Consider the following 288,358-nt stretch of genomic DNA (forward strand, 5'->3'; position numbering starts at 1 on the left):
ACGGCCGGTTCGCACCATTAAGAGGATTTTCCAGGAACGTCCTGCATTAGTTGAAGATTGTAGGATTGTTCAGTTTGGAGTGTCTATAGGCCTCAGATTAGTGAGATGGATCAGAAGAGGGGTGCTCTACTCTTCTCTCGCCCCCCAAGCAAACTCTCAGCCTCATTCTGAATAGACTGAATAGTGTTCCCTAAAGCTGGTGATCCTCTTAGAATACAGATTGTGTGGTTTCAACACAAACTTGATCATCGAACCATAGGTCAGTGGTTGAAATCGGTGTGTCTGGCAGTGTCAGGGGTTTTCGACTTAGATGAAGTTTAGCTTAAGTGAGCACCAGTGGTCATCATGGATCACTATTGCTGAGATTGAGCCAGTGGTTGTTGTGACCCCCCTCCAGGACAGTAGAGTGGGAGTTTATCCAACAGGAAGACATTTGCTGTGAGCACTGGGGAGGTAAATGCAGCTCAAAAAGGACGTTTTGTTTTCCTCCCCTCATGGTAGCAGCACCCTACTGGGAAATTCATTAGTGGCTGACATCATCTCACTCTGTCGAGAGTGAAAGAAAGAATATCATTCTAGTCTCAGTCCCTCCCACTTCCCCTCCCTCTCTCTGCCTCTTGCTCTCCCGACTCGTTCTGGAGACACACTGCCAACAGTTTTCTCTATGCTCCATTCACGCAAATACACTCACACACGCCTGTCCCGAGAAGCGCGCGGTCTTTGGAACCGTACTCGGACCCTCGGAAGCCAAAACACACGTGTATTTGTGTTCAGGAGAAGTAGGGTTGGGGTTGACCCAAGTCAGTTTAGAATCAGGAAGTGGGAGGATCCGACCGTCAAGGGAGGACCGCTGAGGCAGCCGTTGGATGAATGGGAGTTTGTCTGATGCGTGGAGCGGATGAGGAGAGGCTCTGTCGGCGACGGAACCGTGAGCAACCCCAGGACACAAGCTTACCAGCTGAAAGCATAACAAAAGCGGAGTCCCTTTTCGTCGCATGGTGATTCTATGTGATTTTGTCTCCCTCTCTTGCTACTGGTTTGGGCTTTGTTGGATTTTTTTGCTCTGTAGGAGCGAGCTGGCGACTCTCTTGAGTGTCCGTGAAGGCAGCCCCATTGCGCGCCCTGACACGCAATCTCTCCAGGATCCTGTCTATTCGGACCTCGGATATCTTCAATTAGAGAATATAGATATAAGCTATCCCTCTATGAACGGGAACCGCGTTTAAAGGTATTTGGTGACACATTGCTGTTGCTGATGCTTTTGCTGGCGAGACACATGGCTCCCTTTGTCCGTGAGGCACGGTAGCTTTGTAAACGCTTCTCGTTGGAATTTTCTTGGAAAGGCTTCTCTCTTCGCATGGCTGTCATCAATTTGAACGGAGTTGAATTCGCCGCCTTTTTGTGGATTACATTATTTGACAAGCAGAATGTGAAACGGGGCCATATTTACTAGACCGCGAAAGTGATATCTTGACTATTTTTCTGCTTGCCAGCTTCGACACATCAAAGGTATGCGCCTCGCTTTTCTTTAACCATGTAGACTACCAATAAACTATTTGGTTATTCTGGATATATTTATCATCATTTGTCATTTGTATTTTTGCTGACCATATCGAATAAAAATTCATTGTTGGCAGGTATGGCATAGGCAGTATTATCTGTGATTGGTCAAGCACTGTTTTGATTAGCCTTTTCCTGTGTATATTGTATACATTGATATTTGATTGTAAATTGCAAATGCGTAATGTCTGATGCGCAGTGCACTAAAATGCCGTTTTCCCTATCATTATGTGTATGTGTATGCCTGGGTTTTTGCCGTGTGCAGGGAAAATATGCTTCAAGTAGGGCTGTGTATATCAATCTGCCATCATACTTTTTTAGTCTCTTTTAGAAATTTGCTTTATGAATTACGAGATTAATACAGAGCCTGTTTTCTGGAATTGCAAACAGAATTCTTTGTTTGTCTATTCCGTCTCTTACCTTGACATACTCTTAACCTAAGACAATGACTAATTATGTTTTCTGGCACACAACATTGTTCTGACAAGAGAACACCTTTGTAATTGTTATGATGCCTTTGTCCAAGACGGTCCGTGTGAGGTTTGCGCAAATTCTCATACCATTATTATTGTAGCCCCATGTCACTGTCCATTTGCTGAAGAGATGTGAAGAGTCGTTTTCATTGTCTGTTGTATTTCAATAATACTGATTGTCATTCACTTAATTACAAACAGATAACATTTGAAACCGTTGTTGCCGTAATTTTCTTTAGGAAGATTTACTTATTTGTGGGTTAGATGCGGTGAAAGTGCTATTTAAAACCGCAGGTTCATTTGTTGTTATCCATTAGTATTGGCTAAGCGTTGCCACGCACACAGTTACATTTGTAACAGCGCGGTATGCAACCTTGTAACTGAGGTTGAATTAGCCAATGTCTCTTTGACACCACATTGTCACCTTAATAGGCTTTCATTATCTAATGCTGTGTGAATGCTAGCACTGAATGTTTGCACAATAACACAGCAATGTTAATGTGTGTCAGGTTCGAGGTGGAGTGTAATATTGTGGCATGGTTCAACAGTGCCATCAAGTGGCCGCCATATAAAATGAGAACTGTTTTGTACCCGTCAGCTTTTAAATGCCCTGTTGAGTCTTTTGGACCACCAAGCCCACCTGTTTAAGCAGATTGACATAATGAAATCATCTTTCTTCTTCACAGGGCTCAGATGCCAGCTCAGAGAAATTCTTCAGCACCGCTGCAGTTAAAGGTATGGGCTTTACAAAATGTCTTATGCGCAATGAAGATGCACATATTATTTCTGGTCCATTTGATCTTGTATGGATGATTTTCAGTTTTGTAATAGGGTTTATAATTGATAATTCTCCAATGAAATATCAATCTGTGTTCGCTCACATCTGGATTTGACTGAAAATCCATTCCCGGTGGTCTATTAAATAGAATCGAATTGGATACAGTGTGATGAATGGAAAAATCCATATGTACCACCCTCTCAAATAAACTGCACGCAGGGCTTGATATGCCAAGACATTTTACTAATTTTAGTGGAAACACATTCAATATCAAACAAAAAATAACCAAATCTCTTTGAAAGGTAAATATATATGTAGAGAAAACACAGAGTGAACATTGTTTCAGTGTCCCAGTATTGAGAGGCTGTGTTAATGTGCCTGGGTTTTTATTGAAGCCAGAGGAGGATGTGCTAATGCAGTGGGAAATGAAGTCAGAGGAGGATAGGCATCTGTTTATGACCTTAGTGTGCCAACACCACATGTGACCTCATTATCACATCACTAATTTGCTGTTAAAAGCAGTCCCATTTTCTCCGTCCTCGGGGGAGTTCAGATAATGGAAGTGTTCTATATGAATGGGCATTCCTCTGTAATGGGCGGTTACCAGGCTTGGGGAGGAGGGGGGTTGAAGATAGGGGTTATGGCCCCTTCAGGAGGGCTGATTGGTGCAGATAGGTCCTTGTTCCCCCCCCTGCCTCCTCCACTTTACCCTGCACGGACCCCAAACACATTTCCAACATTCTGGCCTTTGATTCTCTCCAGGGCTTGATTTGTGGCGTCCATCGGGGGCTCAATGGCCATGCTTGACAGGGAGGCTTCCTTTTGAAGGCACCTCTCTGTGGGGAGATTTGGTTCCCTTGAAAGGATTAAGGCGCCCTTTGTGCAGCCTAAATCAACACTGGTCTGCCCTCTCTCCCTCTGTGAAAAGGGCCTTAGTGAGGAAACAGTACACAAATACGCTTTCTCCCTGGTGGATGGCAGTCCACTCTCTTGGCCTCCATTTCCATTTAAATATCCCCTCTTTTCTTTCTTTTGGACATTCAAGTCCCCTCCTCCTCTCCTGCCATATGCTAATTCCTATTGCTATCGCAAAAGGCGAGTTAAAGCATCCAGGTGCAGAAGAAGCGGGGCCATTGGTATTTTTATTGAGGGGAGTGTAGAGATAAAAGGAGCAGGGTGGGTTTTTGTTCCAGGGGATTACCACCACTACGATGCACCAAGCCCCAGGACAAGAAACGGCTCCAGAAAAAAGAAGAGGGCTAGATTGTGTGGAGATGAATGTCAATATTTGCCCGAGGGCAGGTGCAAAGGGTCTCCGTTTGTTTTGTGGTCTGTGCTTTCTTGTTGGTACACATGAAATGCTTATTGAGCTTAACTTTCAACACAGGCTAGGAGGGCCCAGTCACCGCAGTAAAGAAAACCAAAGGTCAACATAGGGTAGTGAAAACAACAAGTATATAGACAGGCAGTCAACTTCACTGCACTTCTCTGTGCTGAAGGAGATAGTAGTAAACATCAATGAGAAGACATGTAGAATTTAATTTAATTTAAACATAAATTGCAAGTTTTCTGCAGAGGTTAGGACCATTCTTTCTTTTCATACAAAGAAAAGAGGAACAGTGAATTACTTTACAATTATTAACATAATTAAATGTTAACTAAATAATAATAAAACAATTAACATAATTAAATGTTAACTAAATAATAATAAAACAAAGGAATATCTATATTTAAGATACTGCTTTTTATTATTATTTAGTAGTTTCTTAATTTATATTCCTTAGAAATGGTCCATAAGTCTTAAAGGAACAGCGTAAGTTTGTTGGAAATCTGCCACTGTGGCGAAATTCAGTTTGAAGTACCAAACAACAACATCCTCCCTAATAATAATATAAACCCCCAAAATGGACTTGCAGTATCGGACATTAGCTGTTGTGTTCACTCTCCTATGTTTGTATACCAACCGAATATTGGGTAGGACACTCCATTGGGTAGGATATTCCAAAACAGTTTGTAAATGAAATATTTCTTTCAAGGGATCTGATCTGATTGGTACCGATTAAACATACTTTACAACCATTAGGAAGCTTTTAGAAGCATGAATGTTACATACTGGGACCTTTTAAGAAATAGGTTGGAGAATCCTGTCAGTATTTTAGTAATTCACCTGTTGATCACATCCCTGGCTGACTCTGGTGTTGTAGCTTGTCAGATCCTGGAGAAATCAGCACAGGGCAGCTTGCTTCTGGTCCCTAATCAGAGAAATAGATCTCAGTGGTGGCCCTCATTCAGTCTCCCAGCAGCCTCACCTACTCACAATTTCTGCCCTGCCAGGAGCACTCATTCTACACTCTCAACAGCCCACCTTACTGATTGCTTATTGCCTGGCTTGTATTTGCGAAGGAAATCCAACTTCCAGATTTCCATGTCTTTGTTTTTTGGATGTTGATTTGTTTCTGCCCCTTGTGGGGCTGTAACCTCTGTGGTATGGATATCCACTGTGTATAATTGTCGGTTGTGTTAGTTTCACACGGTCTCTCCCCTCTGCCGTACTTTATATCCCCCTCTCCAATCTGTCTGGGCTCAATTTGCTCAGGCGCAGCCTTCATTAACTAAGAATCATTAAACGTTAGCTCTAATTACCGGTCCTGTCAAGGCGCCTGCAGGTGTCAGCCTGATTCATTTACTTTCCTGGAGAAATTGGAAAGAGAGACCAGGCGTATGCACCTGTCTAAAGAGCTTGTTGCAGTCTATAGTGGCTGGTGAAAGAGTGTGGTTTTCAACTATAAACATCTGGTAAGCTGTAGGGTGCAGACAGTGGTGTCTAGGCCTAGTTTAGCTGTGTGTGGGCTGCCCAGGGAAAGATTCAAGTGGTAGAGATGTGGGATGCATTGGCCCTGACAACAGAAAAAAGCACCATGTCACCAGAAAAGCCTCTGCAGATAGATCTATCAAATGATTAAAGTCCAGTCCCACACAGGTAATCTCCGCTTGCCACTGTAATGCTCCCATCCTTCATGATATTGTCAGTCCCAGAGCCAGGCCCTAAACGCCACTATGTCACTGGAGATGACAGCCTAAACGTATTACAGATGATTTGTTTGAGCATAGCCTCAATAATGATGTTTAGGTAAAGCTAAATGACATTTCAAAAGCAGTACCGAACCATTTATGATGAGTGGTCTTGTAATCTCTCTCATCTGTAAATAAGGAGGTGAGTCATGTATGCCTGACTTGCCTGTAGCTCTGTTCCAGACTGACTCAATACTTGGATTAGAGAATTATAATTGAGAGCCAATGGAAAGCAAAGAGTATGTAATGACATTTCTGATGCAATCCTATCATCATGCATGGCATGCAATGCTGTTATCTGCCGATATGTATTCCTAGTTTACGCTAGTGGCACGTTTTTTAAAGTGCTTTGATACAAGGTTATGTAAGGATAACTGAATATATCTATTTATTCATACTGAAAAAAGCTAAGGATTGACTCATGGTTACAATCAAATAACTTGATTACATAGTGATTTCTTAGTGTTAGACTATAGTGAAGGAAACTATAATCATATCGAACATTTGAGACAAACAACTCCCCGGTCTACATAATGGAGAAACTTCCCTCAAGACATTACTTCCCTCAAGACATTCCCTCAAGACATTACTTGCAGATCAATGGATATGACATGAGGCGAGTTCAATTTGGAGGGGATTGAAGTACAAGAAGTAGTGGTGCTATGATTCCTCTCAGACGAACGCTGATTTCACCGCACTTTACTGGAGATAATGTGAAAATGAAGCGGTGCTACAGCGAGACCCGGAGCTGATGCCAGCAAGAAGAGCACTGCCAGCAAAGTGCGTCGGGCTGGAGTGTGTCTGCCGCCCAGGGAGAGAGTAATGTGCGATGTGGAAGGTGTAATTTGCGGTGCTGATGACATTGTTTAGAAAAAAAGAGCAAATGAGAAAGCAGAGGTGAACTTTGTCGCAGATGAAGAGCTCCCAGGATTGTTGTGAAGAGCTCTTCAGGCAGCAGAATGGCCTATAAGTGTATTACTTCTGTGTGGGAGGGAGCTGAGATGCTGTTTTTCTCTTTTCTCTCTCTCTCTCTCTGAGTGAGGCTGACACAGTATACTGCTTTTCTCCTGAGCTGTGGACTGCCACCTGCTATTACCTCAGGTGATGTAGAGATGTTTACTGGAGCAGTCAGCTTATGAGCCATACAGTGGATGGAGAAGGGGGGTTAGCCTTTCACAGCACTAGTGTTGTTTTACAGCCACAGGCATTACTGTCCCCCCAGTTCGACCTCTACCGTCTGTGTGGGTTTGTATGTCAAGAGATCAGGAGCGTCCATGGAACTTGACCTGATACACAGTGGGAAGATGACCTGGCTCTGGTCGGGCTTCTGTGTATTCACACAAGGACATTGGCAAGGACAGGCTTCTCCCCATAGGGATGAGAGGTCAAAGAAAGGGCACTTTCCCTTCTAGACACAATGTATGCAAACATTATCAATCAATATCATACAAACATGCACTTACACAGTCACTACAGTGTAGTGAACATTTCTGATAGAAATGCATCATTTGGTGAAACTTAAACCTGTTACTCCTCCCAGCTGGTATTCGCTGTCTGTGAGTATTTGTTTCCAACCAAGTTTAATGTGTCCAAGTTTAGGTGAGGAAGCTCAATGTCCTGTACTCAGTAGAGGGAAGCCCCCCCTCTCCCTGTTTGTGACTGCAGAGAGAAAGGCTGTATTTTACAGCCATGAAAGCAACCATCCCAGCAATGGCTCATCTGCTGACACGGCCACACAAAGGTTAACAAATCAAGGGCAGCACTGACTGATTTACTGCCACACTGCCGCAAACAATGGCAACTCCCCTCTCTCACAGAGCCCACAGAGTGATGCATGGACACGCATGAGCCGCCTTGTGTGTGTGTGTGTGTGTGAGAAAGGGAGACAGCGATTAAGAGAAAGAGGGATAACTCTGGCAGTATCAGAATGTCTTTCAGTTGCACTTTCAAATTGATGTGAAAACACATTGTGTTAATAACATCCTTGAGCTCATAAACCTTGGTATAGGCAGAAAAGACATGCAGTATTCATTTTTACAACGCTTTATCTCTATTTGCACGTAAATCAAGCTATAAAAGGAATGTCAGTGTGTTATTTCACTCCTATAAGGCAGGCTTTGTGCTGTGTGTATTTGAGGGAAACCTGCTGTAATGAATGTGGTCTATTGAGAGCCATGTTATCTATCACTGCAGAGGTCCAGGCCCCAGTGGTGGGAGAAGTGATTGGATCTAGTGGTGTAGCAGAAACACACAGTGGTCTGGCCCGTCTCCTTCCCTCTCCCCCTGACACAAAGAGGTCATTGAGAGTTTGTTCCCAAAGTCCCGAGGTTAGAGACTAAGTAAATCCATCCATCTTAATGCACTTATTTCAGCACCAGGAGAGCTGGAGGGAGACTGTGTAAACACTCCAATATCCGACATGCCACGCTAAACCAGAGAGCCTGGAACCCATCGGCTGAAATTAAAGCCTACCTCTCAAACACAAACATTTGAATGGGCTGCACTCCAAAGATCAAAGTTAAAGCCCTTCATTTTCCCCTACCCCCTGTGTCTGCTGCAGTGAGATGTGTGGTGGATTACTATGGTGGGTTTAAGCGTCTCTCCATGTCCATTTCTCCCTGTTCCTCAGGAATCTTAGCTCTCATCTATTCGGTCGGGGTAGTTCATATTGTATTATTGACAGAAGTGCACCATTTTCAGTTTACTGTACTGTCCATGTTTGGTTACAAAGAGCTGATGACAAATTAGCTTGGGTTATTTTGCTTGGTAAATTAGAGTGTTTTTTTCATACAATTATCTTGTAGCGGCCTTAATAAGCTTACATGATACACTTATGCTGGCAAAGGGAATGTTTCTCTCTGCTATAAACAAGCCATTTTGCAATGTATTTCACAGTATATGCTTGCAATTGTAAAGTATATTACTTGTAGAGAACTTGGATAAGCCTGAAGCTTAGAAACAATGTATGTTTAAGGAAAAAGTACTTATAATGGGCTTTTTAAATGTGTTATGCTTGCCTTTTTAGACCCTTCTCCCGTGGTAGTATGTCATTGACGTGTGATTGATGGGGGGGGGGGGTGTTGATAGGTGAAGGTGTTGATAGGTGAAGGTGATGAAAGACCCACTCTGCCAGTCTCAGGGGGGTCTCAGTCACATCACTACTCCCAAACCCTCCGCATCCACTGATGTGATGTGACATCAGCCACTCTTCTCCCAACGGTGCTGTATTAACAGGGTCAGAGCAGCTACTCCCCCAACCACACACACTCTTCCACCTATCAGGCCCTTAGCTTCCCAGCTCTCCCCTGGTTTGTTTGGCCCAATTATGCCTATGTCAGTAGTGGTCCCTGTGGTGTGGTGGTGTGTGTGTGTGTGTGTGTGCGTGCGTGAGTGTCCTAAAGCCTAATGCAAAGCTGGTTCCTCTAATGAGGCCTCATGGCGGCTATGGTGTGTGTGTGTCAGGAGACCCTGTGTCTGGCAAGGTCCACCCTCGTTACCATGTCTACTCTGGATAGGTTGTTTACCGGCCAAGACCATAAGCAGACTCCACCCTTCCTCAGAGCCTCCCTCCTCAAGAGTCATACCATCTGTCTGTTTTTGAGTCTCCACTTGAAGTAACCTAACCACTGATATCTGATATGAGGTTTAGGCAGATGTGGATTTGGATACATGTGAATGACCGGAGGGTGTCTGAGCTCTTGAGCATTGCAGCCTCGCAGACAGAAATACGAAGACATGATGGGATTAACACGCTGGATTAGATTCCCTGGTTCTGATTACTGTTTGCTGTGAAGCAGTTCACCCTGAGGGCAGCGGTGTTCAGAGTGTGTGTGAAGAAGGATTTGGGTTTTACTACTGATGAGTGTGAGGAGGGTAACTCAGTTACCAAATGTATCAGTGCTGTGCTGAACACCCCATAGGGAGGCTGTGAGAAGTTTACAGAAACACCATTTGGGTTATTTTGGGTCTCAGCAACCAAGATTTCCTTCATACGTATGGAAACAGTTTCCTGTGTGAAGTACATCAAACCTGATGGCGATTCCCATAGTCCCCATATAACCCTTTGTTGTGACACGGGATCTCCCCTTCTTTGGATCTAGAGGAACTGAAATTCAGGGTATGTGGTGGGTTACACACAGTCTTCTCAGCTCTGAGATGGTGGGGTGTTTTTTCTTTGGGGGACACATGAAGGGACGGGGGGAGGGAGAAGCACATGGGTGGGATAGCCCATCTCTTTCCCTTTCCACTCCTGTGGTCCCAGAGGGGGGGCAGGGTTACGGGTTGAAAGCATAAACACTGCAACTCGGATATGGAGGATAAAGTTGGAGACACACACACACAGCTGGTGCCCAGGCTGGTGTTGAGGTGGAGGAATCTGGCCCGAGTTGATGAAAACAGCGCTTTAATTGCTCCCCCAAGAGAAGAGGTTATCTTTTTTTTCTTCTCTGTTTCTCCTCACAAATATGCAGTGTTAAAATAAACCTCTCCAGGGCCTGAGGGGGGATTAGACCTGACTACAGAGCAAGGCCCTGGTGTTGGCAGCCAAGACCCAGAGAAATCCTACATGTGTTTCTAGTACACTTCCTATGAGCACCACTCTCACCAGTTACCACAGTCTGGCTTCCATTTACCCTTGCCTTCATTCATTTGGACGTGCAATTGATTAAAGTGACGGAGGAGTTGGGAGTGTTTGCTAGTATAATGGGGAGTAATGTGGCTGTCATGACCCAGTCTCAGCCACCAGTGCAACATCGCCCCCTGCTGTTGCTGTTCCTTTACACAGAACTATCTGAGGAGAGAGGGTAGAGAGGACATGCTTAATTTGCTGTGTGTGAAGTTATATATGTATATTGGAAAGAAAGGTTTAGCATTTGATATAAACGAGGCCTAATGAACTGTGAAATGTTTAATTTTATCACCATCCAGCCCCGTTGGTTTGACATCTCCGACTTTGGCCAGGGTTTTATAAGCCTGCCGAAGCACATCAACATCCCCCGGATTGTCGCCATCTGTTAAAGATTACGCCGCTCCTAGCGGGAGCTATTTGATTTCGGGTTTTAGAGACCCGCTTTATTCCATGTGTCAAGTTTTTGTGTAAACACTGCCATACAAAACACTGCCCGACATCTTAGAAGGGCCTCTTTTTCAGGCATTTCAAGGGAGAGAAAACGGGCCGTGGCACTGGTGTCGGGTGCTGGTCTGTTTTAGCTCTTAACAGGCTGAGTGGGGCTGTGCTGGGCTGTGCTGGGCTGTGCTGGGCTGCTATGGGCTTGTTGGAGGTGAAGTGGAGGAGAGCGGTCAGAGCAGCGTGTCATGCGGTGTTGTGATGTATGATTCCCCTGGCCAGGCTTGACACCAGCGGGGCTGTCTGGCCCCACGCCTCCTCAGAGGAGGAAGCCCTGCACAGAGTCTGCATTGTTCCCGCTGTAACCCAACCCCGTGGCCCGTCGCTGTCCGAGGGGGGATATCGGGTTGCCCCCTGAAGCGCAGGGGCTTGTTGAGAGAGGAGCGAGGCAGCTGACTGTTTGGACGGCTCAGCACTGTTTAAATAAACAGCTCAGGTCCAACCCCCCTCCAGCCCCCTCCCCTAACTTCTACATTCCCGCCTCAAAAGGCAGCAATCACACAGCCAAACCCCATCACCATCAAACCCCACCACCACCCCCCGGCTAATTTGCGGTGTTATTTTTTAAAAGGGGAAGCGGTGGTAGAGCTACAGGGGGGTTGGGGATAGGGGTGGCCCAGTCCCATGCCTCTCCCCTCCCAACCTCGGTGCTGGGGATAGATAGGTTTATAGCCACATCAACGGGCCACACGGGACGGCAAGTTTCCTAGGAAGCAGAAGGGGGAGGAGGGACAGCCATTAACAACCCAGCGTCTATGTGCTCGCCCTTTCCACCCTGGGTTTGCTGCTAATCCGCTCGCACTGAAACCTGAGCATGGGGTAATGAGAGAGCTTTTTACACACATGCACACACACACACACACACACACACACTCGCACTCGAAGACTGGCTGTTGCAATAATGCTGGTGTATTTTTAAGAGTAAAGGCTACACCGAATTAGCTAGTTTGGCAGATTTTATCTCAATCGATTCCCCCACAATGTCATCATTACATGCAAATTCGGTTTTCTAATATCGTTCACATCAGTTTTCCAGTATCATACTGTACTGTCCATCTTGGTAACTGTGAACAACTACACCATTTTACTGGATTTGTAGAACCAGTGTTGTAGTCTCTCTCTCTCTCTTTCTCTCTCTCAGGTGGTGTCAGTGTGTCAACTCAACCTGTCACTCCTCTGATTGCAGCCAGTCAATTACTCTCACACTCCCCTCTGACTAAAGACAGGGAGAGAGAGAGAGACTAGAGGGATTGTTACTCAACACCACAGGCTTGCAGAGCTTAAACGCCCCTCTGTACTGCCCTAGCGGAGCTAGAGAGAGAGTGGGAGCCCTCTTCTGCTCTAATGCCACCTGTGTCCCACGTTGACCAGTGTGGTACAACCGGGGACAAAGGTCAAAGCTGGACAAAGCTTACAGTTGAACCTGTAGACGGGGAGGGAGAGAGAGAGAGAGAGAGGGAGAGAGAGAGAGAGAGAGAGCTTACTGTGTATTGAAGCTACAGGATGGTCTATTGTCTGTTATAGATGCTAAGCACGTTGTAAGTTTCTTTATTGCATTGACCATATTTTGTATACTAGTATGTCATGGACATGTTGATTGTAATTGGGGGTTAGTTTTGTCTAAGTCTGCGTGCCTCTCTGGGGCCGCTGAGCTGTGAATGGGGTGAGGAGTGACAGAAGCCTTATGGGTGGGTAGAGAGGGAAGACGCTGACTGACAAGACTAGCCTGTGGGCCTCTCAGCAGCTCAGCTCTCCCAGGGGAGAATCCGGGGTTTACACAGAGAGAGACAAAGGGCCACCTACCATCTCTCACTCCTCACTAGCAAAGATATCAGTCGTATCTGTCTTACTTAAACTTGACACATTTCAGGTCAAACACTCTCACTGTAGCTCCCAGCTGCCCTGTGTTTCGGTGTAGTGACAGTGACTAGTTCTGTTTTCACCCTCATTTTCTGCCGTGGTGTTGTCATATCAGTTGTGTGACAGCCAAGGCTGCAGTAGATCTGTCAGCCAGGATCTCTGACTGAGAACACCCCCTATCCTAAGGGATGCCCCCCAGTGCCCCCTAGTGGGAGCTGTCTCAGCCTCAGACCCCGAGGCACCTGTGCCAGTGTGCCCATCATCACGGCCCTGTCACAGCCTCTCCAGTTACAGCCCCAAAGGCTGACCTCACCCCCTCTGGGATATATAAAGATTTGTTCTCTAAAGGGGTGAACACTGTCCTTACCATGGCCAGAAATGATACTCCCGCTGCCACTGATGGCTCCTAACACACACACACACACACACACACACACACACACACACACACACACACACAACCCCCCAGACAGAAAGTGTGGGGAAGGGGCCCTCAAGCCTGCAGTGTTAAGGTGAGCCAGCGCATGTTCCACATGCTGGTGGAGTGAGAACTGGGGAGCCATGAGAGAGGCAGTTGAGAGCCATTATGACTACACGAGTAATCAGAGCCGCGCTGCTCCTGTGGGTAGATGAGTGCTGTTGATAATGGCTTCATTAACAACACAGATGATTGTTTGTGTGAATGGAAGAAGAATGGATAATCGGCAAGGTAGGTAAGGAAGCAGGTTTGGTAAGCTTCATCAAGTCTACTCTGTTTTTCTCTTTGTCTTCTCTCTCTCTCTCTCGCTCTGTCTTCGCTCTCTCTCTCTCTGTCTCTCGGTGTGTGTGTGTGTGTGTGTGTGTGTGTGTGTGTGTGTGTGTGTTTGTGTGTGAGTGTCCTCTGAGCCCCTCAGACCCTGGGGCCTCTCACATGGCCATGCATCTGTCAGAAGAGCTTAGAACAACAGTCACTGGGTTAATAGGCACAATTACACTAGATTGCTGGCTTTTCACTGATGGCTGTGTCTGTGATTCCCTGTGAAAATGCAGGCATTTAACTCTCTCTGCCTCTCTCTCTCTCTCTCACTCACACACACACACACACACACACACACACACGCATACACACAGTTTAATAAATGTCTTCTCCACTTTCCCTGCTTTGCCCTTTGCTTTATCCCTGCTTGTTAATGCTGTGGTGTACATTACGGGGGGTGAATTCAGTGTGGTATTCTCACTGTAACACAACACGTGTCATGCTCTCCTCGAGACATATCCAGAATAGCTCTGCTGGCTCTCCCACCCCGGTTTTATTTCTGTTTAGCTTCCATTCCCTCCAGAGGTTAATGCAAATAAATTTGCTCGAATCTCAGGTCTCCCAGCATGGCGGGTGTCCTGAGGTGTAACCCACACCCCTCCTATCCCTGGTTTTAGAGCCCTGCTGACATGATGGAGCACAGCAGGGCTAGCCAGGGGAACGTCCATCACTGTCAGTCCTAGCCACGGGCCCCGGCACTGGGCATGTAGAACACGCATGCCTGGGTGGTGTGAGCACATAGCTGAGGGGGTGATCCGACACTCTGGAGACACAGACGGGATCAGAGGGCATGGTGTTACTGGCTGCTCTTACCTCCAGCTAATGCATTTACGGTCTTATAACCGTCAGGGAGCCAAGGGGGTGATACTGTGGGATTCTCTGGCTGTTTTGGCACTGAGATGAGGTGAGTAAGCTGCCTTTGATAAGGTTACAGAAATGGAGCCCTAGGTCTCCAGTGAGTTGAGATTACAGCTCAAACTACATGTTGTGGTAGTTTGGCTTATTGCTGTTGTAAACATTTGATTATCCTCTGACTTTCGAGTAGTAGTTGGGGTTATGTAGGGTAAACCGCATTCTCTACTTAGCTTAAAACAGGAATTCTTTCAATTCCTCTGGAGAGGTGCATTGGGGGCTGTAGAGGCTCCCTCATCACACAGACTGTAGGGGCACAGGGCTTGTCTCCCCAATACCCTCCCATGGTAGAGAACCGGAGGACTCCGCACATACAGCCCCACAGATCGCATTCTGGAGACACACAAAGCCACAGAGACTCATACACACAGACAACCTCTCAGTTTTGAGTCCAGAGACACTACTGAGACTGAGGAGAGCAATGGGGAGTTGAGCTCAGCAGCTGTCTGCTAATACAAACTCAAGAGCTTTTCCCTCTCCTGAATAATGATGGTTATCCTCAGAGATGTACAGACATAGGAGGAGAGGGTACCCTGAGAGAGGGAAAGAAAGGAATAGAGAGGAGAGACTCACTGGTGTGTTGGCTCAGGGGGACTCTTAGCTGGGACTTCGGGCCGTGTGTGTGTGTGTGTGTTGTTCCTCCTCCATGTGGGAGAGATGTGTTAAAGATGTCTCTTCATTAAGAACAAATAAACAAATCCACTCACTAACAGTGGATGTCTATAGGGAACCCATGTCTACAATGCTGGTGAGGTCACTGAATTGTGAGCACTTAGTGCTAAATTATACCACTATGTTCATTGTCTAACTAAAATTGAATCTAGAAGAGTGGCTAGTTTCTTCCTTCTTGTAAGGTAAATGGTTTCCAGAGTGAGGTTGCTGTAGGCCTGACCTGCCATTAAATTGGGTTTCTTCAGTGAATAAGGGACCTTGGGTGAATTAATCATGGTCTATTTTCTCTCTGTTTTATTCAAAGCGCATCTGAAAACACAGGAGCACTCCCCAGACCCCTCGCCAAGGGAGATTCTGATTATAATTAGTGTTTGCACAGAGTCACAGACAGACTAATGCAAAATGGAATTTTTTGCGAAGGAGGGCCGGAGTCCATATTCGCCTCCATGTATACTTTAATTGATTTGACTTGAGCAAACATCCAGACTTCCTGGATTTATTTGTCCATTTTCTGGAGGGTGTCTAATAAAACAACACCGCCATTGTTTAAGTGCTTTTTATGGGGGTAAAAATGCCTCTGATCTTGTCTAGACCATATTCATCTGTTTCTTGTGATTCTGAGCCCTGCAGTGCGGCCCTTGGTTTGGAAGCATTGCGTTGGCTGCAGAATGTTAAAGCGGTTGCCACTCTTTGCATGGCGCAGAGTGATTGAGTGTTCTCCCTGAGGCGGAGTGACGGGGACATATTTTGCCAACGACGGCAAAAGAGCGAGACAGAGAAACAGACTGACGAGAGCTAGAAACAGAGTGAGTGAGTCCAGGGCTTTGAAGGCCTCTGTCAGCTGTGACAGCTGGGATTATGGCTGTCAGCGCTTCTCCTAGGGTGGGCTGTTTTTTTGAAACTCTTAAACCGCAGAGTCATGGACACGGCCTCCCACCTGACAGGACACAGGACACAGCAGGTGTGTTGCAACATGGCACAGCACGCGCCACAGGTTACCTGCTATTGCATCACCTGGCTGTAACCCTCTCTCTCTATGGGGCACAGCAGACAGGGTTAAATCAGGTTGGCTTTGGTTTCTCTGGCATGTTTCCCCTCTGGCAGCACCTGTTTCCTAGAAGCTCTCTCAACAGGTGCACAGCTGTCAGCCTGTCCAGTGTTTCCAGTAACACTAACCCACACATCTGTTGTCTTTTTGGGTGTCACCTCTCTTTTATAGGAAAATACACTCAGTAAAAAGAAAATTAGCACCCTCTCTCTTTCTCTGTCCCTGAGACTTGAATAGCTATGAAAAATCATGAAAAGCCAATTATGGTTCAGATAGTAGGTTTGACTCTGAGGTGTTTTGTGGCTGTACTCAGCAGGCCTCAGCATCGGTGTGGCACAGAAAGCAAGCTGCTACCACCATCATTTGTCACCCTCAGATGAGCACTGCATGCTGGGAGTTTGACATTGAACAGCCCAGACAGCTCTATCTCCTCTGAGGCTCTTGCATCACCACGCCCGGGTAACTGCCTTCACTTCAGCTCACATCCCCTCAGCTCCCTGCACCACTCAGACCAACACCATCCCTAGGCTAGGTCAGTAGAGAGGCGCAGAGAAGCAGTCATGCAGACATTTTGGCCTGGTAATGTACGTGTTTGCTTGTTGGTTTTGTGTAATGGCAGACGTGACCATTTGATCCTGTAGGTGACGTACATTTACATTACATTTACATTACGTTACATACACTTCCGCTTTAAATTGAAGACCCATTTCTTCAGGCTACATCTCAACTGTCCCTCCTAAAGACCTCTTCATCCCCACTACTCCACTGTACAAGTTTCTCTACTGTAAATAAATTATTAATAATAATATATTTTTTTTAAAAGGTAATTATTCCTTCTTCTAACATTGTGACTGCCAATAGAACTGGTCCTAGCATAGATTACTTTTTCTTATGATGACTGATGGATACATGATTCACTTACTTAGACAAATATATTTGTTGGAAGTCGTTTTGGATAAAGGCGTCTACTAAATGCCATAAATGTAATGTAATGTAGGTGACGTGGGTTAAGAATGTGTGATGTGGCTATTTGGAGGGAGGAATGGGGAGAAGGGGGACAGGAGAGTGTTGGGATGTCCCAGAGGTCTCTACCCCAATAAATCTGTCAGGATGTTTCCAGGCGCTGGGAGAAGCATTCTGTTGTGGCCAGGGAGAGGGAGTGAGAGGGGGGACATTTATGTGGATATATGAGGACAGGTGCAGGCTACATTGAATAAAATGTTGATATGTATTGTGTAATCATGATATATCCAATTGTGCTTGAAATCTATGCTGAAATGTGAAATTGCACAGTTGGTTTAACCCCCCCCCCCCCCCACCCACTGTGTCCTGTTGTGGCGTGGGTGTTGTTAATGCTGTGTGAGTGATAAGAGGGGGCTCACCCCTGGATAATGAGTTGTGCTCCTAAGCCCCTCGCTCTGTCCCCAGACACCCAGTCTTAATGAAGGGCTTTCCTGTACACACAGATCCGGCTGACCTACTCTAAGCCTTCCTGTCCCCCCTTAACCTCTTAAATCCAGCCCCTGGCTCCACCATAACCAGGCCTCATTCACCATTCTTATGTACACTATATCCATAGAATCCAACCCACTACATAAAAACACAAAAATAATGATATGTTGAGAACAGCCAGGCTAACTCAAGAAACAGGGGAGTTGCATGTATTTGTTTCCAGGGATCAAGGAAACTGACAAATTAACCCCCCTGGGAGGAGGAGCACACATCTCCTCAGCTTGGCCTGGCCCAGGAGTCTTCATTATGGGGAGAATAGACACCACCTTTTCAACATGTTAGCACATTCTGAAAACAAGTCCAGGGACCTCTGGGGGAATGGGGGGATGGAGAACCGTGGAGTCCTCCCTCCTTTTATTAAGGCAGGGATGTTTTCCAGAAGAAGTCTCTGTAGAACCGAATGGCGTCTCTAAGTGGAGGAGATGTTGTGCAGATGGAGATATGGATTTGTTGTTTGTCTAGACTGAGTGGTCTCTGATTTGGTGTTAGTCTAAGATGGGGGCGAAGGGAGATTGTTAGTGAGTCAGTATATAAAGGACAGTAGAGAACCATGTGTAGATTTGATGAGAGAAGCTATAGTAGCCTTCCATGAGAGTTGATACTTGGCATTTTATGATATGTGGCTGAGAATCGTGCTTGCTGAACATTGCTGAACATGATTTAAAAGGCTTTCTCCTGACATTTAGCACAGTGCATATACATGTTTTAAATTCTGTAGTGGTCCAAGTATGGTGTACATTTTATGTAGCAACTGTGTGTGTTGTATCTTATGTTTCTCTCCACCTGGCAGATGTCTTGCACAGTGACATTCCTCCTGGGAGCTGAAGTTAATAGGTGAATTGCAGTTATTGATCCTGATCTGGACACCAGGCATTAGCTCCTGTGACCCCTAATGATGGTGTCACATGTGCCGTAGTGGCTAATACCCTGTTTAACAATCTAATGCTAATGGACAGGGTTTGTATAGAGCCTGTGTGCTGAGGCAGGGGTTCAGGCGTGGTTCTCTCACTCTGTCTCTCTCTTTCAGTGATATTAGGGCTAGGCTGGTCCCGTGGGGCTCAATGCAGGTAGAGCCTGGCCCCCCTCAGAGAGGCCTTAGCCTGCTATAATGGAGCTCCGGAGGGCTGGCTGCCTCAGCCCAAGGGAATCAGCCCAATCAACAGCTCTGTGCTGGGGAGAGATTTAGCCCAGTGAGCCAGGGTGTGCGGGAGCCCCCAGAGGGCCTGGGATTGGAGTTAATTACAGGTTATGTATGCACTGTCATCCCCCATGAGCCTCTGCTTCAGCACAGTGGACCAGAGCTGATGACTGCTGCTGTTAAAGTGTGGTGTACTTGTGTGGTGTACTATGTTAGTAGGCCCCTATTAGCCAACCAGAGAGAAATTGCCAATGCATTGTGGTGAAATGGACTTTAAGTACAGATCAATTGTGCTAGCTATTTAAACAGTTATTTAACCACAACCACAGCAGTGGCAGTGTAGTTGGGCTCTAGGGACTAGTGGAGGGAGGGTCCCTAGTGGAGGGTGAGTGGGTGTATGAAAGGGCCCAGATGCTGTCCCAGCAGGGTGGGGGTGGGTGGGGGGGGGGGGGGGTAGCGAGTCACAGTCTGTGGGGCTGTCTCTCAGCTAGGAGCACCGCTGTGCCACACACAACACCAGAACGGAGGCAATTACACAGACATGCCTCTACCAAAGGCCCATCACTCAAACACCCCATCAATGCCCTCATAGGGACTGGAGCAGTCTTCATCTGTAATCTCAATTTACAGACAGACAGAATGCTCGTTATACAAACACAATAACTACTACAATGGAGCATCTGCACAGTGAATTCTGTCCCATTTGTGTAAACACAGGCGCTCTGAAAGCCTCAATGTTGTTCAATGATTCTTTGCTGAATCTGTTCAGGGATGGTTATTATTTTCACGGAGAGTTAAATTAAAACCATTGGAGTTTACCGATGCTGTGCCTCACTGTCGTTTTTTTGTTGATGTGAGCTGCCAGTGTAAGCTGTCTAAGTGAGGACTGTGACTGTGACAGAAGTGCTGACTGATTTCTTTATTTGTTTTTCTCTTTTTCTCTCTCTCGTCAGTTCCAGATTTCAGCGTTGATGCGCTCGCTACCAATGCCAGCCAGGAGCCTCGTGGCCTGGGCCTCCCCAAGGTGTCAGGCCTAGAGCGCAGCCAGGAGAAGAGCCTGGAGAGCTGCAGGACAGACGTTCAGCCACCTGCAGCCAGCGCCCCCAAACAGCCCTTGCCCCCCCAGGCCCACGCAGCTGCCTGCTCCTTACCCCTGCCACTACCCCCCGGCCCCCGGGCCCAGCCCTCTCCCCCCCGTCTGGCCCAGGCCCCAGTCCACCAGTCTCCACGCTCAGAGGCTCCCCACAGGCCTCAGAACCCTGCAGCCCTGCCTCTCGCCCAAGGCCAAGAGCCCTCGCAGGCACCCCCGCCCCGACCCCAGCACCAGCCTGAGCCCCTGTCCCACCCTCGGCCTCCGCCCACCCCCAACATACACCCTCATCCCCCGTCCCCAGCCCTACCTGCGCACCACTCCAGCCAGACCGGGCCTCACAGGCCTCCCTCTCGCTGCCACCCTCGGCCCCTGTCTGCCTACAGCAGCAGCCTTAACCTCAACGGCCACAGGTGAGTACCACGTTAGTCTGTTTGAATCTAGCAGTATGTAGACCCGTGTGATGTTTTTGTGGTATTTTGGAATTGAGTACAGTATAATGAATAGAGAACTTCTACAAACACACACACTTCAAAATCTCAGACCCCCTCTTTAATGTAAGTAGCCAAACTCTGATACCAGCATATCAGCATATCATGTCTTGAAAAGCAGAAATTCCCCAGCCAAACAATACCATTGATTCTCAACAGGGTGGAAAATGCAGCACTCAAGCTGAGAGATAAAGTGCCTTCGATTTATTAACCACCCACATTGTCATCTGTGCTGTGTAGCCTCCAGCTCTACTAGTCACAGAGGCTTCCTTCTCTAAGGATCAGTCTGCTGTTCTATCCCTCACAGAGTGGAGCACTGTGCTATGTGCAGTCTCTTAGAGCTCCCTACATTAATTCAGTGCTCCAGGATAGCTCTCTCTGGAGCCTCCGTCCCAGTGTAAGCTCTACCTCTTTGGCTCACAGGGGCTGGTGCTGGCTCAGTCTCCCCCTGCTAGCCTGCCAGCATGCCAGCGTGCCAGCGGGCCTGGCATCCGCTGTGAATAATCATGGGACCGCTACAGAGACGGGCGCTGCAAATGAGCTTTTGGGCTTAGCGTGTAAGATACTGAAACATGGCTGTGAGTCTCAAAGGGAAAACCCACACACAGAACAAAAGGCTCTTTGTCTGCTCTCTCTCCCTTTCTTATGCACATGTACCTGGCTCCTGAGGAACTGCTCAACTAGAGCAACGTTCAAAGACAGGCACTGTTTCTGTAATGTTTGCTAGTGGTGGGTATTTGCATCTGAGGATGTTTTGAAGGTAGGGTTTTCATACATCCTGCGACTCAGAGAGAAGCCTCTTGAGAGCGAGTTGTTTTTTTAATGTGGATTGCAGGACAGATGAGGTGTAAAACCTGTGTTGTAGGTTGGAGCTTGGAAGAGACCAAGGGGGAATGTGAGGGAAGAGGTGCTTTAGTGTTGTCTCAGATGGAAGAGTAAATGGCTAACTTCTCTCTCTCTCTCTCTCTCTCTCTCTCTCTCTCTCTCTCTCTCTCTCTCTCTCTCTCTCTCTCTCTCTCTCTCTCTCTCTCTCTCTCTCTCTCTCTCTCTCTCTCTCTCTCTCTCTCTCTCTCTCTCTCTCTCTCTCTCTCTCTCTCTCTCTCCAGCAGCAGTCGGAGCAGTACCCCGTGCAAGCCCCACGGCCCCCCTGGACCAACCACACATTTACCCAACCACCCGCCCTCCACTGCTGCAGCTTCTGCTTTCCCTCTGGCCCTCCCCCCCAACCAGAGCGCTCCCCACGGCTTCCCCCCGGCCCTGCAGTCTTCGCCACACCCACATCACCCCAATATGTTTGCGCCTCCAGCGGCCTTGCCACCACCGCCGCCACTAACGTCTAGCACCCTGCCGGTCCCTGGACATCCCGCCGCTGGGACTGCCTACTCAGGTAGGCCGCCATACAACACTGCCCCTCACTGGAGAGGCAGGGAACTGCACAGCAGCTGCCAGAACAGCAAAGAGCAAAACTGTAAATTATTAGAGTTGTTGTGGCAGATGCTTGTCCATTCATGGCATGTGTGAGTTGCATGTGGAGCTCTATGGGTAGGAGAACATGTGAGAGTGAGACAGACAGATGGACAGAATTTTGGTGCTAATTTATGGGGTACAGCAACTGACGGTTCAACGTTCCACAGGTGCCATGCAGAAAGGAGTCCTCTTTCTTGTCCGTTGTATTTGATTGATGGACACCAATCGTGTCCTGTGATGAAATGGATTACGCACTCTTATGTTTTGACACGATGTTATCAAGTCAAATGTCAGGGTCAGAGTGAAGGGAGCATTGTGAGCAAACCCATTTTCACAGAGAAATTGGTTAATCTAGCAGAAATCAATTTGGTCAATACGGAATGAACTCGGCTGGATATTGTTTAAAGATTCTAATGACATTTTTGTGAAGAAAAAGTTCAATTTCCCCCCCAACTCAATAAAAGCTGGAAATAAATGTAAGAAATGGTGCATTAAATTACTGTGGAATACAAATCATATGGTTACTCTGGAGAAAATAACATTTCTTGAGGCAATTTGCTCAATTTGGATGAAGAGCAAAATATAAATTGCATTTCTCCTTTTCCTGGAGACGTTCTGCCAGTTGATCTACAGCTCCGGTCCAGGCAGGGGTTGGAGGGTTTATTTTAATTACAAAGAGGTGTTGCTTGTTTCAGCCAGGGATTTAGCAATTCAGGGATCCGCATAACAGTTTCTCAGTCCTCTGAATATGCACAGTATCTAAGATGATGAAGACACAAAGTTGCCATTTTGATCCCCTTTTCTCAATCTTGTTTTTAATAGTGTGTATATGATTAGTCTGTACCAGTCTCTCTATGATTATGACCTCCATGTATTTTCTGATTGTTCTTTTCTCATACAGACAAGCAGACAGTGCCAGTTCTGATCAACTCCAGTGCTAACTATGAGTCTCCTCTCCCTCTCCTCTCCTCTCCCTCTCCTCTCCCCCAGAACAAGAGCTGCTGCGCCAGGAGCTCAACACTCGTTTCCTCGCTTCCCAAAGTGCTGACCGCGGCGCCTCCCTGGGCCCACCACCCTACCTGCGCACAGAGTTCCACCAGCATCAGCACCAGCACCAGCACCAGCACCAACACACCCACCAGCACACCCACCAGCACACCTTCACCCCCTTCCCCCACGCCATCATGCCCACCCCAGCACCGCCCATGGTGCGTACCCCAGCCAGAAATGTGAGGATAAGTAGAAGACAACTTCAACCAGGGAGGGGTGGGTGGTGGCTGTGTCAATGGCAAAAAGGGGAGAGGGGTGGATGAGAATGATAGTAGGCATTTTAATTTTTGGGTGTATGTTGTGTTTATTTACAGCAGTATTTAGAAGTGCTTTACATGTATAATAAGGTGTGGGATGGGGCGGGAACTGATTTTTGTGTTTATGAATGTCAGCCTAGTCTTCCTGGAGGTACAGGGGTTTCTGTGGCATACTCTCAATGATGGCCATGTGTTTCTCGTGCACCACAATGATTCCTTTCTTCTACAAAAAAACCTTTCTAGTGTTTTCTCTGGTACTATTTTGGCCCCCACACTCGAATGCAGTTATTTCTAAATTGGCAATAACTGCCTTCAGCAAGTTGTTTAATTCTGAGCCAGCTTTCAGAACATAATACTAGTTTATTCATTCTAGCTATAATGACATCATTTAGTTCTGTGGAGGTTTCATTATTGGAGAATGCTTTGGGTTAGAGCCCCATTGTTTGTCTGGGTTTACAGGCATTGGTGTGGCTGTCCCTCAGAAACTGGCCTGTGTGCCAGCTTTCTGACACACACACACACACACACACACACACATATAACCATGGCTCTACTGTAACCGCTTAGGCCTCAGAGCTTTAATGCTGCTCTGAAGATTCCTCAAAGGCAGAGACGCTAGCTCTCTGACAGCTAATGAGGACATAAAACGTGCTTTTATGACCGCAGTGTTTATACTTGACTTGGGAAATGTTCTCCATGGGTCCACATTAAACTGCTAAAACCACCCCAAATGAGACCCAGAGCTGCATATTTTATGATGTCTTCAGTCGCTCACGAAATGGGAGGGCAAACACGGAACGAATCTAAGGCTGTGGATAGGGAAGTGGTCAAATGGCTGGTCTGTATAGATTTACAAAACAGACTAGTCTAAAATGGATGGATGTGTGGAAATGAGTACGTTGATCTATGACCATGTTCTACTGCTGCTATATGTTGCATTGTATTTTGTGTCACTGGATATTATGTAGCCTCAATGCTGTGATACTGTACTGTGTGTTCTTGGTCAGCATATGTCCTTCTGTATCTTCCTTGTTCTTAGTTCTGTTTAATTTATTCCTTCGACAGTTTGAAAAATTCCCAACAAAAGTTGACCCCTTCTACAGGCACAGCGTGAGTTTCCCTACACTATATGTGTTTGTAGGAGCAGTGTTGTGCATACCCGCCATGCTTTACTGTGTGTGTGTGTGTGTGTGTGTGTGTGTGTGTGTGTACGCACAGTAGCTTCCATGCCATCCCCACCTGCTTCTGACTACAGCATCCTATCCACAGCATTGTGTTGATATCTCCCCTCCACAGCCCCACCCAGTCCTCAGGGAGTAGACTAGTATGTCCCTGGCTTATAGAGAACCAGAGAGAACATAACAGATTAAGACTGGAGGGTTGCTGTATCTTTGTCTCACTCATTACAAGTGTATGTCTGCTAACATGAATTGCTTGCTCATTCATTATCATTCACAAAATAAGCCCTGCCTGACTCATTGCAACCCTCTTCCTTTCTTGAGTGAGGTGAACAAGCTCTCGCTATAGCTAAACAGCTGCTGTGTGTGTGTGGCTGTGTGGCTTTGTCTTTACCACACTTGACCTCAGCCTTCAATTACTGTGCTGCTCTTAAGAGGGATTCAGCTGTTGTACACGTTGTGAATGAGTGAAGCAATTACACGTTAGTCAGTGTTTGGTCCTAATACCACTCATTGCTATCACGACTGTTAGGGAGGCCAATCCCGATTTTAAAACAACTTTTATATTAAAGCATATGATTTAAGCCTCTATTTAGAAAAGGGGGCTTCTCGTGATTACATTAGACTTCTGTAGCCACACAGGTCTTTTAAATGTTTACACTCAATAGGAAATTACCATATTTCAGGGGGTTTTGTTTGTAGGTGCTATACCTGACTGATGGATGGTTGGATTGTTCTGCCAGTCATGTCATGGCCCTCCCATCATCTCTGTGTCCACACAGCTGTTGTCCTGTCTCATACTGTTCTGACTGAACTACCACACCCATGCTCACTCTATTGTTCCTCTCCTCTTTTCTCAGCTGTTCCACTCCTACCCCCCAGCGGTGTCTGGAATTCCTCCAGTCATCCCCCCGAACGGGCCCTTCGGCTCGCTGCAGGGAGCCTTTCAGCCCAAGGTAAGGGGCCGCAGACACACACACACACACTTACACACATTCTCAGAATAGGAGAGGTCCTCAAAAACACCTCCACTTCACCCCACACAAACCAAACACATTTCTCAGAATAGGAGTGGCCCTCTAAAACACATTGTGCACAGTAGTATAGGCACAAAAGGAAAGGCAGATAATGCAAAAATGATGTTGTTGTATTTACGGCCTATCCTCTTAACACTGACCTGTGTGTGTTCACCAGACTTCTAATCCACTGGATGTGGCCTCAAGACCTGGAGCAGTCCCACACACGCTCTTACAGAAGGACCCTAGGGTAAGTCTGCTGCTACTGCCAGCCACACACACACACACACACACGCACACACACTGCTACAACCAGCTATGAACATGAAGGAAGGTCTCATTAAAATCCATGTCCATGTCTACTAGATGGATGTGAGGTGTACAATATAGCCTCCTCTGTTTACTGGTGATGAACTTCTCAGTTGGTAGTGTGCCCACAGCGCTGATATCTTTTCTGCATTGGTATGCAGGAGGCTGTGGAGAGCAGGCACATTTATAAAACCCAGCCCTAATTACTCCAGCAATGCTTCATTTGAAAGGGAAATTTTAACATTTCAATTTTGTCAATAATGAAGCGATGCATAGTTGCTAATTAGAAACGCTTGAGTGACATCGAAGTAACTGAGCCATCTCTCTCCATCCCTCTCTCTCTCTCCTCTAGCTAACGGATCCGTTTCGGCCCATTCTCAGGGTAAGTGTGCTTTATTAGCGATAGTCATGTCTCCCCCAGGCACCCTCTCTCCTCCCTCCCCCACAGGAGATGTAAAGAAAAACTCATTACAGCACAAGCTCGCCTTACAGGTGTCATCTGATTTTAGTCGATACTGTATTTAATTAACTGAGCTGCACTCTGAGGTAGAGCGTTCTAGCTCAAACCACAACAACAAAGCCGGTTTGTAACATAATGCTGCTTCTATTTATGGAAATGGTGTTGTTAGTTTTAAATTCATTTTAGCTACTGCCTGCTATGTAGAGGCATTCCGGGATAAAGAAGTAGAAGTACGAGACCTGGGAAGTGGCTTACACGACCAAAGCTTTAGAGAGAGCTTCTCCAATCAAGTTGATAGCCTACTACTTATTCTGAATTGTGCAAGAGTAGATCATTTATTTTGACACGGTAGTCAGTGAACATAAACCCAATCTGCATGATCATTCATAAATTATCCTTGATCCATAAACCTTCTTTTTGATGTTAACTATGTCCTCTTGTATTTCTCCAGAAACCAGGGAAGTGGTGTGCCATGCATGTCCATATCGCCTGGCAGATCTATCATCACCAACAGAAAGTGAAGGTGAGACCTCCCACTTGCCTCACAACCCCATTACAGAAACACACAGACTTACTGTCTGCTTCTCTAAAAAAAAAAAAACTAATCCAGTGTTGAGGTGGTAGTGTAATCCTTCTCTCTTAGAAAGATGAGTAGCTTTCTTTGAGTAATCATAATAGTATTCAGAGATCTGAGTGCGCCATAGAGAGAGAGGACTGCCATCTTGTGGTACAAGAGAAACAGTTAATTACACTAACAAACCATAAGGCAAAACACTAACATAAAACTGTAACTCTAAACCGGAATCTTTAGGAGGATGGATGCAGTCTAGGACAAAATAAATAAGATGTTATAAATAATAAGTCAGTCTTACATAAATACTGTTTGATTCATCAAGAGATATGAATGTAATAAAGTATAAGCTGTGGGTTTTTCATGTGCTGTTTCTCTTGCCCGGCATCTTCCAGCAGCAGATGCAGGTCGACCCTCACAAGCTGGACTTCGGCCTCAAGCCAGAGTTCATGAGTCGACCCCCCGGCCCCAGCCTGTTTGGCGCCATCCACCACCCACATGACTTGGCACGTCCTGCCACACTCTTCTCAGCAGCAGGTGAGTGTGTGTTGGAGCCCTGGGTGGGGAATGATGGACACTAACAACAGGATCCTCTCCCTTCCCTGTTGGATCAATCCCAAGGATCTATAGATTGGTCTATTATTAACATGGAGTGCTCTAGTCCACACAGTTTAGATTAATGCTAAAATCAATGCTCTTGGCTCTAAAAATGGATATGCTCTGCTGTTGCCTTCATCTAAGTACACCATCATTATGGAAGCAATGATCACCAAGCCAACACAGCCCCATGTTCCAATGTTACACATTAGGAAAAAGTCCTCAGATTATTTGTATTTCTTTATTGATCATACTTCAGAAAGGTTGGGATTTTACAAAGGGAAATATATCAGAGTTACCGCTGGAACAACATTTTCTCATATCAGCCTTCTCTTGCTTGTCAGGTCCTACGCATCCGTCAATCGGACCATTTGGCCACCCAGCACACCACTCTGGCAACTTCCTCACCCCTGGACCTCACTTAGGTAAGAGCCAGGACCTTCAGTGGACATTTCAATTCTTCCTTATATCTCACTGACAGGAGCACTAATAACTAGGCTGTAGACAATGTACAGAGATCCTATGTACTAACAGTGTATTGGTGGGTTTTTCCCCCTTCCAGAGCCATTCAGTAGGCCTCCCTCATTTGGAGGACTGGCCGCCCTCAGCACAGCAGCCTTCGGTGGGCTGGGAAACCCAGCACTAAGTGAGTTTCAGCTCCCTGACAACACCTGGATGTGTTTGATAACCAATGCGTGGATTATTGCATGATGATTTTTACGTTTTTTTACATGAAGTACTGACCTCCACAGAGTTTAAGAGTTAACCGTCGCAGTGAGATATGCCTTTTAACTTGTGTTGTGCTTTTTTTCCGTGTGTTGAATCCCTAACAGCGCCCAACTCTATGTTCGGCCATAAAGACAACCCCAACGCACAGCAGCACTTCAACAACAACCACGAGCCCTGGAACCGGCTGCATCGCACACCGCCCTCGTTCCCCACGCCCCCACCGTGGCTCAAACCTGGGGACTCAGAGAGGAGCACGTCTGTCAGTTCTCATGAAAGAGACAGAGACACGGACAAACGAGACTCCGTCAACAAAGACGACAAGGAGAGGTGGGTGATTTGAAATGCTTTTACCTATTGTAGTCACAGTAGCAGAACACCTGTTCACCTAAGACCTGTTCTCTACAGTAATTGAACCATTTAGGTGATGTTTACAGTCGGGACATTGGACTATTGTGGTATGGTGAATGCTGAATTGGTCGATTTACACACCACCATAGTAAAAGCCTATGTTTGTATTTCCAGGGAAGCCATGGAGAAGCGTCACCAGAGCCACCCGTCCCCTGTGCCCATCAACCCAATCAACTTGCTGGGTCACAGCCGGCCCCCAGAGCCCCCCAGGAACCAGCTGCCCCCCAACGAGCCCCACAGAGACAAGGACAAGCCCAAAGAGAGGGATAGGGAACACCCTGACTCCTGGAAGGACCCCAGCATCGACGAGCACAAGCTCAAAGAGAATCACCATGGTGACAAGGACACCCCCGTCATTCACGATGGGCGAGTGTCTGAGGACAAGGCCAACAACAGAGGGACAACGTCGCCCTACATCCGCCAGACCAGTCTGGACCGACCCAACGGGGGGCTGAGCCGGGAAGCCCTGGAGAAGAAAGGAGAGCTGCCCTACGAGCACCAGAAGAAGAACAGCGAGGTGAAGGTGAAGGAGGAGAGGAAAGAGGAGCAAGACGGCTCTACCGGCAGACCTACTCCGCCTCAAATGCCTCCCACGGCCAGCCTCCACCCCCACCCCCACTCCCACCCCCACCCCCCCTCCTCCATGGCTATGCCCATGGGCATGGCTGGCGTCCACCCCATGAACAGCATCAGTGGCCTAGAGAGGACTCGAGTAGTGGCCCCCTTCATGGGCATCAGTCCCATCCCAGGGGCCGAGAGGTTTTCTTACCCCTTCCACTGGGACCCCATGAGGGACCCCTACAGGAGCCTGGACATCCGTCGGGACCCTCTGGGCAGGGACCTGCTGCTGAGGAATGACTCCCTGCACCGGCTGGCTGGGCCTCGGCTCTACGAGGCTGAGCGCTCCTACAGGGACCGTGAGCCCCATGACTTTAATCGTGAGCACCACCACCCTCTGGTCCTGGAGCAGCGGCGCGAGCAGGAGAGGGCTCACCTGGAGGAACGCGAGCGCCTGCACATGCTCAGAGAGGACTATGAACACGGTCGCCTGCACGCCATGCACCACCACCCGGCCCTGGACGGCCACATGCCCCACCCCCACCCCGGCCTTATGGCCCCTGGCCTACCCAGCATGCACTACCCTAGGGTCAGCCCTGCTGCTGCAGCTGCAGCTGCTGCCGCTGCGGCAGCAGCAGCCGCCCACCAGAACGGCATCCTCAACAAAACCCCGCCCACTGCCTCCCTCAGTGCCCCGCCCCCTCTGATCCCCACGTTGGGCACCAGACCGGGCTCCCCCAGACGGACTACGCCCCTCACCACAGACATCAGAGACAGACCGGCGTCACACGCCCATAAAGACATCGAGGCACGGTGAGGTGGGCTCTCATCCTGGACTAGAGGCACACTGTGCCTGAGCCCTGTGCCTCACTAACACTGAACTCACACCAAGCACTTAGCCTTGGGCAAAACAAGACTGTAACATAGCTGTGAATAAAATAAGTGGGCAGAAAAGTGCCCACAAATTTTCTTTTTTGTAAAAAAAGGGACAAAATTATGGAACAAAAAATGAGATTTTACAAAGCTCTTTTTCCAGTTTGCTCCTGCTTTTGTGTGTATTCTTTCTCTTGTACAGAAAAGTGGTGTGGAGTAAGCAGAAGGTCTGTAGATCAATAGACACCCTCATAAAGACAATTTTGGAATGTACAGGTACTTCAATGCATTGACAGATGACAAAGTGTGTAAATGTGTACAGTAAACGTGCTCACTCCTTTATGAAAAAAATCATGGTACAAATATGCAAAAGGGTGTTTTTGAAAGCTTTACTTTGAACACATGTAAATAGAGGATAATTAATGAGGAAGTGTAGAATGTGCTTTTTGCAAATTGGTTTTAGCTTGACACAGCTGAGCAAGGTTAACATAGTACCAGAAACTAATCCCCCCCATTCAACTATGCAACAAATATCTGGGCTCATTCCCTGCAAGCCAGCCTTCTCACCATCCCAACTGACTCTGACAATGCTGTATTCTCTCTACAACCTAGAACTCAGCAACCCATCATATAGATTACATTTACACAGTGCCCTTAAAAAACTACACCCTAGTGCAGGGGTGCCCAATACGTCGATTACGATCGACCGGTCGATCGCGAGAGTAGTGCCGGTCGATCGCGTGACATTAAAAAAATCACGTCGTATTACGACGTGATTTTTTTTTACGACGGACATTTGTGCTTCAGCACGGTACGAGGCAATTGAGCCAGTGTGAGTGGGCCACTTGATTGACGTACAATGCGGCCAGTCTGAGATGGCTTCTCTTCTACGGGTCACGTGTCACCATGCATTCGCATGTATATATTTCACAATATATATTGAGCATTTTTTAATGTAGGTAGATCATTTTGACCTGGTCATTTTGAAAGTAGCTCGCAAGCCGAAAAGTGTGGGCACCCCTGCCCTAGTGCATGCAAATGTAAAAGTAATAGACAAGATTTTCCCAAATATTATTTGTGGTGACAATCCTTGAAGTTCTTATTATAGAGGCATATTATTTTAGGTATTCTATCGCAGGAAGCCACCTAATAAATTTAAAAGAAAACACCTGCCCATCAATTTTTCCAACAATTAAATTCATGCCAATTCTACCTGTCTTGTTTTGGAGAGAATACAGCATATTTACAAAAAAGACACCACGTTTCCCCTTCTGAAGGAGTGTAAAGTACGTGTTTGGAAATCCGTTCTGTTGGTCTAACAGTGTATTAAAGTGCTATCCTAAGTTGTTGTATCTACAAAAATAAAAAGACAAAAAAGCAAGTCTAAACTATGGACAGTTTGTTTCTAATGAGCAGAGATCTATTTTAGTAGTCCACTGAAGGTTTAGTTGTGCGCTTCAAACTCTGTGAGATCCAGATGTTGTGCAGTGTTTTTTAATCCAACATAAAAATGTCCACTGGAGCCGTAGTGGTTAGTCAATGCGTATTGCAAAGAGATTGTTAACAATAACTTTTTTGCTGTTTATCATGTACGTTAAAAATGAAGTCTTTCTAGATCATGTACAAAAATGAGAAAAAAATGAACTAAGCGACTGAATCTTCAGCATGCTCCTCATTTAAACTTGTGTTATGTAAATTGTGCCATGTTATTAAAAAATGTGAACTAACACTGTCTAAGGGCTTTTTATCGCTGTTAATTAATCACTCATTTGAGGTTTCAGCCAACAGTATGCACTCCCAAGACTTAACTGAACATACTGACGACAAAGAAAGTATGAACATCACTGATTCTCATACAAATCAATGTCAATTAACATAGACCTTTTCTCCCCAAGGCTTGATGGCAGGCCAGGTGAGGTGATCAAGGCAGTAGACTACTGATAAATGCAAGTCAGTTATCCATAGCAATTGAGAATGAAATCAGGACTGGAAAACTGAATTACACTTAAACAAGGAGTCACACACTTTTCAGGAGTGGACTACCTATTGTACGCATCATGAGAAAGCGAACTCTTGTCTTACGATCAGTACATTGCAAACCTTGCAAGACGCCCACAGATGCAGGTGTGCGACCACTTCAAAACCAAATATCTGTTAATTCGCATGATCTCTGACTGTCAACAACCAGATGCATTGAACGTCACAACATGATCAAGACATCTCTCATTATAAGACACCACGATTGATTTATGTGGTAAATCCCTAAAAACATTTCTGCAAGAATAAAATCAGTCAGACCTGAGGACTTTTCTAACAGCCTATCAATAAAGTATGCATCAATCTCATAACTGCACTTAAAAACAAGGGAATATTCTTACGCTTAATAACCTTTCCCAAATCTTGATCTTGCTGAATAACTCCTAAATATTTGTAGAAGTATACCTCGTACATACCATGGTGCTTAATTCTACATACTGGCAGGATTGCACTGCAATAAAAACCCATCAACATTTCCATTACACTAAATCACAGGCACAGTAGACGTTGGCATGACAATTCCTAGAGAGAGTAATGATATACACCCAAGCTCAGGTAATTCATCAAAATTGAGAATCCAGTGATGGCTCAGTCCTCTTAATGAAACCAGATGTATGCATCACCCTAAAGTGTGAATTTTCCCACAGTGACAGTAAATTCAAAGATATTCTACCATCAATGAAACGTGCCTATGAATTACAATTACGAATCAACTAAAATAATGCCCATTTTTATTGCACACCAAATTTTCCCACATGTACTGCATGCACGTAAATGCTAGTATGAGGTGCTGTAAGTTGCTAAATAAACTAAAATATGACTTCTGAACTGTCTGGTTGTGTCTACAAGAGCCTAGGTAAATGGAGATTATATTTCTGTCAAATGTAAGTATATATAGGCACCAGCAGAGAGCGCAATAATGGGGGTCTGGCAACATAGAGGATGTCTTCCTTAACAAGGTGTACATACCTGTACTTCATTGTGTTTTCTATGGACCAGTATTTAAAAAAAAAAAATAATAATCTAGAACTGCCCTATGTAAATATAATGTTGGCATATGATCACCATTGTTTGTTACAGAAAATCCAGGTGAATAAATCAATACTTTGAAAAACAACTTGGCCAGCAAAATGCATACTGTAGGTCCATCCAGATTCACAAGTGACCAGGTATTTACTGGGTAACACTGGGTGGATAACCACCTTATTCATGGTAGCTACATAGATATGGACCAGCTTTTCAATAGAAATCCTCCTATGATTCATGTGATTAAACCAGCCAATATGTGGCTCTGTATGTCATTAAAGCTGAGCCTGTGGGATATGGCCTACGATTGGGAACACAGAGGGTTATAACCCATCCTCACATAGGGTTATAACCCATCCTCACAGAGGGTTATAACCCATCCTCACAGAGGGTTATAACCCATCCTCACAGAGGGTTATAACCCATCCTCACAGAGGGTTATAACCCATCCTCACAGAGGCATGAGTGTCACCAGAGTCACTCATATTAACCATGCTATGCAAGAAGGACTAATAAAAGCTGTAGGACACTGCTGACTTTTTATGATGTGCAGAAGTTATATTGCAGAAGATGTATTCTCTCCCTCTAACGCTAGATGGAGACAAAGTATTATACAATCTCACACAATGTCAGGAGTGTGGAAGGAGTTGCTCCCAAAGACAAATCAGAATCCTGTTGCATTGTGCTCATACCCTCTCTCTTCCCCTCCGTGGCATGCACATTTAATTGTAGTAATTTAGCAACTCACGATCAGTACATTTGTCCAAAGCAAGTAAATCAACAATATATAACAGTCATCGCAAGTAAGACTTTCTATAAGAATAAGTGCCACAAGCAGTCACAGTGCTAGAGGAAGAGAAGAAAACAATTGGTAGAACCAGTCTGGCAGGTTGACCTCCTTTGTTTGAGTTCATGTGTGGTATTGGTTTAGATGGAATTGCACTGTCATCAGCATTGTATGCTGTCAAACTGGAAGAGCAGCATGACAAACAGAGAATGGTTGAGGACAAGAGGTTCTCTAAACAGCTGACTCCTCTGAGAAGTAAACACAGACCAAATGAAAACAGAAGACCTCATTTCACTTAAAGTGACTTAATGCTTTGTGCAGAGTCTTTTCTCTTTAAGTAAAGCAATATTTTACCCATGGATTGCACACCTTTGTCAATATACTGACTTGACAATTCAAGGTAACCCAATTGATGAAGAGCTTCTCCATTTCTTCTCGTAGGCCATATCCCTAATTATAATAGAATTAAAGCACTGGAGTGGTCTATTATGCTGGGGATGGGAAGGGCCAAAGAAACCTCAGAAAAGCCCAAAAGCAGATCAGAAATATTACAGTCCATGCTACCTCTCAGAGATGATGATACCATATTAACAATGACCGTTTCCTAGCCTCATGTTACTGTACCTCCTCCACCATAATCCTATAGGCTACAATGCACTGCCTGTAACCCTATAGAAACGGATATTAGGTGGGTATGCTGCTCAGAATCTTTTCCCTGACAACAATACTCCAAACAAATATGCTCCAGCTCTCCTAAAAATACATCCCTTTGTATAAATGGGAAAATATCCCAGTCGTAATGTTTTCCAGGTGTTTGTTCTCTCAGGTTAGAAATAGGCTGTAAACACAAATCCCATGTTTTCATGGGATGATGTCATATCCCAGAGTCTACCTTTAAATTGCACTCTAAATTGCTTGAAACACCGAACAAATAGCCAGTTGATGGTCAAATGTATAAGTGTCCTTCCAGTGCTTCAAGCATGCAGCCTCACTTCTGGCGTTCCTCTGTAGGCTAAGGTCTACAATAGACAGGTTCATTTCTATTGTACATCAGATCATTTTAGGCTTAAACACAGGAGAGAAATGGCTGAACATAAATCTTTCAGCATGAATGAATCCCATTGGGGTTTATTTCATAAGCCAAGCTAGTTGCAACTGCAACTCTATAGAGGCTGCTCTCCCGAGTTGCAAAAAAAAGACAGGCTTAAACAGAAAAACACACTGCCACACTATCACTGAATAAATTAACCTGAAGTTTTCTTTTCTGTTATGTATTCCTCATGTCATGAGCTTCAGTAGTGCCAAGGATGTGGCTTTGCCGTTTCCTGTTTGTTAACTATCCTGTACAGTTCTTTGAGTGCAATGGTAGTGTCGGCATGGAGTGGGATGTAGACAGAGGTGATCATAACAGAAGAGAATTCCCATGGTAGATAGAAGTGTCTGCATTTTAACATCATGTACTCCAGGTCGGGGTAACAGAAGGTTGATAATGTCTCTACGTCAGTACACCAGTTGTTGTTGATCATAAAGCACACCCCTCCCCCCTTACTCTTACCGTCTATTGTACGATCCTGCCGGTGAATTGAATAACCATCCTGTTGAATGGCTGTCAGGTATCGATGGGGAAAGCCAGGATTCTGTGAAGATGAGGACGCTGTAAATGCTTATATCCCATTGGAAAGTAATCCTAATGTGTTTTTCCTCAGATGGCTGAGGAAATGCGGCCCCAGATCCTCACAAACTTCTATAGCACCATAGAGAGTATCCTGTCCGGTTGTATCACAGGCCGGGAATATATCATCAGGGACCGCAGCCACGCCAGCCACAGCCACCATCTATGGCTGTATTCTGTGTATATGACAAATAAACTTTGATTTGATTTGAAGTTGTGTAGGTCTAATTACACAGTAGCCATCAATTACATTGTGTTGTCTCCAGGCATATTATTTTTAAGCAAAAAACATTTAAAGATAGGCCTATATTTTACTGCCTGTCACAAGGACGATTCCAGGGGAGTCTGTGGCACATCATTAATTACTGATTATTTGGTGCAGCTGCTAGACTCTACTCCTCAAAGACAATTGGATGAAATTGTAATAATTAGGCAACAGTTTTGTCTGTCCTTTTAGTTTCAGAAAGTGTGTCTGAGTAGCCTAATTTGCCACAAAATTACCTCAGTGCATGACCTGCTGAAGTTCTGTACCTCATGTCTCCAAAATTAGCTTGGACTTCATTAAAGCCTCCAAGACCTTTTTCTTGTCTATAAGGTGATGACCCATTCCAATTTGCTGTGTGTGTACCCAGGTGTTGGTGAACTACAGTCCTGAACAACAGCAATGGCCCCCTGGGTTCCTTGAATGCAGTGCAGATTCCTCCAGAGTGAATCTTATTTTCACTGACTCTTCAGCCCCATCTAAATCTCTGTCTGATCAAATGAGTAGCCCCCTATAGTTTCATCTTCTGTCTTTGATCATGTCTGCCCTTTGACCCCGTCTTTGTCCTTCAGAGACACTGTTCCAACAGGAAAACAATTTATATGATCTCTCTCCTGAGGGCAACAAAATCACCCCCCAATTCTCCAGCCCACCGTATCACTCCCCACACCCCATCAGAGCTCTAGCCCCACTTAGAGCAGACATGATGGGTAGGCCTGCAGGGAGGTCTCAATCTGTGTAGCTGGACAGCAGTACGTGTGCGGCATGGAGAAAAAGGCCACTCTAATTGCTTGGCTGGAAATAGCCTGGGGTTGGCTCCTGTCATCTCCAGGGGGCCATGGAGGGAGAGAGATGGCCCCATACGACTAAATCACCACCCTGACCTCCGCCCTGACTGTGGCGATACTGCACAGTGCATGGATGGACACATACACATATACACATACACATACACACACACACACACACACACACACACACACACACACACACACACACACACACACACACACACACACACACACACACACACACACACAGATTTATCACTGACATCACCATGGTAATAACAGAGATGACCCCAATCACAGAGGGAGAAATAGAAACACATCACACTCCCTTGCCAAGGTTGTGTTTCATTGCCATCTCCATTGTGCTCTCCTGATTATCTGGCATTGGAGGTTGTTCACCTGTTATGGAGTCCAGCCGAGGTGCAGATTAATATCACAAATCACTGAATAAAAGACTGCAGACCGCAGTTGCTGGGCCTGATTCCCCAGGGTGAGCCTGGGCTCATTTGAGTTTCCATGCAATTTCCGACCTGAGGCAATGTGATCTCTCCATGCTGTGATATAGACCACTGAGAGGATATGAAACTAGCTCAGCACACATCTGTCTGGTTCTGACCTCCGCTCTCCTCTGCATCCTTAACCACTATTTTCTCCTTCACAGCCATATGGAATGTGGCTGAAGAGCAGCTCTGATTAAGTTAATTCACCACATGTTGTGCACTCCTGTGGTACTGGTAAGCTGTTGGTTTGCTCATGTGATGTTCTTGAGTGTGATTAAAATGTCATATTTACCTATTGCTGTGACCTTCCCCCAACATAAGGTATTCATACCACATTCCTCTTAAAGCAGAGGTATTGTAAGTACCTATTGTAAATGTTGGCTTACTAACGTGAGGTTCTTACAAGTCATAAATCTTTTATCCATGGACCCTCTTCCTCCCTAGAGCACTGGAGCTGAACTGTTAAAGGAAATACCTGTAAAAGCAGAGAAATCATTCATCTAAAGTCACATATGAGTCACCTTAATGTCTTGTCATCACCACAGTGATGTCAGAGGTGATCTCAGTTAACCCCTCTATCAGCCACAACACTAGATGATTGTAGCCAAATGGTAGAAGGGTGGGGTGCTCTTCTTCTGCAAGGAAAAGGGATAATATGAAAAATGACTGTACAGCACCTTAGAAACCCTGGCTGTCAGCCTGGAATACCAGAATGAGTGTTTAGGTGGGGGTGGATAGAAGTACTATACTCCCTCCCAATACGGTCTAAATAGTGAGTCTAGCCGACACATGCAGGTTTTCCAGGCTACATACAGTCACAGTATGTAGAATCCCTTTCCCCCTCCAACATCCCTGTTACTAAAAACAGAAACGCTTTGCTGGGACAGCAGATGACACATTGGAGAAGAGTAGGTTTGATTAGACCAATGCTTTTAGAGGATCCTTTTGTTAGCAGGGAGCGAATTACGCTTACAAGATAAATCATGCCGCTACGCAGCCAGCTTAGACTGTGTACAACCAGATAAGGTTGCCAAGGAAACCCTGCTGGAGAACCAATAAGCACTCTCCCCCTACCCTCCTAGATCTGTGCAAACAATTAATACTTTGAGCAGGCAAATGGGAGGGAGCGGGGAGGTAGGCAGCAGCACAAATCCCCAGGTGCTTAACAAATGCCTGTCATTTCCATCAAAGCCACGACAAGAGTTAAAAATGGTCACCAATTGAGAATAGGCCTGGGAATAGAGGGAATCTATAATTCATTCTCTATTAATTCAAGAGAGTAGATTGGCACAGAACCCATAAATCCGATCCTCATTGAGCACAGTACTAATGTATTTTTTTATGAATGTTTTGAATACACAGTCGTTAAAATGCCATTTTACCACAAGATACATTGGGACTATAGGTTGGTGCTGTGACAGCTGATCATAGTCAGCTGTCACAGCTGATCTAGTGAAACAAACCCAGGGTTTAACCCCATGTGATTCCAGAGCTATTGAATCAGTCATTAGGGTCCATGAGTGATTTCGACTGACCACAGATCAATGCCCTGGGGCCCTATCTATTACTGACATCCATAGCTATGGACGTCCACTTCACACATCCACTAAGTGCTCCAGTCTTTTTATTGGCCACCTGTCAACTGCCCAGACACAACAGAGCTATTGGCAGATTATGAGCCATCGATCCATCCGTATATCAAGATCATGAACACAATGGCAATATATAGAAGAAAAAGAGACAGAAAATCCAGGTCAGTGCTAAAACAGACAAGGATACAAACATGAAACACTACCAGTGATCCCTCCCATAATCATTAATCCTACATTCTACTCTATCCAGCTCAGTTTAGCTGCTACCGTGTTTGAGAAAGCCAATTTAGAATCATGTTTATTTTCACAATGCAGTTAATTACAAACCATATTAACTTCCTCTAATTGAAAATAGCTAAGCAAATGTTGACTCCTCCCTCGCTTCACAATGCCAATGATGATGCGAGAGAGGGAAATGCTACAGCAGCGGAATAACAATGAGTCACTAGAGCCTAAAGGCCAGGTGTCAGTGGATAGACAGAGGACAAAGACGATACTCCTGTTCAGAACGTCAAGCAAAGGTACCTACAGTGCATAAACCTGTGTGATATTCTAAAGCTATTTCAATGGAGCTATGGATTTGGGCGGTTCGTGGCTCTGCGCTTCATTGATTAATTACAGTCATTACGTGGTTAGAAAGTCACCTTACCTGGTGTTAGGGGTGACTATCACTGCCTGATTAAAATTAATCACAGTAGAAGCCTGCAGGAGGCCAGGTCCCAAGTGGATAAGGGCTACTGAGAAGGAGTTAAATTGAGTTTGATTTAAGCCAAAGTCAACAGCTGCTGCCATGGAAAGAGGCAAAGACGCATGGCTTTTCTTTCATTTTGTGGACTTTTATTATTGAAAAATACAGCACAGAAAATACACACACAAAAAGAAACAACTAAAAAGGTTTTTACATAATGTGAAAACCCCAAAGAAAATCTTCATACAATATTAGTAGACTGTTTAAAAGCTACAGTTAATATCATTAGTAGTAGTACTTATTAGTTTGAGTTGAAAGGGACTGTACAATATTACTAACTCCCTAATTTCTCTGTACAGTTTGTCAGTAGTTGAAGGTCTAACTCCACTAAAATACTACTAGGGCCCCATCCAGACAGCGAACATGAACACACACACACACCCGCACGCAGACACGCACGCAGACACGCACACAGACACGCACACAGACACACCCACACACGCAGACACGCACACTCACAACAGATTTTACACCTTGGGGTAGTGTATGGTGTAGATTTCACTTCACTTCCTCGTTGCAGGAGGAGGTACTCCTCCCCATGGGTGGAGATTACACCTGCCACAGCAAGGAAGTCGAGGAGCTATGAGAGTTATTCACCTGTCACCTCCCCTTAATTCCCAAATACATTCTATTCACACACAGCAAGAGTGTGTCAGTGGTACCCCCTGAACTAGAGGCTGTCATACTCTCCTGATAAGACCCATCGCCCCAACCTCTCATGTTTTAGATAGCAATTTGCACAGCACTGCAGATCATCATACATACAAACATCATATAATTACAGTTCAGTGAGTGTGATGTGATTAGTTCTAGAGATAGTGTTACTTTTACAGTATATTTACACAAACCAAAACCTTCTTCATAAAAAACAAAAACACAATACATAAAATAATGCATTTTAAATTAAAAAGAAGCAACTGTATGAATCAAAGTTGACAAATAAAAACATTAAAACTGCTTAAATACAGAACTAAAATTCTGTCATCTAGGCAGAAATCTGGAATGGGGGACTAAATCAATGAAGCTCGACCAGTTCCATGTAGTGTAATGTAGAGTTGTACAGATGGCAGAACCATGCCAGTGTACAGTATGCTGATGTGGTACAATAAGTCCAGTGAAGGACAGAGGTAACCTGTGAGACTTACAGTATGAGTCTGGCTCACACACATACACACCTAGAGCTTATGGCAGAGCTGTGTGTGACAAGTCAATACTAGGGACAAGGCACAAGAGCAGTGATGTCAACCACGGACACAGACACACCCCCCTTCCAGCCATCAGGGCTGTGGAGAGCTGCTGAGGGGTCTGGAGGAACCAGACTATGGTGATGACTGAGTGGACATGGGACCAGCATGGAGCACTGAATTAGTTTAGTGGAGGTTCAGCCTAAACCTGATTTAGCATTGTCATTCTTTCCCATGCTTACTTCCTCCATACTACTGTAACACATACTGTATTACTTCCTCCATACTACTGTAATACATACTATGTGTAGTGATGAATCCTTCATTTAGCATTCCAAGTAATGGTACACAAACCACTAAGAACTTCATATTGACCAGTAGGAGTCAAGGTTAATTAAGATGCTGGGATCCTAGAATTTAAATTAAGGATTAAACTACAGAGACCTTTACTGTAGGTTTGATTCTTAAATACCAAAGATGATTCATTAAGCCCAGTATAGCTGCTGCTGTACTGCTAATAAGGAATGTGTGTTGGGGGAAGGGATGTTCTGGGGTCAGATGGGTTGGGGGGTCTGGTGGCAGTCAAACACAATCAGATGAGATTGCTCAGTGAACCTCACATTTCACCCCCCTCCATTCTCCAAAACACAGAGTGCCTATTCTAGGACTCGGGGGCAGGGTTTCTTTGTCAGCCAAGCAAAGAAACAATAATCCACCAATCACAAGATGTGAAGGCTTCACCTCCCCCTTATCTTCACCCAACCCTGTCTGCCTCAGCCCAAGCTGGATATTTCAAATGGTCAACTGTCGAAAAACAAATGGATGACCTAATTGCTATCAGGGCTGACAAATATGACATTACATCAGCCACGTCCCATCTCCACTTTAGAGTACAAGCAGAAGTCCCTTTGTTAAAACACATCCTTATTTTCTAACTTGTTAAAAAGCAAAGCCGATAGAAGTGTCTGTCTTTTTAAAGTAGTTGGAAAAACATTATTTACGGAAGTTAACTGTTAAAAGATAAAATCATGTCTACTCATAGGGTGGGCATTTCTTCAAAAGACAGTAGAGTTGAACTGTACATTTCCCACACCCAGAAACAAACACATGTACAGCTGTAATTCTGTACATGTCATTGGCCAATCAGGGCCTGTATCTGCTCTGAACACATGTCTATGGACAGGGCCAGCTAGATCAAAAAGCATCATGCATTTAACTATGTACAATAGAACCTGGGAATTTACCATTAAAATGTGTCCACCCTAGAATTTCTTTTTTTTTTTTTTTTTCTGTCAGAAAGTTCAGGAAGTAAAATTCATAAAAGTATTTGTTACTTCAGTAAAAAGTTTGTCTGATCTGATGTGGTTGATGTGCATCTCTTTTCTTGTCAGTACCACACAGACAGACCTCCATAGAGGGAGTGGGGCTCCCAGTTGCAAGTGGTGGAGTAGAGAGAGTCAGGCTGACCAGCCCAGCCCCCACACCTCCCCTCTGGCCAGAGTTCCCCGGTCCCTGCCCTCAGGGGGGGGTGGGGTGCGGTGGGGCAGGGGGCCGCTAGACGATGGAGCCGTCCCTGTTCTGGGCGGGGATCATGACTGGGATGGCACCCATGCGGCTGAGGTTGGGGCCGGCCATCTTGCTGGCCACAGGTGGGGGCAGAGGGGCGTGACTGGGGGGCCTATCGTAATCCTCGTTGGAGGGGATCTTGTCATACTGGGGCTTGAGGGCGTACTCGTGCAGGTTGGAGGGCGACATGGAGCCCAGGGAGGAGCGCTGGCTGCCCACACTGGTGAAGCTGCGTGCTGTCGACACACGGCTCTTAGGGGGGGGAACGTCCTCCCTGAGAGAGAGAGAGAGAGAGTTGTTAGACAGACATGTTAGACAGACTTTTCCACTCACTTTCATATTCTCTTGAGGTTTGACCCAGGTGTCCCGTCAAAGGGACAGAGAGAGAAAGTAAAAGCTACAGATATATTTTGTGAGAGAAGGCGAGAGAGAGAGAGAGAGAGAGACAGACACACAGGCAACTGGGCAGTGCTGTTGTAGCCTAGCAATGCCAGTCTGGTCATCCACAGTCAGAATTCCCAGCAGAGGTAACTGAGCAACCTTCACACCAATACCCCAGACACAAAATTAACAAGTAATAAGTAGCAGCAATCCAGTAAAGAGCTCAATCAAACTGAGCCTGAGGGACGAGCAGCTGTGTGTGTGCACACGCTGCCGATACTGTCTGTGTGTGTGTGTGTGTGTGTAATACTGTAATTGTGTGTGTGTGTGTGTATACACACTCACCAAACACTTTATTAGAAACACTATACTAATACTGCATAGGGCCTCCCTTTGCTCTCAAAACAGCCTCAATTCTTCGTGGCATGGGGGCGCTCAGTGGCGTAGCACACTAAGGCGCATATCATATCATCCCTGGTTCGATTCCAGCCATCGACATATCCTGCATGTCATCCCTCCTCTCTCTCACCCATCCTTCCTGTCAATCTCTACTATCTCTATCCCAATAGAGCAGAAATGCCCTAAAATATATATATATATATAAAAAATAATAATAATAATTCTTTGTGGCATTGATTCCACAAGATGTCGGAAACATTCCTTTGCGATTCTGGTCCATGTTGACATGATTGCATCACGCAATTCCTGCAGATTTTTCAGGTGCACTTTCAAGCTGTGAATCTCCCGTTCTACCACATCCCAAAGATGTTCTATTGGATTCAGGTCCGGTGACTGGGAAGGCCACTGAAGAACACTGAACTCATTATCATGTTCATGAAACCAGTTTGAGAGGACATTTGCTTTGTGACATGGAGCATTATCATGCTGGAAGTAGCCATTAGAAGATGGGTAAATTGTGGCCATGAAGGGATGCACATGGTCAGCAACAATACTCAAATAGGCTGTGGCATTCAAGCGATGATTGATTGGTATTAACGGGCCCAAAGTGTGCCAAGAAAACAGTCCCCACATCATTACACCATGAGAAGGTGTACAGGTGTTCCTAATAAAGTGTTCTGTGAGTGTATATGTACTGTAATTGTGTGTGTGTATACTGTAATTATGTGTGTGCGCACGTGTGTGTGTGTGTGTGTGTGTGACAGGGCTAGGGCACCCAGAGCAGTGCTCATTGGGTTAATCCTCTTTGTCCCAGAGTGAGTGGAGCTCTGTTGTGCTCCCAGACAGACACAGTGTCCAGGCCAGCAGGCTCCGAGCGGAGAAGCCCTGTGCTGGAATGCTGTGACCAGGGGGGACTGAGGGGGGTTATGGGGGGCTGGGCACGGACAGACACAGGATCCACAGAGCAAACAAAGCTCCCAAACTGATTACCACAGCCGTTTATTTGAGCAAAGGGGAAAAAGAGGAAACGCTGATGGGGCGACAACCATTTTCCTGGTTTGTGAGTGTGTGTGTGTGTGTGTGTGGGCAGGGGGAAGCTGCAGTACAGTCACCATGACACGTAGCCACTGGCATTCTTTTTTTTTGGGGGGGGGGTTAAATATTTGTTCAGAATGACTGGTGGGAGAGAACACAAATCAGGGTGCGTCCTGTTACTGTTACTGTGCAATGAGGGAGCCTCCTGGAACCTGTCCATACCTGATCTCGTAGGAGATCTCCTTCTCATACTTCTTTCTGTGGCGGGCACGGCAGCAGCAGAACAGGATGATGGCGATGATGATGAGGGCCAGGAGCACGGCGATGATGGCCCCTGCGATTATGCCAGCTGTGTTGGGGGCTAGGGGGCACAGGGAGAGAGAATAGATCAAAGATCATACACACTTTGTGAAGGAAAATACCCATCAGATCTACCATTAATACCATTAAGATCAACAAGGTTACACACAGCTTGTTTACTTGTGCTGGACCAGTGGGTGGGTGAGTGATAGTGGGCTAGGATGAGAGCAGAGTGCTGATTGGCACAGGGACATAATGAGGGTGGGACTCACGTGGGGTTATGCTGAGCTCTAGGATACACTCCTCCATGCCCACGCGGTTCTTGACCGTGCAGCGGTAGGTGCCTGACGCGCTGACTGATGCATTTTTCACATTCATGGTGCCTCCCATGGGGTCTGAAGAGAGGATGTGAATCACATTCAAGAATGTTTCGGAACCCTCTAGAACATTCCAGACCGTTACTAGAACTGTGTGCAGTGTTTCTGTTTGAAAACATTCACTCCTTGTTGGAGATAACAAATATAAATGACCCTGGGCAACAAACTGGCTTGGATAGCGTTTGCATACCTCTGTGCATGTGTTTTTTTTTTATGTATGTATGCGTTTGTGTGTGTGTGTGTGTGTGTGTGTGTATTACCTAGCACAGCGGAGGCTGGCAGCAGCTTGTTGTTGCTGGTCATCTCCCAGGTGTACTGCAGGGGGTTGGTGCCCTCGGAGGACATGCACCTCAGCACCACATCCTTGCCCTCCTGTGTGGGGCCCTCAGCATGGCACCTGGGCTTGGACGGCCTCACTGTGAACAGAGGGAGAGGGGGATGGGGGGAGAGAGGAACAGAGAACATTAGATATGGCAGGTGGAGAAATTGGCTGGAAGCTACACACCCTTTCTGATTGTTTCCATTGCACACCCCCTGGGCATGGTATGTGTGTGTGTGTGTGTGTGTGTGTAGCTCTGGCGTTGATTTCCCCTCACTCATAGCAGCAGTTATCAGCATAATGAGAGCAGTAATCAGGGTAATTGATACAGCTGCTGTCATTACAGGTGCTGTCACTCAAGATAATGAAGATCAGAGAGAAGGAGCGTTATCTCACACACACACACACACACACACACACACACAGGCACACACACACACAGGCACACACACACACACAGGATTGGGGCTAAGAGGGGAGCAGAGCGCAGGGCCCCATGTGCAAGTCAAACGTGCGCAAACAGACTCCCGTCTGTTGGCAGGAGATGAGATGGGAATTCAAAAGCAAACAAAGCTCCAAATTAAAACCAGGCCGGATCCACTGGAAGGCAAGGCAAGGACAGACAAACTGGCTGTGCACTGTGGGGAGGGGAGAGGGGTTAAGGTTGAGATGGAGGGGAAGTAGGGGGTATGGGGGAGGCGTGGTCTGAATGAATCCATCTGTATGAAGCTGGTATCCCTAGATTCAACACCATACGCGTGGATGTGAGCACTGACATCATAGTTCGGTAATGGCTGCTGTAACAACAAACCCCTGGCGCGGAGCAGGGTGGGCAGATCTGGGCCAGGGGCTTAGCAGGCAGAACCATGTGGATTAACACCAGACAGCCCTGTCCTGTGGGAGCGCTCACAGTCATCTAATAGGCACGGGTTAGGACTGACAGAGAGAGAGAGAGAGAGAGAAATTAAATGAACGGTGATGGACGGATGACAGGGGCCAAGGCTGCTCAGTCTCCTGACTAGGGGCTTGATCTCTGCTACACACACACACAGTGAATGTCATACAGCTATTCCATTTAAATTCACCTTAAAGGCCAAAGTCAGCTGGACAATTAAAGAGCTTTGACATGTAGCCTTTCATGTTAGAGATAAAGAGAGGGGTTTGATCTGCATTTGATATGTATTTGTGTGATATGAAAGTGAGGTCAGATAAGAAGGAGAGTGTCCTAGAGAGGGATGGAGAGGGACAGTGAGGCTGTGGCGCAGACATAAAAGACATGAGTTGTGCAGGGCTAAACTGAGGTAAAGAAAGGGGGAGAGTGATATATTGTGGTAGACCACAGCTGGTATAGGTATCTATAATGTGAATAAGGGTATGCTTGTTGGAACTTGGGTAAGGTAGATGGAGTGAAAGTGATTGGCTGTTGAAGGCTGTTGAGAGGTCTATAGGCAGACGTGGTGATTGGTTGTGAGAGGTGCTGACATGCCTGTTTGCTGTGCTGTAAAGACTGCAGGTGTGCTCTCTCCTCCTGTAACCTTCAGTGTCCATCTTCATACAGATACACAGGCCCCCTTCCTGCACTTACACGTGCCTCTATGGGTGTGTGTGTGTGTGCGTGTGTATATAACAGTGTGTGTGTGTGTGTCCTTTCGTGCCCATGTTCTTGGGAGTATTTACATTCTGACAAGATCAACCTGAAGGGAAAGTGCAGAGCAGGCAAGATGTCTTCCCCTCTCCTTGTCACTGGGCTCCACTAGAATAGCTCTGCCCCTGAGGTCAATGGCTACTGGCCCGTCAGTCCCAGCAGCCCCAAGCCATTATAGACACTATATCACCAGCTCTGCCAGAGTAACTAAGAGGAAAAGCGTCTCCAAGGACTCCATGACGCCATCTAGCTACGTCTGGCCATTCTCTCCAGTCAGTTAGACCTCCTCCCTTTGGTTCTACTAATCCTTGGACATGACGTAACCTGTTCATCTCCCTCATACACCTGAAAGAAAGGCTTACACTAGTGGTAGACAGGAATGCTGAGAAACCAGTTAGAAGTCTTCCTGGTTAGGCACCTTAACACCCCTGGATCATTTCCAACACCTTTTTCTCAAGAGTAAGGTCATGTTCAAGTGATGCTGCAGGATCATTTGTATAATTTTTGCCAGTAGTTATGCAATTGAGTGCTTGTGGGCCAAAATGGGTCCCCGACGCATAGCTGCAGTGTGCATGTGGATTCCATGCAGCCCAATGCCATGGGCACTCTACTACTGAAAGTGAAGGTTCATACTCCTGCTACTTGAAAAGTTGGCACTGGTAAACTAGGGATTCCATGGCTGAATGAGGTAAAACAGTTAATCAATTGATAGATTATATTTGTACAAACTATACTAACCAACTATCTGGATTGACCATCCAGATGCAAAACAAGAGGTTTACAAAATACAGCAATAGTTGCGATATAGCTTCTCTTCAACCATAAAAAAACAATTTCCTAATAATGTTCTGATCCAAGAAAAGCATCGACTATAACTTCATCAGTGCAAGGTTTTTCCCACACTGTTTGACCATGACCGCCAGCTTTTCATATGTAAATATGCTGGCTGGTAGTGTGACTGGGTCTGTATCAGGAAATAAGTGAACATACGAGTACAAGTGTTTACCCAGGGAGTGATTCAACTGGTTATGGCAACACTGTATCTGCTCACATATCCTGTCACATGATAGCAAAGATGAGTGGTTTCTGTAGCATAAAGGCCGAGGTCAAAATAGGACTTCAAGCACTGAATCTTGCAGGGCTTTCTAAGTCTATATGCACACCCATTTGTTTGGGGCATTTGCTGTAATGAACTATTTATTATCCTATACAAAACACAAATATTTGTGCTCTTGAATCTACAGACTGAATAGGATTATATACATCTAAGGAATGAAGCTCTACTCCTCCTAGGAAGTTAAGCATACCACCACATAATTCTAAATAGCATTACGTATAAACAGTTAGCCAGTCACAGTAGATTTAGATTGAGTGGTGGCGTGGGGGGTGACTCACCCATGACGGTTAGTAGCATCTTCCTGCTGCGGATGCCAGGGGCCTTCTTCACCTTGCACTGGTACGTGCCCGTGTCTGTGGATTTGAGCCCCGTCAGGTTGATGGAGGCGTCGCCATCTTTGGGGTCGGCAGTGTTGAAGTGGGCACGGCCTTTCACTGCAGGGTAGTAGTCCACATACGCCCTGTCGCCAGAATACAGGATCACCTGGGGATGGAAAGAGAGGTGGAGGGAGGGAGAAAATGGACACATTAAGAGTGACATCTGTGTAGAAGAGTGTGCTACAACTTCTAGAAAAACAAGATGAAGAAGTCTGGAAATAACCCAAGCCTACTAGTAATTACTGAATTACTGAGAGAAGAGGTAGATAATCTCCTAACTCCTAATACACTGAGTCCAATCCCCCCCCCCCCCACCCCACCCCACCCCCCTCTGTTCACTAAAACAACACAGAGAGAGAGAGTTTTACTCTCATCTCCCTAACGTCCTTCACTGCCTGTCTGGCTGTTTTTGCCCTTTCCCTGCTGCAGAGGTATGGAGTGGAACAAACAAAGCCCTACTGTTGAGTCAAATCAACACCTGCTGTGTCAACAGAGAGCTATGCCCCGGGCTGCGCAGCCCCCCTGCAGTACCCCACCCCCACTAGCCCCCACCCCCCTGTCTGTCTCGCCGGCTCCGCACCAACCCCGGCTCCAAGGAGACGCTAGGAGGTAAAGTCAAGTTGTAGCCAACAGCGAGCGGCACAGGAGCACGAGAGAGAACACACAACACAACAAGATTCAAGACTCTTTATTTGTCACATGCATACAAGTATACAGTGAAATGCAAAAGTGACAGTGCCACAGAGTAGTGCAACAATAAGTTTTTAAAATAGAATAAAATAAAATAAAATAGAAGTACTAAAAAATATAAACAGTATGAACAATATAAACAGTATAAGCAGCGGTGAAGCAATGTACGCAATGGAATGGCAATATACAATGGCAATGACAGGTTGACAGTACAGATAATTACAGTGGAGGATGAGTCTGCAATGGATGATTGTGTGTGTGCATATGTGTTATGATGTCAATGAGTGTGAGAGTGACTTGAGGGGGGCACTGGTGGGGTCATCGTTGATTCTGATGGCATGGGGAAGAAACTCAGTCATAGTCTCTCTGTTCTTGCTGCATGACAGAGAAGGCGTTTGCCTGACCGCAGCAGCTGGAACAGTCAGTTTTTTGGGTAGTGAGGGTCCTACACCTCCTGGTCAATGTCAAGAAGGGGGAAGTGAGGGCCACAAGACTGTTCTTCACCAACATAGGCATACTAGGCTACTCCATCTCCATGGAGATTGTCAGGGCTCTGTGCCGTGATCACCATCAGACACACACGCACTGACATCCCAGGGTGGAAGAGAGGAGAGGAAAAGCGGAACATGGTGAGAAGAGCAGCATCCTAATGAAGCAGCATCCTAATGAAGCAGCAGGCTCAGAGAAACCAGAGAGAGAAACGGAGGGTTGGTGGGCTGTGAGTGAGAGTAAATCTGCTGTCTGCTCAGCAGCCAGAGCTGCGTACATCTTGTACATATTAGCCACATAACATGTCATGTATTCCACCTTCTCTCCCGGGAGAGGAACATATCCCTCAAACTTTCAGTGGGATCAGAGCATCGGCAGTAATAACAAGGAGATGAGATTGTGGAGGGGAGGAAATTAAATGGCCCCAGGGAGAGACAGACAAGAACTCTTTCACACACAGACACACACACAGTCTACACTGCTGCTGGGCTGTGCTGTGTTTGTGCTGTCTCGTGGGGGGTGTGCAAAAAGATAATTTCCCCTTGGGGATCAATAAAGTATACACTATTATTATTATTATTATTATTATTATTATTAATAACACATCCCTGTGTTCTGTTTCCTAACAGGTAGACATTATGTAATCAATCTGGACTGAAATGTTATTGGACTTGTAAGAGACCTTTATCGTACCTGCAGTAGCAGCAGGAGTGAGACAGGCAGAGGAGAAGGGCCAGGCCGCTTATATGAGGACATTTAAAGATGAGGTCATCGTCATTGACACCCTGCATGGATAGGGGAGGGGCTCATTTGTGAGGCAAAGCAGAGTTGTGTCACCTGTGTACACTCCAAACCCCGCCAGGCTACGGTGACAGGGTGGCTGTGTCTTTGTTTCAGGCAGGCTTTTATCCCGAGCCTCAACAGACTGTTCCAGAAGAATGCCTGGCCATACTCTAAATTGATTCTCAAGGTTAAAACAGAACCACTACATGAGAACTGAATAAGTACCGTTTATCACTACTGCCTTGAGTGAATGCCTAACCCTAACTGTATGGTTCTCGTAAATCCATCCCAGCATCATCAAATGGACAGGTTTTTGATTCTAAAACAAATTAGGTTTTCAACTAAAGCCTCACCATTTCCATATCAGAATGTCTTTGATAAACATTTAGCTTAAGTGCTTTGTTCAAGGGTACAACAGAAGCAATCACAACACAGACTTTGAAACGCCAACCTGCCCATTCTCCCTGCTAGCCTAGAGAGTCATTCATTCATAGAGCTCACGTTTGGTTACAATTGTCATCACTATTATACCCTCAGAGATGAGAGCCAGTCTGTACCTCAGAGATGAGAGCCAAATGCAAATGACTGCTACTGTAGGCATGCATGGCATCTCTTCTCATTTCAGACCAACACAGAGTAACACATTGGCTGTGCTCCCCTGGCCACCAGAAGCCTGATATGTAGGCTATGCCAAATGAAAGCACCATGATCACTACATCTAGAATGCTGTGTATTGTTTTGGGCTCCTTCGGAAATACACAAATAGCATAGCTGGACAAGTAGTTAAGAGATTTGTAGTTTCTCTATTATCATTGGGGTTGTCTGTTAGAAAATGACATTCAAGCCTGTAAGTTTGCTTTGCCAAACTAGGTGATCATAACCACGACTACCAAATAAATTAGGGCTGCAACTAACGATTATTTTGTTATCGATTAACCTGTAGATTATTTGATCAATTAATCGATTAGTCTAAAGGATTAATTTGCCGACAAAAAACATGCTTTTGAATGGAATGATATTCATACACACATTTTCCAAATGCATTAAAGTGTGGGTGGTTGTAATGCCACATACTTTATTTTATATTGAAATTATACCTATTGATAATATGATACAGTTAATCATGACACAACCATTTGATTAATGCCTGTAAATGCTGGAGTGTGGATGTCTACAATACAGGTAAGGGGGGGGGGGGGGGTAGCGTTAGTAATAAAGTGTTGTATTTTGAATTGGTAGGGAGGGCAGGAGACTGTGATGAAAGACAGAACAGAACAAGTGATATGTTGTTCAACTAAAAGGCATTGCAATTTATAAAAATAATAATTAACGACTCTTTGCAGCCATAAAATACCACAAATGCCAACAGTGAGTGTAACCCTCTGGGTGCAAACTAGTTGTCCTCAATGGACTATTTGCCTTGTGCTTGGTCACCTCATGGCCTCTGATCTGAGATTCAGTATCAGTTATGACCTCTAGGGTATCAGTTCTCAGAAAGAAGAGGGTGTTCTGTGGGCTAAAGCATGAGACCAGTCCAGGCTGCCAGTACACAGCAGCCCCTGCCCTGCCATTGCTGCCTAATCCAACTGGGCACTGTCACATACACTGGATTTAACACGCAAGTAATTATTGATAATACACTCTGCACATTACATCATCCAATCAGGTCTCGGGGGGGCTGTGTGAGAGTGTCCATGCACTTAGACTCTCTCTGATAGGTCAATGAGAATATACCCGCTCACAGGAAGACGCTTGGGCGTTTTTTTTTTTTTTAAATCATTTGATGACATTAGGCTCTTGCAAATGTGTTGCGACGGTTTAGAGCGCAGCGTCAAAACTAAAATAATGAGCTATGAAACTGGATTAGAGTCTGGAACATTTAAAACATGTCCACAACTGAATGTAGGGAAGAGGAGGCCACAAAGGAAAACCTCCCACACTGGATTCACTGGATAATCTACATTCCCTCTGGCATCGTTTCCTTAACCACAAAAATGCACAAAAAACCTTAGAAGAACAATGACTGCTCTATGATAATAACCGTTTTTCATATAAAGGAAAAAAAAGGCAAATGAGCCACTTCAACCCCCACTCTTCCCAATTAATCCTCTGTGGTTCTAAATAAAATGAAATGAAGTAGGTCAAAAACAAATAGGCCTCTTTAGGCACTGCTCCCCAGTTTAGCAGAGACAATGGATAGATGGAGAGAGAGTGCAGGGGCTGGGCTGGGCTGGAGCCCTGGCTAGGCTGGGCTAGGACAGGACAGGACAGGACAGGACAGGGCTGGGTGTAATGGAGTGGGTGGGAGGGAGGGAGGGAGGAAAGAAAGAGAGGGAGAGACGGCTAACGATGGGCTCCTGACCCACTTCTGGCCACGGCCAAAAACCCAGGCCCTGAGGACGGAGAGAAAGGGATGCAGAGGCATCGTCAGCGGAGGAGTGGAGAGCCACAGGAAATGTCCCTGACACTGGGAGCCATGGGGAGTCTCTTCATATTTAATGCCCCTGGGGCCTCTGAGAGGCTATGCTTTCTGTCCACCATGTTGAGTTCCTCCCAGCAGCCCTCGGGACCCCATGGCTCAGGCTATAGAGGGATAACACTGTCTGTACAAAGAGAGCTGGTAGGGTTCCCACAGCGAGGCTGTGTGTTCATTCCACTCAATACAGACACATGCAGAGAGCAGGTGGGTGAGGTTACGAGAGCCGACACCCTTCGTCACGTACACATGAACATGCAAGCACACATACACAACACAACACACACTTTCACATAGCCCCTATAAGTAAACTCAGAAAAAAAAACATATCAACTTACACATCTCTGACACAGGGCCGGATCATGGTCCTGTGAGGCCCCTGGGCACATGTCTTTTAGAGGCCCCCTCCCCAGCTTTCCTATATTGGTGTCTTTCTTGCCTTCCTCCTCACAAAATCATCCACTAGATCGTCAAAATCTAGCTGTCTGACAAGGTCTAACTCGATTGACATGAGTGACAATGAGCTGAGACGTGTTTGGCACCTGCTACTCCGCAGCTCATTTTTTATTCTGCCTAAAAGGGAAAATGTCCTCACGGCAGATTAAGTGCCTGCAACGTCTCAAGCAATTTAGTTGGCCACTTCTCACCCTCAGAGTCAGACATGAAAGACTTGAACTGGATGAGTTTGTACACAAATTTTATGTCCAGGTCTGATGGATATGCAGAGGAGAGTGCATTTACCTTTTCCACTATGACATCACTGTTAGACACCTGATCTGACATAAACAGAACTCCAAAGAGACTGGTCAAACGCTTGTAAGCATCCAAGCGATGTTCAAGGCATGCTTATCAATGACCACATAAAATGTTTCTATTTTGAACTTCTCCCTCTCCTCAAATGTCACACCTGGCTCTGAGCTCTTATCTGCAAATGTTTTGCGCTTTCTCTTTCGCTGAAGATCGTGCTTATATGACTGAGAGACACCTGTCACATTTAAGGCTGCCCTTTTAAATGCTTTAAACTGGTCTCGCTATCCACCACAAAATCCCTCAATGAAGGCAAAAGCTGTGCTGCTACAGAGATGTCTTTTGTCTTATGTCAATGTCTTTTCTGTAGGTGCATGCTTGTAGCGTGGAACCGGTCAAGTATGACGTCCCAGAAATGTGCCATGAACGCCATCTCTAAGGTGTCCAATTTAGCACATAGTCCAGCGGCCTCAATTCAAGTATCTCTTTTCTCATTATCATCATTGCACATACCACCGAAGGCCTCTCTAATGTGGGTGTAATTTCTCCACAGTGCCTTGGTTGACTCTGCCCAAGCACTCCACTGAGTACTGGACAGTGATTTTAATGTCAGTCTGACATCTGTCTCCCGAAAGACTTTCCCCCATCTGTGTGTGGATGAAGAGCAAAGTGTGTACAGTGACTGCAACATGTTAAAAAACTCGTCAGCCTCTGGGCTACTGCCGTCTAAGATGTTAACACCAACTATGTTAAGTGAATGCGCTGCGCAAGGCACATACTCTCAGAGGTTTTTTTTGTTTCAGGTGGGCCTGTAGCCCATTGCATTTTCCTGACATGTTGCTTGCATTGTCATATGACTGACCTCTACAGTTTGAGAGGTCCAACCCAAGGCCCTCCACCATCAAAGTCACACAGTCTGCTAAACTTTTACCAGTGTGGCTCTCAATTGGCTCAAAGCCCAGAAATCGCTCCACCACATTCCCACTGCTGTTAACAAACCGGAATATGAACGTCAATTGGTCCACATGTGACAGGTCTGGGGTGGAATCAACATTTATTGAAAAATATTTGGCATCCCGAATGTCATCTCCTATTGTTTGCAGAGTTTTCTAACCCATTAGCTCAATGAGTTCCTCACATATTGTCGATGACAAATAGGACACTGTGCCTCTTCCTTTTCCGCCAAACTTTTTAATATGTTCAGCTAAGAATGGGTCAAATTGTGATAGCAATTCTGGGATGCCAAGGAAATTACTGCTATGGGTTGACCCAAACCGTTCATCATCTCCCCTAAATACAAGTCCTCTTTCAACCAAGAACTTGATCACTGCTATAAACTCCTTTCAAAATTTACTTTCCATCAAGTTGCTGCATGAAACCGCTAGCTAATAAGCTCTCAATGAGATATTTATTCCCACAGCCACAGCATCCCATGTTTTGAACTAATAGATAGATAGATAGATAGTAGTTTTGAACTAATAGCACTAATAGTTAGCTAGCTAGTAGCTTTGATTTAAGCATCATGAGTATGGCTGTTTTAACATTTATTCAACCCACTTTTATCTTACACCCCTTTCACAGATGACCCGCGAAAAAATAAAAAAGCCAGCTAACTAACTAGTTAAGTTGTGTGCCACCTAACTAGTTAGACAGTTGAGTTTTAGGCCGATAGCTAGTTAACTAGTGCAGCTAATTTGGTTGTAAGGGCAGCTAGATCGGGAAAATGGGCAACTAGCTAAAAAAAAGGGATAGCTTGTTACGGTAAGTCAAATAACGAACGGCTTGCCATAATATGACGCCCTTCAAACTGGCCTGTTATGCAGAATGAACTGACTTGTTGGTGAATATTGTATCATGTCACAGCATATTGTAGCGGGCAACCAGTGGCTCAGTTGTACAGAAGCACTGTACTCTCCGAGAGGCTCTCGTTTTAAGCATGCACTGTATGTACCAAGGGGCCCAGGTGTTATGCTCAATGTATGCACTGAGGGGCCTGGGGGCCATAGTGGTCAACTCACGCTTTAAGCACAGAGGGGCCTCACATTGTAAGCGCTGCGGGGCCCAGGGGCCTTAGTGGTCAGATTATGCTTTAAGCCCCAGGGGCCTAGGGGCCCTAGTGGTCAGCTTACGTTTTAAACACCAAGGGGTCTGGGGGGCCCTCACATTGTAAGCGCGAGGGGTCTGGGGGGCCCTAGTGGTCAGCTCACATTTTAAACACCATGGAGCCTGGGGACCCTCACATAGTAAGTGCTGAGGGGTCTGGGGGGCCCTAGTGGTAAGCTCACGCTATAAGCACCCAGGGGTCTAGTGGTCAGCTTGAGCTGTGTGCACTGAGGGCCCTGGTGGTCAACTTCCTTCAGAAGTCTTGGCTCACGCACCGTGCGCGGCCTGTGGCTTGGAGGCCCCCTGGCCATCATCCAGCCTTGCTCTGACATAACGCCACGTACAGATAAATGCATGCAGGTTAAAGAGCTCTCCTGTACATGTGCCACACACATTCTAACCCATGTGGGATATTTTATAGAGCTTTAAAAACTTGCAACAAGTAAAACATTAACTGCTGTTTTTATAGCCAAGTTTAGTGGTTATGTGAGAGCTTTCCAGAACTACACACAGCAGACCAGACTGGGGAGGTTCTATGAAACTGGTTGCCAAAAGGAAAGAACAAAGCCTGACTACTTCATCTACTGATCAAATGACTCCGTTTTGGTAATCATTCTTAGAAATAGATTATTTACCGTAGGGTGTGTGTTATATATCACTTCTGACATAGGAAAAATAAAACACTGAATCATGTTGAGTACAGAGAAGTACAGAGAAGTCCCTTTTCATGGTTAGAGAACATCAAGCAGCACACAAGCACACACTCACCACTTTGTCCTCTTTCTGGTTGTCGGAGGCCAGCAGGCTCCACTCGATGTCCAGAGGGCCTGAGTCCTCGGGGGCCAGGGAGAACTGGCAGTCCAGCTTCACACTCTGCCCACTGGCCTTCTCTATGGACGTGGGCCCCGAGGATGTGATCTCCAGGCCATGGGCTACACCTGGCCACAGGAAGAGAGAGAGAGAGAGGAAGAGCATTAACATACTGTACAACACACAAACCACATCACATTCACATCATGAGCATAGCGACTACAAGGAACATATAACAGAACAAAATATCTAATCTGATATGCTTCTGTAGTTCACAAGATGTATGGAGGGGGAAATTTCATCAGCATTTGGTAGATAGGATTTAAATCTTCGAAACAGACCCTTGCCAGGGTAAATCTTTAGGAGGTAGAGGTGCTTCTTCAATAAAAGGCAGAAAACATTCCTGTGTAAAATATGAATCACACAGGCAAGAAAAACTCTAATAAAGCAGAATAGCTCAACGTTTTAAAAAAAGAGTGCAGCTTACTGTATCATCCAAGGAGTTATTCTTAGAATACATAAATATAATTTCCTGGTGACATCAACTGAGCTAAGATTCTCTACTCAATAACAGATTTAAGCCTCAACAAGGAACACAGTCCATAAAGAATGGAATTGTCACATGCTGCCGCTCCATCCAAAAATCCTATTGACAGTCAGTCACCTTCCAGGGGGGAAAAATTCAGCTTTTTTAAAACCATACCCTCAAAATGTGGAGTTGGTGTGTGCTGATATGTGGGTGTAAAAAAACCAAACCAAAACAGACTGATTGTACAAAATGCATACCACTGAGAAATGTCCTACACAAAACAACATTTTCACTACAGCCTTGTGTACGCACAAAACATGAAAATCCATGAGAACCACGATGAAACGATTTGATTGTCATTGAAACGAAATGAAAAATAATCCACACACACACACACACACACACACACACACACACACGAGAGGCCAGAGATGGGTTGAAACTGTATTCAGTAATCTAGAATGTACAAGGAGCTGGGTTTGGACTGGGGCCATGGGCAGCTCTCAGACACAGCATGAGTTACATCAAACGCACCCCTCTACTGCATGTTCTGCCAGCCCAAATGTTCAAAGTAATTTGTCCCCCCTGTGTGTAATCTGATGGTAGAGGCCAATCATGCTGGGGGGCCCTGGGCAGCTAAGCCCCCCCCCCCCCCCCCCCCCCCCCATCTCCTCAGAACATACAGAACTTTCTATACTCTCATTTGTCTCTACATAGTAGTTGTAGTATGTGTGGAACAAAGTTATTGGTTGCAGTTCAGACAAAGCCTCATTAGGGATGGAATAAATAAGAATGAAAACAACAAACGTGGGCAGGAGTGGAATTCTTTGAAACCACATCCTTTATAAGACGCACTATTGTGTTTAGGATTACTCCTCTGATGTGGAAGAGAACGTCATCAAGCACAATGGCCAACAGAAACTCCAAGAACCTGTTCCTCCGGTCATGGAGTGTGGCAAATAGGGTGTTCCTGGTAGCTGGTGGCCATCAGCTTGGCTCCACCTCCACACCGCACCTCCCTTTGGGCTGTGCCAGACAAACTGTAATGTAACACACCACGGACTGCCACAGCCCAGTTTCTGTTAGCTGGTAATAGTCACCTTTTGGCCCAAAAGAAATCAGTTTTTGGCCCAACAAAAAAACTGACCGGAACATGGACAGTCAGACCCAAACTCGAACGGAACTGTGAACAAAGACACCCGAAACCTGACTGGTCTGGCTGAAGCCCCGACCCGAGTGATAAAACATATGCTAACTTAGTGAGTATAAACCACGACTGACTGTAGTCTACATTTTGTGGAACAGACTTTCTCCCTATTGTGATAACATGAGCTCCGACGAGGTAACCTGATCATTTTTCATGTAGCCTACCTTTCTGCTCCAGCCTACCTCGAAAGAAGGCCTTCATTACAGAGGCGCTCTAAACTAATATTATGACACCTTGAAAGATTTAACGCAGTGGGCCACAGCGTGGACTCCAAGAGGTAACTTATGCGCGCACCTCTAACGTTGGAGTGAACGATTGAGTGTGGCATGATGAACCTATATAAACCTATATCAAATATTATGACGTGATGGTTTTTTAAATGTTTGTAAAAAGTCTATCAATTTGGTTACTGACAACTGTATATGCAACGCTTTTGAAGATGCAACGGGTAGGCGATGGTTTGCTTTTTAATCAAACATGTCATCTTGGTATAAGAACATCGTTTGACTTTATTTTATTACTTTACAGGCTAATTTCTATTATGTTTAGATTAATTACCATAATCTGAATTATATTTGGATCATTCTGAGCACCGTGGTGGACGCACCCAATGCATATGGATGTCTGGTAAATTTCTCAAATGTCCGGTAAATTAAAATGTTGTCGGTCATGTTGTGCGCCGGCAAACAGAAACCCTGCCACAGTTTCTGTCACACCCGCTACTGTAGAGACTAGGAACCCTCAGAGCGTTTCATATGGTCAAAGAACACAGTAACTAACAGCACAAGCCTCACTGCTGCTGCTGCTGCTGTCCAGTGAATCTGACAGACGCCCTTGTTGAGAGCCATTCAGTGCCCTGAGCAGAGGCATGTGAAATGGGACTAATAGAAACAAACTGAGATACATGTCTATCAAAGTCAAGGCTTAGAGAGAGCCTGACATCTACATCACAGCATTGTATCAATTCACCATGCGCTGATGAAAGCTGTGGCATAGCAGCTAAAATGCTAAATCACAATATAACATTCAGCTGGAACCGTTCAACAGGCATTGTTTCTCTGGCGTTTTATCCGGGGCACTGTCTTTCTATCTAATTGATGAGTCTAGGACCAAACTGACCTTGGGCTGCATTTCTCTTTATTACAGTTGATAGCGTGATCTCTCTCTCTCTCTTTATCTCTACCACACAATAGGAGAAAAGTGCTATTTCATGCTATCATCTAATCACATTGATGTCTCCTGTAAATCTGGTGTGCTTGTAACAAGGGTTTAGATGAGAACAGGGCTGCTATGAAAAAAAGAGATAGCTTAGTGTGTGTGATCTAAGGTTATTTCAACATTACGTCAACAACCTGGAATTTATGACCATCTCCCCAACGACTACCACGGTAAGATTCCCAGTGCTCAGAAAGTATACAGCACCCTCAAAAGTAAATAACTGAAAACTAGAGGTAGAAAACTCACATTTAAAAAATTTAAAAGCCTCCCAACCTGGGTCATGCCTATAGACACAAACATTGAAATAATGTTTCTAAGCTACTTTATCACTCTGCCTTTGATCCTGATGAACTTTCTCCTTTCGTAATGAAGGTAGTCAGAGGAAACCACTAACATCCTCCACACTATTACGCTACATATAAAACCACCCAGATGGCCATCCTTTTATGTACATCAAATTAATGTAATGGAAATATGAGCCCAGGAAAGACCATTTTAATCATTTTAATAAACAGGCAATAGAATACGAGGGAATTGTATCACTTCAGTGGAGGGAGGGGTGGGAGCATGAAAATGAGCTCTGGCAAAGATTATCTGCCAGATAAGCCCAGTGAAAACAATTGCTGAGAAGTAAACATGAAATAGAAAACAAGATATATTCAAATCCAAAAGGAATGAGTGTGGTGGAGGGATTACATCTTTTCACCCAACAATTAGTCATCACAATTAAGGACCACCAACCTCCTAACCAATGAGATGGAACCACTGTTCTATCACATGCTCAACTCCTGGGACATCATTTACACAAAATTAGTCGTCACTATAATCACCTCACAACACTCACTTAAAGCAGAATAACACAAGTGACCCTGCATAGAGTGACAAGCAGACAGGAGATTGCTAGTTACTGATTAAGACTAAATACACACGTACACACACAACTGTGGAAATAGCATTTATTCCACTCTGTTCAGTCTGAGCCACAGAGATAGTGCCCCATATAATCACTGGGTTATATAGGATGTCCTTCACTCTTTGTTTAGAGTGATGGCAGCAGGGCACAGGGGAAGGGCCCTGCGTAACGGCAAGTAGAGGGTGATAAGAGAACCTATTATTACGGTTCTTAGAAAAAGGGACAACTCTGAAGACAAACCTCCATACACACACACACACCCAATCTTGAGAACTGTGCTTGCATTAACTGCCTGCCTCCTGTTGTGATGAGTGTGAGTAAGTGAATGAGTGTGTGTGTGTGTGTGTGTCAAGAGGGGGAGGGGATGAATGGGAGCCGGTGCACTAGCTAATTAAAAAGTCTTCTAATGACTATTCATGCCTGCCTACATGTGACTGGCTCCTCTCTCCCCCACAGTGTCTGACACAGCACATCCCATTATGGTTACCTGGAGACCAGGCCTGTCCAAGGGGAATGTGGGGGTGTCAGAGGACCCCACCCCGTACCCCCCTCTCTCCCCCCACCCCTGATTGTGGAGTGCCAGTCCCCTGGGCCCCTGATTCTCCACAGTCTTGCTGATTGTAGACTCCCTTTGACGCCACACAATGGGGAGAGAATACCGTCTCCTGGCAACAGATCCTACAGAGAATGCTGCTAAGGCACTTGAGACACAGTGAGGGGAGGAAAGGGGGGAGGTGGATGGAGGGAGGGAGGGAGAGAGAGAGAGCAGATAATGACTGGGAGGAAGAGGGAGAGAGCAGGGGGTGGAAGAGTAGGGATTTGTGAAATGGGAAATGACATGTTGCTCAGAGGTTTAGAATCTTTGTAATAGGGCCAGTCACTATCTGGAATTCAGTGGTGGGCGGTGCCTCCTAAAAACAAGGCTAGAGCTCCATAAAGGCCTGGCTATTACAAATAGCCTACATAGAATGACAATGATTTCAGTTGTCTTTCAAATGTAACCAGGATGAATGTTAATTGTGAGGCAAGCGACAAGTCTATTTTTGAGCATAGAGCTGACATTTTCTGTGTCTATGCAGCTTCAATTGTAAGACAATAAATGCCAGTCATTTGCAATATGTTTGGAACATCCTAAATATCTTTAAAGCTGGGTAGAGATTACCATGTGGAGTGTAAATGTTTTCTTATCCGGTACAATTTTTCATGTGGCCGCTGTTCATTTGCATGTAATTCATTCGAGAGAAGTTTTACCAATGGAAGTGAGGTTAAGCAGTGAGTGCAGCAGTTGGAGTAACAGCATTAGTAGTAGACCAAGCAGACACACAGAGATAAACCTCTAAAGCCCAATGAGAGTCTGCTCTCTCCTGACCCTACTGTTAGACAAGCCAAAGACCCTCCCGACTGTTGGCTGGTGCCACAGCAGACCATAAGCCTCTTTCCCACCTGCCCTTCGACCCTAAAGAGCATCACTGCGTATGGAGACTGTGAAGGCAGGTCTTTCCAGGAGCAGAGCTGAGGCGGCAGCTATTTCTAGCTCACACGCCAGCAATGACAATGTAAACAAGTGAGGAGAGTAAAGAGCTTGTCAGAGTGAGTGCATGTGTGTGTGTCTGTGTTTTTACATTTGGAAAAGTTAAGAATATCTTAACCCGTCTCCATCTTATACAAGTCTCTCTATAAAAATGTAGAACATTTTTCTGTTCAAGAAAGACATGTGAGAATGACGATAAACAAGTAACTGTCTTTGACAGCGAGAAGGTTTGTTCATCCGGAAAGACAACAGAAAGTACTAGGCCTACTCACACTGTGACAGTGTACCACATATGAATTTTAATGAGGATGCATGGCTTTCCGCATCCAACTCTCAAAACGCTCAAAGTGGAAACAGTTTGGTCTTCCGTCTTTTAAGACATCTCAAAACACCATGGAAAAAGGCTTGAAAAGAAAGAGAGAGTTATTTTCAGGCCCCGACTGAGGAGGAGAGTCTTCCTCATCTGAGAAGAGCCCCTAGTGACAGGGCTTTTGAAGAGCGTGGCACATTTTCCTGGGTGGGTGACGCTGGTGGGATTAGCAGTCCTGGATCATCATTAGAAAATGGCAGTCTGGGGCCCCTGTAGCGAGCAAATTAAACAGTACTGATAACACTCTTCCCATTCATTAACATGCTCGAGGACCTCCGTGGCCATGTTGAAGCGTGTCAACGGCACAGCGCATTACAGAGATGACTTCATGGCTCTGATGTTTAAAACGGAGATGCTGAACGCCCTCCCCTCACTTGAGCAATCCAATTTGCAGCTATTTAAATGCATTCAGTATGAGTCGGTTGTGGTTTGCTTTGTGTTGCAGAGGGCTGGGCTGCTGAACCATACAGAATGCGCTATAATGCTGCCTGAATGCTCAGCTTCCCATGGCACTGCCATCAATTCTCAGCTCGTATGACCTAAAGGCTGTTTGGACATAATTGAACATTAACAGACAAGCGGGTAACAAATGACAGGCGTTTTACTCACCCGCCAGTACATTAAAACAGACATATATGGGACATATCATATTCATCACAACACTGACCTCAGCTGAGAGCCTTGACCTAAAAGGGTGCCTGGCATTATTAACAGACTGCCTCTCCTGCAGATGCTGCAAAAAATGTAGTAGCCTCACATGACACTTCAGAACCAGGGCTGTTAAAGGGCATAACTGTACTTCGGAATACATTTGCTATTTTCTTGTGAGGGATATGCAAATTGGACTTGGATGACGCCATCTTCTGAGTAAATAAGCAATGAAACGTACAAGACGTGAAGGGGGGGGAAAGGGGCATCATTGCCCAGCGGACACATCCACATCACCTCATTTCTTAATGATCGCTTAATCAAAGGCAAATGCCTTTAAGGCTCCTTTTTCATGGGCTCTCTCAAGCTTTGGGAAGAATACTGGTTATTTATAGGCTCAGCATTATCATCTCAAGGTGTCAGAGCTGTGGACTTTCAGCAGCTGCTGCTTGTCTAACCCTCTCTGTCCTGGAGCTGGAGACAAACCACTACCACCACCAGCCCCCCTCCCTCCCTCCCCCCCTGCCATCGCTTTGAGAAGGGAGTTCATATATCTAAGCGCCCTGGACAGCCAGATAACAGTGCGCCCCCTCTCAAGTCTCTCCTCCTCAACTCCCCTATGTGCTCCCAATGGGCAGTGGAGTGTCCTGTGAAGCCCCACACACAAAACCCCACACCCACACACAGCAGTTTCCTATAGGACCCAGAGGAGCCACAGTGTGCTGTTGACAGTGGGAGGCTAGCTCTGCAGACGGGCTGATAGGCAGAAGGCAAGCCCAGGGAACCCAGATAGCCTGGTGATAACACCTCCATGGGAAACACAAACAACTGCCTGTGTCGCCAAGGAGGAAATGAAAAAGAAAAGGCAAAGGAGCTGAGAGAGCGCTGAATGTGAGGTGTCTCTGGAGACATGTTGCCTTGCCTTGTTTGAAAAAATACAAGTTTTTATGATGTAGTTGGAGGGAGAGGGATGCAAACATGAGCCATGCAGAGTGTTTTCTTCTGTCAGGGGAGTAATTACAAAATCGTGTCATCCTCTCTCAGTAAAAAGCAGTTCCCTGCGAGCGATTACTAAACACTCAACGCTGAGGATGATTTGAGAAGCATTAAAAATAGAATACGCATATCCTCACGCATGCATACACATCATATTTAATGGACCAATACACAAGCAGGATCAAACCAAACCAATTAACAAGACTTGGAAGTAGTGTGGTAGTTTGAGGCAAATGTCAACTGAAGTAGCTCAAACCACAAAACAACAACAGTACAGTCTATCAACCTAGTGGCTGGCTGGCACAATGACCCAATTACAACCAGAGACGTGGTGGGGAGGTTTGAGTTAATTTTCAACTAGTCTAACATGGAGTTAATCTTTAACTCCACTTTTAACTATTAACAATAATATTATACGTTAACAACAATAACAACGTTTGTTAGGTACATTCTGTTGGTGGATGTCACAGTGCCATATCTGGGTTGTAAAGTGGCAGTCAGGTGTCCTGTAGGGGCCATTATGAGAGCAGAGTGATGGAGTGACCCTGGATGTCAGGGCTGTTTTATGAGTGCATAAATCTTCACACTGCCTCTGGGAACTATAATCCCACCACTGCAGCAACCTGTGTAAGGTCACCAACTTTACTGACCGCTGTCTAACATCTGCACCATATGCCAAGTTGCAAAGTAGCTTATTCCAATTCTCTCTTAGGATTTGTTTATCTTTTTATCAAAAGTTTTGTAAAACAAGATCATAAATAAGAATCAGAAAATGTAAGATTAAAAAATAAGCAAGAGCAAAGAAGGATGATGAAAGATAATGAGCAGCAGAAAGCATCTTGCGGGGTGGTGTTGGTTGAGGGGGGTTGGTTGACTTTGCAAGAGGCAGGTATTTAGACTCATTATTTGTGCATTTCTACTTGATTTCTACTTCTACAGAAATGAGAGCCACATGTCTCATTGGGATGTGGCCATATCTCCCTCCAGACACAGGAAGGTCTATGTACAGGGGGCATTAGTCTTCCCTTCACCCGATACTATCCCCCATCCCCCAAAACAAATAGAGTTCCTGACACAGACCAGACCCCGACCGGCTCCCCAGCCCTTGGCCGAGCCTCGGGGCACAATGCCCCTTTGATCAGGGGCAGCGTCACTGATCAAACATGGAGACACAACTCGCTCCACATAAGGGGGAAACCAGACAAGGAACACTTGTTTGGGAGATAAAATAGATAGATAGATAGATAGATAGATAGATAGATAGATAGATAAATAGATAGATAGATACTTTATTGATCCCCGAGTGGAAATTAAGGCGTTACAAACAACAACAAAATAAAGTGACAATAGAATAATAAAATAAAATAGACATAAAATAGACATCTGAAACATATACAGTAAGAACAGTTCAGTGTGATTTAACATCCCCCAGCACCCCGATCCTGGTCACCCAGGATGTACCCTGATCGAGCCAGCCGGAGGAGGAGTTGTACAGTCTTATTGTAGTCTTAAATAACAGCAACATAACACAGACACCCATGTATACAGTACACACAAAACACAGCAGAGGGGACGGTGAGCATTGCATGTAATTGGAAAGTAAGAAGATTTCTGTGGGTTAACTTGAAAATGGAATGCACTAAAAAACATTCTCAGGACTGTCCTTCATTATATCAGAGGGAGTACACAAGTAGCCAGCTTAGACTGACAGAGCGTGAATATCATACCAGAACATTCTCCCATGAAACGCAGGGCTCAATTAAGGATTAAAAACCCTTGCTCGCACTCCTAACAAGCCTAGTTCTCAAAGTCATTAGTAATGGGAGTTTCTAGAAAGGGCAGGACTGGTCTGAAAAAGGCCTAGACATATCAGCTCAGCCTAGGTCAGCCATGTCTGAAACCAACCAAACCAACTTTCACTGTTTTCCCGACCATAGGCAATATGAAGCTAAAGGTGGTTCAAGGCAACTTTACAGCAGCCTGGTAGGAGCCTCTCAAAGCAATACACTCCTTGTCCAGTCTGGTACAACTGCCTGTCACCAACACTGCTGAGACGCCTCAGTCTCTTTCTTAATGTGATGTCTCATCGGCCGGTAGTGAAAGATGTTCCAGTTCTCTGTTATCTACTCTGCTACCGCAGCACAGCGGTCACTGGTGGACCGGATTCCGACGATAACTAGTTTAGCATCGTTGAAATGACATGTCAAAATCTCCTCATAGAAACTTCAAACAAAGTTTAGTTAAGAGTTACGCTTGAAAGGATTTTTTGATGTGCATTCTATTGAAATAAATAAACAATTACAGTCTCTATAATCGATTTGCTCAGAACTAGAACTATTTCCTCTTCGTAGACTCACACACAGCCTCTTTGTTTTGGTTTCGGTTTCACCAGCCAAGCTTTCCCCTCGCTGAACGGGCACTCGACCGTGGAGTGATTACTGGCTGTGAACAGAAAGTTGCTGGTATTGTAGTTGGCTATTACAATCAAATAATTTACAAGTTTGTCTAGTATATAGCCACTGCTAAACTTTGTTTGAAGTTTCTCTGAGGAGATTTTGGCATGATTTTTCAACAATGCTAAACTACTTACCGTTGGAATCCTGTCTATTTGAGAAAACAGATAACCGGAGAATCTTTCACTACTGGACTATGAGGACAACTCAGGGTAAGATGATATTTCACCTAAACATGAAAAATAGGCTGAACCACCCCTTTAAGACCCAACAGTTTTACAGCCAAGGGTGTTAAGAAACTCAACACAGACACACATGTAAACATACAAGACACACACGGGGTAAAGCCTCTGATGGCTCAATGCCAAACACTAAAAGGATTGAGGTGTGGGAGGCCAATGAGCAGCCACTACAGGTATGCAAAGACTGATGAACCATTTTTGCTTAGTACCTACTGAACACTAGGGATCCTCCCTAAAAAGGGGCAGGACATCTTTCAAAAACAAGTCAGAGTTCACCCTAAATTACTAGACAAGTAGATTTAGAGTTCAACCTAAATCTATCAGAAACAAGCTGCTCCTAATAGGCTACTAAGTTACTTTGAAATGTTATTTGGCAACTGGTCAAAAGTAACTGTTGAAATGTGTGTTGAAATGTTGTGTATTGAGGCCATAGGCTTAAAATAAACCTGATGGTCACACTTCATATTAAGTTGTGTACCTGTGTATAACAATGTTGTTACACAGGTAAAGGGGCAACCTAAAGTGCAGTGTTCCCATAGTCACACACACATGCCATGCAAAGTAAGATGTTCAAATGTATTCTATACATGTGTATATTTTACACAGTAGACCTTTTATTTGCTGCACAGGAGAGTGCATTACTGTCAGCTGGGTTGGCTTGGAGCAGTCGATGAGTCCGTCTTACTCATCCTTTTCCCTCTCAGGTTCTGTTCTAAATTTAGGTCCCCCCCAGGACGTTGCATAGTTGTCCTCTGGACATTTCCAGACAAAATCCTCACAACACTATAAATGTGTGTGTTGGTTCCTGTGTGGATGCCGATGAGATCATGTAGGCAATCTATGACTGTATAAGCAACACACACATTTCAATCTAGAAATACTGTTTTTCCAATGCTAGTGCCTTGGGGACTATGGAAAATGGTGTATTGATAAAGTACCTCATAACCAGACAGATCAATATCACTTTAAATGGATGTGGAGCATCCCTCCTCTCTAAGCCCACTAATCCTGTCCCTCTCCACCAGGAAGAATGCCTGCTTTGTGGACCTGGAATAACACAGACGCCGCTTCCTGTCCTCTGTGAAGAGACGTACAGCAGGACATCAAGATAAACTTTCTCGCAAAAGATAACAGGCCGCTTTATGCTCCCCGATAATCATCCATTGACTCCAGCATCCAGGGAAATCCGAGCCTGCTGTTGAAGACTGTAGTTTCACCCCCCCACGCTCAGAGGACTCACAAAGGCAGCAGGTGTACTAAACACACCTCAGTGTTCAGCCCTGTAGCCGTAGGTAGAGTCACAGAGTCTGTCAGTTACTGTTAGAGCTTCACTGAGCCCACTGGGCAAATACACGCCTCCAGCTCTCATTGTCAGTCTGAACATGATGAGAAAGCCCAAATAGACCACCTTCCCCCTCGCCTGGCATTTTCAGTAAGTGATTGACAGAGAGTGATAGGGAACAGAGGAAAAAAAAACTCTAGAGATTAGGTTAAGCAATCTCACACAAAGAGACGATATTGCAAAAAATTTCTACCATGCTCCCTCTCCCACAATGTTCCTGTCATGACATCTCTTGAAGGTATTTATTCTTGATGTTGCATTCTATTACAGTGTGTGTGAGATGAGGCTTGTCAGGCTGATATAAAAAAAAAACAGAGTCTGGACGGCAGAGATAAAAGTAATAAGCTCCTTAAAGCTGCACAGCTGAGAGCGGGGGGGGAACAGGAGTGTGGGGTGCAATTGGTGAACAGGTTACGTGGTCTTGATCCCAGTCTAACGTCTCACATGTGGTCAGCAGGTCCCTGCTATGAAAACAGGCTGGCCATCACCCCGCTAAAGGGGCACAATCTCCCTTTGACTAAAAATAAATGTGATTTGTGTTGACGTACAGTAGCCATTTCAAATGGACTTCAGAGCATTACATTTGCTTTGAAGTGCCTCTAAATTAAGAGCTGCAGCAATGTTACTTTGTGGTTTACCATAGCAAAGCAAAAATGGCACTCACGGTTATAGGAGGGAGAAAACAGTGAAGCACCCAAGCCTAAAAAATACATTAGTGCAACACTGAGAATGAGTCTCTATGGGGAATACTCAGGGGATAAACACCTCAATCATAACCATTTTGAGGCCCCTGGTTTGTAATGTAATATATGCCATTTAGCTGACGTTCTTATCCAAAGCAACTTACACTGCAGTGAGTACATACATTTCTCAGTATATATGGTCCCAGCGGGAATCAAACCCACAACCTTAGCGCTGTTAACGCCATGCTCTACCAACTGAGCCACAGAGGACCACATCTTCGTCATCTTGTCATCTTCAGCATCAACAGCTGATAACATTTGGGGAATAAAGGTTACAGTGACATTATGGCTTAGGCCTCAGTGACTGGGTAACACATATGACACAGAGCCTGGGTCAGTTCCTCTTGAATATGGTCATAAATCTGCTCAAATATGATAGCATACCTACAGATAAGGCCTGACAAAGTGGCATTTCCAAGACAGACAAGACAAACAAGCTTGACCTTTCACAGCCTAACAGAAGTGAAATATTACTCTGTACTAAAAATAAAACATGACCTGAATCACTAGCCGAATGTGGTCAAATACCCCAGGGAACATGCTGAGATGGGTGTGGCAACACAATTCATTGAAGGTACCACTCATCAGTCACAACTGCTTAGGCATACCCTGCTCATTAGGATGGCACAGCTGACAAAAGGCTACATCTCCTTTGTGCAAACTAGGCTTCAGTCCCCACCAAAACATGAATGTCTGGCTAACGAACATTCACCTTGAAGTTTGTATCTCAAACCCAAACTATCCAAGAAACTGAGAGGGGGAATCTAGCGGGTGTAGGTGCTTTTTAGGTTGGGTGAACTCTGACAAGCTGGCAACTCCAACGCATTAATGACATCTAAAAGGGCTAAGCCCCGAGTGGCCCAACAGACAGACGACCCAACACTACTTAGAACACCCTGGGTCAGTCTGGCAAGCACATAAGCCCAGGGAAAGTGTCTGATATAAAGTAGAAAGTATGCTGTAGTATCTTAACTCTATAGGTGGGACAAGAGCATGGGCATGCAGAAGCAAGAAGCTCAATGTGTAGCAAAGACCAGTTTTATCAATGTTCATGTAACATTTTGATAAAATTGTATCACACTGAACCTGACCATCTAGAAACAATGTTGTGCAACACGTAAACAGCTATCGTGTTGTTGACCTTGGCCATTTTCTCCACAACTCAACATTCAGACAATCTAAAATGATGAACATTCACAAAAACATTCATAAAGAACATGCCTCTAACCCTTTCAGAGTGATACACTGAGTCTACTCAGGGGAATATCTGATAAGTGCCCTTTGTTCATTGTTGGGCATTTTACCATAAGATTGTTATTTGCATGTTTCAATGGCAACTCTGAGTTCCAAGAATGATAAAATGTTGTCATTTTTGTTTTGACATCAATGGACATTTGGTCCTTGGCACAGTGCAATATGCATGTCTTACACGGTGAGCTGCACAAGATATAGACTAACTTCTTGTCTGACGTAAACTTCCTCAGGCTAATTCACAATTCCCACATAACACAGAGTTTGGACTTTAAGGAGACTTTATGCTACCTGATAAATGTCACTGACAATGTTAGAATGCTAGAGGCACATCAACAAAGCACCATACCTCCTAGTTGTTGGTAGACCACAATTCCTTCGGTAACACATATTAATTTCCCCCTTACTCTAGTAAAATCATTGTGATACATGCTGGTACACAGTACATTAGTAATTGTGTTAGAGTAATGGAGATGAGGAAAACACTGAGTTGAGTTGTTTACCAAAATATGTACAATTCATAGTACAATATACAATGACGTTACTAGAGTAGCCTAATTACAGTGTTACTACAGACATAGGGGAATCTTAATGTAAAGTGTTACCATGTCCATTTTTGTAGCACTAAGGCCTGATGCAATAGCTCCATAGCTCCCTCCTCCTGTTTTTTCCAACCATGGTGTCTCTGTGGGATTACGTGGAACTGATGTTCCTCCATACCTTACAAACGGAAGCGAATACCATTTGTGCCAGGGGATGCTTCGCTCTCCAATTATCAGAAACTCAGAGCAAGCCAGCCCTGTGTGGCAATGAATTAAACATTAAGACACTTAACAGCTGGTTCCTAAGGAACTTGCATACAAGCCAGAGCAGCAGCCTTGCTGCCCCTTTGTGCATTTCCATTAAAACTGGAGCATTTGTGATTAAGGTCATACAGCAATACACCTGCTCCTCCTGACCACCATTAACCAGCCAGATGCATAGCTGTTTGTAGTTCAATGCCACGGTTCTGAAAAGTAATTGGATGAGCTGTTGATTTCCTCAACTAAAAGAGAGATGCACTGCAGTAATTACATGAGTGTCTGGTGTGGCCTGCTGACCTTGCTGTGGTTCAGGCACTCGGCCTCCTCCAGAGTGGACACAAGCAGATACCCTGGTCATCATCCCTTATATATCCATCCCACTGCCCATGATAATAAACTGTGTGACAGTAGAAGGGTGAGGGCTTGGTTCTTGAAGGTTAAGGACAGAGGGCAGGTGGCAGATCATTTTTAAACACCTGGGTGCCCTGGCGTAGTCAGCAAATGGTAATGAAAAGCATTTAAAGGCAGTGAAGACCCAATAAGAGCTGAAATAAAAGAAACATTCTACTAGGACTTTGTACTTTCACGCTCTCCCCAAACCTTTCTTGAATTTTTAAATCAGAAATTGAAATGTAATGCTCTTTGACAAAACATAAAAGCACCGTCTGATTTATTCATATTCCCTGGGCACCACAGATGAGGTCTTAACAAAAGGTTATACTGTAAAATTTCATGAGATAGGCTTTGTGTGTTCACTGCTAAGGAGCAAACGCAATCACGCTCATGTGGAGTGTTCTGAATCAAGGAAAAAAACTGAAAGGTTTTGTGAATATTAATAGTCATCTTGGGAAACAAATCACTTTTCTATGCACACAGGGTCATTTACATATGTATGCACGTAATTATAATATGCCTTGATTTAACATGAGACAAGATGACTTGAATACCAACGCCACGGGGCGGGAGTAGAGGGAGGCTTGACTCAAGGAAGAGTCTTTTTACAGTCTGCATATTTGCCTTTTCCCCCTGTGTGCTTGCTGTCGACAATGCCTAATGTTTCTCAATGAGATAAAGGCGCTAAAAATGGCTCCTTCAACAGCTGCTTCAACTCCCCACTAAGTCCAGCCCCACCTTCTGCCTATGCTGCTTATTTTCTGAGCCATAATATTTTTCAAGATTAGACTCGCAATTAACTCTAATGTTCTTAGTGGAGGGGGAAGGGGGCTTAATGCCAGAGGAGACAGAGTATTATCATATTCTGATAGCCCATGCTCTGTATAAGACAATGTGTGGACATGTTAACAACAGGATACAAATGTATCACGCTCATCTACAAAGAAATACTGTGTCCATGGCAATGGCTTTCGACTACCTATGCTGAGTTATCGTGACAACTGCATGGATTCATTTAGCTAGACTTGCTTTGGCTTTAACACTGAATAGAAGGAGGAGGTTAATGTGGAAAGGTGTGATCCAAGTATTTTTCTCCAAACATATAAAAAATGGATTCTTCCCATTGTAAAACTAATTCTCTAGGAGTGGCCAATGTGTAGAGAGCTGAGACCTTGCTGGCAGTCAGGAAGCAAACACCTGCAGATGCAGCACCCTGGGGACAGGCCTGTCAGACTGTGTACCATCACACTGTACTGGCTGTCTCACATGCACAGAGGAGAAGGTGGAGCCCAGTATTACGCCAGAATACAACTGCAGAGTATGTTACACTGCCGTGATCATGGAAATAACGATAGTTCATGTAGCCTACTAAATCAATGGATAGCATCACCTGAGAATCCACTTCACTTTGGATGCATTTCAGAAGGACCATAATCAGCAGGAAAGGACTGTGGCCACCATGAAAGGAAAAGAGGCTCCACAATCACACAATCCACTAAACTTTAGCACCTGAAGTATGTTTCAAAATCCAGTCTTGATCCTTCTTCTTGTATAAAGACACTTTACCCAGACTGATGTACATCAAACTCTTCAATGGGGCACCATTCCCTTTGTGAGGATCAAACTAATTCTACCAAATCATCTCTCATTGTGTCAGTGCGACAGCTAGAGGCCTCATGTTGCTTCTCTCTTAGGCAAAACAGCACAACATGCATTGCCTTCTGATTTGCAGTCTTTTCCTCCGGTGAACAGCAAACAACAACCATTTGGAAAGGCTCATCTTCATCACGCTCCCTCAGCTATTTAACGGCATGTCTTTCAAGTTTGGGATCTGTTTTTAGTCATTTACTGCCAAGGTGGAGAACAAGAGGCAGACTAAGGTTTTAGAAACCTGTACACTGTCTTTAGAATCTTTCCATTGGCTGTAAATCCATGCTCCAACTTTGGAGAAAAACCCTCCTTATTAAGAGATAACACACGCAGCGGATAACAAAAGTTGGGCTAAATTTGGCTAGGAAATCCCTCACATCATCATACGAAATAAAACTCCTTGGGCCTTAAGTCATTCATCTGCCGGGGCAGGTGTCTCTTTGTGTAATAAATATAAAAAATATGAATTTGAAAGATCCTATTTCAGTCCCAGTTAACAGTATATCCGTCACACATTGAGACCGTTATTCCTCATTGGGAACGGAGGACGTTGCAGGGCCATGCGTATCTGTGCAGCGGGTGGCCTAGTGATGGATGTGCTGGGGTGTTTATCGTCTTAAGAGAGCGACACCTTGGTGACAACTGATGGAACCAGAGAGTGGGGAGGATCAGCAACACAATGACCTTGTCTTTACAGATGGGTTACACACAGAGAGGAATACAATTCTCTCTACCTGTTCCGATCACTAGTCTACCTACCTTTAATGCCACCTCTGAACATCCAATACATGCCAATCCCACTCTATCCACACATTAAAAACATCTTCAATTTTAAAGTGTTGACAAAGGTACTGATATCTATTAATTAAAAACAATATCATGTTGAATCCAGCCATTTATAAGCTAACCTTGTGTGAAACATGGATGCTTGTTGGGGTAGTAAACTAGCCAACCAACTCTTCATAGGACTTCAATAGTTGCCAGTAGTTCATCAGAAGTTTGTATACCTACCTACAACATCTGTTAATACAAAATAGGCTTCATGACCTGTGGGTTCAAGCAAAGGGTTACCGATATCTCCTCTCCATATAGTGCTTTGGCAGCAGGCAAAGTTATTACTCCCAGTACCTGTGAATAGGGAATGAACTCTGAATACAGAGTGGGCTCTCTGCTGTAACCTGGGCTTAAAAACAAGACCTACTATTAATCATTATCACTGGCTCTAATGGAATGCAATCGGCACGCCTTAATGGTCCACTCACTCTCTAAATTGAAAATGAAAGGAAGAAATAAAAAAAGGGAGGGGTGGATGAGTGTATTGGGTTAAGGGCCAGGATCAGCGTTTCACACTGCCAGATGACGGAACAGGAGTCGACACAGGGCCTGTACGACTCCAGCATGTTAAAATATTTAAGGCCTGGGCTCTGAATATTCATGGGCCGTCCTCCTCATCATCAGATTGTGGAGGACACAGCAGTGTCCCTGGAGTGTAATCCGATTCTACATGTTCTTGCTTATTTCCAAGGACGGGGCTCCAGGCGGAGTGGGGTGGACGCCGGGTTAGAGGTGAAGCTGCTGCCGGAGCTTGTTTCAGTGAGAGGGGGCAAGTGGAGGGATGGGACAGCTATGTCACGAGAACTGAATGTGAAACCATGACCTCCAGCCAAAACTGTCTACATTGGGCCCATGACAATTGCTCAGGTTGAACAGTTCATGCCTCCTACCATCTCTATGGTTTTGTGTTACTTTGTGTCACCATTTTTCCAAAGGCCCACGAAAATATCAGTCTATGAATGTGCAATCTATTCTCTAACAGATTCTATATCACGTTCAAATAGGCCTAAATCTCACTTTTTCTCAGACATTGGAAAAGAAAACCAGGATGACCGGTTGAAACCCCATACTGGGTTTGAGATAGTACAGTATGATATGCTTTTGTTCCAAAACTGGAAAGGGTGAGTGAGAACAGAAGAACTTCACCCTGGCAGTGAACAATAATCAAGACATAATATCAGGCATAACATTTTGTGACTGAATAATTTTCATAGGATTGACTCTACATAGTCCATTCAGACCTTCGGAAGGGAGGGAGGCTTCATTTACACAAACACACCCAATCACATTCCAAGGATCTGTGTGCCTGTTTTCAAAAGGTATCCTAGCAACAAGCACCCGGCAGGGGCCTTGGTGTGCAGGCTTATCAAGTAACAACATCCTGGGCCTGCTGGTTTCTCTGCGTTTACGTTTCACCAGGTCACCGGATTCACTCATCGGTGACCCAATCAGAGCCAGGGGGAGACATTTGGGGGTGGGCAGAATACATCAGACACAGAAGATCTGATCAAGTTTCAGGGAAAATAACCGACCAGGCATCACAACTAAAACAAACACTGTCAAAGTGCTGACTGGCTGCCGATGTCTACTGGCATCTGCTTAATGTTGCCTGGACTGGACAGGGCTGTCACAGACTATGGGTAAGATATCACGATTGGAATGCATCTGAAATGGACAAACGCAGAGAGAGTCTTGGACAGAGGCTTGACAAGCCTTGTGTAGAGAAAAATCTGATTTGACATAGTGCTTCCCGCAAAGGCCGACTTATTGCCTATCTTTTCATTTGTTTCAGTAGGCAACAATGTATAATGGGTTTAAGAAATGAATACATTTCTATGACCAGCTGAGCTCTAGAGAAATTACATTAATGTTGTGAAACAAACTACAATGTTGAAATATTCTTAGTAGTAAGTAAATAGTAACATTCCCCATGAGGTTTATGGAATTCAAATGATAGTGCATATAAATGCCCTAGTTGCTTTGAATCCCCATTGTGGAGAGGTTGCATAGGCATCATTGTTGGACCCTGTGCCATGTCAGATGAATACCACTATATGCCCAGTAAAAATGCCATGCTTGTCTGCTGAAGTGGGACAGCACCCAAATGACAAGCCCCATGTTGCCATTATGATGGTAATGACCCTTTACAAGTAGCCTATACAACAATGTGTAGCATGAGAAAAAATGCATTCTTGGGAAGAAAACAACGCCCTAACCAGACCTTTAAACATTACCCTCACAGTCCCTGCTTTAACACAGCAGGGACAGATGTGTATGTGTAAACAAAGCACTTAAATATTGCACAGGTTTATCAGTAACCAGTGGATTGGAATGTCATTGCCCTGATCATGACTCTGCAATTCCTCTTCAACAGCTCAGAGAACATTTTAGCTATACTAAAATGCTATACTGACAGAAACTTTACCTAACAGTTTCAGTTAAATGGTGGTAGAGAGGGAGGGAGGATGGGCTGGTTTCAGTAGGAAATTCCTGGAGAGTGAGTGGCTCACACGCACGCAGACACACACACACACACACACACACACACACACACACACACACACACACACACAAACAAACAGAAGTGCTAAATAACCCTCAAGCAATAAGGGATGGTATACTGTAAAGGGCAAACCATTCTAAATGACAAACATTTTAGTTGTATTGTTCTGTTTTAAAGGTAATCGATGTTACCAAATCCATCTGCATTGCCTGCCCTGCTGATAATTGAGGGCAATTTCAATCTGGTTTAGTGCCAAGACAGCCAAAACTGCTTCCAGGAGTTCCCACAAGCAGACCAGATAGTGAAAACATGCTTTAAGCCACAACCATTCTTTTGACATTTTTGAGGACAGGCAGGATCATTCAAGATTTTTGTCTGATAGTTAACTTTTCAAGTTCTCTGTGAACTGGGCTGTGATGTTCAGAGTGACTGGTGGTCGTCAATTGTCATACATTAAAACAAAGCCACCTAAAATGTGGATTTGATGGCTATGCCCAAAGGTTCTCTGATATACTTGGTAACCTATAAATATTTGAAAATAAATCAATTATGAAATAAACCAATATTTCATAATTGTTTTGAGGACATTCTCACTCTATAAAAACTGAGTGGCTTTGAGTGATGAGAATCTAGTTTTCTATTCAGTTGTCTTATTACTCAACATAAACTAAAATAAAACACCGCTCGTTACATTAACATATTTCAGTGCCATAAATTGATTCTGAGTTAACGTGATAAAGATTAATTTCTGGCGTGGTTTAGAAAGCACCTCTACTTAAGACCTTCGGACTCCTGCCTCGCCCGGGAGGGGGGGATACTTTACGCTGGCAGATGGCAGACAAAAACCGCAGCACTTTGAAGCCCTTTACAGGTTTGTAAAAAAAAAAGCGGATCAGTCTATTGTGGTTGTTAACTAGCTATGTACCAATTACAAAACAAAAACAGAATGTTAAAACATCATTTGCAACGTGACATCGGACACGCTTGTGTTGTAACTACACACTACACCTGCTGTAGCTCTCAATCTATTTAGACTACCTTATCATTTCAAAGGTATGATGTAATAGTACAATAGTATAGTTCTGGTCATAAGATATAATGCCCAATCATTAAATAAATAAATAATGCCCTAATCATTAAAAAAAATAAAACAGCAACAATAACCTTACCTGAAAAACGGTGCTACTAAATTCGAGAACCCAAAATCAGTGATAGCTAACAATTTTTCAGAATTCCTTAGCTAGCTAGTCAGCGTAACAAAATAGACAAAACATACGTATTTCCAAGTGAGAACACTGGAAAGAGCACTTAGTTACAATAATCGCATTAATTATATTAGATTTAATTCCTCAATTGAGCCAACAAGCTCATTATTTGGGGGCAAGTGGCAAACTTTTTTTTAGCATGTTGCCGCTGCTGGCAAGCAAGTGAGCTGTTTACTCGCCAGCCCAGTGTCACTCCATTTTCATTCCCGCTTTCGTGAAATGTGAGGTTAAAAGTAACTGGTGCTCTACAAACTTACCTGCGATGAGACTTAATAATACACAGCAAAGGTGGGATATCGTCAAATCCATTCCTTTCTGTAGATTCCAAGACTTTTTCTTCGAAACTCGGCGAAAACAGAACTTCTGTGTTGCGTGTAACAGGCAGACTACTCCACCGAAGCATCCAAACTCTCCGCTCCTTCTCGCCTCAGCAGGTGCACAGAGGCAGGGAGAGCTTCAGTCTAGACACGTGATTTCCGGAGAGTACCAACGGAATGTTTTCCAAGATGCATTCACGCCCCCTGCCGGAATGTTTGTAACATTGAATTAATGACGATCCCTAGTGTATTGTACTAAACCATACACAAGCTATTAATGGATAATAAAATAGCTTTGATAGGCTTCAATTTCGAATTGAATTTTGAATTGTATGAGCTAGTAAAGAAAGGCTGATTTGTTACAGCGAATAACCATAGTTAGACCACACAGCACACTATTGAAAATGTTTCTTCACAAAAAAACATGCCTTTCACAATATAAAATGTGCATTTTGAGTGAGTACAGCTGTGTTAACCAGTTATGTGCTGGTTATGTGTGTGCTGCATCCTCATGTGGGCTATATTCTGGGAGCCCTACAATATATACAAATGTGTGTAATGGTAATAAGCACTCAAAACACTACAATCAATCAAAAAGGAATTGAGGTATGATTAAAAAACATGTTTAATGTCATTCATAATTTAAGAAGTTTGTACAATTCATAATACTACACTGTGAATAAATAACATATTTGCTCACTGGTAACTTACAATTATCCAAACAAATACAAATACAGTATATATTTCCATGGCTCTAAAATACATAGTACTGTAAATCCAATATTCCCAATTAATTACAATTGCAGATTACTTTGCTTACATTATTACAAACGATCTAAAGTGCAAAAGGTTAATGTTCTTGTCAAACGAAACAAAACAAAAAGTACATATTCAATTGTGGTAATTTACCACCACCGTTTTCACTCTCTTTTTGATCCATATCCAACATGAACTACAGTGCTACAATGGTCCCTAACAGTGAGCCAGGTTTGGAGTGCTACCCCAGTAGCCATGCCCTCCTCTGTAGCCAGGCTGGGCCCAGCCATTGTGTCTGAAGAGGTGGGTGGGCTTGCCTGGGGGTCTGAAGCCATAGTGAGGTCTTGGAGGACCGAATCCTTTACTTGGACCCATCTTCTTCTTAGGCATTGGATGCCACAAAGGAGCAGCAGGGTAGGTCACCTTAGAACAACAGAAAGGTTTACAATATTTCTCGAACATCATAGGACCTGACATTAAAAGAAGTTCACACAAGATCACTTACAAATTCCATAACACATTTTCTTTTATGCAAAGCAGTTGGTTGTACCTGGTATGTGTGGCGACTGTGGGGGAAGGTAGGGATGGGACGGACTTCCCTGAGACTGCTCTCCTCCTCGGATGAGGAACCGGAGTGGTAGTCAGACGTCACCCTCTCCACAGCACTAGTCACCTTTTTAGTGACATTCTCTTTGTCATCCTTATCATCTCCAGTGAAACTGGCCACTGTGAATGCAGGGTTTTTCTCTCCATACCTGAGCCCGGGAGATAGAAGTAAACAAGACTAAACTGTGATGCCTTATATACTGTACATTCATATCAATCATTGACTTGACTTGTGACAGAGAGGGATTTCAAATAGAGATGCACTGATCTGATACTAGAGCATCGGTATGGGGCCAATATTGGCCTAAAGTGCTGGATCGGGAATCGGAGTTACGGAATGCTATTTACCAATCCGATGCTATGGCGCAAACTGTAAAAAAAACTTGCCAAATATGTACATGAGAATTCTGGTAGTTGGAAACTGTACGCGTAAAATGTTGAACTCGTCATCAGCCAGAAAAGACACAAAGCTGTCATGAATCAACGATTACCCTGATTGACATTAATTGACTTAGCTATGAGGATGGCATCATGTGAATCCAGCCCCCTGAGCATGCCCCCACCAAAGTCACAGACAGTGTATTGGAAATGCTAGCCTGTACACATGCCTTCTCCCCAAACAGAGATACAGTGACAGTTTCCTTCACAGTCCTCGCACGGCCAACAGCCGCATTTCTCACACCGTACACCTACCAGTATTTATCTTTCCACTTAGATGGAGGAAAGACATTGGGCAGACATTGCAATATTGTATCAACGAGTCGGTTCGGAGAGCTTTGCAACATTGTAGCCTCTCAACAAAGGAGCTTGCACAAGCTCCTTTCCTGTGCCAATTGTCTCACCAGTGATAAGCCTATTAATTTGTTGGCGCAGCACAGCCTTACTTTGACACAACCAACCAACTAGACAGGAGAAAAGTATTTTTTATGACGTTTTGTCAGCAGGATTTCTCCTGACCGTAAGAGATAGGGATGGAGACGTGGGAGAAGAGCTGGAAGTTCAGTGCCTATTCCTGACAGGCCTACCCCTACATCATGGATAAGATTTATCAACGATATCTGAGCTGCCAACACACTCTCTAGTGCAGTATGGCAACAAGGAGCATACTTCATTATTGGTTATCATTATTGGACATTTTCATCCTCGAAAACTCACATTTTTGGGGTAGGCCATTGAGCAAAGTGGGTGGGCCTAGGCCGGTAGGTCCAAGCGTGCCGCCCTGCCTGGAGTGCAGTGACGACAATAACAACCATGTCTGCGTGACTTCTGAATGACTTCAGTCATGAATTACCTCACACTTGAGACAGAAACCAGTAAAACTATGTGTTGCAAAATTTGCAAGGTGAGTGTTTTGAGGGGTGTCAGTAGCATTTCACTTTATTTAATTTTTTTAAAGCCTTTTATCAGATCGGTACTCGATATCGGGTAATACTCAAAGTTCAGTACTCAGTACTCAGTATTGACAATGAAAAAATGGTATCTGTGCATCTTTTACTTCAAATCAATAAAAGGGAAGTAAGATGGACGACTGAGACTATCACCTGCAGCACACCTCCCCGGGGTCCGTCCACAGGGTGAGCTCTCGGGGCAAGCCCAGGTCTCTGTACTGCACCCCACTCTCCTTGCAGGACCGCAGGAGCTCTGGATCCTCTTTCTGGAACCTGTTCACTCGGATGCACCTACAGATGACACAATATCTACCTCATTGACTCTGATCATACAAGGTTTGAGGTTGATGACTCACTTCTCACTACATGTAGGCTACTGTCCTGGACAAAAACTTGATGTATATTATTATTCAATATCAAACATAACACATACTCTTGGAAAATAGGTTAATGGGCACGCAGGGCCAATACCTGTACGCCTGGCCTTTGTTGGGGTTGTCAGGGTACCAATGACCCCTGAATTTCTCTTGCAGTGCAACAGTAAGCCTCTCCACAAAAAGCTCCATCTTCTGTGTCTCCAACTTGTCAGCTTTCTTAATAAGTCGCTTCAGGAAAAACACCACTGCTGCTATTTCTTTCTTCATATTTCACTGATGTTCTGTAATAATAGTCCAATCTCTGTAAATGTAAGATCATGTCTTTAGTCAAAGAAGCAATTAAACCAGAAACTCACAAGAACTTTTCAGCTACCACTCTCTCATCAACATGTGCATATAGCTGTGCCTCAAAGGCTATGCATAAGTTATACAACATCTATGGTATGAACACCATAGATGCGCATAGCCTACTTTAACTACACAGATAAAATGCTGTAATGAAATTTGTAATGACCCTATAGTCAGTCTCTCTGTACCTAAACTAACAAACTCATGCAGGTGAATAACATTTTACCAATACTAACCTTATTTTAGTCTGAATATCTGTTATATATCATAATATCTATCGTAAAATCCAACTTCATATCTATAAACCCGTCGCTCCCTAGCAACGTAAAACAAGCCAAGGGGATTTGATTTATTTAGCGCGCTGGCCAAAACGGCATTCCAGTCTTGGCGGGTCATCTTCTGGAAGGAGCGCGTCTGTGACACATATTTCCCTTATTAACCCATGTGATGAGCAGTGATCGTAGATCCTGTTTTCTGAAGCTAGCTAACCGCAAAACCGAACCTTAAATACCTAACAAACTAACTGGCCAACAATTTAGTTACTGATCTAAATCAATAGCTATTCAACTCTTCTCTTAAGGTTTTACTTACGATGACTGATATAGTTTATTCTGTCGTATAGTTGATTCACTTACTAGACAAATGTATTTACGTTATTGTAAGTCGCTTTGAATGCGTCTGCTACATGACTTAAATGTTACATGTAAATGTAACACAGTAACTTAGAAGTGGGTAACTGACAACAACCGTTTATCGCTAGCCAGAGAAAAAAGTAACAGACGAAAGGAATGGGACTGTTAGCTAACCATTATCTGATCATGGCATGATGATGGGCAACACAGCTCACCAAAACAGCATGATATATATATATATATATATATATATATATATATATATATATATATATATATATATATATATATATATATATTACAATTCAATCAATTCAGCAGGCGCATTGTTAATAAATGTACTCAATTATCCAAATCAATATGTGAAAAGCAATTATATTTACCGTTATTGTTGTTCATCACCATGTGGACTACTGTGTTGCCAACTTTTCAAGAACGACCGCTCCGCTCAGCTCTATCACAACGTGGCCGTGGTAGACGCGATTACGACGTCACTCGCAATCAACAGCCCGACTAAAATGGCTGACCTTTACGAAAAGATAACCTACAATATATGCCGCAATGGAGATATATGTAATGTCGATTAAAATGTCAAATTACAGTACGGGTTGTCAAGGTCTCCATATTTGTACTTATTGTAGTTCATCATGATGATGAGAACAACATGTTTTGGTATCCAAATAAAAGTACCAATCTTTGTCCACAGGAGGGCACTCGCCCTCTATTTGTCTACTAACCCCCATGTAAACAAACTGCCCCATGTTGCTAAGTGTATGTAGAGACTTGGGAGCTTCGCGACACATAGGGGATTTAAAGAATTTTTTAGGAGTAAAATCGCATCACATTAACCTGTGGTCATTTCATTTTTTAGATTCACAGGAAACTGTGTAGACCAATTCCAACTCATTTACTCAAAGAGTAAGTGATATTGTCCAGTCATCAAATCCAATTCACCCATTAAATTAGACACATTCCAAATAATTAAGTAAATAAGTAAGAAAAATAATTTCAATTTATTGAAATATTTTAGAAAAAATACAAACCATTACTTAGACATTTCACATAGGCAGTAAGCTCCACAAAGAAACACATTATCTAAATACAATGCAAAATTCACACAGCACAGTCACAGACGCAGCCTTATGTATCAGTGTAAATCATGAGTCAAGTCAAACTTTGCAGAAAGGAGGGGGAGGGGGGGGGGACCTAACAGGTATGCACACATCCCAGATACCTTGAATGATATTAACCACAGTTACCAATGGCAGGCAGCTGACATGTCCTGCCAGGCAGAGAAGCATCAGTCCAGACATGTTTTCAGAGTGAACTACAATGAACATGATAAACACACCAGAAATGTTCAGAACATAAAACTCATGCACATCACATACATTTATCAACACAAACAAAACCAGGATAAAAATGTGAAATTGAGTTAAAACCTTTCCTTTAAAACCCCAAAAGGGGTTAAATATACTCTTATAAATATACTCTTATATCTCTTATAAAGAGAGAGAGAGAGAGAGACAGAGAGAGAGAGAGACAGAGACAGAGAGAGAGAGAGAGACTGGGAGATTCAAATATATGAACCTAATTATAATTGAGTTCAGTATAGATTTGCAAGCTTGAGGCTCCACCTCATTAGTCATTCAAAGCCTCAGTAACCATCTCAAAAACCACCAGAGGGTGACGTAGAACCATGTTCTCTAAAATGCATGTTCTCTTACTATTGCTCTCCAAATAATAATAATGGCCTCGTCTTCTTTAAAATCACTGATCTTCGGAAAAACTACTTGTTATTTGCGCTTTCCACTATATTGCTTAGATATCAACTACTGTAAGTCCCTGCAGATCAGTGGCAATTAGAGGAGACAAGGAAGAGTAGGGCAGCTTTAGTTTAGCACAAGCCTATCCCAGAGAATGGATTTTTCCTTGATAGAATAAAATAGTATTACAAGTAAACACCAGAACACACTCAATCACAAAACAAAGACTTTTTTTAAATGAAAAAAAAAAAAAAAAAGTTTTTTACATGAATCATTCACACAACATAAACTTGACAATGGGACAAAAGTGTTGAAAGGCAAGGACATGACAGCTAAGACAATTTTGTAGAATCACAAGTGTATCATTGAGACACACTTCAAGTTAATTTGGTATCAGTGTCTTCTATTGCATTTTACAATATCTAGTAAGTTTAACAAGGCCTGTAGACCGCAAATGAAATAAATACTGAATGATATTTGCTGCCTTGAGGCAAATAAAGGCTTTGGTTTGGCGATTGGACCGAAATGCTAACAGAATCAGGCCTCCTCTCTCCATCAGCATCCATTTCATGTCATTTGCATGTTCAACTACAGGTCTCACTAGTGCTTGACAGTCTTACCACAATCAAGAGGACTTAAGACTAGCAGGAAATAGCGTTTGCAGCATGCCACTAACAAAAATACAAAACAACTAACCGATCCAAAATTGGGGAAATAAAAGCAAATTCACTTCCAGGATGTCTTAATAGCATTTCTTCAGACCTTGAGAGGAAGTTCCACTGCACTGATCAAAAAATAAAATAACTTCCTCCTCATTTAGCAACAGTTACCACAGCAACAACATAACCAGTCAATCAAATATTCAGAGGAGCAGGGGAATAGAAATGTTCAGAAGCGTATCACACTAACTAGTCAATGTTTACTGGTAAGAAAAGTGAAAAGAACAGTATTAAGATAACCAATAAAATGAAAATATAAATATTGGTGAAAAACTAAAACACAGCAACTGCAGCTATGTATATGCAGATGAGATATTGCTCACTCTGTATACATATATATGAATAGGCATTCTTTAAAAATACTAAATGTCTGCATAGAGGCAACAGGTCCACCAACAATGGGGCTCAACAAAACACAGTTCTCCATCTAGAAGTCAGTGGATCCTAAGGTCATTTTTATTGCCTTCCTCAAGCTCCTTCTTCAAGTACTGCAGAAAGCATTGGGGGCTCAGAGGGGGAGCTATGTCCATTCTTCTCTCCTCTAAGAGAAACCACACCACGCACACCATCATGTAGGCCCTTACAGTGGCCCTGTTCTGCCCATCTCTTTGCCTGTAGCCATGGAGAAGAAGGAGTGAGACAGCCCCTTTTAAAGGGGGACAGGGGTTCCCCCTCCCTTACTCCACAGGAGTATTGCTGCTGGCCTTGACCCCGGCCCTGCTGATCTGCAGCCAGGGCAGCTTGGCACAGTTCTTGAAGAGCTGCTCGATGGCGATATGACGCACATGGAGCTCCGACGCCAGCGAGTCCTTCTCCTGCACAGCCCCTGTGAGCTCCTCAAACACTTCTGTGGAGGGGAGAGCAAAGAAGAGATCAATGCCTACAGCACAGAGTCAACTCACATACAGACACAGCAAATAGGATAACAAAACAGACAGACCATCCCCTCTTCTCACAAAGACACTAAACCTCACCTCAAAGACAACACGGCCCAAACACCCAACAACAGTGCACCTTAGATACAACACCTCCCAAGGACAAAAAGAATAATGTGGAACATTCATTTACATCAGTTTATGGACAGGCAAGTGCATTCAAAATAATAGGCCATTAAAACGCACACACGAGAGCGGTTCTCTTTAAATAATTGATGGGAGGCTATAATCCAGACATCTGTTCACAGTAACTTCATAGATCACTATTAAAATCTCTTACTTTGGATCTGAAGCAGGAGCTGGCCGTTCAGCTGGTGGAGCTCATCCATACTCATCTTAATCACTAAAAGATAAAAACAAGAGATTTGGTCACAAAACATGAGCAATACAGCATGTGTGATAAAGAAAGTGGTTCCAAACAGCCCTCCAGCACACATCTTCAGGCACTTGTCGCATAGCAACAAACTATGCAGAGCCTGTTAAGGTTTAGTAAGTTAACACTGGCGTAATTTTCTAAAGGAATGACATTCTAAGAGTGGAATGACAGCTTGTCGTCCTTGAGAGTGATATCTCTCACTCCCAGAGGGTGGAAAGACACCTACATTTGGTGCAGTGACAGGGAATGAAGAAAACAAGGGCAGATTTTGAGGGAGGACAGAAAGAAAAGAGTGGTGGTGAGGGGGAGGGAAGAGTGTGGTCAAGGAGTAGGAATTTGTGAGGAGGATGCTTGAAAATCATGGACTTGGCTTGACATACCACATTGTTTGCAATATTAACGAGTGAGAAATGGTGGAGACGGCAATCTCTGGATAAGAGAGATCAGGGAATAGATGACATAGGAGAGGAGAGAAAGGGGTGCAACGCATTCCATCTGTCTCCCCATCTCTCCTTTTCTAATACCCTCAATGTCCCTCCTCCCCCTTCAATGTCCCTCTACACAGAGGCACAGAAACCCTCTCATCCAAGCCTTGAAACGTTGCTTTGATGAAGTGAATATATGCAGACACCACTTATATGAGGCATCACTCAAGCTAACCAAATTTCCCGGGCACAGTAGCTAACACAGTGGTGGTAAAGTAAAGTGAGTCTGAACTCACACTCCTCTCTGCTGTGGCCCTGGTGTCTGCACTGCGTCTGGTCTCCCCCAGGTGACTTGGTGTGGTGGTGCAGGCCCCTCCTCCCCGCGCTCCCCCACAGGCCTCCCTGGGAGTCCTCTAGCAGTCCAAGGCCCAGCTCCTCAGCCGTGTGGCACTCCAGCATGCCTGTGGCATAGTCTGGCAGTCCTGCAGCCGTGCCCTGGGCCCAACGTGGTGCGTAGCGGGGCACCTGGGCGTCCAACTGGGGCAGCAGCTTACGGTCGCCCTGCTGGCTGTAGCACAGGAGTTTGGCACCCCTGCGGCCCGGGCCCTCTGAGGAGACAGAGTCTTTGTTCTGGGCATACTGTACAATGCGGCTCAGCTTCTGGCCCAGGGCCAGTTTCATGCCCTCATAGGCACTGCGGGAGACTTTCGAGCGGGAGAGCTTCTGGTTGGCGATGAGGTGGTACTTCTCAAAGCAGTCCCTGTGGCCACGGAGAGACTTGGAGTGAAGGAGGGTGGAGGTGGATATACCTGTATGGGCAGAGACACAGAGCAATCAGTAGGTGAAGACACTTACTGTACTTACACTTTCCACTTCTCAATCTATGAGCTCTTATGACAGTGTATCTATTAAAGGAAACTTTAATATCTGAAATGGAGGACCATTTCAGGGATGACAATAGCAATATTTCATCAACAATCAACATTTTGTTCACCTCTTCACTCTTTGAGCCACTGCAGAACTGAATGATTTCATGCCCCAGATGCTTGTCTTGGAGGACATGAAATTGTAACGGGTGTTAAAGCAGTGACCTATTGCACTTGACACAAACAAATAAACCAATTCAAAACCAGTTAAAACTGGCATATTTTGAAACTGAAGTATTTTGATGTCCAAGCGAAAGCTGCTTAGAGTGTGGCGGGTTAGCATCCATAGCATGAGTAGGCAGGGATTGCAGACTGACCCAACTTAAATGTACAGTTACCTGGGGTACAATCTATTGTTTTGGCCAAGACTTCTTCAATCTCCAAATTGTGCTAGCTTTTTGTAATTGTTACTTAGGCCATACAAAGTTAATTCATTGTTTAACAGATTTCATTTTCAGAAAAGTGAGGTGACCAGCAAAAAAAAGTGTATGAATATCCAGCTATATATATATATATATAGATATATAAAGAGAGAGAAAGAGAGAGAGAGAGAGAGAGAGACAAGATGGTGACTAGGCAGTAGTTTCCCATGTTATCTTATCATGTTATCTCAATGAGGCCAAAAAAAAAAAAGGGGTGGTCATTCTGGTCTGTTTCAGGCGTTTCATGTCCTTTCAGGAAGTAACAGAGTTGGGACTGTAAGTTTAAATGCTGTGGTGTGTCTTGCACTGTTTCGCCTTATATACAAATCTAAACTAACTCTGAGATTCCTAACTCTGAAGTCTCTCCCTTGCTCTGCTGTCGGCTTTCACCTTTCAGCTGCTGTGCTAAAAGTCGCACCAACGGCTCGTGCTGAAGCAATAAGCACCCCCGAATTTGTAGCTCATACCGGGCGAAAATAAGAACTAGAACATAATACTTTGCCCATTGAAATAATACTTACTACTTTGCCCTTGCCCTGGGGTTTACAGAGTACTTCCTGAAGTCAGCCAACTGAGACCATTATCTTACTGATTTAGCAAACAGAGGGGGAATTCATCTCACCCAGTAAAAATAATCTTGAAGTAAACTGGGCCATGGGGGATGAGAGTGGAAAGTATAAATACTAGATGTTGGGAACATGATGAGGACTGAACGGAGTGAGTGAGTGAGTGAGTGAGTGAGAAGGAAAGAGCATGATTGTCGTTTTTGAGTGTGTGTTTGCACAGGCTTTGTCTGATGGCTTTCTTATCATGGCTTACCTCTCTATCACATACGTGCCGGAACCAGAAGCAAGGGGATTAGTCACCATCAAGACTGAGAGACACACTTGCTTGGTTTAGTAGGTTTACCTCAAACACTCCTCTGGGAAAGAGAGGTAAGAACACAGAAGGCTACCCTACGGACTACCACACTATACATTAACTCTAAACTGATGTGTTAGTTCCATCTATGACAATTGAATGTTCAGGTCAACATCAGTCATCTGAAAGCTCAAGATGAAGATAAAGAATGAAAAAAGTGAAAACAAATTGAGTGTCGACTGATAAGAACATTTCCTCCCCTTTCATGCTGATGTCAAGGCCAACAACAGGAAGGCACACTTGTCTAAAGTGATATCCCAGACAAAGAGGAAGTGGAGGCCAAGATCTTCAGCAGGCCCACACACACAGACTGAACAACTTTGCTGCATCTCACATAACACACTGAAAAGAAAAACGAAAAGCATTGAGTTACTTAATGCTGTTGGCCATAGTGGTATAGTGAGCAGTGTAGTGACAGTAGCCTAATGATTAGAGAAAACATCAGTGGCTGCGAAAATGCTAATGCATTATATCATTGCTTTTTTTGACACTGAGGTATAGTGTAACCCAGTATCAATGGATCACATTTGCCTCCTTACATTAGCTGAAATTAGGTCATACCCCTTGTGTGGGGTGTATCTATTCTTAGTGTGTGTGTGTGTGTGTGTGTGTTTTTGTGTGTGTGTGTGTGTGTGTGTGTTCTGACCCAGGACACTGAGACAGACAGCTCTGTAGTCTTGTGAGGAAGCTGAGGCATCTTGGAGATCTGGGGCAGTGCTTGTATCTGTATCCTGGCTACTGAACCTCCACCTGCTCTCCCTTTACTAGGGCTCCGTTAGCCACCCAGCCAACAGCAACGCCACCAGCCCATCAGGCTCAGCCATCGGCCCACCGCAAAACACTGGCCCCATGGTCAAATTAAGGGCCCACAACCAGAGCAGTGCACCACCCACCTAGCTGAGAGTGAGGCTGAGCTCTCCAGATAAGCAGCTTAGCAGCTAGGACTACTGTCTTTCTGTCACATGGGCGCACACACACACACACACACACACACACACACACACACACACACACACACACACACACACACACACACACACACACACAGACACACAGACACACAGACAAACCCTCTCTTCAGAGGTGAGTCAACAGCTTCAGCAGTGTCAGTCAGTGGCATAGGCAGCACGACTCAGACGAGCAGCAGGCTAATGAACACAGGCCTGTGAATGATCCATTGTTCTCCTGTCTCTGAGTGAAGGTTTACCTGACTGTCAAAATAACCAGCAGCAAAGCCATAGAGCAGCCTACTAGCCGAGAGACTACTGATTCCAGTCTGAAATCCAGTCTGAGTGAAATCTAGGAGAGCAGAGAAAACATACAAAGTGATCTGCGACATGTTGAATAACTTGAACAGGAAATGCTAATACACAGGGCTAAGGAGAGAGATATCCGTTCATTGGATCTAATCCTGCTCTCTATTTAGCAAACACAGTTTGGCAGGGCTCAGTCTCTCTTCATGGGCTGGGAGGGCAAGTACTTGCTGCCATGGAAACCGTAATCTTATCATATGTAATCTATGCTGCCTGGTCTTTTCATGACGCAAGCCATCAGAACCTATTCCCTTCTCTCCCATACATCTCTGCTGCCCTGAAGATAACAGGAATATCAGTGTAATGACAACTCTAGGGGTATAGTCTCTGGATCAATACAACATTGCTCGATCCACATCAGCATAGGTGTTCTATAGGTTCTTCCTGAACTATAGGTGACTAAGATTTTGTTCTCAGGATAGTGATTAACTAAACTCAAAACAACTCATGGCTCCCTTGATGTAGTTGTTTGCTAAAAAGAGTTTTGTCTTTCACGGTGCGATTACATCAGGGATCACAGATGGTCTGAATCTATCGCAGACAGAGATTCCTTTGCCCATTTGAATACAATTTTTTGGCCATTTAGAATCTAATCCAAGTAAATGTTCGTCTCCTCAGCTTTCCACTTACCCAAAAGTGGTGCGTATAGTCTATTTTAGCAGGCTGACATTCTGAATTTAACCTGCATTTCATTTTTAGGAGACCAACAAAGGCATTAGTCAACTGCGGATTCAAACTACTGCTGCTACCTATTCAGGCAGTGTCATGAGCCGTTAAACATGAGAGGGGATGAGGCGTAGCCAGGCTTATCCCTCCATCCAGATGAAGCCACCCTCTTTACGTTTGTTGCGCCGGATATCACTTCGATGCTACGCTATTGTAGCCTACTTTGAGAGTCTACCTGAGGGCTATCCTTGGCAAATGGACAACTGGGAATTATCAATAACTGATATTTTCAGACTAATACTCTACAGAACTGATGAAGATGAACCGTTAAGCTATATTAGCTGTTATACCCTCCGACAGTTAGCATCACGTCAGATCCTCATAGCCTAACAACCCCCACCCTATAGTAAATATATACCCTAACCTATAGTACTTTTGGTAATATACACTTGATCCAAAGACTATGGCTCAAGCCAACCAAGGAGGATGAACTACAGTTTCTCCTGTTTTCTACTCCACCAACTCTGTCTGTGTGTATACTTGGCAAGGACATTCGATCCTTGACACACTTGTTGAGGACTTCGTTTTGAGAAGTAGGACAGGGGTCATGGCGATTTTATGTCCAAATCGAGCTTGGGACAGCTGAAAGTGGAATGCTGTCAACAGCTGCAGAACTAAACCTGGACAGCAGACAGAGCGTGTGTAATGCACATCAACCTCTGCTCTCAGGCTGCAGATTGGCAGACCACTCAAGATTCAAGATTCAAAGTGTTTATTATCATATGCACAGTAGAAAACATGTTTCCCTGTACAACGAAATTCTTGCTTTGCTGTCCGCAGAATGCCAACCAATGTAAAATATACAATACTAAAGAATATACAATATATACTAAACAAATGTACAAGACAGCAAAATTTAAGGCATAAAATAAAATAGCAGCAATAATAATAATAAAACAGTGCAAACGTAGCAGTGCAATTATGCAAACTGGAAAATTCAGTTATTTGAGGTAGTAAGGTTATATTAATCTCCTATGGGTTGTTTAGGAGCCTGATGGCAGTGGGAAAGAAGGAGTTCTTCAGTCTGGTGGTCCTGCATTTAACACTTCTGTACCTCCGGCCTGAGGGTAGAAGTGTGAACAGTCCGTGCTGGGGGTGGGTGGGGTCCTTGAGGATGGAGGCGGCTCTCCTGTGGACTCTGCGGTGGTAGATGCTCTGCAGAGAGGGCAGTGGAGTCCTGGTGATTTTCTCAGCGGTCTTCACCACTCTCTGCAGGCGTCTGTGGTCCATAGCAGTAGTGCTGCAGTGATACAGCTAGTTAGGATGCTCTCAACAATGCAGCTGTAGAAGTTGCTGAGGATCTTGGGCGACATGCCAAACTTCCTCAGCCTCCTCAGAAAGTACAGCCGCTGTTGGGCCTTCTTAACCAGCTGAGTGGTGTTAAGTGTCCAGGTGAGGTCCTCGCTGATGTGGACGCCCAGGTATTTGAAACTGCTCACCCTCTCTACTTCAAGTTCCCGGATGTACAGTGGCCGATGAGGTCCCCTCTTCTTCCTCATGTCCACTATCATCTCCTTTGTCTTGTCCGTATTGAGGGTGAGGTTGTTGTCCTCGCACCATGTTACCAGACTGGCCACCTCCCTCCTGTAAGCCGCTTCGTCCCCGCCAGTGATGCATCCTATCACTCCGGTGTCGTCTGCAAACTTTAGGATGGTGTTGTCCTTGTGGGAGGCGACACAGTCGTGGGTGAACAGGGTGTAGAGGATGGGGCTGAGGACGCATCCCTGTGGAGTGCCAACATTTGTAATAATGCTGGCTGAAGTCCTATTGCCAATCCTGACAGACTGGGGCCTGCCAGTCAAAAAGTCTAGGAGCCAGTCACAGATGGTCATGGTGAAAATGGTCCATCTCGTCGAAATGTATGAGAAAATCAAGCTATTTTGTCTGTTAGTCAATTAGCTATTTAGGGTTAGACTAGGGTTACGAGTGAAGTAAAGGTTAGGGGTATGGGATAATTTTAGGAGAGCAAGAGCTGAACCTCCTGTGTAGCAGCATGGCCAACCATAGAATAGTGCCAACCTTTGTTGTGGGGCAGAAGGTGTGAATAGAAACAAACCCATGAGGTTAATGTTGTAGTTTTGCCCTTAAAGCAATGCTATAGGATTTTTGTCGCTAATTCTTTACATCTCTACAATTTTTTTAACCCTAAGTGTTGATTGGTTCATGATATAATGTTAATCGATTTCTTATCTCATTAGACGACACAGTACTTAGTTTCCACAGTACTTAGTTTAAGTTAACACATTTTTACAAAATAGGCTTTTGGTCATGGTATTGGGGGGGGGGGGGGGGGTGCCCCTCTCTGTCCAATCAGGTAATTTCTAGACACATTTCTTTTATATTTCATGGCATGTTTGGCTTGTGAATGCTCGTTTTAGAACGAGTGGCTAAAAGAAACACACAACAAACCTGTAGCATCTCTTTAAAGGAGAGCCTGATTTATTACCCCTTTACATTCAGTAAAATAACATAAATCATGCCTATGTATGCATGCATGTTGCTACCTACAAAGAGCGGAGCAGCATATGATCCAAATGAACGGGTTTAAGAGAATGGGCTAAATATAGTGTCTAGAATGAGTATAATTCCCTAAACATGCTCCTTTATTCATAAAGGAATTAGCTGGAATTAGCACTGAAAGCATATGATTACTCTGGGCCACCCAAATAACCCCAAACTGAAAACCACTGGGGCTCAGTGGCGGCTCTGGGCTGAACTATGGCAGAGTCAGCATGTTTCTCCACCTACCCTGGTCAAATACATGGAGCTGCCACAGCTCAACCTAATCAGAGGTCTTTACACTTTGAGGTGAGGAGTTCACCCACAATGAGCAGGCCGTATAGAGAGCACAATGACCCCAAACAGCAGCAGATAGCAGCAGCATCAGCTCCATCATTCCACAGCATTGTGTCTGCGCTGAGCCCCTCTCCTCTCTGGAATTTTCCCTGCTTTTTCATTCTTGTGTGCTCATGATCTCTGGTAACGTCACTAGCCTCAGCAAAAATTCCACCTCCGTTATGTAACGGGATGAAGGAATGCTGCTTGGACTGAACTTGGCTGCTCCACCGACGTCTGCTTTCGAGAATCGGTGAGAGAGACCAAGGTCAGATCACATCTGTATGACTTGGGAGGCTGAAGGACACAGCTCTGGGGTTATGGTGGGGGGCTGAAGGACACAGCTCTGGGGTTATAGTGGGGGGCTCCATCAGGTGATTACAGTCAACCGCCTGTCAGCTCCACATCTCCACTAGAGCACTTAAGCTGTGAATAACACTCTGGGTGTGTGTGTGTGTGTGTGTGTGGGTTGACAGCACAACTTTTAAAAAGGCTCGCCAAAGTGTCCCTGAATCTCAAAGATTAAGGCATGACATGCCTTGGACACACACAACACAAAAGATATCCAGAGAACCTTAAAGGCTCACGCCAGCGAGTTTTACTTCCTGGCTTTTCTTGAAAAGATACTCACTGTGTGGTGACGTTAGTCATTCATGGAGCTATTTGAGAAAGTACCGCCAGATATAGCTAGGATCAGTTCTCAATAAAATATGTGGAAAGGTTGTTTGCCTCTAGTCGCAAAAAACTTTAATCATTGTGCAATAACATTGTGCAGCACCAGGATGTCAGCTAAAAAACATCTAAATTACTAAATGTGGGCCTTTAAAAACAGCCAGGACAGGGGGGCGGCATTTTGGTGTGGGGGTACAAACTAAAGGCCTGTAGCAGAGACTTACAAATTTGGAGTGTAGCCTATTCTGTTGCTGCTCAGAGCCATGTGAATGAAGTGTCACAGCTGGTGCAGGAAACAGAGGAGAGGAAAAAAAATGCCAGCTCTCCGGCAGTAGCGTATAAATAAATAGCCACTACATTACTATTGTGGCTACTGACAGTTGGTGCGCACACACACTTCCTAAAGTCGCCTCCTAAGAGAAAATATAAAACAAGCAGTTTGAGGCATGAGGTTGCACTTCCTGAACACTACGTGGAGGGCTGCACACCATTCCCTTGCTGTATTCTAATCAACAGACACAAGACTGCTACTACTGGACCTGCCCTCCTCTAGTCTGGAGGTTTTGGATTGTCAATAATTCAATGGCCACAAAAAAAACACAGTCCATGTCAACATCAGCCACTTTCTTAGTTTAAGTGATGTCACTGGACTCTGAGCTGTGGGAGGTCTTCTGCTAGCAGTGGAGCTTGTTAATGCTTGTGTCAGTGTGTTGTCTGGCTCTAGCTGTAAATAATGTGTGCATATGTCAGCAGCTGATAAGTAAACAGACAGTTCATGTCACCCTCCGGGCTGAGCTGAGGGGATGCTGTGGGTGGGTTACGTTACGTTACATATGTTACATCGTTACATACACAGAAAATAGGCCTATAGGCCTGCCCTCAGCAACAATAGTGAACTGCTGCTATATGTGCTTATGACTGAAGACAACCTCTGTGTCTTTGAGTTTGAGGATGTAGCCAAGCTAGCATCTCCTGGTCTTCATCTAGTGAGTGTAATGTAGAAGCTTAGCCATGTTCTGTGGCTCCTCTTAAATATGCAGTGTAGCTCAGCACAGTGATGAATATTCATCAACAGCAATTCACCCATGAGTCAGAAGGCCTGGACTAGAGAGAGTGAGAAGGTGCATACGAGAGAACAAGAGAGAGAGAGAGAGAAGGGGGGGAAGCTCTACACTTCCGCATGGTCTGCTCTGAGATTTCCATGGACAAAGAGCAGTCTTTTGTTCCCTTCTCCCCTAATGAAGTGAGACAGATGATGAGCCCTGGGCATTGGATGATCAGTGGGCACCTAGCCTGGCCAGGGCTTCCAGAAAACAGGGCCTGGAGACACAACAGACTAAGAGAGACACAGCTCCCTCCCACCATCTATCACTATTACAGCAACACGTGCTAATGTGGCACCCCTGCTTGCCTCTTACATAACTACCACTCCATGACCACACAGTCAGGCTGTATCAAAATGTCTGCAATCTATACACATAAAGACACACAGTGGACCAACAATGGTACCATTGTGGGGAGACTGTGATATTTGCACATGATGCTCAGCACTACTCACAATCATGCCTTTTCTGGGAAACCTACAATAAATCTAACCACAACAAACAAACGTAGCCCGGAACTAATAGGATATATTCCCTGTCAGTTTCCCTATTCAACAACTGGTCCATGGCCTTAAATCCTTGATGCATATGAATTTAAATATCTGTCAGCATGGTATCACTTATTCTGGGAATAATTCAGTCTGCTATCAGCTGCATACTCCACTAGGACATTCCTTTTATGGAGAGATAAATACATTGCTCCCTCACAAAGAGAGGGGCCCTTGTACAGTCAGTCTGTGAGACAAATGCTGAATGCAACGCATATCTAATCCCCCAGGAGCTGACACTCTCATTCAAATAGGCCGATCATTAATTAAGAGTGGAAAAAGGCACTTCTAATACCTGCCTTTGTATTGGAGAGGCAAATCAAGCGAAGGAGCTGCAGTGGTCTGCTCTGGTGAAAGGAGGTTGCGGGTGAATGAATGCTCTAGGCATCTGGCCCTTCAGACCCATTGACCAACATGAGGAGATGCATACTGTCCCTGACAAGGACATGAAGAGCAGAGCCTAATTTAGCCACTGAAAAACAACCACTCAAAGTAAACACACCATCAACCTGCCCAACTGAATAATTAGTAGTAGGGTACTCTGAGCCATAACCCCACCTGTACCTGCTTGGACCAGAGACTATCCAGTCAACTTGCTGTATAGAGGTTTTTTCCTAATCCAAGGCATCCCTGGAAAGTGATACTGGCAAAGGCTTAATGTGGTGGTGTTATGATAGCCTGAAAGTGCCTGCATTTTTTATCAAGTAACACCAGTGGCTGTTGTATGACATGGATTGGTTCTAACTAGACCGATGCTAGCCAATAAGACTGGTGATAGAGAACAAGCTTTGGACTATAGCCTGAATGGTGGGCAGACTTGCTATTCTTTCTGACTCATTTACATTTACGGCATTTAGCAGATGCCTTTATCCAAACCGACTTACAACAAATAGTAAATTGTTAAAAAGCTGAGAGATTTTACTCTCTTTGTATTTCGGAGTGCATATGACTGATTAATTATGGTATAATGACAGCTCAGATTTGTGTTTTCTTTACTTTGCTGGACTCAGATGCAATAGATAGCTGAAGTCTCCACCCCTTGGTATGACAAGCTGGTACCAGAAGTAAACATTTATACAGGAGATGCTCCATCAAGGCTTTGTACCATCAATGATTTCACTTGAATACAAAGCAACTTAGAAACTTCCCTGGTGTTATTGACAACATATGAACCTTGCAGAAAAGCAACCAAGGATATAATTTTTTCACAAAAATGATATGAGTACAAGACTGTGTACAAAAATAACACAATGCAAACTACTTCCCTGCATAAGTAATGGGAAACAGGCAATCGCAAACGGGCTGATAGGCCAAGGACGACTTCCACAGTGGATGACCGAAGAATGCTCACGATAATAATAAAACAAAATTGAAAAAAATGTCCCACAGATCAAGAACACTCTCCAGGAGGTAGGTTTGAATGTGTCAGAGACTACCATTTGCAGAATACGTCACCAGCCAAACTACAGACGCTTCACTGCAAGGTGCAAACTACTTGTTATCCTCAAAAGGATGGTCAGGTTACAGTTTGCTAAAAAGTACATAAAAAGCCTGCAGGGGTCAGGAAAAAGGTCTTGTGGACAGATAATTATTATGTACCAGCGATTGCAAGAGAAAAGTTTGGAGGGAAAAAAACCCAATCTGATTTACAGCATATCACCTAATTTGTGAAACATGGTGCAGGGGGTGTTTGGTTTAGGCATGTATAGCTGCCACTAGAACTTGCCAACTTGTCTTAATTGATGATTGCAACTGCTGACGGCAGCAACAGCATGTATTCTGAAGTGTCCAGAAACATCTTGTCTGGTCGAGTTCATTGGATGGCGCTTCATCATAGAGTAAGACAATGCCCAAAACATACTGCCATAGCAACTAGGGAGTTTTTCAGGGCTAAAAAATGGAATATGAAATACATTTCATTTCGTGATAACATTTTCGGCAAAAAGGCAAGTTTTGAGTTATATTTGCATATAACTGCATATGCAATTTGCATATGAGTGTTGAATGTCACCTCAGTTTCAGCTGCTAGTCTTCATTCCTGTATGGCTAGATGCATGCAGCTGATCATAACTTAATATTTTGGCGATGAAGCATGTTGGAGAGAGGGTCATGATGAACGAGAACCGGAGCGACATGGCCTCAAAGGAAATGGAGTTAATTAGAGTCCTTTGCCGGTTACTAACTCCTAACTTTTGTTGTACACTTATATCACACATACACAGTATATTGCCAGGCTTGACTGACACTGGTTAAGGCCACAGCATCTTATTGGCCCGGGAGTGTGATTTGAACCAACCCCATATAATACAAGTTGGAAATCCAGCTAATGAAGAACAGAGAGGACAGACATGCACTTCTGGTACCTAAAATAAAAGGGGCGGAGCTGACTTCGGCTGTCTATTACAAGTCAGTCATCATTGTCCGAGATCGAGTCGAGACCGAGTAAACATATAACTGAGACCCACATTCATTGGTGTCATTAATTGACCCGATGTCCAGTCATATTCAAGAAAGGGTTGATGAGGGATGTGGTCGCACTTAGATTCATATTTTTTATCTCCGCAGAAAAAATATAATCAGCCTTTTGAAAAGGCTTGTATTTTTTCCAACGGCACTGCAGCCAATCAGTAGGCTAAATTCCTGCCCTGCTGTTGACCCAAATGTCTATCATATCGCAAGTTAAATCGCAACCACAACATCTAGCAAAATTATCGTAACATGATTTTTTTGTCTATATTGCGCATCCCTAAAACAAACACATGGGAGCCTCTCCCTCTCTCACCTTCAATGCTCAGCTCAAAGCAGACGTGGCAGAAGGACAAGGTGCCTGTGTCTGTTTCCAGCTTGCAGACACTGCAGATGTTGTCGTCATTCAGATCAATGTTCACAAACTGCTCCTCTTCGTCCATAGTACCACCTCTGAGAGAAACAGACAAACAGCACAAGACATGACATGAGGGTTTTGCACAACCTCCAACTCAAACTTTGTTTTGGCGTCTGAGTCCTCCTTCCTTATCAGTGAACAGAGAATATCTTTCAATCTTTCAAAAGTCTTGGCCTTTAACAGTCTGGGAGAACATTTTTGAACATTCTTGTTACTACCAGGTCTTGTTATCTACCAGGTGGTAGCACTGAGCGATGGTCTGCTGCTCAAGGCAATACTGTCTATCTATTGTATCTTTGATACAATTTAAAGACTCTGCTGTGCCCTACAGATTGCAGCAGACAATTTGCTAAAGATAACTCCCCTTTGTGGAGACGGGAGAACACTGATATTCTGAAAGATCCATATTAAATGATACATACTACAGCAGGATATGGGTAGATCCATCGCTACCACTGGAGCATCGTATAGAATTATTTTGAAAAGACTTTGGATATCAAAAACCTTTGGGAGTCCAATCTAGTAAAAGGCCAGAAAGCCTAATCCTCACAGAGAACGTAAAGACAGTGTCTAGTGACCTATGTTTACACAGTAAATTAGGTTACCCCAGTTTACATAAGTTCACCATTCTGGAATGTCACAACTAAGTGGGTCATTTTATTACAATGCGAAAGAAAGTCTCTCTCCCAGGACACCTTCATTTATCTAAGCAATACATAATAAATCTGCAGAAAAAGATTAAAATGAATGAGTAGGGACACATATTCAGCGTTTTCATTTCTCTTTCACACTTCTACAAAATAAAATGAACATATTCTGAACACAAATATTCCTCCTATCCATCAAGGAAAATGGGGAGAAAGTGTAGCTAAATGATTGTCAGCATGTCCCTATCTATATCTAGGCCGAGGCCTACAGCATGGTGTATGGCTGCCCAAACACACAGAGGACTGGAGGATAAACATCAGGGAAGGGGGAGGCCAGCTAGCTGTATTGGAGGAAAGCTTGAAAGATATATCTGTTTAGACGGGTCATTACAAGGTGTAGCCTATAGCTAGTGAAACAAAGTCCAGAAGGATTTGGGGTGCGTAAATGCACTGTCATGACCTGAGAAGAGGAATTTAAAAACATCAATCAAAATAGGTCTAGCTAGACCCTTGGATGTGTGCAAATAGTCACACTTGTCCAAGATAACTTTAGTGTATTTTGCACTAAAAGTCTTTGTTGCTTAGCACCTGAGGCCCGTTATACCTAGGCTGGTGTACCCTCAAAAACAAAGCTCAGCTGTTGGTCACTGAATAAAAAGGTTCCCTTGACTAGTAATGTGACCATTAGTAGGGGGGCTAGCTCAATACTACTGATGAAGAGCAGAGGGTCAATGACAACATGTAGCTAGCCACAGAATTCTCTGTATTCTCATAATGGTCTATGCTTTGGTATTCATATTGTCCCCTCCTGTCATGACATGAGTCAAGTTTATAGCTAGCTGGCCTGCCCCAGCCAGGTCAAAAAAGACTACTGTATTTAGCTCCATAACAATAGATAGCAAGTCGACCACAAAGAAACAGTAGCTAAATGACGAGCTTGCTACACTTAGCTATCAATACACCAATAACTTAGCTAGCTAACAACAGGGTTATCTACTAACTCACTGACTTGCCAGATGAAGAAGTGACACTTGCTAGCCAAGAAAGAGCTGATTGCTAGCTGGCTAACATTAGCTGAATCGTGACCGTTATCTCTACAGTATAATAATATTTTTCAGTAGCAACCAAAGAGATAATTGTTATAGTTAAGAGGATGTGGCAATAATAGATTTCTTCGGTCAGTTACCTGTCGTAAGCCTTTGTCAATCGTAATCTTCAAGGGAGTATTTAGTTTCCCTTCTTTCGCTAACTCGGTCCGACTGCGCCAGCAGGCAGCACCAGAGTATTGTTGTTAGTGGCTGGGGGATAACTAGCACAGTTTGAGCGGAGGGGAAACCCCCCTTTTCGGAATGAACCACTTGTTAATCAGGGGGTGGCTTCATAGATGGATATAGATTAAACAAAATGTTCTTCTTATCATTATGAATCATACATATTGTATTAAAACATAAGTAATATGTATGTTAATATGTTATCTTAGATCACTATTTGAATATCTAGATACCATGATGAAATGAGTTAGTCTCAAATTGCACCCTTCGGGTTAAGTATGGTTTGTATCAACAAAACAGTGAAAGAGTAGAAACAATACGTGTATAATGAAAGAGAATGTTGATAGGGAAATATCGGTTTAGAATCCATTTTATTACGAGTTTAGTAATATAAGAGAGCGACCTTAGCAGATCTAATTCACAATTGAAAGTGAAAGTAAATGTTTAAAACCACGATAACGCGCATTTAACTTTAGCATGAAGTCACACGTGGGGAATTCCTTTGAGGACAAAATGCCATGGTCAACTTCAGTCAGAATAGGCTACAAATGTATCCACTCGCGGAAGTTTATCTTGAAGATAATGCAGTTTATTTGAAAACATCATTGATATGATCCCTCTTATTTACCTGCACATTCAAGGTGTTGGTTTATTTAATTGTTTTTATTTATTATTATGAGATTCTGTATGTTTGTGTTTGTGTGTCTGAAACAGTAATCTCTAAAGATAGCTGAAAGACTTGTCGGCACAAGCATGAAAAATGTACGGTTTCTGGCAATGCAGGTTGGTACCCTTCATTGAACCTCCGGCTGATGCCTGGGGCCCGTATTCATAAAGCGTGCTTGCATAAAAGAGCTGATCTAGGTTCAGGACCTTTCCTGTCCATATAATCTTATTCATTATTATCTAAAAGGCAAAACTGATCCTAGATCCGCACTCCTACTCTGATCTAGAGTAAGTTTAGCATTTTAGATAATAAGTAACATGATTAAATGTGATCCTAGATCACAACTACTCTGAGAGTGTGCACTTTATGAATAAAGGTCCAGACTTCACTCATGTGCAGAAAACACCTACAATCCTCTGTCATATACAGACGTGAAAGAGGAGGGGATGCTTTTAGGGCAAAAATGGCTGCATAATTCATGGCCCTCTCACCATTACTTGCCACACCTCTCCAAACTTCACCATTAACCACCCCACAAGAACATTTGATTACATTAAACATAAATGTACCCTCTGCATCAGGAAACACTGAAGGTAGAGAGCTGCAGGTGCAGTATAACAGAGGGATTTTGTTCCATTATGTAGTGGTGCTGTGAAATATGATCCCCTTTTAAAACCATGATTATATCTCAGAGCTCCTCTGATATTCCTTCCTACTCTGCCCTGCTGGTCGTTAGTGATCCTGACCATGGAGCCATGACAATATGTACAACCTATACACCAGCAGGACTCTGGAAAGTCCTTGTTGAGTGTTGTCCTATTTAGCACAGCAGTAGTGGTGTATTAGCTACCATGAGTTGACCAATGGAATTTACTAAGGGTAATCTATGCCTGCATGTATACTAGCAGCCTTCAGATTTCAATTTGGTTCAAGTCAATTGTCAAAACCCTTTGACCTCCTACATAGGGTTTCCCAAAAGTGGAGTCCCAAACTAGTAACACTTCAATTTTGTTGTGTTAACACCTGATACTCCTGATAATACAGAAAAATGGTTAAACTACAGTAATGTATGATATACCTGCTACCTGCAATCTATTTTGGTCTTATCTATTTGAGGGTATGTTTCAAATTGAAACAATGGTCATTAAAATGTGACATGCACCAGGCTGCTCTACTCTTTCATCTCATGCCAGCATCATGCAACCAACACACTGCTCCTCCTATTTGGCACAAGAGCAAGGAGCTTCTTTGTTTCAATTATTCTACTTGATCAAACCAGATTTACCATATGACTTTCCTATTTGAATCACAGAAATCAGATTCACTTTGAATTGCTTCAATGGCCTACACCTTTATTTTGTATCCTGATTTGGACATACAGGAACAAAAACAAATGTACTGTTGAAATCATAATGTTATTCAAATGCTAAATATAGAGGGCACATACAGAAGAAGAGCTTGTAGAGCCACCTCCTGGTCAGAGAAAGAGCTGCAGGTACATCATTTGAGTAATAATAAGCAAAGTAATAAGCCAGTTTTTATGATTATTGAATGTGAGGAAAATATAATGTTTAAAACCTGAAAAACAATCATTATTATTGAATTAATGTAGGACTAATGAAAATATTTTTGCCACAGGAGTGTCTTTTCAGATTAATCAGCATACAATAATTGCTAGTAGGTATACCGTCAGAAGTGTCTGTTAAATAATGGAAATGGAAATGAATGTAAATTCATAACTAAGTCCTGAAGCTTTTAAGATGACAATAATGACAAGATAGACAGTAAGATGATTGTTTAGTCATGACAGAAATAGTATCTATTAAACTCTTTACTCAGTTAAAAAATGAAAAGAAAAACACACCACATGAACAGCCTAACCTCCTCTCTGCCACTCTATCAATGAGTAACTTTCCATGTGCTTCAACATGGTGCTTTTAGCGTCTACATATCCAGCCATAAATCTAAGAATTCATCACTGCTTCAGTGCACCCACATCATAACCCTGGGGCAATCTCTACAGGTTGCTGCTTGTTCATATATTCAGAGGCACCATCTCAGATCTTGTTAGACGAGTTTTGTGAGGTTTAAAAAAAGAGGGAGAAAAACAACCCTCAGTTTTCTGTGGTCATGTGATCTATTTACTCTAAACAGCCAGTGAGTGTAGACAATAACAAATATTGTTACTGTTATGCCACCACTATTTCAAATAATCCCCCTCTGAAATCATAGATTTAGCTCAGACATGTAGCTCAGACATGACTGACTGGGATTGTGTTTGATGAGATGACAAATGCAGAGGGCTTGCGTCACTTCAAACATGGGACTCATGGTTAATAAAGGGTCTAAGGATGGGTCATCCAGCAGTGAATAGTGACTCAGTCCCACTAAAAGCCTGTGTTGTAAGCATCCAGGTGAGCAGCCTGCACCAGCGTCTGATGGCCAGGAAGGAAGTTGACTGACCTTTGAGACAGAGCTGGGCAGGAAAGGGCCAGGCTCAGCAGATGACTGACGGACTGAGAGCAAACAATAACTCTCTTGTTTCTAGTAAAGGGGCTTCTTGGCCTTTGGATGGAATCACCACAGGAATCTATGAAGTAATATCATAATATAATTAGCGGCACCCCATCCTTAAGTATGGTAAAAACAAAATCATTGTATCTGATTCCTTTGACTCAATTACGCTACCGTAACCTATATTGTATAGACCTAGCCATTTTTCAAACATTGTCACAAAGTGGAACACTTCTATAGTAAATCACTTATTTTCACCACTATGCATGTTAAATTGAGTAATTTTAAGCATTTTATTTCGATATTCTCTGTGTTGTATGATGTATAATAAAGATTATTCAATAATCAACACTTTGTGAATAGATTGTTTTAGCGGTTGATACTGGTCAGTGTTCCATTCTAGTTCTCCTTGACCTTAGTGCTGCTTTTGACACAACTGACCATACCATCTTAATTTATCATCTTAGAAATTGTGTGGGAATTACAGACACTGCCCTAAAGTGGTTTACATATTATCTCTCAAATAGGCAGTTTTCGGTTTGGGTAACTATGTTTCCTCCCTGACACAAGTGTGCAGTGCCTCTGGGTTCAAATGTGTTCAATTTGTTTTTGCCCCATTTTTGTTCTCTCTCTATATAATCCCACTTGGTCATACTATTCGTAAAATAATATTTATTTTCGTTGCTATGCTGATGACACCCAGCTCTATTTGCCTGTAAATTCCCCCCAAAAAACATCAGTTTAGCCATTGTCAGATTGTTAGATTGTAAACTAAACTAAACAAATCCGACAATTTTACTTTACTTTGCCATCCTAACCTATTGATCTGATTCTTAGTAATCTTGGTTGTCTGATTACTATGTCAAACCTGTAGCTAGAAACCTACATTTGATGAACAGGTCAAAAGGGTTGTAGTCATGTTTTCATCAGTTGAGAAATATTTACAAAATAATGTAATTTTTGTCCATTGCTGATCTGGAGAAAGTCATCCATGTTTTTAATTCTTCTCGACTAGATTGTAACTCACTATATTCTTGCCTCAGTCAAAAGGCCATCCCTTGTCTGCAGCTAGTGCAGAATGCAGCTGCAACGCTTTTAACCAGATGTAAGAGAAGTGATCACATCACACCAATTTTATCCTCATTACACTGGCTTCCAGTAGATTTTATAGTTGCCACAGGAATAGAATGTTTAGTTGTCATTTGAATTACAACAAAACAGTCTTATAATTTTCTCTTGAAGAAGCGCTATGTCTCAAGGTATAATGTTCTCAATGATTAACGGAGGAATTTCTCATCCAATTTGGCAAAACCAACCTATTACAAACATATCTGAGGGCTTTTCTTCAGGTGAGATCACTTTTAAGTTATAAATTCAACATAACTTGACATCACATTTCTAGGGATATATACACAAATAATAATAATGATTTGTATTAACCCATAGGAAAGTGTAATAGTCATTTTCTGATATTCCCTATTCATTTGTACCTAGTGTGTGACATGAGACAGAGGAACTCCTCAACCATGCTGGGTACTACTGCCAGGCAGGGTCCATACATGTGGCATCAGCCCCAGGAGGCTTGGCTCCATGGTATGCCCCAGGTGTACTACCCACAGCCAGGGACGACCTATGGTCAACTCTCCTACTCTGCCCCTCAGCAGGTGTGTGCCATACACAGTGCCCCATACTGGATACCTCACCAGAAACTGCACTATGACCAGCATACTGTACAATGGAGGCCTGAGGCCTACAACATGGCCTACCAGACAGGATACCCCTGGGCCTGCGGGCCGCTGGATGCCAGGATTTACCCCATCCTCTCTGCAGAGCCTCTGCAGGCTGCCCACAGCCCTCTCCCTCAGGCTGGAGACAGCATCCATTTGGTTGCTTATCAGCATGCTGAACGTCCTCCCTTCCAGAGTCACGGCCCCAGGGCTGTACCATCCATTCTGAACCCTCAGACCACTCTGACCCCACGTCTACAGGGAGTGGGAGACACCTCCCTCTCTGAGGTTATCACCCTGGAGGAGGCCATGAAGATCTTCCACTGTGAGCCTGAGGACAGGCGGGGGTTAGTACAGCCTGAGCTGAGACAACATACAGTGCTAGAGTCCAGCCCTGCCAATGGTTCAGAAAGAGACCACCCCACTCTGGATCACTCCCTTGATGATGAGGACATGGAGGCCTGTGTCAAGCGGCTGCTGGATGCCCAGACATTGGAGCAGGCTGTGGCTCCCACAGCAGAGGCCTCTGGCATGGAGTTCTTCTACGAGGTGGACAGCCTAGGTTGCCTGTGTGACTTCCAGCTGTTTGGACAGACTGTGGCCACCAGCACAGAGGAGCAGGGTGACAACATGGTGCTCTGAAAGAAAGTTTATATACTTTCAAAATGTGATAAAAATCCAAATATGATAAGGTTTATTTCATTACCATATTCATTATCATTAAAGTATAGATTCTTAAGTATCAAATTACTCTGTCTGCTTACTAAACAGTAAAGTGCATTACATATTTGTAGAATATCATAGCAATATAACAATCTACCAAGCTATATAAACACTTGACAAGCTTGAAAGGAGATTGGACAACCACAACAGCACTTTCTCTTCCACACCACAAGTTTTTGTAGGATCACTTTGCAACCGGTAAGGCAGTTCTCCCACACACACACACACACACACACACACACACACACACACACACACACAGCCTCTGATTACATAGACCTCACCAGCAAATTGTGTGGGTCTCTGTAAAAACAGGACAATTACCAGCCTCATCTGTGCTCACCTCAGAGGACTATAGACTCCGGTTACGAAACCCCCAGCCCTCCAGGCGTCAGGGATGGCATGTTGGTTTAGAATGTGCTAAAAAGTTTAAGTGGTCTTAGGAATTAGCCAACAGCCTGGAAGTGTAGGTACACCGATCCCCTCCCACTAACCCACCACCCTGCGATCCCCCCCGAGGGTAGTTCCCATGGTTTGTGCCAAGTTGTGCATGCTCTGTGAGGTCTAGGGTAGACGCACCATAGATAACAAGAAAGACTTGGCTACAGATGCAGACATGCCCATTTTGCCTGGCATTAAGAGCCTATCATTCACATACACACAGATACAGCACACACAGAGACACACAATTGTAGCATTGACACTGTTGTTTTATTTGAGAATATAACTTATGGACATTCTTATACATACCTGCTACATGAAGTAGATGGGAAAGGGTAAATGCAAATGGTTATCAATAGATAATGACAAAATTATATTTATGTACTGGTGACCACAAATGTGCTTATGCAAAGTAGAAAAGTCTATGTTAAGGGAAAAACATGACATGGAGTCTATATTTAACCTAAAGGGAAAAAGGAAAAGAGAAATGTGATCTAAATAAGTTCCTGGTTCTATTTACAGTGTACATATTTACATCCCTGACAAAATACCACAGTAATGAAAGGGAGATGACAGGGGCTTTTAGAGGCCCAAAGCACCAAATAATCATATCATCTGGCAATGCATGATCATCGACTGCCATATAACACAACATAATCAGAATATGTACATAAAACCCATTCAACAGCTGGTCTCATAAGCCTGGGACATCTCTACCATTTTACCCATGGGGAATGGAATGGAAAAGATCCAGGACAGTTCTGTACAATCCAGTGTGACTGGCTTAGTGTCCCAGTCATAGCTTTCCTCAGCAGGGGGCCGAGCTACACAGAGAGCCAGTGGACTCTGGACAGTTGCTGCTGTCACGCTCTGTCAGTTTCAGGATTACAACCTTCCTCTGGAGCTGCTTGGCAGCCAGGGGCTTGGGGCAGTCCTCTACTGTCTGCAGTGCACTGTGGGGGACAGAGGCCTCGCAGTCCTGTGGTAACTCCACACCCTGGGCCAGCAGCATGCTGATTATGTCCGTGTAGCCACCCCGCACCGCCACATGTAAGGGGGTAAGACCATGCTCGTCTGACAGGCAGGCACCATCTGGGCAGTGGATCAGGAGCTCTTTAATGACGTCACAGTGCCCCCCCTCTGCCGCCAGGTGGCATGGGGTGCACAGAGCCTGGTTGGTGCTGTAAGGGTCAGCCCCTTCCTCCATCAGCATCTTCACTGTGGGCAGGTTGCCGTGCTGGGCAGCGAGGTGGAGGGCAGTAAGACCCTGGGTGGTCCGGGCCTGGATGTCTGCCTCGTGCTTGACTAGAAGGCGGGAGGTGCTGGTGTGGCCCGTCTCAGCTGCCACATGCAGGGGAGTGTGCAAGCCCGCTGATGTCACATGGACGTCTGCTCCCAACTCGATCAGGATCCGCGCCACCCTATACTGCCCCCTCTGGGATGCCAGGTGCAATGGTGTGCGGCCGTCCGTCGTCTGCCCGTCCACGTCCACCCCGGCCTGCTTGATCAGCAGCTTGACGATGCCCAGGTGGCCCTGCCAGGCTGCCAGGTGGAGGGCCGTCCAGTCATCCTTGCCCTTGATATGAACATCTGCCCCGCGGCTCAGCAGCACCCGCACCACGTTCTCCTGGCCATGCTGGCATGCAATGTGGGCAGGTGTGCGGCCCTGGGCATCCGTCTCATTAATGGAGGCTCCGCGGTCCAGGAGCAGGCGGGTAATGGCCTCGTCCCCGTTCTGCGCAGAGCAGTGCAGGGCGGTGTACTGGTCCTCATCACGGGCGTTGACATTGGTGCTCCTGCGGCCCAGCAGCAGCTCAGCTAGGGCCTTCAGGTGCTTCTCGGTGGCCAGGTGGAGGGGTGTGGAGCCGCGGGCATTGGCCAGGTTGGGGTTGGCGTTGTTGAGGAGGAGGAACTTAACAGCCTCCTCATTGGCTAGCTGCACAGCGTGGTGGAGCAGACTGCAGCCACCCTCCAGGAGCAGGTCCACATCCTGAGGTTGCAGGATCTTCATCAGTTTAGTGATGTCCTTGGTACGGATGGCATCGCACAGCTTCCTCCTCTGCACCTCGCCTGAGTCTGATCAACAACAACAACAACAACATAGAGGAGATACAGGCTTAGGGACACATACTGTACATATAAGATATTATTAGTTATACTGTATGTAGGCTGTTAGACACACATCTTGTCAATTATGATTAAATGTAATTTACTGCAATCGTAAGACTTGATTATATTATGATTCTATGTACATTAGTAACCACTTTTACCACATGCATTCTCTTTCTCAAATGAAAGGGTGATGGAGTCTTGGGAGGAAAAGGCTGAGTCAATAGAGGATATGCCAGATAGCCTCTTGCTGGTGTTTTCTTTGCTCGGACAGCAGTCCTCCACACGGTCAAAGCTCCTAGATATCCCAGAATCCACCTGGCTGAGCAGCTCTGATAGGCTGTAGTCTTTCTCTGGCAGCATGGCTGACTTGGGCCTGACCGGCTTCTGTTCTTTAGCCTGTAAGATACATAATAAAGAAAAAGATCTTTCTATCACAGTATTTCATACTGATATGTTGATACAACTGACTTAAACTCAGTTAGGGTTAAGGATGTCTCCCACCCTGTAAAGATTTTCCAGTGTAGCCTACGGTTGCACAATAACACCTGTCATTTCTTCTAAACAAACGTCCAGTCATTTCTAGTCACGTACAACAAGTACCCAGGAAATTACAAAGCACAGAACGCTGGTTAAACATTGCTACTAGACTGCATTCTTTTGTTCTGATGAAACTGTTTGTCAGGATCAAACATTTACACTGCATATGCCCTATGAAAACGTAGAATCTTGAAAATGTGCATTCAGACATTCTAGACGTACCAGAGTTTTCTGATTTTCAGAATGGAATAACAACAGATGTAGTACATCAACACTACCTATGTGGTGTCAGGGAGAGTGAAAGAAAAAATAGAAAAGACGCAAAAGGGGGAAGACAATGTTTTTTTTGGTAGTTGTACCTGGTCAGTGGTTAGCCCACTGCAGGGGCTATTCTCTGGTTCAGGGGCATGACTCTTGGACTCTTCTTGGGGTTTAGAACAAAGCTCCTCAGCTTCTGATGTGATTTCTGCAGAGAGGGACAAGATAGCCAGGTTAAGCCTACTAGAGTAAAGCTGTGCTACAACATCATCCTGAAGCTCAATCTTATTTTGAGAATACTGCACGCAGGCGCACACACACACGCGCACACACACCCTGAAAGCTGGGTCTGGCGTCAGGTGAGTTGGCCCAGCAGCGCTGCATGAGGCCCAGGAACCCGCTGCAGGCCTGGGGTCGACAGCGTGCCACAGCACCTAGGTCAGGACGCACCCCTTTCACCACCTTCACCATGATCTGCAGGATGTTGTTCTCTCCTGGGGGAAAGATAGGGGGCATGATGTTACAATCACAGGATCAACCAAAAAAACAACAACTGAGACACATTCCATGTATAACAGTCCAGAAGATATGCCAGGACCCAGGATCTTTGGACCAAATAAAAGCCTATTATCCAAATTATTGAAGACATCATGTGCCTTAGTATAATATAAAACAACATAAACTTATGTCTTGGTAGTACCAATACTAATATTGACAATTATTCATTATCATCTTCCTGTGTGCCAAGATAAGGGTGTAGATGTTTTTGTTTCCCACACCAGCTGTGGAAAATCTAAATTACTTCCTTCTGGCCAGGCAGGGCCTCTTACATGGGACCAGCCAGTCAATGATTCAAAGTAAACACAGGTAGGTAGTGGCGTTAATCTCAGGTCGCTCCTACTTCTTTTGTGGCTTTAATACCTTTCACAGAAGAAGGAGGAACATGGGAGGAGATGGAAAAGGGGCTGTTCTATACTTCATTAAGTCAGGACACAGGTGCCAATGCCAACGTTGCTGCCCTGATCAAGAGCTTTCAACTGAAAAGAGCCAAATTCCTTTAGCTGCAGTAGCACCTGATACGCCTGGGAAAAACCACTTCACCTGCCAGTCTGGCCCTGGCCGCCTGCTCTGGAATCTACCAGGTAAACACACGTACACACACACAGGCACCGCCAATGTGTGCATTGTGACTTAATATCTGTAACCTTCACTTATTGAGACACAGGACAGAACAATGTATCATGTGGAAAGTGACCATAGACATGATCCATAGATATAGCTAATGGGTCTAGGAGTGAATCATAAAGACAGTAACCTAACAGACTGCAACATGCTCTGACTAAAGATTGTGACATTCAGAATAGTTGTTCATAGTTACAGAAAATAAAACAGCAATCCTTAAATCCATATGTTCCGTCTGCATGTCTCACCTTGGTATGGTTTCTTTTGTGTGAGAATTCCCCAGATGACAATTGAGAAGCTGGAACAGGAAGGGATCTTAGTATCAGGCCATACCAACAAATGTCATTTTGATAAACATCACATGAATGAGACATGAAGTCATTGTGTGTTCTCCAGACATCATAATTTCATATTAATAAATGTTCATGATTCATAAATGGGGACTTAAACAAACAGACTGTAAATCATGACATAAGACACAATGTTCCTTTGTTGTGACGGACAGAGAAAGGACAGAGAGAGGTGAAGAGGCCCACCTGTAGACATCATGCTTGGGGTCTGAGACCCTGTCCTTCTGTATGATGCTCTCAGGGGGCAGGTAGGCGATGGTGCCGCAGAAGCCGTCACGGCTGATGTCATCAGCCCGTGAGAGGCCGTTCCACCGGGCCAGCCCAAAATCAGATATCTGTGGGGGCAGAGATACAGATAAGACAAGAACCTCTCCCATAAGTGTTATGACAACAATTACTAACTTCACCCAGCTGTCTGAGGGAAGGCTTAATCCTCACTGCACTATGCATGCAGTGCCACGATGAGGGTAGCCATTTCCTGGCCTGTAGGTGCTTTCCTCTCTGTGAGGAGAGGCCCTGTGTGATCGTGAGCTGCATGTGTAGGCGAGTACACACACTCACTGTGTGTTGGCAGAGCCTGTATGAAGCCTGTCATAACAGGCCCAGGCTAGGTGTTTACATCCAGGTATTAAAGCAGAGAGAAGGTTCCCACCCATCTCTCCGACTGCTCCATTAGTCATCCACAGGGAGGTTAGAGATCAGGTAGGATGAAGGCAGGGAGACACCCTTCTGCCCAAAGCATGTGCATGGGTGCCATTTAAAGCAAATGATAGTGAAAAACAAATTCCCTCCCACCTCTCTGAGCTGAAATTCCCTTTAAGCTAATCCTAAAGGACAGACCAGTTGAAGGATCTTGGGCTGTCATGCAGTATCAGACATGTCAATTTGGCTACAGGTTTACAAAACTAAAATCACACCTAATAGTTATAATGACAAAGAGAATAATACATTTTAACATTCGACAATGTCATGCTTTGGCATATCTATGTTAATTGAATAGACTTTGCTCCGAACTACATCTGCTTTTCACAACATGACTCAACATAACCCAGCATGACAACAATGTGACGACTATGTGCATATCAGTCCTGTGTGAGAACAGTTGTAGTAACTGTGAACTGTGACATGTCAGTCTCACCTTGACATGGTAGTGGGCATCCAGCAGGATGTTGGCAGGCTTCAGGTCCAGGTGGAGCAGAGGCGGGCTCATGCAGTGCAGGAAGTTCATGCCCACCGCTGTCTCATGAATGATGCGGAAACGCAACTCCCAGGGCAGGGGCTCGGCAGCCAGCAGGGTCTCCAGAGAGCCTGTCTCCATGTACTCCATTACCAGACCCTGTGGGTCCCCACAGATCCCATAAACTGGCAGGATGTAGCGGAACTTAGCTGCCTCCATTTTCTTTGCCTCCTCTAGCAGCTCGGCACGCTCCCTGTAATTGATACACCTGTATGTTAGACTAAACTACAGACAACAGATCCTATAGCTTTTGCTGTCTTTGTAAAACTGACAATTCACATCCCTCAATCCACAAGAAATTCTTCAGATTCTCCTTTTTCTTCTCTTGTATAACACAGGTCTTTGAAGCTATGTCTTTTATGCAAAGCTGCGTAATTTGAAATACCTGCACAAAACAACTTTGTACTCAGCACGCATGTAAACAGTAAACAGAGTAAACATGTAAACAGCACAGATTTCCCAACAGCAGTTACCTGCCTCCCTGTGCTGTAAATCAGTGACCCCTTCCAGACATGACACATCTAGGGGACAGAGATTCTCTAAGTATTTATGTTATTATAACATATCTGTCCAAAGGCTCCATTCCTAAAGCTAGGCCTTAATGGCATTCCTATAGTGCCTGTAAAGCGCCCAGTGCTGTGTGGCGTATGAACAGACCTCTTGTTCCCAGGGCTCTTGCTCAACCTTTGCACAATTACCTTTATCAGTCCTAGCAGCCCTCAAACGGAGCAGTATATCAGCGTTGACCTTACCAGGGAGATCTCAAGGAGAGTTCGCTTCGAAAGCAAACTCAGATTAGCCACTTGATAGTGTAGGGGAGGGGACTGTCTGCACTACAAAGGCATTAGGCCTAACTCTGAGGATGCCATTCAGTGTTAAAAATGCAAATGCTAAAAAAGCAAGAGCAATCTTTGTTTGTTTGTTTTGCTTGACAAGTAAAAGACAGGATATTGAGTATTGAGGAATGTGTTTTTTGTGTATCAACAGCTAGTCAGACAGCCATGTTTTTAGCTTTTTAGGGTTAAATTCACCAAATCATTGAGGTTCAATGCCGTATGGCTCTCTATCAACAAAATCTAACAGGCGTGAAGAATCAGTGCACATATGTGGATTTCAGAGACAGAGGCATCCACACACTAATCCCTTACTTCACCTAAAGCACTCAGCAGCCCTTCAGAACCAAACAATGTCCCTGTTTTAAAAGGAACGGGCCCAGCAAGACCGGTTCTGCAACTTCTCTTATTGTCTCCACAAAACACAGGCTGCCTAGAACCCAGGAAGACAAAGCTGGCTTTGAGTCAGTGGAGTCAGTGGAGGGGCAGGCAAATTACAGTTTATGTGCTTTGCAGATGCTCAGAGCTGATAGCATCTTTGGTTCAGGTTCACTGGATGCAATTGTTGCACCACATTTCCTCTGTGTATCTGGAACATCTTTTGAGAATGTTTTGTAAGAACAATAGGGTAGACTAGATCGGTGAGATATGAGATCAAATTATCAAAATCAAACAAAAAACCTGTTTGTTTGTGATCATAATAACAGAAATTTCAGCCTTCAGTGTGAGTGTAGGCCCACATTGCCTCAAGCTAAATTAAGTTTAAGAGCAACATGATCTCATCATTGTTTTCCAGGCTGTAAAAGCTCTCAAATAACACAGTAAGTATGGTTAAAGTGCTTTTCGAGGCATAACTTGATATTACTCTGAAATATGCTGAAAGGCACTTATATTCTTTACATGTAGGTGGAATACCAACAAAAACAGATATTTAATTAATGCTCTAGATCTTTCATATACCGACAGAATTGTGATTGATGCAAATCTTTCATATACCTACAGTATTCTGCTTCATAATATCAAGTTGAGAACATTATATCAAAATCAAAAGTTGGCACGGTAAAATATTCCTCTAAGCCTAAGACTGTGTGGAAACTTCTGTTAAGGAGAGGGTAGGGACACGGTGTACTGCTGATGTGGACAGGCCTTCAGTGTATTCTCCTGGTGTTGACATACATGATAGAGGACAGTGGTCATCCATGCAGGAGGGCAGCGAGGTATTGTAAGAGAGAAGGAGTATGCTAGCATAGTGTTTCACTCTCTCCTCTCCTGTCACACATATACTGTACACACACACACACACTTTTACTAATAATACCTGAACAATTTTCATGAGCATGTACAGTAAGCTGTACAACAAACACAGTTGAGTTAACTAAAGATGCCAAAAGACAATGAAGATGAAATTACTTCCCATAACAAGAATCAGTCAAAAACATTTCCTCATTTTGTGCTTAGCAATTTGAGAGATACAACCAATATAAAGAAATGCATTCCAAAGTCATGTGTAATGTCTGGGGACGCCTGGAGAAAGGGCCAGGTGGTTCCTTCATTTAGATGGATATTTAAATGAACCCCTCCCGGGGACGTGTTGATGTTCACAGAGTAAAGACTGTCTTTTTGATTGGAGTGAGCTGCTGAGACTAAGCGGTTCGGGTCTTTTTGATATGCGGCTGCATAATCCTATCCCAGGGCAATGTGGTAATGCCCTTAAACTTCATCAAGGGTGAAAGGGCCAACTTTGTTACGGTTCAATACATGAAGTAAGACCATAGCACACAGATGATCCAAACTAGTCAAACATTTACAGTTGTACTGTTCAATGGCCCTCGAATACAACATCATTAGGGATAAACTGTTCTCCCCTGAAGAAGTATCATATACTGTCATAAAATATCCATTCACCTAGCTTCATTCCCATCATCAGGAACATACACATACAGTAAAGATGATAAGAGTGACAGTAAGCTTGATGCTGCCCAGTTCCTGGCCTACGTCACTCTCTCAGAAAGACAGAGGAAGAAACTCATAGCCACAGAAAACTACAGCTTTTTACACTGCAGTAGACAGAGGCTGTTCAAAAGATAACCTGTGGTCCCTACACATAAATCACCTACACAACTTCCTAACTTTCTTCATTCCCACAAACGATTAAAACAAGTGGTCACACTCACTTATCGTCTACATGAAGGCAGGGAGGGCACTTGATAGCCAGCCATGTTTTCCACTGTACATGCCGGACTTTGTATACTTGTCCAAAGCCGCCCGAGCCTATCTTCTCCCAGCTGCCAAACTCAGAGGAGTCAAAGGTTCTTAACAGCCCCATGTTCCCATGGGAAGTGTCCGGGACATCCATATCCGTCTTTAGGAAGGCTTCTGTTGTGTTAAAATCCCAAATCCCTATTTTTTCTCGCCGACACACATTCACAAGAACTAAACATACACACACCTGCCTACTGTGAGCTCTTCCTTGTTTTTTCTCCCTTGCCTAACTCACTGTGGCCCCTCCCTCTCTTCAGGTGAAAAGAGGGGAAGGGCCTAATGCCATCACTTCCTGGGCTTGCCAAACAGTAGATAGATAAGATAAGCTTTTACTAGGCACTCCACTGTCTATTATTCTTTTCAGTTTTTCGAGGGGAATCATTCATCTCAACCCCCAAGTCCTAAACTCTATCATATTTCTTCCCAGAAAAAAACATAATCTTCATAATAAGCTGGAATTCAAGAACAGTGGAATGTAGTATATTATCCCAAACCTTTGTCCCTCTGAGAACCATTACACGGCCAAAGTCCCTGTAAAACCCCTAAGGAGAGAAGGGGAATATTTTCCCCCCAAAGGTATCACATCTTTGGAAGCTCCATGAATGCAAATCTTGTTCTATTACTACAAAGTATGGAATTCATTATGATGATTCATTATGATGATTCAAGACCATCTGTGATTATGGTCTTGTTTGACATATTCTGGGTTAGGCAGAACCCAGAACTGTGGTACAACACTTGTCCTATTTTTTATTAACATATACAGGGTGAAATGGGCCATGTGGGAAGCAGTGCTCTAACAATAATGCGATCTTAGTGGTCCATGAGGGACCTTACCTCACACCATTGTGATGCACATTATCACAGAGACACAGATGTGTGTTTGATGCCTGAGGCTAATAGACCAGGCCCATCACACAGCAGCATGACCATTAACAACAGTTGAAGGTGTTGTCTCTGTGAATCAGGGCCATTTAAGACGACGGTCCACACCTCAAGTGAAGTGCGACACAATATGGGTGTTGTGACACCTCTCATTCACTGGAAATGCTAAAATCCATAATATACAAGGAATTCATCTTAATGTCCGTCTATTCAGTCCCCAAAACACTCTCCCAAATGGTTTTTTGTCTATGCCATTTGTGGACACAAAGTTGATCGGTCCATGCATTTTCCCTGTCGTATCAACAATTTCAGTCCGTTTGCTGATAAGCACCAGATGCGTGATGAATCTGAAACATTCATGACTAAACTACATAAATGTTTGACTACTTTACAAAGTGTCAACATGTCATGTACGTGGAAGTGATTGAATATTCTGTGATTCCCACATCATTTTCACATATTCACAGATCATTTAGCAGGTAGCGCCCTCTTTTGGATGATTGTATACTGTACCAATGTCTGTCATGGTGAAGCCACTGCTGTGTAACAGGTGGGTCAACTGGACAGAGATCTGATGGAGCAGTTGAAGTCTTGGCCTGTGTTATTATGGACAGATGGTTTCCATTCGGTAAAATGGGCCAAAACAACAACATTCTGTTTTTTGCAATGACTTCAGATCTGTTAAATCAGTAAATCAGTAAATCAACCTTAAATAGCTACAAAAACATATAAGTTGCTTGCCTCTGTTGGTTTTTCTTCTACATTTATTACTCTGTCATTCAGAAATAAAATATACATCCCACTACTGGTTGAAGACTTCTTGTCTTGGCCGCTCATGTCTTGCTCTCCTTGTAAAAAACGCTCAGACCCTGCAGTGTCAATGACTGCAGCGATTTTTCTTTTAACCCCCTGTGACTGAATCAAGACAATTTCATCAAATTAATCTTTTTGTAACTCAGTAATTCAAGACATGCATGTTTAAATATTCACAAATCATGATAAGGCATTCAAATATTCAATGTCTTGCTTTGGTTTATGTAGTAACTCTTCTACCCTGACCAATATCTTGGTCAAACTGTATTTTCTGACCAAATGAACAATGTGACCATATCTTCTCATATTTTTAACTATACAGTTTATCTTCATTCACTTATGAGAGTTGCATGATGGGGAATGTAGGCATCTGGTGAGTGTATTTAAAGTGTCCACATAGGCCTTTACAATAGGACTTCGTCCACACGTGGCCACTGTCCTTTACCAGCTGGGAGGTGACCTGCACTTCCATACACTAGTAGCTGTACATCTGTTGTACTGAGGTGGACTGCTGCTGTGGTCCCTGAGGCTGGGCCTGGCCTGGTCGGACCTGCTCTGGGGCCTGAGTCTGAGCGTCCTGGGTGTTGCTTGAAGAACCCTCCACCACAGGGGTGCCCTGAGCCCCCTCAGCAGGTGTGACCGGCCTCCAGGCCAGGGTGGGGGGCTCCAGGGGATGGCCCATTGGGTTGACGAGGGTGGTGAGGTTGATAAAGTGGGCAACTGAATGCGGTGCGGCGCCACTCGGCCCTACGGTCTCGGGTGTGACCTCAGTGGGGCGGTTGTGAAGCATGGCGGAGCCGCTGACAGTGTCGAAGGTGACAGTGAGGATGGAGCTGTCCATGGTGAGAGGCCGGTCGCTGGAGGTCAGGTGGCCGACAGCTACGGGCTGCAGACTGGTGAACTGGGCGGGGGCATGGGTCGTGATGGGGGTCATCGTGATGTTGGTCAGCCCTGCAGAGCTGTTGGGGGAGGATGCCGAAGTCACGTTGGGGTCAGCCAGAACCACCACCTATAACAGGATAATAAACATTGGGTCAATTCAAAAGTAAAAACAGTGTGCAAAACTCTTTAAAACAGATGCCTAAGCTCTGTACATCTACCATGGACATATGAATTGTATCATTTATCAGGGATATATGGACTATTTTATGGTTTCCTTTCTATGGTTGGATAGCTTACCTGTTGAATACTCTGCACAGCAGAGCTGGTCTCATCCCCCGCTGTGGCATTGAACTCTGCTCTATTAGTAGTGAAGTCAACATACTCATCAGAGTCTGAGGTTGAGTCTGAGAGCTCTGGCTCCTCCAGTCGTTTCTGCTTCTTCCTGGGCGACCGGGTGGTCCGTGTTTGCCTCTCCCCAGATAGAGCCTCCTTGTCCAGGGTGAGGGTAGACTGTGTGTGTGGGGGGGGGGGGGAATTGCATGGCAACATGTTACCATTACCAGTGACTGCTGCTTACCCTTAGCTTTCGGCATACATCATAAAAGACTACCTACATGTACAATGCTGATGGATGACTCATCGATTGTGGAGGCTTCTTGGAGATCATCAAAGTCATCAATTCTCATGGTAACCACCTGAGGTAGCAGAGAAGAACAAAAGCACATATGTTTATGAAGGCTGTGATCTCAAGTTCACCACCTGGGTTGTTGTTAAGACCTATGGAGGGCCACTTCTGCCTGTAAAGAATTGAATATTTCCCAGCTACCATCAGAGGGTGACTTCTACTTCTACTGTTTAATAAGCAACAGCCCAGGGAGAAGCAGTCTGAATCAGCAATCACAGAGACCATCTAAAGTAGATGCCTTCTCTCTACTTTCTCTACAGTATATTATACAGCACTCTATACAGTATTCCATTGATAAAGTACTGCAGCTATACCCCCCCCCCCCCAGCTCACCTCAGGGTGTTTGCGGCGCATGTGGCGGTTCATGGAGGCACGGGTGGACACCTTGGTGCCACACAGGTGACAGCTCTGGGCCTCCACCTTCTCATGGGTCAGCTGGACATGCTTCTGCAGCATGTACTCTGTCACATACTTCTTATCACACACTGCACACTCCCATGTCTTACCCACTGAGGAGGGTAGGAGAGAAACAGAACATTCAGAAAGACAAGGGGATCAACCTTTAGGCTTAAAGCACAACTATGGTGTTGTTGAGAAGAGAATGCCTTTGGGTACTTGCCTGTATGGATTAGTTTGTGTGTTTCCATGGTGTTCCTCTCACTGAAGGTCTTCCCACACAACTCACACATGAAGTCCTTTATCCCTGTAGGAACATCCGAAAATCTGTCACTATACGCTTTATTGTACAGATACATGGCATACAGCTAAATGGCATATATATACAAGCTTACAGTAACGTCCCAAATCTCTTGCTAGAGAAGATTGAAAAATTAGCTAACAATACCCAACCCCTGTTAACAAATGAGTGACATAATTGCCATATGGTCTCCATTAGAAGTGCCTCTTTACAATATCCATGATCCCACCACCATGGATGTGTGTAGTAAATTACAGGTGTTTGTGGAGGTGTTGGTAGGCATGCCTCACCTGTATGTCTCTTGTAGTGTTTCAGCATGTTGACTTTCTGGGCGAATTTGCGGTTGCACTCCTTACACTCATACTCTTTGATGCCCTTATGCAGCTTCATATGATGTCTCAGGGCATGCTTGGTCTTCATCCCTACATGACAAAAGATGACCGTATGTAATTTAAATGAGCAGTGCGCAAGTCTGTTGGAAATCTGCCACCTCTGGCCACCGCAGCGAAATTTAGTTCAAAGTTCCAAACAATATCCTCCCTAATAATAATAATACAACCCCCAGAAATGAATTTGCAGTGTCGGACATTAGCTGTGTTTCTGCATGCACGCACGAATCGAAGAGGCAGCCACCAGAGACAGAAAGATGAAAATCGGTGAGTCCACTCCCCTAGAACACCCCTGGCCAGTAACAACATATTTGTATTCAAACCGAGTGTTGGGTAGGTTTACAAAGCGGGACCAAAACGGCATTCATAAATATGACATTAAATATTTCTTCCTCATTCCCTGATCGCTACAGATTAAACTGTCATTACAACCATTGAGAAGATTTTAGAAAGCTTGAATTTGACATATTGCATCTTTAAGTTGCTATTCTTTAACTTACTACTATTAAGTACACTGTACATCATAGCTATGCTAACTATATTCTAAACAACAGAGGAGTGACTGCTAACTATTTCAGACTCAATGTGGCGAGTTGTTATGGTGACGGCTTCACCTTTCCCACACTCGGCACACAGGAAGTCACGAATGTTGTCGTGAACCCTCAGATGCTCCTTCAGCATGTCCTTCCTGGCAAAGGACTTCCCACACTGGTCACAACCGTGGCTCTTAACACCTGAGGAGACATATAATATAACATATAACATAGATGGGCATAATGAATGGAGAAATTGTATGTATGCATGTATCTATTTCAGAGAGCATCTTAGTTTAAATGTAAAGGTTCACCTGTGTGGATGATCTTGTGTCTCTCCAGGTTGCCAATGCTGTTGAAGATTCTGCCACACATTTCACAGGGATGGATGTACCTTTTCAAGATGAAAAGAGTACCAGATTTATGATCACTATTACCTTAAACTGTCCTAGATTCCTAACCCTTTTCCCATCAGTCCTAGGACCCTGTCCATTACCCCTGGATCTCCTCACTGCCCCGCAGTCTCACCGTTGCACAGCTGGGTCAGGGAGCTGTTCTCGGTGGATGACCAGGTGGGCGTTGTAGGTCGCCTTCAGGGCGAAGCGTCGGTTGCAGATGACACAACCATAGCCCCTCTCTTTGTGCAGGTCCATGATGTGCTTCAGGTAGTCTCTGCCCTTAGCAAATGTCACCTAGACAAACACAAAGACACAACAATATGATACAGGCCATAGAGAGTGTGAGTTTGATGTGTGTGTGTGTGTGTGTGTGTGAGTGTGTGTGCGTGCGTATGTCAGGATGTGGTGTGTGAAACTGACCTGACACTTCTTGCAGTTGTACTTGTGGTGCTCTGGATCACCTTCCTCATCCTCCTCCTCCTCATCAAAGTCGTCACTGTCGTCCACAGAGATGCCAATCTTCCTGATGAACTCCTCCCTGTCCTGCTCGTCCATCAGGGCTATGTCCTACATGCCACAGACAAGGGTCACAGAGAGGAGGGTTTAGCAATAACACCACCATGCATCTATTGTAACTGCATCTCTCTTACTATGACCTTTTACACTTTCAATGTGCTTAAGTTTCTCACCTTAAAGTGCACGTGTATATGGTCCCTCAGGACATCCACTCGGAAGAATTTGCGGCCACATATCTCACAGGTGTACTTTTTATCCCCATGAGTCAACAGATGCTTGTTCATGTTACTCCTGCAGGAAAACACCTGCATATACACACACACACGCACGCGCATACGCACAGACACACAGACACACACACACACACACATACACACATACACACACACACCTCATGAGTCAATGATACAACTTCAATCATATCTCACATTAAAGTATTCTTTAATGTCAGGTTTACGTTGAGTAATTTGACTCAATGCCATTACTACTCCAGATGTTTCTGCCTCTTACCTTCCCACAGACAGGACATGCTGAGGGCTCCTTCCTGTACTTGGTGCCCTCCTCTCCATTGGCTTCAAACTCCTCTCTCTTCATGTGCTTTGGGCCTGCAGAGACACATACAGCAACAGTACAACTGAGCTCTGGGGGGAGGTGGGGGGCAGAGAAAAGACACATGAAGCCATTGTTTGTAATCATTTGTGAAATAGGTTGATTCCCTCAGCTGAAATTCATCAGGATCAAAGGGTGTGTACTTATACTATAGGTGAACCAAGCCATGGCTCTGGAGATATAAACTGTATGGTATACATTGTTTATCAATTGTAGTTGTATAATTGTAATTATCATCCATCCATAATATAACATCATTCAGATAATTTCCCCACTAATAAAATATGTTCTGCTGCTCCATTTCCCAGTACTTACCAACAGCGTGTCTCCTCTGGTGGTCCTGCATCACATCCTTGCGGTAGAACATCTTGTTGCAGATCTCACAGGCATAGAGCTTCTCCCCGTGCTTCTTCTTGTGCTTGGATAGGTTGCTGTTGGTGGAAAAGAACCGCGAGCAGATCTCACACTGGAACGTCTTGTCATCTACAATATGGACACACACACACACACACAACCAATTAAACTATACAGTATGTACATGTTTGTCATCCATATTATGTCATGCAGCACTGTCAAGAGTGAGGGTCTGGCAGTCAGTTTAAATATAATATTTGGTTTTATAGGATTATAGGATATAACCACAATAAGAGCAAAGCAAGACAAGGTTGAGAATCGTCAAATGGAGAGATCAGTCATTGTTAACGTCACGGCAAAGAGACCTACCTGTCCTACAGTTGTGGAACCGTAAGGCGTTTTCAACACGGAAAGCCTTCTCACAGGTGTTGCACTTGTACCTGTACTCCATATCAGGCTGAGGGGTACACGCATATACATGACAAATTAAACATTGTACAGTAAATCAATGAGCTTTGAGCATTTCAATACAAACAGCAACAGGATCATACAAAAGCCAAGATGACAGAGGATGCTTTTTAAATGGTTGCCTCTGGATCCTTTGTTGAATTGGAGCACCTACCAGGTTCTTGCTGTGCTTGTATGAGATGTGCTGCTTCAGGCTCTCTTTGCGACTAAACATCTTGTCACATTCAGCACATTTGAACAGCTTATCACCTATGAGGGCAGGGACAGACAATTAAAACACACACACACACACTAATGTTTACATATAAAAAAAAATTACAACAGAGATGAACGCACTTCAGATGCTACCGGCACATGAGGAAAGAAGAAAAAAAAAAAGAAAAAAGGAAGAAAAAAAAAGAAAAAAAAAGAGAGGAGCAGGAAGAAAGACAGCTTGTTACCATGAGAGCGAATGTGTCTGTTGAGGTTGCTGCTGTTCTGGAAGACCTTATTGCAGAGGATACACTGGTACATCCGCTTATGCTCCCCTCCCTGTTTGAGGAACCTCTTCTTTAACCCAGACCTGAGGGGAACCAGAGAAAGACATAAGGGTGTGGAGCATGAAGGAAAGCATGGCTGGCCTTTTAACAAGTTTATTGATCTGTTAAATTGCTATTTTCATGAATTAGAGGGGGACTCTTCTGTAGTTGAATGACAGCAATAGGAGATGGTGTGTCATATAACGCAGAACCAGTTAGACCAAGTCATGTTAGTGCTGTACTTACTTCCCAGAAGAGAGGAGGGTCCGAGTCATCTGGGGCACAGTGACCGCTACACCATCAGGGCCAATCATCAGGCTGTTTTCCTCCATCATGGCCTCTTCTCCCTCTGTAGGGGCCATGCTGGGAAACTGCTCCACTGCGTCTGAGGGCTCAACATCTTGAGGTAGGGAGGAATAGAAATCATAGCTCAAGATGTATAAATGTAGTGATCAATAAATGCTACTAATGTGATGATAATATCAAACATAACGGACATTGACTCAAGCCTGCTCTCTGTCTCACCTTGGTTATTGCCTGCTGTGACAAGTCTGGCCTTGCGTCCTTTAGCCCTCTTTCCCTTGCCCAGCTTTCTCTTAAGAGTTGGCTGAGGAGGAGCAATGGGCTCAGGGTTGAGTGCGTTGTTAAGGGTTACCAGCTCCACCTCCTGCTGATTGGGTTGGTCATCAGGGGGCGGGGCTACAGTCTTCACTTCTTGCAGGTGGCTCAGCAGGTGGTCTGAGATAAAAACAGGTGACACTATTGGCAAATGGGACTTCAATTGTAAATAGAGCAAAGAAATACTCCTTTCCTAGTTCAACACCAGCTGTTCATCCACCTGAACCACTGAACCAAAATTGCTACCTTCTCTATGATAGTTAGAGGTTTAAGGTATGGGACAAATGTCTTTGAATGAGGAACAGTTTCTTAGCTCAAGCACCAATCCAAATAGCACATGACTTAATATTTCCACTTTCCTTTTGTTCTATGGTTTGTGGTGCGGGTCACTCACCGGTCAAGAGCTGTGGCTCCATAAATGCGGCTGGACACACTTTACACACCCACTGGCTGGCCTCCTGCCCTGAAGACAAAACATGGCAAACATGTCAACCAAACAAAATACTAGGGGGGTTTCACTATGGCTGCACAAAACACTGAGAGGGCCATGGCCACTATGCAAAATATATTCTAACCATTAATTCATATGGATTAATGACATGAGCCAGGCTGAGCTGTGACAGAAAAGGTTCACAATTCACTTGTTGACATGTCTCTGAGCAAACAGCTGTTCTATGAGGCTCCTGATGTAAATAAGTATTTGTAGAATCTGTGAGGGACCCCACCTGCATCATTCTCTCCAACCACTAGGGGCAGTGATGCTCCAGTTTTCCCCAAACTCCCCTCTGGCTTGGTGGAGGAGGTATCCACATCTGCTACAGGTGGAGGGACAAGAGGCTTCAGCATGGGCCTCTCAATCTTTTTGGCATAAAAGGCACCATACCAGACCCTCAGCTCGGTTCCGGGTAGCACATCCTTCGGAGAAGACAGTCAGAGGTTTAGAATACAAGGGGGAGCGAACTGTGTCCCTTTCAACAGCGAGAGAAATTTAAAATAATAATAATACATAATAATAATAATAATATGCCATTTAGCTGACGCTTTTATCCAAAATAACTTACATCGCAGTGAGTGCATACATTTTTCAGTATATATGGTCCCAGTGGGAGTCAAACTGACATCTAAGTGTTGTTAGCACCATGATCTACCGACTGAGCCATAGAGGACCAATAGAGGACCAATTTACTGATAGAAAGTGAACGTGGCCTCAGCTGCTTTGGTTTGAAATGCATTACCTGAGAGGTGTTGTAGTAGATTTCATCATCCTGCTGGTAAGCAGTCAGGTTCTGGTGCTTGTGGTCGGTGGCTGGACGCACCAGCATCATCCAGTTACAGTCATCCTCATTGTTGGAGTCAAAACACACCACAAGGCCATCTTTCTGGAAGATCTGCCCAAGGCAAAGAAAGCAATGGCCAAAGAACACAGACAGTAGAATTAGCACCATTGCACAAAATTATATGATATGCACATACATAAGAGGGGTTGTGAACGCACCTTCAGAGGAAATGGCCCAGCTTTGTCCAGGTGGGACACTCTCTTGGCCTCAAAGGGTCCAAACCTGGTCCTCTTGACCAACAGTCGGTGGACAAACACCCCTTCCTTCCCACCTGGCACCTGTCTGATCTCCAGACTGTTTGGCAGAGAGGACCTGGCCCACAATACACATTTTATAACTTCATATTAATACATATGTTCCCTGATTGTCAGGTTGAATGCAACATGACTTGCTGCCTACAGTCTACGGCCATTGGAAAAAAAGACGAAGATGTGTTGATGTTATATTGAGTGACCAGTGGGGCTGAGAGTTAAAGTTTTTACTATGATAATTATCTTCTGAGACTCGAGAGCAATCTAAAAAAAGACAAGGGAGTTGTCTGGGAATGCTAATCTAGCATGTGTGGGTGTGATGGAAACTGTCCAGTAACAGGGAAAGCAACAGAACAGCAGACAGACAGGCAGGCATCAGATGTAACCCAGTCTGCTACATCCATAGGCAGCCAGTTATGTGGACAAGTCTTTTTGTGCTGCCAGTATACCATATGTGTTTCTTGCATTATGGTCATTTACTCACCGAGCTCGGCTCAGAACGAATGAGTCCTGCACAGTCACCACTGGTCCCAGCTCAGGACACTCAGAGTCATGGTACTGACCACAGTCCTCACACCCTGATACAATAGGAAAGCCACATATCAGACCAAAAAATCTCTAAAGATCTAAAAAAACACACACACACCTGTCAATGAGCATGGGCACCATATCAGAAATATAACAAAGGTTTACAGATGTATACTCACAGATAAACTCATCTGGCATCTGTTCAGTCATTATGACAATCTATAAAGTCAGGAAAAGTACAGTTAATGATGTGAACACAAAAATAGTATGAAGTCTTGAAAACCTGAATTACCAAAGTGTACATGAATTGAAAACATGGACCACATGTAGGCCCATTTCTATACATTGTAAATAATCATCTTTTCTTGTTATTCAGGACATACTGAGCTAATTACTCATTATCAAACAACTACTAATCACACAGAAGAAAATCATACCAAGCATTTGTTTGACACTCATTTTCAATATTGCATTGTATTGAGTGTAGAAACAATTAAAGGCAGCGGGAAATGTTCTGGAGGTGACAACATACTTGATATAGGCTATAAACGTATTGATAAATGTGTAGAAGTCAACCTGCAGCAAATGCTGTCTTTCAGATAAACATTGGTTTATTAAGTTCATGGGGACATGGCTACAGCAGTGGCCGTTATTGTCTTGTGAAAAAAAGCAAGAAAAAAAGCAAGGGTTAAATTGCTATGTGCTCTGCATGCATGACCCTCCTGATCCCAACCAGATTCTGCGGCCAGAGAGAATACCATAAATAAACACGATCCGGTAGAGTCGGGATCCAGGATTTCACCGGATTCCAAACTCTAGCCGGGTTTTAACTCCGATCTCAGGCTACTCAGTCTTCAGTAATGCAAATGTAACAAAGAACAATCGGCATGGCGGATGGAATGGAGACGCAAACCCCATCTGGAGCCAGTATATTTCAATGTCAGTACGGCGTTATTATGGCCTCTCTGGGAGATTCTATGTGAACTATGCACACTAGAAGTATACTCCCTGCACTATGGCATATTTATTATCTGGTTAAACTGCACAAGTTTGAAATAAACATGTTACCTGTTTTCCAAACGACTACTCATTTATTGAATCCTGACTCCGGGTTCCAATCCGCTCCAGAAAGCGCGCAGGACCGGATATAAGCCTCATTGAACTGCAGTGTGGGCATTGTAGTATTATGCGAGTGCTCGAGTTCTTGTTACTCAAAGGTTGTGTAACCCTGAGACACAAGAAGAGCACTATCTTCAAAGCAGAAAACAAGAAACAATCAATGAAATGATACACTTATTTACGTATGATTTTAGTATGACTTAGTCAGTATAGATTAACACCAGGTGATCTAAATACTTAAAAATTAAATGAGAAATACAACATACTTATACAACCAATGAGTACAAGCACAGACAGTTATTCAGTCAATATTTATTGCTCAAGATGATAAACCTGATATGTTAATTTGTAATAATCCCTGCATGGCATTGACTGACATTCAGGTTCTGTTTTCGTTGCAGAGCCAATGCCAATAGAAAACATCAGGAAGCTGTTTTATCATACAGGGCTTACTGAATGCATAATTGTGTACTTGCAGGTAGCCATTAGGCTAAAAAAACATGGTTAAAACAGCCCACGTTCCTTTTTTCTGAGGTTAAAAGGGTTTTGCAGGGTTTCAGCATAGGCTTCAAGCTGCAAGGCGGCTCTAAAAAAGACCATAGGATACTTACTAAAACAGGGAGCAGTCAGGCCATTGGAAACCCTACCAGCTTATGTAAATATTTGACCGAACTCAGTTCAAACATAACACATACAGTATCTATAGGACTATATCAACGGAAATGGCATGCAATGTAGTTCCACAACCAGATATAATCAGTTAGTTATAAATGGATATGAAAACAGGGCTACTTGATTATACAGTTTTTAAATGGTTGAAGGTGAGGGAATTGGGCTGGCCCTCTTCTCATCTCATAGCTATTCAAGCCATTTGCAATATTCCATAAACCTCTGGTCCAGTACACAACTTGATAGCCAGGGAACCAAACTTATCCCAAGTAAAGAACATACCTGAAAAAATGAAAATTTCCTAGAGGGCATACCCCTACGGTTTGTCAGTAGATCAGTTCCCCAGTCTTTTTAAAAGCCTTGTAAACAGTCCATCCCAGTACTACCATGTTCATCAGAGCCTATAGCAGTTCTCTCAGTAGGATTACTTGCTGAGAAGAAAAACAGTAGTTTACATCGATGGAACTGATATTTCAGACAATACATATTTAATTACCTGCTTAAGAAAAATATTAATACAATCATTAGCTAGGTAAAAGCCAAAGCATTCAGATTTCCCATAGATTTTCAACCTTTGTGTTCAGACGATGTTTAAAGCTCTGATATATTTCTTAAAACAATAAAAAGACATAGCAAAGACACAGTCATTCAGTGGAAATGCATGAGTGAATGAACACTTTCTTAGTGAACACAACAGGTATGCTATGTAGAATTGTCACATTCTGTCTAAGTACATAGTTTCATTTGGTTCCATTTTTCACATCACAACCCCCATACAGAATTGTAGTGAAGAGGGGGAATCATCAGGAAGACAAGAGTAAATTGCATATCATTTAAAACACGGCAATAATATTTTAAAGAAAAGGGATACAAATAAAAAAAAACATTCAAAAATGTTAATATCAAACACCATATATTGAATTTTTTTCATTCTCCATGATGTCACTGCAGTTTTGAAATAGTGTTTTTGTGGAATTTCTGAAAGAGAGACTTTACAAGTTAATCAACATATGATTAATGTCTGAGTGTTTTTTTTGTTGTTTTTTTTTGTATTTTTTTTACAATGGACTAGTGATAACAGATGAGTTAATGTCTGGAAGTTTTAGTCTGGCATAGGATTTTCACAGTAGCTCAGAGTATGAATGAATTTGTTATGATTAGATATCTTGTATTATAATATTAGCATTATCATCTCCCAAGAAAATCTGCCTTGCAGTGGAACAGACTGGCTCCCTTTGTCAAAACATCAAACTCTTATCGCAATTATATACACAAGCTGGATGCTATCTAACCTCTACCACAAGAGCAGTTCTAGTGATTGCACTGAAAAGCATCTGAATCACGCTTGAGTACAACCTAGAAAATGTTTCTAGAAATGTGCAAATCATGTCAACACCACTCTTCTCTCTTTCTTTGGTCCCTCTTGGCCACCATGAGACACACTCAGAAGTAAAGGGGCCCCTAGCCTCAGGAAGAGGAGGGTATGGAGTGGCCAACAGTAGTTTTCTCTCTGTGGTTTAGAAGGCCACAAATACAGAATATGTTGCATAACGTCAAGTGAAATAAACAAAATAAATCATCTCTGAAATGGCATGAACGTAAAGAAATTCATTCAGAATAGCATCACCCACACACGCATACACTCTTGGTCAAATATTTCTGCTCCAGAAAGAGTGATGGAGAATGAACAGGAGGGAGGGAGATTTTTTTCCCTCCACACAGCCTGTAATTGAGGAGTCATGGGTTGGGGTTGAACTCAGTCAGTGCAAGGCGGCGGAGGGGGTGGAGGTGGTAGCGTTGGGGGTTGGGGCAGAGAAGGAGGAGGGGGGGGTCACGCGTGCTGTTCCCCCGTAGTGGTGGAGCCGTTGGCTTTGCTTTTGCTCTTGGGCAGCAACTTGCGGTTGAGCATGCGGCTGAAGGTAGCCGTGCGACGCTCTCGGTCCACCATCACCGGGTGCTCCAGGTACACCAGGTCGTTGTGGGACTGGCTCATCCCCGGGTCCTTGCGCTGGTGGCGCCGGCGGAAGAACAGCTTGGCACTCTTCTGCAGGAAGCTGCCTGTCGAGGGGGTTATCCATGGAGGACACAGAGGAGAAACCAGAGTAACTGTCATAAATAGAATTCGACAATGACTGTGAGCTGGTCTCCTCCACCCTAATAACGTCAGAAACCATGAAATCTGGGATTTATATAAGCACAATTTACATCTTGGAGTTGGAGCCTAGATATGCACGACCTTCTGACACTGAATATCTGGGCTAACATTTACCCTAAGGGCTTGTCTCAAGTATAGAGAAAGACCTGGCTCCATTTTAGCATTCAGGAAACCTGATACACTCTTCAAAGATAAGAAACGTTGCCAGATATCTACCCTTTCACTGTAGGGAAGAAAACGAATGATCACACCTTAATTTAAATGTGTCATGCCGTGAAATGTTGATGTCAGAAGGAGAATATGGGTAAAGGGGATACAGACAACAAGAAAAACATCAATCAAAAAAGTAGAAAGACGCAAAAAAAAGGAGACAAAGTGGATTTGGATCACCATCTTCACGCTCTTGACCATCAACTATTTATTCTTTTTTTTCAGCTTGGTGCTTTTTTTAACCTACACACTAATGGAACTTAAGGTGCTTACACACAGGCCGCGGTAAATGTCAATTGAATTGTGAGAAAAAAATCAGCTTGTCATTAAATCATTGTTTGATTGGTTGACAAAATTAACTCTGCTCATTGGTCAACTATACACGGCTGCCCCTCAAGACTTCAGCAAATGTAATCTTTTGGAGTCTCGATTAGCAAGCCAGTGGCACTGCAAGTTGTGCCACTCATGGGAGATGGCACCACGAACTGCGCCGCTTGCATTTTGCTGCCCACCGCCCTATTCTCATTGAAAGCCTATGAGACCTTCGCAGCTGCGGCTTCCCGTATGTAAGCACCTTTATGCAGATGGGCACTCTGGTCTATTCACTACTAAACTACTACAAAGTGCGTATGGAGTAACTTACTCTTCAGAACATAATATCTGGTTAGCATTGGTTTCCTCTTTAAGATGGCAAAGAAGAAAGTGAAAAGGAAAGGTGGGAGACAGGGATGGAATGATGAGAAATGAGAACAAGAGACAGACAGACGGACAATGAAAACAGACTGCAGTGCTGCCAACAATGAACACTGGGACATGAGAAGAGTAAGATAAGTGGGAAAATGTAATGAGGAAATATGTTACTGAGCAGCGCTACTTCAAGGAAGTGTTTCAGTACAGGCAATGATTAATTGAATATTAAATAATACATTACATGATAAAAGATTGAAACACAGGTCACAGTGCCTATTCAGCTCTGTCTACTGTATTCCCTACAGAGGTTAGTGATATAAGGAAGTTAAGTTAGAGGGATAAAAAGGTACCAAAACTTTACAAGAACGAACATTTTAGGACTCTATCCTTAAAGAAACAGACCGGTTATTGAAATAATATTTAGGGTTTGCCACTCGCTCAATACAGGCATGAACCCTCCATAAGCTCTTACCTCTGCTCTTCTTAGAGCCTGACTCAGAGATGCAGAGGGACAGGGAGGTTTTGTCCGCGTCTGGGTCCTCCCCTGCCTGACTTTCCCAGTCCTCTGGAGCCTGACCCACTCCACTAGGGCCCTCCTGGGGGTCCGACAGCTCTACGGGGCTACTGGCTCCTGATGCAGTCGCCACAGGAATATCCTGAGAACCCCCCTCTGACATAGAAGCGTCCATTGCCGCAGCGTAGCCCGCCATCAGAGCCATCTCGTCATCCTGAGACAGAGGAGTCTGGGAAATGGAGTAAAAAACAAACATATTAAGTGTCAATACACTTAACAGTTCGGGAACCTCTATAAAGGTAGACATTTATGCTGGGTGTACCTTAGCAACTCCTGAGATGATGATGGTGCTCTTCTTGACTGGGGACTTGAGCTTCTGCTTGGCTGACTCATGAAGCTGGCGGATGGCGGCCTCGGCCACGGGGTCAGTCCCGTTAAGCATCAGCAGCTCTGTGTCTGAAGAAGACAGGGCCTTGCTCACTGTGGCTCCCAGCATGGACGGCTGCTCCGACACCCTTCTCTCTGACAGCTTTGACTTGGTGGCAGGCTTCAAGGGGGACTCTGAAACCACAGAATACTTTTTATTATGATCTCTGGAACATCACTGCGGTGAAATAATCAAATAGTTTCAATCAAATAGTTAATCTATCAAAAATAATGACATTTGTGATACATTATCCAATAATCTGAGCCAATGTCCTGTAAGCTCCAGTAAGTAATCATAATAGAGCCAAGAATCCCAAAACCAAAACAACTATACATAGGTAGAACCTCACAATAGGTTGCCTATTGTATGAATGTGAATAAGACAGAGAAGGCTTCCTCCATATGATATTTCAGTCATGAGGCAATCATATTGGTGCAGTACGTTCAATGTGTCTGTGCTGTACCTATGGTGAGTCCAGGCAGTAGTGGTCGACCAGGTTTACTCTTCACTGCTGTGATGGTGGTGACCACAGTGCCACAGGGCATGACTGTGCGGTCCATCTCCACTCTTTTAGTGGGGGCTGGCGTGGGGGTTTGCCAGGACCTCACCTCACTAGGCTCCAGGTAGGTAAACTGGGGGAGGATAGATGGCAATGGCATGATTATTATAGAGGTGAAAGATGGTAAACAATAGTGTTGGCAAGTTTTTGAATAAAACTTCAAGAGCCAAATTAACTGTGTTTAAGTGTTAGACAAGATTAATTGCACATGCATATCTATCTTACCTCAGTAGTAAGTGACCCTGTCACTTGGTCTTTGGTCAAGAGTGCAAACGTTTGCTGTCCTTTGGGTTGTTTCTTTACAAGATCAAAAGGCACTGACACCTGACCCAGTAAGGAGTCTATCCGGGGGAAAATACATTAAAATCCATTAGCTTATAGCAGGAACACATCTCTGCTCACAAGAATAACCTGTCTAGGAAACATTGTTCAGACAAAAAGACTAGTTCAAGGGCTGTCATCACATATTCTGAGAAGAATGAAAAGCTTTAATTGTTCTTCTCAAAATGAACATGAGGAGCTTTTTTAGGTATGTATTATTAGCATCATTACTTCTTCCTGTGATTGAACACAGAGATACGGAATACATATACGTACTCTCCTGAGGTTTTCCATCATCCAACAGCTGAATATTGAGCTCTTTTGATCGTCCGTTCAGCTCACTGGTGAGAAACAGGGGGAGAGAAGAAAATTGAGAAACCAAAACAAAGACAGACTGAGGTACAGAAGGGAGGGGGGGTCATAATCAGGCCAGGTGGCAAATGTTTAATAGGACATCAGGCTCACAGGCCATTAGAATGGCTAAACATGATTGTTTTTCCTATTGAAACAGGTCTGAAACCCCCCCTTTCTAGTCTCCAAGCCAATCCCATCTCTGGCAGCAGAAGTAGCACTATTGTTGGACTCACAAGATGAAGGGCTGGTCCCAGGCAGGGCTGGCTGTGTTCTTTAGGACTGAACTGGAGAACCTCTGTGGAGGGTCATCTAGCTGCAGCACACACAGGGGATTCATACTGCCTGCAAACACAACATCGCATTTCTGGAACAAACAGCAGCGTGCTCATACACAAATCAAAGTCTATAATATTAATTTAATGACCAAGTCGTGAAAATGATCTTTAGATGTTTGAACACATAAATTGCACAGCAGTAACTCTGGAGGTCGTCTTTGTAACAATTACATTTACATGTTAATGACAGAGGTAAAGTGGGCTTCAAAGATAATAAATAATGCATCAATTGGAGGAGACACAAGTTGCCCTGGGTAAGTACTCAGTCTCAGGATGCTCCGAGAGGAACGGACCCATTATGGTAGAGCAGGAAACTTTATTAGCAGTGAGCCAGACTCATGAAAACGGACCTAGACTGCCTGCCTTAATTAAATATCTGCAGTTAGAGAGAGCTCTTTAGACAGCACCCCATCTAGGAAAGGAACTTGGACTTGGCTTTTATCAATAAACCTATCAGGACAATTGTGCTGAATATCACCTAATTTATCAACTGTGATGTATTCAGGGAGCCTCTGTGCCTGTTGTAAGATGATGAGCTGCAGCTCTGACAGCCCAGCTATGAGTGAGTTTGGAACCATAGTGACAAAGGAGGGGAGAACATAAAACTACTACAACTACAGTACATCGATACAGTACATAAAACAACTACAGTACATCGAAACACTGACACTCCTTGAGTGCAATAATATAACTTCTGGCAGCCACCTCAAAATAAGTCCAACTACATTTTCAACAGTCTCTGCTAAACCCAATTACATACCTGCTGGCAGCAACCAAAACATGAAGCACACTGGAGCTATAATATGTGTTATAACACTTGTGGAGTGTTTCTGTAATGTTTCCAGCTATGAGCCATGTTGTGATAAGATTGTGTCCCTCACCTGCAGTACCATCCTCCTGCTTACATGTGACCCGGATATTCTTCACCAGCAGCTTCCAGTCGTGGGCGCGGGGTGGCTTGGGTGGCGACGTCACCTTGTTACGAGCCTCCTAGAGAGAGGGTGTGGTAAGCAAACAGCCAACCAGTGCTCATATTCACATGAAATATATTCTATTCACAAAGTGGTATGGATATAAACATGGGTAGAGGCTGTGCTGACTAGGAGCATTTATGTGACATGTAAATGCATGCGTGTCCTTTCCTCTGAGTGGAGAAGCTCACCTGGACCTCTGCAGCCAGAGCAGGCCTGGAGCTCAGCATCACTGAGGGATGCACAGCACACAGCAGCTGTCTCAGCCTGTCCTTTACTGCAGCCACACTGGGACTTGTCGCATTGTCCTGAGAGGCACAACAGACAAACACAACACTATTACTACATAATTCTCAATAATGATCATAACCTTAGTTTGACTTGGTCTTTTCTTGGTCTTGTCTGTTATTCTACAGTATGTCTTGGCTGTGGGCCTAACCTGTGTGAAGCTGGGCGTGAGCTGCAGGTCCCATGTCTCCAGGTGAGACACTCCCCAGCCCACCTTGATCTCCCCTTCAGCCTCCCTCATCTGCAAGTCCAGCTGGGGAAGAGAAAAAAACATAATTAGCTAAACGGTCATATATTACTGCTGACCTAATGGCATACTCCCTCACTCACCCATACCCACACAGACACAAATACCAGTTGCATGCTGAAAACAAACAGGCTTCAGCCCTGCACAGAGTGCAAGCCAACACAACAGTAACTGAGTGGTGCGGCAGCACTAGTAGGCAGAGAGAGAGAGAGGGAAACAGAAAGAGGAGGGAGGGACTGTGTAGGGACTAAGCCATCCTGCCCCAGCATGCCTAGATTCCGCTCTGAATGTACAGCTGACTCTCTGTTACCAAACAAAGGCTTTATCTGATACCACTGAAGTCCCCTGCTAAACGCCTGGATCTAGAAAAAGCACACCACAAGCAAGGCTATAGACCTAACCATAGCAGTTTCATCAATCTAAGATAATCTGGAGGTGTAAGTAATATACACTACAAATACATCTTTGACTTTTACAAATGGTGAGTAAGGCCAAGGCACTGACTTGCTGAGTCATTCTAGTGTTGGTAAATTAAGAACCACCTGTTCTGGTTCAGGAAAATATACCTGAGAGCAAAAGGATTACATAATGTATGAGTGTCACATGGCACAGTGCAACAGGATCACAGCAGCATTACAACTAGGTAGTTTAAATGGTCAAAGTGCATTGAGTGGCAAAACCACAAAGTGTGTGCTTAAGTTACATACAGGAAGAACCACATACTCTGTCTCAATATAGCCGACACACATGCCTGCACAATCATCCATGACAAGAACAGGGACCATTCTAGTGTAGCTTAGAGTCAGTCGCATGCAAATGCGAAAGAGGATGAAAATATTTCAAAAGGCCCCAGGACTTTTCCAGACCAAATAGAAGAAGAGGGAGTGAAAAATACAATAGCCTCCCTCTGCCCACCCAAAAACAACAACTGATCCAAAACAAAAACAAAGGTGTACTGACACAAACCTAATCCTGGCTTAAGCTTTCTAACCTCTCACTGGAGTTGTATTTACGGCAAAATTAGATCAGGCCACAACAAGGCAACAAGCACCTTAATGGTTTAAAAATAGACTTAATTCAATTGGGTTAGCTTCAGCAGCTACTTACTATCCATGCATTTGAAACCACAAAACATGTGGCTCAAAACCTTAGACAGGATGAAAGCTTTACAGTGCTTTATGTACAACACCCACAACACTTTCCTCAAAAGCTTTCATCACCTCATCAACTATATTACTACAAAGCATGCAAGAAAAATGGAGGAAAAACCTGTGGGGGGAAAAGCATTGCAAAACTTGGGAGTGAGCCAAAAAAAGATATGACTGTAAATCGTGGTCAGTCAGCTATGGCTCATGCAATGAGAATAAATTAATAAAACTATCACTGAGTTTAAATGAAAGGATCACCATCACTCAAGACAATAGTGGGGTTTTGGGGTAGGAAACTCTTAATTCCATTATTGTGTGATCATATTCTTTTCTATGATGAAAGTCAAGGTAGAAAATGTCTTTTGCATGAGTCTGACAGTGATTTAAATAAGGTCTCCAGGACATTTGCCAACCAAAGGGACCTCACCATTTAATCTGATTCTCGTGGCAGCGGAAAACCAATGCTGAAGTGCGTCATGTTCAATAAATCAGAAGCATCCTCCTTATAAAGAATGCAAGGAGACATCTAGGAGCCTTACCCCTCTTTCCCTCTAGTTGGCATTGAGCATAGCTTCAATAGAAAATGATTGGATTCTGCAAATAAAGTGGGCACAACTATTGTTCTTACCTGCAACTGAAGCGAAGATATTCTCACGCTGTATCTACAGGGTTCAGCTGGACACATTGCTGTTGATGCTGCATTGAGGGAGAACTGAAGCTTGTCCCCAATCACCTTGCAGTGTGCAGCCTATCAGGAAGACAACACATGCACTAAGCTGAAATGTATTTGTGGTATTTGAGGTGAAGGGTGCTTACTTAACCAGACAAACTAATTCTGTGTTACTTTGCATTAAAGGTAGACTGTGGGATATGACATATAGCAAAATGAGCGGGGTGACGCTGCCAGAGGCCTTGAAAAACTGAGATGCAACAGACTAGAGAATTTACACTGTAGAGTTGAATGGGATTGGTGCATGCACAACATCTTATGTCAGAGGGCAGTGAAACGAGTGGATGCTCTCATTCACTGTTGTTCACTACAATATATTTGATGAAAGTTGCTCTGTTCACAGGCGTGACATCATATCCCAGAGCCTGCCTTTAAAGTTTACTTTTGAGCTGATTAACCCATCTGCCTTGCTGTGTGTGTGTGTGTATGTGTATGTGTGTGTGTGTGTGTGTTTGTGTTTATTTTGGTATTAGTTCCTTGTGTCAGGGAGAACAATCAACTTGAAAGCCTAAACATAAGGCATTAAAGTTTCTGCACGTTCTTCCCGACACAGCTTGGCCCTCGTCATCAGTTCCTCTTGTCTCCTTACTGCTGAGCTGTACTGGCTAAGGGGACAGCTCGTAAGCTTCTTACACACGCACGCACGCACGCACGCACGGCAAGGATAAGCTCTAAACTTTCTGCTAGTATAAAACAATTAAGCATTTGGATCTGGGTGCATACTATCAAAAAAGCATACATAAAAATGTTTAGCCTGCTTTAAAGGGATAGTTCACTATTTTACAACTTATAGTCAGATGGTTCCTTACCTTGAAAGTAGTCTATGGGCCAGGAGAAACTTTAATCCATGGTTCAGAGTTGTTTAAATAGCCACTACTAACTTAAGATAACTTTAGCCACCGCTAACAAAAAAGCAATGGGAGTGATTTTGGAACAAACAAACATTTTCTACATTTGTGGCCAAATCCCCTCAAACTTCCAACCAAGTCAGAGAGTTCATTTGAGGTGATTTGGCCACAAATGTTTAACTTTTTTTTGTTCCCTAATCACTCCTACTGTTGAGATAGTGAACTATCCCTTTAATAGCATATCTAAAAAATCATACTGAAAACAGTTTGAACAGCTTTTTAGGGGGGGGGGTTGAAATTGAATACTCCGGGATCCCATAAACTTGAAGCTAGTGGAAAGGTCGTAAAAATGTGCTTACTACATGAAATCTCTGAAGAAGCTATTGGCTCCAGCAAGACAATTTAAAGCAAGGGGGAAAATGTCTGGAAGTGCCAGAGGAGCTAATGGACATTGTGTGACTCAGATATTGGCCACTGCAGACCTAAAATGAAGTTAAAAGGCTGCACCAACAGTAGAGCAGCCCCTCTGCATTGAATTATCAGATAGAGTAGATTGACATCAGAAGCAGGTTATGACATTAGGGTACACTGAAAAGGAAATGGCAAAGCCATAAACGCTCGCTTTTCTTGATCTAATGAATGTTAAAGAGCCCTACACAGTCAAATGAAAATCCTGCAAAATCTGTATGTGGCTTGAAAATGAGGACGACGCAACACTGGCCTTCAACAATGACTCCATTGATCCAGATTCCTCCTCTTACCTCAAACTTGATTTTTTATCAGAGGAAAAGCATTCAAAAACAACTATGGACATAAGCTTTTTTTTTTATCTGCGTGCAACTGGTTGAGCTAATAGGACTCTGGTACAAAGGGGCTTTATCTTACCTTCTGCCCAGCAGACTTCTTAAAGCTGGACACACTGCCAACCACCAGCTCTGATGACTGAAGACCGTCCTCCTCAAATATTAGTTGCACTGAGCTCTGTGGTATGGGTAAACAGGTTAGGTCAAAAACAATCACCCCAAAAATTAACATAGGCAATACTTCACTTCTACCGTTCTGAATCCAGAGAAAAAGAAAAGAGAAGAATCCAAAACACAAGGAATAAAAATGAAAAGTTAATCTAAAAACACAGGAGTTTTAAATATCGAATACTGATTGAAATAAAGAGTGTAAAGGCAATTTACAATTGGTATGAAGGGGATGGCAGGTATTGAGAGATGGAGGAGAGGTCTCAACAACACATCTCAACAAGGAATATAGATTGCTATTATTGACACTCCCCTGACAGAGCAGGGCTCCCGCTGTCACGACATTCAAGCTCTCATCTGGGAGCTAAGGATTTGTCAAGATATTATTTTGACTAAGTATTAATAAAAAGCTAAAGCTCTGTTATGTGGTTCAATGTAATTTCGAAAACGTTGTAAACGGTTGGTCATGGGACTTACCCCAGACTTCCTTGATTCGTCATTCAAAGCTCTGCACCAAGCACCTCTCCATTGACTTTTCCAGCTTTTCAGTGACAGCGCCCATCCCAACAGAGTGTCCGCTTCCTCTGTAACCGCATTGTTTTGCTCTGCCTCTGTTTTCAGTATTCGTAGATCGCCGAAAAAATACTGCAGTAGATACAATATCAAGGTAACGACGGAGGCGATGAACAGTGTCACCATGCAAAGCCACTGAAAGTCTCTCAAACCAAAATAAGAAAGGGAACTTTCTGAGTGAGGCATCCTCAGCAACCTTTTGATAGCAAGCTAAAACACTATGGCGTACAACTATCCTGTACAAAACATGATCCACTCTTGCTAGAAAAACCCCGTAATTCAAGACATGGAAATGAGAAACGTATCTAGCTAGTACTGGCCATAATAGAGCTACAAACAGTAATGTAGCGGTCTCGCCAGCTAATAAGTTAACTTGTGCAAGCTTAGCCAATATCCTGGTTCTTGATTGCAACGTTTTCAGCCACAATAAGAAGCAAGCAGTTTGCTAGCTAGCTAATTAGCATCACTTATTTAGCTAGCAGCTAGTGCGGTCCCTTTAATATTAGCCACTTTAAATTAACTGTTTGCAGCTCTAGCCAGACCACACTACTAGCTAGTTAGTTCATTCGCGTCTCAGAGTGCCCCATCGCCATCTCTAGTTGATCACTTGAACATTCTTTTAGTCCTTGCTGGACTACACTGACGTAGCGTACTGTAGACAGTTAAAAACTGAGCTTCTTCTCTCCCATTCAACTAGCTAGCAAAGTTAGCCCACTAGCTAATTAACAGGTAATACATAAGAAGGTAGCATAATCCAGAATCTAATGGCCATTATTATGAATGGTGTCCATCATTCGAATCCAATAGAATGTAATCTGTGCCGTCCAACTTCAAAGAACGGTACACATGTATAATCTTGTAGAGTCCTTGTGCCTCATCACAAGCTCGCAGCAGCACATCTCCGAGTCCGATACCGACCGTCCGACGATGACGAGACTCGAAACTTGCCTTTGAATGCGATATGTGGCACAAACTGTTATTCCCAAAGTGCATAGCGATATCTTAAAGGTCCACCTGCCGTGCGGGTTAGTTAGAACGCGAAGTATAAGCAATAACTTTACATATTTTCTAATAAATCAACTACTATCTGCTACAGCAACTATTACTGCACATTATCATACATTATCGGACTGTATTTATGACATGCTAAGACACATTTAAAAATAAAAGTGGCATGGGCTGGCCCATAGTGCTTTCCGTAGAACGTCCTGACTTTTGTTTACAGAAATGGCTCCTCCCTTCTTCATCAATAACTGGCTAGTAGGTCGACAGTGTTGACACAACATTATCCAAGACGGTATTCGACGGTTGTGTGCCAGCTAGCCAGAGATGAAACACATCTATGTACAGTAGCGAAATCAACAACAAATTGATTCCATAAGTCAGGCTGAAAGTCGCCCTATCATGCTAGCCAAGTAGGCACCCATCTATCCACCCATATAGCTAGCCATCCACTGCTAGCTACGTTAGCCTTGGCGAACCTGTTTTATGGAACGTAAACCTTCGAGGGACGTGTTGGAATAGCGCGCGGGTTTATACCCTATATTTTATCTCCAGCTTTGGAGAAACAAATCATCATGAACTGCCGCTCGGAAGTTCTGGAGGTGTCGGTTGAGGGAAGACAGGTCGACGAAGCCATGTTGGCTATGTTGCACACTATTCTGCTGCATCGCAGCACTGGGAAATTTCACTACAAGAAAGAGGGTACCTACTCCATTGGCACCGTAGGCACACAGGACATAGATTGCGACTTCATCGATTTCAGCTTTGTCCGTGTATCTTCAGATGAGCTTGACAGGGTCATAAGGAAAGCGGTGGGAGAATTTAAGGTAAGCCAAATCCATTATATAGACCCACATTTTATTGTTCATTATTGAAGTCACTGTCTCAAGAAGATAATAGCTAGAATGAACACTTGTGAATTAATCAATAAATTGATCATTAACTATAATTCATGGACATCTACTGACCTTTGAGTTTATTCTGTGGTTTACAGGATGCCTTGGGCAACTCAGGGAGTGATGGCATGGGACAAATCTCACTGGAGTTCTACCAGAAAAAGAAGTCCCGCTGGCCTTTCTCTGATGAGTGCATTCCCTGGGAGGTCTGGAGTATCAAGGTCAATGTTGTCAACCTGGCCAATGAGCAGGAGAGACAGATATGCAGAGAGAAAGTGGGCGAGAAACTGGGTGAGAAGGTGATCAACATTGTGGAGGTGATCAACCGCCACGAGTACCTGCCCAAGATGCCCACCCAGTCGGAAGTGGACAATGTGTTCGACACCAGTCTCAAAGATGTGCAGCCTTACCTGTACAAGATCACTTTCCAGATCACTGACTCACTGGGCACCTCTGTCAGCACCACCATGAGAAGGCTGATCAAAGACACCTTAGCACTGTGAGGGAGAAGATAATGTGCATTATGGCTGTGGGCTTCATTATTGACTGTGGGATGTGATTACATGGTTGATCTTCGTTAATTTGGGCACAGCCTTATACAGGCCATGTGAGTGTCTTAACCTGTATGCTTACTTACTAACACTAGAGTTAGTCTGCCACCAAAACCACCATCCAATGTCTAGTCAGAAATCCAATCAGTTTTTATTCACATTTGTGAGCGTCATTTTAGGATTTTATTTTAAATCTGTCACTAATCTCTCTTATTGACTTTGTCAATACTGAAATATGACACCTGTTTCCTGTAATAGTTGTGTATATCTGGTATAGTTTTTGCTTTTATGGTTTTTGTAAGAATAAAGTAGCCTACTGACACAAGCATGTCTGTGTGAGAGTTCTGTCTATTAAATAGGATCTATTAAGTAATTTCAAAGTAGGCACATTTTTTGTTGTGGCCTGTATTCTCTTATAATAAAGAATAATGTGTCGAGGTAGTTTCATTTTTGAAAATAAAACTTATTCAATATCACCTTATTGATTTCACATCAGTTATCTTACAAAGAAATGTTTATTTTACAATGGATTATATCCAATACTACTCCTGTATTAACAATATTTTTTATTCATTGAGGGAAAATGCTCTAGTAAGTTTTTGCCATTTACGGTGTAAATGGATTTCCTCATCTACAGAACGCATATTACTCATTCAGAGGGTGACCTTGTACAATAATGGAGAGAATTTCCATTTTCCAGAGTAATTCCAGTCTCTATATCCTCCAGAGCCACACTGGAGCATACAGTTCCCAAATTCCCTTCCTGATTCCAGCCCAAGAAATTGGTCACTGCTGTCCAAGTGACTAATTAGCTTGAAAAACATCTCTATGACCCATGGTGGTGACCATCTGTCACAGAGGAAACATTGCCATCTATTCTTTTAGTCACATTAGCTAAGCTTTCATCTGTTTTCTATTCTATGCCATAACATCTCTGGACATACCTAAATATTTTAACTAGCTCAAACATGGAAAATAAGATTGCTTGCAGTTCCATCGTGGTAACCAAAGTCAAGTGAGACTGCCCGTGTTCAACTGTAACATTGTTTCCCTATTGGCTTAGAAATGACAGATACTCATATCAACCTCTGCTGGAAACACTCCTGTGATTCAGTTTTTTTGTGCAATCCAAACAATACTGAATAAAATCACACTCCAAAACAGATACTGCATTGTCGCTCTTTATTACAGAAAGAATTCAAGCACAAAAACAGTAGAAAAACACTAACACAAAACTGCTGCAGTTCTTTAAACTAAAGCAACAATAATGCAAATATTCATTATTGCAGTGATAGCACAGTAATACTAAAAAGATCATTTTCATAAACAAACAAAATATAAGTACAAAATTAAAGGTCATACAAACACTGTCTTTCTTTCATAAATTCAGAGCACAAATATAAATACATAATTTGTTTTAACCCAACCATAGAATTCAAATAATAAAAATCCTCAAATCAAACATTCTGTAGAATACAGATGTCTGCAATTACTGTGGTCCCCTCCATAAATGTACAAACTATGTTTCAGAGGTTACAGATCAATCATGAAACTAACAAATCATTGATTTAAAAAAAGAAAATCTTGTAAATATAAATCATCTATTACTGATTGAATTTACAATCACGACAACCACAGCAAAAGTACACACTTGTATAAGAATTAGAATACCATATAAAAGGTCTAGAATGCAAACAAAATACACAATCATGGATTCTGACTCTGTTATACAGTCTGTTATATAGGGAAGTCATTTTTCAAATTCTAACTTTCCCCAAGGGCAACAGGCTTGCTATCACATGTCTCCTTATTAATTCTTTGAACATTTCTTGGCTCAAGTTGTAAATCAACTTCAATGCCTGAGAAAAAAAAATCTGAAAGGACCTATATTGTGCTTTAATGCTGAACAAAGAATCTCAGGTTGCATAAGTGGCCATCACTAAAGGTTACCAGTAATTATCAACCACACAAAAGCAATTGTATTATTTGCCATACTGGTATTGACATTGATAGATGAATACTGATTCAATACCCATGTCCTTGTGTGCCATCATTTTGTAATATTTTAAAACCTCAAAACGCCAAATCTATCACGCACCACACTCAGTATGCAGGTCATGATTTCCATATTCTTTACAGAATAATGAAATGATGATCTGTTTAATGAGTGATATTTAAGACCTACTGTATTCTCTCTGAACCTATAAAAAAGTAGGCTATGCGTGACTTAAAAATGGGATGTTCTTCTGGCCTTGCCTTGTACAGAGAGGTTTTTAAGTATAAAGAGATGCTACAAGATTTTTGATTAATTAAACATTTTGGCTTAAGTGTTGATTGTATTGTTCATGATATAATGTTAATGGATTTCTTATCTGATTAGACGACACAGTCCTTAGTTTAAGGCCAACAAACTTTTGCAAAATAAGTGTTTGCTCATGGTAGTGAAGAGGTGTGCCTCTCTCTGTCCTATCAGGTAATTTCTTAAGGTAAGGCCCAGGTAATTTCTTGAAAATAATTGTTCTATTTCTACCTGTTTTTGGCTTGTGAGCGCTCATTTTAGAACTAGTAGGTGAAAATATTTTTTTAAATCCTGTAACATCTCTTTAAGTGACATTGGGGTTTTGGGAGCATAACATTGATTTGTATCAAGGTATTTGTAGCAAATGAGTACAGTTAAATGCTGATAGCAGCTACAATCAAGGTAACAAACCAGTACAGAATAATCACCTAGAGACTAATCATCTCACACCCAATAGCTCCCATTTACTGAGCATAGAGGTAAAATTAATCAAACTCAATAAATGTAAGGGAACTTAAAAGAAGACATTTAGTCAGAGGAAAATATTTCCAAAAACATTTGGGGTCAAATACTGCACAGGTATTTCCAGTTCTTATGCTCTTAATTGTTCTTTGGTCTTATTCATTTGTATTAGCCTACCTACTTTTTAAATGAAATGTCGCTGAGGCAATAAAGAAATAGGAAATAATGAGTCAATTTGTAAATAATTATTAGGCAAACATATGAAATGGAATGGAGAGAATCCAAAAGAAAAATATTCACACAAGCAATTAATGTATGCTTGAGCAATAGTCTATATATCCTTGATATCTGAAACATTTAAAAATAATCTAAATAACCAACACATTTCAGAACATGTTCCCCTAAATATATGATGGATACTAAACAGTGTTACAAAGTGCATATAAATGATGTGATGCTCGAGGCCACTAATATCACCTTGTTAATCAACAGCAAAAAAACAAATTCACACATTTGCAAAAGCACTTAACTGATCTTGAATTGTACTGCTAGTCCTAAATAAAGCACTTTCTTGAATTAAAAAATGTACAGGTGCGAACAACTCAAGGAGGGGATCTAAAAGAGATTTGGTACTAATCTAATGTCAAAGGCAGAGAATGTTAGCAATTTTAACAAGCTGATGAATAGGCGAATAGTAATTCATTGCACACATTCACTTTCACACCTCTATGCCAATGCACATGGCCACTCGAAATATAACATGAAGGCAAGCCAACTACAAACGGCAATAGATACATTCAAAATCTTTCCTGTGTAGACTGAGTCTATTGTAAATGATTTATTATGCTAACGTGAGCAAAAAATCAAAGGAGCTCAGGCGCAATCAAAGGAGCTCAAGTGCTTCAGTGACGCACACTTATATGTGGCTGTGGCTCTGCTCATGGCTCCAAAGACTAAAGGCAGTCTTGAAAGTTCTATGGCAGAGCTTGCACATGTACTGCCTCTTAAATGTAAGGGCTGAGAGAGAGGGGGCATGATAAAAAAGCGTGTCTGATTCCTGAGGAGTGAGAGGACTTTCCACACTATCTGTCTTGGGTAGGGGGCTGCTGTCTTGTCTTTCCATCTCAGGCCTCTTGGTCATGGTCATTGACGAGCTCCCAGGCTCCTCCTCTTCAGCAACCACTGCAGCCACTGGCCCAGTTTGTGCTGTTTTAGGTGGAGAAGCTTGTGGGGCAGGACACCCAGTAACTTGAGTGGCCAGGGGTGGTGAGGGGGAAGGAGATGAAGGGCGTCTGTCAACCTCTCTAGCTCCAAGTTCATCTGAGGCGGACATATGGGACTGAAAGTGGCTCCAAAGTCGAAAGTTGGTCCTGAAGGCTTTGTGGCAGATATGACAGATGAAGGGTTTAATGTGGCAGAGCAGCTCCTGGTGCCGCTCCAGGTCTTTGTGGGCACCAAAGAGTTTGCCACATTTTTCACATGGCCACACCCCTGACTCCTCAGGCTCAACAGTGGCAGTCACAATGTTCTCCCTCTCACTCACAGCCTCCTCCATTGGCTCCTCCTTCACTGTCAGCTCTCCATGATGCTGGCCCACACTCAGGTCCTCAGGCACGAATGATGAAGAGTCCTCTGAGTCGAACATGGGCGGACCTGAGGAGTCGCTGTAAATTATGTCTTCTTTGCCCTTCTCAGCCCCCACAGGCTCCTGGGTATGAGGTGGCCCTCCTCTGAGAAGGTCAGACACCTCTCCATTGTTCTCCTGACGGCTGAGGGTCATCTGCTCCTTAACAGTCATCATATTGTGGTTGTGGACCTCCACCTGGTGTCGCCATATGCTGAAGGAGGACTTGAAGGTCCGCATGCACTCCAGACAGGTCAACTTCTTGTACTTGCAGTGTGCTTCATGGTCTTTTTTTACTTCTGGACTTGAGAACCGGAGACCACAGTATGGGCACACGGTGGCATGTCTACAGCCCCTCTCGTGGTCTCCCTGCTCGAAGAGAGAGGACAGTTTTTCATTGCAGAGCCTGCAGGAGTAAACCTCTGTGCCTGTGTTCTCCTTCTGCAGAACAGTCTGGTCCTGCCTTTGAATGAGTCTGCACTCTCTCTCCGTCTCTTGGTCAGCTATCTCAGCAGGGTGCGTCCTCAAATGCTGTTTGAACTGAGACTGAAACACAAATGTTTTCCCACAGTAAGGGCATATAAAACTTGACCGTGACCTTCTTTTGGTAAAGGATTGAGTTTGCAAACCCTGCTTATTCCTCCTGAGCTTCATGAGCAAGGCTTTCTTTATTTCTCTCTCCCGCACAATATCAATCAGCTTTCTCTGAAACTTTTCATCCAGTACTGAGTAGGAACTGGAGGATGAAGCTGGGTTTTGTACTACTCCATGCTGGGTTTGGCAGTGGGTCCAAACTTTGAAGTTGGTATGGAAGCGCTTGTGACAGATGTCACAAGCATACGGCTTCTCTGGGTTGTGATACATGTTAACATGGCGGTGCAGTCCAGCATTGGATCGGAAAACTTTCAAACAGTTCCAGCATTTAAACATTTTGCTCTGCTTGGTCTCACCAGTGTCTTCTTCATTGTCATCCATGTTGTGAGGCACAGATTCTGACATGTCGTTATCAAGTGGGAAATTATGTTCATTCATCCCTCTGGACTTTTTAAATGGGTACCTTCTGTTGTCTGTCCTCCCCTTTCTCTTTCCAGAGAGATTGAGAAATGGCCTGGGATCATGGTCAAAATTAATTTGTAAGTCTTTGAAGTTAACTGGCAAATTATCCCCAACTGTGATTCGAATTATGTCAGAGGGGTCAGAAAGTGGGCTGCTGGGTTCTGTTTTTACATGAACCTCGTCTCCCTGAGTGTCATCTTCATCATACCTACTGTGGTGCCTTGACCTGAGAATCAATGGTGGGCCACTTTTTGAAGTGTGTATGTGCTCTGATGACTGAGACCCTGCTGTTTTTGCCATCATCTTAACAACGGTCTGTTCCCGATTCTGCAGTTCTTTGAGTTCAAGTGTTGGGGAGAAGACTGGGACAGGACTGTCCATGGATAACGATCTGCGAAGCAGGCTTTTTATGAGGGGGCCACTCCTGTCAATGGTCTGACTAGACTCTCCTGTCTGACTCTGAAAGGGTGGTTTGAGGCTGTAAATGGGCTCCAGTTCTTCTTCTTTTGTAACTAGATCATAGTCTGTCTGTAACACAACATGCTTTATTTGCGCTTCACTGAAGGAGACTGAGGAGGTAAGCTGTGGCCTCACTGATGATACTGTGTGTGATGTCTTCCCCTTTAGGATGGAGGTATATGAACTTATGGGCTTACTATCAGAGCTCTCACTTGACTCAGCTGATAATCTTAGGATGGACGCAGTGCTCCTGGCTGATTCATTCGTTTTTTTGTGCCCTGAGGGTTGACCATGCTCTCTGACAGAGTGGGCTGATGATACCCCCTCAGATGCTACAGGAGGGGTCTGTTTCAGTGTTTTACCATGATAATTTGAGCTGCTCTGGCGCACAATAACACTCCTCTGCTGACAGTCATTGTCATCTTCCTCTGAAAAGGACAGCCTTTTTCTGGAGACACAGTAGGACACATTAGGCCTTGTTGCCATAATGTTGGTCAGGAAGGGGATTCCTAGACTGTAGCCCAGCTCCTGGATTGCTGCCAGGCTGCCTTTGTCCACAAAGAGGGAGGATGAGTAGATGTAATTCAGCACTATTTCAAAGGCATCAGGCTCACAGAAGTCCAGCTGTACCACCTTGTGGGACTCTGAGTCCCTCCGTGTGAACAGGGATTGGAAATACTCACTGGTGGCTGCGAGAACACTCCTGTGGGCTTGGTATCTCTGATCCCCGACAAGCAAGACTATGTCACAGAGTTGTCCCCTCAGGCGCTGCTCATTGAGCATGCCGAGCAATGAGAGGGTATGTGAGGGGTTACTGTAATGCACCAGGCTCTCCATACTGACTGTAAGGCAAGCAAAGACAAGATAATGTTACTGTCAAATACAATTGCAATCCATTTTTTAAATAAATGTCTGACTGAATGCTGAAAAGACCAAAGTTGCTCAAAGTGGGAAATTCAAAACTTTAAAATTATTTAAAATATGTACATTTTCATTAAAACATTTTGCAGGTGTGATAGAAAAGACATTTTCTATCATTAGCTGTGGAGATCACTCAAATTGTGTGAGAGAAGTCAAGAACAGATCAAACGTCTCCTGTTCCATTCATGCGCTGTGTGTCAGTGAATTTTGTAGATCAGCTACTGTATTTATATGTGGTGTGAGCGCAAATAACATGACGCATGCGCATGTTCTACGTCGATTACCTCATGCTTTCAGAAGACAGGACATACCGTATTTAGCGAGGACGCAACGTTGGCGAACTAGGCACGGCAATCTCCATCCCACACAATAAATAATCGTATGCCTAATATAGCCTACCATTTCAGCAAAGTTACAACGCTGCGACAACTGAATGTGTCTGTAGGGAAGTCGGGGGAGCATTAGATCATCTGCAAGACGTGGCTAAATTCCTGATGACACATAACTTCAGCTGTAATAGGCAGCCTAATCGGCTCTAGAGACAAGCAACATAAATCAAATAAAAACAAAGACGCGGTAGTATGTTACAGTGTGTCACGTATGGTGATATCACATGATCACATGGTATTACAAATGTTTCCGAAATTAGAAAAGTTGCATCGATGCTGCGCATTTTGAGGTTTCATTCGAACCATGCAAATCTCTCAGAATCAAAACACCAGGCTCGAGTAAGAAAGTGGTCATTGAGCGTGCGCACACACCCGCTCCTGTCCTCTTATTTCGCCAGCGCAGACGCAGCATTTACAAGCAAACACAGGGCAGTTGCTTGTGAGGTTTTTTAGGAAAGAATGAGAAACCCCCGCCGAGTTACGTCAGGAGAAAAAGCTTTTCCCCAAACAAGATTCACAATACAAGGCACTACCGTCAGATAATCTCAATCAAAGTAGTTTTGTGGCTACCTAAACTTACCCTTGAGTGCTATTCCTATTCCGACGGAGCACCCTAAGAAGACTTTATATCAGAATTCTGTTGAGTGTGTGGTAGTCGTGATTCCATCCATCTTGAATTTGACGTCATCCCACTCCAGGGATGAGGTCATCGCATAGAACGCTCGTCACGTGCACTGCGCTCTGATAGGCTGTTTATATACTGTGGGCGTGCGTGACAGGCAGAATTTATGAGAGACCAGCTTAAAGGGACAGGTTATTTTTTTCATTCTGAGAAATAAAATTTCATTGGAAGAATATGGACATGAAATACCCTCTTATCCATACAACAAAAGAGTCTCAGTTATGCAAACACTCAATATTCTATTGACAATACTGTGATTAATCTCTATTCTTTAAGAATGTATTTCATTGAATTGGTTCTACATAATCATTTAGTTCACAAATAATTTTGACTATTTGTGAAAACAATAGATATATAAGGTTATAGGTTATGTACCCACTTTTAAAAAAAATCCCACTGAAACTAATTAAACTGATATCATTATAAAGACATGTCACTATACGTCTGCTCAATCTCATTACTGTTGCCCAGGGGAAACCTGTTGCTCTGTTTACCTGGCCAACTAGCCTCATCCTGGAAAGCTTTCAGGTACCTGGCAACCATGTGACCCAACCACTGTTGTTTAAGAGTAAGTCCATCTATACATATGATCTGTGTATGGCTATAAGGACTGTATTGTGTCTTGGAACACTATGACCATGATGCTGCTGTCAGGTGAGACCTAGTGGTTGTTTAACTGTAACTCACATGATGTTTGTTTTGTGTCACTCAGGTTTTAGCACTCCTCTTCACTGAGCACCTCCCAGCAGCACAGCCTGCATGGCTGGGTACTTCAATAGGTCTACATCATTAATCCCTATTACTGAAGCTTTTTTAATTGGACTCATTTTCACACCACATTAGATATGTAGAAGATCCCCCAGGCGTTGTGTCAAATGCCTAGAATGAGTATGCTGTGATAAGTGAATCGAGAGAGATAGAGATATTTTAAATCAATTGAGGGGTGAAAAATAAGCTCTTGCATTTTCAGTCATTTAGGATAAACCACAAACAAACACAAGCATTTCAAAAAGTCCACAAGTAAAATGTTCTCTCTTAGAAAGTATAGTCCCAAAACAAACTAACAGAAGATCAATGAATAACCGATTCATCGTTTCAACCGATAATCGATTCATGAATAGTCTGTTACCCTATAAGGTAGAGTGAGACTCAGGATGGAGCACAGTGATGTGGAGACTCTCACACCACCTCTCATCTCTCTCTCTCTCTCTCTCTCTCTCTCTCTCTCTCTCTCTCTCTCTCCCTCGATGCTAATGCCTGCCGGAGGTTGTGAGTGAGGAGATCAGAGCAAACTCTGCCATGGTTACCTGAGTGGAAACCAAGTCACCTGGGACAGTCACTGCAGCTCTTCCCAGCGTTCACCTCTACCCCTCTGGCTTCACAAACATGTTGTTTGCTGGCACTGACAGAGCCCAGTCCTGACACAACTGGTACACAAAAAGCATTGTGTACAAGGCCCTACTGCCTCTTTTTGGTCCTGGCCATAACTGATAACTGGATATAACTGGCTATAATGAGTCATAATTCACACATCCAACAGACTAGGATGCATAAATTACTCCAAATACATTATTCAAAATTGAATAACAAAATTATTGGTGATAAAACCAAGAGACATTCTTAAATGCATTAAAAGGGAAGACTTTGACTATAATGACTACAGCCATGTGCATAGATACAGGCATATACTCCCTCCATTAACAGTAATATTATTCTACAGGTGTCACAATGTGGTACACTGGGGACTCTGGGAACGGAGGAGGAGGAGAGGAGTGGGTCACAGAGGGTGAGCACTGAGTACAGTTCCCAACACATTAGTTCTGAAAATGCATGTGCAGGATGGTCATTGAAAAAGTGGGGTATCAGATATATTCAAGATGAGTTGGATGTTCTCTCCATGGCTGGCCGTGGTCTTCCTGGGTATCTGTAGGGGACACAATACCTTGTTTGAAGGTAGGCGAATCAGCAGATTAAATCATAGTGATATGATGAATAATTTATGATACTGTGGATGCTCTACTGCTTCTGCTGTCGTGTCTTCACCAATGTTTTGTCTTTATACAGATAAACAAGAGACGGTAATATTTCATTATTAGTAAGAAAATCAAATATATGACCATGGTTAAACCTATAGGCGGACCATTGGCTAAATCTCTGATCTGGTTGAGGCAGAAGTAACCTTGTTTGTTGTTTGTTGTTTGATTTGTACATTCCAGTCAATTAATTATGCAAACATGAAATAGTGTGTATTTGTAACTGCTTGAAATATCCAAACCATTTGCCTTTTAGAGCTCAATCATAAAATCATGGAGGTTTATAGATTTCTTTCCAAATAACTTTATTTTCAGGGTATGACCTGTCTATGTCCAGCTATCATCTGTGCACTGGACATGAGACCACGGTGGTGAGTAGAGTGTTGTCCTATAAGACCCCCTACACAGAGAGGAGACTCTGTGGAGGCTGGCTGCCCTGGAAGACCTGTGAGGTCACTCTCTACAGAACAGCCTATCGGACCAAAAACACAAGTGTCACCAAGGAGGTTATAAGGTGCTGCGATGGCTATGAACAAGTGGGCAGCTACTGCACTTTACGTGAGTATTGTAGGCTTTTATTTTGGCGGTAGCTCTGAAAATTAAAGGAAATGAGGAGATGTATTTGAGGAAGATATTCTCCAGTTTGGTCATCTGTTGAGGACTCAAATGAGGACTCTAATGACAATTAATGTAGCACCATCACACATACTAGTCATGGTGACTCTTTTTATGCAGTATTAATGCGGTATTACACAAAGAACACCAGATGGGGCTGTGGTACAAAGACACTGGTGTTTTCATTATGTTACCCCAGTGCTCTTTTATGCATTTGGTTTTTTATTCCCAATTGATAAAGCATTGAACAGAAGTGGTGAGTTCACAGCCAAGCCAGGCTTCTGTCCTGAGGCAGAGGTGGCACCCAGGGGCGGTGGCTGTGAATGGGACACAGACTGTCTAGGGTGGCAGAAATGCTGCCAGGCAGAGGGCATCTCTAACTGCACTGACCCTGGCCCTGCAAGTGAGTACAGATCCCAAGATCTGTTTCCTGATGACCTATCAGCATGTCCTTTATTGGTATTATATTAACATGAATGCTTATCTTTTTTGGTAAAGTGAAGCTTAATTTAGAACTACAGTTATGTAATATCACACAATACAAATACACTAAATCACTATTTCTATTTACCTTAGGCAGCAGAGTATGGTGTTTCAATGTCACTGTAACAGTCAAAACAGATTACAAGCGACTGATGTCCATGGACGGGGGAATCCTGAACCACACAAGGCTATTGTACTCAATGGTATGCTGTCTAATTTATCTTACAGTATTCTTTAAGAATCAAGTCTTGTCATTGTCTGACTGTACCCAGGACCATGATCACTTGATTATCCTTAATGTTCTACAGGTGACTGGTGCCCTGGACTCTCCTGATGTCTCTGTGTACTACATCAGCTCATGGCCTGTAGGTCCATTCAAAACCTCCTCCTCTCTGCTGATTAGCTCCCCTGAAGCTCTCTTCCTGTCCAACATTACCACAAAGCTCCATCTGCTCCTCAAACACATTGAGGAAATCTCCTCAGTGTCAGTGGAAGGTAAGGGGGATACTATGGGACATATAGAAATGTTTTGTAATGTCTATCTGTCAGTGTATTAGACTTGTTGGGTGTTCTTGTGGGTGTGATTTTTGTGACAGAATTTGACTCATGTTACTGAGAACACTGTGTTCAGGAAAAGCTGACTAAGTGTCCCCGAGCCTCCATTTCCCTTTACACTCATCTGTGAGATGTTTCCTGTTAGAACGGAAAAACTGGTCATTAACACACACTCACAATATTGCAGAAACACACACACACACACACACACACACACACACACACACACACACACACACACACACACACACACACACACATACGTGATGACACATAGGACACATGAGGACACAAGACACACACAAGAGTTTGTATTGCATGTACCAATGAAACATACTAGGTACATACATCAGATGTAGATGAATGTATCTATGCAGCTCTCAGTAGCTGCTCTCCTCAGACAGACTGTACCAACACAGAGGGCTCATACAGCTGCAACCCCAACAACACAGGGGTACACTGTCAAGGTAAGTCTGTGAGGGATCCACTGTCAAAACTGTGTGTGTGTGTGTGTGTGTGTGTGTGTGTGTGTGTGTGTGTGTGTGTGTGTGTGTGTGTGTGTGTGATCATCTTAGAAAAAGAAAAAACCTACATGAAAATCTTACTTTCTTTGTATCTGTTTTCTTTTTAGCTGCACCAATAAACACTACTGGTAATCATTGTCAAGGGCTGAATGGTTACCCTGTGACCACCACCATGGTCACAGAGAGGTCACCCAACAGCACCAGTTATCAGCCCACGGTCTCCACTGAGCTCCCTACAGCCACAGCTACAGTCAGTGAGCACCCACTGGTCACTGACCTCATCACTGCGATGCCGAACTCTACCCATACTCCACCAACCACTACACATGACCCAGGCAGAGCCAGCACTAGGTGGACCAGCAACATGTCTGAGATCAGTCCAACATTCACAACATGGGACACTGACCGAACCTCTAACTGGTCTGAAACCACTGCAATTTGGAGTAACTCCACCTCAGTCAAGTACATTAACACCACCACCAGCCTAGCGGTCTCCCCCCCTGCCTCCTCTGGACCAGAGGCGACCAGCATGGAGCATACTGTGGCAGTGTCTCAGAGTGTGGCAACATCCACTTGCTGTATGTAAACAGATCACGTATTCTTTCCAAATTGTAAAAGGCACAATTGAAAGCATTTTGGCTCCCAATACAGTCATTACTCAATTCCAAGCAACTAAGATGATGTGGTTAGTAAGATGAGTTTTGATGTTGAAGGTGGCTGGTCTATACAGATCACTACAACACTGACAACGGTCTCCCCTCTCCCTCAGATATCACTCCTCTCACCAACCTGCATACTACCAATGTCAGTGGCTCATCCTTCTGCTTGTCCTGGACTAGCCAATCCCAGAGTGGGCTCATGTTCCTGGTGGTCCTAATGCAGGGGTCAGAAGTCAAGCGTACCATGGAGACAAATCTTACAGTCTGGGAGGTGACAGGAGTGCAGTCTGGGGTTCTTTACAATGTCATTGTCACTCCCTGTGCCTGTGGGAGCCAGGGGACAAGCCTACAGCTGCATGTTAAGACAGGTGAGAGCCATGGGCAGAAAGTGTTCTATAGGTAAACTCTCAGATTGTTTTCTAAATGTTTTTATTTGTCACCTTTCGCCAGTTGCTGGCCCAGAGATTTGTGGCCCAGAGTAAGCCTCCGTCCAAAGCCATCAGAGGATTGACCAGAGGAAACCTTCCGTTATTTATAACATACTGACCAAATGATATCACAGAAGCACTTTCACATTGTGCTTACTGGTGCTGGGAAGCAACTTTTCCAAGGGGAAGTGGTGTACTGATTGAATACCTATCCTATCTACAGCTGCAAAGACACTTGGAGCAACAGCTCGCCTGACCAACATGAACTTCACTGATGACCTGCTGGACCCCAATAGCCAGGCCTATCAGAATCTCACTCGTAGTATTGAGGAAGAGGTAGGAGGGTACTACACTTCTACACTATGCATCTAAATGCATGTTTCAAAATGGTTTGCTAAGGGCAAAAATATTTTTCCTCTCTCACCATGGAAACATGGAATGAATAAGTGATTTAAAAAAGCAAAAAAGAAATCCCATAGTCATAGTTCCTACAACACATTGTTCCTTCAGCACAACACAGCACTGACATAAAGACAAACACAGTGAACATCAAATCACCCACACTGAACCATGATCCTCCTTCTGTCCCAGATCCAACTGTCACTGCCCCCTAATATCCTGGTCCTGGTGGTCTCAGGAGATGTGAGAGTCCAGATCACAGGCCTGTTCCCTGGCAGTGTGATGGTGAACTTTACTATTGTCTTTACACCCAGCCAGACTTGGGACATCATGAATGTGTCCTCAGCTCTGATGGCCTCCCTGCAGAACAGTTCTATATACACTGTGGACAGTAACAACACAAGCATAAATGGTACGCTGCCTTTATTGTGTATTCACATAGCATTGTGTCTTTAACAACTCTAACAGTCAATTGTTCAGAATACTTTGAGGAAATAAATGCATAACTTTAACTCTCTGTTAGCATTTTCAAACATATTTAGTGATATAAATTTGCATGTGTAAACTTATGCAAGGCCAGATGTGTTTTGTCCCCAACAGACTTTGATGAGTGCTCTTCAGGGGAAATGGACTGTTCCCCATGGGCAATGTGCATTAACACCTGGGGCTCCTACAGCTGTGTCTGCCTGGATGGATACACAGACACAAACCCCACAAGACCTGGGCAAGCCTGTCAAGGTGGGCAAAGAAATCTGACAGTCAGGAAACTTAACACTTTCTCACTCGAATCTCTCTACCTGTAATTTTCATGTTCTTTGCCTTACAGCATCTTTGACTACAACCACACAGATAATGTCCATCACTACACCAGTCCAGATGACCACAGCTTCAGCTGCAACCATAACCACTACATCAGTTACAACTACAAGTAACACTCCAGTTGCAACCACAACCACGATCAATAATACAGTTACAACCATCACCAACCCTGCCATTACATCCATCAAAACAGTTAGAACCACAACTCCACTTACAGCCACTATTCCAGTTACAATAACATCCTCTACTCCAGTCACAACCTCAACCACTATACCAGTTACAACCAAGACCATCACTGAAGCTACCACAATAACTACCGTGCTCGTAACAGCAATTCAGGTGTCCCACACTGAATCCATTACCGTGGAGTGCAGGGCCAGTGCCATCACAGTGACAGTGGCCAGGGAGCTGTTGGTGGCAGAGCACATCATCGACAGTGCCCTGTACCTGGGCATAAGGGACTGTGGCATCAATGGCGGGAACAGCAGTCATGCCCAGCTGACGGTGGCATGGGACGAGTGTGACACCCAGGTGTTACATGTGAGTTCCTAGCGGGTGCCACCACCCCCCTGTGTTGCAACAAGTACAATCTCTGATAGGGTTTTACTGTCTTCACGATCTGATGAAAAGGAAAACAAATAACCCAAATCCCTGTTGATTTTTGAATTTCAGAACAGCACTCACTACACAGCCAAGGTGACTCTGTTGAACTCCATGAGCCCCATGCTTTGGCCTGATGGCTCTGTGAGGGTGCCCACGATACGCCTGAAGGTGCCCATCTTGTGTACCTACAGGAGGAGCATCCTCATCTCCACGGGTTACAGCCCTACAGGGTAAGCTCTGCCTGGTGCCATGGTTACCCACTGCCATCATCACCCCCACCGTTTTACTCCCACCAATCACAGCTAGATGGATGACTTACACCTAGAATCAATTTACACAACTGTACTCAATTCATTGTACAGTCTTGGGGTTTCCCTCTCATTGACACACAATGTGTTTTAGAATATACTGTATGTATCAGAAATATTTACAATTATGTTTCAATATATCCTCATATATTCTAATCATTCATTTGTGAACAGGTACAATATGATCAAAGATGCCATCATGGGATCAGGGATGTTTCATGTGACTGTCCAACTCCTGAATGGGACCTCCCCTCTCCCTCAGAACTATACTCTTGCCTCAGATGAGGACGTTGTGGTGGAGGTCAGCGTTAACACCTCTGTGGAGCAGATCAAGGTGGTCATCAACAAGTGCTGGGCCACCCAGACCAGCGATCCCACTGAACCAACAACATATGTGTTCCTGGAGAACAGGTCTGTGTTTCAGTGATTAGTAGATTGGAATGTTGAATAAATTACTTTAGTCTCGACGGCTGTAATTTAGCGTTGAGACTGGTATTTATTCCTCCTGAAAATTGACATTAAAGATTGTCTAGATGTTTTCCAAATAATCTGATAGTCTCCTTTGTCTCCTCTGTTTAGCTGTCCACTCCCACACACCTACACCACAGTTCTACAGAATGGCAACTCCAGCAAGTCTCGTCTCTCCCTGCGCATATTCTCCTTTGTCAACCTGAATGCCATCTACTTGCACTGTCAGATTCAGATATGCATAGAAACTGGCTCAGCCACCTGTCAGCCGGTGAGTTTTGATCTAGACCAGGGGTGTCAAAGGGGGCCACTTTTTTCTACTCCAAGGTCTGGAGGGCCCCACGGCACACACGAGTCATGTAAAAAAATAGTTCTCAGACATGATATATTATAAAATTATGTTTAAGGTTGCATTATCATGCCTGCACAGGTTGTACATGGTGGTAGTCATTCTGTTTTATATTCAAATGTAAAAAATAAATAATCTCTCACAAATCTCTCTAGATATGTAGTGGGGTCAAAATGTTTTGTGTTTGATGCTCATAAAAATGCTCTAATTTGATTTGGTACTTTAAGCAGTTTTCCCATTTTTCAGGACTGCACTGAACGGACGGAGAGATTTTCCAATTCAATTGGAACAGCAAAAGCCACCTGTGGACCATTTTTCAGATCAGATGAAGGTGACTACTCCAATATGATTAAATTGATGAAAGGCTGTACTGCTTAAACTAAATGACTACTTCTGATGATATTACAATTTGATATGCACATCCACTACATTTAGGAAGTGTTAGCAAGTTACATACATGTTGAGCTAGTATGGTAATCAACGGTTTATTTTGAGGACTTCATCTATTAGTATATGTTTTCTGACAGGATCCAACAAAGAGAAAGCTGATACTCTTCGTCTCGTTGGCTACAGCTTACTGGGAATAGGTCTGTCTCTCCTCTTTCTTGGAAGTCTAGCTTGCTTGTTCTTCTATCACAGGAAGCGGATCGGACACTACAACTTCAGCCTCAAACCCAAACAGGAGAACTTCACCTATCATGTTTTTGATACCTAGGGTGTTCTACCAGTAATGGAACGCCTGCAATTTGAGAAACTTTGTAGAGATATGTCTCGTTTTCAGTGATCAAGAGGTCTATAGAGACATCATTTGATAAAAAAAATCAGGGTATATTATAGAGCAATACCTACAACTTGTGCACAATTGTTGGCTGTAATCATTCATTTAGCAAACCTCAAGGCCTCTGAAATGAGGTATGCTCACTTTTTATTTAATAATATCAACACTGCACCATTGATACTTTAAACCTAACACATATGAATGCAAAGAACCTTTTTGCCTACTAGTTGAACAACTATGTTACATCTCTGTATAGCTAATGACAATGTACAGTATCTATGCTCAGCTGCAGTCAGTTTATTACTGATATTTTTCTATATAGGTATTTGAGAAATACACCATTCATGTGAGTACATTGTCTTTTATGTTATTGTCCTTCTACTGTCTGTTGTAAACTCGATACCTAGAGCTCTCAGGAAACATTCAACTACTCCACTGAATCAACATGATAATAAAGCCATATAAAAGAAATGGACATGTCTGATTTGGCATACGGACGGTCTTGTATGTTCTGTTCTTATGAAGGAGAATTAGCTGTGAATGCGTCTCTACAGTATTTCTGCCTCTAAAGCACTGTAATGATCTAGGCACTAGAGGATGCTGTTGTGTTGTCAGTCATTGCATGAGAAGACCACTTCGTACATGTTGTTGCAGGAACAAAAACAGACTTAGTTTTTTTGCATTGTTATCGAGAGACATTATGTGAAAAGCAAGGCTGTAAGGCCTTCTATGAGAAGCAGTCCCTGGAGACCTGTGTGGCAGGAGACCTGTGTGGCATCTGTGTGGATGAGGGCTCACACAAAACCCCACCCCCAATTAACCCGTTCAGCCTTCCCGTCTGCTCACTGGCAAACCGTCTCCATGGCAACACCCCTGTGCAGCCTCAGTTTGTACTGGAGGGAGGGAGGGAGGGAGAGAGGAGGACAAGAGAGCAACAGTGATCAGAAGCAAAGTATCAAAGGAACAGTCCCCCACCAAAACAAAACATGTTACAAGATTATTGCTTGCACACCCATGTGCAATGGTGAAATGGAGGTCTATACTTAATGCCCACCAACCTTAAGGCTCAAAACCTGGGGGGACTGGGCCTTCTGCATCGCGGCTCCCCACTTTTGGAATACTCTGCCCAGGGAGATCAGGGATGCTCCCACTCTGTTCTCCTTCAAACGCTTTCTTACGACCAACCTTTTTAAAATAGCTTTTAATGTTTGATTGATCTAGCTATTATTTTGTTTATTTCTTTTTCTCTTTGTGAAGTGTCTTTGAGTTTTTAGAAAAGCACTATACAAATAAAATATATTATTATTATTGTTATTATTATTATTATTTCAAATTATTATTAAGAGGATATGTTTCTTTGATCAAATACCTCTGATGATTTAAGAGACAATTGATTCCCTAATCCACCCATACAATTTTGTTGATTTAATTTCACTCCCAAATTAAGTAGAAATACTTCCTCTTCAACTAATTAGTAATTGGGGATTCTTCTAGCAATTAATCTGGTTTTAATGGCATTGGATTATCTTGTTAGGGATATCAGGAGAGAAGGGGTCTTACTCCCTGGTGTTAAGACCATGTGTTAGATCATTTATAACCTACACAGTAAAGGACAAAAACACCAAGCTACAGTACAATGAATTTCCCTAGAACCCCCATTGTTATAATACCAAGATGGGTGTCTGGGGAGTGATTCCCAAACATATAAGATGGACCTTGGGACTAGGTGGGGTAGAGGAAGAGTAATGTCTTTCTACTATACATCCAATAAACAGTATTCTCAGAGGCAGCTGAGTCACATCCATATCATGGTTGCAATTTGAACCGTCTGTCCCATCCCTCCTTCCTTCCTTCTCTCCCTTCCCCCTCCTCTTCTCCTCCAACCCAGTCCATCTCTCCAGGTCAGTCTGTATCTGTGGCAGGAGCACAGACAGCAGTATTTATCATGCTAACGGTCTGTGTGTTCACTGATCTCCCTGGGCAGCCAGACAAGCCCCTTCAGAGGTCATTACTAATTAAAGCACTCTCAGCTCTCTCCTCTGAGCCCATTGTCTGTTTATGTACAAGCCAAGGCCCCAGTCTGAGCACCTCAACCACATCATTACTGGAGAATGTAGGGATGTGCTCTCTGCTTCTACTGCAAAGGGGTATCTCATACGTTGTGCCAATGGCAGGGTTGATATCTTATACAAAAACAGAATATAATCTGAGGTCTTACTGAAGCACAAACCATTTCACTCTGAGCATTCCACTCTGCACATTTAAATCTGAACTTTGAAATCAGTGCATAAGGGAATCTTAGGGAAGAGTATGGACTTCATTGCTTCATACGTATCTATCCTATCATAAGCCTGGTATCCTAAAGCTCAGGATGTACCCTTTTTGCACCTCGAAAACACTGCACACAACAAGCAATTGTAAACATGGGCAGGAGCGGCAGTAGAACTCAATGATGGCGCTGTCTTAACAAAGTGCTCTTTGAGGGTCTGAATAATTCAGAAGCTCTCTATCAGGATGGCTGACTCACTGATGGAGAGTGACAGATAGTGTGGCACCTCCCCTCCTGATCCTGGGTAAAGACAACAGCTCCTAGATGGACAATTACTGATATCTCTAATGACTAATAGAACAAAAGCATTACAGCTTAAAGACTCCTACGATTTGATATCCATTGCTTTTGAAAACTGTTAGTGTGGCTCTGGTAGAAGGGGATTGCATATGATGAGTCTAGTATATGATGAGAATCTTCCTCCTTCAGTCCTACTGCAGAATCATGTGAAGACTTCACATCAAAGCCTTGGAGTGTGTGTGTGTGTGTGTGTGTGTGTGTGTGTGTGTGTGATGTTTACTCCTCGAGGGTAGGCACATGGAGCAGGAGGCTGCAGAGTAGCAGAGCACATCTGTACAGATGCCTGCGCTTATCATACATATCATTTAATACTAATCTGTTTCCTACTTAAACCTAATCCTTCATTGTATAATTAAAGCAAGGCAGAGGGCAGTCTAATGAAGAATATCATGAATGGTGACAGGGAAACAGCTGATCTCCCTCAAACCTTAATACCCCCATCACATCATATAAGACAATATCCAGGCTAGAGCCCTCACACAAATATCCCACACACACATCTCTTATTGACTGGAACACATACAGTCACTAGAATATACTGGAATTGTGTGTCCTAACATGTTATCCAAAAGGGTTACCTGAGAACCATGCAAACATGTTTGTTTTCGGGGGATGTTTTGTGTGTAAATTCCAACTGTCTAGTTATATACTCAAACTGTGCCACTCAATGTCAGTGCTATGTCTTGTTTTCTTTATATCTCACTTGCATCACTTGCTCTAGTCTGGGTTAGGGGTATACTCATGTTCTGCTCTCAAACAACAAAGCAATGCAGCAATGAAAATACAACACAGATTAGCAAATCAGCAAGTTATCTATATTTATTTGCATTTCAATTGATCAATGTACAGTACTGTTTAATCTTTAAATAAGCACTTTATGGTGTTGCATTTCTAACATCATTAACAATAAAACATATTATTTTAAAACAAGAGCATGTACTGTAACTTAACAGTAGGTAGACTTAGCACCTTTTGCATTTGCAATTGATCAAACAGCAATGACCACAGATCCAAAAGCTGTTTCAAACACGCGTGCATTCTATATGGACTTTCACCTCAATCTCACTGGGTTAATTTTCTTTTCTAATAGAACTCAGTTGAAAATGCTAGATATGTACAGTACAGAACAGCAGTCCCTGTATAGATATGCCCCTACAGATGTATTCTGTCTACTTCACATCCGGGGCAAAGCGCACGACTCCACCACTTCTCCGTGGTTCGGGTCTTTCCACCTGTGGTTCTGGTTCTCCTCCAGTGGCACCCTGGGAATGATGATCACCGAATCGAAGAACCTTGCCTTTAGGCTCTCTAGGAGGCAGCACAGAGTTAAGATACAAAAAAGACAAAAGAGACACAAGATGAGGCATTTCACAGAGGGAGAATCACAAAGCATTGTGCTGAGTTGAGCACCCTGTGACCACTCATATCAGGGAAGAACATCAGATTGCTACCGTGGGGGTGAGAGGTTCTGTCTAAGACTAACAAAGCACAACACTATGAGTCTCTGTATGGTTTCTTGTCACCACCATCAAACCAAAAATATATTGAAATGACTAATCAAACAACTAATGAATCATGTCCTAGATTCTTTTGAGAACAGGATGACAGCATTCATGAATAATAATACACATACCTTACTCAATTCCAAACAAAGTACACATTTCCCTTCAATCAAAGTGAGATTTTGTTCCATTTCTGTAGCTAGATGGATTTGCTGTTCCTATGTTCAGATCAACATCCACTGCGCTGCTAGTTTAGATTAAATCTGTTGGCTGAAACATTCTCTGAATCCCATTCAGAGTAGTAGCTAACACATTAATGATATAATGAGTCTCAGGGTGTTCAAGAACAAATGGCTACGGGACATTAAGGAATAATGTAATCTAAAATGAGTTAGTGCTAGAAACCCAAGGAGATTAAACACATGCATTTACAATATCCTCAACCTCTGCTGAACCCCAAACCAATACTGTACGGTACTACCTACATGGCCCGTTCAAATCCACCCCAATAAACATCCCCATATCCACACAAACAATAAACAGATGGGTTAGATTTATCATCAAGCTAGCCTAAAAGTTTAACTTTTAAAAATAGTCTTGGACTAAAAGACCTTGTTCAATGGAGTATCATTCTAGGCTTAATCTTTATATTTTACAACTAACATTCCGATTGCATGTCTCACTCAAGCACACTAGAATATATGACATCATGATGATCAAAATGGCAAACAAAATATGGATGAACTATATGTTATAAACATCTGAGGTTTATAAACCTTCAAATCCTTTTCTATCTGACAAGAGACATAATAACACTGGTAGCATGCATTTTTAACTATATCAGTTTGATATAATATCAAATAATGTTATATCAAATAATACACAGTGATTGTATGGTATGGCTAATCCACTTGGTCTATAAATAGGATAGGCGATCTTTACTCATCTGAGTGAATAATTCAACAGTCACGTTTACGCAGCCATGCAATTAGTTTAGCCTTGACCTATTTCTAACAAGGAGCAATGGATGCATCTTACAGCAGCTCGTAGTGGTTCACATATGGTCACTGTAGACATTCTACAACAACACAGACCCCAGGCCTCCTTAAGAAAGGAACGTTAAGGAACCTTGCATATAGGACGTGACAACAGGCACTCATACAGCTTCACTCACTCCCCTACTCTAGTTTCCATATGGAAGAGAAATACAGAGGGGGTTTGACCTGAATTGTATCACAGTACTGGGAGATACTGATGGTTCACTGCCAAAACTGTGCCACTATCATAGAAATTACTTTTGAATACATATTTAATTTCATGAATACATATGAATGAGAATGAGAGATTTGAGGCTTGTGTTCTGGGTGTTTTTTAGATTACCTGGAATTGGGTAGTGCACAGCCCCACAGGTGTTGCTTTAGTGTCTGCACCCAGCCAATATCTCGGATTGGCTGGCAGAGCTGTATGTAGTGGTACTGTTTTAGCGCAACCCTTCAAATGAATCAGAATGTCACTCATTAGCTATGTAGGATTTCAGGTTGCACAGCACATCCAAATTAGACATCCAAAGAAAAGCAAGGCAGGATACCAGACGACTTGATAATACTTTGTATTTTCAGAAAAAATATCCAAATTCTCACACCGAAAAAATAACATTTCAAGGATTATGACATTGTGTACATTTCTTGGCCCAATAAATACATGACATCTAATTCTGGAATAAGGTCCCACCCATCCTTTGACTTGCATATTCCTATATCATTTTGGTGAGTTCTTGGAATATATTGGACACATGATGCAAAATAATATATTTCTCAGCTCTCACATACTGTAGCAGCAATATGCAAGCCCTTGATCGGATGTCAGAACTCATGCCAGAATGTTCCACAATCTTTAATAAGCGCAAAAGAAAACCTAGTGGCAAAATTCTCTTCCATGTGGATTGAAATACAAAAACATCATCTACTGTATATCTCACTTAGACAAAGACTAGGACATGAAAAACATCAAACAATACCTGTTCTTTCACCCTCTTCATACTTTTCAACAAAAAGACCCAAGAGGACACTGTTTTGTCTGCTTTTGCATTTATTCATAATATTTCAGTAAATATGAGCAAGCAGAGAGACACACTAGCACGTCACATTAAAATGTTTTGCCGAATACATAACTTTTATTACCATACAGTACTTCCTATTCTTTTTGTCTAATGTTTGGAGTAAAGATAGCACCGGTTGTTAACTGTACATGTATGACCCCCCGACCCCCTCTCCCTGTGCTATGTGACAAAGCGACCCCCATCAAAGGCTGCAAAATGCTAATGAGAAGGCCCTCACACTCAGTGGGCACATGCTCAATCTGAACAGAATACTGGTGGTTGTGAGATACTCAAGATACCACGGAAAATGGAGACAACACACTTCGCTACTCAAAATGGAGGGGAGAGACGCTGACTAGCACACCAGATGACAACAGAGACTCGGGAGGGTGAGGGTGGGGGGGTGGCCCATGACAAGACAGGTCCTGCACAATGGTCTTCTATTGTGGCCTATCCCAACCCAGGAGGCTGAGGCTGCTCTGGCCTGTGTCCTCTCGGCTAAGACCTACAGTAAGCAGCCATGTGTAGCCTGCTACTTACCCACTGGAAAAATACAAGCATTTAACACAAAGGGGTCTAACATAATTCATTTGGACATTATTGGGTTAATGTTTATAATACAGATTGTTTTTCTTATTCATTCAGGATATCACATGGCAGAAACTGCATAGACATACAGTAGGATAACAATTTAAACCAAATGTAAGACTCAGTTTAACTGCTTGCCTTGAATATAGCTAGCTCTAAACTAATCAAGTAAGAGGTGAGTAGCTATGTCACATCTTACTACAGTGGTATGTCTACAATGTTTAGATCACCATATAAGGCAAACACTCATAGATTTGGAGTCTAATGTGTTTAATAGAGTGATCTGACATCCACAGGTAATATCCACCTAATCAAACCAACAAACATACACACACAGCTGGTCCAGGGGTAAGGCTAGAGGGTTGGGGCTTATGTTGTAAGACAGAAACATTGAGCATGCAGCCAGAAACAGAGAGAGTTCAACAAAGGAGCATTCCAAAATGGCTAGCATTCAACTTACCATCACATCACTGAGTCATTTTTGGGGTATATTACAATAAAGAGAGGTATTAGCAGAGGTAATCAGTGTTTTATCATCAGAATAAAATCAAATAAATAATAACAAATCCCCACAAATGAAAATAAATAAGAACCTGCACAGAAAGCGACAGAGAGTGGGGAGACAGAGAGTGCTATATCCTACCAGGACTCTAATATGTGACTATTGTTGTTGGGGTCCCATCTGCTGTTCCCAAGGGGGCCTAATCACGTTGGTTACAGTGAGTGTGTGTGTGTGTGTGTGTGTGTGTGTGGGGGGGGGGGGGGGGGGTATGTGAGGTTAGACTGCTCTATTAGAATTAGAGAGTGATACTGCCACAGTTTTGAATTTGCTATTGTGATTGTGAAATGTAATTATTCAAATGAACGTCATTATAATTGCATGATAGTAACATTTCATCCAGTGGAACTTATCATCTGCTGTGCAAATGACTGGTCTAGTAATGCATAATCGTGTTAGAGGAACCCAGATGACTCCATAGCAACACAGCTGGTGAAACAACATAGCCGTGTGTGACCTTAAAATCAACTCAACAAATTAATTTCCTGTAAATAGAGAGAATTATTGAATGAGAGAGTATTATGTTTAAATGTTGCTCAAACTGACAGTTCCTCATATTCAGTTCAAAACCATCCCCACATCATCCATGAAAACTGAACAGTTATTAGGTTTACAATATAAGACGTGTTAAAAAAGGATGACAACATTTAACAAAGCATCTTAATAATGACGATCTGAAAACAGTAAGGCTTTGAGGCCTGTGTGCACTACCAAGAAGAGGACAGCATTCAAGAGAAGTAGAGCAAGCTCAAACCCAGCCATGGATCCATACACTCTAGGAAATCCAAGCTGCACATTTATCAAAGATTTTCAGACCGTTCAGATGAGTATCTTTGCATGAATTTAGGGAGTACAGAAATCAAGTCCAGTGAGCCAATTTGACATGGTCTTCTCTTTTCCCAAAAATCCTTGATAAACTCAACAAAGCAATCTGTTCAGTTGATGATAGCCAACCATACAGAATTGCTCGTCGGTGGGCCCATGCAACAACAGCACGCCAACCATTGGCTAACAAGGCAGCCGGTAGCCATAGCAACCTTGGGATGGAGACGAGGAGAGTGGGGGGTGGTGGGTGGCATCCAGAGGCAGAGGAAGCGGATGCACACGCCCCCTCATTACTACAGTGATCTAATGTAATGTGAGGCGGGCAAGCAACGACATGTCATGTCCAACCCTGAAATTTTTACTGTACTAATACAAACTTAGCCAAGAGGTGGAGAGTGAGAGAGAGAGAAAGAGAAAGAGAGCGACAGAGAGAGAGTGAGAGAGAGAGAGAGAGAGAGAGAGAGAGAGAGAGAGAGAGAGAGAGAGAGGACAGAACAGGGGATGAGAACCTCTAATTAATTTTGCAGCCTTCGAGTTCTTTCCCCAAAAAAATAAAGTAGAAGTAGTAGTGCTAAATGATTTTTACTCTTTTGCCTCAGCCAGTTTGTTGTTCATCTCTTTACTTTTCTCCTTGTCCCCCTCCTCTGGCCTGGTCTCGGGCTGGTTCTCTGAGGTCTTCTTCTTGGTGCCCCTCAGTGCTGTGCTCTGCTTCTCTTTGGCCTTCTTCACAGGTTTGCCCTGGCTTGCTGACGTGGTGCCCACCTTCTTGGGTTTGGACAGGCGAACACTAGACCTCTCAACCTAAGCATAAGAGAATGGGAAAAAGAGATTCTTTACTGTGTTAACATTATTTGTAATCAAACTAAAGTAAAGGGGAGGGAGATGTTGTAAAGGTAGGGAGATGTTGTGTTGGCTTCAATATCGGATGTATTTTAGGTAAATATAATCTCACATAAAAGAATGTTTGAACAGCAGGCCTCCAAGATAGAAAATGTGACGTTACAGTCCATGGTTCTGACTGAAATATTGTATGTGCTACAGTATGGTGGCACCATGGAACTGCATTCTCTCACCTTGCTTTCACCTTTGTAGGGCTCATTGTACAGACTGCGTATTCTCCTCCTATCCACAGCCTTGTTGTCTGTGAGTTGCACCTTGCCCTGCTCTCCCCTGTAAGATGTACTGTAACTGGTCTCCAGGTTGGTCTTTTCATCAGGGGGCAGGTACTGGGACTTGGCACGGATCAGCTTCACTGGCTTCACATCCCTGTGGGCTTTGAACTCAGTCCTACATGGAGAGAATTGCAATCAAATACCTTCAGAAAGAAAACTGTGTGATTTAGCTAGCTAGTACATTCAAGAGCACCAGTGTGACAGAAATATACAGTATCTACTACAGTGATTGGTTGGGGCTCTCCAAAAGAAAAGTACTCCATGCATCCGTGCATGCTTGTGTGCGTGTAAGAAAGAGAGAGAGAGAGAGAGAGAGAGAGAGATAGAGAGATAGAGAGAGAGAGAGAGAGAGAGAGAGAGAGATTGGCGGTCACTGTGCCAGTGGCTCAGGCTCAGGTGTTCACTATAGTCCAGACACAGCAGTTCCTCAGAAGGTCAACAAGACATCGCATTCACAGAGGGCAGGTTGATCTCCAGCATATATACAGCGCCAAACAAGCTCCAGCCTTCGCTGTCACATTTTAGAGCAATTCATCACTACATAACAGAGTACAGCATGCTCACTGTACTGTAACTGGAAGCATCTGTATACTATCTCAAACTGACAGTACCCAGGGGAATTGTGATGACAATGTGCAGTTTATTAATCGTAAGCCCTTACTAAAATCATTGTTCACATTGCCTAGAATTCCTTTATACTATCTTATCATTGAATAAAACACCATACTCTTTCAACACACTTTAAAAAATGGCTTTTCCTCATCATTCTTACCAGCTACCATGCATTGTTCTTGGACCCAAGGTGGCAAACAACAAATGAAAACAGATGACCGCCTGGTCCCTGGACAAGGACAAACGACTATGTGACTCCTCATTTGCACTCTGTGCAGAACGCTCCAACCCCCCAACCAAGTACATGCTATCTGCATCTACCCTTACAACCACATTGAAAAACACGAGACCAGACAGCCACAGAAAACACACAGTTTGTTCCCTCTGTGCGCTATGGCAATGAGATAAGGGATTGTATTGATTAGGTAACATTATAACTGGCCCGGATAGAGGAGGGAGGCCAGGCAGGCTTAAGTACTACAGGCCCAATAAAAACAATTAGTCAAGATCACATAAAAAGACATCAAAACCATGGAAAACTAGATTCAGCTAGCATGAATGACGGGAATGCAGCCTTCTAGGCCATTAGGTAACAACACTCTGTCCTATTTTTTGTGAATGGGGGCTCATGTTTGTGTTGTATCTTTGGATGAGATGTATTTTGTGACATGACTGGAGTTAAATCACACTATAGCTGTGGCTGGCTTGTTTCTATCTACGGACCTACCAGCTTAAGGAGCTGGCTTTAGACCTCAAAGCCACTTTTGTAGTAGGTTGTCAAGGGATAGCATGTAGGTGAAGAGAAACAATAACAGAATGTGTGGCTCTGAGGTGAAAGCCTTAAAGACAAACTGATCTCCATTCTCTGACTTTCACATCAACGAAAGACCATCTGGTCTTTCAAAGTACAATACTTGGTCTTATTTCTTATCTTCTAACGCAAATATCTTCTAACCAACCTTGTGTGTTATGCATGTTTATGGCAATGAAGGCATGTGTGTAAACACTTCAATAGACAGACTAGCCTATCTCTGTGAGGTGGATGTGTCGATGTGTATGTCTGTGTACAGTATCATACAGTCAGCGGCCTGTTCTCCAAGCCTCAGATCTATTCTATCTAGATGTATATGTGACACCTCTGAAAACTATTTTGTATTCAAAGTTGTTCAAGTATATCTAACCTTTATTGGCATTTCATAGCTGCTTATCATGAGAATATCAATAAAACTGGTTGACATTTACTAAATGGCACATTTAATACCTTAGGCCTATATATTAGTTACATTTATCAATATAACCTAATTTCCTATCAACCTCTAAAGTTTAAGCAATTTGTCTGATATGACACAACAACATACAAAATGCAATTCTCTCATTATATCAATGTAAAAGATCTCTCTGACATAATCTAGCCTAATGAATGGTGGTAGAGAGGCGCTGAGCAGGCTGAGCGGATGGTGGATAGATAGATACCTCCAGTGGAGCGGAAGTGAGATGGAATCACACAGAGAGAGGTTACATAAGAGGAATGAAGTCCACTCTGGGTGCTTAAGCAGGCGGAGAAGCGGCAGTGCAAGGACAGCTTATACAATGTCCAAGGCCAATGGCACAGAGAGCTAGCAGGGCCTGGTGGTGGAGGGCAGGGTAGTGGGGGGAGGGAGGGAGGCAGAGACTCAAACACAAGTCTATACTGTACATAGCTGGTGGTCATAGGCATGACTGCTTACAATAAAGCTAGTGTCTCTCAGGTCAGTGTGTGCTTGGTACTTGTCATATGATTGGTGCGTCATTTTGAAAAAGAGGTTGAGTCTTTGTAAAAACACACTGTAAAGTATCATTACCAACATTTTAACTCACTTCTATTAAGTATATTAACTTTAATCTATAATCAAGTCTTCTAATATATTTTCCTCTTCTACTTTTAGTGAAATTTAAACATTCCAAACATCATTCATGTCTCTTATGCTATGTGATGAGGCCTGGCCAAGCTAATATATTGTATTTCTTGATGTGTGGCTGGCTCTTCCTGCCCCATAGAGCTGACCCTGTGGGTGAGATGGGATGTGTTGTGAAAATCACTGTCACTATGACGACATACTGGCACTGCAAGCGGTGGTGTAGTGCCAGGGAACGACACTGCTGAGATACACGCCACTGGTAACTAACATAGCACGACCAAGAGCCAGCCAGGGCAGAGATGGGCAAAAGGACTTCAACCAGAATAGCCACATATTTGTTTAGGTTTATTTTGTGCACAAACAACAAATAGCCACATCTCATAAAAAGTAACCCCAATCCAAAATCTGGCACACTCCTTAAAAAAAAATTAGGACGCGGCGGCACCTCGTCCTCATGAAGTTTAAGGCCTCTACATGCTTCTGCGTCACTTGTACGACTAGTACGCAGTTCACTGTCGCAAGCACTTCATACTTCATCATAGCCTACACGCAGCCTGTGCACAGTGGTGTCATTACACTTTTGTACACTAGGTGTATTGAAAAAGGTCCATAAATTAGCTTTTCGTGAAAGCAAGGAATCTGGATCTGGAAGTTGGATCTGGCAAAACAAAACAAACAACAGTGGTGGTAGCCACGCTAGCAGACTCTCTGAGCCACTTCATTTGCTACTAAAAAGAGAAATGGAAGTTTTTTTGATAATGCAGCTGCAGGTGATAGATGACGAGGAGGAATAGCTATTGCTTTTATAAGAGAGAGCGAAGAGAGAGCCTACTTCAGCTCCGCCTCCATTCACTAATCAACCAATCAATGGTGTGCAACATCTATGCGGCCGGTCACTCGCCAGTCACGCATCGAGAAATCGAGAGAGATGTGCGACCTCCTGTGCAACCTCCTCTGCAACAGTTGTGCAACCCTCGCGATCCTACACAGACTCCTGGTTGTGTTGTTGTCGATAAAGCATGAATCGGCCTTTAGGGTACGCTCTGTCCACACGAGGCTTAAGGAGGTAGCAACATTACTGTCAGATTAAGTCGTCGACCCCGCGCGCTAGCCAACCGTCCTAATGGTTAGTCGAAGCTCATACTAGGCACCTAGCTGGCATTACACAAGGTAACCAGTTAGGAATTATGTCAAACTAGTAAATTGCTAGTGGCTCAAGTAGTTGAAGAATTATGAATGTGAACTAGCCAACCTTCCTGCGAACAGGGCGTTAATATTTCTCACATGAGAAAAGATTTGCTTTGTCAATGCTAGCCAAGAGCTCAAGTGCTTCAAAAACCACAAGTCACTCAAGCTAGCCGACCGGTCAAGTGCTAGCCGTGGCCTACATGAGGGACCTAGCAAATTATAAGCCTATAATTTGAGGAATCATCGTCAAACTTGCAGGGGTTAAAATGGTAGCTGCCGACCTTCTCGTACTAGCCTGCTAGCTCAGAGAGTAGCAGGTGCGCACAAGATTAATGACTATCGAACTTGGTTTACCAAATTCATCTATATTCTTCTAGAAAGTCGAGCTGAATCATAGGATTCTCAGTAGAACAGTTAAGTTAAATTGTAGCTAGCTACGAGAACACACTACAGCATGCTTCCGGCAATCAGTGAGTGAAGAGAGGAAAGGATGAAATGGGCATGCTTGCTAGGTCCTGTATATAAGACGAGCGGTAGGTGGGCTATCTGCTTGCAAGTATCATTGGCCTTTACCTGGTGTGATTATATAGGGGTCTCCAGCGAATAGGTACACAAGTGTGTGTGTGTCCCATAGTGAGGGGTCGAACCGAGTCGTCTGAAAGACAACAAACTGCTGCATTTACCTTAGATAACTACAGTGTTTCACACGAGCAAATTCTAGCATTTCACTGAAAGCTGACCATCCAACAACTTCGCAGTTTGAATGTAGTGTTGAATTAAGTGGCTCAGTAGATGGCATACATCATTTCAAAACAGAAGCTCAGCATGCTATGCCCAGAACATCATATATGAAATCATATAGTCCAAACTGATTCCATGATCGTGCCGGTGCCAAAACACTCCACTGCAACGAGCTTAAATGACTTCCGACCAGTGGCACTCACGCCCATCATCATGAAGTGCTTCGAGAGGCTGGTCTTAGCTCAACTCAAGACCTGCCTACCACCCACACTGGACCCCTTTCAATTCGCCTACCGGCAGAACAGGAGTACAGAGGATGCCATTTCAACGGCACTTCACTCCGCCCTGTCCCACCTCGACAAGACTAACTCTTATGTGAGAATGCTGTTTATTGACTTCAGCTCAGCATTCAACACCATCATCCCCTCCAAACTGATCTCCAAACTCAGGCAACTGGGCATCAACCCCTCCCTCTGCAACTGGATTCTAGACTTCCTGACCAACAGGCCGCAGTCTGTTAGGCTTCACAACCACACCTCCTCAACCCTCACCCTGAACACCGGCGTTCCACAAGGCTGTGTGCTGAGCCCCCTCCTTTACTCCCTCTTCACCTACGACTGCACACCTGTACATGGCTCAAACACCATTGTTAAGTTTGCAGACGACACAACGGTGATCGGTCTCATCAGCAACAACGATGAGTCGGCCTACAGGGAGGAGGTCCAGCACCTAACAGTGTGGTGCAACGACAATAACCTGGCTCTCAACACCAAGAAGACCAAAGAACTCATTGTGGACTTCAGGAAGTCTAAAGCTGGCGCACACACCCCCATCCTCATCAACGGGACTGAGGTGGAGCGAGTCACCAGCTTCAAGTTTCTGGGTGTCCACATCTCTGAGGACCTCTCCTGGACCCTCAACACCTCCACCCTGATAAAGAAGGCTCACCAGCGTCTCTTCTTCCTGAGGAGACTAAAGAAGGTCCATCTATCTCCTCAGATCCTGGTGAACTTCTACCGCTGCACCATCGAGAGTATCCTTACCAACTGTGTCACAGTATGGTATGGCAACTGCTCGGCATCGGACCGGAAAGCACTGCAGAGGGTGGTGAAAACTGCCCAACGCATCACCGGTTCCTCACTCCCCTCCATCGAGGCTGTCCAGGGCAAACGATGCTTGCGTAAGGCACGCAGCATCGTCAAGGACATCTCTCACCCCAACCATAGACTTTTCACCCCACTCCCCTCCGGGAGGCGCTACAGGTCTCTCCGCACCCGAACCAGTAGGTTCAGAGGCAGCTTCTTCCCTGCGGCTGTCACCCTGCTGAACTCGAACACTACACCTACCTGACAACCTACTACCCCTGCAACCCCCACCCCCCCCCCCACCCGGACAATTGCACTATTGCACTATTACTCCCCTCCCCTGCTCTTACTCAATACCACTGCTCTCTGTACATACCTGTCCATACTGTTCATACTGTTCATAATGCACATAATGCACATATCCTATATTTTCTTTAATACTACTGCACATACTGTACATACTTGTTTATACTGTTTATACGGCATTCCATATTTATATTTATTCTGCATCTACCTCATGTTACTGTTAATACATATATACTGCTAGACTGCATTACCCATACAGCTCATATGCTGCTACACTGCTCATACTGTAACTATTTATTCTGCTATAATGCTACTGCTACTCATATACTGCTATACTGCACTGCTATATTATACTGCTTATATTATACTATATTATACTGCACTACTACTGATCATATATGCACTACCTGTAAATACTGTTCATTGCACTTTCTGCTATTTTGCACTTCTGGTTAGACGCTAACTGCATTTCGTTGTCTCTGTACTTGTACTCTGCACAATGACAATAAAGTTGAATCTAATCTAATCTAATCTAATGATTCCTCTACCTCTGGCAGAATCAATGATAATGTTATACCATGCCATACACAATGCTCGACTGAGGTGAATCAGTCTCAGTCTACAGTGTCTTGATTTCCTGACACTGCTTCTTTCTGTGATGGCAATATAGCAGTGAGAACCCTTCTCTCTCTCTCTCTCTCTCTCTCTCTCTCTCTCTCTCTCTCTCTCTCTCTCTCTCTCTCATTGAAAACATCTTCAAGCATGCAAATCTTACTTCTGGTGAATCGAAAGCTGTCCGTCTAACAATGAAACTGAGATAGGAAATTGAATGAGAGGGCATCTACCATAATTGTTGGATGCAGCAGTCGAGACAAGATTGGTTAGCAATGTATGTATTGGATGCAATGTGAGACAATTTCAAATAAAAAATGCATGCCCTCCTTACTATCTCCCTTCGGACTAAACCAAACTAAACAACCTGTCTTCCTCCAAGCAACAAAACGTTACTGTCATTCATCATCTCTTAGATTTCAACAAAGGAGAAACTACACACTGAGATGAAGAGCAGTCTGTGACTCATTGTGCCTTGGGTCTGATTTTCCCAGTAGACAGCAGGAGTGTGATAGCAGAGTTAGCAAGCAATGAAGCTAATGAAGGTGCTAGCAGGTGAGGCCTAACCCCTGGGTAATTCTCATGTAAAAGTGACATTTAAAGCATAAAAATGGAACAACGCTGGGAGGCAGCTGAGGAATCTTAACCTTTGCCTGGTCCTGCAAGTTCCCCAGTCAGACAATAGAGCTCAGGGACGCTCCATCTCTTCCCTCCTGACATGGCAAATACAAATCAACACAATGGTTGTGGAGAATAGGCTTTGATGAAGACTGAGAAGAAAGGGCCCTGATGACTGACAGCTGCCTGCCTCTATCCATACCATCCACATGTCCTCATTACTGTGAGCTGAAGACAGAGGTGAGGAGTCTGACTTGACACCTGAGTCAAAGCAAAACAGTTATCACCAATGCTACTTACTGTTTTCTAATTCCACAGATGAAAAAGTGTATTATTGGGGGTTCAGGTAGCAAAGAGTAATTTCAGTTGGCCTAGATCTTGAGAAGACCACTGCAGCATAGACATACTGTAGCTCTGGGTTCACTACTGTTTACTTCATAGTGTCTCCCCTTAGAGTAGGCCATTTTCAGCTGTTTTGTAGAAGTAGTTGACTGACTGAACAGAAATTGGGATGTGGCCCAGTTCTCCAGTCAGACTTCATCCATAATTTGAAGTCAAGAAGCTTCATATCAAATTCTAAGGACCTGTGCATTATAGTAGATCCTGCTTTCTCAAACAGACCTAATTTAGTTATACTTTTGCATGCACTGTAGCTAGGTTAGATGTGCTTAGCTCGGCTAGTATGAACCACTACATACGGTGAATCTCTTGATGCTCTCCATTTATACAAATGAGAAACAATCTCACACCATACAGTTGCATACACTGACACAAGGTTTAAGCAAACACAAATTACAGCCACAAAATCACAATCAGACAGGGTGATATCTGTCCCCCATCTCAAGGATCCTGCTGGTCCCTCTGCCAGTGTGTGTGTGTGTGTGTGTGTGTGTGTGTGTGTGTGTGTGTGTGTGTGTGTGTGTGTGAGAGAGTGAGTGTACTCAGGAATTAACCCACAGATGACCTGCTTTCTCTCTCAGTCACACAGAGACACTTGGCTCCTGCTTGTCACAATGCAGCCATTTCATGCCATGGGAGGAGGTCTCAGCCTTGGGCTGGTTCCCTCCGGCTACACAACAATACTGACAGAGCAGTAGTGGACAGAACAGCTACCAGCTGTGTTGCTTTCACACACTACTTGTCAGGTGAATTTAATTTGATCACGTCTTGTAGTCTAAAGCTTTAGTGAAACATATTCTGATATTCATTCATTATAGTGTTGGCCATAGAGTGATCAGTGATCCAACATATTGGTGTTGTCATTGTTATCACATCAACTATTGGGGCACTACTTGTACAATGCTACTGCCTTAAGGATTTTTTTAATGTATGTCGCAGATGACTTATCCACCATCTTTGGTTACGAGAATAACAATAAGACCTTCCCCCTCCAAAAAAACACAATACAGAGGCCAAGGCTGTGTCATTGTGAAACTGCATGTCTGGCACAGAGTCCTAGTGCTCAGTTCACTGAGCCAGACAGATAGATGGCAGGTCGCCATCATCACTCATGCACACAGTATGGAACAGAGAGAAAGATGAGGCTTGGCACACACATAAAGCTACATTTCCACCGTAGCAAAACATTTGTCCAGATCAAAGGTATCTTATATGCAATAATAATACACAGTATGCATATCTACTTAACTTCAAGTTGTGTTGAGAGTATAACAGCTTTCATAAAAAAATAAAATAATAATGTCTAATCTAATCTCAAATCTAATGACACCCCAAAATAGAGATGGCACATCAGAAACGTATCAGAAAACAACCATATCTCAAGGCAGCCTGTCTACCCACAGACAGAGGTAGAACATCAGTTTTAGTGACTTTGGAAATGCGTAAAATATCCACAATGCAATGGCCGATATGATATATGTGTATGTATGTATGTATATATATATATATATATATATATATATATATATATATATATATATATAGATAGATAGATAGATAGATAGATAGATAGACAGATAGATCCCACAGATGAGGAACACTCTCCAGGAGGTAGGTGTGAATGTGTCAGAGACTACCATCCGCAGAATACGTCACCAGCCAAACTACAGACACTTTACTGCAAGGTGCAAACCATTATCCTAAAAAGGATGGTCAGGTTACAGTTGACTAAAAAGTACCTAAAAAGCCTGCAGAGGTCAGGAAAAAGATCTTGTGGACAAATGAACATAATATGATGAATATTACTGTGTACCAGGGTGATTTCAAGAGGGAAGTTTGGAGAAAAAAGGATATGCCCAAGATTTACAGCATACCACCTCATCTGTGAAACTTGGTGCAGGGGGTGTTAGGTTTGGGCATGTAGAGCTGCCACTAGAACTGTCTCACTTGTCTTTATTGATGATGGGTTAGGGTTAGGGTTATGGAAGTGTATAGAAACATCTTGTCTGCTCGAGTAGATGGCAATTCATCATACAGTAAAACAATGATCCAAAACATACTGCCATCGCAAATAGAGAGTTTTTCAAGGCCAAAAACAGGAAAGGTCTTGACTGGCCAAGTCAATCTTCAGATTTAAATCCAGTTGAACATGTATTTCATTTTCTGATGATAAGATTTTAGACCACAAAACAACAACAACTGAAGACGACTGCAATACAGGCCTGGCAGAGCATCACCAGAGAGGATACCCAGTGTCTGGTGGGGTCAATGGGTCACAGACTTCAGGCAGTTATTGCATGCAAAGGATTGTCAACCAAATACTAAACATGAGTGCTTAATTTGGACATTTCATGAATCTGGCCCATTACTTTTGTACCCTGAAAGAGTGGACTATGCATAAAAAGTGGTGTAATTTCTGAATGGTGAAACCAATATGTACACCAATACCATTAAATAAAAGCTGAGAATCTGTACTTTAACCTTATAGTAATTGTTTGATTTAAAATCCAAACTTTTGGAGTGTAGAGCCAAAAGAACTGTCCCAATTCTTACACAGGGCACAGTACATACATACATACATACATACATACATACATACATACATACATACATACATACATACATACATACATACACACACACACACACACAAATATGCAATGGCCTATGGTTTACTGTACCTGTCAAGTGCACTGAACTTACTTGTAAGAACTGTCAGCTGTAACTTCTTGCTTTAGCTGCCTGTTGAGCGCATCTAAAGCCGCCCTGCCTCTGCCCCCTGCGGCGAGAACATCTCCGAGTTGTTGTCCCTCCAGTTTGCCTACTCTCTTCTCGCCTTCCTTCTCTACTTTCTTAGTTTGTTTCTTTCTCCTCTCCCCCAGCAGAATTTCTTTCTCCTGCACCTTGTCAGCAATTTCGCTTTTTTCTACACCACTGTCCACCTCCGCGTGCACGTGGGACTGTTTGGACCTATCCGGGACTCCGATGGAGATGGAGGGATTGGGTTTGGGAATCCAAGGATGGTCACCCCTTTTCGGGATGGGCCATGGCTTGAAATCCTTTTGGTATTGTGTCTCGTTGTTAAAGGGGGTTTCGGGGCCGTGGTATTCATTCTTAGGTTTACAGCTGGGCTCTGGGCGCACTTTCCAGTGCTTAAAGTCTTGGCGCATTACGGACCCACAAGCGCGCTCCTCGGGCGCAGCGGAGCCCGTAGCGGAAGGCGCCCGAGCCACAACCCCCTGCTCGCCACGAGAGGGTTGCGTTTCTATGGCGACCGCGCTCGTCCGTGCCTGGGGATGCGGCTGTTTTTGATGGTGCTGCAGCTGAAGATGCTGCATCTCCGAGACATCGTACTTGGTAAAAACCAAAGGCACCGCAATGTCAGCTTTGTCCAGCTGATTCCAGAAGCGGGCCATACAGCACGCCCTGGTGATACAGGGCCAAGCCATGATTTCGGCTTTAACTCAGGTCCAACGCGATACAATTCTTCAATATGCCACGTATCCGAGAGGGAAAATGTCTCTCTCTCTCCTCGGGTCTCGATGGGCCCCAGTATCTTGTTATGGCAGGAACAAAATGTCCGTGCTGTTTAATGATGTGCTCTGGTGTTTATCGAGAACATGCAATTAATCCATGATGTACTGCAGAGATTACTGAGACAAAATGCCTAATTAGCGATATGAAAACTGTCCTCTCAAGGATGTTTTCCTTGGCGCTGCTCTCCGCTGTGTCCGTTCTGTCTCGTCATGCACATTATTCTACGATAGGGCACTGCAAGGAAAGACAGCCCCGCCTGCCCGCTCAGCATCAGAGCGTCAGAGGATGCTCAGAATTGGATCAGAGGAATATCACCTGGCTCCGTCATCATCACGCAACTGCAGTGGGCAGGACGTTGTTGACGCCCAACCATTTAATACTAGGCCTAAAATCATAGCCTATATTTGCAACAATAATAAGTTGTAGGCTTACATTTGATTAAAATGTTAAATCAGCACAATATCACAGGCGATGTCAAAACACATTTTCTGAAACATCTAGGCTGTAACAAAACACAGGTTTGTTTTTGTTTTTTAGGCCTACTGTTTTGTGACGATGTTGCTGACAAAGCGCTCCAAGTAGGCTAAATAATAGGGAAGGGAAGTTTCACACTGAGCACATCTCAAAACATTAGCATGTGAATAATGAGAGGAGCTAATGATCTAAATGTGTAATCCCTATTATTTGTTGGTAATATGTTATTGATGTACTGTAACAAGAGACACCTAGAAGACACAATTGTATGCAATAAAGATTAGATAAATCTACTGTATGTGCTGTGTATAGCTTTTAAGACACCTGTACTGTAAACACACAAAAATGGACATGGGAATTTCCTTTTTTCATTGACCAATGTACTTTTTGTACACAAGTGAAGGTCATTTCAAGTAGCAGCCTAGTTCCAGCAGGGTCAAAAGTCTGATGTCAGAGATATGGTGTTGAGAAATTAAACCATATAAGAAACTGAGATAAGACTGTCACATACAGTTGACGGTGGAGAGGGAGAGAATCAGACTTTGGACTCACTTTGCTCCGTCTTTTGCTCACTTTTTCTCCTGGTGTCCTACTCTCAGACCTCAGCCTTCTGTCACACTGCCTGGCTCTTCTACTCTCTCTCTCTCCCACCATGAAGATTGATTTTGCCCCTTCAGATGTGCCCCTGACCAGGAGACTGCAGACAGCCTCGGTGGTGCAGTGGGTCTTCTCTTTCCTAGGCCTGGGTGAGTGTCTGGTGTTAGCCTCCTTTCTCTTTACAGAAGAAGAGGGAATCAGGGTGTCCAGCCCTGTTTGCTTGGGTTCCCCAAGTTACAGGCTTCTGCTCTTCCAATGTTTTTCTTAAATCAATTACCAAGTCACTTCTAATAGCAATTAAACACTTTATTTTAATTTCAATAAAATTGGAATGTATAATCTTGGAAAGAAATATCATGCATAATCCAATTCCAGATCTCATGATGAACACCTGAGACACAACTTAAAGCTGACACATTTATGGATAAGAATGTCCGTGCATGCAGCCTCTCCACATCAGGTTGACTAATGTGTGTGTGTGTGTGTGTGTGTGTGTGTGTGTGTGTCTGTGTGTTTGTGTGTGTGTGGGGGGGGGCATTTTCCAGCTCCGACCTGCATCGTGTTGTTCTTCGTCTTCTTGTTCACACGCTATTGGCTGATCAGTGTGCTGTATGCTGCCTGGATATTTGTGGACTGGGACACACCCTCTCGGGGAGGCAGGAAGGTGTCCTTCGTGTGTGGCCTACGCATTTGGGACTACATGAGGGACTACTTCCCCATCCAGGTCAGAGCACTGGCTTTACTGCAAGCAATAATTACAACATAGATGACTCCCTCTCATATATACCGTCTTCGTAATGTTTTAATAGCAAATGCATGTTTCACATAAAATGGAGAAAATCCTACATTAGGATAATTCACCTTAATTTAGAGCAGACAATTTCAGGCAATATCTCAACAGCTCTTGCTGCCGGTAAATTCTCTCCTCATTTCAAATCTATCCCTGTGTTATTTGGACTGGAGTCCACTATGCTGTATATGGGGGGAGACAGATAGCCTCATGGTTAGAGTGGCCAGCCAGGTAGCCTTACAGTTGGAGTGGCCAGCCTGGTAGCCTCACAGTTAGAGTGGCCAGCCAGGTAGCCTTACAGTTGGAGTGGCCAGCCAGGTAGCCTTACAGTTGGAGTGGCCAGCCTGGTAGCCTCACAGTTGGAGTGGCCAGCCAGGTAGCGTCACAGTTAGAGTGGCCAGCCAGGTAGCGTCACAGTTAGAGTGGCCAGCCAGGTAGCGTCACAGTTAGAGTGGCCAACCAGGTAGCCTCACAGTTGGAGTGGCCAGCCTGGTAGCCTCACAGTTGGAGTGGCCAGCCAGGTAGCGTCACAGTTAGAGTGGCCAGCCAGGTAGCGTCACAGTTAGAGTGGCCAGCCAGGTAGCCTCACAATTGGAGTGGCCGGCCAGTAAGCAGAAGGTCCCCACTGCTGACAGGAGGGAGTGAACCGGATGTGAGCCAGTGACTGGAGCGTTGTTGGCATCACATCCAGTAGCCTTCAGCTCTGTGGCTGACTATGTGCTCTGACCCTCTCTGTGTGTGTGTGTATGCATGTATGTAAATAGTGGGGCATTTAAAGAGATAATTTCCGTTGAGCAATTAATAGACAATAAAAGTTGTATTCTAGCATACTAGACAGTGTTTCTAATCCCTCATCTCTACACTAGAGCAGGTTGGCCAACGCAGCCAATTAGGGAAAGAGGTCCCTCTCCAAGACTATTACTGATAGAGCTCTTAGGGTCCCTATCCTCTGCAGTTGCTGGTGGTTGTTGCCATCTAGTGGTTTGATATGTATAGTATACTATATTGATGCAGGTTCAGTTGTGACTGTAAAATGTCAGTTGTTATTCATCACTGTGTGAACCCTTTCTAGGACCTTAGATGCCTTAGGCACCATACTTTTTCCATCTAATTGCTAGGATGTCATTGGATCTTGTAGTGAGATGTATGAGAGGACAATCTTTTACAAAAGCTAGTCTACAATGTTCACACAGTAGTAAGAGCTTGGAGGCCTGTATTTGCAATATCCTCCAGCTGAGATGGATCCACACTCTTGCCCTTGGACAGAATTAACACTTTGGTCTACCCAAAAGCTTCTGAACATCAAGTACACACAGTTGGTATGGATAACTTTACTATAACATTGCTATCTTTAGATTTTGGGTGTAAATAAACAGTATGAATGGTTTCTGACATTGTTGTGTCTGTGACTATTCTTGTGATGATATACTTATTTTTTGCAGTTTGTAATAACGTGTCTCTTTTATAAAACCTCTCACTTATCAGTGAGACTTGGACATGGCTTCAAATCAGAGCATTTAGTCTGAGTTAAAAATAGTCTGAGTTAAAAGTAAACTATGTTTAAGTCTAAGTGGGTCATACCAGTGTTAACCCTCAGCATGGAGTGACCTTTGCTGCCATTAATGATAAACACTCTACAAATCCAATCACAGATTCGGTTCCCTATCACAGGAACAAGAACATTTTAAATTATTTTTGTATGCTTTTGAGATCATACATATCGTAGGGAAAAAAAAGTGATACTCTAAATAATAACTATAACTATACTTTATTTGAGCTTTTCAGCCAGTCTGTAGTTATCTCTCCTGATAACATGCTTATCTGTTTTTACTTAGCACAGTGCATGTCCTTACCTTATTCTGTTTTCATAAGGTGGAGGCCCCACTGAAAGACTCTGCTCCTTCCAATGGAGGCAGATAAACTGGCTCATTGGCTTATACTGCATAGATAAGAGAGAAAAAACATCCATAAATATGAAAACAAGCTCATTACGCACTGTCGACACGCATTAAGTACTGTGTGTATTGTCTACAGACACATCTGTCCGTTGAAGCTTATGTCTGATAACATTTGCTAGAGAGAATAAGGTTTCCCTCGAGCAACCATGAATTGGCTCTGAATAAAACAAGCCTACATGGGGAATTAACACAAACATCATTAGGGTCTTGTACTTTCCTTAATTTTCAAGAAAAAATCTAAATCTAAATCTTAAAAAAAAAGCATCCCTTCATTTGGTTTCCAGTATTATCCCATGGCTAGTGCTGATGGGGCATCTGACTTTATGCCTTATTAAGACTAGATAAAGAGTCAGTGTTATTCTGAACAGAGCAGGAATTAATCAGTTTCATTGAGGTCTGTAACTCAACCACCATCCCTAATCAGACCGTCACTGCCTTCGTCTGCATCTACTCCCCCACCACCTGATCTCAAACGTACTGTGGGCGTACGCAATCCTCTCACCATGGCCCAAACATAAACAGCACATGAGCACATTACAAGCAGAGGTTATATTTGCTATATTTCTCTTGTAAAACATTTGATGGTGACATTGTTAGAAGACATACTGTATGTGACATGTCACATAAAAAAGGACATACAGATGGCCAGATTACAGTTTGCTAAAAAGTACCTAAAAGAGTTCTGGAAAAAGGTCTTGTGGACAGTCTTGTCTTCATTGATGATGTTACTGGAGAATAAATTCTGAAGTGTATAGAAACATCTTGTCTGCTAAAGTACGAGCAAATGCTTCTAATCCCATTGGACGGCGCTTCATCATACAGCAATACAATGACCCCCAACATACATGCCATAGCAACTAGAGAGATTTTCAGGGTGGCCAAGTCAATTTTTTTTATTTAAATCCAATTGAACATGCATTTAATTTGCTGAAGAGGGAACTTAAGGCAAAAAACCCTCAAAACAAACAACTGCAGTACAAGCCTGGCAGAGCATCATCAGAGAATATACCAAGCGTCTGGTGGGGTCAGTGGGTCGCAGACTGCAGGCAGTTATTGCATATAAAGGATTGTCGACCAAATGCTTAACATGAGTGCTTTATTTGGACATTATATGATTTTTTTCAATACTTTTGGAGCCCTGAAATAGGGGGAGTATGTTTAAAAATGATGTACTTTCTAAATGGTGAAATCAATCTGAAAGAATTGGTGAGAATCTCTACTATGACCCCCATTGAAAACTGGGGGCTGCTGCCATTGGAGACCAAAATAATAAGTGGCCAGTGGCCACTAAACAATTGGCCATAGTTCTCCCTCCGTGACAATCCAGGACTAGAGTCACACACACTTTGACTCACACATTCCCAAGTTCAGAAAACCTGCTCCTACAAAGAATCCCCATTCCTCTACTATAGAGCTGGCTCAAGAGTACCAGTTGAAATGTTGTTCCGTCTTAGAGCTTAGCTTAGCTTATTGTTTGGTTCTATAGCTTGGACCAAACAACAACAACAACAACAACAACAACAACAACAACTGTGACTTGATTTTGAAAACAGTCAAATTGTGTTAGACAGCTAGGACAGTAACAAATGAGAAAAGCAGGAAGAGATGTTTTATCAGAAGAACTGATATGACATTTGAATTAGTGGTTTAGCAACCTAATCCTTTTTTTTTTTTTTCGGGTTAGGGTTAGGGTCCTTGAGTAGGTCATCTCAATCCAGTCAGTCAGGGAAACCCTCACCCACACTATCTTCAATGGGTATCCTTGTTTTGCTAGTAGCAGGTTAGCATAGTAGGTGTGGACTTGATTCTTGGAGCTCATTGGCCTTGAAGGCTGATACAAACAGAGTGGAAGCAGCTTTGTTTTGACATGAATGATTGGTGCCCTGGTCCAACACGTGGCTAACAATAACCCTTGACCCCCACCATGTAACCTCTGGTACCACTCCTCCCTGCTGTTTATTATCTCCTGCATGTGCACAAAGAGAGAGACCACACTGGTTGATGCTGGTTAGAGGAAGGAAAACAACAGTTAGGCCTCACAGGTGAAGTGAGATATGATAACACATTTGATAAGATACAAGCCATGTTCAGCTCAAAATAACTAAACTCTACACTTTCAAGTAGGCCAGTATGACTTTGTAAAGTGTTACTTTGGCTTAAGGTTCCTAGCTACAAGGTAGATTTGGCATACAAAGAAGTGTCCATTGTGTTTCGAAACACAATACATGTGACTATTAAAAAGGGGCAATCTGGGATTGATACATCCATTTTTTGACTTTTAAATGAATGATACATAACCATTGATTCTTGAACAATATAACTTAAAAATGCCTCATGATATCAGTTCAACTGTCTTACCAGATCAAAACCCAAAATAGACGCTTGTTTTACTTCTTTATTTGTAAACAATGGAATTGTAAACAAACACTGTATAGCCCATTCATTGGGTAATATGATTTTACTTTTAGGTAAAATATTTATTTTTAAGTGAAACAGTAAAATGGTTATATAATGGGAGGTGGGTCGACCTGTGGACATCGGAAGGTTGGAATTACATATGGAATGGATAGTTGATTAGCCGATTCACTTGTGAACCCAATACAGGCTGAGATGGGAATTTGTAAGTGTCTATATATATGTATGTGTACGTGTGTGGGTATTATATGTACCATGCCATGTGAATAGCTATACATTACAGTAAGTAGAATTGTAGTTATTATTTTCATGTCCTTCATTTTAGGGGAGGGTTGGAGCAGGGAAAAAAGGGACTAGATCTGATAGAATTTAAATTATATTTACACATTTTCAAAGCTGATCTACCACAAAAAAATCCAAATCACTGAAAAGCTTCAAAACATGGTTAAAACTATCTATTTTGTTCCATTGCATCCATAGCTCCATCTATGCATCCCTCAGCTGTTTACCAAAAAAAGTGGCGGGGTGACTGCTTTACTGTTGTTGAATCCCAGATGCCCCTTTAACAAAATACTATAAGTCCCCTCTATTGTCTATTCCAGCTGATAAAAACAGCAGACTTGGACCCCAGGAACAACTATATTCTTGGTTTCCATCCACATGGGATCCTCGTTGCGGGAGCCTTCACCAACTTCTGTACCTATGCCACAGGCTTCAGAAAGCTGTTCCCTGGGCTCACCAGCTACCTGCTCATGCTGCCTCTGTGGTTCAGAGCCCCGTTCTTCAGAGACTACATCATGTTGGCAGGTTAGGCTCAAGAGCCAAGGCAACTATTGTTCTCACTAAGAGAGATTCAAATCTGCTGTGGTTGGTGGGTCTTCTCTGTTGGTACATTTCCCTGACAGAAAGAGAGAGAGAGAGAGAGGGAGAGAGAGAGAGAGAGAACCCTAATAAAGTATTAAAATGTGTCTCAGGTCTGATTCCCTCAGACAAGGAGAGTGCCAGCTATCTGTTACGAAGAAAGGAGGGGGGAAATGCTGTGGTGATAGCAGTGGGAGGAGCCCCCGAAGCCCTGGATGCCCACCCTGGCGCCTACACCCTGCTGCTGGCCAATAAGAAGGGGTTTGCCAAACTGGCAATGGAACATGGGTAAGACTAGAACCAGGGGAGGTGGAGGACATTTCACTGTGTCTCTGATGAAATCTCCCAACTCTCATCGCTTATACAAGTGACTGCAACTGTGCCAATCTATTCATCATTGTTTGATATCAATGCACTGTGGGTACAGTGGCTTCTTGAAATAGTAAGTCTTTCACATGGGAATTCACATGGGAGCATGCAAGCAATCAGTGGAAAGTATCATCTGATATTAAGAAGTAGGACACAAGTACTGTAACACCAGTGTTGCTAAATTCTTCTTATGCCGGTTGCTCAGAAAATATAGTTAGTTCTAAAGCCATTTGAAATTATGCACAACTTGCTCTAATCATGTGTGTTGACCCTCTGAAGTAGCAGCTCAATTGAAATGCATCAATAGTGGAAATCAAATCCAGCACACCTATAGTACAGTAAGAGTACTCAAAGACTACCTGGTCTTTATCAGTGTTCAATACCCATATCTGACAAACTCAAAGAGACTGCTCAAACAAAATTAAGAGCCAAACTCATGTCCCACCCTCTGTCTAAACATCCCATCTTCAGTGCCCATCTGGTGCCAATCTTCTCATTTGGAGAGAATGAAGTGTTTGATCAGGTAGAGAACCCACGAGGCACCTGGCTCCGTTGGATTCAAGAAAAGCTGCAGGGGATCATGGGTATCTCTCTGCCCCTCTTCCATGCACGAGGCATCTTCCAGTACAACTTTGGCTTCATTCCATACAGGAAACCTATCCACACTGTGGGTGAGTATAGTACTATCTCAGTCTGAAACACAGTAGATGACATGGTTTACTGGTCCCACCGCTATTGTCAAGTTGACCAGACACTGTAACTCTAAAACACCATACTGTGGCTCTTGACTGATGTTCCATATAATTGCAGCCAGGGCAGTTATCAGTAGCTGTCCGCTATCCTATCTTTGTTTCGATTTGTCCTCCATTTCCCAAGCTCATAGTCAATCTATTGTAGGCAAAGGCATAGGGGGGATCGCTAGCCAAGTGTTGGTTTTGGCAGAACCACATTTATATCAACAAACTAGCAGAGCTAATTTCATATCAGTAAACTTGAAGAGCATTGACTGGAGAGGGGCAGGGTTTATACTCCTGAAAACTGGCAAGGGAGAGAAGGCCGTTGGAAAGATTGGACTGTACCAAATCTACTGCTAAATTGCATCAGTCTGCCGAAACCTGTTAGCAACTGTTGCTGGCATACACTATAGTCTGTCTGTGTAAATCTGTTTTGCAATCCCCATCTGAAAATGCAATGGTACAGTATGTTAGACAAGCGGTATGTATGATATCAAATTCAAAAGCAGATACATACTGCATATTCTGCTGTACAGTATACTTGAATGTGACATTGTGTTCTTTGACCTCTCCACAGTGGGGCGGCCAATCAGGGTGGAGAAGAATGAGAACCCCACAGCAGAGGAGCTAGATGAGCTCCACCAGCTCTACATGGAAGAGCTCAGCAAGCTGTTTGAGGAGCACAAGGGCAAGTATGGAGTGGACGAGGACACACACCTCAGCTTCGTCTGAACAGGACTTAGGGCTTCAGAACCACCTATTGTATGGAGCCACAGCTCAGAAGCAGCATGGTCTGACAACATCAAGCCAAACTGTATGTCTTACTCAAAAAGCTGCCTAGCATGTAGTATCCACTTACTTTCCCTCAACCAGAAAAATGTGTACTACTCATCAGCTACCAGTATAATTGCAACTACAAGAAACAAGCCACACGATGTGCTATGGACTGCCTGTGGATGATATTTCTTACCCACCAATTTCAATAACATTTAAATGTAACCACTCAATACAATTTCAAACTGGATTTTAATGAAACTGTATGAATATTGAATTTCATGAATACTGAATATATGTAAATTTTGTTCCAATTGTACATAATTTAAGAGGGTGAGCATGCTATTTAAGGCAACAGTCTCACACTTTCCTATGACAAATACAAAAAATTATTGATAACACATTGTATTGTATTGTATTTTACTTTACATTTGTTTATCTGTTCAACTCATTCATTTGAAATATTTCTCTCTTGATAGTATTGTAATTAATTGCAGCTATCTGAAACTATTCATCGCACTGTACATTTGTAACATACTGATTCATAATTTCAGTAAGTATGATTGTATGTCTTATTCTTTGTATAAAACTGTGTACACGACTGCCGATCAAGTTCTGATTGATTGGGGGGAGTGACCACTCGGATTTGCAGCTGGTTCTTGTACGATACGACTGTCTGTGAACTTTTGCAACACACTCTTTCATAAGATGGCAAGGGTGACATACTGATGGCAAGGGTGACATACTGTATTTCCAAACCGACTGGCAGCCAGTCACACAGTAGAGTGGACAGTCGAGACACTTTCAACAGAGCCTGACCCCTCAGTCCAGCAGAGCAAGGGGGACTAGTAAAATGAATACTGGAAAGACAAGTAATAAAGAAGTGACAAAATAGATTAAAAAAAAACTGTAAAACTGTACAAGAGGGTGAATAGAGAAAAGAGAGAGTAAGTGACAGAGAGGGAGGTGGAAAAGAGAGAGTTAGTGACAGAGAGGGAGGTGGAAAAGAGAGAGTTAGTGACAGAGAGGGAGGTGGAAAAGAGAGAGTTAGTGACAGAGAGGGAGGTGGAAAAGAAGAGGGAGTGACAGAGAGGGAGGTGGAAAAGAAGAGGGAGTGACAGATTGATTATGTAATGCCAACACTGACCTCCTAGCATCTTGTGCAAACACTGTAGGAGGTGTGGATATGGGTGAGTGAGGGGTGTGACAATGGTCTGGAAAGATTCAACTTGTGCCCCAGGCATACTGGCAGACTGCAAATCCAGTGCCAGGGAAGGTTCTCTGCTCTTTGATAACACTAGAACAGAACAGCGCAGAACAGAACTCTAATATGGTCATTTAAAGTACCATTAGCTTTTCATTATAGCACATAGTTAGTTTTAGACATTAAATGAACTGTCAGAGAAGAGATGTAACACATTCAGAAATAACAAGTGTTTCAACCCTTCAAAGCAAGCACTATGCTTTGGTGGCAGAATATTTCATCAGGATTTGTTATCAGCTGTAAGACATTTTTTTCAGATTTTTGATAAAAGAAGCAATCATTATTTAAAGTTAAAGCAGCAATAGAGTATGGAACAAACACCGAAAGGAGCACCAGCACTCTGGATTCAGCTGAGTTCTACTGAACACCCCTGGTTTACCGTAGGAACATTTTATACAGATTCTCAACCATAATTGTTCTCAGAATCTCCTGTGATTGTTCTCAGAAACTCTCTCAGTGCTCAATACTGTAGGTACCAAGGTTTTTCACCTTTGAGTTGATGTGTGTCCCATTGACTGGAGTGGCCTGCTTAATTTCTACTGATCAAGACCTAGATACAAATGGTCCACAGTACCCTGAGGGACATCTTACACAGCCTTTTCATTATTTATATTTTTATTATTATTATTTCCAGTGTATTTCCTTGTTTCCTCAAGTTGTGTGTGTAGTTATGTGTGTGTGTGTGTGTGTGTGTGTGTGTGTGTGTGTGTGTGTGTGTGTGTGTGTATGTGTGAGTGTGTGATTGCACTGCTTTCCACGTTGTATGAACTTTGACCCCATTAAAAACACCAACGTTATCAAGACACCAATCAAGTTAATAGACAATTGCATAATTCCCCCTCAAGTGCTCAAAACAGATAACATGTTTGTTTTTTTATCTGCATTGATGGGAGGCAGTTGCTTTTGGATTTAATAATATGTGTGCTGCAAAGTGTGCTGAATCAAACAAAAGGTTGTGTTAGAAGACCACTCGGAAAGGTAAATAAAAAAGTATATCATCTTATATCATCTTACACTTGTGAGAATTCAAGCCTGAAATCATAGGAGAAGGGAGATGTGTTTATATTTCATATCAAGGTTTGGTCTTTGGACAGTGCTATTTTATCAGGTGTTATGGTACTGTATACCAGGACAGCAATTCCCTTGTCTCTGTTTTCCTGGTGAGAGCAGGGTCAGGATAATAACATTATCCACTTATTTTTGAGGCAAAGGGGCAATGTACAGCAGAAATGAAGACCTACCTTCACTATGCACTCCTATCTTTCAAGTGATATCTTATGTAAACCTACTCATGTCACTTTTCCAATTTCCTGTCCTAATTCTGAATACTGAATTGTGAATACTGAAACATGTAGTTTCTTGACAATTTCTGACTAATAAACATAAGGACATGTATGAGAGAATAAAGCCTTAAAGCCTTGGTTAAAGTCCACAACTATCATGGTCTCACAATTTCACTCGAAGGGCAACAGAATTTAACAAATGAGAATGTAAGGGAGGGAAAAATTAGAAGGCAGCCACAGCAGAGGAACTCCAATTAGGACAATATTATATAATGGAGTATGATGCACTGAAACCTTACGGCTGTATCTATTAGATCTATTAGATCTAGAACTAGTTTCAATATTCTACATGGTGGCGCATAGACAGATTACGTGGAATTGACAGGGACACGTTTTAGTCTCTTGTCCGCACATTTTAGAACCAGTGGCTGAAATTATACAAAATATCCTGTTCAATCATATTAACGTGCCTTCTAGATGAAACTTGGTCATGAATATATCATGCTGTTTAGCAGTTACCATTAGCACACAACATTAGATTGAGGCAAATAGGAAGAATGAGCATACCGTCATATCAAAGTTGACTAATACATTTATTAGACAGAAATAGTAAAATAACCAGCATGAATGAGATCATACAAGTAAAATGTAAAAAAACACAAAAGAAACAATAGTAACATACAGTTATAACAGGCAATGTTCGAAGAATAAAATCAATTAAAGAATAGCATTGGCTTCAGCTGACTCAAACTTCTTGAAAACACACATTTTACCATCCCGAAACCATGGAATTTTAATGGATAGAAACACAAAGACATTATTAAATGGGAGAGACCTTCTGGCCAGTAAGAAACTAAACAAGTTTAGGCTTTAAACACTTTCTAATAATCTGAATTGCCACAGACTGACTGTAGTGAGTTGATGCCAAGGCAAGATGGTTCATTACTTAACAGGAGCTCCCAGTTCAAGGACTGTACAGTAGATATCAGCCAAATGCACTTTTGATTCTAATCCCGATGCCATTTGATTTCAGCAATGTGTGTCTAGACTGTGGCCATGTCCTCATCTGTGTTGGCAGCGTCAGCTCTTTGGACCCTCAGTTACAGTAAATGTACACACCTAAAATCTCTGGAGGCATTTTACAGTACATGCAACATCTTAGATTTGAATGATGAATCATACAAAACTGCAAGGGGTAGTGGACTCTATTTGTATGACTGGGTGCAACTAAAACATGGCATTTAGGTGTCTTAACTCCACAATTATTTGAATAACAGCTACTTCTCAAAATGGCATCCAGTATCCATGTACGTATATAGTGGAAGAGTCTGAAGAGCCCTTCATGGCCAGTGTTATCACATCTATTGTGGGCACTGCCAAACGATTGTGCCCTCTGCTATCTGCGTTTGCCAGGTTGGGCAGGGGGCAGTGGTAAAGGACAGTGCTGAAATCTGGGCCATAAACACCAAGGGGAGGGCAGTGACCTGGGCCTTGCACAATCCTGTCAACAATCAGCTCCTCACATGCACACTGAAGTATTGGGGACATTCTCTCTATTCAAAATCAATGAATAAGAGATTATGGATTTTTTTTATTGATTCAGTATAGGCCAAGTGATTTTGATTTCAATATATGTCCTCTATATGAAAAAGGTAAATGTAAACACCTAAAAATCAAATTGTAATATTTGAGTCACAATTGTGTCAAAGAACGATAGTGCCCACCAAACACAGATAGACAAAAGCTGTAGACCTCACTATAATGTATCTCAGGATTAGAGTAATACACACACACACACACACACACACACACACACACACACACACACACACACACACACACACACACACACACACACACACCGACGTCAGGTGAACATTCTTGTTCAATAGTTAAAAAAAAAAAAGTGGGAATCTGGTAGTCGCGACACTCTTTCCAACAGGATTGATTTGCAGATAGCAGGTGGAAATGGTCAAAACACGACCGTTGATCGCTCCAGGGCCTCACGTGACTGTCCAGCACTTGATAAATACACACGGTTTACATTGTGACAGTGCTTTCTGACACCGCTGTCCTGAGAATAACAGCACAATTTGGCATCCTCGTCGCTTCGGTTTACAGCAGCATTAGTTTGGAGCCAATAACTCCGTATCCGCGCACTTGTCTGGCTCCTCCCATAACGCTTAAATGTCTGTTCTGTGCTGCAATTGAACGCAGTCAGAGCCAGTCATGATAGAGGAGCTGTAGAGTTTACTTCATTGCAGCAAGTATTTCTGAGTAACCTGTTTATTTCCGGAGCCTCAGTTATGAAGACATTACTTGCTGCATACTCCGGTGTCCTAAAAGGTAAGTAAGACTTTGATCAAAATCCCTTGTACTGTATAGAAGCAACATCAAAATCATACTCTGCGGTAATTGTGCTAATTGGATTCACCCCATGCTGTTCAGATCCTATATTGTTGATGTTGAGTGGTTTATTCTGATTAGTTGAGGATGCAACCAGTTTTCTACTGCATATTGTGTTTCCTCCCTAAATCATGATAATGTTCATTAAAAAATGCACTTTATTGTGAGTACCATAAGGGAACCCTTTTTTGTTTGATACCCTAGTAGTATGTGGTCATGCTTTTGGCATATGATTTATTTTGCATTGATGCTATCGATGATCTTTTACAGCTGATGCATCTAGCCATATCTTATGGATTTAAAGGTCCTACCTAGTCAATTCTTCTCCTTTATGAAGCATAAAACGATTGTCTCTTAAAGACAAGATTCTTTAGTTAGTCTATATTGTCATTTCAGCCATTGTATTTGTCATGGAAGGTAACACAATATATTTATTTCTTGTCATTAGAAGTGTGAATGTTAGACTGTATTGTGGTGCACATATTGCTTGTCTATTTAACTGTTGACTGGTCTGATCTGGATGGGAGAAGGAGGGAGAGAGTGCCAGCAGTGGGCAGATGTGAGGTGGGGCTTAAAGATGGGATTACGTGGCTCTGTTGTACCATGGGGAGGATCTTCTCAGGGATCCCCACACTCTGAGCTTGAGTAGCCAGAAGCCTTTTCTCAGTTGTTCAGGATGAGATTGTCCTCCACTCGTGAACCAGGAAAAGATAGAGGTTTTTCCCCTTAGATATTCTCCTTCAATGCTTTTTGATGACGACGGGAGTGGATGGAGGAGAGGACGTGAGGAGTCATGTTCCTAACAATTGAGAAAAGGCTTTAGTCTCCTCAGTCACTCACATCACCTGTGAACGTGTCCTGTGGCTGTGTGGACTGTGGCACCGCTCTGCCTCTGTTTTATGGCGAGTGATCGGATTGAGTGTCTCTCTCTCTATAGCAACTGTGGTGGCTGAGTGAATTAGATGTGGGGTAACTTCCCCGAGGTCTGTGCGTCTTTGTAAGGCATGAGTCTTTGTTTATCATGGTATCTCTCCCCCCCCCCTTTCCTCTAGGCACTGGTTCCAGCATCCTCTCTGCCATGCAGGACCTGCCCTCTGCTCCTTGGCCTTCCAGATCCAAGATGGAGAAACATCTACAGGTCATCTCTGTTCTGCAGTGGGTCATCAGTTTCCTAGTCATGGGTGAGTGTGTGTGTATTTGTTGTGCGTGCTGCTAGTGCTACTGTCTTTCTGTTGCTCTTTTCAGTAGATGTTAAAACAGTGGCGAGCCTGTTGCTTCATAAGTATCTAACAAGGAGGTCAAGCCTTGTTAGAGTGTAAGCTCTCTCCCGCTCTCACTCTTTTTGTCCTACCTCACAAGATAGTCTCCTGAAATACTGTAGCATTTACATTGATGGGATTATGGGACTGTATCTTTTCCAGTCTGCATGTTAGACATTTCCAAATATAATATTGAAGTTCCTGATGCTAGTGTGTTACAGTGGGGGTCAATTTATGTCTCTCTCTCTCTCTCTCTCTTCCTGTAGGCACCTCCTGCACTGTGCTCTTGATCTACATGTTCTGCACGGACTGCTGGGTGATTGCTGCCATGTACACTGCCTGGCTCATATTCGACTGGAACACCCCGAAAGAAGGTAAGTCCCCTGGGATGTCAAAGTAAATATGAGAGCACCACTGTCACACACAAACACTCTCAATATTTGTCTCAGTGGTGAGACAAATATTGTACTTTGTGAAGCTCACTGAGGGTTTTTGACACTGACTGAATGTTGTTCAGTCTTAGACAATGGGGAGCTATGGTGGGTAATTGGGTTGGTTAGCACCCTGTCAGATGTAATGTGGGTCTGAGAGCTTTCTTTACCATTGTCTCAGGTGGCAGGAGGTCCTCTTGGGTGAGGAACTGGACCGTGTGGACTTACTTCAGAGACTACTTCCCCATCAGGGTGAGTGTAAAAAATACTGTACAACATTTTTAGTACTGTGTGTGTTTGTTGGAGTGTGCTTTTGGGAAAGTGCTATGAAGCATCCTGACCTTGACATCCAGTAGAAAAGGATGTCTAAAAAAATAGTAGAATGGTTCTCTGTATGTTTGAAGTATCATGACATGAAGTGAGATCATTAAGATGGCCACCAGCCTAGAGATCAGTGGTGAAACACAGCAGCTGTGCATGTGTGTTGCCGGTACAGAATCTGATTATGTTTTAAGTGTACTGTTTCTGGTAAGATATGAAGTTAAAGTTCATCAATACTGTCATTGATTGTGCTGCAGAATCGAATCCCAGTAGCACAGGCATGCCTACATGGATAACCTTATCTTTGAGAGTATCCAGTATCAGTTGTTGGTTCCATGCTGTTCCTTGTCCCTGTTGTTTATGATGAGGGGTGGATGTCGTTGAAGGGGTAGACTTTGCCCCAACTGATTGGAGGAAAGCTCATCGCTGCGCTAATGTTTTTCTGTTGTCTTATTTTGCTCCATTGCAACTGGAGATGGGATTTCAATCCTGAATTAGGCTCGGGAGAAACACACACATAAACATACACACTTGTGTAGGATGGAGGGGTCAAGCCCTTACTGAATTGCCCTTGGAAGAAATCACGACTGGAGGTGATGTTTTTGAGGTACTATTGGTGATAATTGTTATTCACAACCCAGCTTAGTGCTGCTCTCTTTTAGATCACCAGTGTCTTACCAGTTTTTGACCTGTCCCTGACACTGAGACCAAACTATTTATAACATTCAGAAGTTTCTCTCTGCCCTTCTCTCTGGGGATTCAAACAGGTGAGAGTGTACACCCCCCACTACTCAGAAATATTGATAAACCGCAGACCACATTATCCTGCCTTCAGTTCATCTAGTTATAGCTGATTTAAGTGGTCATAATCATTCACCATGATATCAAATGGATTGGAGCATGTGAATAGCAACATTTGAAAAGCTGCCTTTAGTGTCGCCACAATTTAGATACATTCACCTATTAAGGATCAGGATGAAAGGTCAACTTTGATCAACAACTGTCATGATGATGAACATCAAGAGTGCCTGTTGTCTATGGAGCATGAACTTTGTTCTGTGATACAGTAGGTACTTTGAACACTGTTTCATGGCTGTCTGTCCAAGTGGCTTGATTAGATCATTCTGTTTATTCCCAAGTAGCTCTGATATAGTCTGGAGGAGATGGATGTCTTTAAGGTGTGTCTGATAAGAACTGAACAGTCAGTCTCAACATTGATTACACATCAGTAATGGATTGGCTCTTCTTTGGGTTGGAACCAAAGAGCAAAGAGTTGTGGAGGAGGAGGCTTTAGATGTGGCCTTATATGTTTGAGTTAGGGACGTGCTGAATGCCAAGTGTTGGCAGGGATTCAGACTTCTTTAGATCATTCACCCACCTACATTCTGTTTGATATGTGGGGTCACTTACCTGGAGTTGTGCAACTATTAGAGTTGACAGCTGTGTGTGTGTGTGCGTGCGTGTCTGTTAGCGCGTGTACGCGCACAGTAACCAGTAAATGTGTGGGCCTTACATAATCAGCAAGCTCTCTTTCTCCTCCTTTTACTGCATGCATTGCATGATGTTAAATGCTACCGGTCATCATCTGTGTTACCAATGGTAATCCCTTTACATTAGGGGAGGCTGGTGGAGGTAGAAATCGGAGGACGGGCTCATTGTAATGAATGGAATGAGGAATGGTATAACGTGTTTGATACCATTCCTCATTCCATGCATTACAATAAGCCCATCCTCCGGTTTCTACCTCCACCCACCTCCCCTGCTTTACATCTGTAATGACATCCCTGTGGAATCCCGACAGCACATCTCTGAGATCTAATCTGTAAATCTGTGGTTATGCAACAGCCTTGTTTGTCTAGCCACTATGGGAAGCCCTGGGTACACAGTTCTTTAGATCTGCACTTTCTTGAAGCCCTGGGTACACAGTTCTTTAGATCTGAATATACTGCACTTTCAGTTTCTTCCATAAGAGTGGCTTATGGCTTAATTGCTTGGCACAAAACACAGTCTGCTGCCTATTATTATTTTATCACTGTACATGTGAATAAAGTTGGGTCATATCACAGCTAAATTGATAACGCTGTCCCAGTTCCAAGAAAATATACGTATTTGGGCTCAGTGTTGCAGCATACTAACATCGTCTCTTTGTCTTTCAGCTCATTAAGACGCACAACCTGCTGCCCAGCCGGAACTACATATTTGGCTACCACCCACATGGGATCTTCTGTTTCGGCGCATTCTGTAACTTTGGGACCGAGGCCACAGGCTTCTCCAAGAAATTCCCGGGGATTAAGCCTTCCCTGGCCACCCTGGCTGGGAACTTCCGGATTCCAGTCCTCAGGGACTATCTGATGTCTGGAGGTGAGATGGTTACTGTTGTCTGAAGAGGCTTCCTCTGTACTCTGTAAACTGCTGATAACAGTGCTGTATCTATATACTCTAATCATGCATAGACCTCTGAGCTTTGTCCTATTGCATAGCTGAAACAGCCTCTGTGTCTACTTGTATTTGCTGATGTAGGTATTTCAGATTTCAACCGCTGTTGAAATCTGCATTCAGCTTTCCAAAGTTCTTTTTTTCGTTGTATGCACTCCATTTATTTACATTGACACATTTGATTGTACACTTTTAATGAGACTAGTGTCATTTTCAACTTCCATTATGTTCCCTGCAAAAACAATGTATTTTTAGGCCCCAAGTATAGTAATCCAAAATGCCATCCCTTCCCATATCTCAGGTATCTGCCCAGTGAACAAGAACTCAATTGACTACCTCCTCTCGCGGAACGGGACAGGCAATGCTGTCGTCATTGTTGTGGGTGGAGCAGCGGAATCTCTGGACTGTGCGCCAGGCATAAATTCAGTCACACTCAAGAATCGGAAGGGCTTTGTGAAACTTGCTCTCCAGCAAGGGTGAGATGAGTGCACAACACCCTGCGGCACACACACACACACACACGCCAAAGCTAATCAGACGACATTAGGTTTGTTTCTATTAGAAAGCGACACAGACATGGCTATCATATCAGGGAAATGGCCTCACAATAGGTTTTACATTGGCACAGCTAAGGCACTGGCCAATCCAGACTCACTGCACGTGTAGTAATTGGTCTCTGTAGCTCAGAGAGTGCCTCCTTGCATACATATACACTCAGCATGGGCCAAAGGACATGCTCTGCTTGGGACTCAGAACACTAAGCTTCAGCACACTGTGTGTAAGTTGGCAGAGGAGTTCTCTGTACACAACCATAATAGATACTCTGGTTATACCAAAGAAGCTTAAAATGTATTCCTAAAAAACATGGATAACATGCTTGGTAATTGACACAGACAGGTACGTATTGTATTTGGGACACTTTGGATCATATTTGCATGTAACTAGATAAATACTTTGGTTCCTTTACAAAAACTTTTCATGATAGATACTGCCATACAGTATTAATGTAGTAGCCAAAAGGGGTCTGAAACCTGGTATAGTTCGTATTATTGTCTGTATCCATTGGGTCCTGTGAGACACTAATGGACTCCTGCTACTCTGTGACAGGTCTGATCTGGTGCCAGTGTACTCCTTTGGGGAGAACGAGGTTTACAAGCAGGTGATCTTTGAGGAGGGCACCTGGTGGCGGTTGACTCAGAAAAGGCTACAGAAGCTGCTGGGCTTTGCCCCCTGTCTATTCCAAGGATGTGGCCTCTTCTCCTCTGACTCCACCGGTATGGTGCCTTACTGCAAACCCATCACCACCATCGGTGAGTAACACCTCTCTGTTATGGCATGGGGATGTTTTCCAGAATAGTTGGCATTATGTAATTCAAAGTATATTTTTCATTTAAACTATATATTTTAAGTATTTCTTGTTATTTGCTAGCCAGAATCCATTCATAAATAAATAAATAAATAATGTTTTAAGCATTTGACATGACGGTTACCAACAGGCAGTTCAAGGGCAATCAATCTCTAGTTCCTCTCTGTTAACAGAGCCATTCACATAGTCAATATTTACACTCCCTGCAGCATCAAGGACATATTAATGTTTAACATTGTAGCTTCTTTGAATGTACAACATTTTCAAGATGTTAAAACACTGTTGACGTTGGAATTCTAATATTCATTGGATTTAATGTTGTTTATTTCTCTCAGTGGGTGAGCCCATCACAGTGCCAAAGGTTGAAGAGCCTACTCAGGATGTCGTGGACCTGTATCATGCCATGTACATCAAGTCCCTCCAGAGCCTCTTCAACAATTATAAGACCCGCTTTGGCATGAAGGAGAGTGACATCCTGCAGATCCAATGAGAGAGGAGCGGAACCTCGGAACTGAGAGAACTGTGGCAGCCGCTTCAGACCCACGTGCCTAGCTCTGATTGTCTCTGGAAACTCTATACATGAATATGTGTATATAAACCCACGCTCTCAGCATCATCCTGAACACAAGGTGAAAGTTCCACGACTCAGGGTGAAGTGGGGATAAAATGGTTTTGGGTGCCTTTAAAGAAATACCATTCTCCCTGTCCTTGTCTCTGCCCATGGCAAGTTGATTAATCTGAATTCATTAAATGTTTCCAAAAGATGTCTATTCTCAACATATGCCACATTCATAGATGTTTGCCATGACATGATGAGATGCGGAGTATAGTTTGGGTTATAAGGCACTATCATGTGCAATGGAAGTGACACCCAATAGATGGCAGTACAAGGTAACAGGCCCAACATGCAACAATTACCAAGTTTGTCACCCACATCAATTTAACTGTCTTTTTTTTGCTATATGCACAATCAATGCAATTGTAAGAGTGTTGTATTGCCTCACTAAAAAGCAGATACGTTGTGGTTTAAGCCAAAGACCTGATGGTGGCCCCACACTTGCACACACCTTAGAAATGTGAAAGTGAAGGAATTCTATGGGATGATGCCACTAAGTATTAATCCTATTTTGTGGATATGAAAAGGCCTTTTCTCCCCTGGTTGAACCAATGTTTTTTACAATGAAAATGAAGGTGTGTGTATATATATATATATAGGCCTATTGACCCTCGAAGGTATTTCTTAAAGAAATGCCTTTGAAACAAGATTCCTTTATTGAATTTGCCTGAGAAAGCAATATTCCCATGATAGCCTTGATTGTCCATTAACCTAGACGTCCTATCTTTTTTTTTGCTAGTGAATCTCTCAAGGTGTGAGTGAATTGACTGTGCTGCAGAAATGGTTGGCTAGTGCCTTGAGGCTCGATGTAATGTAGTTCCAGGAGAGTTAGTTGTATATTTTTAAGGTAAAGATTATGCAATTCCAGGGTGCTGTCTTCTTCCACACAGAGGGCAGCTGAGTGATAAATGACACAATCAATGAAAATGAAAAGGAAGGGATCACAAAGCATTGATATTTGAATGACAGAGTAAGTCATAAAGAAACTCCCTGGTAATTACCAACAAGTGTTAAAGAGCCAAGTGATTTGTCATCAGACATGTGATGTCAAACACAGAATCAAGTCTACCACCCTGACAATGGTAGGCACATTTGAATGTGGATACTACAGTATATGAAACCATAGCAAAATAATTGTTATGTGGTCAGATCTTAAAGTTGGTGAGAACTAAATGGAAGTGTCATATGAAATGTAATTTCCTCTGCCTTCACTATTGTGACTTCAAAGAGCAGTGTACATTTCACAGTCTAATTCATGTGCAATAAATATAGCAATAAACACAGCAAGGCCTTTTATGTTGTGAATGGTGTCATCACTATTTAAATGAAACTTTTGTATGTTTTCAGAATAAAACTTGTACATTGCAATGACTTAATTCTTTGTTGTTCACATATCATACTACATTTCATAGAGTGATTCAACAACCTTAAGCCTGGATAAACAAAATGTATATACAGTGCCATGTGTAAGTAATGGGACAGTGAAGCATTTTTTCTTCTTTTGGCTCTACACTCCAAAAGTTTAGATTATAAATCAAACAATTACAATGTGGTTACAGTAGAAATTCTCAGCTTTTATGTGATGGTATTTGTGTACATATTGGTTCTGCTATTTATAAATTACACCACTTTTTATGCATAGTCCCCCTATTTCAGGGTACCCAAAAGTATTGGGACAGATTTATCAAATGTCCAAAATTAAACATCATGTTTAGTATTTGGTGGACAATCCTTTGCATGCAATAAGTGCCTGAAGTCTGTGACCCATTGACCCCACCAGATGCTGGGTATCGTCTCGGGTGATGCTCTGCCAGGCCTGTACTGCAGCCATCTTCAGTTGTTGTTTGTTTTGAGTTATTTTTGCCTAAAATCTTATCACCAAGAAATGAAATGCATGTTCAATTGGATTTCAATCTGAAGATTGACTTAGCCAGTCAAGACCTTTCTACTTTACGCCCTGAAAAACTCCCTAGTTGCTATGTTTTGGGTCATTGTTTTACTGTATGATGTAGTGCCATCCAATGAATTTGGAGGCATTTGCTTGCACTCGAGCAGACAAGATGTTTCTGTACACTTCAGAATACTGCTGCTGCCGTCAGCAGTTACAATAATCAATTAAGACAAGTTAGCAAGTTCTAGTAGCAGCTATACATCCCAAACCTAACACCCCCTGCACCATGTTTCACAGATGAGGTAATATGCTGTAAACCTTGGCCAGATCCTTTTTTCTCCAAACTTTCCTCAAGCAATCACTCTGGTCCATGATAATATTTATCTTATCTGTCCATAATAGGTTTTTCCAGACCTCTGCAGGCTTTTTAGGTACTTTTTAGCAAACTGTAACATGACCATCCTTTTTGAGGATAACTAGTGGTTTGCACCTTACAGTGAAGCGTCTGTAATTTGGCTGGTGATGTATTCTGCGGATGGTCTCTGACACATTCACGCCTACCTCCTGGAGAGTGTCCCTGATCTGTAGGACAGTTTTTTTAGGGGGTTTTCTTAATTATGGTAGGCATTCTACAGTCATCCACTGTGGAAGTCTTCCTTGGCCTGCCAGCCCGTTTGCGATTGCGAGCTGGCAAGCCTAAGGTTTTGGCTATGTTTCTGATATTTTTTATTGTTTTTATTTTTCAGCCTAATAATGGTTCCTTGACTTTCATTGACACCTCTTTGGTCCTCGGTCCTCATGTTGACAGACACCAATAGCATACTCCAAAGGCAAATCCAAAGCCTATACTCAATACTACACATTGACAGCTCTCTTATGTGTGCACAAATTATGTGACGGAACACACCTGACTTACCAGAAACACTTGTCAAGCCAATTGTCACATTACTTTTGGGTACCCTAAAATAGGGGGACTATGCATAAAAAGGTGGTGCTGAATGGTGAAACCAATTACACTACACACAAATACCATCAAATAAAAGCTGAGAATCTCTACTTTAACCTCATAATTATTGTTTGATTTAAAATCCAAATCCAAACGTTTGGAGTGTAGAGCCAAAAGAAAAAAAATGCTTAATTGTCCCATTACTTATGCAGGGCACTGTATACTATATATAGATTCCCAATAGAACACCAAATGCCCTATTATGATCGCACTTCTCAACACAAACATCTACTCATCCACATCTGTGAGAACAGGTTCACACTCAGACGACTAGTTTAGAGGTACTGCCTGGTAAGAAATTAGAATACTGCTGTCCCCCTTAATCAAATAAATTTGACCTAATGCAGTTAAATCAGAGAAGGGCTGAGTGATCTATGCATTGTAGAAATTAAAAGCCTACACAACTTATGATACAAAAGATCAATGGTTTCTTAGTAAAACATTCATTAGGGTTTCCACAAACTCAGGTTACTATAAAGTAACCCACTGTAATGCCAGGTTTAGATCATCAAGCTTGTCTTAGATGATGTGTTATATTGCCTAGATCAGCCTGAAATAGGCCTGGATCAGGCTTCATGTAGCTGGTATGAATAATGCACAGAAGACAGTTTGTATTTACAGATGCTGTTAAATCAGGTTTTCTGGACATAACAAAGGGTGTTCCACAGGGATCGATTCTTGGTCCAGTTCTTTTTATTATTTACTATTTACAACGTTGGGTTATCTGTAAATAATTGTAACCTGCACTGCACATTTTTACATTTTTACCTGCACTGCACATTTCACACTATTTTATATGCTATTGCCCCCACTATATTGCTTTCATTGTCCTGCAGAAAGCATTTGTTTAACTGAAATGGGTACTTAGCTGGAAAAACCAAGTCACAGAAACATTTATCTGATGCATATGTGCATTGGGTGGTCCCCCATTGAGCATCACCCAGCTTATATATGTCCTCATGCCAGTGCTGATTATGGTGATGTTGGATGCTATCTACCATAGCGCCGTTCACTTTATCACAGGTGACAGTTTTAATACTCATCATTGCATACTTTATCAAAAGTTGGCTCATTAAAGTCCCTTAGATCTCTTCATTACTTCCTTTGTGTGTACAAAGCCCTACTGCATAAAGTCCTGGGCTTACTTTCAAATTTCTTGAAATATAAGAACATAAATTACCTAACTCGTTCTCAGAGTTGGTTAACTCTTGAGTTTCCTCAGGTCTCAATCTACAACACACATTACAGTTGGTTGTTCTGGTGCTGCTCTGGCAATTTAAAATGTTGATTGATTTTGGTGAAGGATGTGATTGTTTCTCTTGATATAAGATCAAATGTTGTGGTTTTATATGATGTATTGATTTCTATATTTTACTGTGTTGTATATTTAATGTTGTTTTGAAATTGTATGTATATTGTGGACAGGGTGCACCTGCAAAAGAGGCCTTGGTCTCAGTGTGTTTCCCCTGTATAAATAAATAAATCAAGTAATAATTGACTTACAGGTTGATAATACCCTTCTTATTAATGTCAAAATACATCACAGCACAATGATTGATACCATATGATACATAGACTAATTCTACTGACAGATCAATGTTTCAGAAAAAAGCTTGAATTGTTTACTTTGTGAGATTCTGCCCCCTTGTGCAAGTTTGATCCCTTTCAATGTGAGGCAGCCTTGGCCCTTCAGTGTTGATATGCCCAGTGACATTTAGTTTGTAGTTTGGTGGCAGTGGTGGGGAAGCTACTATGAAAATATATTTAACTAGATTACCAATTACTTTAAAATGCTCTGAGAAACAAAATTGAGGTGGTGGAAAGTAGGGAGGGTGGAGGCAGTGAGAGAGTTCAAGGGCTGGAATATTAGTTAAAATCCAATTTTTTGGGGGTAGTGAAAGTAGCTTACTATATGGTAAAGCTTAGCTACATGGCAAAAAGGGAGTTAACTACTGGAAACAGTACTAGGATTGGTATTTAGTTTGACTTCCCCCACACTACTGCAAAATGCATTAAACTGATAGTTGAACTACATGTAGTGGAACTGTTTGGGGGTCATAGCCTACTAAACCGAGATACTGCAATATGAGTTTGTGTAAATTGATCCAAAGTTTTTATATTGTCAATGTTGTCAATGTTGCAGAATATGAAAATACTTTTTGAGGCTTGTTGTTTGGCTTCTTGTGCAATGATGTATTGTTATATGGTATTTACTTCAGTTTACAACGTTGATAGAAGAAAAGTCCTATGGTCATGCAGTTCATTCGACAAAACATAATGACATGAAATTCTAACCAAATGATAACGCACTAACAGTTCCCACTAGTTCACAGTCACCACTGACACCAGCAGGTCATGCTACTGCCATGCCATGCCATGCATAAACACCAACTTCCTGATATTTGCAACTCGAGAGCATTTCATGAAACGTTTATTCCGCCCCTCTCACGATGATTGACATACATTTCGACAAATAGTCACAAATGCATGCAACGTGAAGTAACGCCTCTATGTAACCGACACCACTTTGGACCAATCAGCAATCTACCGGGACTCGTCTCTGACAGACGGATGCTTCCTGAGCAGCAGGTCCTACTTTGTTTATGTCGCGAAGCTAATTGACAGCTAGCTACTGGCTAGGGTGCTTTCTATTTTGGAGTGCATTTTGTGTATACAATTCTGACATACAGTAAGGAGTGAATCAAGATTAACACGAGTCCGGTTTCTTGGTGGTTAGGATGAGATGTTTTGTTAAATGAGGCGAACGCCCCTGGTGCCGATAGGAGGATGAACTCCATCACCGGTCGGGATCTTTCTGTCCCCTCCGCCTCTGTCACCAACTCTGGAACCTCATCTTCTCGAGCCTTGCACGTTGAACTCACTTCTCAGCAGGTAAGGACAATGACTTGCAGGTCGGTGTAATATTGACTCTATGCGTATGAACAGAGGAATATCCTATATTGCTTCGTTGCGGTGTGTGTCACATGTTAAAACATGCTAGCTCAATGAACACTGTATAGGCCTGCAACCTATGCCTAGGCTACATCCCTAGCTAGCTATATAGCTTAGAGCACTAAGAAGTTGAGAATTTAGTCCCTGCACCACTAAACGTTACTCCTAAGGCATTAATGTAGTTAATATTGAACCCGTTAGCTAGGTAGCTGGACCACAGACAATGATAAATAAGTGCTATGCGCAAATTTAGGGAATGAATTGTGAACTGGCTAGTTTAGCTAGGTGGCTAGATTGCTAGCAAGTTACTTTGTATGTTAGTCACAGTGACAGGGACAGAACGGTAGGGCAAGCGTCCAGAGTCGTAGTTAATGTGCCAATCATTTGGTAATTTAACTATCTAATGGTGTAGCAGGTATTACAGCAGCTGGCTTTGTAAACTTTAATTCTAATGCCGTATTTGCCCAAGTCAGGTCATTGTTCCAGTAGAAAATGACCTAGGCTATAACCTTTTCAGCACACTCAGCTGGACCATATCAGGACTGAACCAGATATTTTCTATATACTTTGAAAGAAGCTTTGATTGAACAGTATCAGCCATTCTAATCGATCAGCTTTATATTGAATTGCAAGATGCCATTCTTATCTTCTAACCTTGCACTTGATGTCCTGTTCATCAGTTATTGTAGATATTCATTCATTTATAGGGCTAGTGCAATATCTTTGTAGACGTAGAGATGCTGCAACCATAGGGGAAACATGTAAAAGTCCCATAAAAAGATTGATATTCAGAATGATTTTCAGGTGTCTGAATTGCAGGTCTCTGAATTGCTTAATGACAAATGTCTCAAGTGTGTGATGGCAAAAGCCAGATAGGAATATGCTTAGTTGTTGTTGTTGTTTGTATACAATGTCAAGTTGAGGCCTTTAATGCCAGGCACACTCACAATTCAGTGCTGCTTTAGAGTGGAAGCAGGTATGTCAAGCACAGGCCTCATAAGTGCGGTTAGGTTAAATCATTTAACCTGTCTTATTGCAGGGAGGATCCTCTACCTGTAAAATAGAGTTGATCTGGTTGGTGTCTGCTGTGTGGTTCAGAAAAAATAGATGGTAACCTGTAAGTCACTATCTAGTCAGGATTCAGTTTTGGCATCTTTGACCTTTGTTTGAGCCAATGAAAAGTCCACTATAAGACTAAAGAATGCAGTCATTGCTCATTGCTCAGTCAGTGCTCACTCAAACAACACTGGTGATGTTCATATTTGGACGAACTCAACCTCTTAGCTTCAGCACAATGATCAGCTTACAGTAGGTTACTGGAATGGGGCACTTGTGATATAAATGTCCACTGACATTTCAGAGGGAAAAAAACGCCTTTGCTGAACAAACTGTGTTTTTGTTTCTGAGGCCCTTAGTCTTATAGGGAATCCCATGATTTAGATTTAGCCCTAATGCCTGTGGTGGTGGAAGCTCAGTGTGCTGCTGGAGAATGCAGATCGGGGGGGGGGGTTCATGGGTCTTGATTATTTTTTGGGGATTCCAACAAAAGATAGCATTATTATTATTAACATATTTCAGCAACATTAAAAGCTCTTTGTTTACACATACATGTACAGTCAAATGCACACTTACATAAGAATCACAATGGAATTCATTGTGTCCATTTGCTCAATATTAGCGAAACAACATGCATATATAACAGGACTGCATAATTAGTATCTTAACATTGAGGTTCCACTTCAGTTGCCACATCTTAACATAATACATTTGGCTTTTCTCGGCTGCTCAATTCCACTCTGTATACTTGCAACTTACGATGAAGGGATGTGATGTAATTCTCAGCTGTTCTTAGAAGTACTTCATGAACGCAAGACATTTCTTTTGTCCAGTTACAATTGTCACAGGTATAAAACATCTAGCATGTTTGGCTACATAAACATAAAAATACACAAACTCTGACTGCAAAAAGTTGACTGCATCCAAACTTCAGATGACAACCACACCTGCGACATGATGTGGACAATAAACCAATAAAGCTTTAATGAAATGAAATTAATATTTTTGAATCAATAGCCCAATGAAAATAATTGAACTTGATCAACAGCAAGATGACAAACAAACCCATATTTCATCTATAATCAGCAGCATGTTGAGGAAAGCCAGGAAGCACAACAAAACATTTAAAATCTTTCAAGATACCAAATGCAAGAGTCTTAACTTAAAATGTTCAAATCATTCACTTTATAAAATAATCCTTTAAAACAATTATTTTTTTCAGAACGAGGTAGAACTTAATACCTGACATTTTTGCAGCATCTTTCTTGTGAAGAAACATCGCAAAACATCTACAAGACAGACTTCACCAGAGCATGACACATACAAATAAGCTAAATCATCACAATCATAATGTTAAAAAAATAATAATTCTAACAAATCTAAGCTTGTGGAAAAACTATGGGAAATGTGACCTTTCCAGCACCATTCCAGTTGCCATCATACTATCAAATAAATAAGGTTTGGGGATGGGTGCACCAGTTATCTGTCCTCTATTGGTCCACTGACAAGTTAAGAGGAGCATCATGGGATAGAATGCAAAACCAGTCTGCACAGAAACAGAAACAGTCTGCACAGAAACTCAGGGGGTGCCACTACACACACCAGATGGAATGCACACATTTGAAGTTATACGACACAAAGAGGACTTGTCACTACCTATCTTCCCCTGTAGATTGAAGACCCATCTCTTCAGGCTACATCTTAACTGTCCCTCCTAAATTCAATTCAAATTCAATTCAATTCAAAGTGTTTATTATCATATGCACAGTAGAAAACATGTTTCCCTGTACGATGAAATTCTTGCTTTGCTGTCCGCAGAATGCCAACCAATGTAAAATGTACAATACTAAAAAAGATACAATATATACTAAACAAAATGTACAAGATAACAATATTTAAGGCAGCATGTGATGATAAAAAAGCAACAATAATAATAATAAAACAGTGCAAATGTAAGCAGTAGACCTCTTCATCCCACTACCTCCCTGTACAAGTTTCTCTCCTGTAAAAATGTTTTTAAAAAAAGTAATTCTTCCTTCTTCTAGCATTGTGACCTACCAATAGCCCCTGGTCCTATCATAGATTACTTTTTCTTATGATGACTGATGGATAGATGATTCACTTACTTAAACAAATGTATTTGTTGTAAGTCGCTTTGGATAAAGGCGTCTGCTAAATGCCATAAATATAAATGTAAATGTAAATGTAACTTGTCACAGGCCTTGGAATGCAGGGTGTGATGTCATTGAAGATTAAAAGAAGAATGATGAAACTGTCTATCTGCTTTAACAGCTGAAACTCTGTGGTTGTCATTCTGACAAACCGCTGGTAAACTCAAGGAATGGGATGGGATGCATAGCATGTGCAAGGACTGATTGCTGCAATTACCAACAAAAAGCAAAACAAATCAAATAGTACATCAATTCCTCCTCAATGTTCCCACCTAGTCTGCCTTGGAGCCCTTGCCTCCCCGGCCCTTGAGGTAGGTCTGGTAGAAGAAGGAGGAGAAGAGCATCAGGTATCATGGGTCTTGAGTCTTCTGGTCATTCTCTGAAAATTACCCCCTCCCCTCCCCCAATCAATGGTGAGGCATTTTCTATGGAGGTTTTTGTTGTTGTTCCCGTTCACACACTTTGTTATGGATTGGACCTCAATGGTCACTCCCTTCTCAAGCAGCTTCCATTTACTCCTTTTATTCATTTAAGGCTGCTACTTTTTCCAGGGGTGGACTTTTGACTAATCTCCAACAATGGTGATGTCATGTTCTGGCAGCAGATTGGAACACATTTTGAAGAGGCATCATGGGTTCTTTAGTCTCAGATGTAATTTACAAAGCCTTCTTGTCTGTGCATCAATGGTACACTGGCTTGGGCTTAGTTGACGAAACTGTGGCACTGTTGTTTATACAAGGCTTTTGTGAGGGAAAACACACAGGCAACACATGAACTCAAATTGAATGCTTTTCTGTCAGTTCATCAGGATGTGAATGGTTCCATAACATTGTGTCAATTTTGGCACATGTGACTGTACAACCATATTTACCAAGTTATCTCACTGTTTATTTTTGGCACGAGAATGTAATGACTTAATCTCGTACTCTGACTTCTGTGAGGTTGACCTAGTACAACCAGCATCACAGTTCCCTTGTCTACCTCTTGTTTTGGGCTGGTCATTAAATGATCTCTCCTCTCCTGCTCCCCCTCCCTGTCTTCTGTACTCCATCTCTCCTCTCCTCCCCTGCGTCTTAGTGTCCATCTGTTCTCCAGCTAACTCGCCATCTCCCTCTCTCATCCCAACAGAGGCGTTTACGTCATCTCCGAAGCATTGCAGCCCGCAACATCGTCAACAAGAATGGCTCTCCACTCCTGGATACATACTTTACCCTTCACCTCTGTTTAGAGGACCGAATATCCAGAGGTGAGTTCTTCACAACATTCCCTCTCACATCTGAGACCACAGAGATAGAACATGTTTCATGTGTCTTGAGACCACAGAGATAGAACATGTTTCATGTGTCTTGAGACCACAGAGATAGAACATGTTTCATGTGTCTGAGGCCACTGCACATTGTGCCCTCGATGGTGAATTATGGTGAAATGGAATCTTCCATGATACTGTATGAACTAGCTTTACTGTGAACATTCCCATTACATTGTGAAATGCACTTGGTGTTGGTTTGTTAGGCTATGCTGATGCTCCAGTTAATGAATAGGTATTTCACTTTCAGTCTGAATAACTCAGAGCTGTCTAAACATGGGTGGGGGGGCGTTTGTTGCACACACAGTGGTTTGTCCCCTCCAAACATGTGGGCTAATTCAGAGTTGCATCTCTTCAAGAGATGTGTGTGTTTGTGTGAGTGTGCATGCATATACACATTTCTAAAATATCCAACCTTTATTTTTTCCTTCCCTTGAAGACTTTTACAAGAGTGAAGTCATCCAGGATTCATTGGTGAGTGCCATTGCCTTACATAAAGCTACATTAGTTTCTCAGGTGCCTAACCAATAAATGGCAACTGCACAAGGTAGATGATAATAAAGAAGATGAATCACACATGCTCACTTGATGAATTAGATACTCTCATCTCTTTATTTCTGCTGTTATCGTCATGTCAACACATATGATATGGAAATCAGCCTTCGATGAACATAGACTGGGGCAGCAACATAGTAATAAAATATGACCTCAAGCATCCATTTACACTACTATTAAGTTACCCCTTCTCTTGTTCCTCTCACCTTGTAAACCTTGTATTCCCAATGAAGGGCACTCACTGTATGCTGCCAGACATGATTTAGCAATATGACATTTGATGGCTTCCTTGGCTACTGTATACTATATGACTGTGTAAATTATCTTAGAATGTGATTGAGAACTGATTGTCCTTGACTGTGCTGTGCTTGTAGTTAGCTCTACACTCCACATGCACCAGCAGCAGCTGCTTGCTCCAATCTCTGCATGGAGACTATGAATACAGCCAAGTATAGCAGACCATTACTAACAAGTCAAATGCAGACTCATGAGCTGGCCTAAGCTCTTTTCCAAGCCTACCTTTCATTTCTCTGCCCCCAGGGCATAGGTCTGTAATGTACTGCAGATGAACCTCATGATCATGTCTGGCTCAATCTGACTCTGTGTTGACAACGTCAGCATTCCTCAAAGTGACCCTTGCTCTCCAGTGTTCTGTCTGTTTCCTTTGTCGTCTGTCGAAGTAGGCTTTTCCGCCTGCTTTTCCTGTTATTATGTTAAGGGACACTACCTCCCTCCTTCTCCTTCTACTTGTTCTGTCTAGGCCCCCTCTTTCTATTTATCCTTCTCTCAATTTCTCTTGCTCTTTCTCTCTCATTCTCTCTCTCTCCTTCTGGCATTGTCTGTTTTGCAGTTTACATTCAAACACAAGCCAAAGATTATTATCTGCATGTCCTTCTGCAGGAAGGCAGTGGTAGACTTTTAATGGTTGGAATGGCTACTTAGCAAAGCCGTGTCTGACAAAGGACACACAAACAGCTAGACAGACGTACTCCTATGAGTCCAACCAAGAGGTTAGGCTATGAAACTGGAAGGGTTGGTTGGACAAGCTAAGCCTTTGTGAAGTTGGATGTGTAAATATTTGTTTTGACTACTGAGAGTTAAATGAACTTTAAATGACAGGATCACATCCTGTTTTACAACCATTTCACCGTCTCAAGTGGTAATTTAGTCCTGACTAAATGCCCCACAGACTATCTGGCCTCATACTCTGTTAGAAGATCTAAAAAGTGTTAAGATTGGTTATCTCGCCAGATATTAGATATACACACTGACAAATGTTAGGGTTAGGGCTATCCCAGTGCTACAGTATGCTCATTCATATTAATATGCACTTTGACATTGTACAAATGAAAAGCTCTTTACACATTTAAACAATTATTATTGTTACTGTATGTGCTTATCTGTCTGTCAGAATCCAACATGGCGGAGCTTGGACTTTGGCATGCTGCCTGATCTCCTGGACACATCAGTGTCTTGCTTCGTGGTGAGGATCTGGGGTGGCAGAGATGAACAGTTCCAGCTCCTCATCGAGTGGAAGGTCAACCTGGACGGACTCAGATATACAGGACAGCAGGTCAGCCTCACACATACACACGCACACGCACACGCACACGCACGCTAAATGCCACTGCTTTGTCTCTCCACAGATCCGCTCCAGGAATCCAAATGAAATCATATTTGGACTGAATGATGGCTACTATGCAGCTGACTTTGATCATAAGGTACTGCATTTGTTTGTTTTCCAGAAAAAAACAAACAAAGCTTTCTCCAAAATAAGACCAAAAAAAAAAAAAGAGAATGATATTAATTTTTCTTTGTTCACTGTTTTGTCTTGAAATGTTGACATGAATGTTTCAGGATCACTCAGAGAGGAAGAAGAACAGTTTGCTTCAGGTTGACCAGAGTTCAGTGCGGAACTCCTACAGTGTCTTCTCTCTTCTGAGGTGAGACTGCAGTTCTCATGACCTGGATTAAATGCTTTTCTCAGTAATGGAACTACCTTTTGCTCCTAGACAGGATTTAGTATCTGAAAGACAGTATATATTGCGTTCCTTCAAACCAAGCCATATACAGTACTACTGCTACAAAAACAACAACAGTTTTATCCCCACTGTGATTCATAGCCCCTTAAACCTTGTACTCCAACTACACATAGTTTAAACTCTAGAGAGCTTTCAAACATGCTCTACTCTCCTTGTTTGTCTCCTCAGTACAGTCAACAGTGTACTGTATGCCTCATTGAATGACTTGGCTTTGTATGTTCCCTTCTTGCCCAGTAGATGGCGCCAGGAAACTACCTTTAATCAAGGAGTCTGGTTTTGCTCCTAGGCTATTGAGAGCTGCCAAAAAGTCTATTTCTTAGTATTTCTTGGACATAAAAGGACATGCACATTGCATGATTTAATCAAGTTAGTAAAATAAAGGCACCTTGTCATCATTGGCTAGCTCTACTGCAAAGATGAAGCATACCATTATAATTCAATGGAATGATACATAGCTATTAAAGATTAATGGCTTTTCAAACAACTTCATGGCAGAAGGGGGCGACAAATCATCACTTTCTGATGATGATAGTTCAGTGGAGAGCTAAGGTTTAAGTGCTGTTTGCATGTGTTGGCAAAACACAGCTCTGTTGTTTTATATTGGACTGTGTAAATATAAACACTACCTATGGTGTCTGCAGGGTGTGCCTCGGGGAAAACTTTGCTTAAAGCTCACATTAGTCAGTTAGGCCTGAATAAAAGCTATCATGTTTAATGACTGCAATGTATGGGTAGGGTAAAACATCCACTGTACTGTATGTGACAAGGACCTGCAGTTCCATTATATTAGCAGAGGATCCTTCGCACTTCTTCTTCCTCACACCTTACAATAAAAACAAATCAATATGTTGAATAATAGGAGTAAAGTTCCTGTAATGCATCATCACTCTTGGCCCCAGTAAGAGCTGCGCTGTGGCTGCACAGTGTCAGGGTGAAGATTGCTCCATGGAGAGTGCTCTGTGAGTGCTCTCTGTCTCCAGTTTATGTGCATGAAGAAAATGGCCTCCCTAAAGCTCACAGTGGGATATCCCAGGTTGAATCATCCAGCTTTATGATGTCTGCTGTTATTCCCCCCCATCTACCCTCTCCTTCTCTTCCCCACTCCATCTCTTCCCCCGTCCATCACGGGGCTCAGTGGAATTCCAAGCAGCTCCATTGATCCCTCCCTCCCTGAGGCTCCCCTGCAGGCCTGTAGCCAAGCTGATAGAGGTTGATGGTGGGGGCTTGTTGGACACGGCCTAGGTGTCTCCCTCCATTCCCCTCTCTCTCCCTCTGGGCAAGACCTGAGCAGGGCTCTGGGTTGTGTCTTGGCTTCAGACTGCAATGTGCTCATGGTTTATGGGCCTGCACTTTACAGTGATTCATCAGATACACTGACTCCTATAGGGGTTGCCTATACTCTCTCCAACCCCCCATGCTACAGGATTCTATAGAATGTTCAGCCTCTGACCTGGATAGCTCTGACATTCTACAAGTGAACACTCAAGCTGAGAGTCTAGTGTGGAGGGATGACTCAGGAGTTTGTCAGCTCAGCTGTTATGGATGTGTACACACAGCTTTACATCTAGGAGGACTGGCTGTGTGCAGTGTAGCTGTGTCTTTGTTTCCAACACCTGCATAGGTGGATATTACCCACTGCAATAGATTACTGAAGAAGACATGTTCTGTATCTTCGGTAATCTATTGAAGTGGGTGATTTCTGCCTATGCAGGAGTTGGAGTGGGCACACTGCTGCATTACACACTGCTGTTCCTGCGTTTACTGAGATGTAAATGTTGTTTATCATAAATCTAATGGGAGCATTGAAGTGCAACTTGTTTCACACAACATTGATCCCCACCCAGATATTATGTCTGTGTACGGAAATACAGTATACATTGTCCTCTAAAATAGTGATGCAGTCACAAAGAGAAACAACAGAAAAAGAGGGGCGAGGCTAACTCATGCTTGGCTCAGTACGAGAGCTGCTCAGCTCAGTATGACAGGAATGACTAGGACCACCCTCTCCAAGAACACTTTGGACTTGATGGATGATGCAAATTCATTGTTGACTTGGCTCTAGCAGACAAGGCTCTAAGCTGCAAGTGTGAGGAACACAGCGTTGAATTGGGAACACGACAAGCTTGGATAGGCAGATGGAGCAGAGAGTACATATCGTTAATCAGCACAGGCTTCTCTCTATGAGAGATTTACAACCTGGGAGGGAGAGGTTGAGCTACTTCCCCTCCAGAGCTGGACCAATGGAACCAGAGGGAGGGACTAGGAGCCAGGACCATGGCTAAGATGATTGAGGCAAAATACTCTCTAGGTAGAAGTTGCATCAAACCACTGATATAAAGTCAGATATTTCCATCTCCATAATGATCAAAGGATTGTAGGGTGGGGAATCCGATCCTAGATCTGTGGTAAGGAGCAACTTCTGGCTCATGGCCTCTCCTCTATTGGTGTAGAGGAGCTTGGCTGTAAGGAGAAGAGATGATCTTATTGGATCAGCAGTAGCTTTGGCTCTTGTTCAGCCGACTGACTGGCGGGATGTTGACACTGACAGACTGTGGAAGCAAGGGCCTCTCTCCAGCGGTGGGTTTCTAGCAGTGTATACAGATGATTGGGTTTCTTCCAGTTTATCTTGGTTGGAGGCTTATTTTGGCTTTTTGTTATACTAATGTGTTTTTGAACATTCGACTCAAGTGCCCTGGAAGTCGATGTACTCTAGTGGCTTCAGGAACCTCATTCATAGTAATTCAGAATAAAAGCAAATTATGTACTCTCTTTTTGGCTGTGAATAATGTGTATTATGTCAACACAGAAAATATATATTTTGGCTGATAAAAGTTGAACCCATTGTTCTATACATGTAGCCTACACTCTACTCTTTGAACAAAAGTGCTACATAGGAGTTCAGCTCTCTTATTCATTGATTTGTCAGATTTTCCCTCTATCAATGCCACTTGTAATGTTAACACTATACTTTCAGACTATTACTTACACACACACACACTTCCCGTGTGTGTGTGTGTGTGTGTGTGTGTGTGTGTGTGTGTGTGTGTGTGTGTGTGGAAGTAATGGGACAGTGAAGCATTTTCTTATTTTGACACTATACACCAAAAGTTTGGATTTGAAATCAAACACTTACTATGAGTTAAAGTATAGACTCTCAGCTTTTATTTGATGGTATATACATGCTTATTGGTTTCACCATTTACAAATTACACTTTTTATACAATGTCCCCTTATTTCAGTAATGGGACAGATTAATATGATACCCATATTAAGCACTCATGTTTAGTATTTGGTCGACAGTCCTTTGCATGCAATACCTACCTGAAGTCTGCGACCTATTGACCCCACCAGGAGCTCGGTATCTTCTCTGGTGATGCTCTGCCAGGCTGCAGCCATCTTCAGTTGTTTTGAGGTCTTTTTGCCTAAAGTCCTATTATCAGGACATGAAATGCATGTTCAATTGGATTTAAATCTGAAGATTGACTTGGCCAGTCAAGAACATTCCACTTTTTGTCCATGAAAAACTCCTTAGTTGCTATGCCAGTATGTTTTGGGTCACTGTTTTAATGTATGATGAAGCGTCACCCAATGAAGGCTTTGGAGGCATTTGTTTGTACTCGAGCAGACACAATGTTTTTATACAGTTCAGAATGCATTCTGCTGCTGATGTCAGCAGTTACATCATCAATTAAGACAAGTTAGCCAGTTCTAGTGGAGCTATATCTTGGGCAACTTTCCACTTGCAATCACTCTGGTACATGATAATATTAATATTATCTGTCCACAAGACCTTTTTTCCAGACCTCTGCAGGCCTTTTAGCTACTTTTTAGCAAACTGTAACCTGAACATCCTTTCTAAGGATAATTAGTGGACCTTGCAGTGAAGCCTCTGTAGTTCACCTGGTGACGTATTCTGTGGAAGGTAGTCTCTGATACATTCACACCTACCTCCTGGAAAGTGTTCCTGATCTGCGGACAGTTGTTTTGGGGTTTTTCTTAATTATGGTAAGCATTCTTCGGTCATCCACTGTAGAAGTGTTCCTTGGCCTAACAGTGAGTTAAGCCTAAGGTTTTGGCTATGTTTCTGATATATTTCTTTCAGAATGTTCAGCTTTACAGTATAATGGCTTCCCTTGGTCCTCATGTTGACACACTAATAGCAGACTCCAAAGGCAAACACAAAGCCTAGAATTAAGACTAAACATTGACAACTCTCTTATGCCTACACAAATGATGTGACAGAACACACCTGACTAACCAGAAACACCTGTCAAGCCCATTGGCCCAATACTTTTGGTGCCATGAAATAGTGCCATGAAAGTGTTGTCGTTTCTAAATGGTGAAACCAATATGTACACTTATACCCTCAAATTAAAGCTGAGAATCTATATAAACCCTAACCCTATATAAATATGGCACTGTTCATTGGTGAAGGCTGGAGGGGTCTGCCCTGACCCAGAAGTTGTGGTGGCGATAAGCCCTTCCTGTACTTAGCGCCTGTGAGTGGGCCTGTGGCTCGCCTGCCGGCATGGAAGCTGCGCTACACACCTTAGTCACAGGATATTGTCCTGCTGCAGGATTAAGAAGACCAGTTTTAACAGCTGGCCTGCGCCAAGCCCTAAAAACTGACCCCAGGGCCAGAACGCCACCAGCCAGACTTCAGTCAACAAACTGGCGACTAAGCTCCAAATCGCCGTGCAGATCAGGACGTGGATTTCCTGTTTTGTTTTCACACATCAGGAGTGTACTTGGGCAGTATCAAAACAAACTCGTAAGGTGCTCTCTACTCCTGTTCTAAGAGGTGGTCCAGCATGGAGCCATATTTGTAGCTCTTAGCTTTTACTCTGATCTGAATGGTAGTGGCTTTATTTCTTATCTGAAACCCTTGAATTACGTTTCCATGTGTTTAGTCAGATGTCCTACCTGCTTTGTTGTGTTTTCTCCTTGTTCCTAGCCAGGCCCAGACTCCTGACTGACACAGGGCCTGTTCCTCTCCCTGGTTGTTTAGTCTCTCGCTCTTTCTCTCGCTCTCTCCCTCTCTCCCTCGCTCGCTTGCTCGTTTGCTCGGCCCTAGCTCCCTGAGATTGCTGGCAGACAGTGAACAGTGAGCGGTGCTGTCAGCCCTAATTTCAGAGCATTGATCTAGGGTGCTTTCTACTTCTCAAATCCGATTACCCTACCTCCTGGCATGTACATTGCAGTAAGATGGCCACTCATTGTATTTTGGCTTTTATGGAGACAGTAGGCTGTAAAATTCTGATAGAAATATAGGTTATTTATTGAAGCTGTGTCCTGCAGCTAAGATATTTATTGTTTATTGTTTGCCTCATTACCCCAGGCAGCTTAAGTAATGTGGAGGGATAATTTGGTGTAGTGAGTGAGTGAGTTGAGGGGGGGGTTCTCTCTCTCTCATGACGGGGGGGCTCTATAATCATCTGCAGGGTGCTTGGCCTCTCCATGACCCTCTTAAGACTGAAGTATCCTTTAGTTTAGAGCATCTCTTGGGTTTCCCCCCAGTCTCCTATCGTTGCCGTGTGAACAATGCCTTTTGGCCGACAGCATCTTCTCAGACTATCCCCACCAGGTCATCAGCGGAGAGGAGGTGCACATGCAGGCTCACCAAAATATTTTCAGAGGGGGACAATCTTATCTCCTGTCCATGCACAGAGGGAGACAATAGTGAAATTTGAAGTGAATAGAGCAGGGGGTAAAGAGTGTAAATATTCCCTGGCAGTGAGGTACAGGTATGCTGCCGAATGGAAGGTGTTTGTTTTGTTTTCTTACTACGGGGTCTCCCCTTGCTCTTTTCCCTTCCCTTTTGTTATTGTTTGGTCCTGGGGGGGGGGGGGGCATATTTGTGTTGTGTGCTGTCAAAAACATAGGTTTCTGAAATGTAGATTGCTGATAATCACTCCATTAACTCCTTTATATAGCAAGCGTGTGAATATGTTGTCAACAGTTAAATCAACGTCCGTTTTTATTCAGGGATTCATCATTAGTTTGATTAAAATACTCTAATAAGAGATTTTCAGAAGGGATATCATACATACATGTATGAACCAATACTATGAATGGCCAGACTATGAAGCTGGGCTGTGATGTGTTTGTGTGTCTGACCTATATCTATAGACAGAGGGAAGCGGAGGTAAAGGCCAAAAACAGCAAAAGAAGGGCCCTAATCTCTTGTCACCTGATATAAGAACATTTCAGAAATGAAACCAATGGTATCACACAGCAAAAGAAAACAGTTTTTGTCAATCCCCCTTCACCCCCTCTGTTTTCTTAGATACCAACAAGGTAGACTGCACCTCGTTTCCTTGTTCATTCTCTCTCACACAAAAGATCCACAAAATGTTTCCATGCCTGCAAACAGTTCCTCAAAACAAAAAGCAGGGGGGAAGTGAAGCATGCAAACGAACAAAAAGTTAGAACCGCTGCATGCCATTGTGGAGTGGAACAGACCCAGGCTTGAGCTATCTCACCACTTTGCGAATGAGCACCCCCAACCGCCAACTCTATATGAAATGTGTTTTGTTTCGATGTGCCTCTTCTCTGCAGAGGCAAAGAGGATGAGCTCTCTCCTTGCTTCTTTTAAACACCAGTTATTTCCTTCTTATCTCTGTAAGCCAGATGACACATCTGCCTTCGCTGTTGCTCGGCACTGATTGCGAGATTGTGATTGCTGGACAGTGGTCCTGCTTACAAACTGTGGTAAATATTTGTTTGAAGATCATCAGCAGGGTAAATAAATGTATAAATAGGCAATGAGGGCCAGTGCTTCAGGGAGGGCGGCTGCCCTCCAGCTCCTCTGGAAGGAGTTACTACAGTTTATACTGGACATGTTTGAGGTCAGAGTCGTAACATTTCTTTGTATTCCAGTGTTCATTGATTTTTTTCTCATAAATAAATAAATGTTCCTCCCGCCATCTGCAAGGTACTTAGCTAACAAGACTTCTCTAAAAATGGCTTCGAAGTAGCTGATTGTTTAGGGCAAGGATTCTGTTTGAAAGGTTCCAAAATACTCTTGTTGGAATCAACAAGCTTTTATCAGGAACCCCCCACCACTACCAATCATCTGGTAAAAGGAACAGATGTTTTTACTTTTAGATGTTTAACGATCTCACATCAAGTGCCTAAATCCTTTCAAAGACTTCACTTTTCATTTGTAGCTGTTTGTCATCATATTGTACAAAAGGACATTTCTTATGGTTCATATTGCTGGGGTGAGTGTGTGTATGCTGGAGGTGTGCCCAGTGGTTGTACTGGCCCAGTGAGGGCATGAGGGCAGGGTCCCCCCCTCTCCACCACTGTGATCCAGAGACTCAGATAGGGCCTGATGGGCCCAGACTGGAGAGCTGATAAAGAGGCAGACATGCGTGAAAGGGTGGGGAGATAAATGCACTCACCTAGGGGAAGTGCCCATATCAGATTCCTCCATCGTTATCACCTCAGTTGATGAAGCTGTCACAACAGCTTTGCCCTGACGTCAGCTATATATCAGCTAATGCTATCGCTGTCTCATCAGGCAGTCAGAAATGGGAACAAAATTAAATGGCTCTCAAGAGATTCCTCAATGTGTAAAATCATTAAGAGGTAGATCGCACTTATGTAGAGTGATTTATTTTTGGGTTGGCTCCTGCCACCTACAGTAATATCCTGAGGTGTCTAAGAGAGGCTCTTAATGAAAAAATATACAGGAGGCCCCTTGGATTTGTGAAAATATCCAACCAAGATGGATTTCTGTTAAACCCAGCCTACGGAGGGTCACAAACTAAACCCACTCAAGAGGCAATTCCAGGAAGGCTCTGTGTGAGTGCATACCGAAGCAACCCCATTTTCTCAAAAGTCAGTACTGAAATCCTCACTTCCACTAGCACGACCGCAATCCACTCTCACTCTGCCATAACCACATTCTCCACTGCAACCATTATGAACTCTACCACAAGTGGTTATTGCATCATGATAGTTGGAGAGGTTGTGCTCTCACCCGTCCTTGCCCAGAGTTCCTCACAAATGGACAGGACTCGGTCAGAGGCAATGAGCTTACACTCTAGTGCCCCCTACTAAATGCTCATGATGTAGATGCAGTTGCCAGACAACTACAGTAGCTGCCTTGTTCAGCATGGAGAAATGGAGTTGAGGCCCACTGATTTAGCTAATTACCTCATTTTAAAAATTGAGGAAAGAAAGCAAAGAATAAAAGTGTTTGTACTAAGGCACTCTGGCTTCATGCCCATTATGTGCCTGTGGACCCAGGTGTTTGCAATGGAGTCACGTAGTGAATGAAATCTATCACCACAGAGTCAAATTTAGTACTTTTTAAAAAACAAAAATTATATATACATTTTGAGATTGTGGTGAGGGGATGTTAAGGGATTTTGTAAATCAAAAGTCTTAGACTCTCTTAGCTTTTGAACGAGGTGTTGATGAATGAGAGGATGATAGAGGATTGGACAGTCATCATATAGAGCTTTTGAAGAATGCTGTGGTTATTCCTATTATAATATAATTGCTGGAGGAAGAGGAAACCACTAGTCCTTAGTTTACCTGGCCCATGATGACAGTTTAAAAGGCTTAAAAGTGAAGGTTGAAACATTACAGAGTGCTTTGACACCAATACGGGATTATCCACAGTCTTGAGCCCTTGAAAGACTCTTTGTGGTTCCACCAAGTTGACTGATTCAGCCAAAAGTCAGGAGAAGTCTGTAATCTGAAGCTACTAGCTGTGAAAATGCACTGTATGTTTTGGCTGGGGTTTTGGCACATTGATTGACAGCACACTACACAGTGGTTTGGGTGGGAAACTAGCTTAGTATTATCTGGGTAAAGAACTGCTGCGATATGATTATTAGACACTGGCCGCATGTACTTAAGTTACTACTGGAGAGCGTGAGAATGTGATAATCCTGAGGGTTCACCAGCAGAGAACAACAGACGGAAGTAGAAAAGATGAAGGGATGGAGAGGGAGAGAGTGGGAGAAGAGAGGAACCGCCTGCTCCTGATAGAGGTGGAAAGATGTGGCTGGTATTTTGAGGGGCCTGAAGTGGCCCCAATGTGGGAACATGGAGAAAGGGAATTTGTTAAAGAGAAACGCAAACCACATCTTCCATCGGGAGCCCAGACGGTAGAGTCATTCGTATAACCTAGTGCTGGATAGGGAAGGAGAATCGCTGTGCCACATCTAACCCTCATCTTGCAATAAACATGTGCAATTAGACAAAAAAGAAGATGATTTTAAGCTGCTCTGACAATATTATTACTAATTGCTGCGCTCCTCCTGTGTTTGAGGGCCCTCTCCTCTCTCTTGCAGAGCCTAGACATGTGGGCCATGTGGGATGGCTGTCTGTTCATCTTAAACTGTGTCCCTGGGGCTGCTCTTTTGTGGGTAGCTCGGTCTCCCTCTCGCTCCACATGAGCTCTGGAGCTGCTGAAAGCATACTTGTAGTTAATGAACTCTGTGATTGATGGCTGCAATAACGTTCTGGCTTGTCTTTTGGTATTGTTGTTATTGTTCCCCTTCCAAAGAGGACAATGACATTAGTACCCAAAGGTTTGGAAAAATCTTCAATGTTTGTAGTAAGCTTTGATTAGTTGGCCTGTTGAGGTTTCTCTCAATGTTCTGTGTTTGATAGGTTCAGGTCCATAGGGTGACATTTGATCTCAAATTGTGGTTAGATGTATTAGAAAATCATAGTGATTAAAATACTGCGGGGTTAGTGGTATATGAGAACTTGATATGTCCCCTGAGTCTATAGGAATACATCATAGAGTACTCTTAATGAACTCTCTCTTCTCAACCAACGTTGTCCTTTGTTCAACTGAAACTTTCATTAACTTTCAGAAATCTTCAGGCAGGGTACAACAATGCAGATTAACCTCAGTAAATCAGAAAAAGAAACAACAAGCGAAGCAAACCGACACCACACATGTATACCATCATAACTCATACCAGTTCCTGCTTCAAACAAACCTAATATTAACCAATAGCTCTGAAAAACATGCAAACAAGATGGTTGACAATGAATTGTCCGCCCTTTTTTTCTCTCTTGTTTATTTATGTACCTAACCACTGTCGTAAATCTACCAGTCCTCTTGTGTGTAGTATAGATGTACAGAGGTATACAACTTGGTTGGTTATTAATGACTGGAGCAGAGGGATTTATTGAAGCTAATCCAACTGAGACTAGGTGACCTCATCCTCTGGTTAAAGTAAGGACATTGTCATGAGGAACACTTTATCCAGCCACCACATAGGAACAAAACAAAGTTACAGAGACTCAGAATACATGTTATTTGTTAGCCTCTATACCCTGGTTGTCCTGTCATGACTTTTAAATGTTTAAATGTCAACAACACCCAGTCTTCACTCCTCAACAGACTCCACACAGCCCAGAGAGCCATCAAGCAGACCCAGGTGACGGTGCAGAAGATTGGGAAAGAGATTGAGGAGAAGTTGAGGACGACAGCAGCTTGCACAGAGCGGGTGAGTCCATCAGCCAACCACAACATAGCACAGGCATCCTGTCCTCTACTGATCTCTCAATATATCAGAAACTCATCCTCTGGACAGTCTATACAGACTGTAACACGTTTACTGTGGAGATCAGTTCATCAGACCCAAGGCCATCAGTACACTATTGGGACACATTGAGAGACAGTTAATTTTGTTCATTATTTGCTGTACCTCGATCAGATGTGCAGTTGCCACTGTAGTCAGCTATAGCTGCCTTTCCAGATCATCCAGCAATAATAAGCTGTGTGGCGGTACTGTAGTAAATGCCTTAACAGATTGTATATCTTGTATTATACAGATCCTCGTAAATATGTCATTGGGCCCTCAAGCAGTTATCATATCTTCTGTTTTGATGGCTTAAGTGAATTTAGAACCAGGTACCTCCTCACTCCCTGTATGGCAGAGGAGGAGGAGGAGGAGGAGGAGTGGGGTGGGGTGGGGGCGGGAGGAGGCTTTAAGCAAAATCCACTATTTGTGTTTCCACCTTGGCTGTATCCTTGGCGAAAATCAAAACAAAAAGAAAGAGAGCATATTTCACATTTTTGGAATTGGCAGCCACACAGCTGTGAAAACGAGCAGTAATCCTTGGTTTGAATGTTGTGTTTATTGTAAACGTACACTTCAAAAGCATCCCTTCTTTCCCCTGTTATAAAAGCCCCAGGGCTGTGACACCTTCATGTTTTTATGCTCAAGGTAGACTCTTATGTTAAAAAAAGATTTTGGCACATGATTTCACCCCCTCCTCCTCTTTTGTGTGCGTGTATGTGTGTGACCTGTCAGCACCGCAGACACCAAATCTGAAGTACGTAAGTATATTTGGGGCAGATGACTGCTCCAATGGCTCCTTGTTGTTGTTCTCCTCCACACCTCAGAGACAGCTGTCACCCTCTCCCTTTGATATCGGAGTGCTGTGTTCTTTTCTCAGACCACCACTGGCCCAGTCTGACAAGTTAGCAGACTGCACCAAAGCCTGCGTCAGCCAGGCAGATGAAAGCCTATGATAGCTAACTCACTCATTCACTCACTGACTTACTTTAACGATACAATGTTCCCATTGAAATGGCTTTGTGGCTGATGTTTCCCCTCAGTGAAACATTCCAAGGCCTCTCAGTGTTCACCTCAGCTAATACATCATGTAATACATCTCCTTCATTCTCTGGTGCTCTGTATAGCTAGCTAGTCTTCCTTTTAATATCACCACAGTGAGTTAGAAGTTTCAAAGGAGGGAATCATTGTGCAGCTCTTCATTGGGTCTCCCTTGCCTGTGTATGAGTGCTCTGTACTGCAGTATCTCTCTCTCCTTCTGCCCCACAGACACTGTTGATCAAAGAGTATAGAGTGTAGCCCACCATCACAGCCTGTGGCCCTTTCACCCTCTCACCCACACTCTGCCATTGATCTCTAAGGTTATGGCTAGGTCCTGCCTCCGCTTGTTTACACAGCTGACCAACTGCCCTTTGATGTCCAATGCGCCTCAGACAAGCAATAGTGGTGGTGTGTGGTGTCAGCACGCGTACACACACACACACACACACACAGGCCACTACCTACCTGTCAACTCTGGCACTTGGCAAAAGTATATAAGTCTCTGGTTCGTGCCAAAGGCAGTGGTGGTTAACACGCGAGCTACAGCATTCCAGGAGTATAAGGGCTCTGACTCTGACACTCCAGGAGATGGAGGCTCTATCTGCCTACTCTGAGTGACTGACACCCCTCTGTTTTTTTATAAAGCTTTAGAAGACCTTGATAAGAGGCCTATCAGCACTTATTCTGATCTAGACAGAGATATATATATATATGTGTGTGTGTGTGTGTGTGTGTGTGTGTGTGTGTGTGTGTGTGTGTGTGTGTGTGTGTGTGTGTGTGTGTGTGTGTGTGTGTGTGTGTGTGTGTGTGTGTGTGTGTGTGTGTGTGTGTGAGTGTGTGTGAGAGAGACACCACATGCTGCAGGCAACTGGCAAAATAAAGGCCCTCTCTAAATAACAAGGTTAAAATTCCTGGTCCTGGATAGGAGAGGGTTGTGATGGAGAGGGATATAAAACGGCTGGGAGATGCTCAGCCTGCTCTGGTCTTCATTAGCCTCCATAGCGGTGGATTATGATACAGATCAGAGGAATCAAAGGGGGTTTGGGGTGGAGGATGAGCTCTATCCCTCCATCCCTCTCTCTTCTTATCTCTTCAAGTACTGTATGTGCCCTAGCGCTGTTCCTCATTTAGGGCTGTACAGGGCCTGGGGCCTCTTACAGGCCTCAATGCATCCCATATAGAGATGTGAGGGTTGATAGAGAGACACCCTGTGGAGAGCGAAGATGTTGACTAATGACCTCCACACTGATGCTTCTACCCAGGCCTGGGAGCATGTGGTGAGAGAGACGCCACCTGACACTACTGAGGGTTAGATGTAGAGATGGGCCTCATCTGGTGTTGATGCTGCTCACTGTGGGCTCTCGTGTGCTCCCCATAAATGCCTGACCTATCTACTGTCTCCAGTACTTTCTCCTCTCTTCACTCCAGGGCTGCCAGGCTGCAATGTCTATCACTTCACCACAGAAGTTCAAGAACTCCTCACATCTTCTCCATTAAACTCCTGGACATGATCGTTTATCATAAGCCCTTTCCTCACCCCTCCCTGATCAAGACCATTTGGAAATCATCTGGACACACACACAGTCCAGCCATATGTAGCTACAATTTTACTGGCTGTGTCCCCGTACAGTCTTACAGTCGTACTGTCTGCCAGCACTCAGAAAGGCCTCAGATCCTACCTGCTGGTCTGCCATGGCTAGGGCAGTCACATCATACCTGCAACTCAGCACGTTTGGTTTTAAAGGGGTGAGGACACCCTGTCTGCAGGAGCCTGTTGGATATTAGTCTGAAGTATACAAGTGAGCAATCAGTCTCAGGTTTCTCCTCATCATCCATTCCTCCTCCTCTCCTCTTCTTTCTTTGGGCTGGCAGCAGCAGTGAGCTCCAGGCCTGAGGGTTCAGAAGCCCGTCCAGCCCGCCCTGCCTGCCTGCAAATCCACCAGCACTGATTAGCCTACCTGTACAAATACACAGGTCTCATCAGATAACAGCCTTAGCTTGACTCCGTTAGGTGTAGGCCAGGCCTGGCATGACGCTGACCTTAACTCACTTTTGCCCTGAGGATCTCAGATTTGTGTACGACAGGCTTATTTGGTTGTTTTGAATCACCTCGTATGACCTTATCTATATACGTCCAATATTGACAATGGGTTTAAGGGTTAGTGGTGTAGTGAATGATTTCGTCACAGGATTGACCTTAGATTATGTGACTTGTTCTGAGGGAGCTAATGGGAATTTGGGGGAAGGTTTCGGGATAATGAAAGACACAAGCCAAATGCTGTACCATTTCTTTTTCTATCACCAATTCTCTCTCTCTCTCTCTCTCTCTGCAGAAGAAGGAGCGGGAGTGTATGCAGCTGCGTATCGGCACGCTGCACAGTGAGCTGGGGAGACAGAGGAAAGCCCTGGGCAGGGAGACCGACCTACGGCAGAAGGAGAGAGCGCAGCTTCAAAAGAAAGGTAAAAGGAGTCTGTAGCTACTGTACACCTGCTTACCAAAGCCTGTCCCTCTTTCCCACTCAACCTGCCTGTAGAGGCCCCACCATGATACCACTGTCTCCTACATAAAGAACCATACCACTGTGTCTTACTGTACATAGAGAACCATACCACTGTGTCTTACTGTACATGGAGAACCATACCACTGTGTCTTACTGTACATAGAGAACCATACCACTGTGTCTTACTGTACATGGAGAACCATACCACTGTGTCTTCCATAAAGGAGAGAACCCTGTGTTTTCACATCTAGATACCACTGATTATGTTGGTTCACTGCCTCGAGTGGGCATGTGGGACTTTAGCTAGCACCATAATGGCCCTCTTTTCCCCTCTCATCCAAATTCTAGACAGGGACACTGAGTGTCAGTACACTGTTGCACTCTGTGCTGTAGCTGACTGCACAGTATGTCCCTCAGTCTCCAGACACTTACAGTGCAGCACAGTACAGTATAGTACTGTACACACAAGAAACCTCTTTCACTCTCATCATCTGGAGTGTCTGAGTCACTCCATGGTGACTCTTTTTCCCCCTTGCTGTTGCGACAAACTCAAACAGAGCCATTTTTATGTTGGCCAGCCAAGTTGTCCTAGTAGGGCTGGTAAAGTAACCGTTAACGTTTTATGGTGTCGTTTAGTAAATTATATGGAGTCCATAACTCCATGCCGTATCACGTCTGAGCTGGTTGGGCTCTGCTTTACTAGCCACTTTACTGCTGCATATCCCCCGATGTCTGCAGGGAAATAAAAGTCTTAGCAGAGTTAATATTCAAAGCCACCATGATAGGCAGGCTCATACACACACACGCACACACACACTGTAGATCATACTAACTGTGCAATACATGTGGCCTGTTCGTGCAGATAACTGACCCTTGTACAAACACTCTCACACACAGCAAGTATAAAAGTTTCTCACTCACATACTCACTTATTCAGTCATGCTGTGTTATCTGCCTTTCATAACATGACTGCAGCGCTGCACACCATGGGTGGCTTAATAGAGTAGGAGCAAACAGGAACAACAATGACCAACCAAAGTCCTGTTGATGGAGAGGTCTCCTCTGACTGATCTGAAGCCAGGTTAGCTCGACACTACTGGTTCCTGAGGGATTTTCAAAGCTTTCTCTTCCGACAGACCTATCTATCCGACAGACCTCTCTCTCTATTCTCCGGCAGTGGCACTCCTTTTTTTCTTAGAGAAGTCCTTGTTGTATTTGTTTAACAGCAGGGTAGGCAGGTTCTGAAGGGGATTGGGCTCTGATGAATTCAGGCTCTGTGTTTGACCAAGGGGCAGGGTGCCATGCTGGGTTGTTTCTCCCTAAGATGCTTCCAGTTAATGATAGACCATTTGCAGTTCAGCATCCCTACGTGTGTGTGTGTGTGTGTGTGTGTGTGTGTGTGTGTGTGTGTGTGTGTGTGTGTGTGCGCGCGCGCGGGGGGGTCAGGGGAAGGTTGGCTTTGTGTCCTGACGAATGAGCCTGAATCCTCCCCCTCTTTAACTGTCACCACTCAGAATGCCTGCCCTAGTTTTTAGGTCTTGAGATTGAAAATCAACTTTGTCGAGAGAGGGACAGGTGCTTATTTCAAGATAGAAAGGAGAGGTACCTGGAAGAAGATGGAGAAGCCATACCTGACGCTGTGGTGGGGTGTGTGGTTTTCATAGTTGGAGGCCTGGCCACCAACACCTGTCATTGAACTTCAAAGACCAGATCCCTGAGTGCATGACTACCCCATATTAGACTTACAGCTTTTAAAGATCCTATCACACTTCAGCAATATGGCCTCCCTTGGGTCCCCTCACTCAATTGTCTATCCCTTAATAAATTCATCCACTTATCATCCTGCGAAAGTATGTTTTTCTCAGGGTCCCTTTTTCTCTCCAAGCAAACAGGGCTAGAACCCAAACTGTGTGTGTGTGTGTGTGTGTGTGTGTGTGTGTGTGTGTGTGTGTGTGTGTGTGTGTGTGTGTGTGTGTGTGTGTGTGTGTCGGGGGTGATGATGGGATGAGCTAGGGGTGTGTGTGCTGTGTAATATGTCCCCAGGCATTTGAGGAATGCCCCAGTGCTGGCAGACGCCTGCAGGCTACATGTCAGTGCCACGCTTGGCCACCCCCAACAGTGTGAACATACAACCCATAGGAAAGTTCCAGCGGCAGTTATCATCCTGATGACAAGTTAACAACTGTCCGTCCAATGGCCAATGATTCGTTATGATGGTGGACTGGTGTGTGTCTGTCAGGGGAGGCTGGTGGAGGCAGAAATTGGAGGACGGGCTCATTGTAATGAATGGAATCGAATGAGGAATAGTATCAAAGTATTCCTCATTCCATTCCATTCATTACAATGACCCAGTCCTCTAACGCACAGAAAAGACAGAGCATTACTTAACCCCCACAGTCCTCTGCTTAATGTAAAGTACAGTGATGGCGTCACTGTTTTTAAAACTCTCTCCTGCTTCGCTCTCCAATGTCTGCCCCTCAAAATGAATGGGCTCAAAGGGGTCACACTCTAGTGTCACAATTTCCTCTCGCCTAATTTCCCCATCCACCTTGAGCAGACATTATAAATCAGGGCTGTAAAAAGTCTTTATCGTGGTTATTAACGGTAGTTATTCTCACTCACTGCAGCACCATGACGGCTCAAGGCCAATAAATGTCAGCGGTGGAGTTAGTTACCGAAACTAAAGAGCAGGGGTTTATAAAGTGGCAAGAGCGTGGGGTTGTGCTCCTCACATTGAACACATCACTATTATGCCCATCAGCTCTTTCAGTTTTAAGAGAGGGCGAAGGTTGACACCTTTTTGTCTGACAGCCTGGCTAATGAGAGTGATATTACTGGGCTGATATGGACCCTAATGGGAACACCATAGACATTCTCTCTCTCTCTCCCTCCCTCCCTCCCTCTCTCCCTCCCCCTTTCTCTTCCTCGACAGTATGTGAGAGTTTGAAGAGGTTTGATGAAGACAAGGCCGCTTTGTGTTGAGAAGGAGCTGCATTCCAATGCGTCTCTCTCCTTTGTTCTCCCACACGGAGAGCGTGAGCGCAACATGCTCCCCTCCAGCCTTTCATCAGGATAGAGGAGAGCAGGATGGAGAGAATCACACAGGCCCGTAAAAATAAAATAAAAAGGAGAGATGGAGGGGATTATTATAGAGCCTGTGATGTTTCACGGCTGTTTGTACCAGCGCGGGTCAGGACACTTCCCCATCCTTACGTGCGTTACCCTTGTTTCATGTTTTACCCCCTCTTCTTTCTTTCCTTCTCTCATCTCTATTGAATGTCTCTTTCAATCGTATTTAGTTGGAAAGACAGTGGGAGAGGCAGCTCTTTATTGGAGAATGTGTAGGCGTTCTTCACCCATAACATGAAAGCGGTGAAGGACAATAATATTTTGTCTCTGAGGTGACAACATTGGAGAGTTGTGCAATAAAAAACTTCTATAATGCTGCGTGACGTAGCCAAACATTTCACTGCACGGTACCCCTTCAGCACACATGTAAACACACACACACACACACACACACACACACACACACACACACACACACTACACAGGGGCGGTATTTGTTTTAGTCTGTCTGCCTAGCCTTTGATGCACAGTGGAGGGAGGGATGGAGGCATAAGGGCATTACATAAAAGCAACCAACAAGCTCAGGGCCTATGCAGGCAAGGAGGGACCCAACCCTTTGAATGCTGTTTCAAGTCCTTGCTTTAAACCAAAAGGCCTTGCTAATCTGTCCAGGCAGTATCTTTCCCTAGTTTATCTGATGAAGATATCCCCTGGCCCCCAAACTTTCTTTCCTTTCCTCTGTCCCGGTCCACCCCCATTCTTGTATTCCTGTCTGGACAGAATGGCTTTGACAGGTAACATGTAGGGGAAAGACTGGGTCATTTGAACCAGCTGGGCTTCTTATTGGACTTAAAGAGTTACTGTAGTACTGGACCACTTTACCTGCACTCAGTTTTACCTGTCATCAATGACTTAACAAAACATTCTTTGTTCACACAATCTGAAACAGTTTGTGCCTTCTATATTGTTAGCATTAGTCTGTATTGTTCCCCAGGTTCAAAGCTTTAATTGTCGTTATGAAACTTCCCTAACTGTATTTGTTTAAAATCACTCTTCCATAGATGATTCCAGATGATTTTATAGATAAATCTAGATGATTTTATTTGTTTGACTAAATCTGTATTAAGTCAACAAGTCAAACAAATCCTGCCATCATTATTCATGTGGAGTGGTTTCATGTTGTGTCAAGAGGAAATGGTTTTGAATGATTAAAGTAACCATTTGATGTAACCAGTGTTAAATAGTGTCAGGCACCCAACCAAAAACACGCCCCCAACCACCTGTGTAAATTTACCAGAACAGAACACACCTGGTAATTTACCGCCCTGTCTCTCTTTTTCACTCTCTTCTCCCTCTGTCTCTCTCTCCTTAGAGGAAGCATTCTCCACCAAACACCAGAGCCTAGAGACCGAGAGGGAGTCATTAACAGAACAGCAAAAGGAATGCACTGCCAAAAGGTAGGTGTGAACCTGTAATTAAGCATCTCTTATTCTCTCTACACACACACACACACACACACACACACACACACACACACATACATACATACATATATACACATACACTCTCCTTCCTGGCATCCATGGCATCTGCTAGAAATTATGCAGGCCCCACAGAATGGCGTGTTCTAATATGCTGTCAATTGTTCTAAATGCTGTGGGGAGATTACCGACTCCTTACAAAGGGGGGATGTTGGCCTGGTGCTGCCTATTTGTGTTTTTAGCCTGAGAGGAGAGTAAGCAGATTGTGTCAAAGCCAGTCTGATGTGTTTCCCTTGGCCTGCAGGGTAGCACACAGTGAGTGCCGACCCAGGATTCAGTGTTTGTTTGTCTGAGGAGTACCTGGCAGCCCAGAGGCCAGGCCGGAGCAAAGAGCTTAGCTCAGCTATACACCATCATTGGCAGGGCAAACGCAGTAAACAGGGAAATTGACTTTGACAGTTGTGCATCTGCCTAACGTCCAGCCCTTGAAAATGTCGATTTAAGCTCACAGGGAAAAAAGTGTTTGTTTTAGAGTTGCTGAGTTCGTATAATAACCAGATTCTGGGAAATAAGACGTTGGTGTTTTGGTACTGATGGGGATTTGGAAGTCTTGCATCTCTGCTTAATCAGCCAGATAAGGCAAAGCCTGTAGGACTGAGATGTGAGATTTCTAGGAAGGGTCAGATCAAATGATCGACATGGTCTAATCTGAATCCTCTGGAAAAAACGTCTACAAAGCAGCCACAGGCAGGACAGGGTTTTCTATGGTGAGGGCCTGCCGACCACAGGCAAAGCAAGAAGGAGAACACGTGAAAGACGGGGAGCACAGAGGAAAGGCTGCATCTCATCCAATGATCATTTTCCCTCCAATGCCCTATCATCTGGATGAAAGGATAGACTATTATCCACGATACTCCTGCAAATTGAAGTGTTGAATTGGCCCCATACTATACAGAGGGATGACACACACACACACATTCTCTCTCACACACACACACACACACACACAGACACACACACACACACACACACACACACATGATGCACGCTTCTCTCTCTTAAATCGGACCCCAGTAGCTGTCAGAAATGGACATGGGAAAGAAAACATTATTCCAGGCTTTTCCCCTTCTCACCTAGAGGCAGGTCAGGGTCGCGGGATGTCTCCCCCTGCCAGCTGTGGTAATGGAACAGCTCTAGGCTGGGCTGAGGGGCCGGGGGTGATCATTTGGGATTGTCCCGGGGGGGGGGGGGGGGGGAAATGGCTGGTAATTTGGCAGTTATGATAATTAAGTTGCTCTTACTATTACAGTGGAGATGATTCAGAGCGGAGCCATTAGCTCTCTCTCATCCAGGCAGGGCCAAGACAAACAGAACCCTACTAGTCTCCTCATCAGCCTGCCATCAAAACAACGTCACCCCTCATTATGAAACATACATACACCCTCACTCCTCTAGTCCATCTCCTCCATCTCCCTCACTTTCACATTTTTGTCCTGATGTCTCTTTCCCCACCTCTTGGTAAGTGACTGTGTGTGTCTGTGTGTGTGTCTGTGTGTGTGTGTCTGTGTGTGTGTGACTGTGTGTGTGTGTGTGTGTGTCTCTGTGTGTCTCTGTGTGTCTCTGTGTGTGTCTGTGTGTGTGTGTCTGTGTGTGTGTCTGTGTGTGTGTCTGTGTGTGTGTCTGTGTGTGTGTGTGTGTGTGTGTGTGTGTGTGTTCTCTTCTCCCCTCAGAGAGCTGTTCCTCAAGTCTAACGCTCAGCTCACCTTCCGCTGTCGTCAGCTTCTGTCTGAGCTTTCCTACATTTACCCCATTGACGTGGTGAGTCTCTTACCCCTACACTCACAACAGCTCTTCTACTGTATGTAGTACTGAAATGTGGGGCGATGTAACATGTGTAGAACAATACAGTAGGCTGTAACTTTGTGGGGTGGTTTAGCCGACACAGATCAAAAAAAGTCCTTGACAAAATCACACTTTCAATGGAGACTTTCTAAGATGAAGATGCTTTTTAGTCTAGACTGTAGGACCAGGCTTAATCTAGGCCCGGAAAACTGACCCATGAAGTCTAAATGAAGCTCCTGTATAGTGATGCCTTTTTAAGTGTTACATAGCATACTGTGTAGCCCACCACTAAAAGTGGGTAACTTCTATGCTCTTCTATTCTAACAGGAACATGATGTAGTCTCATCAGGCACTAATGACAACTCATAACCTCTTGTGATGGAATCTCCCCATGTTGCACACTTTGTAGTGTTCAACCCTCCTTACACATGATTGTAAAATTAGCATTAGTTTGTTGCAGTGTTCAATGGAGCTGAATGACTTAAATGCTCATTATTAAAAGATCATTTCAAGGAGAGTGTCCCCTTTACTCTCTAAGCTTTTGCTCCCCTGAAGGGGATTTTAACTACGCTGTGTGATTCTTGCTGTTGGATAGTCATCCTGGACATGTAACCCTCTCATTCCGTTTTGCAGGCTAATCAGTCCGATTATGTCATCTGTGGAGTGAAGTTGCCCAACTCGGAGGATTTCCAAGGTAACGTACAGTATCTGACTGAGATGTAAGGCGTTGTGTGTGTCAGGGGTTTAGAGTGGCTCAGAAACACACCAAACATGGGCTTCATCTGCTTTTATCATCACAGAAATAACATTGATGGATAGGAATTTGGATAGATTGGTATACTGGTCAGTTTTCAATTTGGCTGGATTTAGGAGTTTTGGTTGGTTATAAGTATGTAGAGGGACACTATACCTGTTAGTGGAGCTCAGTAAGCAGCCTGATATTGATGTTTACATATAGGGTTGAAGGTTGCACTTAACCATCCCTGTTTCCCCTCTAATCTTCTCTGTTGATTCTCAGTCACAATGCCCATAATAAGTAAGCCCTCACGTTGTCTTAGAGTGTGTGCATGCATGTGCGTGCACGGTCACAGCTGTAACCCTCTCCAGTGACAGGGACGCTGTCTGAGGGGCAGTAAGAAGCGTTTCAGAAGCAGCGCTGGAGGTAACTCTAGAGGATGAGACAGCTGTGTTTGAGCTAGATTAAGTACCCTGATATAGAGTAGAAGTCATGATACCGGAAAGGCTTCAACATAGTCCCTCAGCAACCTTTTCTGAATGGAAGCTTCTCCATGGCCCACAAAAGTGCTCCCTATCATTCCCAAGAATGTGGAAATTGCTTTTTGTGTATTTGAACTTTTGAGGCTGGGATTTTTTTGCTCAGTTACTTTATAGTGACCAGAGAGTGAGTGAATGGAGCGGTTTGGCGTGCGTGCATGTGTGCGTGTGTGTGTGTGTGCGTGCGTATAGGGGAGAACATTGAATGAGATGATGATCCATACATTTGGAAAGTGTTATTCATCTCCGTGTGTGTTGTGGAAAATCAGATTTGGCTTTCCCAGCCAGGGAAGCATGACTTCAAAAGAGATCTGGGAGGGGGTGGGGGCTAATGGGAGCCAGGTTTGGCCGGTGCTGCTTCTTTAACACCCCTCCCTCGCCTTTCCCCACCCATCCCCCCTCGTTCTCAAGTTCTCGTTCCTCACAGCTGGTTGGATGCTGCAACACCCCAGACCAACTTTTGTAACTTTCCCACCCCACCCTGCCCCATCCTACCTGCTACACCCAGTGTTAGCATGTCCCCCCCAACACCCTCCCTCAACCCCCTGTACCCCTCCTGACGTGATGTGACGTGACGCCCCCTGTTTCTGATTGCAGCGTTGACTTGTTTCCCTGCCGAGGTGTGTGTCTGCCTCTGCCTCCCAGCCCCGCGTAGGTGGACACGTAGTGAGTAAAACCACGGAGCATGTGGTGTGGCAGCAGAGTAGCAGAGAGGGAGAGAGGGAGGCCTACAGGGGGCGTCCTAACACACTCACAACCGCCCCTCCACCTGTCCCCCTCTCCCTCTCAACCTAGAGGCCTGTAAGTGTGAGAGAGGGAACGTCGGCCTGCCTAACCCCACCGTAACCACTAGGGCTCTATCTAGGTCTGTCTCCAACCTGCTTTACAGACACGGGGGGAGTCTACCCTCTACAGCACCCCACCTTGTCATGAAGGCTTCACCTTTGACCCCCACTCTGATTTCTGTGGGGCCCGGTCGGAGAGGGCCTGTGTAGAGCTGATCAGGTCCGGAAGTGTGTGGATGGGTGCCAGAGGACGGAGCCCCTCAGCCAAGCAGGCAGCCTGCAGGGGAGGATGTTCTCGATTAGAGACTGGGGTCAGTGCAGATCCTAATCCTGCCAGGGGGAGAGGCTGGAGGAAAGGGGGTCATGGTATGGAAAAGTGCTCAGTGTTTTTCCTCTGTCACTGAGGTAAGCCTGGGCTACCTGGATATTTAAAAGGGTCTCCAGTTGCACCAGTAGATGTCAGTTATACTTATATGTATTGATATCAGACATTCCTGTTGGAATGAGCTAGTTTTATGGGAAATATCTGATGATATTGGCAGTCTAAAAGGTTCTCAGCGCCTTGCCCTCTGCACTAGTGTCAGTGGTGCCAAAACTAGAATGACATGAGTTCACAGCCTTCCGCAGTTATGCACAGAAATACATACAATACTGTGTGAGTCTCGTAGATCTGATTCCGTCAGGCCATGGCCTGTTATTCTACAGCATTAAGACACAAGTACTGTGATTTGGGGATTTGGAGAGCATCAACTCTTTGCCTGGAGCAGTGTCCTGCTGCTGCTGCTGAGAAGTTGAAAGAACTTAATGTGCTGTCATGAAAGAAGTTGTCTTACTTCAATGAGGCGAACATCTCTAAATAAAAAACAATCTAATGTTCCCCTAAAATGTAATTGACCCCAGAGGGGATTGTTTTACATGATGCTTTTGCTTTTCAGGCACATTTCTGAAGCGAATTAGGTATTCTTAAGTGAATTAGGTATTCTACTGCTGTTTTCAGTGTGCGTGCTGTGTCGCCAAAACACATTTTGTATTCATTTTCAAAACACTAGCCCGCATAAATGTGACTGCTTTTCATCCTCATGATTACTCGGTTACCAGAGTGTTTCTCAGTATGTGATTACTTTTATTTTTTTGTTTTCATTTTCAGGATAAATGTGATGTGGTAAAACCACATGTCTTTAAGCCTTTCAATATAATTAAATTATGTTCAAGGGATAGTGCAACATTTTGGCAATTAAGCCCTTTTTTTCTACTTACCAAGTGTCAGATGAACTCATGGATACCATTTTTATTTCTCTGTGTGCAGTTTGAATGTAGTTTTTGAACCATTGCTAAATGTGCAATGACTGGAAGTCTCCAGGAACAACTATCTAGCTGCTCTCAAAAGCAGAGAGAAGACCTAACTAGGGCTGGGCGTTATGGCTTAAAGGTATAGTTCACCCAAATGACAAAATCTAATATTTGGTTCCTTACCCTGAAAGGAGTCTATGGACAAGCACAGACTTCAATCCACACTTTGGTTCTGTTTATCTGGGCACAGTAACTAACAGCTAATGTTTAGCATGTTTAACCACAGCCCAATGCAAGGCAATGGATGTTAGCATGTTTGAAATGTCTCACTTTTCATTCTTATAAAATATTGATTACTATGTATAGCTGTGTAAGGCTATAAATGACCAACCACCTAGCTTTGGAGTAGTTAGAAGGTCTATTTCCCTGCTTTTGAGAGGAGCTGGCTAGTCAACACACTTAGCAATGGCTCAGAAACTACCTTCAAACTGCATGCAGAGACATTAAAATGGTATCCATGAGTTCATCTGACTCTGGGTAAGTACAAAAAGGGTCTTGATTGCCAAAATGTCACACTTTCACTGTAAACACATATCACATACTTGCAGCATTGCTGACCAATTGCTTTTAAGTTTTTCAAATAATACAAGTCTGACACTGACATTAGATTAGATTCTAGAATTGCCAGTAAACCATTAAAAAGTGATTAACAGGCATGGCATTTTAGATCCACTCCCGAATGTTTACTTCCATTCCTCTGGCCATGTAGTCCTACAACTGTGCAACAGTAAGTGATTGAGCTGTGTTGTTGTTTTGTGCCACAGCGAAGGATGATGGCAGTGTGGCGGTTGCCCTGGGTTATACGGCACACCTGGTCCTGATGATCTCGTGCTTCCTGCAGATCCCCCTCAGATATCCTGTCATCCACAAAGGCTCTCGTTCCTCCATCAAGGACACCATCACCGACAAGCTCAGCGAGAAGGAGAGAGAGTAAGAACTTTTCCAACCATCCTCTATTCTTTTTGCATGCATTTGGAATTTTGAAGGAACATTACAGGCAAGTTTTATAGACCCAAGTTAAATAGAGAGTGGGCTTATTCTGGGTCTATGAAACTTTCCCTAAACATATTCTTCTTTGTTAGCTTGATCCCACTAACTAATAATGATCTCAGCACAGTTGGAATTCTTTGCAATACTTATATCATGGCTTACATTCCTCACCAATGAAAACAAAGTAGTGCACCACCATTTTGAGGTAAGAGACTTAGAACTTATGCTCTGATCATAATCATAAGAAAAGGCTAAGCAATAAATGCCTAGTGGAGGCCAAGTGAGGACAGCATGTGTGTTTTCTGAAGAAGTTGATTCCTCGTCCCCCACGAGGACAGGGATCAGAAGGGGATACATGTGACCTGTCATACTACCACCCCTCCCCTCTGCCAATCCAGATAGGTTTGGACAGGCTAAGCTCTCTGTGTTGCAGGAGATCAAATCGTGTGACTTTCACTCTAAGCTCTTTTTTTATAGTCCCTGCCAACAACTGCTCTTACAGTGTTCTTTGTCAATTCATGGAAATGTTCAGCTATTTTTTATAATGAAGCGCATTGTTGAAGATTCTTGTAAAGGAGTGGGTTTTACCCATCTCGTGCCTCTCTCTGTGTCTTGGGGGAGGGGGGGGGGGGATAGGCAGTCAGTGTTTTACCAACACAGCATTTAGACAGATTTACCTGAATAGAGAAGTATTTTTGATGTAGGGATGATATTGTTGCCATGGAGACAGGGAGAGGATACACACTGGAGGCCTGGCCTGTGGGGCAGAAGGAGGCTGGTTGTTTAAATCCTGAAGTGCGCGGGCACCACAATTACAGTGTAGGTCACTGGATTTAAATTATTATTTGTATCTGTTTTGGCCCTGTAACTATGCATCAAGCTGAAGAAAAACCTCCTGTTGCCTTTTGATAATTGCATGTTTGGGGCACACATGCTCTCAGGTATGCACTATACATTCCTATATTGCGTGCATGGTGAGACCCCCCCCCCTCAACGGAAAGAGAAAGGATTTCAAAATTGGTATAATCAGGCACTGTAGTGATGGGTATGGATGTGGGTATATTTGATCCCTCTGTTAGTGCCAGATTGATTAAAAAGTAGAAGTTCAGTGCCAATAAATTAAGGCTGAAGAGGCGAGGAAAACCTCCTGGATTGCATCTTGCCACGCTACATCCAGTTGTGCCTGTGATCTCAAGGTTCTGCACAGCTTGCTCACATTAAACTGCCTCTCTTTACACCATGGATGGCTCTCACCTGTCAGTGTCTGCAAAAGGCTCTCCCTCTCTTATTCCACACAGTGTTTTTCTTAAGTGAACTTTGACTGAAAAGTATAGATAGCAAATACTCAAACAACATACACAGTCTGCTACAATGTATCCCTCCCTTATGAGTTTGCTTTTTGGTGTTTATTGCCTGCCCTCTGTCTGGTTAGGAACAGCTGTGAGTGTTCGGCGTGTGTACTGGTCTTTAATGACCAGGGAGTGAGACAGGTAGAGAGTAGTGGCAATGTGCTGTTTTGCTCAGGTGGTTGTGAGGGGTGACGGAAGCCTTTGAAAAGCTAAAGCAGACTCATTACCCTCAAGTAATTAACAGACAGAGAGAAGGGCAAGACCACCAGCCCCTTAGAGCAACAGGCCCCTAGGACAGCAAGGCCCCTAGGACAGCAAGCCCCCTGGACCCTCAGGCTGGCCTTAGACTAGCATGACACACACACTTGTTGACCCTGGCTGTAACTCTGCAGGGGAGAGAGATTCCACTGTGTTTATCTGTATTTCTCTCATACTCTCACACACATGCACATGACACATCGTTGTGTCAGACACAGGGGAAGGCATGTTAATAAGCACTGTCTCCAAGCACGCACGCGCACGCACGCACACACACACACACACACACACTCAGATCCACATACGTCATAGATTCAAACACAAACATGCAGATGGTAAGAGTGTGTGTGAGATGTTATCAGAGATGACGGCAGCCGGCAGCCCATCTTCTCCCCTCAGAGTGATGTCATCACAGCAGCTGGAGCGGTTCACGGGGGATCTCCCTCTGCCCCGTTGCGGAGGCCCTGACTGCATTGTACATATTCCCAGGCCCATTAAAGTAGGATATTTACACCAAGCAGGATATTTACCCAATCAGAGAAAATAAACTTGAGGGTTTAAGGCGTGGAGGACGGAGGCCCCTGGCCCCACACCACCCGTAGGTGTCCCTGAGCAGGACCAAACGCTCCAGCGACCTCTTACCCCACCTCCCTCCCCATGTTTATGACTCCTCAGGTCTCAGTGGGCCGCATACACACAGCCAAATGATGTGTGGGGAGACAGAAAGCAACCAGCTCGGAGCTCAGAGTGGACAAAAAGAGTGATTAAAGTGTCGGAAAGTGAGATAAGTGAGGTGGCACAGGAGTGGTACTTTAAGCGTGGCAGAATTAGTGAGCGGGAGATTGATCATCATGGCACACGTATAGAAACCCTCTGTTTAGGTCTGGAGCAGTACATTGTGCTGGAGGCCCCTGGGAAAAGTTAATGGTCCACTCTATGCATCTCTGGTCTCCAGTGGCTCTTGTGATGTGGCGGGGGGGACATTCTCCTTGTGTACTCTTAAGCAGTGGATTCCAGATGCCACTGATGTACTGTAGCTGTTTCACTTTGGTTCCCGCTAGACGGAGCTGACTGTCCCCATTCTGTCGAGCCACTCCTCTGTGCAGACCAAACATGTGATGTCTCGCACATTGCACCCTGCCAGTCAGGTTAAAAATGTGAGGTTAAAAAAGTTCTTGCGTTCATATTCCCCAGGAGCCAACTCCAACTTTTTTTTTTTTTTTTTTTTTAGCACCACCTACAGTTCTTCATAAAGTTTCCAATCCCTTGTGTAATAGGCTTTTTCGCTTTTTGAGGCGCTTGTTAATTGGAGTCTAACAAGCGTTAGGGCTCTCCACATAGTGCCAGGCGTATAAATGTGTCTGACCTGTAGAGTGAGGGCATTACTGCTATATTCCACTCCACGTCGTGGTGGACTTGTGGTCTAGGATAATGACTGCCTTACTTTTATGTAGGCAGTCATTTTACCACAGTGAAAGCTGACTAACCAATGTCAAACTGTGGTGCCCTTTGCACCTGGGTAAAGCCCTCTCAGAATGGAGTGGGACCTCATGGGCAGGGCCTTTTTTAAGGAAAGGTGACTTGCCTGTTTTGTTGGCACTACATGTAGGCCTACCTTGAACGCACCAATTTTTTTGTTAATCTCGGAAGCTTCCCCCCTCTAAAACATTCTCTGAATGCAATGGGCTCTAACAACACGTTGCGCCCACATTGCGCAGGGCCCAGCTCCAGTGTGTCTGATTGCTTGAGGGAGAACGGGGGAGATACGATCCAGATGTCCACTGTATGATTGAGACCAGAGCCCTGCCGTTAAAAACCAAACGCTGCCTCATACAGCTTTTTACTAGGGAGTATTAAGGCCAATCTATTTTTTTTTGCCTGATTTTCTTTATGACTGGCCAAAGAAAAAAGGGCATAAGTAGGGATTGACACATCAATGCGTGGCTCAAGCCCGGTGTGGTTGGGGGTGGAAGTGCTGCATACAAGTGCCAGCGTGAGGAGGGAGGCCATGCTAAGAGCAGAGGAAGAGGGCCTCGACGGAACCTGTGAGCTCTAAGGAAGGAGGTTATTGTTACGGGGCTTGAGCGCTTTCACGTCTCTTAACATGGACCATGTGGGAAGGAGAGGGGAGGGGGGGCGGGGCGGGGCTGCCCCCCTCAGGGTCACAGAGCAGCCACAGGAGGGGGAGGTATACAATGACACGACACAGACTACAGGCAAACTTGCATACATTCAGATGTGCACACACACTCTTTTTTTTTTTTTCAAGTTTATACAGTATCATTTGAGGTCAATGGAAAGAATGGTCAAGTGTGTTTTTGAGGGGGAAGGGGGAAGTCTATGATGTGGACTGGCCCTCCTGCCCTGCAAAACCCCTCAGTTATCCAGAGAAGATGAGGATGTGAGGGGGCTGGAAGGTCTAGGCTGCTGCTCTGGCCTCAGTGGCCCAGTGCCTTCAGGCACCCAACCTCTACTTGTCTGCCATCACTCTGTCAGAGCTACAGCCCTGATAGCATCCAATCCCCTGCTCCCAGGCCATTTCACAACCATTTGGCAGATTTTGTCTACTTCATTTGAGAATGAACAATAAGCATCTGCCTTGAAAGGCTTTCGAAGTTATGTTGTAGACGTAATGGAATGGCCAAGTTCATCCTCATATTATTATTTAACATGTTTTTTTATGGATGGGTAACCTTTGGACTTACTTGTGTAATTTACCCCCAATAGCGGTCTCTGTCATGCAGCAAGACTCATGGGAGATTTAAATGTTATATGGCCTGCGACTGCCACGAGAACACACATTTTAAATTCCCGTTTTGTATGTCCGTTTCACTTCAAGTCACTGTTAATGGTACATTTTAAAAGGCTGCATCTGGGAGGAAGTTTAGATGCCCAGTGATAAATACGATCGCTCCCAGGGAGCCCCTTCTCAGATCCTGTCCTTTGGGTCCAGCTCTGCTCCTAATTAAAACAATAGAAGGAACAGAGAGAGAGAGGGGGGGGGGGGGGGGGGGTAAAAGCACCAACGCTGGATATTCTTAAGAGCTTCGATGAAAAACCCAAGATGACAGAGAGAGCAACCGGCACATCACTCAAGAGACACTTTTACAGCAAGCTCGGAGATGGCGTTACAGTTTCCCCAGTCGTAAGTGGAGCGGCGGTCATTAAAATAGCATTCACTGACAGATGCTCAGTGTAATCATTTCTCCAATATTGGAAATTACAGCTCGCTGTGATTTATATAGTAACTGCTGCCATTAGCCCTGACAGTTGCAAGGCAGGTGTTTTTTAAAAGCAGCCTCAATGATTTATGGTCATATGCGTTTGAAATTGCACATTAAAGACATTCTAAAACTTCTGGGGATTTTTTTTCTTCTTCAACCAGGATAAGTGTACTGTAAGTAATGGTTACGGCTACGCTCCAGTATGTGAACCAGAACTGTTGTTTTGTACATTTGGAGTATTAATTAGGGATATGTAAACAGGCGAGCTCCAACACATGTGCAGATCTCATGCTGTGTATACATTACAGCAGGTCAGTGAGTCACAGGGAATATTCTCTGCATATTTTTGGGCCAGGATTAAGTCTTAACTCGACCACCCACCTGCATGCACGGCCATATCCTCCTTTACAGTGCTGACACTTACTGTAGCACATTGGCTCTAGGGGGACATAAGTGTACTGCATGGTCTGTGTAAGGTGCACCCAGTGACCTGCTGTTGTGTAGAAGACTTGTTTTACAGCAGGGTTGTCTATGGTGAATACAGCCATGTTCAATCACAGGTTAAGCGACTCTCTGCTCTCCATGTTTTCCTGTCGTTGCCGCCACCACCACTACAATAAGGAATACCTCAGCAGCCAACGCTTACAAAGCCAAACAAAGCCCTCTTCATTTTTTTAACAGGGCTTTGGATTCCAGTACCCCGATTGCCCCCCACCCCCCTCACTGAGTGTGAATGTTGCCACTTAACTAGTGCTCATAAAAGACGTCATGGCAGTTGTAGCCTGCTAGGAGGCTCCATGGTGGAATCAACCTTACTCTGTAGATACTGGTGATCCTTCCTGTGTATAGAGAACAATTACCTTAAGACTTCTAACGAACATCTTACATCAACTGGAGAGAGGGGGAAGGGAGGAAGAGGAAAGGAGAGAGAAACCAAATCCCACAGAGGTAACGGTAATATGCCCGAAAAGATTTCCAGGTATTTTTTGTCTGACCCCCATTTACACAGGCCTTGATTAACCGTGATTTACCCAGGTCACACATCAGTGCAATGCAGGTAAAGTGGGAGGGGTGAGTTGGGGAGTGTTAGGGAGAGAGGAGGTGGGGAACAGGACATTCAATGTAAATGCAAATGAGCATACATGCATTTTACCTCTGCTGCATTTACACAGACCCCTGAACAGGGTCAGGAAAGACAGGCTCCTCCTGTACTTCAGAACTCCCTATTTTATTCATTTATTTGTTTCCTCATTTTTACGAGGGTCTATCTGATATTTCAGGGTTCTCTGTGTGGAGCGCCTGCAGTAAATTACTGGTGGGCTGATGAGCTGGCCTGCTATCCTGTGTAAATACTCAAGCCCATAAAGACAGGGGGATTTTAGGCTGCTTTTACGACGTACAGAGTTCCCCACTCCTCCCCCTCTTAATAATGACAGATCTACACATCCTCTCGCACGCACAGTCCCCAGACACTCACTGTCCTACTACCAGATTATCATGTGAGACAGAGAGGGAGCGGAAAGGGTTTTTGACGGGGAATAAATTGACGGGTTTACTTCTGTTCTCCACTTGCTGTTGGTTATTTTTTTGTCTCCTTGACATTCCAGGTTTAACAGAAATGAAGTATCACCTAAATGAAAGCAGGTTACATGTTTTTTTCCATCTGCTTTTTTAGATAGATGTCAATGTGCATGGCAGTGTTGATGGCGGGGCTTGTCAGATTTAGTTTGCTGTATTAGTTTATAGCCCCTCAGCATAACTGCCAGAGAGGGGAGTGGGAGAGGGACAAGGTAGTAGTGGAGGGAGGCAGATCTATTTAGATGTAGTTGCGGAAAAGAAGCCTGTAGAGTGTGTGCCTGCATATTGTATGTCTCTGTGTGCGCTGAGAGAGGGTTTATAATTGAACCCAGGGAGGAGAGCAGCAGCAGCCGTGCTCTGAGCCATACTGGGGGAGTGTGTGTGTGTGTGAGTGCGTGCATGTGCGTGTGCAGAGCTCTGAGTCTTGGCCTGTGGACAGATAGAGCACTGATGTGAGCCTGAGAGCTCCTCCAAGGCTGATTGTAATCCACTTCATCCCGCCTGTGTAACAGATCGTTTCAGCACAACCAGGACTGACTGAATGATGAAAATGACTGCTTTCCACTCGAACTTCTGTCCTCTCTTTCTCTTTTTCTCTTTCTCTTTTTCTCTGTCTCTCACACACAGTACACACTCATTCTCTTGCATGCCCCCCCTCTCTCCCTCTCTCCATGTCCCCCCCTCCCCTTCTCTCTCAGACTTCCTCTCCTCCACCCCCCTGCTGGTGTGTAATAATATATTTGACTTTACTGGACGTTCCCGAGAGGAATTCCTCATGTTTGGTGAACCGGAGTCCCTCCAGTGTGATTTCAGACCCACTGGACAGCGGTCATTAATCACCTCGCCATGACGTGTGTGTGCGTGTGTGTGTCTGTGTCCATGTGTGTCCGTCCGTCCGTGTGTGTGTGTGTGCACACGCATGTGTGTATTTCCATGTGTAAGTGTCTTTTTTTCTTTGTGTGAGCGTGTCTTCTTTCTCTCATAGTTCATCAGCAAACAAATCATATCTTGTCCAGGAGTAGGGTGTTTTTTTTGAATGGCTGAAGTGCGAGGGAATGTTTGATATGTTATTCTTCCACCGTTCGTTATTTCCTGGTGGTGAGATATGACCTCTGGCATGTTGCTTCCTCTGGGGGTTGACTGTGCTGCCTATGTGGAGGGGGAACAAGTGTCTCGGGCTGTGTGGCGTACTTTAGTGTTTCCCTCTCAGTGGAGCTAACCAAGCCTATTTGTAGGAGTAGCAGCACAGCACTATCTGTTAATCATTCACTCCTCTTGCAGCTATATTTGGTCAAATTTCAATCTACAGTAATGTTCCTTTTCATAAGAATCTGTATTTCTAATGTGTGTAGACTGAGGCAAGGTGGTCTATGTACTAATACCTGAGGCAAGAGAGATCAGAGCTTAGCTTAGAGTGTCTCTGCTGAGTCATCATGGTAGAGCAGGTGTTTATATGCATACACTTATATCAGACACTTTTGTCCAAATTACTTGTTGTACTGGTTTATTCTATATGTGGAGAAGGAAAAAGCCAGCACACAGTATGCCAAGGCCAATTGCATTTCCACAGTCACTCCCGGGCTTCAACGGTGCTTACTCCGGGACTATTCCAAGCTTGAAAGCTTGAAAGCCTTACCCCCCTGGTTCCTATGAGGCCAAACAGGACTAGGGACGCAGTGTAGAGCGAAGGTGGGGAAATTCAAATGGACTTGTTCACTAGTAATCCTTGGCACATACTGGCACTGCTTTTACTGACACCTTATGCAGTTTACCCTGTAAGGATGATTCACTATAATGTATGGTGTGGTACAAACTACAGAGAGGGCTCCTCTCGCCCCTCAGCCTGCGCCCCTGGCACCTAGCAGCCAGAGTTGGAGAGGGGAGAGGGCATGTCTCCTCTCACACAGGATTAACAGCAGCAGAGGGTCTAGCCCCAGGGGTCATCTACATGGCCCCTAACAGGAATGAGACTGAGCTGCCGGATGTTCACTCACATCCTCCTGACTGCTCAACCTCACAGCTCTGCCTCATGACATTAGAGGAGCACCGCTCCTACAGCTTTAACGTGCGTCCCTATGTGAGTGTTGGTAGGTCTGTTTGTGTGTATTTGATGATGTTGTGTGTGGGTGTAGCTGTCCCTGGAACTGATCCTGTTGCGTAAATGAAACCCAGAGGTGTGTGTGCATGTGTGCGTATGAGGGGAGAGTGAAGCTGAGCCCTGGGCATAGTAGATCCTCTACACATCCTCTCTATGGGAGGTCAGCCATAAGCACATAATGACAGGGAGGGATGAGGCTGGCCGGGAGATGGAGGCTGACTTTAGCCCTAATGGGATGAGAGCATTGTCACTCAGGGTGTCAGCAGCAGGGCTAGACCTGGGGCCTGGAGCCATTGTCTCCATAAGAACTTCCAGCTAGGGGGTTTCAGCACCACTGCTGCACATCTTACTGGCATCTGAGTGGGACTTTCCCACTGACTGGGGAGTTTCTTTGTTTCCTGTCAAAACAGGTGGATGGGCTGTTTGATGGGCCTGGACAGCTCTGGTCTTGTTTGATAGTTCAGTTAACACTAGTCGTCCCAAACTGAGGTCCACGTTTGGGATCAAATAAAACAACTCTGCCATTCTGTTTTTTAAGATAATAGGGTTGTTACAATTTCAAAATCGGGAAGCATTTTCATGACAACGACACCTTTTTTGATAGCCAACATCTTCAAGTCACATCTTGAGGTGCGATTAGCACCTGCTGCAAGTGCAAATGGTCCATTGAAACTAGCTTCACCCTCATCTTGGTGAATCAAAACTGACCTTCCAGTCCAGTTATGAATGGCTTACCCATTTCAACCCTAATGGCTGTCAGCAACATAGACAGAAAGACAATAACAGTTATTTGCATGATCAATACACGATTACATGTGAAAAGAAGGTGGGTGTGGGTGTAGGCAGTAGCCAGTAACCTATCTGTGTCTGATTGATGATGAGGGCACGATATCCACGTGCAGGGAGACGGACAAATTCGTCCCGATTACAGACATTTGTTCTTAACCCAATTGCTTGTTACAGTATGAGACAACATCAATATTTGTTTTGAATCTGTTTTGCATGGTGATGCATAAGAGCCGATGGTTTTGTGTGTGGACGTTACTGACGCATTTGAGAAAAGGTGCATAGACACTGAAAGCTCTCCATGTTTTTGTGTCAACTTTTACTTTTTTAACTTTAGCAAATGACTGGTGTATATACTGTCTTATATATATATATATATATATATATATATATATATATATATATATATATATATTTCATTACCTGTTGTTATTGCTTCATACTTGTGTTCTGTTTTACTTGTTTTCAAGCATTGGCGCTTCACTTTTCTTTTTCTTTTTTTCACAATAGGCTATGTACACTTACACCAATGATGTCCGTCAATATGTTATATCCAATATGTAGGCTCTTTAAAATACAAAATGTGGTAATCTAAACACAACCAGTATTTGTTGCATGGTATTGATCTAATTCAATAATTACACTTTTACATTAACGTCAACAAATGGACGTCTCTGGGACTCTTTCTAGGTACTTTGGTTAGTAATCAGGGCCCAGGGATTCAATCTCTCAAAGTTAAACTCATTTGAAGCTCACATTGGTTTGTTCTGTCCATTTTCAATATGCTGTTGGCATATGCTACGCACATACATGTAGAGTTATTACTGTACACCCACACACACTATAGCACAGTCCCATGTTTCTCTCAAGGGCCTGGTAATTATTGCTATATCAGAGGGCCCCAAGGCACTCTGTGAATTCCCTCAATCAATCAAGCTTATATTTCTCTCCACTGGTACCAATGGACTGACCCATATGAGCCACCTGCCCTATCTTCAACACTCATCCTCTCCTCTCCTCCTCTCTCTCACAGATTCCCCCTGTACCCCAGAGGAGAACGCTTTCAGTTTGAGTATGGTGTCTACTTGCTCAACAAGAACATCGCCCAGGTAATACATGGACCACTGGGACACACACACACACACACACATATATATATATATATATATATGAGAGAGCAAGAGAGGTCTATATATATTAGACCTCTCTTGCTCTCTCATTCACTCACACACACACTCACAGAAAGAGAGAGAAAAAGACATGAACCACTAACACACATCTGTCAGGCTGACTGAGACGGACACAGAGTGGAGGTCACTCAGAGGGCTGGTGTAGGAATATTGGTTGCAGAGATACTGCACATGTTTTCATTAGATCAATTGTATCCATCTGGAGCCAAGTTCCTATCTCTTTGACTGACCTGGTAACTCACATAAACATGGAGTTATGCATTTTTTGTGAGAGTTACGTGCTTCCTGTTTGCTCACACAGACAAAATGGTTCCCAGAGGCCCCTAGTGCACAGCTTGACCCTCTGTGTGTAATAGCTGTGTACACACACACACACACACACACACACACACACACACACACACACACCTCAGGGGAAAGGCTGAACTCTTACCCTGTCTGGGCTGATTAAAATGCACCTAATGTGTTGACCTGCGTGAGTACCTCCTCCTCTCTCCTCTCCTCCCTCCCCCAATCATTTAGCACCAAATTTAACAATTTGCATTCCATTCCCTGTAGCTTTCTCAGCCCAGTGGTGAGAATGTGGATTGAGGGACCTCTCCAGTGAATTAGGCTCAGCAATTAGCACAAACAGGTGGCTGGCTTCAAATGACTGCTCCCTGGGAGGTTTTAAGCTTGACGCACCGCCACAACCTGCTTGCTGCTATTCAAACCTACCATCCTCACACCAGAGTCCCAAAACAAGAGGTACAAAGTAGAAAAAATTATTTAGACAGAAAATTAAAAGAAGCTTTAACTGAAAACTCTCAAGGGGAGTGAGCAAGGAATCACGTTAAGATCTACATGTACAGTTAATGAAAGAGCAGGGCTGCTTTTTTTATTATATGTATGAAGAACTAAAAAATATTATGTTTATGTATAAATGTTTAGTTTACTTCATGAAACTGGAACTGATATCTCAATGTTTGGTTTGTTTGAAGTTATGTGTGATATACAGGTATACAGTGCCCTGCGTAAGTAATGGGACAGTAACGCATTCTTTCTTCTTTTGGCTCTATACTCCAAGTTTGGATTTGAAATAAAACAATTACTATGAGGTTAAAGTCGAGACTCTCAGCTTTTATTTGATGGTATCTGTGGACATATTGATTTCACAACACTTTTTATACATAGTCCCCATATTTCAGGGCACCAAAAGTAATGGGACAATTAGCTTGACAGGTGTTTCTGGTTAGTCAGAAGTGTTCTGTCTCATTTTTGCAGGCATAAGAGAGCTGTCAATGTCTAGTATTATGTCGAGGACCAATGGAAGTCAAGGAAGCCATTATTAAGCTGAAAAATCAGACGAAAACTAACATAGCCTAAACCTTAGTTTTGCCAAAATCAACAGTTTGGAACATTATTCATAAGAACTAAAACGCACTGTTGAGCTCAGCAATCGCAAATGGGCTGGTAGGCCAAAGAAGACTTCTACAGTGGATGACCAAAGAATGCTCACCATAATTAAGAAAACTCTCCAGGAGGAAGGCGTGAATATGTCAGAGATTACCATTCACAGAATATGTCACCAGCCGAACGTCAAAGGCTTCACTGCAAAACCACTAGTTATCCTCAGAAAGGATGGTCAGGTTACAATATTATATGATCATGTACCAGAGTGATTGCAAGAGAAAGGTTTGGGGAAGTAAGGATCTGGCTAAGATTTATAGCATATCACCACATCTGTGAAACATGGTGGAGGGGGGTGTTATGGTTTGGACATGTATAGCTGCCACTAGAACTTGTCTTAATTAATGATGTAACTGCTGGTGGCAGCAGCAGAATGAATTGTAAAGTGCACAGAAACATCTTGTCTGCTTGAGTACAAGCAAATGGATTGGAGCATTTTGTTGTGTTATAGACTCAATTTAAAATGGATTAAATTAAATGAATTTGCCGTTAATCCACACACAATACCCCAGAATGACAAAGCGAAAACAGGTTTTTGGAAACTTCATTTAAAATTGAAATACAGAAATACCTCATGTACATAAGTATTCAAATCCTTTGCTATGACACTCTTAAAATTAGCTAAAATGCAAAAATGTCATCAACAAATCACTCAATAAGTTGAATTGAGTCCACCTTAATGCAAGGATAATAGTTAATGTAATGTAATTTTGGAATTAATGTCTGTTTTTATAGGGTCTCTGATTTGCATAGGAATCAGTTACACACTGTGTGGATCAGGTTGTCATTACAAACTGAGTAAATGGAGAGGAACAAAACTGCTCAGGAATGCGACCCTGAGACCTGGGGAGACTTACAAAAATCTACAAAGTTGAATCGTGGAGAGGAAAAAAGCACAGTCGATGGGACAACATCATCTCAGTCAATCTACAAAATTGGTCTATAACCAAGTGGCCAAAAAGCTGCATCAAGTTATGGTTATGTTTGTCACTGGCAGGGACTGGGGAGTTTGTCAGGATCAAGAGGAAATTCTGAAATTTGCTGAGTTGGTAGTGACATTCTAATCTACACAGTGTGTAAGTGATTCCTATGCAAATCAGAGACCCTATAAAAACAAAGATATTAATTCCAAAATTACATGAACTATTATCCTTGCATTAAGATGGACTCAATTCAACTTATTGAGTGATTTGTTGATGACATTTTTGCATTTTAGCTAATTTTAAGAGTGTCATAGCAAAGGTCTGAATACTTATGTACATGAGGTATTTCTGTATTTCAATTTTAATAAAATTACTGGAATTTCAAAAAAAGTGTTTTCACTTTGTCATTCTGGCGTATTGTGTGTGGATTGATGGCAAATTCTTTTAATTTAATCCATTTTAAATTGAGTCTATAACACAACAAAATGTATACCTGGCAAGAACACAGCAGTTGTAATCAAAAGGCTATCGTTTCTTTAAGCCTGGTTTCGCCTAGAATTTGTTGAATTCCTCCACAGCATATTTTGTAATGTGCCAGGTGACTTGATTCTTCAGGCTGACTTGTAGTGAAAGAAAAAGGAAATATTATACCATTGTCAATGTGTCCCTGAATTCTTACTGTGTGAGATCATGAGTCCCACTCCAAGTACTGTCTTATGGATTCCATGTGTGACTGGTTATGTACATGTTAAGGATGAGTTAGCGGGTCGGCTCAAAGGCAATACAACAGCACCGCATGAATCAGCTGGATACAGCTGATAGTGATAGTGAAGCATTGTTCCAGAGCAGTGAAAATGGTAAACATGTCATAGTAGATATAGTGGAACTCACTGCAAAAAGAGCTTCACAACCATCTATGGTGAATCTCTGTATACCGCATGAAACTGCCCTCCTGTGTGTCTGATCACTCAGTTCCGCCATCACACATGTTCCGGTTTTGGGAAGCAAAAAGCCCAGGGAATGCATGAAGTGATGCAATCCTGTCACGCTACATGTAATTTCCTCCTGTTTTAAGTCTAATTGGGTTTCCCTAACCTCAGCAATTCAGACCACTTTATCAGGGAGACCTGGTTTCCCTCTCATCCCCAAGACCATGGTATGGTTCTTGTTAATTTATTGAAGGCTTTATTAGGAAGTGGCTGCTTCACTGACCTTAACGTATTAGAAAATTGAGCCTGGCTTTTCTCCCTCTAATATAATTTACCAACAGGCTGATTGTTATTATTTTGTTTGTGTTTTTCCCCTGAAGTTTTCTCTTTAGTGAATTACTCTTAGGTTGGGCTGGTCCGCCTCAGCTGTGGCTAGCTAGCTAGCGGCTGGCCACTGACACAAAGCAGAGGTCTGGTTTCGCAGCAGCAGTGCTGGCTGACTGGCTGGGGCCTGGCCTGGATGGGAGACATTAGACGTCCATCTCTTATTAAATTGCCCTGCGTGGCTGTGTTTGAAAGTGATACAGGAAAGCTGGCGAGAGATCAGGCCGCAGCAGGAGGGCCCTCTTTTGAAGTGGCAGCCTGAGACAATGTTGTTTTTTATTTAGGCCTTATGTCAGGAGGGTGAGGGTGGGGGTGGAGAGGGTTCACTGGATGTCAGGTGGCCAACGGCAGCAGTGTTGGGAGTTTTGTTTGAATTTGTTTTAAATAAACTTGGACAAAGCCTCATTTCCCCCCCATCTTAGCATGTTGCAACACAAATGACACCCCACCCCAATGTGTCATTTGATTTGAAGTGGAGACATTTCCAAGTTCGTTAACATGCATATTTGCACTTTGGTCCCAGTTGCACCCCTAGAACATGACTTAGGTCCTTCTAATGCCTTGTGATTTGCATGGAGGGGTCTGTCCTCGAGCCGGCCTCAGAATGACTCCACTCAGCTTAGTTATGATGTGAGTGCTGTCTGGCTGCTCCCTCCTCTCTAGCGCAGAGCCACAGGTAAGGGTTTGTTACAGGGGCTGCCAATCTTGTGTTCACTCAGACAAATTATCCAAGTTGCTGAGGCTTAGTTTGGCTGGAGCTCTGCCATGTGCTGTGTGAGACTCCTGAGTGACACAGGACCTGTTCCTCTCCCTGGTTGTTTAGTCTCTCTCTCTCTCTCTCTGCGTTATCCATACGGCTGTTGTGAAACAGCCATGTGGGACTGATTAGACTCTAGCAGACGCTACATGAAATCTGTGTGTGTGGGGGGGGGTGCCATAATTAGCACACAGTTGCTAAGACAGGGGTATCGTGTTTGCTTGGTCTGGTAGCAGGAAACGGAGTGTTGGGAATTAAAACAAGACTGATCTGTAGCTGCTGGTGGAGGAAAGCATGGGCACACTGCACTGCGCCTCATGGGAAAACATACCGCTCACTTTTGCCCTCAAGGGCTCTGAGTGTAGTATATCCCACAATGCATTTACCCAGGCAATGCCATGCTGGTGGTCTTGAACGTACGTCAGAGTGTGCACGGCCATTAAGAGTGGCATCTGTGGCTCCCTAAAACAAGGTTATGATCTGACTCACGGGGGAACCACTGTGTGTAGTGGTTAGTGGAGGTGCCAGCATGTGGAACAGGAGCAGGGTGTTATTATTGGTGGAGTGGTTGGAAAAGGCAGGAGGTGTTCTAGCGTTGCCAGGATGTCTGATTGGAGAGCTATGTTGGCCGAAGATTGATGGTGATGATAATGATGAGGGAGAGAGATGAGGTTTTGTTTATTTGTGCATGTTATTCATGTTATTCCTCCATTTACAGTATGTAACTGTACACAACCCTTTCTCTGGCCATGTGCCCCTCTTTACTTTCCTCTCACTGTCTTTCTCCCCTCGTTATTTCTTTCCTCATTTATAAATCCTCCATGCTCAGTAGTTGAGCCTCTCTCTCCTGTACTCTCTACTCCTCACCCCTGTGACAAAGCTCCTTCTGAACCCAAACAGGAGAGCTTTTAGATATATTTGGCAGGAGAGAACAAGCTCCGTGGTCATTATCTCACGTGATTACACTGCTGGGATAGAAACCATATGACCCAGACACGTACAGACGTGCAAAAGAGAACAGTACACAACCCCCTCCTCCGTATCGCCCTCTTTCTGGAAGTCAGAGCTGAATCGCATGTGCACTGGGCACAGGGCCATCAAGAATGTTCAAACACCCCCGTGAAAATTATCTTCAACTATTACCTTATTTCCTTGGTCAGGGTTTTTTCTTTAATAGGGATTTGAGCAGGGCTACAATGGGGCTTTGTAGCCAGAATAGGCTGGCAATGATTTATCACTGAAATTGTAGGCGGTGGGGGGGGGGGGGTACGGTGCGGTCACATTTTTTACACATTAACTTAGTGTTTCCGTGGATCAGATCGGCATTTCCCTTAACAGTTGTGTATTTACTCTTTGTCAGTGTCCAACTCCCAAGGCACAAAAATAGCTTGGTGTACAGTAAGTGATGGTATAATATCCGGTAATGGTCATCCTCCTCTGCTTTACAGAATTACATGGTACTCACTCTGTCCCCTCAATCTTATAATGAATCAATATTTAAAACATGAATGAACTGTAATCTCTCTTTCTTCCCAAGTCTCCCAAGCCGTTCCCATGGCCTAACTTTAATCTTATTCTAGTTCCTTCTGTGTAAGGGGAAGATCAACACAATACTGAATGAACTGCCTGTGATAACCATCGTGGGTCACTTCCGAACATATCGAAACCGGGAGGGGGGGGATTCCAGGTTTGAGGATCCTGTTTAGTTCTGTTTTAAATAGAATCCTTGATCAAAAGATGGGCCCAACCCTCCTTATACAACCTTCCCAAGACTGACAAAGATCTACCATTCATTATTCAAACAGTGTCATTGAAGGCAGGGCATTGAGCAAGAAAGGACTGACTGGCCACATATGCCGTGTGTTTACTCTCCTTCTCTTTAATGAAGATCAGACAGGTAAATAGGAGAGAGAGAGAGAGGGGTCAGGGAGGAAAAATAAGAGCATTAGGCCCCTGAACTGTTTCTCAGTGCTACAGAAGCTCTCTGAGGAAAGGAGCAGATTTAGAAGGAACTATTCCAGGTTTTCCTCAGAAAAACCTCTCCCTCGTCCGGTGGAGGCTTGTGGTCCATGACTCAACCCTCAGCGTGGTCCGGTGAGCGTTCCTGAAAAAGCGTGTGTGTGCGTCTGCACTGTCCCCCCAAACAACCAGACTCCTTCTTCCTCTGTCCGTACCGCCCCTGCAAAAACCCCATCTCAACAAACTGGCTTCTGTGTCCAGAAACCATAACGTAACACACTGTACCCTGTTTGTTTACTCGACCCTGGACTCTGGTCCCCCCTCACATCCACACCCACACCCCCCTCACCAAAAGGGACAGGAACTGGAATTGATCAGGTTTCCCAGAACTGCCTGCTTGTCACTCTCTCTCCCTGTCCCGCCAAAAAGGCAACATCCGTTTTCTATTTCACAGGCATTGATATGGTGAAGAACATAATGGACAGGGACTCAGAAATACAGCTCGTCAATATACTGTACTTGACATCCCCCCTTGGAAATAGGGAGGGAGGGGAGTGAGGAAGTGGGGTTCTCTTTGAGGCCAGGGCCAGTAATTATCAAACCTCTCAGAGTAGGAAACAACTCATACTGTGCTCGAAAATTCAGAGTGTGATGCACATTTGGTCCTACTTTTACACATATGGATAGAAGCAAGTTGTCAAGAATCTTTTGAATAAAATGTTCTCATAACTATAACTAAGTATATAGTCCTCAAGAGGTGTCCTAACTCGTTGTGAGTAGGCTATGAGTTACCGATTAGGTGGCTGCACGCACGGTGCATGCACATTTCGGGATCGGAGAGATGTTTTATAAACATTTCACAACTTAGTATCCATACCGGTTAGATAGGGATGGCATAATTTGTGTCACTTCCCCATCTATGGGAAGGTCTTTTGCCCTCTCTGGAGAAATGAAAATAATCCTTGTGCTTTTTGACAACAGGGAAAATGCAGCAGTGTAATAGTGATGATTTGGGTCTATCACAGGAAATGTCCTTTGCGGCTTGAAATGTCATAAAATGTAGAAGAAATTAATTTATAAGAGTTGGTCCTACTCACCGCTCAGCATGCAGGTAAGCAGGTTGATAACACACTCTCACTGAGCCTTGAGGGTTTTTTGTCATAACGCTTTTAGCAGGATTCCTATGAGTAATTCTGAATTCTTGATAACTACGGGCCCAGGTCATAAACATGCATCTGTTTTTGTTTTACGTTGGTGAAGAATAGCAGCAAGCTCCAAAGCAGCCGTGAATCCCATATGGCTGCATGTGGAATAACTGCTGGGGTAATTGTCCCTTTACATCTAATATGAGGCGCTGGTTCCGCCCCCTGCCTTTGACAATGTGGTTCATATTTGATGCCATTTAGATGCCACTTTAAAAGGGATCTCCGTACTGCCTCGACAGTAAAGAGCACTTCATTAGCACACTTTATTTGTCACATTTTAAGCAAGAAATTGTTTTTGGCAGAGTGTAGTAAACGTGGAGGGAGAGAGGAGAGTGATGGCTGTGTTGAGCGATTGTGAACAGTCTAGGACTAAAAGGACCAGAGACAGGGGGCTGACGGCTGTCTACTGCCTCCCAAATAATGGATGAAAGGAGGAAGGAGGGTACCTCCATTGCTTTTGTTTTTATTCACACATTGTGACATGTTTGCAAATGTATTAGCATTTATTAAAAAAACTTAAACTATATTTTCAAATCATTTTGCATTTATTAAAATAATGGTTGACAAATACAAGAGGTGTTTGTGTATGGATACTAAATTGTATCTGTGCTTGGTGTTTTTTGTTTACGGATCATGGTACACAATTGTGAGTTGTATTTATTTACAATAATATCTGCAGTAATCTACTGTATCTGCATAGGAGGGACTCTGTCAGTGTGTCAGAGGCTCCTACCTCAGATTTCTTTGGCATTGCCACAGAGAGTGTGTGTTTTCAAAGTAAGAAATAAAGGGCTGCCACGTAATGTAAATCTTGTCCATTGAACCTCTCATTGTGAATTTCTAAAATGTATTTTCAAGTTTTAGAAAGAATACCATGTCCCTAAGCCAACTCTGTATTAACCACTCACCCATCTCGGCACAAACGGGTCTTCCATACCAAGTGTCTTTGGTATTTTTTTTATTTAAAGGAATGAATAACTGTTCATCTACTGGTGATTAAGGTGTTCATGGGGATTAGGGGGAGAGGAGCAGCCAGGGGCTCTCCTACCATCCCAGAGTTGTACTATTCCCTGGCTAAGTCTGAGCTGGAGATGTGTGGGGAGAGGAGAGGAGAGACCTGAGGGGCCGCTGCCCACTACTACTGGACTAAACCATGCTCTGGAGGTACTATCAGGAAGAAGCAGCTAGCAGCTTGGGCTGGCTCTAAGTGATGGAGGCGCCCTGTGGTTCCCTGAGACTGTAGGAATAGAGCTCAACTCAACTCAACACACACACACACACACACACAAAAACACATACAAAAACACACACTCTCTAACAAGGCTTTTCATAGCCTCTCATTGTGTGGTCTTGTTTTCCATCACAAACTTTGTTGCTAGCTACAGTTAACATTCAGAGCCACTTATATGCTAGAATGGGACCTTTTTACAACCGGGATCCTGAGCACCCATTTTTCCTGTTAAACAGACATCTAGCTATTGGGTATGTGGCCTAGTGTAGTAATGAAAGGTGTGTGGGGGCGGAAGGAGCCCAGTGTTACAGTGTTAAGCGTTAACTGCCCTCCCTAATGCCCTCCCAGCTACACATACACTACAAGGACCAGTGGTACCACTGGATCCTGGAGCTAGGCCCAACAGCTGTACCCGGAGCTAACCTACTGCACTGAAGAGATGCCTCTTGTTATTACTTGAACTGTCCATCTATGCAGACTGTCTGTCTGTCTGTCTGTCCATACAGCTGAGTTAGGAGTGCAACAGACAGTCCCCTCTGTTTGGTCTGCGACCAGCCCCATGATTTATAGAGGGATCTGGGACTGCAGTTATAAGCATATGTCACCATCCTGTGGTTTCCAATTTAGGGCCTGTGAGTGGAGAGGGGCCGTCAGCACGCTGCGATTATGCCTTGGCTCCGAGCTTTTTACAGGCATTCCTCTGGACAGCCACCTATGGCTTTATGAAACACTTAAATTTGTCTAATTGAATTTCCACGGTTTGAGGTCAGTAGCTCAGGGTTTGCCTATCACCACAAAGAGGTGCCAGAGGAGCCAGTTGCACAAAATACATGGGTGGAAGGAAGGGCTAATCCTGCTTACTGTTCCCCGGTGTGCGTGCGTGTGTGCGTGCGTGCGTGCCCGTGTGCCCGGGAGAACTTTGAATGAGATGATGATCCAAGAGGTGGCTTACATTCGGAAAGTGTTATTCATCCCTGTGTGTGTTATGGAAAATCTGATTTGGCTTTCTCAGCCAGGGAAGCATGACTTCAAAAGAGATGTGTTTGTGTGTATACTGTATGTGTATAAAGCTTTTCTCAGTAGAAATATTTTATTCTTCAAGGGGGGCAGAAACCAAAATGCCAACCTGCCTGTTCTACCTCATGGTAGATTATGCAGTCCCTTTAATTTTGTCCAACTCAGTTGATTTACCGATGTACTTGCTTTAATGCAATAATACAACTAACTTATTGACTATTCTATAGCCCTGAATGTGGAAAGTATTCAGATTTGTTATGATTTGATGAAACTGCTACAGTAGAGTATTACTTTATTAATCCCCAAGGGAAATTCATTTACAGCAGCAGGTATGACAACATGTAAAAACAATCAACACAAGACAATGCATACCCATATGCAAACAGTGCAGTGACCACAAATCATTTGTCATATCACTCCTTCGTACACTCCGGTACGCAGCATCCCCCTTCGTGATACAGCCCACTACTGAGGAATTGTCAGGGAACTTCTGAAGGTGACAGGATCCTAAGTTGTAGCGGAAAACGTAGGTGTAGAGGGTGAACAAGAAGGGAGACAGAACCCTGCCCTGGGGGGCTCCAGTGTTGCACACCAGTACCTCAGACATGCTGTTTTGGAGTTTGACGTACTCTGGTCTTCTGGTGAGGTAATCCAGTATTCAGTTGATTGTGGGGGTATTAACTCATTTAGTACCGAGGGTGAATAAAGTCACCCAAATTGTCAACATTCTAGAGTGCCAAGGGTGACTTTATTCATAATTTTTTAAATTATGATGCTTCATTTTGTAGCCAATCAATAGTATTGTTGCTAGGTAAATGCCACATTGGCACTCTAGGTGGTGAGTGTTCCAAAATTCTTTGGCAGTTAGTGAGTTAAGATGCATGTCCGTCAGCTTCAGCTGTTAAACAAGCCATGTTGTATAGTATTGAATGCACTGGAGAAGTCAAAAAACATGACCCTCACAGAACTGCCCGTCTTTTCCAGATGGGTATTAATCTTGTGAAGCATAAACATGATGGCATCTCCACAACAATGTGAGGCTTATATGCAAACTGTAAGGGGTCTAAGTGCTTTAAAACCTGTTGTTACAAGTGTGTTAAATTCTCTCAAAGGTTTTCATAATGAGAGATGAGAGCAATAGGTCTAAAATCGTTTTAAAAATGGTAGGGTGCCCTATTTTAGGAACAGGTACAATACATACAATACATGATGTTTTCGACATTGTGGAGAGAAAGTGACAGGTTTAAAAGGTACTGTAAAACAGGCTAATGAGGAGAGGCTAATGCCATCAGGCCCAGCAGCCTTTGGCTTAATACTACTCAGCTCACTCTGAACCTGGTCAGTAGTGATGTAAAGATGGGGTATTGTACATGTTCATTGTGGCACTGATGGGTATGAATGGTTGGGGTACATTACTGGGATTACAAATCTATTAAAAAAGGCCTTACGTTCATTAGCCCAGTCTCCATCAGAAGAAAGATGACCACTAAGCTGCATATATTCTGTGATAATTTTCATTCCGTTCCAGACATCCACTATAGTGCAATAATGTGAAATTATTGCACTGTGGTTGCGATTCCAGCTTCCTCCTGTAGGTGTCCTTCCCCTCCCTAACCTTCTTCTTCAGCTCGTTCTGAACACACTTCAGTTCCTTCTATCACCGCAAGCAATCGCCCATTTCGTCTTATTAAGAATCCTTATTGTCTTTTAGTTACCCATGGCTTGTTATTAGGGAAGCAACAGTCTGATTTACTTGGCACAATGGAGTCAACACAGAAGTTCATATAATCTGTGATATAAGTAGTAAGACCATCACTGTCACTGTTGTTTGCCTCATAAACATAGTATGATTGACCATGACAGCTTTGATGTCACGTTCACAATGCAAAACTGTTTTGAAATATCCTCTTATCATATTGTTATCTGAGTTTTTAAGGCTGCCTCAGTTAGATTCTGGGCTCTGCTGACAAACAGTTTTGAGGGGACGCAGCTCCAGCTCTCTGGGTGTTAGGAAATTGTTGGCTGCTCTGCACTCTCATTTACTTAATAGTGCGGCTGAAGTCTCCAGCTGGATGAGATTTGTAGCCAGGGCTGTTTGTTTGGTGGAGTCTGCTCTCCTCTGTCCCACAACATGCTGAGCCTCTCTCTCTCTCTAAGCATACAGCCCTTTCAAAACTCCCTCTCACTTAGTGATAACCTCAAACCTCCCCTCTCCCAGTCACACTTCAAAAGACATTATTTTTCAGTGGAATGACAAAAGGGGGTTGTGGGGAAAAATAATAATATGACAGTATGATGAGTACAGGGAAAGATGAAAAGACGCCACATCGCCAGTGGCAGGTTTATTAAGTTCCTCTTTTTCTGCACCAAGGATAAGATTGTTCATCTTATCAGAAATGTTTCATAATGTGTGAAACAGCCTGCAGCTTTCAGCTCGGCGCAATTTTTCTCTCTGGAGAAAGAGGAAGCTGGACCTAGGCCCCGAGACAAAAGAAAATTCTCTCCTTGTGGGTGTTGGGGCCAGCCAAGCACGGCTCTCGCATTTCTCCCCCCTGGTCGTGTGAATCGGCGAGGGGCAGAGACCAAGTATATTTCATGTAATATGTCAGCGAGTTTAGAAAAACTTGTTTTTCTAGTTAATTCATCAAAACCCTGTGTGCCTTCTCATGTGTGTTCTGGCTAAATGGCGTTCCGTCATCTGTGAGGCCTATTCCGCCCCAATGAAATTAAACAGCTTTTGGAATAAAACAATGCTGGCCCCATCTGGTCGATATTTGAAAAATTTCAACCTTCCTGGTTTCATGTCAGGCCTCTCCAGCACTGGTCCTTCTCCTGCATGTGGATCTCATTACTGCTTCTTTACTCTCTCCTTTTCCTCTCCTCCCAGCGGCAGCTTTTCATCTGACTTAACACACGGCGGATATGCTCCTCAACTGCATTCATTGTGAAGGAACAAAGTCATACAGAATCAGTCTTTATTGTCTTTCTCCCTCAGTCTCCCCCTCCCCTCACACGTATCCCAACACAGACGTTCTCTCTGCATGTCAGGCGGTACCTCACTCCCCATCCGTCAAATAAAATCACACCCCATTAGGGAGGCTCCTTCCTTTCCCAGCACCCCTGATGTCATCCTCCATTACTCTGGCAGGGGGAGTGAGGGTTATGAATGGTGGAGGGCTCACTGTCATGTCATCGTCCCCCCGTCCCCCCAGAGCCTTTATTAATGAGGCGCTTGGGATGAGCCCTGGACCCCTGTCACAGGGCCCACATAATTGTTTCACAGTTGTTTGAGAAAGAGGAGTTAAGTGGCTAATGAAAGCGCCTGTTAAATAAACACGGACCCCGCTTTAAAGGGGTTGAGATTTTTAAGAGAAATTGCCCCACCACCCCCACACTAATTGGAGTAAGCTGCCACTCTGGCATAGGTCTCCATGGTAACAACCTCTCTTTGGGTTAAACATGCCTGAGCCGGGTCGTTGGCTTGTCTGGGTGGATAATAATTGTGCCCCTGTCCACAAGAGCTGCACACTGTCCGAGGTGTCACCAGTGCCAACACCAGACATGTGGCTAAGGCAGTGTTGGACTACACATATAAACATTTGTGCAAATGCATGTACTACACACATATTTTGGGAACACATGTGTTATGTGTTATTTTTACTTTGTTTGGCTCACTAGCCACATGTCCACCAGTAACCACGGTCACAGTCCAGTAGGTTTGAGCACACCCTTTCTTCCCAGGGGTAGAAAGTGGACGAGAGTAGCTTCTCTCCAGAGCTGTGAGACACTAGGGGCAGGAGGGCCCCGTCATCAGCCCAATCGTGCCTCACCTCAACCATCCCTGTAGACAGGGGAGTGTGGTCTCCTCTCCCCACTTCTGGGTTGAGCATGGATAGGACACTCCCTAGCAGATGAGCAGCCCCACCTCTCTCATATCCCCCACTCTGGCCCATCTGCTGGGCCGGGCTCCTTCAAGGAGATTCTGATGAGTGCTGTGTGAACTGAGCGCTCATGTACTCATTTGGTTATCTCTCTCTATCAGTTTAGTTCTGTTGTTGACGCGTGTCCTCAGGAATGATCAGTCCTACTACCTGTATGTTTCTCCACTCTAATACTGATGTCCTTAATTCTGATTGTAACACAAGTTATGTTTTTAGTGATATGTAGACGTTTATATTGTTCGCATTGCATTATTAGCGGAGTAATAATAATAAGTTGTGCACTAACCTATTTAAAACAGTACTGTATGTAGTATGCATATTAACTGACTTAAAAGAACATGAAGTAGGACTGACACGGTCTGAACTGCGCCACTCTGCCAGCTCATTAGTGGGTTAGAAACCACACACCCCAACTCCCGCTCTATTCCCTCTCTCGGAATGAATGGAACAAACTGAAGACTTTGGCACCCTTTGAAAAGGTGTGAGGTTATTCTTTATTTTTTGGACTGAACAATACCCATTAGTTTTTCTCTCTTTTTCCTTTCTCTCCCTCTTGAAGTTGTGGCCAGTAGCTCAGATAAGGGCTGACATTATGGAGGCAACTAGTTTCCATACATGGAAGGTTGAGACTTTCAACATTTGTTCTCCTTGTATTCCAAAAGAGGGAAGATGGGATTCTGCTTGAAATCAAATGTTTTGCCTTTTTCTCATAAAACCTGCCCCCTGCCAGTTGGCGGGGAGTTGAGTGGCAATACAGGGATGAAGTGGAGTTTCAGAAGCAGACCCACTCACACAGGGCAGCAGTGTTGGGAAAAGCAATATCAGGGATTTCTTTCATCTCCCTGTGCTGGGATTTGATACACCGGGATCAATGGTGTGATCTTGGGGGGCATTATATATACATCTCATATTAAAACTTTTGTTGGCTGGTGCGAATAGGGGTTGGCAGGTTCTGAAGAGGAATTAGAGACAATGAATGTAATCATTGTAGGATAGGCAAACAACTTAGAGTTATGAGTTATTACAAGTGGAGTCCAAAAGTTCAGAACAAGGTGAACTCTTGGACAACTTTGATATGAGGACAAAATAAGCCTATTTGGATTTGCTCGTCTAGTCTGAGATTACTCCTCCCTATCTAATTTAAAACAAATAAGGCAGCAAGAACACAATGTATGAGTTTGGCAACAAAAAGCACTGCACTATTTAGGTAAAATGCAATACTGTATATAGTACATTAAATTGCCACAGAACAAATCTGTAAGGGATTGTTAAATGGAATGTTATGTAGATTACTGTTGATTGTTATCAATAATCCATTGTGAGTAATTGTTCTTTGTTCGCATATGCCAGGCTTTGATTCCCACCCCCAGAACTCACAGCCATTATTAAGAAAGCTTTAATGTCCTTAACACTATGCAGGGTACGGTTGAACAAACCCAAGTGATCAGGGAATGTTCCGGACCCTCCAAAGTAAACTGGACACGGGCCATGAGCTTTCCATAGGATGGCAGTTTTAATTTGATACAAATTAAAACCATGAAAGAGTATTCTTTCATTTCTGGAGAAAAATAAATGAAACTGGAAGAGTTGAAATAAGCATATTACTGTACATATGAATCAACCCCCCGTATATTCATAGTTGGTCATCACTGATGCTCCCCCATTGTGTAGTTGTTTCTCCACCATCTACCACTGGGGACGGTGAGTGTTTCTGTGTGAGTGTCTCACAGCATTGATGGAGGTTTTTGCATTGCAACAGATGTCAGGTCAGTTGAGTACCCTCTTCCCTGATTGTTCTCTATAGGGTACAATTGCTGAATTAGCCATTTTTTCCCCAGGAAAACATTGGTATGATATTCCCTTTCTCTATTTTTAAATTTCTGGTGATGTGTTATTCTTTCCAAAGCATAATGTAGACTTTGTCTGTGCCACTGGGACTTGAAGCTGACCACAATCTCAGGGCTTTATTATACTCAAGCTCAGGTGTGGCTTATCAGACAGGCGGCTTATGGGTAGAAGGCCTGCTAATACTTAATATGTTCACAACCCTATCCTTCCTTCTCTCTCTCTCTCTCTCTCTCTACACACACACACTTTCTCTCTCTCTCTCTCTCTCTCTCTCTTGGAGACACACTCACACATGTACACTTAAACTTTTCACTCACTCATTCAGTTAATATACACACCCCTAATCCTATTCTGTGTCGACTTGAAGTCAGATATGTGAGAGAAAGACCTCTTGTTTCTCAACCGATTACTTACCCAAATTCCTCCACGGAGCAGTTTGATACTGCATGTTTTACTGTATACTGATAGAGTTGATAAGGGATTTGGAGGAAAATCTCTGAAGTATGTGGAATATTGGATGTAGAGATTTAATCGCAGCATTGGGTTACTGTTTTGATACATGCATTTGCACAGTCAGTTGCACATTTGAACAGTCAGTTGTAACGGTGGCTGTTATTCCAGTACAGAGTAATAGGTAGATGTTAACTTTATAGTATGTTGTCATGCCATATGTGTTGTGTAGAGTTGAAGAGAACTCTACAGAGTTGTGGACCTCTGTTTCTCGGAAGCAGAGCTGTAGCCTACTGTATCTATTAATGACATTTTATTTTGTGCTTTTTACTTTGGCTTACTGTATTAGACAGTAATGAGTAACAAGATAAAAAGTAACTTTCTTGAAAACCTTACATTTTCTTGAACTTTCTCAGTGGAAAATGTCTTTATTTTCACTCAAACTTGTTTGCTGCCATTCAAATGATCTTCTCATATTATTCTTTGTTTATTGTCTCAGTCACATATGCTTTATGTTGACAGCTCCACAAAAGATGAATATAGCCATTTGGACCTCTCACCCTCCAAGATTTTTTGGGTTAGGGTGCGCCAAAATGTAAGGTTCAACGTTACCATGGGAGACTCTGAGGAATGCTTGTGGTGTACAAACCCAGGCTTTCACTGTGACCTGTGACCTCTAGTAAGGACTAATACAAAAAGCCCTGTCGTAAAGCTCTCCATTAAAACAGAGAAAAGAAAACAATTGAGGCATTGAGAGGCAGAGGAGGAGTATTAGAGAGAAACTGACTGTGGCTGGCCAGGGCCAGGATGGACACATGACCACAGACCATATATTCATACAGCTGCATGGCCGTGGTGCTGTTTTTGTAGAGGCCTTGTGGAAACACGGTACAGGCAAAAAAAAGGTCCTAGTAAAATACCGCAGCCCTTTTACTCAAATAATAAAAATGAATGTGGCCAGACTTTGGCTAAAATTAAAATAATGTTTTAATGGTTATATTTGGCAGTGCCATATGAAAGGCATGCCACAACTGGAGCAAAGTTTGTTTTGTTTCTTGAGGAACAGTTTCCTCCATTAATACATCTTTCCATGCTAAGCAAGAGACATTAGACTCGTGCCTGGCTCAAGCCAAAACTACCCACCCTTACTCTCCATACACCAACACTAGTCTGTGAGTTTGAATCCATTTACCATTTAGCCCGACAAAGGCTTGTGGCTGCCCTAACGGAAAGATTCAGTATCCTTTGACTTTGAAAGTACAAAGTACTGTATTAACATAGCCTTCGAGGTCTGCCTCATCCAACTGCATAAGCCATTCCCGAGTTTCTATGAGAACTGCCACAGACCCAACATGAAGGCTAAATGATGATCCTGCTTGTTTCCATTGCTAACAGGAAGGTTTGACCCCTGTGTGTGTTCCCTACAAGAGGCACTCTGGGTGTTGGGTTTCCCTATTGTAACCTGGGTTTAGTGTTACAGTGGAGAAGTTCATTACCCTCAGGGGCACAAGGTAGACGGACCCCCACAGACAGTGGCTTTTCCAATAGGTGTCACTGTAGCACAACGTGTCACATTTGTTTCTCCAACTAGCTGACCCATATATAGCCTCAAACACTGACAAATAAGTCTAGTATGAAAGGCTGTCGTGGCAGTATGGACCGAGGTCCCCTCCCACCTCCAGTGATTGGGGTCAATGGGGAATAACATTGGCCTCTTGTCACCGGTGGGTTCCTAACTGAATTTCCAATTCGTCTCAGAGCCTTTCCCGTAATTATGTAAATCTGTTGACTGAATTTGGCGGCAATATGATACTCAATAAAGTGTAACAACAAGTAATGCGAGGGGAGAACCTGGTTTGAATTAAAACTCCATCGGATCTGGCTGGGGTACGGTGGTGAATGCACCACACCTGTGTTGCATTACCGCAGGGTAGAGGAGGGAAGAGTGGAGGATAGGGAGAGCAGAAGAACAGATAGTGTAGGTTGCATTTAGGATGTGGGGGCTGTGCGTATGGAATATTAAGTAGCCTGTAATGATAGAATTGTTAACAAAGCTCCATAGGTACCGGAAATGCAAAAAATATTGGGCTACTGTATCAGAATTCTCTTTCTTTTCAGAGCTGTTGAAGAGATTCATACAGGACAGTAAAGACGGCCCCAATTTTCTTTGAGGTTTAGCGAGTTTTGCAAATGTCTTAATTAGATATGATCACAGCCAATAACTAACCTTGTAGAGGTATAGACAAGCTCCTAAAGCTGATTGGAGTTAATGCCTGGGAAACATGAGAGGATACAATCGGACTCATCCCGACCGCTACTATTGTTTAATCATGGAGTGAAGACAGCGGGACTCTAAAATGTGGCAAGATATCTCATAAACAAAAACACTTCTGTTCTGTATTGTTGTAGTGTTCTGTAAACTTTGCTCCTCGTTTTGGTACAAAGACATAATGATAATGTTAGGGCCAGAGCCTTACTTCCCCTTTACTTGAATTGTGACTATTGTCTGAGAGTCTGATGTATTGTCTAGTTTCTGTCATGCTCTGTATGTTGAAGCACATATACAAGGCTCCACTGATAAATCAAGTTGGACTTCATATTGCATGGGATTCAGAGTGATTGATGAATAGCTGATGCTTGAATGCCCCATAAAAGGTTTTTAGGTTAAACCTGTCACACCGCCTGGCTTTATACAGGTGTGTGGTTTACATAAAAAGCTATTTACGAGACCTCCAGAAAATGGCTGAGATGTGGGGGAGAGCTGCCGCTGTATGAGTGGATTGTGTAAAAAAAATAAAAATAAAAATAAAAAAACACCAAACAATATAATGAGATGAGTATGCGTCCCCTGCTGCTCCCATTGTGGTGGGCTAGTCCAGGGGAAAGTTGGCACAGGGCCTCTTCATGGAGAATGACTGGCGGGCACGGCCTTGGCTACAGCTCCCATTGGCTTTTCATGCCTAATTAAGTTACCATCTTCGCCAGAGTGCTATTGACCGATGGCATGTGTTCACAAGAAGAGGCTGTGGTTTGCGTGAGCTGGCTGCCCAAGTAGACCTTGGCTGTCTGCACACTGCTCGAGCAAGCTGAGAAATCTGTCCACAATCGTATAAATATTTTGTAGTGGATTGGGCGTTTCATTGCATATTTTATGCTCAAAGTGAAATCTCGTGGCCTTTGAGGAATGATGCTCAGAGCATGATGATGCTTGAAATTATCTCAAAAATAAAATCCACACCAAACAAGCATCCATTCACAGTATTGTGATTTATAGGGACTTCAGCCTCAAGAAAAATTGCCTATTTCTCCGTTCCTAATGCATTGTAACCTCTTCTTGGCCTATATGCTGGATGGCTCTATCTATGGGACTGATGCCTAATGCATGCATAGTTTCTTTTGTAATAACCTGTGGTTGTTTCTTGTTATACAGTTTTACATTAGCAGGTCCTGGGTGCAGTGTGCCAAGCAGTCAGGCCCTCAGGTCATTGAGAGAGACTCTGGCACAGTCAGTAATCTAGCGGAAATCAGTTAATGATAGCACTGGACACCAGGCAGCTTGTCAATGCAACATGTGGACCTGTTTTCAGTATGGAAGAAATTAGAAAGAGTTAGAAAGAAAGAGCTAGGCACTCATATGCAGTATGATCAATTATTGTTTACTCATCCAAGATGCTGCAAGTTGTTTCATGGTATAATTTGTTTTACAGATGATGTCCCCACTCGCTCTCTTCTCTCTGTGGTCTGGCCCAGTAATTTTATTTGTGTCTGCATTTTAATTTCTTTGGCTACTGTTATGTGATACAGGTTTTCAATGGAGGGAGTCATCCAGCCCAAAAAAAAAAGCCTTGTTTGTGAAGGCCGTCTCCCATAGCCGTAGTGCTCTTATCATAGAGACTAGTCCAGACCACAACTACAGTGTGTGCTGAGCTTGGCTGGAGCCTATGTGAGTGACCCAGGCACTGGTCCGCCAGGCCACACCTGTGTAGGCCCCTCTAAAGTGGGCTGACGTAGAGCCAGAGGAAGCCCACTGATTACCCTCCTCAGGGAGATGGAAAGAACTGCTCTCCCTTAAGTATGGAGAGAAACTCCCTTAAGTATGTCGATTTTTACCCTAGTGGACAAAACTCCAGAATTTACCATCAGGATTAGTATTCTGATTGTAAATTACGTAATTGTCCATGGTGCAGCTCTGACATCCAGAGGGTTTGGATTGAGAGTTATGACCCCCTGACATGTGAAAACTAACCCTCCTGATGAAAAACCACAGCATTCCAGATCTCCTCCTCTTCCCATCCCTGGTGGACGTGTAAGCACACTGCTTGTCAAGTGATGCTAATAACCTCCACCGCTTGAACTGTTGTGACTTCTGTGCTGACAAACGGCTCGTCAAATGGACTCATAGTGAATACAGGCCGCTTCATTACGGAGGCGACACTCATACGGAACGTCACCAGCAATCAGCCTCAAAATGTGAGAGGCCCCCATCTGCGTCGTCAGCTCTGAGGCGGATTGGTTGTGACAAAGAGAAGGAAACAAGAATACATCCCATAAGCCGAGATGTGTTTATTTAGCTGTGCGGCAGCGCCCAGGCGAAAACAAACAACTTCTCACAAGTGATGGGTGGCATGTAAACTGTAGAGCCCTGCTTGCTGTTGTCAGCTGAAGTGTGTTTACGTGTTGTTGGGCCTCAGTCAGAATGAAAGGGCAGAGCTGTACACAGTACTGCATTCCTCTGACTCTCTGAGCGTCCTGTGGTGGTTGAGGAGAGGAGTCCCTGACTTAACCACACACACATGCGCACACACACACAGTCCCATCCCCAAGGCAGTATCACAGCAGCACTAACATCACCACTGTTCTACCAGTGCGTTGTACAGGTCTGTGAAGTACCTGTGTGCAGGCTAGTGAATAGGCACACACGGCATGGATGGGAGGGTACAGACGCAAAGGTGTGGGCCATGCTGAGGAGGAGCCCTGCTGCTGGATCTCTTTCAGGCCTCAGCATCACGTCATGTGAAAGAGCCCCCATGGGCGCGGCCCCATCCAAGGCCTCTCACCTTACAGCTGGTCTCAATGGGCCCCGGGAATTTCTCACCCCGATCTGGTTAGCCTGATCACAAAGAGCCCGATGGCCAGGTGAATAGGGTGGACTTTCACACTGTGAAAACCTCCTCAAAGTCCCTACCTGAATTCAACATGGTCTGGGCCTTGTTAAAAACCTATAAACTGATCAGTTTGTCAAAAAGCTGTTGACCTGGAAATGTAAACAGGTTATATTTTTTATTGTATTCAGGCAGAAACTTCAAATTAAATTAAATTATTTTTTTAGATGACTGGATCCCATTTGTATACAACAAACAAAAACAATCTGAGGGCTCTCTAGTTCTTGCCTTGTCAGTTGTGACACATTGCTAAACAACTCCTCTGTTTGAGGGGGCCGAGCCTCCCGCTGAGCTGTTTGTTTTCTCCCATGTTCAAGGCTATGTTGTTGGCTCTAATTGGAAGTGACATCCAGCTTTATGTCAGGCAAAGCTGCCTCACACATTTGAGTCTTTCACAGCTTTCCTGTTATGTTTTCTTAACGCTTTTTATGTGGCTGGCGCATTGATGTTTTTCTATTTGTACCTCACAGGAGGGTAAGGAGGGAAAAGGGCAGTGTTTGCTTACACAACAGCAAAGGGCCAGGATATAATCCTTCCCAGGTCCAGGGCCAGGGCCAGGAGCAGTTCACACACACACACACACACACAGTGCAGTCTGAGGAACAGCTTAATGCAGATCACAGCAGGGAAGCCAGGACATGAATATTGATAGAGCATGGCTGGCCAATTGTTCCCTTAGCAGAGGGCCTGCTCTCCCTACTGAGTCCTACAGCTGGCCTGCTTGTGTTTAACACACCTCAGTACAAAAACAGTACACAACAGTGCAGACCCTCTCCTAGAGATGGTGATGACACACTGCTGCCAAGCAGACACTTAGCTCAAGTGTTGTTGGTGCCCACTGGCAGAGAGTTGGCACAGGCCTTAGTGAGCAGATATGGAACTCTAGTCAGGGCTTAGAGAAAGTGCTGCTGGAATGGCCTGGTGTTTGTAGCTTCCTTGGAGACACACATACTGCACTGTGCAGTGTACACACACATACCTTGGCCCAGGAAGTGAATGGTGAGTGCTCTCACAATTCACACACGTGCCTCTCAGTAACATCCTCTTCTCTTTATCCCCCAAACAATCCCTCCAACAAAAGAGTGGACTCAGAATAATCCACTTGCCCTTCTAGTGAACAAGCTGGTCCACTCGGGTTTCATTCGAAATAGAAACACATTTTTCAACCTCAGGTGCCTATTTAATATTACGTATTCAACCAATGGGCCCAAGGTGGATTTAGTGCTTTCACTGGACACAGAGAAGGCATTCGACCAAGTTGAATGGCCATACCTATTTGAAGTTCTCAAAAGATTCAATTTCGGTGACAATTTCATATCATGGATTAAACTTCTTATAAAAGACCCTGTGCAAAAATTCTCACAAACCAAACACTATCCTCTCACTTCAACTTATTTGGAGGAACAAGACAAGGGTGCCCTCTATCCCCGCTAATATTTGCACTAGCCATTGAGCCTGTAGCTGAGAGTATCAGTTTGGATCCCCTAATTCATGGATATAACCCAGATAGGACGACAAACAAGATATGCCTATATGCAGATGACATTCTCCTGTATATAACACAACCCCAGACTACAATACTATTGATTCTAGAAAAGATCCATTTATTTGGGAGCTTTTCAGGCTATAGAATTAACTGGAACAAAAGTGAACTGATGCCTGTCCGCCTACGTGATATGTCCATGCCCCTATTAAGATAGCCTTAGACAAGTTTATTTACCTGGGGATTGAGGAGACAAAGTGCTATTCCTTCTTATTTAAGGCCAACTTTCCTCCCTCGGTAGCTAGATTGCAATCAAATATCCAATTCTGAAGAACTCTTCCTTTATCCTTAATAGGCAGGATACATGCCATTAAGATGGACTTCCTACCACAACTGCTGTATCTATTCCAGAACATCCCTATTTTCCTTACCAAGTCATTTTTCAAACACTCAAGACTCCATCATAGTTCCCTTCTTGTGGGACTATAAAACACAGGCAAAAAACATATCTGTAAATCAAGGCTTGAAGGAGGATTGGCACTTCCAAAGTTCTTACTATATTACTGGGCCTCAGGCATCAGGGTTATTCATTTCTATTTAGATGTCTCAACCCCTCCATTTGGATGGCTTGAGATTGAGTGAGAGGATTGCCACCCAAAGTCCATAGCTGCAGTTCTCTTGTCTTCCAAGTACACTTAACAAATCAGTATACAAACATAATCCTTTGATACTGTACATGGTATGATACGTATCTGGAAACAAATAAAGGTCCACTTTAATCTCAACCCTATATCCTTTGCTCTTCCTATAGCTGGAAACCCTACCTTTACCCCATCTATCCTAGACAGTGCTTTCAGACTATGGGGCGAAGCAGGTATCCAAACTGTAGGGGATTTGTACTTAGAAGGCTCATTTGCCTCCTTTTCACAAATACAGAGCAAATACAATCTCCCAGGAAGCAGCTTCTATAGATATTTACAAATAAGAGACTACATTAGAAAACACCTACCAGGATTCGTGTCTGCTAGAGGCTCCACACTGGATGTATGCCTTAATCAGCCATCTAGATCAGCCCACTTGATATCCTATATATATATGATACCCTGCAGTCGATCAGCTCATCTTCATCAGAAGATATGAAAACAAAATGGGAGGAAGAGATGGGCCTAGAGATCCCTGATGAAATTTGGGGAGAGAGCCTCAAACACATACATACGTGTTCCAACAACGCCAGGCACTGCTTGATTCAATTCAATATCTTACACAGGCTCCATTACTCCAAAGTAAAGTTGCATAATATATATTCTGAGGTGTCACCCATGTGTAATAAATGCCTGTCAGAAGAAGGCATGCTGCTTGACCAAAATCTTTAAACTCTTATCTGAAATACTTGGCATACCAGTTAGAACCTGAACCTCTTATAATTATTCTGTAAGTGTCTGGTGTACTGGCAAGGCTGACCATAGGGGTGAAGGGGCGGTTGGAGGGAGGGAGATATTCTGAGTTTGCTGTATGTCGTCCACGTTATTTGCACTTTATTTATTTTATTTATGTTACTGTTTTGTTTACTGTCAATTTACTGTCTGTCTATCTTCTGGTCTTATTTTTTGATACTGTCATGTTGTGTCATTCTATTTTGTATACATTTGTTCTCAAGAATTAGAAAAAATTAGCTATAACCTTACCTGTACTGTAGTCACATAACCTAACTGCTCTAATAAAACACATTTGAAACACAGAACAGTCCAGTGATGTCACCCCCTGCTCTGTCTTGTCTTCGCCCCTATCCGGTTTCTTTCTATATGCTACACGCTTGGCAGGGTTTCAACACATGGCTATGCGGGAAAAGATTGCAGTCATACACACACACACACACACACACACACACACACACACGTATGACATAGGGCTCCCATCACGTAAAGGATGTGATCATCACACACACTCAACCCTATTCAATAACAACGATAGAGGTTTAGAAGGATGTTTTCTTAAGCCGTGCAACTTGGCATGAGTTTGATCTCACATAAAATGACTGATGAATAAAGTGTACCTTTGCTGAAAGCATAATATTTACTTCATGCTTATATTGGATTGTTATCTACAATGTGACTTGTTAAGAGGTTTTATTTAATCTTTCATATTTAGGTAGAAAACATTTGACTTTTTACTTAATTTAAGAATATTGATCTTGGGCTACCATTTCAAAACATTCTTTTTGGCCTGCTTCGTGGGCACTGCTACACGGTAATTTGGTCAAGTGGTTGCATTTCATCACCAATAGGTGTTTGGAGATGCTTTTGATAAAACAACAAAACCCACCACAGAGATTCTGAGGCCTGTGCAGATACAGTAGAGACCTCTGCTTCCATGGGTCTCCCAGAGAGGAACACATGGACCTTGGAACCAAATGCACACACACACACACACACACACACACACACACACTGTAGTCTCTGTGTGCTCTGGCAGTGGCAGCAGGGACCCATGTGTTAATGCTTATGCCACTCCTCATGCCATTAGTCAAGCTTTACAAGAACCACTGCACACTGCATTACAGCCCTGACAGAATATTACAACCCAGGCCACAAAGAAGACTGGGATGGATGTGTTGAGATGACTGCTGATCCCAGCAAAACCATTCTTTTCCTCTTAACTATAAACACAAACTCGGAAATGTGCCCTTTGTCCTAAGGCTCCAACATGTATTTCTCTGTAATTCCTCTGTTATCGTGGTACTTCTCCCCCTATGTCTTCATATCCATATGAGAGGCGGTGGTATGCTGTCATGGGTGCATGTAGGGGTTGGGCTTGTGGGAGTACCACACTGGTACTGTGTCCAGCCTAATTAGAATCACATGTGCTTCATCCGTCACTGTTCAGTGCGGAGGGCGGGATGGCGATGTGTAAAGAAGAATTGGTGTCATGGCGCACAGGGGGACAGGAAACAGATGTTGGCTGGTGCTGTGAGTGTCAATGACACAGGGGCCTGTGAGATATAAGATGGACGTGCCGCGTGATGCTCCTCTGCTGTTGGTGAGAGATAAGCAAAATAAGCTCAAGACAGGGGAGCCTGTAATTCCCCTCCGAAGCTGCAGAGGGAGATGTATTGTCTCAAATAGTGATGTCTTTGGGGCTGGGAGTCATCCTGTCTATTATTTGGCTTTGACTCACGTACTGTATTGGTGATGTGTTCACTTAGATTTTATGGTGAGCATCAGCGGGCAAGTGGGGTTGATACTGGGTTGCTTAGAGAGAGAAAGGTTTCTCTGAGGTTTTCCCCATCTCTTCCAGATGTTCGGTGTGAGCTATTTCTTCTCGACACCCATGTCTCATCTCCCTCCCCACACACCTTTCCACATTAGCCCAGCCGCCTGTAAGCATGTCAGGAGGGAGAGATGCCCATTGTGTGTCAGGGTGAATGATAGTCCAAAGGGGAAAGTAAAAAAATCCAGACATTTAAAGAATGTCTGGATTCAATCCCCCTGTAGATAGTATTTCTCTCTTGGTGGATCAGCATACAGTATGTGTATAGAGTTGATGTATGTTTGGTATGGTGGTGTGCTGTGTGGTTGGCTATGGGAGCTAATGTCCTCTGTGCTTTTCCATTGCAGCTAAGATACCAGCATGGTCTATCCACCCCAGATCTCCGGCAGACACTGCCCAACTTGAAGAACTTTCTGGAACATGGCCTTTTAGTCAGATGGTAAGTACAGCTCTCTCTTCTCTCTGTCCACACAAATGAAGGTAAACACCAATGTCTGTCTAGAGTCCATCTCTAAATGGTGTTGAACTTCCTGTGTTTGTTTACTCATTGGCAAATTTGATAGACAGCAGACTCTGATTTTATCTTTGTCCCTGTTAAGAGAGATGTGTATACAGTAGATCTCTCCCCCCTCAGCCTGTAAGTAGCCCTTGAATTGAACTGCAGAATCACCCTGAATAAGAGAGCTGCTGGTACTATAGCCCACTGCCCCATAAAGGAGGAACCCTCTTTGATCTCCTCTACTCTCCTGGGGTCAGCGAAGGGGAAAATGTGTATTACACTGTTAATTGAATAATCTGTTATTTTGAAAGGAAAGAGGCCTTGTAAATCCAAGCAATCGAATCTGGCCTGAGCGTATATATCCTCCTAATAGGAAGTGGAAGGCTTTAAGATAGAGTAGATGAAAGGTGCCCCGCTGACCTCGGGGCAGTGTGTGTAGCTAGGGAAGCTCAGGAGTGGAGGTGGAAGTGCAGTGATTCCACGGGTGCTCTCCACAGCCCCGCTTCGCTCCGCTGGTAGACAACGAGCCCGCAGGGGATGGAACAAGGGCCGCTCTGTGTTGACTCACAGTCACTGGCTAAGAACCGTGAAAGTTTCTGTTTCCGTCTCCGGAGCTGGCCACAGACATACACACACACACACACATACACACACACACACACGCACACACCACTGAAATGCTCTGGAGGCAATGGCGGCTGGCTGCTCACATGCAGACTCACACACTCATGAACACACAAAGACACAGCTGTGTTTCCGTCTCTGGAGCTGGCTACACACACACACACAGACTGAAATGCTCTGGGGGGGGGTGATGGCGGCTGGCTGCTCACACGGCCGGCTTACTACACTCCCAGTCTGTGCATGAACGTCATTCTGAGCAGCGCATAACGCAGGCCCTCGTCACTGGACCCACATAGATCTCCCCTCTAACCAAGTCAGACAGCCAGCACTGAGGGACAGGAACGTGGCCTGATTCAGAGGCTCCACAGTGCACTGGAATAGGGAGGGATGCACATTCATTTCACTCTCCTTTTCTATGCAACTTATTTTATTGTCCTTCCTCCCCCCATATCACTTCCAGTTCCCCCCTGCCTGAAAAAGCCTAAATTCAGATACTATTTCCAGTAGAGGGGCCAAGCATATGAAATATGGATGCATAAAAATGCTGTGCAGCAGCTGCAGGGAGTTAACCGGTAGATTGTGAGAGAGGGGTTCGATATCCGCTCCCCTCCCCTCTATAGGGGGGTGGTGGGTGAGGGCATATCCAAGGGAACCACTGAGGGGCTGGATGATTGGACACAGCCCTGTTCCCTCTGGTTTGTCATGCTGGGCCCAGAGGTTCTGAAGATTCCCCACCAAAAATCCATTGTGAGAGAACAGTGATAACAGCCGTAAATCTACGTCGGTCCCTCCTTCCAGTGCCCCCAGTACACATACACACACACACACACACACACACACACACAAACCCTGCCTTCGGTACAGAACACACAGGAGGAAGTGTTTAGCCTGCCTCTGTGTGCATGTGTAAGCCCTCATAGCTCCACCTGTGACACTCAGGCTGGCTTAGCCGAGAGAAATTACCAATAATATGACAGAGAGTCAGGAATACAATGCTTGATTTGTATGTAGGTAAACATAAACAGCAGTGAATGTCTTAGACACATATACAGTACAACACAGCACAGTAGGGGGCTTAGTATGTGAAGATCATAACGTCATTGCAATGGTAGTTGTTGCAATAGTAATGTTGGAAGTATACTATATAGTTAAGATATTATTAGAGTTAATGAGATGGATCTCATCCAAAAATTTTAATTAAATTAAGTTCATCTATTTGGATGAATGTAAGCATTCCTACACACACACACACACACACACACACACACACACACACACACACACACACACACACTCACAGTCATCTTGGGTGTGAGCTCTAGGATTAGAGTAGCTGCTGGGCTGTGTGTGTATGTGTGCTGGGCTGTGTGTGAAGTGGTCCCCAAGGATGAGGCAGGGATGTTCTTCCAGCACACATCTAGAGGAACGCTTCCCATGTCTTCAACACACTACAGTCTCTCCTGCACTCCTCAACTGTATGTGTCATTAAGAATGCTAACACAGAGGAATGATCTTATCATAAGTCAGTCTTTTATGTATTGTTAATTGTTATCCATTTCCTGGCTTTTGCCGTACCATAATGTAGAGAATCAGTCAAATACAGCAATCTAGTAGATACATTTGGCAACAGTACTCATGTTCATACTATCAACTTGTTCAGTATGTTATACATGCTGTGCTGTGGTGATTTTGATATGGTAATATTCTTAAAGTATCTTCAAAAGGCCAGACTGTAGAGGAGACGTGCTCTATTACACTATTTTCATGTACAGTGGTAAGTGAACCCCCCTGGTGTTGTACAATTTTTCTTTTGGTGTTTGGTTTTTTAGCTCCTATGGGATTTTCATTACCTCTACATCAAAGACCGAATCTTATCTGTCATTGTGTGTTTTGGCCCAAATCACAGCTTCTTAGCAGGACTTGGATATGGATATGAAGAGAGCCATGGCTTCAACTTGAAACAAGGCTGTCAGAGGATAAGACAGTGGAAATGTTTGGTTTAGTAAATTCCTCAACTGCCTGAAATATCCAGGGCTGACAGAGGGGAGCACAGAGGAAAAGAGACGCTCTAAAACCAACATGTTAGGAGGGAGAGAAGTGAACCTACTGTAGCCACCGCTGAGCCTGCCAAGTCTTGAACCTAATGATTTAGGCAGAGATCTCAGGTAGCTTTCATGTGGTGAAATCATTGACAGGGACGTCCACCGGGGTCTGGAGGACTAGTAAAACTTAATGATGAGTTAAAAAGTCTCGAGTGAAGTAGTGTGTCCCCTGCAGCTGTAAATCAAGAGTCCTCCAATGTCCACCTTAAAGGGAGGATGCCTAGGCCTGTCTCCACAGCCGACGCCAACACTGACTGCAGCATATACTACCTCGGAACCAGTTTGCAGATTTTTGATTTATTTGATTTAATTTTACTTTTTTACATTGGCATGTACGGTTTGCAGGGATCAATGGGGCTGTTGTGTCAACTATATATTGCACCTTTAAAGAAGAGTACTTCTTTTGTACTGTAGACGGGCAAATTCTTATTCCATCCTGCATCGTCCCCCCATTCTACTGTACAGCTTCCAGGTTGTTCAGCAGTTGTGAGGGAGTATGCTGTAGCTCCCTCGGAACATCAATTACAGTACGTGCTTTTGAGGCACGAGAAGGGGGACAGCCTAATTGGCTCCAATAAAAAAGCAATGTCAAGAGTCATACAGCGAAAATGTGCTGCAGGAAAAAATATGATGACAGCCCTAGGAGATTTGACTGAGTAGCCCTCCCCCCCTCGCCACTACTCATACCCTACACTCTTGATTAAGGGGCTTAATTTGATACATGGTTAAAGGAACCAATTTGAGGGAAACTTAATGTAACAAACAAAATGTGCCCCAAACAAGAAGTGCCTTATTATACAGGGGAATTGTGACATCTAAACATTTAGAGAAAGAGAGAAGTGGCCATATGTTTTTCAGTGAGTTTGGTTATCAGCATGTTTTTGGGACACGCATGCGTGGTAAGGGCAATGGAAGAGATCCAGAGAGTGGGCTGATATTAATTCAAATCAGAGATGGAATCAATCTGAGTTATTACCACAAGGACGTCATTCTCCCAACAACAATCTGAAGTTAGTCATTAGCTTGTTATAAATTACATATGGAACTTTTCAAATTTTGCTCAATACCAGTCAGCTCTGGTTTCCAAACCTGTCTTGTGTTTTGAAGGGCCTTTGACCATGGTATCGGTCGTTGGAAAGATAATTCGGTTCTCATGGAACATCTTTATTCCCTTCACCAAGCCAGGGTTTTGTTTGTATTATTGGAGCGTGCTCAAAACATACTATAATGATTTTGTTGGTGGAGTTCACAGATACATGTCGTTAATGGCAAACCATTCAACTTTGTCTTTTTCTGAAAACTGATTAAGAGTTGAGGGCATGTTGCTTCTATTTAGCCCCCGCTATTAGATTGGCCAGCAGCCACATCATCTTGCATCCCTCTGCTGGCTTGTCTGGCAAGCTAAGCAGGGTAAGGCTTGGTAAGTCTTTGGATGGGAGTACAAGAACAGGCTTCTGGAGGTGGTGTTGGAGGACCAATGCCTCTGGTCTAAGAGACCCCAATGCCCCAGGGCTGTGAATGAGGCACTGCCTTGCAGAGGATGCCGTCCTGATTGCGTTAGATGATGTCGTCGATAAACGCGCAGGGCCAATATGCCTTGGATGGTGCCTTGGATGGCCATCCACTCTGGGTCCTCTTTTATGGGGCACTGAGGACATGGTGAGCACCACTGTCCCTGTATAATGTCTATGACCTCATCAGGAGGGAGACCTATGTGTGAACCCTGTGTCAGTGCCCTGGGCGCTCCTGTCTCCACAAGGGGCAGGGGCCACGGTCAAGGCCAGCTTTACAAGCTACTATGTGTTTAATGCTGAAACACTCCATCAAACAGTTAGGCAATGCCCCTGGCACAGACCTCTGTGTCCTGCTGTCACATGCTAGACAGACCTCAGATAGGAGGACATCCAGTGACCTCACCACCCCACTTTACAAGCCAGGGTCTTTTACCCAGGGACATTTACTCTCTAACCAGCTACACGTGGAGCTCTGAGCGCACAGGAGCCCCAATGTCACCTTTGACCTCCTAACTCTAGTCCAATAGTTCCTCAAATACCTGAGTCACCAGGTTAAGTATGGTTAAGCAGAGTGGTGAAATTTACATGGTACCAGCCATGAGAAAAGTCTATGGGGCCCTTGTTTAAGTTAATTTATGATTTGAATGAGACAGATGGGGGGGGGGCTCCAGATCACGGGTCTGTTATCTGTTATTCTGAGAAACGGCTCACATTCTTTGGAGGATGCATGCTGTGAACTTCCAATCCGCGGTCCACAGTCGCATGAGCTGCACAAATGTTTTTGAATGTAATAACGGGGAGAGATTTGCTGAGGGCTGCAGCTGTCTCCGTTCTGGATCAGGAGAGGGGGGGATGAGATCAATGCACAACCATGTCCGATCAGAGAAGGCTGGGGGCGTTTCTCCCTCTCTCCATGACCCTTGTTATGTGAAAGATTTATGCGCTGATCCATCATCTCAATTTCTCTTTCTTTCTCTCTCCCACAGCGACCGGCACCAGGTCTCCAGCTCCATCCCCGTCCCGGCCAAGTCCCAGCTCAGCGTCTCTGCAGCGACTGAGATGGGCTTCCCCAGCCACACCAGCTCTCCAGACCGGGGTCTGCTGCGCAAGAGGGCCAGCTCTGAGGCAGACAAGCTGAAGGACAAGACCACCACACCTCCTTCCAGCTACAACACAGCCATGGCCCAGCAGCCCACAGGCCTGGCGCCTCCTGACCACTCGCCCAAGCTCATGTCCTCCTCCCTGGACGAGGGCATCAGCCTGGCCAAGACTCTGGAGGCCGAGGGGGAGGGGGAGGGGGAGGGGGAGTTAAAGGTAGAAGGTGAGGGGCAGGTGGAGGAGCAACAGCCCTCTAGCACCACAGGCTCAGAGTCCCCCACTCCTGCATTGGGCACCAGTGAGGAGGTGGCACCTGCCAGCCAGCACGCCGGTGCCATGAACGGCTCAGTGGTGCCAGGCGAGAGGCTGGCAGGATTGGCAATGCCAGCCCCAGAGTTGTGCTGTTCAGTGGAGCAGGCGGAGGAGATCATGGGCACGGAGGCCACAGGCCTGGGCCTGGGGCTGGGGTTAGGGCTAGGGCTGGGGCTGGGGCTGGGCCTGGGCCTGGGCCTGGGTGACGGGGCACGCATGGAGGACTACCCCTGCATCCCCGTGGACCATGCTGTGGCTGTAGAGTGTGATGAGCAGGTGCTGGGCGAACTGGATGCCGCTGGCTTCGAGGAGTTCTCCCGCCGCATCTATGCACTAAATGAGAACATGTCCAGCTTCCGGCGACCGCGCAAGAACTCTGATAAGTGAAGTTAGGAGGGGAGGGGAGGGGAGGAGAGAGAAGAGGAGAGGAGAGGAGAGGATGGTTGGGCAGGACAGGTGCAGGGGTGAGGAGAGGACACGGCAGTACAGGTGCAAAGGTGAGGAGAGGACACACCAGTCAGGGACACGGACAGAGAGAAGAAAAGGGTCCTGTGTGTGTCTCCTTCTCCTGAACATCAATACTGTAGAATCAAAAACAACAGTTATCTGGAATAATGACCCATTTGCACTTCTCAAAAAAACATTTCTATAATAATCCTTTAAAATGAAATAAAAGCTAATGTTTGTGGTTGAATCGCTTCCCGGGCCTTCTTTCAGGGTGCATGACAGTGGCTGTGAGGAAGTGTGTGTGTGCTGACAACCGCTAGACACAGAGGCAGGGGCTTGGATGACCAGCAGCAAGAGAGGGGCTACAGCAATCCCATCTATGACCTTTGACCTCTCCTGATAGGAGACATAGCAGATTGCCACCACAGAGAGATGGGGGAGCTAAGATCAACAGCCCAATCAGACACTCCGTTACTGTCTTGCCCTGCACCTCCAGGCACTCCCATTGGACAGGGGTGACCCGAGGGATAGGAGGGAGGTTTGAGCTTGTGGCACATGGCAGGGATACCGTGCAATTGTTTTTCTGTCCTTGCAATTGTTTTTCTGTCCTCCATATCCACTTATTTTTCCATTTTTAGTATGCCCCATTAGTATGAATATTAACATGAAGTCCTACAATTCACATATAGGGTAGACCAAAAAAATAACAATGTGTACTGTACTGTATGCTGTTGAAATGTCCTACTCAGGCTCTAAATGTTAATGACACTTATCCACTTTTTTAATTTTTACCCTCTGTTTATGATTGGCTTTTTGTCTTGTTTCTGGTTGAATTTCTTTATTTGTTTTGCACTGGTGTCCATTGGCAATTATGTGCATTATTTATGATGTCTCTCACTGAATGTGTTTTTGTTTTGAAGGAAAAATATTTTTCTTTTGCTCCCTAGTGGGAAGTCACTCATTGATAGTCAAGTGTTAAACCTGTCACGTGTATAACTCTTGAGAGAACCACAAAGTCCCTCATTTATGGACACTGATATGGTCTACTGCTTTGCATTGCCCACTGTACAAAGATGTACTCCCAAAAACATCCAACATTTTTTATTTTTTTATGATGATCAAGTACTGTGGTTGATGACTGTTGAAATTTATTGTATTTAAGATGAAAGATGAACCATAGTAGATCATTTCCATAAAATGCAGTATGTGACCATGTACATATACTGTACTTTTGTATGGAGGGTGTTTTATTATTAAAGACTTACAGTCCAAAGGCATGGATGTATGTAGCCCCCTTTACCCTGTGGTCTATCTGTTCTTGTTCTTGTGTGTGTGTTTTGTGTGTAGGCTTATAAAACAGTCAGTCAGTCCAATCCAGCCTGTCCTCTGGCTTCCTCATAGTCCTCTGGAATACACACCCCTCATTATATCCAATTTCAGCTGCAAACACTCATTTTATAAACTAACATATTCAAAATACATATTTCCTCTGTATTTTATCTCCTGTCAGTGTCACTTTACCTCAGATAAAGCTAGAAACACATGTATGAACCTTTGGATGCACATGGTTATACTACGTATCTGGAAGATGCACAGTGTTGTACTGTATATTTTGATAGTTAATGTATATGGAGCATTGAAAAGTCTTGTGAGGCATGAAGATTTGATTTGGCTTTATTAGGTAATAGTATCATGTCATCAGTTATCTGGTGCAGCTGTGAGGTTAGGAAACACCCTACGAGTACTCCAGCTATCCTCACCAGGGCATAAAAGAAATCAGTGTTTGTCCTCTCCATAGCTGACATACCTTTATAATAGCACCATAAAAGTATTTTTAAGACGGGGAAAAGAAATTAAGGGCTGGAGTCTGGCGGTTGACATTAGCAACTGTCACATCAGACCCGGTATACCCTCACCCCGTTGGATGATTGCAGTTTAGATGGAGGGGCTTTCAAGTTCTGCTTGCTTGTCCTTAGAGAGTCTTTTATCTGTAATTGAGTTAAATGACCCAAGAGAGGGAGAAGAGGGGGGAGGTTCTACAGCCGCCTTAGTGTTGAGTGTACTGTAGGTAAGGCCTACCTCATATCATAGATATGGAATTAGATTTTATTATGATCTCTGTGCCTCATATCTACTTTTATAAAAAATGATGTTTAAAATTAATGACGTGACTTCATAGAAAACAGATCTGTTATGCCTTCTCCTTATTCTACATCTAATTTTGAGGCCCATTCAGAACATACATATTCTTCATCCCTTTTTGGGCTCCATCAGTTCCCTCCATTTTGTCTTGTCCATTTCAATTACCAGCGGCCTAGGTTAGGTTAACTTCACCCAGTTATTCCATTGCTGTCCCATACCTGGTGGTTGGTGGTTCTTTCTGATTATGTCTTTCCATGTGGTGTTCATCCTAGAGCAAATGTGACTATGCATTCACTGTTCCATCCTGAGAGCATGACCCTGCCAACAGTTATGTCAATTCTCAATCTCAGGTGTGACATGTTGGCAGCTTGTCCTTTTAACAAGTCCTCTGTTTGAAATTCAACTTGACCAGGAGAGGCATTTGTTATGAAATTACATAATTTTGTTATGAAATCCTACTCAATTCTAGCCCTAATAACCTAACTAACCTAATAACCCGCCCTAAATGAGCTACATTGGGTTGACCTGTGTGAGCACGTTCTGCATGTATCAAACTCTGATCCCGCATGAATATTACAGATACGCACATTCTCATCTGATATTTTACACACAAAATCTCCATGTTTGCTGCGCACTGGAGGCTGTATCATGTCCAGCAACATTATTGGCAGGGTTTGAAATGTTATCTTTTGCTATGAGTATTTTATGGATGATGGTTGATTCAGCAGTAGGTTAATCAGGTAATGTAACATTGCTCATGGAATTGCCATTTGTTGAACTGACACTGACAATAATTGAAAAACATAAGTATATATAGCAGCAAACTGCAATCCTTGTCTGTGGTAGACGTTTCACTTGTTAGCGGTCTCAGTCTTTTAGCCTACCTTGACAGGGTCAGTTGCTATTAAATAACCTAAATCTACTGTATACAATTTCATTACTAATTAGAAATAATGGCCCAGCTGTTGGCAAGGCTACATTATGGGGTAACCCAATGGGGCCAGTGCCCCGGGGCCTCGGACTGCCAGGGGGCCACCAAGCCTCAGGCCATGCGCGGTGTGTGGCCCAAGACTTCTGAAGGAAGTTGAACATCAGGGCCCTCAGTGCGCACAGTGTAAGCTAACCACTAGGCCCCTGGGTGCTTATAGCGTGAGCTAACCACTAGGGCCCCCCAGACCCCTCAGCACTTACTATGTGAGGGCCCCTTGGCCCCTGAGTACTTACATTGTGAGTTGACCACTATGGCCCCCAGGCCCCTCAGTGCATACATTGAGCATAACACCTGGGCCCCTTGGTACATACAGTGCATGCTTAAAACGAGAGCCTCTCGGAGAGTACAGTGCTTCTGTACAACTGAGCCACTGGTTGCCCGCTACAATATGCTGTGACATGATACAATATTCACCAACAAGTCAATTCATTCTGCATAACAGGCCAGTTTGAAGGGCGTCATATTATGGCAAGCCGTTCGCTATTTGACTTACCGTAACAAGCTATCCCTTTTTTTTAGCTAGCTGCCCATTTTCCCTATCTAGCTGCCCATATGATTCAACTTGTTAACAGAAATTAGTTAGCTAGCTGCCATTTTTGCCAGCTAGCTGCCCTTACAACCAAATTAGCTGCACTAAAAAGCCAGCTGGTTAACTAACTATCAGCCTAAAACTCAGCTATCTAACTAGTTAGGGTGGCATTTGTTCGCGGGTCATCTGTGTGAAAGGGGTATAAGATAAAAGGGTAGTGGGTTGAATAAATGTTAAAACAGCATGCCAGTCATGATGTTTAAATCAAAGCTACTAGCTAGCTAACTATTAGTGCTATTAGTTCAAAACTACTATTAGTTCAAAACATGGGATGCTGTGGCCGTGGGAATAAAAACCTCATTGAGAGCTTATTAGCTAGCGATTTTGTGAAACATAAAAAGTTATATTTTTTCATACACTATTGTATCTATAAGAGACCCAGTCCATACTTAAAGATAAAGGAAAGGAAAACCCCATACATTTTTTCCATCTACCATCTGTTTTTAGATCCACAGAAGTAGACAATGCTAATGTTGACATGCAAATTATCAACAGTTCTTACAAGGTCTTTTTTTCCCCTCCCCATCGATGGGGTGTGGCCTATGTGCATAGTCTCCACCAAGTCATTTCACTGACTTATCAGAAACCTTTGTTGGTTATTCAGCCAATGAAAAAAAAAGTTATCTTTTGAATTGCAAGCAACATAATTCTCTCTGTGTCAGGCAGGCATACAAGACATTGCTTGGTAGCAAAAGCCACAGCCACATAGTTCTGAAATATGGACCACAAACGTTGGAATAGTGGTGCTTCCAAAAAGAAAGCCAAAAAAGAACAGGAGCCAAGAGAGACAGTTTTGCTTCAAAGTGTTCCACTCATTGCCAACTTCTTTCAAAAACCCTCTGATAGTAATAATGAAGCAGCACTAATGTCAGCTGTGAGGAAAGAACTAGCACTAATTCAGTTTCCAGTAATGTTGTCACTCCCCCAGAGCCATCCTTTGAAGGCGAACCCTCAACAGAGCTAATAGTATACAAGAACCATCATTTCCACCTCAGGAGCAGTTGGGCAGAAGAATCAAAGAATCAAAGAATCAAATCAGCAACCAAGCCATTCCTGGTGCTATGAGGTCACTGACCCTGCATTATGGTAAAGCACTTCTAGTGACATTGTTAAGTGCTTATTGAAAGACGAGCAGTCCCCTTCCAAAACCGCAGTGAAAAATACCCAGCTTCAGTCCGAGATAGAGCGCTTGGTGGAAAGACTAGAAGTTTCAACAATGAACTTCTGAACTGTATATTGCCAAATGGGCAGAAGGTTTCAAAACAGTGGCTACTGTACTCACCCTTAACAGGATGTGTGTACTGTTTTGCATGCAAATTGTTCTCCAGCAAGCTCGATGGCTTTAGTCAGGAGTTTAGTGATTGGAAGCACTCTGAAAGAATAGGGGAACATGAAAAGAGTGCAGAACATAGATCATGCATGCTTGCCAGCAGACAAAGCAGACAAAGGGCAGTGCTGTAGATGCAGATCTCATGCAGCAACTTGATGGGGAACGTAAATACTGGAGGGACATTTTGAAGAGTTGTAGCAGTGATCAAGTTCTTGGGTGAAAGAGGACTTGCGTTTAGGGGAGATGATGAACGGTTTGGGTCAACCCATAACAGTAATTTCCTTGGCATCCTAGAATTGCTATCACAATTTGACCCATTCATAGCTGAACATATTAAAAAGTTTGGCGGAAAAGGAAGAGGCACAGTGTCCTATTTGTCATCGACAATATGTGAGGAACTCACTGAGCTAATGTGTCAGAAAACTCGCCAAACAATAGCAGATGACATTCGGGATGCCAAATATTTTTTAATAAATGTTGATTCCACCCCAGACCTGTCACATGTGGACCAATTGATATTCATATTCCAGTTTGTTACCAGTAGAGGGAATGTGGTGGAGCAATTCCTGGGCTTTGAGCCAATTGAGCCACACTGGTAAATGTTTAGCAGACTGTGTGACTTTGATGGTGGAGGGCCTTGGGTTGGACCTCTCAAACTGTAGAGGTCAGTCATATGACAATGCAAGCAACATGTCAGGAAAATGCAATGGGCTACAGGCCCACCTGAAACAAAAAAAACCTCTGATAGTATGTGCCTTGCGCAGCGCATTCACTTAACATAGTTGGTGTTAACATCTTAGACGGCAGTAGCCCAGAGGCTGACGAGTTTTTTAACATGTTGCAGTCACTGTACACACTTTGCTCTTCATCCACACACAGATGGGGGAATGTTTTTGGAAGACAGATTAAAATCACTGTCCAGTACTCAGTGGAGTGCTTGGGCAGAGTCAACCAAGGCACTGTGGAGAAATTACACCCACATTAGAGAGGCCTTCGGTGGTGTGCAATGATGATAATGAGAAAAGAAATACTCAAATTGAGGCCGCTGGACTATGTGCTAAATTGGACACCTTAGAGATGGTGTTCATGGCACATTTCTGGGACATCATACTTGACCGGTTCCACGCTACAAGCATGCAGAAAAGTGACATTGACATCTCTGTAGCAGCACAGCTTTTGTCTTCGTTGAGGGATTTTGTGGCGGATAGCGAGACCAGTTTGAGGAATTTGAAAGGGCAGCCTTAAATGTGACAGGTGTCTCTCAGTCATATAAGCACGATCTTCAGCGAAAGAGGAAACGCAAAACATTTGCAGATGAGAGCTCAGAGCCGGGTGTGACACTTGAGGGGAGGGAGAAGTTCAAAAAATCATTGATAAGCATGCCTTGAACATCGCTTGGATGCTTACAAGCGTTTGACCAGTCTCTTTGGAGTTCTGTTTATGTCAGATCAGGTGTCTTTACAGTGATGTCATAGTGGAAAAGGTAAATGCACTCTCCGCTGCATATCCATCAGACCTGGACATAAAGTTTGTGTACAAACTCATCCAATTCCAGTCTTTCATGTCTGACTCTGAGGGTGAGAAGTGGCCAACTAAATTGCTTGAGACATTGCAGGCACTTAATCTGCAGTCAGTGTTCCCCAATGTTTTCGTGGCACTTCGGATTTTTCTAACTTTGCCAGTGACAAATTTTAGGCAGAATAAAAAATGAGCTGCCGAGTAGCATGTACCAAACGCATCTCAGCTCATTGTCACTTATGTCAATAGAGTCAGACCTTGTCAGACAGCTAGATTTTGACGATCTATTGGATGATTTTGCGAGGAAGAAGGCAAGAAAGACACCAATATAGGAAAGCAGAGGTGGGGGCCTCCAAAAGACATGTGCCCAGGGGCCTCACGGGACCATGCTGTTGGAAGGAATCCAGTCCAAGAATAACAGAATACATAGCCTACAGTTAAAAGTTGTAGGTCTATTGTACTGGGATACAGCAGAGTTTATGACAGTACAATTAAATTCTTACTTGTAAACCCTCTTCTTCACAATAACTACTGTGTTTTTAACATATTTGATGACTGTTTTGCCAAAGTTACTTTTGCGAACAAATGTTACAATCTTTGCAAACACTTGAGTGCTCCATGACAATTCTAATAGACATTTGAATACAATTGCCTTGGCAATGTTCCCACCACTGATTTCGCAACGCAACATAAGCACCATGGACAGCGGTCATGAAGTATTGATTGATAGCACTATGGACGAAACATTATTTTGCAAGTATATACATCTTTCTGTGCCTGTGATTTAGATAATGTCATTGAAATCGATGCAATCCTATGGTTTATTGAAATGATAGAGAGGACACACAGATGTTGCACTGCTTTGAAGATCCCACACTAGTACAATTAATCCCCACATGGCAAATTTGGCCATTATTCTACACAATTCCACTCCAAAGCACGTGGGCTATGGCAAAGAACAGGATATTTCATTGTTATTTAAAGCCCAATGATAATTATGAAATTCCAGTTGTTATATTTTACTATTGTTATGGAAAATACATTCATAGAACTATTTTCAGGTTATACACTTTCATATGACTGATACAACTTGTGTAACTACTGTGATTACATTTTCTCTTGCCACACCTCTAAAGTTCTATAGCCATTGTTCTAAGAAGCACTGTATAATTTACCATGTGAACAGCGGTGGTTTCGGAGGGAGTGGTGAGAGAGAGCAATAATGGGGGGACAGGCGCATCCTGCCGATAGGTGTGAAATGTTGAACGCCGATTAATCAGTAAGAAAGCGCTGATTGATCAGTAAGAGAGTCTCCCCATTGTTCATTCTCTCCCGCCCTTTCTCACGTAAGCACAAGCCCATCAGCCGATAGCCTTGGCGGTGCCTGGCATTATGTTTAAACTGTATAAAAGACAAACCTGATCATTGTCTTTTCAGACTTGCGTTGAACGGAACCCCGGATCTACGCTGGGCTGCTGTTACGCTCTTGTCTCTTGTTTGCAAGCAATAAATACCGGACTCAAATAGTGTGGCTACTCAGGACTTGTTTCTTGATTCTTACCTCCGAAGAGCTGAAGTACAGAGTGGTAAATCCTAGACTTCCACCACACTATCCAGAAAAACTGTGTTCAAAATAAAGGTTTTATAGCCATAGGACATGGAAATTCCTCAGACAAATCTATCTTGAATTGAACTCATAGATGATTTCTCTTGGCCACCAGAGGGGTGTGATTTTGAGGCAGCGGATGTGATTTTTGTTTTCCAAGCGCTTAAAGTCTGGAACCCCTATTTGATGAGATACGCACGCACCTTTTCACAATGTGAATACCAAATATTGGAAAGCGCCGCGGCAGAAGTGCGTAAAAGGTGCAGAGGGCAAGGAAATCAGAATAGACCACTATGTACTTAAGTGAGGTGGGTATACATACACACAGCAATGTATGTTATGCGGGCAAACCTTTGGAGAGTGAGCAGGCCTTATTCTCTACAGTTTCTCCATGTTTAAACCGATCTTCATATGTGTGAGCTGTGCACAACTTGAGAATTCATAATGGCCATGGTGTCAGGTCTGCTGCACTGTTCATCATCACCAGCACCTCACAAAATACATACCGGCCAAATCAGTGCACCACTCGAGCCCCAGCCCCCGACTTTATAACAGGTTTTCTATATATGGATTAATATAGGATTCCCCTCTACCCCCAGGGTGATTTCTGACACTTACGATACCAACACACAGCTATTTTCTTTATTAAAACTATTGGCAACCATTGTGAG

The 288,358-nt window shown here is 43.7% G+C and overlaps 14 protein-coding genes across 15 annotated transcripts; 6 read left to right on the forward strand and 8 right to left on the reverse strand.

Annotated features, from left to right (window-relative positions):
* Positions 1-1,276: 1,276 nt before the first annotated feature.
* Positions 1,277-31,721, forward strand: auts2a (activator of transcription and developmental regulator AUTS2 a; the record flags this gene model as incomplete). Its single annotated transcript, XM_083695205.1, has 16 exons — positions 1,277-1,292; positions 1,427-1,509; positions 2,720-2,768; positions 19,900-20,449; positions 21,634-21,914; positions 22,985-23,223; positions 24,367-24,411; positions 25,340-25,435; positions 25,674-25,745; positions 26,157-26,186; positions 26,716-26,787; positions 27,231-27,372; positions 27,777-27,857; positions 27,995-28,078; positions 28,254-28,488; positions 28,684-31,721. 16 exons carry the CDS (start codon positions 1,277-1,279, stop codon positions 29,942-29,944), a joined length of 3,336 nt encoding a protein of 1,111 aa, XP_083551331.1. The 3' UTR covers positions 29,945-31,721.
* An 8,508-nt stretch (positions 31,722-40,229) lies between these two features.
* On the reverse strand, positions 40,230-77,505 carry cxadr (CXADR Ig-like cell adhesion molecule). The gene is made up of 7 exons (XM_083693463.1): positions 77,362-77,505; positions 56,172-56,341; positions 48,017-48,221; positions 44,918-45,073; positions 44,553-44,675; positions 44,203-44,341; positions 40,230-42,439 (listed from the first exon to the last, which is right to left on the reverse strand). The coding sequence occupies exons 1-7, from the start codon at positions 77,411-77,413 to the stop codon at positions 42,154-42,156; spliced, it is 1,131 nt and encodes a 376-aa protein (XP_083549589.1). The 5' UTR covers positions 77,414-77,505; the 3' UTR covers positions 40,230-42,153.
* Positions 77,506-78,257: 752 nt separating this feature from the next.
* Positions 78,258-81,960, reverse strand: btg3 (B-cell translocation gene 3). Its single transcript, XM_083688483.1, has 5 exons — positions 81,912-81,960; positions 80,643-80,849; positions 80,325-80,462; positions 78,728-78,932; positions 78,258-78,600 (listed from the first exon to the last, which is right to left on the reverse strand). The coding sequence occupies exons 2-5, from the start codon at positions 80,813-80,815 to the stop codon at positions 78,394-78,396; spliced, it is 723 nt and encodes a 240-aa protein (XP_083544609.1). The 5' UTR covers positions 80,816-80,849; positions 81,912-81,960; the 3' UTR covers positions 78,258-78,393.
* Positions 81,961-82,522: 562 nt separating this feature from the next.
* Positions 82,523-99,998, reverse strand: cUnh21orf91 (chromosome Un C21orf91 homolog). The gene is made up of 5 exons (XM_083665538.1): positions 99,933-99,998; positions 97,998-98,134; positions 86,046-86,558; positions 85,229-85,291; positions 82,523-84,860 (listed from the first exon to the last, which is right to left on the reverse strand). Exons 2-5 carry the CDS (start codon positions 98,122-98,124, stop codon positions 84,691-84,693), a joined length of 873 nt encoding a protein of 290 aa, XP_083521664.1. The 5' UTR covers positions 98,125-98,134; positions 99,933-99,998; the 3' UTR covers positions 82,523-84,690.
* Positions 99,999-106,346: 6,348 nt separating this feature from the next.
* Positions 106,347-114,994, reverse strand: ripk4 (receptor-interacting serine-threonine kinase 4). Its single transcript, XM_083697491.1, has 8 exons — positions 114,773-114,994; positions 111,667-111,958; positions 110,715-110,863; positions 110,427-110,476; positions 109,332-109,490; positions 109,098-109,204; positions 108,360-108,597; positions 106,347-108,165 (listed from the first exon to the last, which is right to left on the reverse strand). The coding sequence occupies exons 1-8, from the start codon at positions 114,952-114,954 to the stop codon at positions 106,898-106,900; spliced, it is 2,445 nt and encodes an 814-aa protein (XP_083553617.1). The 5' UTR covers positions 114,955-114,994; the 3' UTR covers positions 106,347-106,897.
* A 1,046-nt stretch (positions 114,995-116,040) lies between these two features.
* On the reverse strand, positions 116,041-126,512 carry prdm15 (PR domain containing 15). Its single transcript, XM_083690794.1, has 25 exons — positions 126,410-126,512; positions 125,521-125,560; positions 125,298-125,391; positions 124,721-124,874; positions 124,461-124,613; positions 123,951-124,140; positions 123,620-123,688; positions 123,133-123,345; positions 122,854-123,007; positions 122,530-122,651; positions 122,244-122,338; positions 121,991-122,078; positions 121,583-121,750; positions 121,169-121,263; positions 120,832-120,963; positions 120,563-120,709; positions 120,273-120,436; positions 120,059-120,138; positions 119,826-119,945; positions 119,113-119,244; positions 118,745-118,828; positions 118,459-118,634; positions 118,055-118,135; positions 117,738-117,950; positions 116,041-117,567 (listed from the first exon to the last, which is right to left on the reverse strand). The coding sequence occupies exons 2-25, from the start codon at positions 125,549-125,551 to the stop codon at positions 117,034-117,036; spliced, it is 3,489 nt and encodes a 1,162-aa protein (XP_083546920.1). The 5' UTR covers positions 125,552-125,560; positions 126,410-126,512; the 3' UTR covers positions 116,041-117,033.
* Positions 126,513-126,711: 199 nt separating this feature from the next.
* On the reverse strand, positions 126,712-139,388 carry c2cd2 (C2 calcium dependent domain containing 2). The gene is made up of 13 exons (XM_083696101.1): positions 138,375-139,388; positions 137,812-137,907; positions 135,977-136,096; positions 134,105-134,206; positions 133,857-133,973; positions 133,576-133,684; positions 132,593-132,701; positions 132,282-132,346; positions 131,910-132,025; positions 131,589-131,757; positions 131,021-131,259; positions 130,657-130,927; positions 126,712-129,187 (listed from the first exon to the last, which is right to left on the reverse strand). The coding sequence occupies exons 1-13, from the start codon at positions 138,654-138,656 to the stop codon at positions 128,961-128,963; spliced, it is 2,022 nt and encodes a 673-aa protein (XP_083552227.1). The 5' UTR covers positions 138,657-139,388; the 3' UTR covers positions 126,712-128,960.
* Positions 139,389-139,723: 335 nt separating this feature from the next.
* Positions 139,724-142,045, forward strand: atg101 (autophagy related 101). The gene is made up of 2 exons (XM_083696515.1): positions 139,724-140,299; positions 140,467-142,045. The coding sequence occupies exons 1-2, from the start codon at positions 140,048-140,050 to the stop codon at positions 140,869-140,871; spliced, it is 657 nt and encodes a 218-aa protein (XP_083552641.1). The 5' UTR covers positions 139,724-140,047; the 3' UTR covers positions 140,872-142,045.
* Positions 142,046-142,099: 54 nt separating this feature from the next.
* zbtb21 (zinc finger and BTB domain containing 21) lies at positions 142,100-147,656 on the reverse strand (the record flags this gene model as incomplete). The annotated part of the gene is made up of 1 exon (XM_083690117.1): positions 142,100-147,656. The coding sequence occupies one exon, from the start codon at positions 147,654-147,656 to the stop codon at positions 144,597-144,599; it is 3,060 nt and encodes a 1,019-aa protein (XP_083546243.1). The 3' UTR covers positions 142,100-144,596.
* A 2,883-nt stretch (positions 147,657-150,539) lies between these two features.
* On the forward strand, positions 150,540-157,769 carry umodl1 (uromodulin-like 1; the record flags this gene model as incomplete). The annotated part of the gene is made up of 18 exons (XM_083665157.1): positions 150,540-150,597; positions 151,160-151,402; positions 151,701-151,862; positions 152,036-152,145; positions 152,251-152,437; positions 152,875-152,964; positions 153,129-153,599; positions 153,791-154,048; positions 154,332-154,444; positions 154,700-154,919; positions 155,108-155,249; positions 155,334-155,435; positions 155,701-155,866; positions 155,999-156,159; positions 156,412-156,648; positions 156,817-156,976; positions 157,301-157,385; positions 157,582-157,769. The coding sequence occupies 18 exons, from the start codon at positions 150,540-150,542 to the stop codon at positions 157,767-157,769; spliced, it is 3,153 nt and encodes a 1,050-aa protein (XP_083521283.1).
* A 3,861-nt stretch (positions 157,770-161,630) lies between these two features.
* On the reverse strand, positions 161,631-178,113 carry map6a (microtubule-associated protein 6a; the record flags this gene model as incomplete). The annotated part of the gene is made up of 5 exons (XM_083664878.1): positions 161,631-161,769; positions 163,344-163,454; positions 166,620-166,834; positions 167,107-167,320; positions 177,368-178,113. The coding sequence occupies 5 exons, from the start codon at positions 178,111-178,113 to the stop codon at positions 161,631-161,633; spliced, it is 1,425 nt and encodes a 474-aa protein (XP_083521004.1).
* A 1,214-nt stretch (positions 178,114-179,327) lies between these two features.
* On the forward strand, positions 179,328-187,131 carry mogat2 (monoacylglycerol O-acyltransferase 2; the record flags this gene model as incomplete). The annotated part of the gene is made up of 6 exons (XM_083696244.1): positions 179,328-179,421; positions 179,818-179,996; positions 185,038-185,242; positions 185,410-185,584; positions 186,137-186,336; positions 186,977-187,131. The coding sequence occupies 6 exons, from the start codon at positions 179,328-179,330 to the stop codon at positions 187,129-187,131; spliced, it is 1,008 nt and encodes a 335-aa protein (XP_083552370.1).
* Positions 187,132-192,026: 4,895 nt separating this feature from the next.
* dgat2 (diacylglycerol O-acyltransferase 2) lies at positions 192,027-199,869 on the forward strand (the record flags this gene model as incomplete). The annotated part of the gene is made up of 8 exons (XM_083696233.1): positions 192,027-192,066; positions 193,179-193,307; positions 193,652-193,759; positions 193,998-194,068; positions 196,294-196,498; positions 196,875-197,049; positions 197,681-197,883; positions 198,275-199,869. The coding sequence occupies 8 exons, from the start codon at positions 192,027-192,029 to the stop codon at positions 198,427-198,429; spliced, it is 1,086 nt and encodes a 361-aa protein (XP_083552359.1). The 3' UTR covers positions 198,430-199,869.
* A 4,185-nt stretch (positions 199,870-204,054) lies between these two features.
* uvrag (UV radiation resistance associated gene) lies at positions 204,055-280,810 on the forward strand. 2 transcript variants are annotated; one of them, XR_014554939.1, is made up of 16 exons: positions 204,055-204,344; positions 208,760-208,877; positions 209,377-209,411; positions 210,904-211,065; positions 211,139-211,213; positions 211,350-211,435; positions 221,913-222,018; positions 225,468-225,594; positions 230,077-230,161; positions 231,916-232,003; positions 232,661-232,721; positions 236,202-236,367; positions 246,754-246,829; positions 273,263-273,354; positions 278,641-279,528; positions 279,562-280,810. XR_014554939.1 is itself a non-coding variant. In XM_083696156.1 (15 exons), the coding sequence occupies exons 1-15, from the start codon at positions 204,240-204,242 to the stop codon at positions 279,449-279,451; spliced, it is 2,193 nt and encodes a 730-aa protein (XP_083552282.1). In that variant the 5' UTR covers positions 204,055-204,239; the 3' UTR covers positions 279,452-280,810. The 2 variants fall into 2 exon arrangements, 1 of the variants encoding a protein (XP_083552282.1); XM_083696156.1 differs by having other exon boundaries at positions 278,641-280,810.
* Positions 280,811-288,358: the final 7,548 nt, after the last annotated feature.

The sequence above is a fragment of the Argentina silus genome (assembly GCF_951799395.1).
Source record: "Argentina silus genome assembly, chromosome: 2".
NCBI classification, from domain to species: Eukaryota; Metazoa; Chordata; class Actinopteri; order Argentiniformes; family Argentinidae; genus Argentina; species Argentina silus.

Coding starts and splice junctions, on each gene's coding strand:
- prdm15 (XM_083690794.1), bottom strand. CDS start 125,551: ATGACTGAACAGATGCCAGATGAGTTTATCT. Junction 122,339..122,529: donor CAGACACATTCGCTCTCATG/GTAACAAGCTGT, acceptor CTGCCCTCATAG/GTGATAAGCTGTTCAAATGT. Junction 118,136..118,458: donor TGCGCCGCAAACACCCTGAG/GTGAGCTGGGGG, acceptor CTGCTACCTCAG/GTGGTTACCATGAGAATTGA.
- uvrag (XM_083696156.1), top strand. CDS start 204,240: ATGAACTCCATCACCGGTCGGGATCTTTCTGTCCCCTCCGCCTCTGTC. Junction 222,019..225,467: donor CAGCAGCTTGCACAGAGCGG/GTGAGTCCATCA, acceptor CTCTCTCTGCAG/AAGAAGGAGCGGGAGTGTAT. Junction 232,722..236,201: donor CAACTCGGAGGATTTCCAAG/GTAACGTACAGT, acceptor TTTGTGCCACAG/CGAAGGATGATGGCAGTGTG.
- cxadr (XM_083693463.1), bottom strand. CDS start 77,413: ATGGATTTGACGATATCCCACCTTTGCTGTGTATTATTAAGTCTCATC. Junction 56,342..77,361: donor ATTATTAAGTCTCATCGCAG/GTAAGTTTGTAG, acceptor TCCTGTGGCCAG/GTGTAGCCCATGGCCTGGAG. Junction 44,342..44,552: donor AGAGCTCAGCATAACCCCAC/GTGAGTCCCACC, acceptor TGTGCCCCCTAG/CCCCCAACACAGCTGGCATA.
- c2cd2 (XM_083696101.1), bottom strand. CDS start 138,656: ATGCCTCACTCAGAAAGTTCCCTTTCTTATTTTGGTTTGAGAGACTTT. Junction 133,685..133,856: donor CTCTGGCTGCAGAGGTCCAG/GTGAGCTTCTCC, acceptor CCCTCTCTCTAG/GAGGCTCGTAACAAGGTGAC. Junction 131,260..131,588: donor ACTGCCTGGACTCACCATAG/GTACAGCACAGA, acceptor CTGTGGTTTCAG/AGTCCCCCTTGAAGCCTGCC.
- atg101 (XM_083696515.1), top strand. CDS start 140,048: ATGAACTGCCGCTCGGAAGTTCTGGAGGTGTCGGTTGAGGGAAGACAG. Junction 140,300..140,466: donor AAGCGGTGGGAGAATTTAAG/GTAAGCCAAATC, acceptor TGTGGTTTACAG/GATGCCTTGGGCAACTCAGG.
- btg3 (XM_083688483.1), bottom strand. CDS start 80,815: ATGAAGAAAGAAATAGCAGCAGTGGTGTTTTTCCTGAAGCGACTTATT. Junction 80,463..80,642: donor AACAAAGGCCAGGCGTACAG/GTATTGGCCCTG, acceptor TGTCATCTGTAG/GTGCATCCGAGTGAACAGGT. Junction 78,601..78,727: donor ACAGTCGCCACACATACCAG/GTACAACCAACT, acceptor TGTTGTTCTAAG/GTGACCTACCCTGCTGCTCC.
- cUnh21orf91 (XM_083665538.1), bottom strand. CDS start 98,124: ATGGACGAAGAGGAGCAGTTTGTGAACATTGATCTGAATGACGACAAC. Junction 86,559..97,997: donor CTTTGAGCTGAGCATTGAAG/GTGAGAGAGGGA, acceptor CTGCCCATACAG/GTATATCCACCTCCACCCTC. Junction 85,292..86,045: donor GGGCCACAGCAGAGAGGAGT/GTGAGTTCAGAC, acceptor TTTATCTTTTAG/TGATTAAGATGAGTATGGAT.
- ripk4 (XM_083697491.1), bottom strand. CDS start 114,954: ATGGATGTCCCGGACACTTCCCATGGGAACATGGGGCTGTTAAGAACC. Junction 111,959..114,772: donor TGCCTTCATGTAGACGATAA/GTGAGTGTGACC, acceptor TATCAATTACAG/GGAGCGTGCCGAGCTGCTAG. Junction 108,166..108,359: donor TGAGAAAGAGAATGCATGTG/GTAAAAGTGGTT, acceptor GTTGTTGATCAG/ACTCAGGCGAGGTGCAGAGG.